At 36.4% G+C, this 236,899-nt stretch overlaps 7 protein-coding genes and 3 non-coding genes across 12 annotated transcripts; 2 read left to right on the top strand and 8 right to left on the bottom strand.

The window, feature by feature from the left end:
• Positions 1-4,654: 4,654 nt before the first annotated feature.
• On the top strand, positions 4,655-125,911 carry LOC142339970 (vigilin-like). The gene is made up of 16 exons (XM_075390349.1): positions 4,655-4,882; positions 9,573-9,788; positions 10,365-10,607; positions 31,305-31,582; positions 34,567-34,786; positions 35,122-35,325; positions 41,622-41,782; positions 42,000-42,192; positions 55,477-55,698; positions 73,481-73,651; positions 77,377-77,628; positions 84,464-84,721; positions 85,981-86,556; positions 100,869-101,219; positions 101,397-101,468; positions 123,335-125,911. The coding sequence occupies exons 1-16, from the start codon at positions 4,739-4,741 to the stop codon at positions 123,566-123,568; spliced, it is 3,795 nt and encodes a 1,264-aa protein (XP_075246464.1). The 5' UTR covers positions 4,655-4,738; the 3' UTR covers positions 123,569-125,911.
• Positions 84,868-84,939, bottom strand: Trnaw-cca (transfer RNA tryptophan (anticodon CCA)). Its single transcript has one exon. It is a non-coding gene; the product is annotated as a tRNA-Trp (tRNA).
• On the top strand, positions 85,823-85,906 carry Trnay-gua (transfer RNA tyrosine (anticodon GUA)). The gene is given in 2 exon segments: positions 85,823-85,859; positions 85,871-85,906. It is a non-coding gene; the product is annotated as a tRNA-Tyr (tRNA).
• A 5,200-nt stretch (positions 125,912-131,111) lies between the features above and the next one.
• LOC142349693 (uncharacterized) lies at positions 131,112-140,246 on the bottom strand. 2 transcript variants are annotated; one of them, XM_075401432.1, is made up of 3 exons: positions 139,466-140,246; positions 132,987-133,181; positions 131,112-132,416 (listed from the first exon to the last, which is right to left on the bottom strand). In XM_075401432.1, exons 1-3 carry the CDS (start codon positions 139,866-139,868, stop codon positions 131,395-131,397), a joined length of 1,620 nt encoding a protein of 539 aa, XP_075257547.1. In that variant the 5' UTR covers positions 139,869-140,246; the 3' UTR covers positions 131,112-131,394. The 2 variants fall into 2 exon arrangements, with proteins under 2 accessions (XP_075257547.1, XP_075257541.1); XM_075401426.1 differs by having other exon boundaries at positions 131,116-132,416; positions 132,891-133,181; positions 139,466-140,243.
• A 1,477-nt stretch (positions 140,247-141,723) lies between these two features.
• Positions 141,724-157,611, bottom strand: LOC142339950 (uncharacterized). Of its 2 annotated transcripts, none has more exons than XM_075390330.1 (3): positions 157,146-157,611; positions 148,383-148,679; positions 141,724-143,564 (listed from the first exon to the last, which is right to left on the bottom strand). In XM_075390330.1, the coding sequence occupies exons 1-3, from the start codon at positions 157,504-157,506 to the stop codon at positions 142,510-142,512; spliced, it is 1,713 nt and encodes a 570-aa protein (XP_075246445.1). In that variant the 5' UTR covers positions 157,507-157,611; the 3' UTR covers positions 141,724-142,509. The 2 variants fall into 2 exon arrangements, with proteins under 2 accessions (XP_075246445.1, XP_075246437.1); XM_075390322.1 differs by having other exon boundaries at positions 141,730-143,564; positions 156,795-157,611.
• A 133-nt stretch (positions 157,612-157,744) lies between these two features.
• Positions 157,745-159,185, bottom strand: LOC142339963 (UPF0489 protein C5orf22 homolog). Its single transcript, XM_075390337.1, has one exon. It carries the CDS (start codon positions 159,031-159,033, stop codon positions 157,807-157,809), a length of 1,227 nt encoding a protein of 408 aa, XP_075246452.1. The 5' UTR covers positions 159,034-159,185; the 3' UTR covers positions 157,745-157,806.
• A 2,681-nt stretch (positions 159,186-161,866) lies between these two features.
• Trnaw-cca (transfer RNA tryptophan (anticodon CCA)) lies at positions 161,867-161,938 on the bottom strand. Its single transcript has one exon. It is a non-coding gene; the product is annotated as a tRNA-Trp (tRNA).
• Positions 161,939-164,697: 2,759 nt separating this feature from the next.
• LOC142339940 (uncharacterized) lies at positions 164,698-168,341 on the bottom strand. Its single transcript, XM_075390311.1, has one exon. It carries the CDS (start codon positions 168,310-168,312, stop codon positions 164,995-164,997), a length of 3,318 nt encoding a protein of 1,105 aa, XP_075246426.1. The 5' UTR covers positions 168,313-168,341; the 3' UTR covers positions 164,698-164,994.
• A 6,847-nt stretch (positions 168,342-175,188) lies between these two features.
• On the bottom strand, positions 175,189-184,327 carry LOC142342416 (uncharacterized). The gene is made up of 4 exons (XM_075393774.1): positions 184,007-184,327; positions 183,456-183,744; positions 175,812-176,008; positions 175,189-175,541 (listed from the first exon to the last, which is right to left on the bottom strand). The coding sequence occupies exons 1-4, from the start codon at positions 184,322-184,324 to the stop codon at positions 175,413-175,415; spliced, it is 933 nt and encodes a 310-aa protein (XP_075249889.1). The 5' UTR covers positions 184,325-184,327; the 3' UTR covers positions 175,189-175,412.
• Positions 184,328-211,812: 27,485 nt separating this feature from the next.
• Positions 211,813-213,642, bottom strand: LOC142339933 (cleavage and polyadenylation specificity factor subunit 5-like). The gene has a single exon (XM_075390301.1). The coding sequence runs from the start codon at positions 213,611-213,613 to the stop codon at positions 212,975-212,977; it is 639 nt and encodes a 212-aa protein (XP_075246416.1). The 5' UTR covers positions 213,614-213,642; the 3' UTR covers positions 211,813-212,974.
• Positions 213,643-236,899: the final 23,257 nt, after the last annotated feature.

Here is a 236,899-nt window from a genome sequence, read left to right as displayed (position 1 = left end):
ACTCAATAAACTGACTTTTACACTTTAAAACTTAAGTTTAATTTGAATTTGTTTAAGGTCAAAGGAACTCATTTGTGCAGTAAAGGTCCCTAATAAGAGGCTTCTGCGGGATGAATTTTAACAAGCTTTATCAATTTATCGCTGAATGAATGTTTTCACCTAGCTTTTTTGAGCGGCGTCGATTTTTTTTTTCAATTTAGATCTGTCTCTGTTTCTATCTCTAGAATACGGCTCGCAGCTCTATTCTTTCGCAGCTAATCCGGCAATCTGCCGGCTATGTTTTAACATTTAATGCTCAAAAGTTGTGAATTTTGTCATCTGTTGCCAATCTTTAGAGATGCATTTGCATGGACGTTTGAGTAATCTCCCTGTAGTGAACTTGGGTGACTACTATCTTCTCAGTCGGTGGAGTTAACCAAGCCATATAGTAGAGCGGTGTGTCATAAGCAAGCCGCCCTGACTCATGACCTTAGTTGCCGTTAGTTCCTTGTCGACTGGAGTTCATATCCCTTTAAAATAGTCATCATACAGACGTGTCGAGTAAAAAATGTCTCGAGATAGATGACGCGAAAGTCTTGTGATTGGCGAAAGCAAAATCACGGCGAGTACAACTAGTTGGTCAGTATAGTAACGCTTTTGATAGACTCGAAAGATCTCGCGTGAACTCAAATCAACTGGTTCTCTCAGTCGATTGCGCAAGCATGATCAGTATGGTTGAAGTGGTTTATGGAGCTTGGGATGATATTGCTATATAGTACAACCCAAAGATGGCTGTTTTGGAAGAGAAACCTGTTTTATTGCTCTCGTAGAGAAGCAATTATTGTAAACGTGTGTGGCTTTTTTTTGCAAAATTTTCGCTTGACCGTTTTGACTTTTCGAGTGACTTTTACGCCCTTGACTTTTTGCGTTTCGCGTGATCTAAAATTCTCTCTCAAGCACAATTTCAAGCAGCTGAACTCAGTTGGAACGCAATTTAATTCTAAAAGTCAAATGAAAAGCGCGTCAAAACTGGTGCCATTTTTCACTTTAAATCTTAATAGTGGTATATGTTAACCTCGAATGTGGTGATTTGAAGCCCACTTTTTAGTCCCATTTAGGCTCCCTCCCCCCCCCCCCTCCAACTGAAGCAGCCTGCAATTGATTAGAGCTCCCACTAGTCGTTCGAGAGCAATTCTTCCGACGTTTAGTCGGTTATGTTTGATATTCGGTGTCCCAATCTGGGAGGAGCTAGTAATTTTTTTTACACGAACGGGCGTCTGGCAGGATGAGAAAAATGATAATTTTGACTCAATTATCAAATTTTATTTGCCCAGCGATCTGGTTGTTTTAAATTGAAGTACACGTAAAGAATTGGCGAATTAATTAGTTGTTACTTGATAATTTATTGTGGGATAGTCACAGAATTATTTCACAGATAGCATTGTTTCAACTTTGATAGCCGCGTTAAGTCATGCTGACTGATTTGAGGTTCTAAGGACAAAACTACTAAATGTGCGGCGCTCTCAGATTGGCGGTGCACCTAGGTTCGGGTCTCAAGTTAATAGGTGCATTTTCCTAATGTTCTGTAGACTGAATTATTGAGGCTCTGGCTACGGTTTATATGCAATTGGGGAACTTCGAAGTGCTGGAGTTTAATTAAATTATTACCTTGACGAGATCCGGAACGTCCATGTGTTGTCAGATTACTGAGATGTATGGAGCAGAGGTTTAGCAAAGAAAAGTGCCCTTGAAAAAAGGCTGCATGTTTATTGGTGAAACCTTGTTTAAAATGGCTCTGGTCATGTTTAATTACTCAAACGAATTTTGTAGCATTTATATTAGTCCTGTGGTCTTTTTATGCAATTTTTCGCTTGACCGATTTTTCGTCTGACCCATTTGACTTTTGGTCCTCAAAAACGGGATGAATAGGTAGCACTCGGAGGGCATTAAGTTCTAGAGCCGCACGCCTAACCCTTCTTTAAGAATGCGATTAACCCAAAACTGTTTTGAGGCGCCAATTTCATGCTGTGAAGGGCGTTTCTTAATGTAAGAGTTTGACCCCCACTCACCACCACCACCCCCCCCCCCCCCCCCCCCAGTCCACCTGGCGGTTTGGACCCCTTCTCGTCCAGTCCTCCCAACCCTACCCCACTCCCAATCAGTTGACCATCAATGCTTTGTCTAAGCCCCTGCAGGGTTCTAATGATGGCAACCGCTCGCTGGTTGTTTGAAAGCCATTTGCCCGACGTTAGTCGATCATTTTCTAAATATTAGAAAATTTATCTTAATTTTAAGCTCATTGAGGCTTTTCTTGTTCGATTGAACGCAGCGCTGTGAAACATTTTAATTCTCTCAAATGATAAGCAATTATTGTAAACATGTGTTTCTCACTCCGAAATAAAGTTAGTTGATCAAACAAAACCGATTGTTAGAGAATAGATGACAAGGCCCTGATAGCCGAGTGGTTAATACCTCCGTCGAGGTGACGGAATCGGACTCACGAGCTCGGGGTTGGAAAATTTTATCTTGGCTACAGCCCCTGAATTACATTGCGCGGTCTGTGATTGGAGAGAAATTTTCGGTTTGTTTAGTTGGTTCATCGGTTTGTTTTAAAACTGTGCTTTAAAAAGCCGATCACTTAAACTGAGGTCCAGATAACGTCCGCTCAGGAAACGAGAAAACTGCAAAATTTGAGTTTGACAAAATTTTGAACTGAAAGGTAATATTATGGATAATCGTTCTGTAGCTGTAAATTCCAAAACCCGGTTTCCTTGTTTTGGTTTTGCCTCCCACCACCACCACTTTTGCCCACCCCTTGGCTGATGAAGATTACTACCGAAGTCAACGCCTCGCGAGTCGTTTGAGCAATTCATCCAACGGTAGTTGAAAATGTTTTAGGAATTGTGTGTTTAATAGCTGCCTCAGCTTCTCAGCCGGCTATTATAGCGCTCCTAATTTTTTACAATTCAAAGAATTTGAATTGTATTGGGGCACTGTCTTTTAAGATCACGTATTTTCATGATTTTTGAAGTCAAATTGCAGTAGTAATTTTGGTCACTTCGAAACAGGAAATGGAGCGAAAAAACAGGTAGTTTTGCGGCCTGAAATTTTTTTGCTCTAATTTTGAAGTAGAGTGAGAAAACGGTGTTTGAACAAAAATTCGGTTTCTCGCTTGTGGTTTTTTTTCACATGCGGCAATTTCATTTTGGTTTTTACTGGTTTTTTCAATTTTTTGGATCGGATTTTTTTTTCTAAATGGTTTTCCAAATCAATTCATGGTTCATTCTAGGCCTATTTTTTGTTAGGATCAAATTTACATTTCTCGCTAGTGGTTTTTTGTTCTCGCTAGCGGCATTTTGGTATTGATTTTCTTTTTTTTTGTTTTATCTGATTTTTTCTAGAAATGGTTTTTCCAATTCACGCGTAGTCCGTTCTAGATCTAATTTTTTGTTTAGTCAATGAAAATTGTTTGAATTGTACGTCAGGACTTGGCCTGCTGTTTTTACAATTCAAAGAATTTGAATTGTATTGGGGCGCTGTCTTTTTTTTTTTTTAAGATCTGTTCACACATTTTCATGATTTTTGAAGTCAAATTGGAGTGGTGATTTTGGTCACGCCGAAACAGGAAATGGAGCGAAAAAGCGAGTGGTTTTGCGGCGTGAATGTTTTTCGCTCTAATTTTAAAGTAGAGTGAGAAAACGGTGTTTGAACAAAAATTCGGTTTCTCGCTGGTGGTTTTTTGTTCACATGCGGCAATTTCACTCTGATTTTTACTGTTTTTTCGATTTTTTGGATCGGATTTTTTTCTAAATAGTTTTCCCAATCCATTCACAGCTCATTCTGGACCTATTTTTTTGTTAGAATCAAAATTACATATCTCAATAGTGGTTTTTTGTTCCCCCTAGCAGCATTTTGACATTGATTTTCTGTTTTTTTTTGTTTTTTTTTCATCTGATTTTTTTTAGAAATGGTTTTCCCAATTCACCCATTGTCTGTTCTAGGTCTAGATGTTTGTTATTTCAATGAAAATTCTTTGAATTGTACGTCAGGACTTGTCCTGCTATGTTTTTTTACTTCTTCGAATAAAAATTTGTCGCTTTACCTCATTTTGCCGCCTTTTCGACATTTGCGTGAAATCTTTGACTTCTCTAGGCTAGTTTCACTCTTCTCTCATTCTGCTAAAAGTGTTTTTCGACAGCAGTTGCTCAGCAAAGCAATTCAAAATGAGCGGAGTCAGTATAAAAAAAACGAAACCAGAAATAGAAACGGGATAAACCCATAAAGCCGGATTTTTGATGCCCGATACTCGAACTTTGTACTTACTTACCATCTCTAATGCTTATTGGTATTGATACTAGCCCCTGTGTGGTCTCACTACGAAACAAGAGCATGTTCAGCTCCAAAATGACATCAAAATAGTTTTGCACTTTAAATTGTTTGTACAAAATTTTCACTAGTTTTTTTCTTCTTTCAATCCCAATCTTGGTTATGGGAATCAACCCAGCCTTTCGTTGAAAGAGTTCCAAGCGTTGTATTTGGTGGCTGTTATTTTGCCACCTTTTGTATCTTTTGCCTTGTTTCTATCTAATCGACGGTACAAGGGGTCAGTTGCGGCAGCTATTTATACTTAGGTTGCTTACAAACAATAGTGAAAAGCGTTAATGTGTTACAGACGCAGTTTCCACCTCTAAACACAAATGGATATCAGAACACTCTCGGTGGCACTGCACAGCAACATGGCTATGCGACGCCACCTGTGATGTCTTTCGGTCATATCGCTAACGGAGATTCTAACCATACTGCCACATCTTCGCCTTTCGGATCCTCGACCTATCTCAACGGGGGTCCAAGTGAAGCCAGCGAGGCCCCACATGTACCCATGGGACTCAAAGAAACAACACAGGTACCCACCTCAATAATCCTTATGCTTGCCTCTTTGCTCTATTTCAGCTTACTATCTCGCTAATTGCAGAGTAAAATTACTCTCTGATGTGGCGTATAATTTATGCCGACGGATAAATTGAAGTTTTACGAAAAATTTTGTTCTTTTTAAGGACAATAAAAACTACTTCAGAAATCTTTTAGATTACCACATTTTTATACTTTTTAGGTTTTTAATTTGACTTGAACATGTTCAATCTAAAAATTTTGTTTGAAAAATGAGATGCTTGCGACACCACTTTATACATTTGAGCTTTAGTTACAGATCATGTTGTCCGATCTAACTTATTGTTTTATGAGGAATTCTATATTTCCATGATTGGACAAAGATGGTTGAAATAATAATTTTGATAAAATTCTATGGATTAAATCGCATGAATGTATCTATTCTCCGCGCTTAAATTTGAAAATGTTGGCGAGAATAAAAGTCTGAACCCACATTTCTTAATCCAAAAAACTAGATAGGAAACAAAATATTTAGAAGCAACACTTTGTCATGTGCTTCTATCCGAAGTTTTTCAGCGTGTAGCGTTTTTCTATCTGAAAATAATGGTTTTGTTTGTGGAAAACTTTGGCAAATCATTTGTATATCAAAAAGAAGAGGAACGGCAAAAGATGATTGTGTAGTGCTGCATTGCTTACTTTACATGCTCGGAAATTACGTTGGCCAAAACTAGTTTTTCCTTACAATTTGTGTGGTAGCAAATGTTGATGCTAGATCAAGACAAGGCGGCTCGTTAATGTGCGTTCGCACATGATGTTCCGACCCGAGCTCATCTACATTTTTGACTTAATTGTCAACCAAATGTTTAGTTGGTAATAGATGTTTGACTTTAAAAAACACGTTACAAAACGTAAATACTAATTGAATTACATAATGCAATTTCTCATTACAGCGCCCACGAGATCTACCAATAAAAAGACTACGAGAAAAAACAGCAAACAACAAAATATGGAAAAACAAAATTTTCACGGCAGAAACCCAATATATAATTTTAAAAGCACCTAGTAACAACGTCAAAATGCAATCAGATAAAACCTTAACTCCACAAATTTAGTTTTTGCTAACTATACAGCAGATGTATGTTTTTCATAATGAGATTAGGTAAAAAATTGACATAGAGAAAAAAAAATGAGGTTAACGTCAAAGATCAATCAACATTTCTTAAACCAAATAATTTCAAAACTCTAAAAAAATCTTTAGCTTTTTAACAAAACAATTCTTGATAAATTTACTAAAAAGTCAATATGAAACTAATGGGACCTGTCTTTGCTGAGACTAAACCATAGGAATAAACTAAAAACGCAGAAAATCTCAAAATAACGAACAATTTACACAAAGACGCAGAAAGTCTCAAAAAATTAAGAACAATAACATAAATTATTGAAGCCATTAAAATCATCAGCTATTATCTGAATTTTATTTATTTTTATTTCAGTTTACATTTATACTCATTTAGCTAAAACTATACTAAAAGAGAAAAGAAGTTCGTTCATTTGGGCCACATTTGAAAATCATTGGGATCTGTTATTACCTGAATAAGCTATAAGAAGAGAAAAAAGAAACACAAATACACCACTCACAATATTTTTTATGAAAACGCATAATGTCCACCGAACAAAACATCAGTTACGACAAATTATTAGTAGACAAGTTGTTTTTTCAAATTCAAGGAATTGGAGTGGACTTCTCAATGACGAGAATAAGCTGACGAAAAGAACAAAAAAACTGAAAAGTTTGAAAAATCTTTGAAGATGTATAATATCATAATTTTTAAGACTATTGGCTTTAAACTGACTGCTTCGGGTAACATCACTCATTACAGGTTTATGGGCAACATGACAGGCAACATCAAAGGTTTGTGAGATCGATCAGAATTTTATGGCTACCTAAAAATAAAAAAAAGCAAAAACAGCAAACTCACAAAAATTAAGCGAGAAAAGTTTCAAAGCCATTAGAGAATGAACTTTTCAGTATAAACTCTTCTGTTTTCAATTAATTTTTTAACAGCAAGGTGATTGTTTGTATTGTTACAAAATGAATTGAAAAACAACAAATATAAACAAAGATATTAAAACCACGAAGTTTTTGAGAAAAGCCCTAGTATCAAAGACATTAAATTCAATTATTTTCAACGCAGTTAATTAAACACACTAAATTCTGCCTCGATGAAATAGCAATCATAGGTTTCATTCATGTGACATCAATAACTCCATCACAATAAGTCGTATGGCAAAGAAAAATACATCAAAACCACGAAATTTTTGAGAAAACCCATAGTATCAAAGTCATAAAATTCAACAGCTTTCAACGGAAGGCATTTAATACGCTAAATTATGCCTAGATGACGACAAGGATGTTTTCAAAATTTATCAATAAGACATTACAACAAGTCATTGACTATGAAAACAACAACAAAAACAGGCAAAATCCAAAAGTTCGGTAGAAAATTGAGAGAAGAAAGGGTCGAAGCTATTTAAACCATAAGCTTTTTTTCTGAAAACTTTTTCAACGATCCATTGAACGTCTTCACTAAACCAATGGGAGCTATCAATATTAGGATAATGTAGTACGATTTCAAAAGGAACCAAAATTACTAAAAAAATCAAAAAATTATAAAAATTATGAAAACTCGTGCACCGAAGTCAAAAAAACCAATTGTTAGAAGACAAAACCGCTAACTAGATAAATTGTTGTTGATGCAGAAAAAAAGCGGTTCCGTCATTACCGAGACTGACTTACAATCCACGAAAATAAGCTTAAGATTGATTTATGTTCAAAAAAATTCAAAAAAAAAATTTTTAAAGTCTTAACAGCCATTAATCTCAAAAGTTTTCATAGGAATTCAATGAATACGCTCAGGTATGCAAAGTTGTGAATACAAAGATGTTTTTCATGCCTAGGTTATCAATAAGACATCACAATATGTCTTATGACTATGAAAAAAAAACAACAAATACAGGCAAAAACCAGAATTTCTTTAGAAAAATGGGAGAAGAAAGTGTTGAAGCCATTTAAACCATATTTTTTTCTCAGAAAGTTTTATCTATGATCCTTTGGACGTCTTCACTAAAGGAAGATGTAGCCATCAATATTAGGATTACGTGATAAGATTTCAAAATGAACCAATAAAACGAAATGTCCAAAAAATTTTTTAAAAAATTTGAAATCTTGTGGCATTGAAGACGTATAACCAATAGTTATTTGATAAAGCCGCCAATGAGATTAACGTATTTTGCACTGTTATGAAGGAGTTCAATCCTGTTTTACTGAGACGAACTTATAGTTCACAAAAATAAGTTTATGATTTACTAATGATTTGAAAATTTATTTTCAAAGTCTTAACAGCCATTAGCTGTCCACTCACAGCACTAGATAGGTTTTTTTAATGCTCATTAGCAAATCTATTACACCTTTAGTCAAAAAGTTTATGCCATAGGATTATAAAACTTTAGTAAAACCTCAAAAAATAAATCAAAATTTCATTTGAAATTACGAAATTTGAGATACGAATGCAAAAAAAAAACATGAGCGATCCCTTCGAAACAAATTTTTTGTTCATTGGGCTTCATTTGATCGTAAAAGAGGTTTGTCCTTAACGGAACTTAGATATTAAAAGTGTCTAGTAGTCTCTAGGTGACTTGAAAAAACAAAAAAATTGCAAAATTTTCTAAAAAAAGAGCTCCCAAACCTAATTCGAATTCTTTTTATATATTAAACTTCCCTCTAAGACTAGAACTAGTCTTTATTATCTCCTTTCGTCTATTAAAAACCTAAAATTGATTTACTTTTTGGCGTGAAATCTAGTTTTGAATTAAATTTTTCGTAGAAAAAACGTTAATTCGAACGAAAATTACGGTAAAAGTGTACAAAAGTGAACCAAATATCCAGTGTTCTCATGAAACTTTAAGCCTCGATAACTCCTCGAAGAAAAACGAAATTCAAAAAAAATTTTTTGATTTCAAATTCTACGCTGGACGAGCTTTTTAATGATACCACGCACATTTCTCTACGATGAATATATGGGTCGGCCAAAATTCACGGAACAAAAAAAACCCATTTGAGTATATAGTCCCTCCCCCCCCCCCACAAGTGGGATCGGAAGAAAAAATTAGAAATCGTTTGTTTGTTTTTTTTTCAAACAGAATAGTAATTGTCAAAATATACGGATTATGTACTTCAGGGCTTATTAATTTGCCAACCGTTGTAGACCATTTTTCTTGAGATGGGACGCTTTTCAGAGATATCTTGAGGAGAAGCGCTCCGTATGCGTTAGGAGCTTTTGATGTAAGATCTTGGAATTGATGATTAATCGCCAAAAGTATTATATATTAAAGTTTTCTGTTTTGTGCGACAGAGAACTCTCAAAAGCAACAATGTTTTCTGAATTGTCGGGCGACTAAAATAAAATACGAACAGTTTTGGCAAAATTTTAGCATACTCATTCTGTTTTGGCCAAGTTTTCGAAAATATTTAATTACCCTTCCAATTGAGAATGCTCGTTTTATGTCAGGTTGCGAGTAGAAATTGTGAAAAATTTCTAATTCGGTCAAATGCCTGATTCAATACGTAAAAAGATGATAGGAAAGAATTGATTGCTAAAAGTTTACTTAATTTGAACAATTTTGGAAGCGGTTAATGGTGTGATTAGATTCTGACTATTCCCGTGGAAGAGCGACGGTACCTGGACGCGAGCCCAGCTCAGATGAAGCAACAGTTGGATGTATGCAGACAGACACAGGATGAGTTCAAAGTGAAAGTGGAGCTGACCTCGCACAAGGATCGCTCTCTCAGTGTCATGATTGAGGGACGCAGAGACCAAGTGCTCAAAGCCAGAAAAATGATTCTGTCCAAAATACAAACTCAGGTTAAATGACATCTTACAATCAGTTATCCACTTTGACCAGTCCTGCTTCTCTTTTAGTCATTTTAAGCCAGTATACCAACCAGTCCTGCTGCTATCGATCCCAGAGTTGCATGCTTTTAAGTACTGAGCAACGGTATCAATCAAGGAATGAGCTGAATGAAGTTTGTAGCAATAATATTAGTCTTGCAGGTCTTTTCGTATGCCATCTATGTCCTCAAAAATGGTATAAACAGGTAAAGCCCGGATGGCATTAGGTTCTCTTAGAGCCTTATGGCTCACTAACCCCCCAACCTCTCTCCACCTCCCACCACTTTATCCCCCCCCCCCCCACTCAATCTCATTCCACCCGCAAGGTCGCCCCAGCCCCCGCTCACTCACCCCATCCCCTCCTCAATGCTCAACCCTCTCCCCCTCAATTAAGCTAAAGCTAGCCTCCCTAAGCAGCAGCAGCTAACTACTGATAAATCCAACCGCTGGCCAGTCGTTTGCAGCAATTCACACACGACGTTAGTCGGTTGTTTTGGTTAACCGCGAGTGTTTTCACAGTTTGAATCAAGCAATCAAATTGTATTGCAGGCAAAAGAGACTATTCATATTCCGAAGGAGTTCTACGGTGCTATAAAGGGAAAGGGCTCGACTAAGCAGAGGGACCTTGAAGAGCAAACGGCCACTAAGCTGATGTTTCCTCCGCCTAGCTCCCAGGATGAACACATATCAATTGAGGGAACCAGAGAAGGAATCGCACATGCCAAGCACAGATTGGAGATAATTGTGGCCGAATTGGCCAAAAAGGCCACTGAGAAGTTCTCCGTCCCAAAGGTATCTCAATTTTATCTGGTTACAGCTGCAAGGCTTAAGCAGAGCGTAGCTATATTGCGGTGTACGTGTTTTTTTTATAGCTGCGAAGCTGTAAGCTGAGCGTAGCTATATTGCGGTGCTCTTGGTTTTTTACAATTCAAAGAATTTGTATTGTATTGGGGCGCTGTCTTTTTTTTTAAGATCTGTTCACACATTTTCATGATTTTTGAAGTCAAATTGGAGTAGTGATTTTGGTCACGCCGAAACAGGAAGTGGAGCGAAAAAGCGAGTGGTTTTGCGGCGTGAATTTTTTTCGCTCTAATTTTAAAGTAGAGTGAGAAAACGGTGTTTGAACAAAAATTCGCTTTCTCGCTAGGGGTTTTTTGTTCACATGCGGCAATTTCACTTTGATTTTTACTGTTTTTTCGATTTTTTGGATCGGATTTTTTTCTAAATGATTGTCTCAATCTATTCATAGTCCGTTCAAGGTCTAGTTTTCTGTTTAGTCAATGAAAATTCTTTGAATTGTGCGTCAGGACTTGTCCTGCTATGTTTTGCGTTTCGTCGTCTGACGCTCTTTTTTCGTTTTACATTTGTTCACACAGCAAAGCTGAAAAAGTCAAATTTTCTGAATGACTTCTTCCTCTCACTAACGGCATTTGCGCGCGTGACGTCATTTCTCACTCGCTTTAGCGAAAGTTGTTAGGTTATTTGCGTGATTAGATTTTGATCATACGTGATTTACCTCACTCAATAAAATGACTTTTGCACATTAAAACTTAAGTTTAAATTGAATTTGTTTAAGGTCAAAGGAACTCATATGTGCAGTAAAGGTCCCTAATAAGAGGCTTCTGTGGAATGAATTTTAACAAGATTTAATTATATATCGCTGAATGTTTTTTAGCCCAGTTTTTTGAGTGGCGTGGATTTTTCAATTTAGATCTGTATCTGTTTCTATCTCTATTATATGGCACGCAGCTCTATTCTTTCGCAGCTATTCCGGCAAACTGCCGGCTATGTTTACAATTCAAACCATTTAAGTTGTGTTGGGGCGCTGTCTTCACACATTTTCATGATTTTTGGAGTCAAATTGAAGTGATGATTTTGGAGTGTGATTTTGCGGCGTGGACTTTTTTCGCTCCTGTTTTAAAGTAGAGTGAGAAAACGGTGTTTGAACAAAATTTCGCTTTCTAGCTAGTGGTCATTGTTCACATACGGTATTTGGACAACGATTTTTACTGTTTTTTATAGCTGCGAAGCTGTAAGCTGAGCGAAGCTATATTGCGGTGCTCTTGGTTTTTTACAATTCAAAGAATTTTCACAATTCAAAGAATTTGAATTGTATTGGGGCTCTGTCTTTTTTTTAAGATCTGTTCACACATTTTCATGATTTTTGAAGTCAAATTGGAGTGGTGATTTTGGTCACGCCGAAACAGGAAATGGAGCGAAAAAGCGAGTGGTTTTGCTGCGTGAAATTTTTTCGCTCTAATTTTAAAGTAGAGTGAGGAAACGGTCTTTGAACAAAAATTCGGTTTCTCGGTAGTGGTTTTTTGTTCACATGCGGCAATTTCACTCTGATTTTTACTGTTTTTTCGATTTTTTGGATCGGATTTTTTTTCTAAGTAGTTTTCCCAATCCATTCACAGCTCATTCTGGACCTAGTTTTTTGTTAGAAACAAAATTACATATCTCACTAGTGGTTTTTGTTCTCCCTAGCAGCATTTTGACATTGATCTTTTTTTTTGTTTTTTTTTCATCTGATTTTTTTTAAGAAATGGTTTTCCCAATTCACTCGTCCGTTCTAGGTCTAGTTGTTTGTTAAGTCAATAAAAATTCTTTGAATTTTACATCAGGACTTGTCCTGCTATGTTTTTTTGTTTCGTCGTCTGTCGCTCTTTTTTCGTTTTAAATTTGTTCACACAGCAAAGCTGAAAAAGTCAAATTTTCTGAATGACTTCTTCCTCTCACTAACGGCATTTGCGCGCGTGTCGTCATTTCTCACTCGCTTTAACAAAAGTTTTTAGGTTATTTGCGTGATAAGATTTTGATCATACGTGACTCACCTCACTCAATAAAATGACTTTTGCACTTTAAAACTTAAGTATAAATTGAATTTGTTTAAGGTCAAAGGAACTCATTTGTGCAATAAAGGTCCCTAATAATAGACTTCTGCGGAATGAATTTTAACAAGCTTTATTAATTTATCGCTGAATATTTTTTACCTAGTTTTTTGAGCGGCGTCATTTTTTTTTCAATTTAGATCTGTATCTGTTTCTATCTCTATTATATGGCACGCAGGTCTATTCTTTCGCAGCTATTCCGGCGATCTGCCGGCTATGTTATCTATTCGGTCTAGTTTTTTTAGTCAACGAAGATTCTGCCAGGACTTGTCCTGTTTTGTTTCTTTTTTGTTTCGTCATCTGACGTTCTATTTTCATTTTACATTTGTTGACACGGCAAGATTTGTTTCTCGTTTGTTTTACATTTGTTTCTCACTCTCTCTGGCAAAATTTCTTAGGTCATTTGTGTGACTAGATTGTGACTCACTCACTCATAAAAATGACTTTTGCACATAGAACTTAAGTTTAATTTGAGTTAGTTTAAGGTCAAAGGAACTCATGTGTAATAAAAGTTCCTATTAAAAAGGCCTCTCCCAAATGAATTTAAATAAGATTTTTGAAAGTTATCGCTGAATGTCTTTACATAGTCTTTTGAGTGGCATCGATTACTTTTTCACTCTAAATGTATGTTTCTATCTCCATTATACGACACCAAGTCTATTTCGGAGCTGTGCCGCCTATGTTCTCGATCGGGACTATAGCAATTAGGTTTATAGCTGTAAGCTGAGAATAGCTATTTTGTGGTTCTCTTGGTTTTTAAAATCCAAAGATTTTGGATTTTATTGGTGCTCTGTCTTTTTTGCAAGATGTTTTCACACCTTTTTCCATGACTTGAGCAGGGCATCGATTACTTTTTCATCCTATCTGTATGTTTCTATCTCCATTGTACGGCACCAAGTCTATTTCGCAGCTGTTCCTGCAATCTGCCGTCTATGTGCCCGATCGGGACTATTGCAATTGTGTTTATAGCTGCGAAGCTATAAGCTGAAAATAGCTATATTGCGGTGCTCTTGGTTTTTCAAAAACCAAAGATTTTGGATTGTATTGGTACTCTTTTTTTGCAAGATAAAAAGGCTAAGTTCAACGGGAATCCTGTTTCATTAGGGGCACTTAGCTGGTTTCAGTATTCCTTCAAGTGCTTAGAGTAGTGAAGCTGCTGAGAAGGTCTTAATTCAAGGTTAAAAAAGTCATTGTTAGGAGTTTCTGAGCTCAAAAGGATACCTTAGTTTCACGTTTTTTTGGTACTGCAAACATCAACTGCGCAAGTTTATACTAATTGTTTTTTGTAAAGTTGTCATGTTTCGAGCTTTCCAGCCCCAGCCGAAGAAACATCCTCTGGTTTTTCATAGTAGTGTACATTGCACATTTTTTATTAACAGTGGAAATGTTTTCAACATTTTAATATCTCGAATTTTTGTGATAAAATTTGAAATTTGTTTCAAAGTCTCCGAAAGTTGTTCCTTGTTCCGATTTTATGAATATCTATTGGCCGGTGAAAGTTTTTTTGAGCTTAAAATTGGGTAACTAGATAGTTTTTGAAGACAATGTAATGTTCTGAAGATATTAATATCACGAATTTTAGCAACATTTCAATAAAATTTACAATTTTCTTTTTTTGTCATTTTTGTCAGTTTTCAAGTTTTTCAAGACTCAGGAGACAGTTGACCTCTTGTAGGGTCAAATTGTAGGTGAATGCATGGTTTTTGGTTGTTATGGAATGGTTTTGAATTTTTGTATATCGGGAATTTTTGCAATTTGATAGAATTTGCAATTTTTTTCAATTTTTTATCAATTTTCATGGGCCAGTGAACTGTTTAAAGCTTGAAAATGAGTTACTGGATAGTTTCTGGTGAGAATGGAGTGGTTTTTCTTGATATTAACTTGACGAATTTTAGCAAAGTTTTAGTAAAATTTGCGATATTCAAATTTTTTAAAATTTTTTGTCACTTTCAAAGTTTGTCGATCTTTAAGGGCCAATGAAACCTTTTTAGGTCTTGCAGTTGTGTTACTCACAAAAAATTGTTGGTATTTAGCAATTTTGCAAAATTTTGAAACTTTCAGTAAATTTTGCAATTTTGTTAAGAGGCCTATCTTCAGAGGCCAGTAAACATCTTTGAAGGTTTTTGTGGTTTAGTGTGTTTACTAAATGTATCAAATTGGGCCGTCAGCGCCAATTTCAAAAGTTTCAGCAATGATTACACTTATGTTTACTCCGTTTGATTATTTTGGTTTCGACAAAGTTTTTTTGGTTGGCTCTGTTCAATTGATCGGCTGGTCAGATAGAGTAGTTCTGATTTTTTCATTCAATTCTAAGGATTGTATTTCATGACTTGTCCTGCTATATTTTGATTCGTTGTCTGGCTCTTTTTCGTTTCACTTGTGTTCTAGAACATTCTTTGGCTTCATTTTCAGTCACTTTTTAACGCTTGATTTCTTGCTTTTTGCGTGACCTAAATTGCTTGCCTTCAGAAATTATGTCTGTTGCTAAAAAGAATTTCGATTTTAAGATAAACGGCGATAGGGACGAGATAGCCGAGCGGATATTGCTTCCGATTCTTACGCCCGGAATTGAGGTTCGAACCTCTCCGTTGTCAAATTTTTTTGCACCCAGAAATATTCTGTCCCTTTGAATTTGAAGTTTTAAGCTGGTCGCCATCTTTTTGCCAACTCACTTCTGTATATCTTTCTATCTGTATTTTACGGCACGCAAGTCAATTGCGCAGCTATTCCGGCAGTATTCCGCCTATGTTTTGAAAAGAGCAGATCCCATCTCACGCATAAATACACTGGTTGGGTAATCGAAAGCACTTGTTTCAATAGCTTTTAATTTTGCTTTTCGCCCTTCTGTTTACTTGCGCAGCTGTCCCTCACATTCTCTTGAAATGAAATCTCAAAGGTTATTTTCCGTTTTGTGATGAGACTTTTAAGTGAAAAAATACTTTGAGAATTCTTGTTCCATTTCAATAGCCGAAAAGCGATACCTGGTGTCGATTATTGGCCTTCGCTTGGTTCATACAATTCAAGGCCTTTGACTTGTATCTTGGCGCTGGCCTAAGATATGTTCACACATTTTGATGGTTTACTCAATTCTACTTTTAAAGTATAGTGGGGGCATAGGATATTAGGCGAAAGCTCGATTAGGTGAAGCCAATTTGGTAGCTATTAGGCGAAAATTTTCGACGAAAGTATTCATAGAGGGTGCTTAAAATTCCGCTTGACGCTATAGGGTTCTCAATTGTCTCAAAACATTGTCTGTTCATCCGTGTCAATGGTTTTTGTTCACGTGACTTACCTCAATCTTGAAATATTCTTTTTCTCCCAAATTAATTTTCTGCTACCTTTAACTGGAGGAATTGTGTTCAATTGAGAATATCTCAGTCTATGTGAAAGTTGTTTGGGGGCAGCTTTGCATAGGACAGTCTACGTCTTAATCATTTACATATATCAAATTAATTTGCATAAACCCCTTCGTCAAATTTTTTAGGTCTCGACTTTTGAGACTACCGGGTTTTAAAGCTATCGCAGCTATTTTTTGACGGTCTGGCTTCTGATTTTTGACCTCAATGTTCCTCGACTCCAATACCCCAAATGGCTTTTTAGTGCTGTAATTTAGTTCTAAATGCTATAGATATAATTTGTGTATTCTTAAGTCCTGTGCTTCGTGATCATTGGAATCAGCTGTAAGATTGCTTAGAAAATGTTGATTAGTTTTTGTCCGAGTTTTCTTAGATTTTGACTTTTGTTTCTTTTTCTATGGCTGTTGATAATATTTTGAAATTTTCGACAGTACCAGAGTTAATTAGCTCAAAAAGATATTCCACCAGAATTTGGCAGCTATGTTGGCCAGTCCAATGATTTTGTTTTCTCGCCTTGCTTTTGGCAGTTTGGTTATTCTGGTTTCTTTTGCTTCCAGTAGTTAATGGTAATAACTGACACAATTCGACCCTACAGTTCAAGGTTTTTGGATTACATTGGTGCGCTGTCTTTTTTAAAATATTTTCACCTTTTCGAATTTTGTTGTCAATGAGAAGTCAGATTAGAGAGGTGATTTTAGTCATACTGGAGCAATTAAGGTAGCGAAAGAGCGAGTGAGTTTGATGCGTGAATTTCTTCAAGTGGCTTTTAAAGTGAAGTGATAAATTGGTATTTGAAATTTTTGGTTTTTAAAACATATTTTTTTCACATACCGCAATTTGACTACCTAGTGGTTTCAAAAGTCACGAATGTGTTATAATAATAATGGTTTATTTTTCAATATTGGTTTTAAAAAACTAATAGCGATATTCTGAGTGCGTATATTTGTTGTACTTTTTAGTGTCATATCACTCAATAGCTTTATTCGAAGTTCTCATCGGTTGAGGCTAAAAAAAATCAAATTATTTGTTTAGTTCATAGCTAACGTTTTCTCTGAGTTTGACACAAATTGTTTTAAAACAACAATAGCGAAGTTTTGTGTTTGCCATTTTTTATCTAGGTTGTCTAATAACTTAGTATTATTAATGACAAGTTTCATCTATTGCTTATGAGGCAAACTTGATATTACATAGTGATATGAGATGATAGTGTTGATTTTTATGACCTTCAAAAACTATTTTGTCCTTTTTTGCGGATTATTTAGATACTGTTTTCAAATGTTTTTGGTAAAATTTTGAATTTTGCCTTTATCTGTTGTTCCTTTTTTCCCTTTTTACCTAAGGGAAAGGCTTATGTTTCTTTTATGATCTCTTAAGTGTGTTTTTGTTTTCATTAAGGATTTTAGCATGTAGAATGTATTTTTTTGTAAATGCTTCAGATTTTTTTTGCCATGTTTCTGTTTTTGCCCTTTTTGTCTGTTAGTGATTTACACAGATTGGTTGTTTTTATACTCAATCTAAGGACACGCGTTGTCAACATTTTTATCAATTGTTTTCCTGTTGATTTTCCTTCTTGTTTGTGGAAAAAGAAATTAAATTTTTTTGTTTTGCGCGTTGGCACTTATGTGCTTTCTGATAGTCAGACTATGATGTTGCTGGAAAACTTTGATAATCAGGTCCATGTCATTAGTCAATTCTTTGGATTGTCATTCAAGACTTGTCCTTCTATGTTTTTTAATTTCATTTTACCGTTCGATCACGTTTTTGGTTTTACTTAAGTCACGGCTTTCGCCATTGACTCCTGACTTATCTCACTGACTGTCTCTACTGAATGGTTTTTGAGTTCTTCTACTTCTTGAATTAAGCAGCGTAGTGAAAACTGTAAAGGCCAAAAGAGCAATATCGGAAGAAACGGGATAAACCGATAAAGCCCGGTGGTTCAGTCATAGTGCATTAGGTTATCAAAATTCATTAGAGCGATTGATAGCTGACATTAGCATTAAGCCCAATAGCTTTTAGTTTTGAAGCTCAATTTAGTTTGATATTAGAATCTAACTTAAACTGTACACCAAATTGGAACATTTTTTGGTACTTGGAAAGAAATTCTTTCAATTTTTGTCTCTTCTCTTTTTTAGGTTTCAGTCCAGATGAGGTTCAATCGGGTCAACGGTGGTTATTTTCCTGCAATTTGCCGGCTGTAGTCTTGGTTAAACTTTTCTATGAAAGAGAATTGCTTTGGTCTGACTCGTTCTGTATCTTGGAGGTGATTTTGTTGCTCTATTAGAGGGAATACTGTATGCGATGCACTATTAAAGAGCACAGAGTCTGATGTTTCCACTGAAAAATGAATTCTTTTGGTTCCCTGGGTGATAACTTGTTTTTAATTGCTCTCAAACGAGGTTTGTAGCAATTATATTAGTCCTGCCGGTCTTTTTTAAATGCAATTTTTCGCTTGACCGATTTTTCGTCTGACGCTTTTGACTTTTCGTCCTCAAAAACGGGATAAACAGGTAGCGCCCAGCGGGCATTAAGTGCTCTTAGAGCCTTTGAGCTCTGTTTCAGCTCAAACTGTTTTGGAGACTTATACTTATGGTGTGAAGGGCGGTTATTAGAGGTTGAGACAAACCCCCCCCCCCCCCCCCCCCTGTTGACCCCTCCCCCACCCCAGACCCCCACTATTGCCGCCACCCCCACCGCGCTGTTGCCCCCCCCCAACCCAGTGTCCCTCACCATCAGCCACCGGTGCACCCCCGCCCCCCGTGGCTAGCTACTGACGAAGCCAACCGCTCGCCGGTCGTTTGAGAGCAATTCGCCCGACGTTAGTCGGTTATGTTTGTTAAATTTGTTTGGGTGTTTTTTTGGGTTTTGGATCGTATGCTTTTGTAATTTGGTGCCTTTGTTTGAGAAAATGACGACATTTCGGCGGCTTTCGTCTTTTTGTATGTTTTTCTTTGCTCTCAAATGTAGTTTGTAAGGATAAATTATTCCTGCTGATTTTTTCAATTTTTCTTGGGTGATGCGATTTTTCACATCGATTTTTTTAATGCGATTTTTTTTACTTTCGTCTGATGATTTGACTTTTCGTCGTCATAAGGAATAATTAATGTTGCGTTGCAACACTTATTTTGTTGATTAGACTTGCTTTAAACGCTTTAAAGACTTAAATGCTTTATGCTTAAGAAGAACTCAAGCTCAAAAGGAAACAAGTGTTGTTGATAAAATCAGATAAAATTATGGTTTCTTAGTTCAAATCACGTGGTAATTTATTGTTGCGTTTGTTGAAGAAGTCATCTTGAATTGAAGTTTTGAAGCTCTCGCAATATGAAGGTCAAAGGGTTGTTAACCACAACATAACCCGGCCTCCTTGAACGAGTTCAATTGAAAAGTAATTTTGAAGTCACTTGAGACCTTTGACAAGACATTTCACAGAAAATTTTTGACGAGGAAATTGTTTTCTGAAAATTGATTGTTGTTTGCCTTGTTGTCATCTTCGTCGTCGTAGTCGTCATCGTTGTCGTCTTTGTCGTTGTCATCATCATCATGCTCGTGGTCATTATCAACATCATCATCATTGTTGTCGTCATTGTCGTTGATGTCATGAAGGTGAATGATTTACATTTAGCTTGACAGACTTCAAAATATTGCAAATATTGAATGCTGATGATATTGACTTGAATATTGATTGCTCATTGTCTAAGGAACGCTTATCTTCCGGTCTTGTTGTATTGAATTGGGCTGTGCTGCTGACTTGTCAATCCTCATCCATTGAGTCATCCGCTGTCTTCCATTTGGGTAACTGAGATTCTGGTCTCTCCTTCTCCAATGGAACCAGTCTGCTTACTGGTCGTATGTAGAGTCCTGTTTGCGTTCTAACTTGGACTACTCGTACTATCTTGTCATTTCCGTCGAATATTTTTGTAATCCTTGCCAGTGGCCATAGCATTGGAGGCGTGTTGACTTCCTTGATGATAACAATGTCATTAACGGCGTGCTGTTGTTTGTTATCCTGCCATTTTGGTCGATGTTGAAGTGTTGTCAAGTAGTCCACGGACCACTTTTTCCAAAATTGTCTGACAATGTTGTTGATGCTTTTGAACCTTCTGTTTAGTGTCCGGTTGTCTTCTTGAGATGGCTCCGGCAAAGCTGTCAGTGGGCGTCCAATAAGAAAATGAGCGGGTGTTAGTGCTGAGGGGTCATTGGCATCGCTAGAGGGGGCTGTAAGTGGGCGAGAATTGAGGATGGCCTCAATTTGAGTGATCAGGGTTGTGAAATTCTCAAAAGACATCTTTGTTGTCCCCACAGTCCTGTAAAAATGTCTCTTCATGGATTTTATTGCGGCTTCCCAGAGACCTCCAAAATGAGGCGTCCGTGAAGGAATTGTCAACCAGTTTATCTGATGTCCTGTAGTGAAGGCATCTACCAGTTCCTTGAATTCTCTGTCCATTAATAATTTACGAAACTCAATTTCTCCCCGAGTTCCAATGAAAGTCCTTGAGTTGTCACTATAAATATTTTCGGGCAGTCCACGTCGTGCTGTAAAACGTTTTATGGCGTGCAGACAGTCCTCCTTGGTCAACGTTGTCACTGTTTCCATATGGACGGCCTTTGTGCTGAAACATACAAAAAGGGCAACATACGTTTTCTGCAATTTTCCGCTGCTGTCTTTTATGCTGAAAGGTCCACAGTAGTCCAAACCAGTGTGGGTGAAAGCAAATGATGAAACAACACGTTCTGTTGGCAGATCTCCCATTTGAGGCTGAAGAATCCTGGCGTCGTGGCGAATGCAGGGCTTACAGTTGTAAATAATTTTTTTAACAGCTGATAGTCCTCCGGGTATCCAAATTGTTTGTCGAAGATAAAACAATGTTAACTGTGGGCCTCCATTTAAGTTCCTTGCATGAGCTTCCCGAATCAGGAGCACTGTGATTGGAGAATCTTTGGGAATAAGGACAGGAAACTTCTTGTCTATGTTGTATGGCTAATTTGCTAGTCGTCCGCCCACGCGAACAACTCTATTGTCTGGGTCGTAGAAAGGAGAAAGTTTGAAAAGTCGTCCTCTTTTTGGCAAAAGCTTTATTCTTCGTTGTGTGGTACTGTTGGTCAATTCTTCTTCACTTGTACCTACATGTTGCTCCAAATCGTTGAATCTTGTTGGTTTATCTAAAATACCTAATTGAGCTGTACAAAGCTTACCTACCTGAACCTTACCAATCTTGCCTACCTCAACCCTACCAGCCCTACCTACCTCAACCTTAGCAACCTTACTTACCTCACCTTGACCAACCTTACCTACCCTAACCTTACCAACCTCAACCTTACCTACCTCAACCTCACCAACTTTACCTACCTCAACCTTACCAAGGGGTTTAAGACAATACACTTCTCCGGAATGTTGTTACCTTTCCCTTCTGTCATTGATGAAGATAATTGACTAACAATGGCATCAAACTCTTGCAAGTAAAGTTTTTGAATCAGGCTGTATATGGCAATCCGTCCAAGGTAAAGATCTGAAGAGCTGAGTTGAAGTGACTGAAATTCAGATGCTCTTGCAGCTTCCGACTTTTTCTGTTGACATCTTTTTGATGATAGGTTCCTCTTCTGTGAGTAGCATTTGGTATCGGATTTTGTTGGATCTGTTCTGCTGGAAATGGTTTTCTGGCTTTGTTGTTTGGCCTTCTGAATGAATTTCTTGACATAACAAAAAATTCGAACCAGTTTTCCAAACGAGGATGTTCGATGAATTAGCTGAACTATTGAGTTGTTCTCCTGAGTAACAATCATTGTTGTTCGCTTCAGTGTTTCTCCTTGCACTTCGTTGTTCACTGCATGCTGATGTTCTTCAATTGATTCTGACTTCGGCCAATAATCTTCGCTTTTTTCTAGCCAGCTGGGTCCATTCAACCAAAGGCTGTGTTTGGCTAGGTTTGCGGCTGAGATTCCTCTTGATGCGCAATCGGCAGGATTCTCCTTCGTCGGCACGAAATTTCAATTGCTGGATGGAATGAGGTTCTGAATTTTTGCAACACGGTTGGCAACGAATGTCTTCCACTTTCTTGGAAAGTCTTGCAGCCAAGCCAGTGTTACCGTTGAATCTGTCCAAGCGTACACTTTTGGTGTCGGGAAACGTTGATCGTTCAAAGATGATGATATCGCTTCCACCAAATTTGCTCCAAGAAGTGCTGCACAAAGTTCCAACCGGGGAACGCACAAACTCCTTATTGGTGCAACTCTGGTCTTTGCTGTCAACATCCTTGTGTGAACTGTTCCGTCGAAAGACTGTCGTATATACACAACTGCGGCGTAGGCTGTAGTTGATGCATCACAGAAGACATGAAGTTCAATGTCCGATGATGCTGGCGAGATTGAAATTACCTTTCTGGGCAGTGTAATAGTTTCCAATTCCTTCAGTTGAACTGTGAGTCGGCTGTACTGTTGCTGAAGGCATTTCGACAAAGCTTCGTCCCATCCAAGTCGGTCCATCCAAAGCAGTTGAACAAAAGATTTGAACTGAATTGTTGTAGGTGAAAGCCATCCCAACGGATCAAAGAGCCGTGTAACTTCTGACAGTATTTCGCGTTTTGTAGATGGTGTCTTTTCGTCTAGTTTTGCTATGAAACTGAAGTGGTCTGGATTTGGGTTCCACTTGACACCTAAAGTTTTTATACTGTAGTCGTCGCTTTTAATAGTCATCTCGTCGGTAGTTTCTCGAAAGTTTGCAGGTAGCCTTTCAACAAGTTCTGGGTTACTTGAAGTCCACTTGCGAATCTCAAACCCTGCCTTTGAAAGAACTGCTATGATTGAGTCCTGCAGTTTCATTGCGCTTTCCAGATCGGGTGCTCCTGTCAACAAGTCGTCGACGTACATGTCTGTCGTGATTCCTAGCTGTACATTTTTGTCCGTAACATCTTCCGCTAAAACTTGTAATGGGCGAATAGAATGGAACGCTGATGATGCTATTCCGTACGTGACGCGTGTCATCCTAAATGTCTTTATATCTGTTGAGTTCGGTTCCTTCCAAAGTAGTCGATGATAGTCCTTATCTTCGGTATCCAGTTGCACTTGTCTGTACATTTTTGCAATGTCTGCTGAAAGGGCTACAGGATACATACGGAAACGGATCAGGATGCTGAATAGATCTTTCTGGATCTTGGGGCCCACCATCAGTCTATCGTTCAAAGAAATTCCACTGGTAGTCTTTGCTGAACCATCAAAGACTACACGCAGCTTCGTAGTTGTACTTGAGTCCTTGAACACACAGTGATGGCTGAGATAATAGCTTTTCTCTATTGGCAGTAGCATCTCCTTTGCTGGTACTTCTTCCATGTGTCCTAGTTTAATGAACTCATTGATGAACTCGTTGTATCTTCTGTACAGATCAGGCTGTTTTTGAAGTCTATGAAGGAGACTTCTAAGTCTTCGTTGTGCTTGCTGCTGGGAATCCCCCAGTTCTCCAATTTCGTTCTTAAACGGCAGTTTTACGATGAACCTTCCTTCAGGGCTTCTTCGTGTGGTTGACTTGAAGTGTTCTTCACATCTTCTTTCTTCGTCGGTCAGATGTTTAGTTACAGGCACTTCCTCGATTTCCCAAAAACGCTGCAAACTGTCTTCAAATGATGACACAAAGTAGGTTTGCAAACTGGAAGAATTGGAAGTTTGCACGTTTTCGCGTCCAATTACTAACCAACCGAAAACTGAGAGCCGATAAGTAACGGGGATGTTTGGTTCTTTCAGTCTGTTGTTCCCAACCATCAAGTCCTCGTAGTGTCCAGCTCCAATGATTAGATCAACTTGGGCGGGCTTGTTAAAGTCGGGATCAGCCAACTGTAGTTCCTTTACTGTCTCCCAATTGTCTGTGTTGATGTACCGAGAAGGTAAATCGTTTGTCATTTTCGTTAAAACTGACGCGTCAATGATAATTGGTGCTTTGTTTTTTGGTTGAAGGCGGAGGTCAACAAATCCGCGATTAGTTGAGACTTCATTTCCTCCGAGTCCAAAAACACGAGTATTGTTCCTCTTTCTCTTTAGCTGAAGTCTTTGTACTGCAGCTTCAGTTACAAGATTATTCTGAGATGCAGAGTCCAGAATTGCTTGCAGATATGCTATTTCTCCTTGAACATTAACAGGAACAATTGCTGTCTGAAGAAAAATTTCCTGTGTCTTGTCTTCATGGGTGAGGGCTGCTGTTATCTTTTGATCGATAGTTATTTGTTCTGCATTACTGCTTGAGGCTCCAGATGAAACCTTCTCCTGATCTCTTGCGTTGGCTTTGCGGTTGTTTCCAAACGGAGTTTTTCAATTGATTTACTTGATGCGCATCTTCTGGATGCAACAACGTGTGATGCTTTCGTCCACATTGGCGGCACGAAGAACCATCGCAACTCTCTGCTCGGTGTCCTGGTCTTAGACAATTGAAACAAAGTCCTTTGACTTTGATCAGCTGGGCTCGCTCCTTGACACCTAAACCTTTGATCTTACCACATTTGAAAATTCTGTGTTCCTCTTCACAACATTCGCATTGCTGATTCGTTGTCGTAACATGAGTGTGAAGTTGTCTCTGTGGCTGATTTTGTTGCGTATACGATCGTTTTTCGGTATTTGATGAACTGTTGCTTGGTGCTGCTGACTCCAACGCTTGAACACGTTCCTCCAGGAATGTCTTTAGTTCCTGATAGGTCTGTAGTTCTTTCCCCTTTGAAGAAAGCTCCCAGAACTTTCGTGTTTCGGTGGGCAGTTTTTCTGCAATCAAGTAGACAAAAAAGGGGTCCTGATGCTCAACTGGTTGTCCCATGTTCCGAAGAGAAACTCTGTGCTCCTCCATTGTGTCGATAAGTTTTCGTAATTCCCGTCTGTTTTCGTGTGAAACTGGTCGATATGAGACAATTCCATGGATGTGGGCTCGAAGTATCAATCTCCTGTTGTCGTATCGGTTCTGCAAAATTTCCATTGCAACATCGAAGTTGTCGTCGGTGACTGTGATTGAAGTTAACATCTTCGAAGCTTCTCCCTTCACTGCTGACTTCAGGTACTGTAATCTCAAACTGTTTGTCAACTGATCGTTATCTATTACTGCTCCCTTGAAGCGATCATAAAAAGAGATCCAGTCCAAGTAATTTCCGGAAAAACTGGGCAAGTCGAGCTTTGGTAGATTGATATTCTGTATATTCCTCGAAATCGTGGTGCTTCCGGCTGCAAACGAGCTCTCTTGTGACGAGTGTCTTGTCTTTCGCTGAACAAACCGATGAACATAGTCGATGTTTTGGCATTTCTTGTCATCATACTCCTCTGTCTCAAGAATTTCATCGTCCAAGTTGTCAGGATCATCAAAAAGAGACTGAATCTTTTGGTTCTGCTCAGATAGGAAGGCTTGCTTCTTCTTCAATAGTTCAACTATCTGCTGCAGTCGGATAAGGTCGTCTTCATTGATAAGTGTGAACGGTTGTTCATTATGCCGTCTGCTTCATTGTAGAGTTTCGTTGCAACTCCTCTGTGAGCCCCACGCGACTTTCGAAGAAGTTCTAGATTTTTTGGCATGTTTCTGATATGCTGTTGTCTTACTGTTCCTTGCTTTGTTCTTGATGCTGTTCTTTAGTTGTATTCTTTGGCTGTATTCTTTCTCTTTATCTGTTGTTGTAAATCTTTTGTGGCTAAAAGCTCGGAAACAAGTTAAAACAGCGTGAAAGTTGTAAATATAGGGTTGTATCTATCCCCCCCGCAAAAGTGCGGCCCATTTTTACGCGCGAACTTAGTCTTAGTACTTCAGGGGGCAAAGTAAGCTAACAAAAACCGAGTTCTCGGTGAGAACTAGAGAGAGAGAGAGAGATTGACTTCCCCTGAAGTTTTTCAAAAAAAATATGCAGAATCTTGAGTATACAGTTACCCCACTAGATATCCTCTACCGGGTCTCTTGGTTAGGTTAATCAACCTAGTTATACAAGTTAATCAACTTGAATAACATGTGGGGGAATGATGGTATCTAGTGGGGGGTCCGCTTTTCAATTTCCCTTTAAGTTTCCCCTTTTAAGGTTATCAACAAATTTTTGAGAGAGTGAATGCTTTGGGTGCTTAATGCTTCGACTATTTTATCCTTAACCTATTTTTCGGCGGACCATTAAATGTTGCGTTGCAACACTTATTTTTGTTGATTAGACTTGCTTTAAACGCTTTAAAGACTTAAATGCTTTATGCTTAAGAAGAACTCAAGCTCAAAAGGAAACAAGTGTTGTTGATAAAATCAGATGAAATTATGATTTCTTAGTTCAAATCACGTGGTAATTTATTGTTGCGTTTGTTGAAGAAGTCATCTTGAATTGAAGTTTTGAAGCTCTCGCAATATGAAGGTCAAAAGGTTGTTAACCACAACAATTAATTAAAGCCTTGAGTGCTTTTGGAAGCTGAGCAGTATTCTTCGAGCCTGAGGCTTGAACGATTCTCTAAATATGTGATTCACCGAAACAGTTGAGGAAACATAAATTCATTCTGCGGATGGCGGAGTTTGATCCCCCACTCCATCTCAATGCATAACTTAAAATATAATGGAAGGTTGAGAGGTCGCCTACAAAATTATAATATTGAATGGCTCATTTACAGGTAATATACATTGTTTGAAATCTGATTAAATAAAGAAAATTGAAAATGAGAATTAAAATATTTTCTAGCTCGTCTTTTGTGATTACTCTGTGACTTTTTGAACCAGGGGTCTCAATAGTCCTTTTTGTGGAAATCTGCCGGCTATGTCTTAGATCGTAGCATTTTAAAATGAAGCGAACCAGACAAGTACCGTTCATAAGAAAAATATTTATCTCTTCTTCTGAATTACTTCGCTTAGTGGTTAATCTGTCTGTATACAAGTAGATGTTTGATTTTTTTCGACAACGATTTTCGCTGTGTCAATATTGTACCTCTCTTTTTTCCCTATGATTGCTTCTTTTTTTCCTATTGTTCATTTTCCTAAATGAGTTTTTCCAAGTTGTTTAAAATTCGAAACGCAGTTGCCTTTTTGTGGTGTTATGTGAACTTGTTTCACGTGCAAACTGTGCTGTGTCTAAATCCCTCGTTTTTGGTGTTTGTTTTTCGTTCGTTCAACCATCTGGTGCTTCTACTTTCTAACTTCTCTAAGCAAGAGCTTACTGCATTCCCATCTGAAGAGATGGTGTTTACACAATGGCAGTATGTCGCACGACGCAACATATTTTACACAGTTTGTGCCATTCCTTTCTCATAACAATTATTAGCATCCCTACTTAGTTGGAAAGCTAAGCTCCAAAATAGATGATGTTTCTTATTCTTCCCAATTCATGTGTTGCATGCGTCATAATTCTTCTATGCGTTTTGTTTTGTTCTGATCAAGTGATAATGACTAAAACTCAAGCAACTAAATTCTAGACGGCTTTCTGAGTCATGCAATTAAAATTGAGTCTCATTAGTTGTTGCTGAAGTTTCAATGTGCCAGAAAAGAAGACTGTTCATTCAGATGAAAGAACAAAGTTCATTTATAGAATCCATTCAAACAACATTTTTGTTCTGATGGAATTGATACATTAACATTCAATAACCATCTTTACTGGGTCATAGCTGAGCAGAAAAATTGATCTTATTTATTACATCAACTTACTTGATCCAAAATCATAACTATACTGTTATATTAATGATCTTCCCTTAACAAACTTCCAAACAAACTAACAAAAATAGAGAGTTGCAATTTTCCAATTTTATACGAGCAAATCAGGTTTATGGACGGAAATGTCCATTTTTTGATGAAAGTGAAGTTCCTAACAAATGATTTTCTTAGCGCGCCATAAGACTAAAAGAATTAAACTTATTGGAAAAATTGGTATAAATAATGTGGCTGATAGATGCTCTCGAAGGAAGTTTGAAGCAGTTATTGTAGACGTTAGATTTTCTTTTGGCAGATTTTGACGGATTTGTTTTATAATGTTCTGCTTGATTGAGCTATTAACTTCGATTGACTTTCACGCTTGATTTTTCAAGTTTTGTGCTTTCCATATTTCTCTCTCAAATACAACTATAGTCAGTTGAACTGAATTAGCTGCAGTTTTGTTTTCTACTGAAAGTTCAATGAAAGTGCACCAGAGTTTGTTTTTTATCCTTCTTTTGGTTGTAATCACTCCATTGGTCAATAAGCTCAACAAGGAACAATGCATTCTAAGTTAACGGGAACCATTGAAACAAATTATTTAATTGCTCTCGAACGAAGTTTGACGCAATTATCCTAAGCATGTTGGTCTTTTTGATGCAAAATTTTCGCTTGACCGATTTGATTTTTCGAGTGACTTTATTGCCCTTGAGTTTTTTCGTTTTGTGCGATCATAATTTCGCTTTCATTCGCAATTTTAAGCACCTGAACTCAAGTTGCGGCAGTTTACTACTAAAAGTCAAAAGAAAAGTGCGTCAAAATTGATGTCATTTTTTCACTTTTAACTTTATTAGTGGCTATAGTGTTATATCATAAACTATGGCTATAGTGGTATATCATAACCTAATGACGTCACTTTAAGCCCCCTTGGCGGTTTTACTCCCCCCCCCCCCAACCAACTCCGACTGAAGCACGCTGCAATGGATTTGAGCTCCCACTAGTCGATAGAGAAATTATCTTGACGCCAGTTGGTTATTTTCGGCATCCTTAAGCAAAAACAATATCAGAAACGCCTGGATTAATAAATTTTGAGTACCAAATGTTACGAGAATTTAAAGACACGAATAATAATAAAAAGGTGAAATTAAACCAAACATGGTTTCCACCATCTTGGCTTTGCCCCACTTAGGGGAGGTTCAATTTTGATTTAGGTCCTCTAATGAATCCCATCCAGTAGGATAGCAGTGGTATCTGAATTTAGATATTGATTGTGCCTCAAAGATTTTTTTCTTTCTCTTTGGAATGTGTTGGGATTCATCAGAGGTGTATATCAGGAAATGTGGTAGAATAAAAGTGCATTTTTGTACTTAGCTACACAAAGGAAAAAAATTTCCTCTCACCGCTTCTCTCTCGTCTCTCTGGCGTAAGTAAAAACTTTACCACTGGATCTTGTATTGCAGTCGTGTGATATGATCTTCCAGAAATCAAACGGACTCAGTCTGTCCAACAAGTATTTTGTTCAAAAGAAGGAGATCTGAGAGGAAAATTTTCTACCAAATCGGTAGAAGACTTAGTTTATCAGATTTAAGACATAGTTTGAATTGGAGAGATTCCATTTTCTACAGATCCACTTTACACATCTTTGAACTTTCTCCAAACGCTGTTGTCTAATGTTACTTGGGGACCAAATATTTGGTCCATAGTAAAGAACTGAAAGTGCATATCTGTTAGCCAGAAGACACTTAGCATTCACTTTTATTTCGGCTGGCAAAACTAGAATGTGAGCTAGCTTCTGAAGATTTTTCTGAATGTTTTGGGAGAAATTTACACAAAGATGTCTTATCGATCAAACTTACCCGTTCAAACTTGAAAAGTCAATTCTTGGTCAGCGTGACTTTGTAGAGAAAATTTCGTGAAATTAATAAATTTCGATTTTCGTGAAATAAAAATTCAAATAATTTTCTTTTTGCACTGTCAGTATCAGTTTGTAGAGTCGGTTGATGGTTTTCTGAACCAACAGTTTTTGTTTCATCAGGAGAAAAGAAACTTGTTGATTTTCAAAATGTGCGAACTGAATATTGTTTTAGGATCAAGAAGCAGCAACGAATAGTTTCCCAATTTTGCAGATTGTTACCTTAACTAATTTTTTGGAACTCAACAGCTGACAACAGTTACGAACTTTTTTTGTCATTTCACCTCAATATGAAAGAATGACTTCCATTGACTTGAAATCGACGAACGCCTGCTTGATCCCTAATAGAAATATAGCCGGCAGATTGCCAAAAAGTAGCCGTGTTTCGTTTTCTTGACCGCGACCAAACTGAACTGAACAAAGATAATAATATGGAATATTTTTCTGGAAAAATTCACAATGTACATGTTTTAATAGGATTTTCAATTTTTTATTCAGGCGTATTCTTGCGTCCTATTTGGAAGATAAATGGTTTAATATGAGTTGCAACTATGTTTAGATTTATAGCTAAGATCAACTAAAACGAAGTTTGATTAACGGCCAGCTAAAATGGGCTTTACCGGTTTCTCACGTTTCATTTTTTATTTCGTTGGTCGATATTGACTTTATTTTCATGTTTTCCTAAGTAACTGCTCTTAATTTATTGAAAGAGTAGAATGAGTGAAGATTGAAACACGTTTAGCGACGTCGAAAAGATTTTAGGCGAAATATCGAAAGAGCAGCAAACGTAGGAAAATCCAAAGAACGAGCGCAATAATAGCCATCGGGGAAGTTTCAGCGACTTGTGAAAGTGAACTTTGTGATAGCAAACTTAGTCTTAATTTCCCTCTAGAAACTGGTAATTTGTTAATCTTTTTTTTGAGTATCAGACAAAATAGGTAGAAACAATTGAGAAGTACATTTGAAAGAATTGTTTTTTCTCTTTTATTAATTAACTTATGGTGGCCCTTAATTTTTTCACATCTATCGGGCCCATCCTCAACTGCGCGAACAATTGGAAGATCATGTAACAGCAAAATTGTTTTCTTTGATTTTTAAACAGTAACTTGAACAGTTTTACGTTTTTACCAGGAGAAAAAGAAAACTAATGGTTGAACTGTTGATCATGTTGAACTGTTTTTTAAGCCAGTCTGTCCTGATTTTTTTAAATCTTTTTCATAATCACTTGACCATTAGCAATTCCATGAGATCCGTTTTACTTTATATCTGTTTTCTAAAGGTTTATATAAGCAGATAAGCGTCGACTAAGCGTGAAAAGCGTCTGGAAGGTGGAAAATTTCAAGTTTAAAGCTTAATAGTTCCTCCAGAATTGAAAAGTCTCCAATAATCGATTCAGTTTTTCAAGTTTTTTTTAATAGTGCCGATTTTGTATATCTTCTCAAAGAATATCAGTCGACCAAAATTGACCTAACAAAAAAGGTAGCTTAGCATATGTTTTGGTTGATGACACACAGAAAATCTTTGTCATACTAATTGAGCATTTTTCAAGACTAATATAATGCATCCGGTGGGGAATATCATAAATATTTTCAACCAAGTTTAGATACCTGACTATTTATGCCTAATTTGAATAAATTTGAATTTGGTGCAGTGCCAACGACAGAATGGCCTGGCGTTCGATAGCAATTCGCTGTCTTTTTTCTCAGTTATATTTATTAATGGAACATTTGTGCGTGTCAGGTGTATCATCCGTTCATCTGTGGGCCCTTCAACCGACAGATAGAGCAGTGGCAGGGGGACCAGGGCTGCAAGGTCAACATCCCCCCTGTGTCTGTGGACAGTGACGAGATAGTATTGAGTGGTAACAGGGACGGGGTTGCACTGGTCAGGAATGAGATCTACAGATTGATCCAAGATCTGAGCAAGAACATGGGAAAGTTGGACGTGCAGATTGACAAGGCAAAGCATAAATACATCATCGGACAGAGAGGGAGAGGCATCCAGGAGATACTCGAAAGGTCACTATTGCAATACTTTTCAATTATCATTTTGATTATCTGTTGAAAATGTTCCATTATATCCAGAGAAAGTTCAAGGATACTATCTCAAAGTACTTTTTAATAGCCCAACAGCGATAGCTGGGGCTATTATTTGCCTTCTCTTGTTTTTTTTACAATTCAAAGAATTTGAATTGTATTGGGGCGCTGTCTTTTTTTAAAGATCTGCTCACATTTTCATGATTTTTGAAGTCAAATTTGAGTAATAAATTTGGGCACGCCAAAACAGGAAATGGAGCGAAAAAGCGAGTGGTTTTGCGGCGTGCATTTTTTTGGCTCTAATTTTAAAGTAAAGTGAGAAAAGGTGTTTGAACAAAAGTTCGCTGTCTCGCTAGTGGTTTTTTGTTCACTTGCGGCACTTTCACTTTGACTTTTACTGTTTTTTCGATTTTTTGGATCAGATTTTTTTCTAAATGGTTTTTTCAATGCTTTTATAGTTCATTCGGGGCCTAGTTTTTTGTTTAAACCAAATTTTCATTTCTCGCTAGTGGTTTCTTGTTCACATGCGGCATTTTGACATTGATTTTCTGTTTTTTTTTTAAATTTTTTTTATCTGATGTTTTTAGAAATGGTTTTCCCAAATCACGCATAGTCCGTTCTAGGTCTAGTTTATTGTTTAGTCGATTAAAATTCTTTGAATTGTATATCAGGACTTGTCCTGCTATGTTTTTTTTCGTCAAGAGTTTTGTTACGACTATATGACGTCACAACCACTGTGTTCATTCGTTCATGCTATTTCAACTGAAGTGCGTGCGTGACGTCTTTTTTTGCTCTTAGCGGAGCGAGTTTTATGTTCATTCATGTGATTAAGTTTTTGTTCACACGTGACTTACCTCAATCTCAAAAATGACTTCCTCACTTTGAAATTGACTTTTGTTTACTTTAATTGAAAGAGATAAGGTCAAGTGAATGTGTGTCACTCTAAATGAAGGTTATTTGAGAGCAGCTATTAGAAGCAGCATTAACTTATACAGATTCTTAATCAAACTATAACATCTCAGCTCTTAATGAAAAGAATAAATTTCTTTTTTGGTCTTTTGGTCTTTTTTTTTGAGACTGCAGATCTACGAAGCTATTGCGGCTATTTTCTGACAATCTGCCAGCTATGTTTTATCTTTTCATTAATTGCTCTAGAACGAAGTGTGAGGCAATAATTGTAAATGTGCGTGTCTTTTCCTATGCAAAGTTTTTGCTTGACCGTTTTCGCGCTTTTGTTCAGAACATTTTTTTGACTTCTTGAGTGACTTTTTCAGACAATTATTTCTTCATTTGAGAGTGATCTAAGTTGCTCTCATTCTGATATAAAGTTCGTTGATAATAGCGATTGTGAGCGAAAGGTAATCATGGCCATTGTAGAAGATGCTAGACTGCCAACCTGGAGGTTAGTGGTTCGAACCCCTGTGGGATCGTTTTTTTCCGCTCCTGTAAAACATTTCTAAACTACACGCCGTCTAAAATTAAATTGCAGCCGCCTGTCGTTCGCAAGCAATGCATCCGACATTATTAGGTTCATGTTTATCTTAGCCATCATGAAAATGATAATTCTACTTAGATTGAATATGCAATTATTCGCCTGTGTCAGTCTAATTAAGGTTGAGCAATGACACCGTAAGATTTATTTCATATTCAGATGAATGCTGTATAAATTTTAAAATATCAATTTAAAAAAGCTGTCTGAATATACATTACAAATATTTATATCAAGAGCATTAATTAATCGTTATACAAGCATTGGTTAAGATTAAGAAAAGTAGTAACTATTTTTAATAGCCGCCCTCATCTTCTCAGCCGGCTATTATAGCGCTGTTATTATTTACAATTCAAATAATTTGATTTGTATTGGGGCGCTTTTTTTTAAGATCTGTTCACACATTTTCATGATTTTTGGAGTCAAATTGGAGTAGTGATTTTGGTCACGCCGAAACAGGAAATGGAGCGAAAAAGCGAGTGGTTTTGCGGCGTGATTTTTTTTCGCTCTAATTTTGAAGTAGAGTGCGAAAACGGTGTTTGAACAAAAATTCAGTTTCTCGGTAGTGGTTTTTTGTTCACATGCGGCAATTTCACTCTGATTTTTACTTTACTGTTTTTTCGATTTTTTGGATCGGATTTTTTTCTAAATGGTTTTCCCAATCCATTCACAGCTCATTCTAGGTCTAGTTTTTTGTTTGAATTGAATTTTCATTTCTTGCTAATGGTTTTTTTGTTCACATGCGGCATTTTGACATTGATTTTTTGTTTTTTTTTATTTTTTGATCTGATTTTTTTAAAATGGTTTTCTCAATTCACTCATAGTCCATTCTAGGTCTAGTTTTTCTGTTTAGTCAATGAAAATTCTGTGAATTGTACGTCAGGACTTGTCCTGCTATGTTTTTTTTACTTCGTCGAACTTTTTTTCGCTTTACGATTTTGCCGCTTTTTCGATATTTTGCGTGAAATCTTTTTGACTTTTCTAGGCCAGTTTCTGTCTTCTCTCATTCTGATGGTAGTGAATTTGAACATCAGTTGCTCAGCAAAGCAAATCAAAATGAACAGAGTCAGTATAAAAAATTGAAGTCAGAAATAGAAACGGGATAAACCCATAAAGCCCAATTTTAGATGCCCGCTATTTGAACGTCGTTCCTATAAGTCTTATTTACCATCTCTTATGCTTATTGGTATTGATAGTAGCCCCTGTGGCCTCTCTCTAAGAAACAGAAGTATGTTCAACTACGAAATGCCATCAAAATAAATCGGACTTAAAAAAATGTTTTTGTACAAAAATCTTTTTTTTTTTCAATATCTTCTATTCTTTCAATCCCAATCATGCTTATTGGAATCAACGGCGGCTATTTTCCGGCAATCTGCCGGGTATTTTTTGCTGTCTTGGGGAATTTTCCAGTTCCATAGAGCATGGCATTGTTGTCTGTGACATTATTAAGATTGTAAAATTGGAATGTGAACTGCAGGTACAACGTGTCAGTGGAAGTGCCACAGCTGGACAGTTCTAGCTGCAACATCACTCTCAGGGGACAGCACCAGAACTTAGGAGCGGCAGTCTCAGATGTGTACGACAGGGCCGAGTCCTACAAGCTGGAGAAGATCCACTGTCCCAACTGGCTACACAGATACCTCATCGGCAAGGATGGCTCCAAACTACAAGAGATGCTCGGAGAAAACATCTCCAAGGTTTGCACATACAACAGCTCACTTGCTTTTACTGGAGAAAAGATTTTTGGGAAACAGTTTTGTGCCAAGAAAGTGCAATAGCAAATCGTATATGCAATACTTTAAAGGCCTCGTTATTCTCTATTTGGAAACACGTTCAATTTTGATGATAAAGTTACAAAAAAAAGCTATCTGATTCCGAAGAGTTTTGAAACCTTCAGGTGAAGATTGGATTGTAATAAGTTAAGGTTTTAATATGTTTCCACGTTAAGAGTAACTGTGATAGTGTAACGCACTGAGCTGAAAATTGTTGTGCTTTGAATAATGGGATCACTTTGATTATATGAACTGTGTAGGTGCACGTTGAGTTCACGAATGATAGCATCATAGTAGATGGACAGCGAGAGGTGATGGAGTTGATATGTCACAGACTGAAGAGTGAGGTCGATTTCCTCCTGAACGACAAAGCGTATGAGGAGCTGACTGTGGACAGCCGATTTCATAAGCACGTCATTGGCAAGAATGGAACGAACATCCGACAGCTGTGCCAGGGGAAACAAGTATGCACATAAGCATTCTTCTCTTACCCCTATGCACTGCTTTACTTCATGGACGTTGTTTGGAAGGGTTCCCCTCACAATTTAAAAATTTGAAACGGGAATCTTATAATTATGTATTGCTTCGCACTAAAAAAGCTGTTTTCGTGTTATAGATAAATTGTTCAGAGTGATTAATTGCTCTCGAACGAAGTTATAGCTGCAAAGCTGTAAGTGGATTGGCGCTATATTGCGGTGTTCGTGTTTGTTCCGTCGTCTGACGCTCTTTTTAATAGCCACGAAGCGATGGCTGAAGCTATTATTGGCCTTCTCTTGGTTTTTTTTGTCAAGTTTTTGTTACGACCATATGACGTCACAATCCCTTCAAATCTGCTTTTTGTTCATTCGTTCATGCAATTTCAACTGAAGTGGTTGCGTGACGTCATTTTTCGCTCTTAACGGAGCGAGTTTTATGTTCATTCGTGTGATTATGTTTTTAATAGCCGCACAGCGATAGCTGGGGCTATTATTGGCCTTCTCTTGGTTTTTTACAATTCAAAGAATTTGAATTGTATTGGGGCGCTGTCTTTTTTTTTAAGATCTGTTCACACATTTTCATGATTTTTGAAGTCAAGTTGGGGTAGTGATTTTGGTCACGCCGCAACAGGAAATGGAGCGAAAAAGCGAGTGGTTTTGCGGCGTGAATTTTTTTCGCTCTAATTTTGAAGTAGAGTGCGAAAACGGTGTTTGAACAAAAATTCGGTTTCTCGGTAGTGGTTTTTTGTTCACGTGCGGCAATTTCACTCTGATTTTAACTGTTTTTCGATTTTTTGGTTCGGATTTTTTTTTCTAAATGGTTTTCCCAATCCATTCAAAGCTTATTCTAGGCCTAGTTTTCCGTTTGAATTAAATTTTCATTTCCCGCTAGTGGTTTTTAATCACATGCGGCATTTTGACATTGATTTTCTGTTTTTTTTATCAGATTTTTTTAAAAATGGTTTTCTCAATTCGCTCATAGTCCATTGTAGGTCCATTTTGTCTGTTTAGTCAATGAAAATTCCTTGAATTGTACGTCAGGACTTGTCCTGCTATGTTTTTTTATTTCGTCGTCATGTTTTTTGTTACGACCATATGACGTCACAGCCACTTTTTGTTCATTCGTTCATGCAATTTCAACTGAATTGCATGTGTGACGTCATTTTTCGCTCTTAGTGGAGCGAGTTTTTTTGTTCATTTGCGTGATTAAATTTTTGGTCACACTTGACTTACCTCACTCTCAAAAATGACTTCCTCAATTTGAAATTGACTTTTATATACTTTAATTCAAAGAGATAAGGTCAAATGGGTGTGTGTCACTCTAAATGAAGGTTATTTGAGATCAGCTAATAGAGGCAGGAACAACTTGTACAGATTTTAAATCAAAATATAACGGATCAGCCTTCAATGAAAAGACGAAGAATTTTTTTGGTCTGTCTTTTTTACTGTTTTTTTAGACTGCCGATCTACGAATCTATTGCGGCTATTTTCTGGCAATCTGCCAGCTATGTTTGTTCACATTTGACTTACCTCAATCTCAAAAATGACTTCCTCACTTTGAAATTGACTTTTGTTTACTTTAATTGAAAGAGATAAGGTCAAGTGAACGTGTGTCGATCTAAATGAAGTCTATTTAAGAGCAGCTATTAGAAGCAGCAATAACTTATACAGATTCTTAATCATACTATAACATCGCAGCTCTTAATGAAAAGAATAAATTTCTTTTTTCGTCTGTCTTTTTTTTTTACTTTTTTGAGACTGCAGATCTACGAAGCTATTGGGGCTATTATCTGGCAGGTTTTCGTTTTTGCATTTGTTCACACAGTAAAGCTAAGAAAGTCAAATTTTCGGATTGACTTCTTCCTCTCCTTTACGGTGTTTACGCGCGTGACGTCATCTCTCACTCTCTTTAGACACAGTTTTTAGTCATTTGCGTGATTAGATTTTGATCATACGTAACTTACTCAATAAAATGACTTTGCACTCAATAATAGAATAATATTACGAATTTGAATTAGTTTAAGGTTAAAGAATCTGTAATAAAGTCCCTTAATATAAAATCTGCGGAACGAATTTTAACAAGCGTTAGCATTTTATTGTTAAATGTTTTTACATAGCTTTTTGAGAGGCGCTAATAACTTTTTCAACCTATATTTGTATCTGTAACTATATTATATGGCACGCAATTCTATTTCGTAGCTATTCCAGCAATCTACAGGCTATGTTTTTACAATTAACAGATTTTGAATTGTATAGGCGCAGTGTCTTTTTGAAGATCTGTTTGCACGTTAAGTCAAATTGAAGTCGTGGAAGTGGAGTGAAAATGGCCTGGTTTTGCTATGTAAAAAGTTGAATGAGAAAATGTTGTTTGAACCGAAATTAGCTTTCTTGTTTGAGGTTTTTGTTCAATTTGATTTTGATCTTTACTGTTTAATGGTCGCCGTCAGCTTAACGGCTATTAGGCGCTCTCCTTGTTTTAAATTCGCTTTACCTTTTGATCATGTTGTTCGTTTTACACAAGTCACGATTTCCACGCTGGACTTCTGATTTGCCTCACCTTTCAACTAAATTGATTTTAAATTCTTTCGCTCTTAATTACGCAATGTAGTGGATACGGTCAGAGTCAAAAGAGCGAAATCAAAGGAAACGGGATCAACCGATAAAGCCCGAAGTCCTATTGCATTCGGTTATCAAAGTTCATTAGAGTGATTGCTAGCTGACATCAGTATTAAGCTTAATATCTTGCAGTTTAGGATCTGATTCTAACTGAAATTTCACGCCAAATCAGAACTCTTTTGGACACTGGAAAAAAAACCGAAAAAAGTTTGGTCGATTTCTATCTCTTCTTTATTTCTTTTTCAGTCCCAAGCGCGGCTATTTTTTTTGGCCATTTGCCGGCTATATTGTTTGATATTTATGATAGGATTTTTCTGAATTTTTTCCGAGCCTTTTCCTAGCCTTTTCTAGGTCTAGTCTAGTTTTTTGTTTAGTCAATGATTTTTTTGTTAATTATTTGTGAGGATTTTTCCTATGTTTTTTACATCCCACTGCGTTTGATTCTTTTCACATTCACACAATAAAGCTGAATCTAAGCTGTGCGTGGCTATGTTGCTCTACTTTTCTTTGTATTATCTGAAGCTTTGTGTAACATTTTTCGCGGCGGCAAAGCTCAAGAGCAGTTTCATTCATACATTCATGCCTCTTTTCAGCAGCTTAAATTGATTCGTTATACTCATTATCGGTAAATCTTTACATGAAATGCGTGATTAATTTACCAATTTTAAATGACTGACAACTCTCTAAATGACTTTTGCGGTGATTTCAATTTACTCTAAATCTATCCAACCTGAATAAAGGAGAACTGCTTAACAAACATTGATTAAATTAAGATGCAAGAGTGAAATGAAATAAATGGTTTAAATTTTTGGCAAACATTTCGTTTTAATGACTGCGATAGCTAAGACGAGCTGTTTGTGACCTTTTTGTTTTTTTGCTTCGTCAACTTTTTGTTACGACCTTTTATGTCACACACTTCAGATTTGCTTTTTTATTCATTCGTTTGTACAATTTCAGCACAATTGTGTGATGTCATCTCTCGTTTTTCTTACGAATTCTTTACTTCCAACTTCTACTAACATTCTTTGCTTGAACATTCTTTGACTTCTGAGTGACTTTTCCACTTTAGTTCCTCATTTTTGATATATCTAATCTAAGTTGCTCTCGTTTTGAAATAAAGTTCGTTTCTAAAAACGATTGTGAGCGTAAGGAAATCAAAGCAGTTGTATCAGTGTGGTAAATATGTAGCTGCCAAACGTGAGGTCAGGGGTTTGAAACCCCTGCGGGGTCGGTTATTTGCACCCACTAAATATTTCTAAGCTACACCCCCTCTAAATTAATTTGCCCCGCCTGTCGTTCGGGAGCAATTCATCCGACGTTAGTCTGTTTGTTTTTACTTGAAGGTGTTTTGAGGCTATAGGTCTACGAAGCTATCTCAGCTCTTTTACGGTGGCTATGTTTTGAAATAGAGCTTTTTGGTAGTTTTTATGGACTGCGTCGACATTTTCACTTGACTGGAACAGCACGTGCTATCTACATTCCACGTCAAGTAACTCTGTTTCGCAGCTATTTCGTCAATCTGCCGTTTATGTTGGAAATATTTCATGAAACCTCAAACTCTGGAATTTGACATAGTGTTGAACCTTAATTAGTGATAACAATTGTTAGGCCAGGGTGCATTGCAGTATTCATGTTTGGTCTATATGTTAATACCCTTCTTTTCTTTTCCAGCACTTCTTTTTTGCTTATAATACTCAACTCTGGAAGCCGAGTCGATTTGTATGCTCAAAACAATTTAAACAAGCATTGGAATGTCCTAGAGAATAAATGTGGCTAAAATTAATGACTTTAGTATGGCTGAATTTGAAGCCATTTGTTTCCAAATGTATGAGATTGATTCAGTCGCAGTCAAGTTTTACTTCGTTAGTATGGAATTCGACTTCAAAACGCTTGTCACAGATCTTGGCAAAATTTGCACTCATTAAAAGGAATCAACGTGATACTGTTCTGCAGTTACTTTTAGCCCTTCTTTGGCCTTATAACGTCTTCTAATTTGCCAAAGCGCCGAAAGGTCCTCTGCAAAATAGCATTTTCTGTTGTAATTTGTTGCTAGTTTTAAGCCTCGCCATTTTAATATCTTTTCTCATTATAGGCTTTATTTCTGCGATTAAAAATATTATTAAAGATTATCTACAATTTTTCCAGATGTACTCTTTCATTTGTTCTCAAACGAACAAGCTCAAAGAAGAATTTTTGACAGCTGGAACGATAAAAGTTTGATTTTACGATTAGCGATCATCATTGCGAAGGATTTTATAAAGTTTTAACGAAAAGGTATCTTTCCTTTAGTTAATTCTTTAGTTTAATTTTTAAGGGTTATTGGCTTTCATTTATCAGAAATGACTCAGAATCATTGGGCGATTGTCCTCCAATAAGCTCAGAAAACCTTTGTTTTTATCTTATTGCCCTAGAAGGTTTAGGACTACTGCTTTATATAAATAGTCGTTTCGCTTTAAAATTTTCTGATTTGGAGCAGTTATCCTGAATTTTTAAAAAGGGTGAAATATAATGGTCGGTCAAAATCTTCTCTGCTAGTAAGTGGAATCGGAATCCTAGAAGCAAGGTGTTTGACTGAGATGCGATCGATCAATCTGTGGGCAGCAAAAAGTTTTGAAACATTCTCCAGCAAGATATGTTTGGCAATTAATCTAATTCCGTTAGTCTGACTCAATCTCGTTGTTTGATAGCCGCCCTCATCTCGGCGATTATGCAATTAATTGTTTTAGTTCATAGCTGTTTAATTGCTCTCGAACGAAGTTCATAGCAATTATTGTAAACGTGTCTTTTTTATGCAAAATTTTCGCTTGACAATTTTGACTTTTCGAGTGACTTTTACGCCCTTGACTTTTTGCGTTTCGCGTTTTGTCTGTATTATTTGTGTCGCTTATTAATGAAATGGTTTCTTCTGAGACATAAATGAATTTAATTAGTCACTTGAGAATTCATACCATTGGTTTTAATGACTTGACACTTTTTTCAAAAAAAGTTTGGAAGCTTTAGTTCTGCCCGTTTGTTGTTTTTCGTGTGGTCTTGTCGCTTAGTCTCAATGATAAAATATCTTACTTGTTTTCTAATGCGGCGTAGTTGTTTTCAATTTATGCTCAGAGCGATTATTTTTGATTTGCGTGAAATCTTTTTGACCTTTCTAGGCTAGTTTTGTTCTTTGCTCATTCTGCTCAAAGGGCTATTTAACAGAAGTTGCTCAAAAGCAATCTAAGATGAACGGAGTAAAAAAACTAAAATCAAGAATAGAAATGGGATAAGCCAATAAAACCCAATTTGCCCGCTACTTAAACGTTTCTCTTATAAGTTCTAGTTTGCATCTCTAATTCTTATTGTTACTGATACTAGCCCATGCATCCCCTCATTAAGAAACAGGAGTATGTCCAACGGAATGGCTTCAAAGTAGTTCGGACTTCAAATGTTTTTGTATAAAAATCAATTTTTCTTTTCTTTGATTCCCAATCACGGGTTATGGTAATCAATGGCGACTATTTTCCGTCAGCCTGCCGGGGATGTTTGACTGACTTAACGATCTTTTCAGACTTTCTGATCTAAGCTGCCCCTCAGAGTTGTAAGCGATCGTGATGTTCGAACTTCTGAAAGCTCATTTCTAGCGATCATGCATATAATCGTGGTATAGTAAGTCGTATTTTTTTTTGTTTTAGGTGCAGATTAAGGTCCCGAACGAGATGCAGGACAGCAATGTAATCCGAGTGGAAGGCAACAAGATGGAGATGATCTCTGTGCTTGCTGAGCTGAAACAGCTCATCCACCGAGTGGAAAACGAGAGATCAGAGGATGTCAAGATAGAACACAGACTGCACAGGTCACAACCACACTCTCAACTTTTATAGTCTGTCCAATTGGACAACATTTGATCGATCGCAATGTAAAATAATGATATGAGTAAGCTTTTCGTATTTGATGACTAATATTCACACGTAAGTGACCCCAGAAGCGTTATTTTCGAAAGCGCTCTTGGGAGCAATGGAATTTTCATCTTCGACATCTATTTTACCCTACAAGCAATAGCTGTTGTTTAGACTATTGATTGGTCAAAATGGCGAAAACATCCGCAAGCTGAGAGATGCGTATCCTGAGGTTTTGATCAACTTCCCGGAGAACAAGGGAGGCAGCAACTCTGTTGTGGGGAGGAGTGAATTCGTGAATGTCAGGGGTCCCAAGGACCAAGTGGAGAAATGTGTCCAGCAGCTCAAGAAAAGTGCCAAGGAACTTGTTAGTAAAGAATAAAGCTAAAAAATTGACAACATCTTTAAACTTTATACCTAAGGTAACATCGTCGCCATATATTTTGCTGTCGGCGCAGTTATTTCATAAATATTTTTCATTTGTGAATAATAATATAAACATAGCAGGACAAGTCCTGAATTACAATCCACAGAATTGATATAGCTTTTTCCTGACAAACAATAAGCCGTGTTAGATATCCAATGAGAACAACTAGTTTGACACCATTGAGATTAAGCAATTTTACCACAAGAACAAAAACAAGCAAGACTAAAAAAATCTGGTCTATTTTTTAAAGACACGGTCAAAATCAAAAAACGACTTCTAAGAACTCATGCCACTAATTAAATTCCCTTGTTATTTATTATCAACCGATGAAATCTGTCAAAAATGAGGTTAAGTGATAAGACAGCAATAAGTTCAATAAATACTCGCAAAACTCATAAATTCACTAATAGTTTTTTAAAAACGGGCAGCGTATAAGTCAAAGAAAGCAATAGCTATGAATTGAAACGATTTTAAGCAAGAAGAAAAGTTTTTTTCAGAAACCAATGGAAACGGTCAATAATTAGACAAACATATAAGATAATAAAGTTAACAGCAAAAACTCGAAAATTCTAAAATTTTTCTTGAAAACAATTGATGTCCAATTCATAGAAGGCAGCAGCTTTGATTAGAAACAAATTAATCGACTAAGATAACCTCTAAAATATTAGCAACCTATGAGGCCTGTCATTAATGCGAATAAACGATAATACAACAAAAAATAGAAAAGTACAACAGAACTCAAAAGTTAACTCATAATTTTTGAGAAAAAGTAGTGTCAAAGGCATGAAAACTAATAAGCTATTAAATCGGACCATTAATTAGGTTCTTTTGTGCCTCATCATCAACCGGTGAGACCTGTCATTGATGATACAAAAGATAAGACAACAAATAATTTTTGCAAATTTGGGCAAAATCAAATATTCTTTAATGTTTTTTTTTTAAAAAAAGTGTTCAGGTCATAAAGTTTCATTTGCCCCTGATGAATTCTAGCATTTTCAACTAGGCGCAATTAGAACACATATGTATCATACTAAAAGCACTCAAGGAAAAGAAACTCTGAAAACAGAAGTCAAATTGACGCACGTGAAAAAAAACTCCCTCTCAGAAACCGAAAATTTGTTCAAACATCAATTTCTGACTCCACTTTAAAGGTAGTTTTGAAAAATTACGCCTTAAACGTATTCTAATTTTCGCTCCTTTTAGTGTTCAAGCGTGACTAAAATCACCACTCTAATTTGACTTCTCACTGACGTGAAAAAGCCGAAAAAAGCGTGAACAGATCTTAAAAAAAGCACGCCAATACAATCCAAATCCTTTGGATTGTAATAATCATCACGATTGCATTAGAAGATAAAGCAATCCTTATTAATTGCTCTCGAACAAAGTTTAAACGCATGTCTTTTTTAATACCAATTTTTCGCTTGTCCGTTTCTGCGCGTTTGTTCTAGAACACTTTTTGACTTTCAAGTGACTTTTTAATGCATGTCTTCCTAATTTTTGATTGATCTCAATTGCTTGTACTCCGAAGTAAAGTTTGTTGCCAAAACAAAAGCGATTGTGGTATATGAAGCCAACATGGCCTGATAGCAGAATGGTGATTGCTGCTGACGAGAACACCGGAGGTCGAATCCCTCCCTGGTCAGATATTTCGGCGCCCATAAGAAAGAATTTGTCTAGGCTACAGCCCCTGAATAGAATTTGTCTAGGCTACAGCCCCTGAATTAAATTGACCCGTCTGTGGTTCGAAAGCAATTTGTCCGACGTTTTTCGGTTATGTTTAATGGTTACTGTACCCACAACGGTATTGTATGGCACTTTTTTCCCTTTTTCCATAGCGATTAGGCCAATCAAGTAAATCGTTTTCAGGCACGAGCAAACAGTGATGTCCTCATTTCGAGTCGCTTTGGTGAACGCTTGTTGGAACTACTAAGCTGAGAGGAGCTATATTGCGGTGCTCTTGTCTTTTTTGTTTTGTAGTGTGACGCGCTTTTTCGTTTTTATATTGCGTTCTAAAACATTCTGTCTCTTCACGTTTGCAGTCGCTTTTTCACGCTTGATTTCATGCTTGTTTGCGTGACCTAAATTGCTCGCATTAGGAATTTGTCTGTTGCTAAAACAAAGTTGGTTGTAATATAAGAGCTGAGACGGAACTTGTAGCTTAGTGGTTAATGCATGCGGCTCTTGCAACTGGGGTTGGGGGCTCAAACCTCTCCGTCGTCGAAAGTTTTTGCACTCATAATTGTTCTCAAATGTACACCCACTTTGAATAAAAGTTGGCCGCGATAACTTTTTTCCTTCTCTTCTCTGCATCTGTTTCTATCTGTATTTTACGGCACGCAAGTCTATTTCGCAGCTGTTCCGGCAGTCTGCCGGCTATTTTTTGATTGCAGATTGTTTAATAGGCGCGCTTGTTTTGTTTTTACAGTTCAAAGAATGTGATTTGTGTCGAGTTGCTGTATTTTTTATCTGCTCTCAAACAAAGTTTGTAGTAATTGTTTTAGTCCTACTGGTATTTTTTTATGCGATCGATTTTTCGTCTGGTCTTTTTTGCGTCTAATCGTTTTATAGTCGGATTGTTTTGACTATCCTCCTCAAAAACTGGAGAAACTGGTAAAGACTGGAGGTGATATCTTAGAGCCTTACTGCTCACTAGTCTCAAATACATGATTCATCAAAACTGTTCAGTAGACATAAATTCATTTTGTGAAGGGCGGTTGTTAGAGTTTTACAACCTCCCTTTTTTACAAACTGTTCTTTTTGGTAATAAGTACTTGAAAGTAGAAACCAGCAATTCTTAGCTTTTATAACTTTTCCAGTACTCATTGTCAAAAAAAATGTTCATTTTCTTACGTTACTTTTTGGTAATGCTCTTAATAAACGAAGCTTCTTGTTCTATGGACTAATGCGTAAATTTGAATCTTGAAAGTAACAATGTGCAACTTATGTTTAGGATGCCTTTGACAGGTTTTTCTGAAAACTTCTGATGGAACTTCAGATTTTGTTTGATTTCCTGTTGTTTTAAATAGCCGTGAAGTGATAGCGAGACTATTTTTATTCTGTATTTTTTGTTGTCCGCTTCCCATCACGCACCAGGAAGTCCAAAGTTCGAATAGTTTTGATGGCTCAGCACTTGAAATGTGCGTGACTTCATTTGTTACTCTAGTTTGTATTAATTTTAGATCAATAGTCAGGCTTCAGCCTCTCAATCCTCTCAATGGCTATTATTTAGGCAGTACCATTTTTTTCGCTTTACCTTTTGCATTGTTTTTTAATTAGTTTTGCTTGTCGATCATGGTTTTAATTTTAAATAGGTCAGGACTTTCACGTTTGACGCCTGACTTAACTCAGTAGTTTTTTTCAACTGAACGTATTTTAAATTCTCCCACTAATTGAATTACTCAATATAATGGATACGGTCAAGGTCAGAAGAGCTAATACAAAAGAAACGGTACAAACCGATAGAGCCCAGTCATTAAGTCAGAGTGCATTAGGTTATCAACTGATAACCTAATTTCTCTTTTCTGACGTGACGTCATTTCTCTTTTTTCTGCCAAAGTATCAACGTCATTTGAGTGATTAGGTTTTGATCATACGTGACTTACATCGTTTTGATCTTACGTTTCAATAAACTGTATCGCTGAATATTTTTTGACAGATTTTTGAATGGTGTCGATAACTTTTTCAACTTATATCTGTATCTGTTCCTTTCTCTTATACGGCATGCAAGTCCAATGCTTTGGAAGCTATAACCGCAATCTGCTGGCTATGTTTATTTCAATCCGGATGTGCGTCGTGCGGATCAATGCTGGTAATAAGCTCAATGACTTTCAGTTCAGAAGCTGAATTTAATACAGTTTTAGAATCTAACTGAAACTGCGCACCAAATTAGAATATTTTGACACGTGGAAAAAATTCTATCGATCTCTGTTTCGTGTTCTTTCTGTTTCATTGCGTCAACGGTGGTTATTTTCGGTCAATTTGCCGGCTATGTTTAGTTTTCTATTCATAAGCAGTTTCATTCGCACGACAGTACTGGAGCTCGGTAATTGATATTATTATTGTGGTTTTTTCCGGCATTTTGTGGCTGTTAAGTTTTTGATCATATTTGATGTACCTCAATTAAGAAAATGACTTCTGCGCTCATTTGAATTTGAGAATGTAAGCTCTTAGTGAGATCTGTTGGATTTCAAAGAAACTAGATAATTAGAAGGATATAAAGAAGTTTAATTGCTCTTTTAGTAGAGAAGTTTGTAGCAATTATATTAGTCCTGTCGGTCTTTTTTAATGTGTATGCGATTTTTCGTTTGACCAATTTTTCGTCTGACGCTTTTGACTTTTCGTCCTCAAAAACGGGATAAACAGGTAGCGCCCAGCGGGCATTAAGTGCTCTTAGATTCTTTCAGCTCTGTTTCAGCTCAAACTGTGCAACCAAACCCCTCCCCCCACCCCGTGGCTACTGACGAACAACCGATCGCATTTTTATGCTAATTTTCAATTTTTGTTCAAGGTTTTTGAAAATTTTTGTCATTGTTTGAGTTCTTTTAGCCCTAGGTGCCAAGGAACCTTCTCAAGGTTTTTTTTTATTAGCTTACTGCATATTTTCTAGTGGTAGTGGAATGGTTTCAACATTTTAACATCACGAATTTTAGCTTTTTTTGACAAAACGTGAAAATTTTCTGAATATTTGACATTTATTTTTAATTATTCTTGTCTTTCCAGACGCAGGGGCCAGAAAAAGTCCTTAAGAGTTTGATAATAAGTTACTGAAAAAAATTTTTTGGCATGGAATAGCTTTCAATTTCTTAATACGACAAATTTTAGCAATTTTTTTGATAAAACTTACATTTTTTTTCAAGTTTTTTGAAGTTTTTTTTCGGTTTTTAGGTTTATGAAGCTTCCAGAGCCGATGAATCTCCTCTAGGGTTTGACAATAGATTACTGTATAGTTTCTTAATGTAATGGAATGTTTTTCAAGATTTCAACACCACGAATTTCAGCTTTCTTTTCTACAAAACTTAATTTTTTTTTCATTTTTCAAAAATTTATTGTCATTAGTCAGGTTTTTCCAGACGCAAGGGCCAGAGAAAATCCTAATGTGTTTGATAGTAAGATACCGACAAACTTTTATTGGCTCGTAATAATGTTTCAAATATTTAATGTCACAAATTTTAGCATATTTTTAAACTTGTTTTTAAGTTTTTTGAAAATTTTTGTGTTTGTTTAGATTTTTCAGCCTCGGGAACTTCTCTAGGGTTTTAAAATAGGTTATTGTATAATTTCTAGAGGTAGTTGAATGTCCTACAAGATTTTAACATCACGAAGTTTAGCATTTTTTAAAACAATTTTTGCCATTTTCAATTTTTTTGACATTTAGTCATTATTCAGGTTTTTGAATCTCGAGGGTCAGAAAAGCTCAGTTAGAGTTAGATAATAACATGCTGGAATTTTTTTGGCCATGGATTAGTTTTCAACTTTTATTATGACAAATTTTTGCAGTTTTTTTATGCAACCTGCAATTTTTTTTGTCAAGTCTTTTGATTTTTTTGGCGTTTTTTTAGGTTTATCCAGCCCCAAGAGCCAGATAACCTCCTCTAGGGTTTGATTATAGGTTACTGCATAGCTTCTAGATGTAATGGAACATTTTTCAAGATTTTAATATCAGCTTTTTAAAAAATATTTGCATTTTTTTAAGTTTTTTGAATCTTCTTGAATTTTTTCTTATTTTTTCGGGGACCAGGTTCCTAGGGACCTCCTTCAAGGTTTGATGATAAGCTGTCGCATAATTTCTGGATCTGATGGAATGGTTTTCAATATTTTAATGACTCCAGCTTTAGTAATTTTTTGATAAAATTTAATTTTCAAATTTTATGAAAATTATTATCATGTTTCAAGTTTATGGATCTTTATGAGCCAGTGAAACTATTTAAAGCTTGAAATAGGGATACTGGATAGTGTATTGGGACAACGCAATGGTTTTGAAGATTTTAATATCTTGAATTTTAGCAGGATTTTGTTAAAATTTGCGATTGTTTTCAAAGTTTAACGATCATTACTGGCCAACGAAGCTTTTCAAGTATTGCACATGGGTTACTTGACATAACTCCAGAGACGAAAAATAGTTTTGAACATTTTCTCTGCCAAAATCTGGAAGCTCTTTTAAATTTTTCAATATTTTGCATATCAGTTTTTTTTATTTACTAAAAAGGCTAGAAAACTAAAAGTTGCGGAGTCGAATCAAGCTAAAGCTAGCCTAACTAAACCGTGTCTAGCTACTGACGAAGCCAACCGCTCGCCGGTGGGTTCAAATCTTTTTCTCCCCGCCTGTCGTTTGAGAGCAATTCGCCCGACGTTAGTCGGTTATGTTTTTGTAATTGTTCTCGAACGTAGTATTTGCAATTAATGTCAAAATTTGCGTCTTTTTATGCATATTTTTTGTTCTTGAGCGTTTTTTCTTTAACATTCTTTGCATTTCACTTCTTAAGTGAATTTTTCACGCTCGATTTGTAGATTTTTGAATGAATTGAATTGCAAGTAGACAGAAATTTAATCTGTTATCAAAATAAAAACCGATAATTAGAGATAGTACATAGCGTAGTGGTTAATTGTCTTTTTCGGGACTATTTTCCTCTATTGTCTTTTTCGGGACTATTTTCCGGCAATCTGCCGTATATGTTTCTTCCTTGTCTTTTCAAGCTGTGAAAAGTGGATGGATTTTGTCGTTCCAGTACTGCTTTGCTTCACATACTGGAGGACTCTTTAGAAATAATGCAAAAAAACTTACGTTTGAGATGGTTTTGTCTGTCGCTATTTCTTGCCTTGTCATTGTCACTTCATGCCTTCTAGAAAAAAATTGGTTGGAATTGCAATGATTGTGGTGGTTGGAATGGCTCAAATTTTGGCTGGAGCAGATTTGAGTTTTTGCAACGCTCCTTCATATAACCGGGGGGTCGTGTGTTTTGACCGCATTTTTTGTGGTTGTTTTGTTTGTTCTTCCATGCTTTTCAATTGCTCTCAAACAATGTTGTAGCATTTTTTTGACTTGGTCTTTTTTTGTGAGATTTTTCGGTTGTCTGATTTTTTGTCCGACCCTTTTGACTTATTCCTCTGACCCTCAAAACTAGCCTCCCTATGCCACACGGCTTGCTACTAACAAACCTAACTGCTCTCCGGACGCTAAATTCTTTCACTCATTATAGCTGCGAAGCTTCAAGCTGAGCGGAGCTATATTGTGGTGCTCCAGGTTTTGACAATGCAATCGATTTGGATTCTATTGATCTGGTGTCTTTTTTAAGTTGTTTCCACACATTTCTGATGACATAGCTTTCAAAATTGGATAAACAAGTAACACTCGGCTGGCATTAAGCTACAATAAGAGCCGTGGCTTTAGTATTCTTTGAGGTGCTTAATTTACTGAAGTTGCTGGAACGTCTAAATTCAAGTTGGAAATGTGAAGAGGTCACTTTTGAAGTTTTTGACAAAATTGTGCTGTTTTTCTTACTTTTTGTCTGTTTTCTTGAGATCTTTTTAATCAGATCTTCAATTAACACTTGTTTAAGCTCCTAGTTGTCTTGAGCAAGCTATGAATGCTCTTCATAACTGCATTATGAGGAATATCTCCAGTGGCCAAGAAATACCTTTCAAATCTTGTCCGTGGTTTATTATTATGCTTATTAAAATAGATAATACCCGGGCTTCAGGGTAAAGGGTTCAAGAGTTTTTGCTTATTCTGATTAAATTAATTTGTCTAAACTTTTGAGGCTCATTGTCTTTTGGCTGGCTTTGTTCAATTGATCTGCTGGTGAGATACAGTAGTTTATGTTGTCCATACAATTCTTTAGATTTTATTTCAGGAATTCTCCTGCTTTTTTTTCTTTCGTCCCCTGACGTTCTTTTTTCCCTGACGTTCTTTTTTCGTTTTAGATTTGTTCACGCAGCCTAGCTGAAAAAGTCACATTTTCTGAATGGCTTCTTCCTCTCACTAGCGGCATTTGCGCGCCGGACGTCATTTCCCTCTCTTTAACCAAAGTTCGGTTATTCCGTGATAAGATTGTGATCTTACGTGACTTACTCACTCAATAAAATGACTTTTGCACTTTGAAACTTAAGTTTAATTTCAATTATTTTTAGCTCAAAAGAACTCATATGTGTAATAAAGGTCACTAATGGAAAGGCTTGTGCAAAGAGAATTTTAGCAAGTTTTATTAATTTATCGCATTTTTACATAGCTTCTTGAGCAGCGTCGAAAACTATGTAACTTACATCTGTCTGTTTCTATCTCCTATACGGCTCGCAAGTCTATTTCTTTCGCAACCATTCCTGCAATCTGCCGGCTGTTTGAATTACCCAAGAAACGGGATAGAACGATCATCATAGGTTATCGTTATCAAAGTTCATTAGGACGATTGCTAGCTGACATTTGTATTACGCTTAATGGCTTTCAGTTCAGAAGAACTAAGTATAGTTTAAGAATCTAACTGAAACTGCGCACCAATTGAGAACATTTTGATAATTGGAAAAATTATGTCGATCTCTCTCTTCTTTAGTTGCTCTCAAACGATGTTTGGTGCAATCATATTAGTCCTGGTGGTCTTTTTTTATGCGATTTTTCGCTTGACCGATTTTTCGTCTGACGTATTTGACTTTTCGTCCTTAAAAACGGGATAAACAGGTAGCGCGCAGCGGGCATTAAGTTACATTAGAGGCCCTTAGCCGCGTGTAGTAATCCGTCAAGTGATTAGTGTGGTGGAGCTACCGGGAAGGCCGTAGTTTAAGGTTAAAAGGTCATTTTTTAAGAGTTTTTGAGCCCAAAGGGTTGCAATTTTTCGTGTTTTTTCGTCATTTTTCGAATTTTTGGTTAGATCAGTCCAAAATTGTGGCTGGTTAAAGTTGATAAAGGTGTTTTCCAAACTTGAGTGCTTTTTGTGACCTTTTTAAGAGCTATATGTTTTGGTAATCCATACAAAAACACGCAGATTTATAGTAATTTTCACAATTTTTTCAAGCTTTTCCAAAATTTTTCAGACCTAGTTGGCAAGGAATCTCCTCTAGGGTTTGATAATAGGTTTGCACGTTTTAATTATACTTATTGTAATTGTAAATTTTTTGGTAAATGTGCATTTATTAATTGCTCTCAAAGGAAGTTAATTATATTAGTCCTGGTGGTCTTTATGAGATTTTTCGCTTGACCGATTTTTCGTCCTACCCATTTGATTTCTCGTTCTTAAAAAGGGGATAAACAGGTAGCGCCCAGCGGGCATTAAGTTTCATTAGAGGCCCTTAGCCGCGTTTAGTAGTCCTTCAAGTGCTTAGTGTGATGAAGCTACCGGGAAGGGCGTAGTTTCAGGTTAAAAGGTCTAGGAGTTTTTGAGCCCAAAATGTTGCAATTTTTCGTGTTTTTTGTCATTTTTTAAAACTTTTGTTGGACCAGTCTGAAATTGAAGCTGATTGTTGCGTATAAAGGTCTTTTGCAAGACATAAGTACTTTATATGACCATTTTAAGAGCTATATATTTTGGTTATCCGAACAAAAACACTCGAATATGTACTTTTTTGTTTTTTTAGCCCTAATTGTAAAGCAACCTCCTCTAGGTTTTGATTATAGATTACTGCATAGTTTTTAGTTGTAATGAATTGGTTTTCAAAGCTTTAACATCACAAATTTTAGCAATTTTTAAAACTATCTGCAATTTTTTCAAGTTTTTTGATATTTTTGAATTTTGTTTTATTTTTTTCCGGCACCAGGGACCTCCTCCTCACTCAGCCTAGCTGAAAAAGTCAAGTTTTCTGAATGGCTTCTTCCTTTCACTAACGGCATTTGCGCGCGGGACGTCATTTCCCTCTCTTTAACCAAAGTTAGGTAATTTCCGTGATAACATCATACGTGACGTACCCCACTCAATAAAATGACTTGGTAAAATGGCTTTTGCGCTTTGAAACAAGTTTAATTTCAATGATTTTTAGCTCAAAGGAACTCAAATGTGTAAAGGTCACTAATGGAAAGGCTTCTGTGAGCAAGCTTTATTAATTTATTTTAGTAAGCTTTATTTATTTATCGCATTTTTACATAGCTTCTTGAGCAGCGTCGAAAACGTTTTAACTTGCATCTATCTATTTCTATCTCTTGAACGGTTCGAAAGTCTATTTCTTTTGCAGCGATTCCGGCAATGTCCGGCTGTTTGAATTACCCAAGGAACGGGATAAGACGATAAGTTCCGATCCTTGATTCATAATAGGCTATCAAAGTTCATTAGAACTATTTCTAGCTGACATGTTTTAAGCTTAATGGCTCTCAATTCAGAAGAACTGAGTATAGTTTTAGAATCTAACTGAAACTGCGCACCAAATGAGAACATTTTGACAATTGGAAAATTTTGTCGATTACTCTTTCTTTTTTTCATTTGCTCTCATACGAGGTTTGGAGCAATTATATTTGTCCTGGTGGTCTTTTTTATGCGATTTTTCGCTTGACGGATTTTTTGTCTGACGCATTTGACTTCTCGTCCTTAAACACGGGATAAACAGGTAGCGACTAGCGGGCATTAAGTTTCATTAGAGGCCCTTAGCTGCGTTAAGTAGTCCATGAAGTGCTTAGTGTGATGAAGATACCGGAAAGGGCGTAGTTTAAGGTTAAAAGGTCATTTTTAGTAGTTTTTGAGCCCAAATTGTTGCAATTTTTCGTGTTTTTTTCTGATTTTACGAATTTTTAGTTCGACCAGTCTAAAATTGAGGCCGATTATTGTGTATAAAGGTCTTTTGCAAGACATAAGTTTTTTATATGACCATATTAAGAACTATATATTTTGGTAATCCGAACAAAAACACTCAAATTTATACTCATTTTCACGCTTTTTTCAAGCTTTATGAAAATTGTTTTCATTTTTTGAGTTTTTGCACCCCTTATTGTCAAGAAACCTCCTCAAGGGTTTGATTATGGATTACTGCAAAAGTTGTTTTTTTAAATATTTTTGATTTTTGTTTTTTTTTCTGGCACCAGGGACCTGGTGCGAGTTTTGTTAATAAGCTGCTGAATTTTTTCTTAAGTTAATTGAATGGTCATCAAGATTTTAATGACTTGAGTTTTACCAATTTTATAGATTTTAAATTTTTCTAATTTTCGAAAAATGATCATCATGCTCCAAGTTTGTTGATCTTTGAGCCAGTAAAACTATTTAAGGCTTGAAATAGGGATACTGTACTGGTTATTCTCTTGAGACCTTGATATGGGTCTGAAGATATTAATATCAGGAATTTCAACAAAATTTTGTAAAGTTTTGCAATTCTTTTAAAATTTTTTGAAGATTTTTTTCCTTTTCTGAATTTAACAATCATTACTGGCCAGCAAAAATTTTTAGGTCTTGTTGATGGTTTACATGACAGAACTTCAGAGACAAACATGGTTTTGAACATTTTCTGCACTGCGAACTTTTTTGTTGATGCCGCAATTCAACTACTGTTATGTGGCGTGATATCATCCATTACCGTCACCTCACGTACCTTCATTGGAGCTAAAGCTAGCCTCACTAAACCGTGTTTTTTGAAAGTTACTGCACAGTTTCTAGAAATAATGGAATGTTTTTCAAGATTTTAGTATCACAAATTTAAGCAATTTTTTTAAAAAGAATGTTTGCAAATTTTTTTCAAGTTTTTAAGTTAAAAAATTTTCCTCCGGCACATGGGGCCTTGAAACCTCCTCCGAGGTTTTATAATAAGCTGACGTTCTTTATTCCCTGACTTTCTTTTTTCGTTTTAGATTTGTTCACACAGCCTAGCTGAAAAAATAGCTCCAGTCTCAAGAGCCAAGGAACCTCCTCCAGGATTTGATAATAGGTTACTGCACAGTTTCTAGAAGTAATGGAATTTTTTCAAGATTTTAATATCACGAATTTAAGCAATTTTTTAAAAGTGTTCGCAATTTTAAGTTTTTGATTTTTGAATTTTTCCGGGGACATGGGAGCCAGAAACCTCCTCAGAGGTTTGATAATAAGCTGTTGCATTGTTTTCAGAGTTAATGGAATGGTTATCAATATTTTAATGACTTGACTTTTTACCAATTTTTGATAAAATTCAAAAATTTTTGAAAAAATATCAAGTTCCAAGTTTATTGACCGTTATGAGCCAGTGGTACTATTTAAGGCTTGAAAAAGGGATACTGTACTGGATATTCTCTTGAAACAATGAAAGGGTTCTGAAGATATTAATGTCACATTAATCATGTTAATATTAATTTTTGTTAAAATTTGCAATTGTTTTTGTAATTTTCGAATATTTTTGTCCTTTTCTTAGTTTAACGATCATTACTGGCCAACGAAACTTTTTGTGTCTTTCAGATGGATTACATGACAGAACTCCAGAGAGAAAAATGGTTTTGAACTTTTTTCACTGCGAAATGTGGATACTTTTCTTTTGAATTTTGCGTTCTCAGTTTTCTATGTGATTTAATTTTTAACAAGGCTAGAAAACTAGTTGAAGAGTCGAATCTCATCACGGAAAATATTCCCAGATCTCTCTCTCTCTCTCTCTCTATCTATCTATCTATCTATCTATCTATCTGTTGTTTGGGGTTTCTTTCTTTCTCTTTCTAGTTCACGTTTTTTCTCGCTCTCTCTCTCTCTCTCTCTCTCTCTCTCTCTCTCTCGCTCTCTCTCTCTCTCTCTCTCTCTCTCTCTCTCTCTCTCTCTCTCTTTCCGTAACTCTTTTGTTGATGCCGCGCTTCAGCTGTTGTTATGTGACGTGATGTCATCTATTACCCTCACCTCACAACCCTTCAATTAAGCTAAAGCTAGCCTCACTAAACTGTGGCTAGCTGCTGACGAAGCCAACCGCTCGCCGGTCGTTTGAGAGAAATTAGCCCGACGTTAGTCGGTTATGTTTCAATCTCAATGTGCATCAACGGCGGCTATTTATTGGCATTTTGCCGGCTATGTTTAGTTTTATCATGACAAGCAGTTTCAGTTTTCTGACAGTACCGGAGCACGGCAATTGATATTTTGAGCTTTGAAAGCTTTGATTTTTTTCGTAAATAAGTGTTTTGTAAATTTGCGGTGTTCTTATTTGTTGCTCTGTGCTTTCTAGCTATTATTAAATGCCGTGTTTGGTTTCTAAAGATAAATTTATTATTAGCTTGAAATTTGATGTCGGCCATGTCTAAGGTGTGATTATCCATCTAGGTCTAATGTCGGAAAGCACAGATGTGCGAGTCTCCTTGTTCAGTTTCGTTTCTTTTAGGCTGAGAATAATTATGAGATGGTAGTGTCAGTGTGCAGAAAATATCACAAGAATATCATCGGAAGAGAGGGTGCGACCATCAATCAAATCAGGAAAGATACCAACACGAAGATTGAGATGCCACCCCCACAAGATTCTACCTCTGACGGCATCAAAATTATCGGCAGGCGAGAAAACGTTGAGAAGGCAAAGAAAAAGATTTTGGAAATCGAGAGCCAACAGGTAAAGGGTTTTGATTTTGTCGATCAAATGAGTAATTGGTCACTTTTATCTGTACCTTCATTTTTTCGCAAAATTTCAAAAATTTTTGTGCTTGAGTGTTCACTCAATTTTATTTTACATCTCTTTGTTCCCTTTCATGGCATGCTCAAAAAATAGCTAATCGTAATTACATAATCTTTTTATGAGCTTCATTGAATACCCTTTTTATTTGAGTTTTGTTGATGTCTTCAGATATTTTTTTTTGTCGTATTAGCTGTTTCTAAAAGCAACATTGTTACGGATTTTACGCGTCTTTTCGCATCTAATATCTCAAATCAAAATGATTTTACGGTAATTGGAGAGATTCAAGTGCGAGATTTTAGACGAATGCTTTCCGAAGCTTGCAGCGATAGGTGAGCAAAGGATTTTTTTTCAAATCTCAAACATATAAATTCGAATAAGCACAAGGTTAAAGTAATATTATAAATCAAACATACTATATCTTTCCTTTGAATAAACTAAATATAGTATTTAAAAGAAAACTAAGGTTCAATTTCTAGTTTTCGTGAATTGTTTTATAAAAACTTTTAAAGCCTTCAATTTTTTTTGTCCATTGGAACCCGTTCGTGTCTTTTTTGCATCTCTTCTTTTTAATAGCCGCACAGCGATAGCTGGGGCTATTATTGGCCTTCTCTTGGTTTTTATAGCTGCGAAGCTGTAAGCTGAGCGTAGCAATATTGCCGTCCTCTTGGTTTTTTTCGTTTCGTCGTCTGACGCTCTTTTTTCGTTTTACATTTGTTCACACAGCAAAGCTGAAAAAGTCAAATTTTCTGAATGACTTCATCCTCTCACTAACGGCATCTGCGCGCGTTGACGTTTTTTCTCACTCGTTTTAGCAAAAATTTTTAGGTTATTTGCGTGATTAGATTTTGATCATATGTGACTTACCTCACTCAATAAAATGACTTTTGCACTTTAAAACTTAAGTTTATTTTGAATTAGTTTAGGGTCAAAGGAACTCATATAAGCAGTAATGGTCCCTAATAAAAGGCTTCTGCCGAATGAATTTCAACAAGCTTAATTAATTTATCGCTGAATGTTTTGTAATTAGTTTTTTGAGCGGCGTCGATTTTTCAATTTAGATCTGTATCTGTTTCTATCTCTATTATATGACACGCAGGTCTATTCTTTCGCAGCTATTCCGGCAATCTGCCGGCTATGTTTTACAATTCAAAGAATTTGAATTGTATTGGAGCGCTGTCTTTTTTTAAGATCTGTTCACACATTTTCATGATTTTTGAAGTCAAACTGGAGTAGTAATTTTGGTCACGCCGAAACAAGAAATGGAGCGAAAAGGCGAGTGGTTTTGCGGCGTGATTGTTTTTCGCTCAAATTTTAAAGTAGAGTCAGAAAACGGTGTTTGAAGAAAAATTCGGTTTCTCTGTAGTGGTTTTTTCACATGCGGCAATGTCACCTTGATGCTTACTGTTTTTTCGGTTTTTTGGATTGGTGTTTTTTCTAGATAGATTTTCCAATCCATTCACAGCTCCTTCTAGGCCTAGTTTTTTGTTTGAATTAAATTTTCATTTCTCAAGAGTGGTTTATTTGTTCACATGCGGCATTTTGACCTTGATCTTCTGTTTTTTCTTATTTTTTGTATCTGATTTTTTTAAAATGGTTTTCTCATTCACTCATAGACCATTCTAGGTCTAGCTTTTCTGTTTAGTCAATAAAAATTCTTTGAATTTTACTTGTGGACTTGTCCTGCTATGTTTTTTATTTCGTCGTCGCGATTTTTGTTCCGACCATATGAGGTCACAACCACTTCAAATCTGCTGTTTGTTCATTCGTTCATACAATTTGAACTAAATGTCTTGCGTGACGTCCTTTTTCGCTCTTAGTGGAGCAAGTTCTTTGTTCATTCGCGTGATTAAATTTTTGGTGACATTTGACTTACCTCACTCTCAAAAATGACTTCCTCACTTTGAAATTGACTTTTATTTACTTTAATTAAAAGAGATAAGGTCAAATGGGTATGTGTCACTCTGAAAGAAGGTTATTTGAGAGCAGCTAATAGAGGCAGCAAAAATAAGCAAAATATAAAATATCACCCTTCAATGAAAAGACGAATTTGTTTGGTCTGTCTTTTTTACTGTTTTTAGATCTACGAAGCTATTGCGGCTATTTTCTGTCAATCTGCCAGCTATATTAATTTTTTTTTGATTTTTTCTTTCTTAGAAGTCCTGGAAGTTTATTCCATTTACGAACGAAGTTTCTTATAATTGAATTTTGACTCCATTTTGATTTACATTTTGTTGAGAGAACAATCATATGTACGATTGTTTACTTTAATTTCAACGTCTCCGATTATTCTGAATTTCTTTTGGTTTCATATGTTTGTCTGTTGGACAATGCGAAAATTCCATTTAATGAAATTTTTGCTATTTGAAGTTCTGCGAGAAGTATTTTATTTTCAAGAAGTAGTTTATGAGCACTGTCGTATTTGGGTCGAAAAAAGCAAACTTTTATGCCCCATCTATTTTGTTTGTTTATTCTGTCAATTGAGTAGGATGGCAAACTTTGAAAAACTTTTGCACTGAATTCTAAATGCGACAAAAGTGATCTAAAGAGATCTATTCGAGCCTTTAAAGGTATTTGATTGTGTAACAAATATTTTGATCTGATTGCTAATGCCATTTTACTGATCACATTTTTAAGTTGTTTTTGGAATATCAACTCTGCAAAGAATAAAACCTAAGTATCTGCATTCATCTGTTGGTTCAATGAATTATTTTGGAATTCAATGCAACTGACAGCTGGTGACTTCATTTTTGAAAACCATTATTTCTGTTTTCGCTTCATTTAGAGTTAACTTGTTTCATATTTTGTTAAGTTTCCATCAATATTTTCTTAGCCTTCGCTTCTAAACATTGTTATTATTCGCGACATAAAACTGCTGTGTCATCTGCAAATTGTAAAACATTCGAATTTTTCCGTATTTCCTCACCGAATTCGTTTCCAAAAAGTATGAATACCAGTGGTACAATTACAGTACCTTGTGGAACACCGTGATTTATAATTGTCCAGTCGGAATCAACACACTGTTTCCTGTTGATTAGAAACAAATTCAGTAAGAGTTTTGCGTTTTCTCCAAAACCATATATTTGAATTTTTTGAATGAAAATGTGCAAGGATATTGAGTTAAAAGCAGGCTTTCGCTAAATCCAAAAAGATTAGTCAGTTTTTATCTTTTTTTCAACGTAATGATTTATTTTCTCTGTCAGGGCAATTATTGTTTTAAGACCCAACTTCTGTTTTTGGAAACCAAACTGATTTTTGTTAATTATTTTATTCACATCTAATTGTTTCGACATTTGCTCCCGGAGAAGTCTTTCAAAAGTTATTGCTGATGTCGGAATAAACGAAATTGGACGTTAGTTTTCAGGGTTATGTCTCGCCTTTCGTATAGATAAAGGCTTCTTTCAAAATATCAGGGAATGTATTTGTGTTTATACAGTCGTTAATAGCAAACTGTAAATGGGTTCCAATGGATAACTTACAATCTTTCAATGCCCAGGATGGTATATACCCTGGTACGGGCTATTTTGTGTCGGTAATTAGTCAATAACTTTGTATAGATCCTTTCTGGTGACTGGCCTGAAATTGAATTTTTTTCCCTAAAATTAAAAGAAGGTATCTTAGCAATTATTTCGCCGTTGTAAAGACGAGCAAAATGGTTATTCAAGCAGTTAGCAATGCTTTTTTGGTCTGATATTACGTTATGGCCTTCTTTCAGCTTTGCATTTTTTGTCTGAGTTAATTTTGTTGTTGATAAACTTCCATTGTTTTTTTGACGTTGGTAGATTCTTGAAAAATTGCTTTATATAATCGTCAGATGCTTTCCCTCATTTTCTATTTACATTGTTCCTCAGTACTTTGTAACTGTTAAAGAGCTCTTGATTAGGATCTTTTTTTCTCTATTCATTGAACACACGATGCTTTTTCCTTAATGAGACTACGCAGTTCTTTTGATAGCCATTTTTTGTGCTCCTTTTTTGGTTTCACTTTATTTTTTTCAAAGGTGCGAGACTATTTAATAAATTTCATTTAATTCATGAAAAATTCCATTTGCTCCAATGTTTTTGTACAATAGTGACCAGTCTTGCAAAGCAATATCACGGTTAAACTTGCTTCTTGTTAATCTTCTTTTATCTTGCATTAAGTATTCCGTCTTTTGCTGTCTGCATTCTAATTTCAATGATGATTGGTATACAATAGTGAAATGATCAGTTTCAAGTGTTGAATCTATTATATCTGTTTCGAAAATTTGAGTTTTAGAAATACTGCAACTTCAAAAAACAATGGAAATTTATCAACAACAAAATTAACTCGTACAGAAAAAATTGCAAAGCTGAAAGGAGGCCATAACGTAATCAGACGGAAAATTTTCAAATCCTCCATTTGAATGTTTTCCTCCATTTGTCCATGTTGCTTTTTCGGTGTTCACGTACTGAAGCCCGTTGTCTGAATTGAAGTTGTTTAGTAATTGTTTCCCATTTTCTTTTAGTATATTTATGTTGTAATCTCTAAAAAGGATTAGATTGTCAGTGCTAGAATAAACATTTGAGACTTCTGATGTCATTTCATCAAGGAAGGATTTTGAAACTTTGCGTTTGGACAATACGCCACATTTATGAGCAGTTTTTTTCAGAGGCTCTGTTACTTCTATCCATAATGATTCAACGAAAACTCCGGTTGATGGTGTTCAAGTCACTTCTTTTTTGATTGAAGTCGGCTTGGGTATCCATATGCCTACACCTCCCACTCTTTCCAATTCAGGTAATGATGATCTCGGCTGGTGAATAATTTGATGACTACTGCATAGGAAAGAATCTGGAATAGTATAGTTCTCTTTTATCCATGTTTCGGTAACAGCTATGAAAGACAACTGGTCGAGAGTTGTCGAAAAATTTGATAACTTTTCGTATTCATCATTCAGGCTTCTTCAATTCATGTACCAGAACTTGAAATCATCTTCTGTTCTGTTCTTTTTGTTGTAGTACTGATCTATTGTTTTGAATTTTTCTTTCAGCTGTGCTAGGATTTTTTTCAATATCTCCACTTTTATGCAGAATAATTACTGTGACGGATAATAAAAGCGTATTATTTAAGAAAGTGAACCCTAGTGAAAACAAATTGTTTAAGTATCACAAAATTTTGGTTTTTTAATGTCATTTGAGTGACTTTTGAAAAAGCCAACTTCCCCCCTTATTAAAATCACAGACAAAATTTATGTTTTCTTCAAAAGAAACCTTTAACGTTTCCGTAAAAGAATTAAGTCACCCAAGTGTATCAGAGTTCATGGGGACTATTGAAATTATTCCATCCTATTTTGAATGCCGAAAAATTTGCGTTTTGCTGTTTAGGACGCATTTGTCTCAACGATATGTCGTTTGATGAACAGTTCTAGCCAATATTTTTCATATGTTTTCCGCAAAGTTGGAACTATTTTTTGAATTCCATACATGTTTGGTTGCACACCATCTTGTCTGATATCGTTTATCTCAAGACTACAATTGGGGACCTATACATTGGACCACTAGAATTCGCCTCTAATTTGATCAGCAATGCTGTTGATTTCTTGGTTATGGACATCAATTTCTTTGTTTTTCGAGTCCCGTCCGTATAGTCCATTTTTAACTTGAGGAATTTGGCATATAGGAACCTTATGGTGCTTGAATTTAGTTAGGCAGTTACTGACTAATTCACGCAGTTGCTCAGCTGCCTTTTTTCCATCAGTACCTTGGTCAATAGCATGATGTCCGAAATGAAAAACAAGGCTATAAACAGCCGAATAAGAGTCCATAATGTCATTAACATCGCTTATATTTGCCGAAGGGTATGAGTGTATTGCAGTTTCACTACTTACATCACCCTGGTTAACAAATGTATAAGTGCTGTCTGATATGACAAGATGTTTACTAAATCGTGGTAAAAACTTCGGAAAAAACTGTCCGTTGTTGGCATGAACTTGTTTGGTTTCTTTGTCTTTGTTGCCATCCATAATCTTTGTCAACATTTTCTCATTTTATCCTCTTAAAAAAGATTCTAACATTGATTTGTCATATAGGGATTTGCTGTTGTCTAGAGCTGTTTGAAGTTCTCTATTTGCTTGCTTGTTTTTTTTGGTCTTTTTTAGTTCTGTTATTTCATCCTGCTGAAAGTTACTACTATCGAGTGATAATCTTTTGTTCTCTTATTTTTAAAATTTCTTGAATGAGTTTATCTTTGTTCCATTTCGCTAGAACAACCGCTTCCATTTTGTCGCTGGATACACTGGGCTAGTTTATTAAACACTAGTGACTCATTCGGGAAAAAACGGTAAGAAAAACAACTCAAAACTTTGACCAAAAAAATCAAAGTGAAGCAATTGTTAGTTTGAAAAATTTTGGATTCATCCCACCAGATGAAAAATACTAAAGTAAGTTCCAGATATGTGTGCCGAATAGTTGACTCCAACAGAGATATAAGTTGTGATGAGTGAATATCTTCGGATTACTTCAGTCGCCTGGGCTTGTTTTTTTTTCGCTGATTTTTTAATCCGACATCACTGTCGAAGTACTTTTATGTTAGTCACGCCTAAAATTAATGCACTCACTCAATTGTTGATTAATAGCCGCTCTCATCTTCTCAGCCGGCAATTATAGTTGCCTTTTTTTATAGCTGCGAAGCTGTAAGCTGTGTGGAGGTTTATTGCGGTGCTCTTGGTTTTTTTTTACAAATCAAAGAATTTGAATTGGATTGAGACGCTAAGTTAAAATGAAGTGATGATTTTGGTCATGGCAAAACAAGAAGTGAACAAAAAACCAAGTAATTTCATGGCCTAAAATTTTCACACCAATTTCAAACTAGCTTGAGAAAACGTATAAACACAAATTCGCTTTTGCTATTGGTTTTTTGTTCGCGTGACGCTGTTTGACCTTTACGGTACGTCGGGCCAATGATTTTTGGGTTCGTTTTCTATTTTCATTTCCTAGATAAAACATGTAACCATTTTTGCTTTTTTTAAAAAAAAAAACTATTGTCTTAATGATTCTTTTGGATTCGTTATCGATTATCAAGATAAAACATGAACATAGTTTTTTAAAATATTACCTCTAAAGCAACATTTATAGCTACCAATGTTATAGACTAAAACGTTCTTGCTTACAAAAGTTGAGATTATGAAGAACAGTTAACCTTGAATCCGAAGTCATCGTTTTGACTTAAGCATTGGTAAAAAAAACTATTTTATTTCTCAAAGAGTTATAGAAAAAGACCGATGAAGCTCACTTACAATCGGCAATTATGAATCGTCAAAAGAGTTCAACTTTAGAGGGTTTGTGTTTAGGTACAACACGTTTCTTGAAAACTAATTTATTTCCAACTAAGTATTTCGTAATTGAAGTTGACTTAGGTTTTTTTGGTTCCTCTGAAAACTCAAATCTTTTTACCTGTTGTTTCTGATTCAAACTTTTTTAAGCTTTTTTTCGTAGCAGCTTCATAAGAACAATGTTTGTACTAAGACAAACGTTTCTGAAATATCATTTTTTGATTTATATTGATTTGATGTGTTATGCTTTCAAATGCTAATATGGGAACATTCTGTTCCACACACAGAACAAGCGTGCCTTCTTGTTATTATTATTATTATCCGAAATTGTGCTCCGCTCAAAACAATGAACTTAACTGCGGGATTTGAGTGATCGGAAATCAGTGCAATTGCTGAAGCAAAACTCTTGCACCTTTTACACGTCTCGATTGAAACATGCAGGCGAAATTCGATATAGTTATCTTATCGCATACAAAGAAATTAACCGAGAAATTAAACGTTTTAAAACCAGAATTCTGAACCTGTTGTTGCTCCGGGTTTTCTAAGTTTTTTCTTGCTCCGTCCCCTTGTTAAAGGGAGAGAAACTATATGCTGAACTGTTCTTTTCGCCCACTCAATTTTTGCTGATCGATATAATAACCGTAGCAATTTTGAAGCTATATAAACTCTCGGATGTTATATTTTTTAGGCGGAATTATTTTTCTTTTCTCCTTCTATGGGGATTTATCAAACTTCAAAGTTTATACTTTAAACGAATTTTTGCAAATCCATTTTTCCGTTTTTAAAATCTCCCGATTTATCGATGTTAAATTTTTGCTATTTGGTACAATTTTTGTTTTCCAGTACCAGTTGTAGTTGTGGTATTAAACAGGAACTTAGAAACTACATATTTGAAAATTTATTTCATTAAAACTCTTTCATGTTTAATGATAAATCTGAATTAACAGTTAACTTGGTTACCATGACTAGGTTTATAAAACAGCAGATCACCAGACCAGTTTAACAAATCAATTTTCAACAGTTCATTTCAGTTTTCCAGATATGAAATATATGTTTCTATTCTCCCCACTTTGGTCAGGTAAGAATAAAAACTCATAATTAATTAAACTTAATCAATCGTGTTTTCATTTGGAATAGTAAAACCCACACAATCGGGTTTTCAACTAGGATAGTGGAACCCACTCTATTTGGTTTGCAATTGGGATACTGAAACCCGCACAATCGAAAGTCATGAGACATTATGGAGGCTTCTTTCGCTTGCAGCTGGCTCACAGTTCTGCGCTTCTTGCTATCAACATTATAGCGTTTGCTGGCATTAGTGTGACTGAAACCGATTGCGCAAGCCTGCTGAAAGCAACTGACAAACCAGCTGAGTACAAACTTCTGTTGTCAGTGAGCAGAGCTATTCGCTTCAATGTCTTTCTTACCAATTCAGAGAGTCCTCCAAATGATTAAAAAGCCATGGGAATAAATTGAACACCTATGTTGGCACATTGTTGGGAATATTGCTCCAACTTCCTGTCTTCCGCAGCTCTCAGGGCAAAACCAGACTTCCTCGGCGCAATTGAAATAATACTGGGTTGCTGACGGTTGCCCAGCTGACCAACAAGATAAATACACATCTCCAGGTCGAGAATTTGTTTCTGGTATCAGGTTTTTCTGCTCGCAAACTGGTGACAGGTTGGCAGCGCTGCAAGCGGATAAATTTTGTCTCTTAGGTGGTCATGTCGCGAAATCATATCGCCCCGCCTATGACATGTCACAGCATGATCACCGAGTGTATCCAAAGATCCTGTTTTACAATAGGGACACTTCCTTTCTTTTTCATATATGGCAGCGCCAAGTCTGTACTTCACAACTGCACGAAACTCGTTTGGCAAGAGATGGAGGCCGAGAGCCGGTATGAGAGCTGCCGATAACCATGCTCCTTATTGAGGCAGAGAGACAGTGACAATAAACGAGCTTTTTTTCGGACGTTTGATTTTCAATTAATTTATTACGAGCAATTTCGCCGAGGACTTCCTGTATTTTGCTTTGAGTAAGCTGAGATATTGACAAACCATTTGTTTCATCAATCATTTTGGTAAAAGTGTGATCTGCTGTCGGACTTTGGCCAGTTATAAGCTCTACTAATGTAGCAGACTCCGATATCGAACCAATATAGACTGCTTTTATCTGATCAGACGCTCGTCGAATTCCAATTCCAGTCTTATTGATAGGCAAACATGCTTGATGATCGATTCATTGGACAAGACTGTTCCCAGTATATTCTCAAAAGTTGTCCTTTGAAGCGAGTCAAATTCCTCAATAATATTTATAGCTTCCTCTGATGGTATTGCAGCGCAGTGAATACACCATTTTTGGCGCACCCAGGCAACTACGTATAATGCCAAGAGCACACTGTGGTTCGTTTATGTACTTGAGGTTCTCCAGTAATTTTTCGATCTTTTAAACACGTTTCTGTATCGAGGAAGCAACGAATCGGGGGGATCTAACAGCAGCACCCAGTATTTCAAGTCCCTCCCTACTGTATCTTTTAATTCTGCTATCGATCGTGTTCAGAGTTCCTTTTGACCAGACCTCACATTTGTCTCTTCTGAGTTCTAGGCCACAAGTTTTGCCCGATACAGTCAATATATCTAAAGCCTCGTTCAGTTCGGGTTCTGTTCCAGCGATAATACCATCGTCAAGGTACCAACAGTGTTGGGTAAGATTAGGTATTTTTGTTTTAATCTCTTCTATTATAGGCCACAATGTTAGGGAGAACAACAGAGGACCCAAGGGATCTCCTTGTTGCACTCCAGATTGACTCGTTACAGATTTATTACTATAATAAAGATGACTGTGCTGTGAGTAGCATTATATGGCAATTGATGCAAGACTCGGCATTAATGTAGCAGCTGCATTTAGAATTTGACTTCGTTCAATGGAATTGAAGCCGTTTTTAAAATCGATCCGTAATATTCCTGCATCCTGTGAAAGCTGCAATTTCTCAAGTGTAATTTTGGTCACGTATGATACTTTCAACTCCAACCTTCACTCCTACACCAAGTTGTTTAGACGAGAAGAGTTCGGCCGACTCTGTTTGTGTTTGTTTGGCTATGCATTTTGCAACCAAGTGTTGCAAGACCTCGCCCACAGCTATCGGACGTACATCGCCTTTTAATTTCTTCAAGGCAGTTAAAGAAGCACTGCAGAAAACTGGTGCCACTGACACAGGGAGCTGACCTCTGCTGGCCAAATTCACTAGCTTTATAATGCTTGTTTAGATTGATCAGAAGCAGTGCAATCAACTGCGGGCAAAAGGTGTTCAGGGTACATTTTAAATGGACCAGCAGCTGAGAAATTGGGGAAGGCTTCTATTTGGCCAAATACAGTTGGCTCATCAAACTGATGAGCTTGGGAGCTGTAATCTTGAATTTGCAGCCGAGGTTCTTCCAGAGGGTGTAGAGTTTTAAGAATTTTTGCTGCTCTCCCGAATGGGCCTTGGAGGCACAGCGCCTTAGCACGAGCTGCAAGTGCTTCTATGGTTTCAGTAACGGTTTTTCTTGATTGCTTCATCGATGCAGCTTCATACCAAAGTCCGGCGTAGTCCCCGCTTTCCAGCGCACAAACCGTTTTGACAATAAGTTTTCCTGATTTTGTTTGTGTTTCCACCACTATTAGACACTGTAATATGTATTTACCAATGGCAAATAGCTTCTTCCAGTTTTCTGTGCAGTTTGGCTGTGAGATACATCCCTCGATAGTTTTGGTGAGAACGTCAGACCAACTGAGTCGAAATTTGACCGGTATGTACCGTAGTGTTGGAATCAGTTTCTTGCAAATTGTTTCCAAGTCTGGCAGTCCAATAGGATTTTTGTTTGATGCACCAGGACTGACCTCTGTGCTACTTAAACTTGTTTCTGTTTCGCCAGTCAAAACTATCTCATCAATGCGGGCTGCTATATCACGTGGAATCTTTTTTGTGTTTGACAATGAGGAGCTAAATTGAGTGTATGCACACCCATTCATCAAATTGTGGTCCCCAACTTGAATAACTGATTTTAGTTTTGTTGTTTTTGTGGCTTTTCACAGTTATTTTAGACAGTCTGTCTTTTCTATCAGGATAAAACAGCACTGTATCAACAGGAACTTGAAAACGGGGGTCAGAGTTGTCAACTGTCAAGTTGCTCATTGACTGTGTTAATCCAGAGGATTGGTTTCCTTCACTTAGTGTCTGATAACACACTGTTTTCAACAAAACTAGAACCATCTACTGTTGTACATTCATAGCGAGGCGATAGCTGAGGCACTTATTGGCCTTCTCTTGGTTTTTTTTACTTTTCAATGAACTTGATTTGTATTGAGGTGCTGTCTTTTTTAAAAGATCTGTTCACACATATTTTCCTGATGTTTGAAGTCAAGTTGGAGTAGTCAATTGGTCACAACGAGATGTGGAGCGAGCGAGTGGTTTTGCGGCGTAAACTTTTTTCATTCAAATTTTTAAGTAGAGTGAAAACTGAGTGTATGAACAAAATGTTGCTTTCTCGCTAGTGGTTTTTTGTTTACATGCGGCATTTTCGCATCAGTTTTTTACTGTCTTTACTACTCGAAGAGGAGTATTGGTAGAGCTTCCTCTTTTTATCGATAATTTAGTTGGAGTGTATTTAAAACAGGAAGTGAAATGCGTGAAATTAATGATTAGGTCAAACTACTAAAGAGCAGAGAAAAAGAGAGTGGTTTTCTGTTTACGTCATATTTTTGAGACCGAGCGAGAAAAGTAGGTGTGAAAATTTTTCGCTTAGCGAGCCAAATTTTTTTGATCACAAGCAGTTTTTTGTTTAAACGCCATTTTTTTCTGGTAATGGTGTTTGTCTCCGTTTGCTATTAACAGTACGTCTAGAATCGTTTTTCACCATCTGAAGCATATAATGCAATGTAAGACTCAATTTTGAGCTATTTTTAACATTCTGCCATGTTCAAGGCGTTTTTATCAGTTTTTTATTCCTCATCAAATATCTATGGCATTTGGGGTTTTCTGTGGTTTAAATTAGTTACTCTACTTGTTTTGGCTATTTTTTGACCTCACTGATTTCAATTTTGAGTTGTTTAATTTAAAGATATTGAATTAGTTTTGAGCAAAATTTTGGCCGATTTTTGCCTGTTTTAAGTTTTTCGTCTTCTTATGTTTTGCTTGCCCCTGTAGTTTTTCTTTTTCCTTCATAGATTTTGAGCTATTATACAGGTGTTACTCCTAAAGGTTGCCACTGAAGACTAGGCACGACTAATATTTATCCGAAAAACGTAAAACACAAATTTAAAATTCTTTTGTTTTTTTTTTGTTTTTGGCATTTTCTATTGTTTGTTTCTAGGACCTGTTGGGTAGGTGATTGCTGGAGCAGAAGAGAAGAATATTTGGTTTTACTCAATTTTATTGTCGGGAAGTAGCGTCTTTGCCTTTTCTGGATTATTTTAGTCAAGAATTGTTGTAAGAATATATGTTGGCTTCGTCTTACATTTTTTTGTTTTCCTCGATTTTCTGCATGGCCTGTTTATGTTGGTTCATCCCTCAATTGGCGGTGGTTTGATGAGTGGAGACTAACCGTACCACACGTTGTACAAGGTTTTTTTTTCGCAAACAACTGTTTTTGTGTCCAACATATAAAAAATACTGAAGTTTTTCTGAAATTTTTCTTGTCAGATACATTTTCATTGTTATTAATTGCTCTTGAACGAGTTGGTCTTTTGTTATGCAAATTTTTCGCTTGGCCATTTTGCGTTTTTTTTCTAGAACATTCTCTGACTTCTCAAGTAACTTTTTCACGCTTTCTTTCTTCATTTTTGAGTTATTTCTGTTGCTCTCACTCTGCATTAAAGCTTGTCACTATTATAAACTCGGTTGCAGCATAGCGAAAACAAGGATTTGATAGCCGAGTGGTAAGTGCATCTGGTTTTGGATCGGGAGGTCAGTGATTCGAATCCCGGTGGGTTCAAATCTTTTCTCCCCGCCTGTTGTTCGAGAGCAATTCTTCCGACATTAGTCGGTTTATGTTTTTTCCCTGTTGTTGTTTCAAAATGATTGGTACATTTGTTTACATAGTTTCTTATGTCGATTAGGGTGGGTAACTTTCTTTTTCGAGTTGTTTCCGGAATTCTTTCGGCTATGTTTTTGATAGATTTTTTTTTTCGAAACGGTATTCCCAATCCTGTCATAGTTTAGGATGACTAGGTGTAGTTTTTTGCTTAGTCAATCAAATTTTCTGAATGGCTTATTGCTCTCACTAACGGCATTTGCGCGCGAGAAGTTATTTCTCATTCTCTTTAGCCAACGTTTTTTGCTTATTTGTGTGATTAGATTTTGATCATACGTGACTTACCTCTCTCAATAAAATAATTTTTGCTTTTTAAAACTCAAGTTTAAGTTGAATGTTAGTTTAGGGTCAAAGGAACTCATATATAATAAAGGTCCCTAATGAAAAGGCTTCTGCGCAATGAATTTTAAGAAGCTTAAGTATTTTATCACTGAGTGCTTTTTACATAGCGTTTTGAGCGGCGCCGATAACTTTTTCAACTTATCTATCTGTTGTTTCTGTCTCTTTATACGGCACGCAAATTTATTCTTTCGCAGTTATTCCGGAAATCTGCCGGCTATGTTTTTTGCATGGTTTTTTATGATGTTCTGTTTTTTCTACGATGTAAAAAATTATTTGCAAACGAGCGAATTTTTTTGATCACCTGCTGAATTTGCAAAGCAGTCTTTCTTTTTTGAAATCCAGTTTTTTAAGGTAACGGTGTTTGTTCCAATTTGTTAACTAGTAATAGTGCGTTTGGACGAATTTTCGACTATCTGAAGCAAATAATGCACGTTTAAGCTCAATTTCGAGCTATTTTTACCATTTCGTCATGTTGGAGGCTTTTTTGTTTTCAAATTTTTATAGCATTCGGCCATTTCTGTGGTTTAAATAAGTTCTCTATCTGTTTTGGGTGGCAAGGTAATGAATTTATTTTCATATTGAGTTGTTTTACTCAAAGATAATGTAGTAAACTTAAGTAAATTTCTTGTTTTGCGCTTCTCGGTGTCGTTTTTCTCGTTCGATCTTTATTGTGGGCTATGCTACAGGTGTTGCTCCTAAAAGTTACCATTAATTACAATAAATTTTTCTATGAAATTTTTACACTGATTTCTAGTCCTTTTCAGTTTTTCATTTTTTGCATTTTTTTGTTTTGATATTTTTCTGAAGGGCGGTTCTTAAAGGTTGACCCCCACCCCCCCCCCCCCATCAGCCCCCCTCACTTCACCCACCCCCAATCCCAAACCCTGCACATCGTTGAGGCCATACGGGCCCGTGTAGCCAAAGACTCCCCTCCCACCATTGTCCTCCCCCTGCTGCGCTCATCTCACGCCCCTTCAATTAAGCTAAAGCTGGCCCTACTAAAACGTGGCTAGCTACTGATGAATCGAACAGCTCGCCAGTCGTTTCAGAGCCGTTCGGCAGACTTTAGTCAGTTATATTTCTATTATTGTTCCACAATTTTTAGTGTAATGAAATACAAGGTTCCTCGAGTCTGTTTTATAGTTGGGTTCGTTTCCGGAATTCCTGCGGCCTTGTTTTTTAAAGATGTTCCTTTTTTCATGTTTGCTTTTTCACGTCAGTGAGATTAATCAGGTTAGATTAGAAAAGGGGTGGAAAAGCGAGAAAGTCCCACGGGTAATTTTTTTCAAACTGCCTTTAAAGTGGAGTGAGAAATTGATGTTAGCGCAAATAATCTCACGTGCGGCAATTTGTCTGCTGTTTTTAGTGTTTCTACTCATGAGTGCGATTAATGTTACATGTGTTCTAATTGCGCCAATTTGCAATTCAACTGGCATATGTTGCTGTTTATGACTTTGAGGCTGTTGGTTGTCTTAAAGTGTTCGTAAATAATTGATTTTTCCTCTTTCTGTCTGCTGTCTTATCATTTCGTCTCTTTAATGAGATGTTTCAATGGTAGCTAATGAGGCATAGTTTAACCTAATTATTGGTTCGAATTCGTGGCGAGTATTTGTTGTACTTTTGTTGTCTTATCATTTAGCTCAATTATAGTTTAAGGTACAGGTTTCACGGGTTGCTCATCTTAAGTTGCTGTACTAGTCTTTAATTGTACTTTTTTTAAATTTTTTAATTAGTTTTTACCTCTTTTTTGCTTTTCTGTCATTGATTTCCACCAAGCTATCGTATTATGTACTCTTTCTAAAGGTGCGTATAGTCGACATTTTCATAACGTATTTTTATTGTTAGGGATTTTTATCTTTTATCGTGAAAACAAATTATTGTACTTAGATTTTTTAGCGCATATAGCGTGCGTCGTTGGCTTATTTGACTGTGTTAGCTGCATTTTGTGGTAAGTTTGTAATTTTCTGCCCATTAGTTAATTCAGTTCTTTGGACTGTACTGCAGGACTTGTACTGCTATGTTTTTATCTTTCGTCAAAGAAAAATTTGTTTCGCTTTACCGCATTTTGCGTTGTCAACATTTTGTATCTCTTGACTGCTATCATTTCTGCGGACTAGTTCTTCCTTCGTTCACTCTCCTCTATGTGCTTTTAATCAGCAAATCAATCTAAAGTGAATGGAGTCCTAAAAAATCAGGAATAGAAATGGGATAAAACCATACATCCTAATATTATTGCCTGCTACTTGCAATTTGTTCTTAAATGTCTCAGTTGCCCTCTCTAATGCTTACCGGCATCGATACTAGTCACTGTATCCATTCAATAAAAACAGCAGTTTATACGACTAGGAAATGACATTAATATAATTCATACTTTGAAAACGTTTTTGTACAAATATCAATTTTCCTTTTTATTGTTTTTTTAAATACCAATCGGGTTTTGGGAATCACTTCCGATATCTTTTGGCAATATGCCGGGTATGTTTTTAATTTGCTCGTAAATGAAGTTGAAGAACTTTTTTAGGGCCTGCCGGTATTTTTATGGGACTTTAATATGGCCATTTTTGTCTGGCCGGTTTGACTTTTCGTCGAGAAACCGGATAAACTGATAAATTGCGAGGATCTTAAGTTGCTGTACTAGTCTCTAATTGTACTTTTTTGTTTTATTTTTTAATTAGTTTCTGCCTCTTTTTTGCTTTTCTGTCATTAATTTCCACCAAGCTATCGTATTATGTACTCTTTCTAAAGATGCGTATAGTCGATGTTTTCATAACGTATTTTTATTGTTAGGGATCTTTTATCATGAAAAAATATTGTACTTAGATTTTTTGCGCATATAGCGTGCATCGTTGGCCTTTTTGACTGTGTTGGTTGAATTTTGTTGTAGCTTTATAATTGTCAGCCCATTAGTTAACTCAATTCTTTCGATTGTTTTACTTGTCATGTTGATTTTTCCTTCGTCAAAGAAAGATTTGTTTCGATCTACCTCTCTTTGCCGCTTTGTCAGCATTTTGCATGTCTTGACTTTTTCGATTTCTCTGGACTAGTTTATTCCTTCGCGCGTTCTTGTCAAACTGCTTTTAATCAGCAAATCAAGCTAAATTGGATAGAGTCCTTAAGATTGAAATCAGGAATAGAAACGGGTTAAACCCATGAATCCCAATTGTATTTGCCCGCTACTTGAAATTTGTTTTTAAATGTCTCAGTTGACCTCTGTAATGCGTACCGGTATCGATACTAGACCCTGTATCTTCTTACTAAAAACAGGAGTTCATACGACTCGGAAATGACATCAATATAATTCGCATTTTAACATGTTTTTACATATATCAATTTCCCTTTGTTGTTTTTTTGCTATCCCAATCCGGTTTTGGGAGTCAACTGCGGATATTTTTTGGCAATCTGCCCGGTATGTTGTTAAATCGGTCGCAAGTAAAGGCAGAAAATATTTTGGTCTTGCTGGTCTTTTTAGGCGACTTTTTGCTTGGCCGTTTTTTTTTGTCTGACCGATTTGACTTTTCGTCGAGAAACGGGATAAGCTGATAAATTGCGAGGATCTTAATTTGCTGTACTAGTCTCTAATGGTACGTTTTTACGAAACATAATTTCATTGTGCAAAGGGTAACTTTGTTGGTTTTGAACCCCCTCCAACTCTACTTATGTGAGTGTATGAGCTCGCAAGTCGAGTGTACGTTTTGGTTCAGTTGAGGATAAACGGTCGACCTGTTGATTTTAGTTGGGAAATGCCTCAGCATCTGTGAGTGAATAGTCAAGCGGAGAGTTGCAACGTTTATGCTTTGACTTTTTCTGTTACTCTTAATTCTGCTTCGTTAAAGTTGGTTTTCTTCAGTGAACACAGTAGCTTCAAAAGAGTTATATTGCTTAGCTCTACCGATTTATAGTAATCACTGCTCAAATTAATGTCATTGTCGTATCGTATATCAACAACAGTGTTATTTATTATTAGTCTTAACGACTGATTGAATGTATCGTTGTTGTGAGGGTCTTTCTGTTCTAGGCCAATATCATCGAGCGTACTATCGACATTCCTTTCAAGCAGCACAAAGCCCTGATAGGCAAAGCAGGTGCTCACATCAAGTCAATCGTGAACGAGTGTGGCGGTGACGTCACAGTCCACTTTCCTCAAGATGGAACCAATCAAGTCCAGATCCGAGGAGACAAGAAAGAGGTATTTCTTAAGCATGGTTGATTAGTGAAATTGAACAATTTAATCGCGTACCTGGTTGCTCTCAAACAAAAATAAGGGTCGCGTGGAAATTGCTGTGCAAATATACGTCTGGAAACTGACTTTTTGTACTGAAATATCTGCGTATCAAGGTTGGAATTCCATTTTTGTAGCTGTGAAAATGTAAGTTTGGCGTTGCTTATTTTGCTTTTGTCTTGGCGTTCTTTTCGTTTCGTCATGACTTCATTTTTCGCCTACAATTTTTTACCTCGTACTGCTAGAAAGAGCAATTTTGTTCAACTTTTGACTCGTGGTTGTTTTATTCTTTCGATGCAGATGACGTTATTAATGGTCGCGGAGCGATAGTAATGCTATTATTGGTTTCATCGTGGTTTCTGCGAAATAAAGGTGAGTATTAGTTTAATATCGGTCCTTTTACGACTCGAAGAGGGGGCATTGAGATTCTACAGGATTTTTTTAGCTCAAGCAAGTTTGTTCATGACTTGAACTTTTGACGTTTGTTTTCGAACGTTGACTTTTTGAGAAGTTCTCTTCCCATTACAGTTCCTTCTCCCTATTCAAACTACCCACACCCCACACTCCAATTATCCCCCATCCCCGCTTAACCCCCCTCCCCCTCGACTACATCGCCATCTCTCCCACCACCTACCTTCCCCATCTTGCCTCCCCCACGCCCACCTGCTCGCCTCATATTTTTAAAACGATATCTGTTGAATCATTAGGCTATTTATTTCTTCCCTTTCGTTTCATTAGGCGTTATTTCTTTTTTTTTTGATGTTTCTGTTTTTAGATAAGATTAGGTTAGTAACTATATTGCACGACTAAGATTTCGTCTTTTACGAGGCTGATGTTCAGGCGTTTGAACTGGAAAACGAATGAAGTCACATTGACTTACCTCACTGTGATTTTTTCTAACTTAAGCTCATTTGAGAACACAAGGCTTCTAATATGCATGGTGAAATTCTTAACTGCCTCCCTCACTTACTCCCCCATGCCCCACACTGTTCAACCTATACTGGAACTTATAAGTTCCAATCAAGCAAGGCCATACAGAAAGATAGTTCTAATGTAAATCCTCCTTATATCATATCCATAAAACCGTTTGTCATTTTTTTGGTATCCTGAGTTTTCAGTTTCCGATCTCTGAACTTATAAAAGGCCCGAATTTGATCGGTTCTAGGCTTCAAATATAAATTTTAACTTATCATCTGCACATATGACACACTACCTGACTCGTTTAGTGCCCCGTCCTACCTCTCCCACATAACTCACCCATCTTCCCTCCCCTAGATGCCTTCACCCTTCTTGTCTCCCCCACCATCAACTAACCACCTCATTTTTTACAACAATGTCTATAGTTTCATTAGGCTACTTCTTTGGTCGGTATTTCTTTTCTTTGATATTTCTTATTTCAGGTAAGGTTAGTGTGGTAATTACCTGAATCAAGGGTCAATTTTTACAGTATCTTTTTTCCGTTTATATAAATGAACCACCCGAAATAATTGTCAATGAGTGCTATTTATACGCGGATGACACAAAAATCATCAGCACTGTAGACAATAAAATGCAGCTGGAAAAAGATATTGAAAATGCTATTGTTTGGAGCAAGGAGAATCGGTTAAACTTCAATTTCGAGAAGTTAAAAACGTGCAATTTTCCTTACGTAAAAATCAAAACAAGCAAATTTTGCGTCTTACCAGCAATGGAACCATCTCACAGGAAAGACACTTCAAAGACCTGGGCATATGTTTTTCAGAAAATTTATGGGACTATCACTTAAGTTTTGTTCTACTAAAAGCCAATCAAAAGCTTGCTTATCTAAGAGATCAATTCCAATTGAAACAAAATTATCAGTTAAATGCAATCTAGTCAAAACTTACATAATTTCGATCTTGTTTTATGGATCAGATGTTTGGTATGCCAGTAAAACTATCATCAGGCAAATGGAAAGGCTTCAGAGAAAAAGTTTAAAATCGAGACAATCAAAAAGTCATTATACTGATAAAGAATACAATGATTGTCTTCGATCAGTAAATTTACTTCCGATCACGTATCAACTTGTCTTTTTTGATCTTTGTTTTAAACAAATTTTGTCAAGAAAACTAACACTTCAGGCAGAGCAATTCTGGCAAATAAGGAATGGACATCCGAAAACACGATCAAACGATAAAATATTTTTATACTCAAAAGAATGTAATCGCCAGCGTTGCCGATGTAATTTTTTCTAATGAGTTACAAATTTCAACAATTCGATGTCACTGGCGCGTGATTTTCCCAACTATAACCCATATTCAAGTCCTCCCAAATTCAAAAGAGAAGTCAAAGAATATCTATTTGATTTAGCTAAGAATAATTTTAATTACAAACCGTACCCATATGGATGGACAGTGTTTGAGGGAGATCAAATTCAAGCCCCGTGAGGGAATTACTAAGCTTGGTGAAACCAAGTTTAGTGAAATTCATTATTATTATTATTTATTAATATTATTATTATTATTATTATTATTATTATTATTATTTTTATTATTATTATTATTATTATTGTACTATTATTATTTTTATTGCACGACTCTTCGAGCTGTTTCCAGTTGTCTACTGGCTATGTCTTTGTTTTTTACGAGGCTGAGTCTTTTCAGGCGTATGAACTGAAAGCGATCGAAGTCAAATTGTCTTACCTCACTAAGAGAAGGGATTTTTTTTCTCAAACCTACGTTCATTTGAGAACACAGTGTTTCTAATATGCATGTTCAAAATTTCAAATACCTCCGCGCCTACTCCCCAACCCCCACTTGCCCGCGCCATTCTACCTAGACTGGAACTGGAAGATACCGAAAGATAGTTCTAGTGTAAATCCTCCTAATTTTTTATCCATAATTCAAAACCATTTCTCTCTTTTTTGGTATCCTGAGTTGTCAGTTTTCAATCGCTGAACTTATCAAATGCCGGAATTTGCTTGGTTCTAGGTTTCCAAAAATAAATTTTAGCTTAACATCTGCCATCTTTGACATACTACCTACTCATTTGGTGCAGTAACCCGTTTAGAACCTGTTTTCTAGGTCATTGATATAGCCAGTAGTAGAAAGTGTGAAGAGTTGAGTGAAATACAGAATGAAAACCGGCAAAACGCGTGGTCTTTGATAATTGTTGCAATAATTACGAAAGTTATTGAGCAGATGGCAATTGTTGTTTTCAATTAGCTTATAAGCCTTCTGAAAGCTGACCTTATTATCAAATATGACTACTAAGTTGGGGTTTTTGGGGGGATAATGGAGAAGTCCCCCTACTTTGGGTTTATTGGTATTCGTAATTTTGTGTCTGAATGAGGATGTACGTTTTTCTTAGTAAACTTTGGAGATGTAACTTAATTTTGCCAAAAAAAGTCCTCCCATCAGAAAACTATTTTCCGCGTCATTGTTTAGTCTACCAAAATGTGAACAAAAATGGAGCTTTTGTTTTACCCAAAAAATCATGCACGAGGGCTTTCATTTTTAATCTCAACCGGGAGTCAATTGCGGCTATTTTCCAACCGGGAGGCAATTGCGGCAATCTCAAGCTTCAATTGCGGCTATTTTCCAATTTGCTGGCTGGGTTTTAATATTAATGCAGGGTCGTCTATCGCTGTCAAAGATATTTGACGTCTGAGATTCAGCCTCCAAAACAATTGCCTTCCAAAGCAATAAATTGGATATTACGTTTGTTAATTTTAGGTAGAAAAGGTGGTGACGAGGTTGAATGAGGAGGCGAATAAGATCTGTGAGGCGACTGAGGATCTGAAGGTGAAGCAGGAGCTGCATAGGTTCTTAATTGGACGGGAGGGAAGTTACGTGAGAAAGTTGCAGGAGGAGTCTGGTGGCTGCACCATCCTGTTCGACAACTCAAGTGACGTCATCACTCTGGCTGGATCCAAGGATTCCATTGCCAAGGCCAAGAAACTCATCACCGCAAGAGTACAACAGCTTGTAAGTTCAATGCATTGCAAATGTCCCGTCTACGTCCATGATTTTTCGTTGTCTTCGTCATTTTCAGAGATAGGAAGACCAAATTTATTTGTCATGTCCTAGGGTAGTAGTGGATAGGAAGCAAAACAACATCTTTCAAGAGTCTCCGAACTTTTCACTGCCTTTTCGCCAAATTGCTTACAAATTGGTAATTAATTGCCCTCAAACATTGCTATTATATTATTCCTCCGGTCTTTTTAATAGCCGCAAAGCGATAGCTGGGGCTATTATTGGCCTTCTCTTGGTTTTTTACAATTCAAAGAATTTGAATTGTTTTGGGGCGCTGTCTTTTTTACGACTCGAAGAGGAGTATTGGAGAAGTCTTTTTTACGACTCGAAGAGGAGTATTGGAGAAGTCCTTTTTACGACTCGAAGATGAGTATTGGAGAAGTCCTTTTTTTTAATCAATTTTTTTGGAGTGAATTTTGAAGCGGGAAATGAAACGCGTGAAAAAATTTGGAGTGATTTTGGTGCTGATTAAAAGTGAAGAGCGGAGCGAAAAGAGAGTGGTTTTTGTTCATACCGCTGTTTTTTGAGAGAGGGAGAATTTGATGTGTGAAAAATTTCTCCAAGCGAGCGCAATTTTTTTGTTCACGTGCGGCTTTAAAAAGCAGTTTTTTTGCAACTTTTGATGTTTATGAGGTTTGATTATGATATTGTGTTAGTTTCAGGCTGGTTTTGGTCGGAATTGAAGGTTTCAAGTAGTTGGTTTGATTTTTAGTGCTAATTTGGAGGTTTTTGATCAGTTTTGCGGATTTTTAGACGAAATTTAATGATTTTTTACCGTTTTTTTTTTGTTTTACTGCTTCAAGTGGGATTTTAATAGAAGTTAGTTAAGGAATTTCTGGATACCAATTGATTAAAATTTTGTTAGTTTAAATCATTTTTTTCTTAGGAAAAATGACAGAAAAATTGAAATTTTTAACGATTTTTCTTATTTTCTTTGCAGTTCTTTTTTTTTCATCTTAGACAATTTTCTTACCCTATTGTGACTTGTTCATTGTTTTGCGAGGTTTTCATTGCTCTAATTGCAAAGGAACCTTATTCGGCTTTATGTTTCATTGTACTAATAAAAAAACTCATTAAGTTTTAATAGTTTTTCTTGTTCAATTTGTTTTTGAATGCCGTTTCTATTCCTTAATTTCTTTATGGCATTTGTGGAGGATAAGGGTTCACAGTAGTTGTTCTAGTTGTTAAGTCATAGGTTTGGGCAATTTTCTCCTGCGAGTCGTTTGCGGAATTCTCTTCGGCTATTTTTTTTAATCAATTTAGTGGAGTGATTCTTGAAGCTGGAAATGAAACGCGTGAAAAATTTTGGAGTGATTTTGGCTCTGAACAAAAGTGAAGAGCGGAGCGAAAAGAGAGTGATTTTTGTTCGTACCGCTGTTTTTGAGAGAGCGAGAAATTGATGTGTGAAAAAATTTTCTCTAAGCGAGCAAAATTTTTTTGTTCGTGCGGCTTTTAAAAGCAGTTGCAGTTTTTTTGCAACTTTTGATGGTGATGAGGTTGGATTATGATATTGTAGTAGTTTTAGGCTCGTTTTGCTAGGAATTGAAGGTTTCAAGTAGTTAATTTGAGTTTAATGCTAATTTGGAGGTTTTTGATCAGTTTTGCTGGTTTTTAGACGGAATTTAATTATTTTTTGCCTGTTTTTTTTTGTTTGAATGCTTTAAGTGGGATTTGAATAGAAGCTTGTTACATATGGAATATTCAGATACCAATTGATTGAATTTTTCTAGGTATAAATCATTTTTTTCTTAGGGAAATTGACAGAAAAATTGAGAAATTTTAAACCATTTTATTTTTTTTTGCAATTTTTTTTTATCTTAGACAGTTGTCTTAGCCTAATATGACTTGCCCATTGTTTTGCGAGTTTTTCATTGCTCTAAAAGCAAAGGAACTTTACTCGGCTTTATGTTTCCTTGTGCTTTAAAAAAACTCATTAAGTTCTAGTTTTTTTTGTTCGATTTGTTTTTGAATGCCGTTTCTATTCTTCCTTAAATTTTTTATGGCATATATGGAGGTTCAGGGTTCACAATAGTTGTTATAGTTGTTTAGTCATAAATATGTGCAATTTTCTTTTTATTTCATTTTTGTACGCACTTTTGGTTGTCTACAGTTTCATAAAAATTAACTTCGAATTGTTTTTAATTAAAGAAAATCAAGTAAATTTGAGCAATTTCTTGTCAGTTTTTGTCAGCTTTTTAAGTTTTTTTTATCTATTTCATCCAAGTTTAATCAATCTCGCTGTCCTTTGCCTTGATCAATTCTTAGTTACGATGAATTATATAGTTGTATTTATTCTTAAGTCGTATTTGAAATAAAGACAGGGCATTTTTCACTGAAATAAGTTACAAATTTTCTAATTTTCTCCAGGTTTTGTTTCTTTGTTTTTTTCAATACTTATATCTGTTACTTTTTTTCTGCTTATAATGGTAGGATGACTGATGCAGCAGAAAGTTTATGTATAAGTTCTCTAACTATTGTTTTGAAGGTTGGGTTTTACCGTTTTAGAGAATTTTGTTCTAATTTTTATAGAATATTGTTTTCATTTTTCTGTTGTTCCTTCGCCATCAACTTTTCTCGTTGCTGGCTTTTTTCTCTATGAGACCCTTAGATTATCTTCAGTTGATATTGTGCTGTTGCGAAATGGCCGTTTTTTTTACCAAGTCTAATCTTTTTTTGGAGTCGCAACTTGATGTAATTTTTTCTCGGATGCTTTTTGTCATACTTTTTTCTCATATAAGTTTTTCTTTTTTGTTTTAAAATGTTAAAAGTGTAAACGAGTAGGAGGTGCTTCAGGTCACTGAACAATGCCTGTTTTTTCTTCTCCGGGTTGTTTCCGGAATTCTTCCGGCTATGTTTTTTTAAGATCTGTTCACACTTCATGATTTTTGAAGTCAATTTGGGGTAGTGATTTTGGTCACGGCGAAACAGGAAATGGAGCGAAAAAGCGAGCGGTTTTGCGGCGTGAGTTTTTAAAGTAGAGTGAGAAAACGGTGTTTGAACAAAAATTTGGTTGCTCGGTAGTGGATTATTGTTCACATGCGGTAATTTCACTCTGTTTTTTTTACTGTTTTTAATAGCCGCCCTCATCTTCTCAGCCGGCTATTATTGCGCTCGTATTTTTTTTTTACTTCGTCAAACTTTTTTTCGCTTTACCATTTTGCCGCTTTTTCGACATTTTGCGTGAAATCTTTTTGACTTCTCTAGGCTAGTTTCTCTCTTCTCTCATTCTGCTAAAAGTGAGTTTGAACATCAGTTGCTAAGCAAAGCAATTCAAAATGAACAGAGTCGGTATAAAAAATTGAAGTCAAAAATAGAACCGGGATAAACACATAAAGCCCAATTTTAGATGCCCGCTATTTGAACGTCGTTCCTATAGGTCTTAGTTACCACCTCTAATGCTTATCGGTGTTGATAGTAGCCCCTGTAGCCTCTCTCTAAGAAACAGAAATATGTTCAACTACGGAATGCCATCAAAATAAATCGGACTTAAAAAATATTTTTGTACAAAAATCTTTTTTTTTCAATATATTCTATTCGTTCAATCCCAATCATGCTTATTGGAATCAACGGCGGCTATTTTCCGGCAATCTGTCGGGTATGTTTTTGATTTTTTGGATCGAATTTTTTTCTAAATGGTTTTCCCAACCCATTCACAGCTCACTCTAGGCCTTGTTTTTGGTTTGAATTAAATCTCATTTCTCGCTAATAGTCTTTGTTTACATGCGGCATTTTGACATTGATTTTCTGTTTTCTCTTATTTTTTAATCTGATTTTTTTTTAAAATAGTTATCTTAATTCACTCATAGTCCATTCTAGGTCTAGTTTTTCTGTTTAGTAAATGGAAATTCTTTGAATTGTATTTCAGGACTTGTCCTGCTATGTTTTTTATTTCGTCGCGATTTTTTTACGACCATATGATGTCACAACCACTTAAAATCTGCTTTTTGTTCATTCGTTCAGGCAATTTCAACTGAAGTGCGTGTGTGACGTCAGTTTCCGCTCTTAGTGGAGCGAGTTTTTTTGCTCATTCGCGTGATTAAATTTTTGGTCACACTTGACTTACCTCACTTTGAAATTGACTTTTGTTTACTTTAATTCAAAGCGATAAGGTCAAATGGGTGTGTGTCACTCTAAATGAAGGTTATTTGAGAGCAGCTAATAGAGGCAGCAAAAAAATTATACAGATTTTTAATCAAATTATAACATATCAGCCTTCAATGAAAAGATTAATTTTTTTGGTCCGTCTGTCTTACTGTTTTTTTTGAGACTGCAGATCTACGAAGCTATTGCGGCTATTTTCTGGCAATCTGCCAGCTAAGTTTTGTCCTTTCGTTTGACAGATTTTCGTCTGATGCTTAAGACTTTTCGTCCTCAAAAACGGGATAAACAGGTGAAACCCGAAGGGCAGCAAGTGGCTCAGCAGCTCTTAGAACCTTACGCTTTATTAATAGCCTCCGTCAGCCTCTGAGCGGCTATTATTTAGGCGCTCTCCTTTTTACAATTCAAAGAATTTGAATTGAATTGGGGCGCTGTCTTTTTTACGACTCGAAGAGGAGTATTGGTGGAGCGTCTTTTTTATTTTGATCGGGAATTTTGTTGGTGTGTATTTGAACCAGGATGTGAAATGCGTGAAAAGAAAGTGTTTAGGTCAAATAGCGGAAGAGCTGCCAGAAGAGAGTGATTTTTTGTTGGTGTCGATTATTTGAGAGAGAGAGAGCTAGAATAGTTGGTGTGAAAAAATTTTCACTGAGCAAGCGTAATTTTTTTCGTGCGGCTCTTTGAATGCAGTTTTTATAGCTCGAACTCCTTGTTCCGTCAAAAGTGTTAAGTCAATTATTTAAAGTGCTTATTGTGCGTTTAGAAGCTATTTGATCCTTTGAAGTGATTTTTGCACTTCTGGTATTAATTTTTAGCTGTTTTTTAACCATTTTGCTGGTTTTAAGCTTTCAGCAAATTTTCTCTTCAATTTCGTTATAGCATTTGGGATGTTTTGGTAGTTGACGTGAGTTTTTGTACGCACTTTTGGTTGTCTATCAGTTTCATAAAAACTAACTTCGAATTGTTTTTATGTAAAGAAAATCAAGTAAATTTGAGCAATTTCTCGTCAGTTTTTGTCAGCTTTTCAAGTTTTTTTTTTGCTTATTTCATCCAATTTTAATGGTTCTCGCTGTCCTTTGCCTTGGTCAATTCTTATTTAAGATGAATGGTATAGTTGTATTTATACTTAAGTCGGATTTGAAATAAAGACAGGGCATTTCTCACTGAGATAAGTTACAAATTTTCTAAGTTTTTTCAGGTTTTGTTTCTTTGTTTTTTTCAATACTTATATCTGTTACTTTTTTCTGCTTATATTGGTAGGATGACTGATCCAGCAGAAAGTTTATGTATAAGTTCTCTAACTATTGTTTTGAAGGTTGGGTTTTACCGTTTTAGAGAATTTTGTTCTAGTTTTTATAGAATATTGTTTTCATTTTTCGGTTATTCCTTTGCCATCAGCTTTCTCGTTGCTGGGTTTTTTCTCTATGAGACTCTTAGATTGTCTTCAGTTGATATTGTGCTGTTGGGAAATGCCCGTTTTTTTGTATTACCAAGTCTAACCTTTTTTTGGAGTCGCAACTTGATGTAATTTTTTATCGGATGCTTTTTTGTCATATTCTTTTCTGATGTAAGTTCTCCTGTTATTGTTTTAAAACGTTTAGTGTAATCAAGTAGGTGCTTCAGGTCAGCGAAGAATGTCTGTTTTTTTTTTACTCCGAGTTGTTTCCGGATTTTTTGCGGCTATGTTTTTTAAGATCTGTTTACACATTTTCATGATCTTTGTAATTAAATTAGAGTGATAATTTTGGTCACGCCGAAACAGGAAGTGGAGCGAAAAGCGAGTTGTTTTGTGGCGTGAACTTTTTTCAATCTAACTTTTAAATTGAGCGAGAAAACGGTGTGTAAACAAAAATTCGCTTTTTTGCTAGTGGTTTTTTGTTCACATGCGGGATTTCGCTTCCATTTTTACTGTTTTTCCGATTTTTTTTGATGGAATCTTATTCTAAATGGTTTTCCCAATCCAGCTGTAGTCCATTCGAGCTCTCGTTTTTTGTTTAGTCAATGAAAATTCTTTGAATTGTAGGTCAGGGCGTGTCCTATGTTTTTTTTAATTTGCTTTAACTTTTTTACATAAGTTCGAGAGCTCGTTTTTTACTCGATTTGCACGCTTGACTTCTGACTACTTCGCTCACTATTTCAAGTGAATGGATTTTAAATCCAAGTCGAAAGAGCAAAACCAAAAAGAATTGGGATCAACCGATAAAGCCTTGTAGTAGTGCATTAGGTTATCAAAGTTCATTAGAGCGATTGCTAGCTGACATTAGTATTAAACTTATTTGCTTTCATTTTTGAAGCTGAATTAAGTATAGTTTTAGAATCTAACTGAAACTACATCTAGTTGGAACATTTTTTTGAAACTTAGGGTAAATTTTTTGTCAATTTCGACCTCTTCTTTTTTCTGTTTCAATCCTGATGTGTGTCAACGGCGGTATTTTCCGGCAATCTGCCGGCTAAGTTTTTTTTGCAGCGTATCAGAATCCCGCTATAGATTTTATAGAAAAAGCAAAAGCAAAATTATGTATTGATGAGATTCGCAGTTAAGAGAAAATTTTGTCTTGGCATAAGATAAGGCTCTGGCCCCACTGCCTGTGGGAGACACAATATAATGGCAGAGGAGATAAAGGTGAGTCAGCCGGTGATTATATCATTGACTGACCGATTTAGTGGGTGAGGTGTGTTGTGCATTTAGGAGAGTACAGTGGAGAGTGAGGTGGACATTGATCCGAAACTACATCGCTACTTCATGCAAAACAACCGCAGAGTCCTCTCCCAGGTCATGGACGAGTGTGGAGGTGTCCAGATCAGCTTCCCGCCTCTCGCCCCAGCCACCTCCGCCAACTCCACCCCGCAGAGTCAGTCACCTACTGTCAAAGTCAAAGGACCTGCTGAGTATGTGACACAAGCCAAAAACAGACTCAACGACATTGTCGAAGATCTTAAAAATCAGGTTTGGTGATTAATTGCTCTCGTAGATAGTGTGACTTTTCGAGTGACTTTTACGCTCTTGACTATTTGCGTTTCATGTGATCTAAAATACTTCCGACATTTAGTCGGTTAAGTTCTTTTGTTTGTCAAAATCAAATGAAAAGTTTCTGACCCCGACGTGATTCGAACACGCAACCTTCTGATCTGGAGTCAGACGCGCTACCGTTGCGCCACGGAGTCTTGTAAGCTTGTATCCATTATGCTAGTATATACTTTTCATATGTATATGATTGCATTCTATCCTAGTCTGCAGATTAGACTGAATCACGTATAATATACACATAGTGTGGGGTATACTGTATTGGATGGCCGCCGTATTGGCCGACAGGGCGTTTAGCCGACAACCAAAAAATGAGAAATTTAACCGACAATTTAAGTAAAACGAGCAATAAAACTTATTCTGAAGCTGTGATTGGCCAATTTAAAACACTATTTCGTAGCGGACAAATATACAGCAGTTTTTTCATCAACTAGTGTAACGAAGGTCTATCCGTGGTGGGACCGTATTTAACCGCATCTGGCTATGCCTCGCGGGCCATGGGCTTGCCTCAGCGGCCCGTGGGACTTGATATGAATCTATCACAACCGAACTACTGATTAATGGACCAATGAGACTTTGAGATTTGGATCTTTTCCGTTTGTGCCCCCCCCCCCCCAAAAAAAAATAATGGTAAATAATGGTTTAATCCCATGTTCGGTTGTGATTGTTTCATAAGTCCCACGGGCCACTGAGGCATGGCCATTAAGTACGTTAAAACATACGTGTAATAGCGACTGCTAATTGTAGTCGGATTATCGAACGAAAAAAAAAATCAAAATGCATTGTGTAAATGGCATCGGGTATATTGGCATTAAGTATATTGTCCTGACACCAATCATTTACTATGTAATGGCTTGTGGTTTGTAACTCGGGGTGGGGGGGCGTACTGGGGCACAAACGGAAAAGATCCAAATTCTCATTTTTCGGTTAACATGGCAATCGCTCGAGCGTAGACCAACGTTTACAATCGTCATAAACGGCTGCTCCCTCGTATTTATAGCGTGTACTATTGAGGGTAAGTAGCCGCCGATAGCTCAGTTGGTAGAGCGGAGGACTGTAGAGTGTACTGTGATCCTTAGGTCCCTGGTTCGAGTCCGGGTCGGCGGAGAACATTTTGTTCAATACATCAAAATAATTATGAAACAAATTCTGTTTTTAAATTAAAACCATTTTTTTTCCAGACATGGGAGTATATCGAGATAGAGCCTGTTCATCATCGCACGATCTTAGGGAAGAGTGGATCAAACGTGCAGCAGATTGAGACTGAGCTCAACGTGCGCGTAAAGTTTCCAGACCAAGGAAGACCTCAAGGCGACTCACCTGTGCATAATGCGCAGCTGAATGTACTCACGATAGCCGGAGCACCTAAGCCTCCCCCGCAGCAGCACAATCAGGTACTAGTCATGGGTCGCAAAGAGAACGTGAACAAGGCTGGAGAGCGGCTGCTTGCCTTGGTACCGATCGAAGGCACTGTTGATGTTCCACAGCGGTTCCATTCCACCCTGATCGGGTCTGGGGGTGGACAGCTCCGGGAGATGCAAACGAAGCACAATGTGCGCATCTCGATTCCCAGGTCAAGTGCTGGAGGGTCTGGTGCAATGAACGGCGGAGGAGAGAACAATGGGGGAGGAGATGGTGACGAGTGGCGCAGTGCTGACAAAGTGATCGTGTTCGGGACTCCCGAGAACGTGCAAAGTGCCAAGGAGGACCTGGAGAGGGTAGTCAGTGAGCTAGTTGCCAAATCCTACAGAATTGAGGTAAGGTTATATTTCCTGCTTTACAATAACAATAAGATCAGACCCCTCCTCCTTGTTGAAGTTGTGACATTCTAAAACAGTGTTATTAATAGCCGCCCTCATCTTCTCAGCCGGCTATTATAGCGCTCCTTTTTTTACAATCCAAGAATTGGATTGTATTGGTGTTCTGTCTTTTTTTATAGCTGCGAAGCTGTAAGCTGAGCGTAGCTATATTGCGGTGCTCTTGGTTTTTTACAATTCAAAGAATTTGAATTGTATTGGGGCGCTGTCTTTTTTTTAAGATCTGTTCACACATTTTCATGATTTTTGAAGTCAAATTGGAGTAGTGATTTTGGTCACGCCGAAACAGGAAATGGAGCGAAAAAGCGAGTGGTTTTGCGGCGTGAAATTTTTTCGCTCTAATTTTAAAGTAGAGTGAGAAAATGGTGTGTGAACAAAAATTCGTTTTCTCGGTAGTGGTTTTTTTTGTTCACATGCGGCAATTTCACTCTGATTTTTACTGTTTTTCGTTCTTTTGGATCGGATTTTTTAAGTGGTTTTCCCAATCCATTCACAGCTCATTCTAGGCCTAGTTTTTTGTGTGAACCAAATTTTCATTTCTCGCTAGTAGTGTTTTGTTCACATGCGGCATTTTGACACCGATTTTTTGTGTTTTTTTCAATTTTTTTTATCTGATTTTTTTTAGAAATGATTATCCCAATTCACTCATAGTCCGTTATAAGTCGTTTATTGTTTAGTCAATGAAAATTCTTTGAATTGTACGTCAAGACTTGTCCTGCTATGTTTTTTTGTCGTCTGACGCTCTTTTTTCGTTTTACATTTGTTCACACAGCAAAGCTGAAAAAGTCAAATTTTCTGAATGACTTCTTCCTCTCACTAACGGCATTTGCGCGCGTGACGTCATTTCTCACTCGCTTTAGCGAAAGTTTTTAGGTTATTTGCGTGATTAGATTTTGATCATACGTGACTTACCTCACTCAATAAAATGACTTTTGCACTTTAAAACCTAGGTTTAATTTGAATTTGTTTAAGGTCAAAGGAACTCATATGTGCAGTAAAGGTCCCTAATAAGAGGCTTCTGTGGAATGAATTTTTAAAACCTTTATTGTTTTATCGCTGAATGTTTTTTAGCCTAGTTTTTTGAGCGGCGTCGATTTTTTTTTCAATTTAGATCTGTATCTGTTTCTATCTTTATTATATGGCACGCAGGTCTATTTTTTCGCAGCTATTCCGGCAATCTGCCGGCTATGTTTTATTTTTGTAAGATGTTTTCACGCCTGTTTTCATGACTTTGAGCTTTCAAAATGGGATAAACAGTTAGGGCTCAGCGGGCATCAAGTTTCATTAGAGCCCCGCTTTTAGTAGTCACTCAAGAACTCAGCGTGGTGAAGCTACTGGGAAGGCCGTAATTCAAGGTTAAAAGGTCATTTTTGGGAGTTTTTGAGCCTAAAATAATGCACTTAAATTTTAGCACTTTCGTCAATTTTTGGATTTTTTTTAAGTTTTTTTGTTAGTTTTGTGTTTATTAAAGTTGATAGAGGTCCTTTGCAAGACGTAGTTGCTTTTTACGGCCACTTTAAGCGCTATATCTATTGCTACTCCAAACATAAACACGGTAATTTAAACTAATTTTTTCAATTTGATTAAAAATGTTTGTCCTTTTTTGAGTTGTTTCAGACTTTGATGTCAAAAAAGCTCCTCTGGGGCTTAATAATAGGTTATTGCATAGTTTCTAGTGGTAATGAAGTGGTTTTAAACATTTTAACTTCATGAATTTTACCAATATTTTAAAATCAATTTTGTTTCTTTTTTCAGATTTTGTGACATTTATTGTCATTATTCAAGTTTTCCAGCCCCAGGGGGCAAGAAGCCTCATCTAGGGTTTGCTAACAGTTAACTGAAAATGTTTTTGGCCAGGGAATGGTATTCAACATTTCAATATCTTTTACCAATTTTTTGATAATTTTGCAATTTTTTTCTTTAAGTTTTTGAAATTTTTATTCAGTGGCCAGGGAACCTGCTATAGGGTTTGCTAGTATGTTACTACATAGTTTCTAGGGGCAATAAAATATTTTCCAATTTTTTTAATTTTGCATTTGTAGTGAATTTTTTTAAATAAAGTTTGCAATTTAAAATTTTTGATTGTTTTCAAATTTTTCGAATTTTGTTTGTGATTCTCTGAGTTTAACTATCTTTCCTGGCCAACGAAACTTTTTAAATGTTGTAGACGGTATACAAAACAGAACTCCAGAATAAAAAAAAGATGTTTGACCTTTTTAATAGCCCTATTTTTGGAAATTTTCTTTAAATTTTCTCTTCTCAGTTTCTTGATGCATTTGTCAAATTTGTTCAGTTTATCTACTTTTAGTGTCAGATTCATCTCTTTCAAGGTTTTTGCGTGAGTTATTGAGTATTTTGAAATGAGTCATATATGGCCTTCATGTTAAAAGCTTCAAGGGTTTTAGCAATGATCGTTTTTTTGGTTAGTTTGTTTGATTCTTTTAGTTTCTCAACTTTTGAGATTTTGTCTTGTTGGCTGGGATTGTTCAATTGATTTGCTGGTCAGGTTCATTAGGTCTGTCTTTCATTCAATTACTTGGATTGTATTTCAGGACTTGTCCTGCTATGTTTTTTACTTCGTCGAATAAAAAAATGTTTCGCTTTACCTCATTTTGCCGCTTTTTCAAAATTTTGCGTGATACCTTTTTGACTTCTCTAGGCTATTTTCTCTCTTCTCTCATTCTGCTAAAAGTGATTTTGAACATCAGTTGCTCAGCAAAGCAATTCAAAATGAACAGAGTCAGTATAAAAAATTGAAGTCAGAAGTAGAAACGGGATAAACCCATAAAGCCCAATTTTAGATGCCCGCTATTTGAACGTCGTTCCTATAAGTCTTAGTTACCGTCTCTAATGCTTATTGGTATTGATAGTAGCCCCTGTAGCCTCTCTCTAGGAAACAGAAGTATTTTATGTTCAACTACGAAATTCCATCAAAATAAATCGGACTTAAAAAAGGTTTTTGTACAAAAATCTTTTTTTCAATATCTTCTATTCTTTCAATCCCAATCATGCTTATTGGAATCAACGGCGGCTATTTTCCGGCAATCTGTCGGGTATGTTTATAGCTGCGAAGCTGTAAGCTGGAGCGAAGCTATATTGCAGTGCTCTTGTTTTTCTTCAATTCAAAGTATTTGAATTGTATTGGTTCGCTGTCTGTTTTATTGCCCTCAAACGAAGTTTGCAGCAATTATATTAGTCCTATTTTTATGCGATTTTTTTCTTGACCGGTTGTTCGCCTGGCCTATTTGTCTTTTCGTCCTCAAAAACGGGATAAACAGGTAACGCTCGGAGGGCTTTAAGTTCTCTTAGAGTCTTGTTCAGCTCACTAGCAAAGCTTCTTCTATAGAACTTGTTCTCTTGTGAATAGACTTCCTCAGAGTTTACAATTTGGAAATGCAGCGGGTTTGAAAAGTCGACTGCTCAATTTTCTGTGGCATCATTTTGAAACGAGTTACAATGAACTAGTCAGCGATACGTGGAAAATTTAACAGCAACCATGGACAAAAAGGGACACGGTCCCCGCGCCCGACGACATCGAAGGGCCAAATCCCTACTACTACTACTATTAGTCTCCAAGTATGCGATTCGAAGAAACTGTTTTGTAGGCTTATACTTATGGTATGAATGGCAGTTCTTAGAGATTAATCCAGACCCCCCCCCACAAACACACACACTGTTATCCCCTTCCCGGTGCACACCGCCCCCCGCAGCGCTCACCTCACGCCCCCTTCAATTAAGCTAAAGCTAGCCTCACTAAGACGTAGACTCAGTGTGAAGGGCAAGAGTTTGCCCCCCCCCCCCACCATCATCATCTTGAAGAGAGAAAAAACTACGAGTGAAAACAATTTCATAGTCAAGCAGATTATTCTTGTTTTTAATTAATAGCCACGTCAGCAATTCCAGGTGGCTATTATTGCGCTCCTAATTTTTTACAATTCAAAGAATTTAAATTGTATTAGTGCGCTGTCTTTTTTACGACTCGAAGAGGAGTATTGGTTTTCTTAAGGTTTTTACGACTCGAAGAGGAGTATTGATATTCTACAGGTTTTTTTACGACTCGAAGAGGAGTATTGAGATTCTACAGGGTTTTTTTTAGCAGAAAGCAAGTTTGTTCATGACTTGAATTTTGACTTCTTTCTATTCGAGTGTTTAGCTCCGTTTTTGATTGTTGACTTCTGTTTTCGAACATTGGCTTTAACAATAGCTTAGTTTGTAATGTACAGCAATTGGTATATCTGTAATTCAAGGTGAAGAGGTCAAATTGAGAAAATTTGATCCCATTTAAGTACCTCCCCTCCCCCCCCCCCGAAAAAAAACTACCCTCCACGTACCTACACCCCCTTCCCCCCTCGTACCCTCGTACCTTCCTACACCCCCCACGTACCTACCTACCCCCCTGCAAAGTACGTACCCCCACCCGACCTACCTACACCCCCCCACCACTACCCACCTGCCACCACCTAACAACCCCCACCACCGCCCCACCAGCGCCTACCCACACCCCTGAACTGAAAAAATTTTAACGCTTTTTATGTTATATTGGGCCACTATTTTTTTATTTCGTGTTTTTTCGATATTATGATTTTGTCCAAGTTGGGGTAGAGATTATTTTGCACGACGATTCGAGTCGTTTCCTGTATTCTACCGGCTATGTTTTTTTACCGGAAGTTTTATTCGTTCAGACGCTGTTTTAACCTAAAAGCGAAAATGAGTAAAATTGCCGTGTGAACTATTTTTTTCTGGGCGAGAGAAGTTTTTTGATCAATGGCTGCGTTTAGTGAACAACTTTTGTTTTTGAAAAGTAGTTTTTGACTGAATGGCACATATAGATAACCGTTTTTAGCCATTTTTTCGTCTAAGTGGCCCAGTTTTTGTAGCTTGTAATTTGGTTTTTGGAGAAATAATTTTTATTCCATGCTATATTGAAATGTAAAACTCGGAAATTGATGCCACAGTGTTTTGCAAATGCGTTTCAAGTTCAAAATTGGCACATATTTTTTGATTCTTTAGTAAATTTTTGGCTTTTTCTTTGAATTTCATTTTTGGATCTTTCAGCCGTCTTTTGGTCAAAAATCACTTAATATGGCAGCTCCCCTTTGATAACTCAGATACTCAACGCCTCTTTCTACCTCGATGTAATTTTGTTTTTATAAAATTATAAACATGTTTAACCGATATTTATAGTATTTTTAATTTTTGTCAGTTTTTTGTTTGTTTTGGTTTTAATTACTAGAATTAGTCTTTTTGGGCAACATGAGGGACTTTAATTTTGTTTCAATAATAATTCAATCAGTTTTCGGCGTTAAGTTATTGAAAATAAGTTAAATTTATTTTCATAAATGCGGTCTTAAATGGTTTTTGACAATTTTTTTGCAAAATGTGTCAATGTTTTGTATATTTGAATTCTACTTTTTTTGTTCTGTTCTGGACGATAGATCTTTGTCTCGGATGACTCGTTGACTTCTCTATGTCTCGAATGCTGAACAGTGGAAGGTATTCGTTTTTTTTATTTCTAATAGCCGCACAGCGATAGCTGGGGCTATTATTGGTCTTCTCTTGTTTTTTTTTAATTCGTCAAGATTTTTGTTATGACCATATGACGTCACAGCCACTCTTTGTTCATTCGTTCATGCAGTTTTAACAATTACATGCGTGACGTCATTTTTCGCTCTTAGTGGAGCGAGTTTTGTTCGTTCGCGTGAATGAATTTGCCACACTTGACTTACCTCTCTAAAAAGTGACTTCCTCGCTTTGAAATTGATTTCTATTTACTTCAATTCAAATAGATAAGGTCAAATGGATGTGTGTCAGTCTAAATGAAGGTTATTTGAGTTCAGCTAACAGAGGCACCAATAACTTATACAGATTTTTAATCAAAATATAACAGGTCAGCCTTCAATGAAAAGACGAATTTTTTTGGTCTGTCTCTTTTACTGTTTTTTTTTTGAGACTGCAGATCTACGAATCTATTGCGGCTATTTTCTGGCAATCTGCCATCTATGTTTTTAATTTGATTTTTAACTTTCAAAAATGAAGTCTTTTTACGTTGTTCCTTTCATTGTGTCCATATTCTTCTCATTCTAGTTTGTATCATTCTAGCTTTCTCATGGCACCTACATTTATATTCGTTTGAGTGATTTTTTCAATGTCTAGAAAATGAGTGTTTCAGCTTTTTAATAGATTTTCGCCATATTTTTGTTTTGAAATTGGTTTCATTCAACATAAGGCAGTACTGAGAGTTTGCTAGACTGCATTTTCCAAAATTTCCACTTATTTGTATGTTCTGCAATTTTTTTCTGGCCTTGGTATTGTTTTTAAACGACTCTTTGCCTTTGAATTTTATTCTGTTGCTTATGTCTTATATGATTAATGTGGTTTTGAATTAAGTATGAATTCATGTGCTCGAGCATATATACATCAAGGAAGAAGTATGTGTTGTTTTTGTCTGAACTGCAGTTATTAGAAATATTTTTGTAATGCTTCTCTTTCCTTAATTTGAGCTATCTTTTTTGGAAAACTTTAACTTTTTCTAAGATCATTATCTGCCGTTTGCTTTCAGATTAGAATCGTGAAATTTTTGAGGGCATAGCCCTGTCAGCTTTTTCAGCCTATCAGTATATTGACCACCTTGATTATTTGGGACTTTTTTAACGTTACCAAGCGTTTTCATTAAAAAATGTTGCTGCATTTTTCTCTGGGTGACCGTAGTTAAAGTTTCACCAATTTTAATATCAGACCTGGGGAGGTAATGAGTTAATGAATTAATACAAAAAGCAATGGTTTCAGTTGCATTTATCTTTTTTTGTGAAGTTTTGACGCTTCGAGTTGCTTCCGGAATTCTTCCGGCTATGTTTTATCTTCAAGATCTGTTCACACATTTTCAAGATTTTTGAAGTCGAATTGGAGTATTGATTTTGGTCACGCCGAAACAGGAAGTGGAGCAAGAAATCGAGTGGGTTCGCGGCGTGAAATTTTATTACTCTCGGCGTGAAATGTTTGAACAAAAATTTGCTTTCTTGGTTGTGGTTTTTTGTGCACATGCGGCAATTTCACTTTGGTTCTCTCTGTTTTTTTCTGTTGTGCTAGGAAATTTTTTCTCAGAGGTTTTTTTTTAACAGATATTAATTCCTGTTTATTAGCCGCGTCAGCAATTCCAGGCGGCTATTATTGCGCTCCTATTTTTTTAACTTCGTGGAACAGATTTTTGTTTTGTCTTACCCTGACTTTTTCAATGACTTTAGTGACTTCTGCTGCTTTGCAGTTAAAATTTGTCTGCGTGACGTCATTTCTGCTTTTAGGTTGATTGCGTGACTTACTCACTCAAAAACATGACTTCTAAACTCACTTATGGAACTTTATTTTATGAATATTTACTAGTTAAAGATCAATAAAGTGCATCTAAGTAGTGCCAAACTGATGTGACCTAATTCTTGAGTATGTCTTGAGTTTCTGATTTCGAAAATCAATTTGAAAAAGCTCTTTCGGGGCTTTTTTCCTTATAGACCGTATGTATCATAAAGTTGACGGTACGTCTCTAGCCCAAAAAATCTAGTGGTCTACTAAAGGACTTTTGGTCAATCTGCCTATCATGTTTCTTTATTTGTTTCAATTCATGGTAGGCCACAAGTGTCTTTCACGGCTTTTTTCCGGCAATCTGCCGGCTATGTTTTTTATTTTTTGCTAAATCGACTTCTCAAATTTAACACAAATTTGAGAAAGTTTATTGAAAACAGGAATTGAAAACGAAGTGTATAGGATAAATGGCTGAAATCTGAAAAGCAGACAGACGACTGGTTTTTTGTTCATGTCGCATTTTTCAGAAAGAGCGAGAAAAGTAGTGTTGACTAAATTCTCTGAGGAAGCGATTTTTTTTATCAGTGCGGCCTGTTCAAAGCAGGTTTTTTAGAGCTGTTTAGTAGCCGCCATGAGCCTCTCGACGGCTATTATCTAGGAGCTCTCCTCTTTATAGCTGAAAAGATTTAAGCAGAGCAAAGTTATATTGTGGTGATCTTTTATATTGTGTTTTTTTTTTGTTTCATCGTCTGATGCTCTTTTTCGTTTTAGTTTTGTTTTAGAATCTTCTTTCTCTGACTTTTTCACGGTTGGTTTCTTGCTTCTTGCGTGAACAAAATTGCTAGCATTCAGAAATTATGTGCGTTGCTATAAGATCAATTGCAAGATAAGTGGTGGCAAGGGCCAAAAGCCGAGAAGATAATGCTTCTGATTCTTACTCCGGGAACTGAGGCTCGTAAGTCACCATTGTCAAAATTCTTTGCACAAATTCCAACTCATTTCTGTATCTGTTTCTATCTGTGTTTTATGTCATGCGTCTGTTTTGCTGCTATTCTGGCGCTGCCTCTTATTTTTTAATTCACTCTACCTTTGGGTCACGCTTTTTGTTTTGCAAGTCACGATTTTCACTTGACTCGTGACTTACCTTCTTCAATGTTTCAACTGAATGGATATTAAATTCCTTCACGCATTGAATTACGCAATGTAGTGAATGCGGTCAATGTCTAGGGAACAAAATAAAAGAAACAGGATAAACCGATAAAGCCAAGTAATTAAGTCCTAGTGAATTAGGTTATCAAATATCTTTAGAGCGATTGCGGGCTGCGTTAATATTAAGCTTGATAGCCTTCAGTTTAGAAGCTAAATTAAATATGATTTTAGAATCTAACCGAAAATGCAGACCGGATTAGAACACTTACTAAAACTCAGAAAAAATTTACTCTTCGTTCTTTTTTTTTGTGTCAATCTCGATGTGAGTCAACGGAGGCTGTTTTCCGACAATCAGCCGGCTGTGTTTGAATGGTGTACCCAATTCAGTAGATGCGCGTCTGAATACTTTTTTTGACAACTTGATGCAAAAATACACTTTTAGATTTAATTTTGAGCTATTTTTAACATATTGCTGGTGGGACGCTTTCTTAGAAGTTCGTGTAGTCTTCTTCGACTTTCTATAGCATTTGGGGGAGTTATATGGTTCAAATCAGCTGTTTTAAGTTTTTTGGAGGTCTCTCGATATAATAGAAATTAAGTTTGAGTTATTTTTTGTAAAGATAACAGTGATTTTAAGGAAATTTTGGCCAATTAAACTTCTCGCTTCTGTTTTTTGGTTCGATCTTTAGTTGAGAGCTATTTTATAGGTTTTTCTCCTAAAAGGTGCCATTGAAGAATAGACAGTGTACTTTTCAGTGATATAAATGATACAACTTTTTTCATATGTTTCTGCCAGCTGTTTGTTAGAAAAATGCCCGCGAGCAGACTCAGTTATGATTTTTGTCCTGAAAATATGGTTGGGGAGGTAGCATTTTGTGGATAACTTGCTCAAGAATTTTGTGCTAGAGAATTTTTTCTGATGTCCTTATTTTCTTTTCCCTTTGCACGGTTCTCTCGATCTGAACTCTTTAATAGCCACCGTCAGCCTCTCACCGGCTATTTTTAGGCGCTGCCCTTTTTTAATTCGCTTTACCTTTTGATCACGTTTTTCGTTTCACTTAAGTCACGATTTTCATGTTTGACTTCTGATATACCTCACTCATTGTTTCAACTGAATGGATTTTAAATTCTTTCACGCAATGAATTACGTAATAAAGTGAATACAGTCAATGTCAAAAGAGCAAAATCAAAGGAAACAGGATAAACCGATAAAGGGCGTTCATTAAGTCAGTGCATTAGGTTATCAAGGTTCATTAGAGCGATTTCTGGCCGAAATTAGTATTAAGCTCAATAGTTTCCAGTTTAGAAGCTGAATTAAGTATAATTTATGAATCTAACTAAAACTACACAAATTAGAACACTTTTTGACAATGAAAAAAGAAACAAAATGGTTAATTTCGATCTCTTCTTTTTCTGTTTCAAACCCAATGTGCATCAAGCGCGTCAACGGCGGCTTTTTTCCGACTATGTTTAAACTGTTGCTGTATTTGATAGTTGGTAGTCGTTAATTGAATCAAAACTAAACCTGTTGCTGAGCTTTTTGCAGTTGTTGATAGCCGCCGTTAGCCTCTTAACAGCTGTTACTGTTTTGGAGTCACAATTTCTAAAGAAGTTTTTCTCAGATGCCTTATCAGTTTTCGTTGTCAGATAACTCCTCATTGTTAACTTAACGTATTATTCTTTTAAAATATTTAGTATAATTAATTTGGAGGTTCACTATGGCAGTTACGGTGGTCGATTTTTAATTCGATTCATCTCCAGATTTTTTTAGGCTATGATTTTTTAAAAGATCACACCTGTTCACACACTTTCGTGATTTTTGAATTCAATTGTGAGACGTGATTTTGGTCTGGCTGAAACAGGATGTGAAGCGAAAAGAGTGGTTTTGAGGCGTGTTTTTTGCAGATTTTTTTCTACGTGGTTCTTAATCCGTTCATTTTCTATTCTAGGTCTAGTCTTTTGTTTAGTCAAGCTTTTGATTTGTGCCAGGACTTGTCCTACAGTTTTTAATTGCTCTTGAACGAAGTTCATAGCAATTATTGTAAACGTGTGTCTTTTTTATGCAAAATTTTCGCTTGACAATTTTGACTTTTCGAGTGACTTTTAAGCCCTTGACGTTTTGCTTTTCGCGTGATCTAAAATTCTCTCTCAATCACAATTTCAAGCAGCTGAACTCAATTGGCGGCAATTTTATACTAAAAGTCAAATGAAAAGTGCGCCGAAACTGGTATTTGTTAACCGAATAATGTTATTTGTTAACCTCTAATGTGGTTTTTTTTTCAAGATACTCAATCGTGAATTAATACAAATCTTTGTTATCAAACTTTGATTAAGAATCAAAAGTTTTTGCTCATTAAAGGTTCAAATAAGTGTGTTTTTGGTTGAAGAATTCTTCATTGTTCTCAATCGCTCTTTATAACATCAGTCCTGTTCTCCTTAAGTTTCAGAATTCTTCTCGTTTCAGTCTTCATTGAACTCTTGAAAATTATTTATGTTCTCCCCGCTCATTGGGTGAGACAATATTTACAAAAACGCAGGTCCCAAAACGCAGGTGAGACAATATTTACAAAAACTAATGTGGTTAGTTGAAGTCCACTATTGAACTTCTTAGTCCCATTTAGGCTCCCCTCCCTCCATGCTTCACCCAACTGAAGCAGGCTGCAATTGATAAGAGCTCCCACTAGTCGTTCGAGAGCAATTCTTCCGACGTTAAGTCGGTTATGTTTTGTTATCTGAAATTTCCGGTTTGTTTTATATTTCTTCACACGGCAAAGCTGAAAAATTATCTTACTTCTTCCTGTCACTAACGGCGTTGATGCGCGCGACGGCGTTTCTCGCTGTATATCAAAAGGTTTTAGGTGTCAAGCATTTGCGTGATAAAATTTTGATCATACGTGACTTACCTCACTCAATAAAATGACTTGTGCACTATTAAACTTAAGTTTAATTTGAATTAGTTTAAGTTTAAAGGAACTCATGTGAGTAAGAAAGGTCCCTAAAAAAAGACTTGTCATTTGACCTCATTAATGATAGGTCTCATTCGCCCCTTTTTTTAGCTACTTGCGAGATGATCTATTTTATTTTATTCAAAAATAAAAGTTGTCTTGACCTCAACGTGACCCGCTTTCAAAACGTATCACTGATTTATAGTTTTTCTTCCTCCGTAACTTAGTCTGACTAATGACAAGTCTCTGGGTGCTCTAATTAAGCTGGCTTGAATTTTTAATTGTTTTAATTCATACCTAACAACCTTCACGACTTGACAACATTTGTTTTAAAAAATATTGGTAATTTTTTCGATTGGATTTAGCCCGTTCTTGTTTCTTTTTGTTGTTCTGTCGCTCAGTTTTTAACGATAGTTGTTTTAACTTGCTCTCTACTTAGGCATAATTGAATCCACATAAGGTTTTAAGCTGACTGCTAATATTTCTTTATTCACTCTTGTACCGTATTCCTATTTCAAAGTGTTAGAACTTTTGATTTTTCCCTGCTTTTGGTGATAATTTTGTTGCCTCTATTTGTTTTGATTAAAGTTGTCATGTGCTTTCTATATATAAGGATTTTCAGTTGGATGTTGACGAGTTCAAGTTTTAAATTGCGTGTTCCAGTGGCTTTGATGCCACCTGCTTTCAGCGACACTATAAAACGGGGGTTTTTGCCAATTAATTGCTGTCTAAAATCTCAGTGTAAACAAACGTCTTTACTCAATAAAACTCAAACGTCTTTTGACGTTAGTGGACATCGTTAAGTTCGCAAACCCCGATTTTCTCAGTGTTCTGTTTCCTTCCCTATACGTCTTGATGTATGATTTGTTTTTTTTTTATCGGAGGCTGCTCTTTCAGTGAGGCTGATAGTTTAGTCTTCTGTATGTTCAATTATATGAACTGCTTTTCAGGACAGATCCTGCTATAATTTGAGAATAATTATAGAAGTAAGGGCAATTGTGTTTCTGCGACTTCCGTGGGGATACAATTGAACCTAAGGAAACAGTTTTTTGCGACTTCCGCTGAAAACCAACCTGTGATAAACTTTAATCTAGTATAGTCAGAACATTGAAACATCAGCGATGTTTCATGACTTTTTAAATAAATACAACACCACGTTTTTCTAGACTTATTAATACAGTGTTTAAGCGTGCAGTGAGATAAAATAGACGAGGAAAAATGTCTTTCTTTCTACTGAAGAATGTAAGGTCACTGAGCAAAAATTTTGCATAACTAAGTAGCTTTCACGGAAACATAGACTACTGAATTTTGGGACTATCAATGCAAATTTGTGCCAAATAGAAAACTATCATAAAGTTGTTTTATACAATCGCAAAAAACGAGGTGTCTACCTTAAGAATAATATTAAATTGAAGTAATGTTCTGGAATCAGCAATGCTACACAGTTTCTTACTCTTTCTGTACTTGACGCTACACCTCAGTTGACAGTTGTACACCAACCACTTTATACAACCGAATATATTTTCATAGAAACACTGAATATATATCTAGATAACGTATCAAGAACTAAAACTAGTTGTTTGCGGGGGCTTCAATATTAATCTGTTGAACGTTTGGTTCCCGACATCATGTCCAGTAGAGTTTATTGAGGGCTTTAATTTCTCTAAAAACCATGAACCCACAAGACAAGGAAGAACTTCTACTTCTAATGGATTTGTGCTGTGCCAACTTTACTGTGACGTTGACCAAACTGATAAAACCGACCATTTCTGCGTTCTTGGCAAAACAGATATAAAGTTGAAAATGTTCCACTTTGATGAGCGACGTTGGAAAAAATTTTAGCGAGGGACTCCAAAAAAAATCTGGAAACGCTCTTTAAGCTATAAGTCTCTAAGCTAGAAATTCTAAGCTAGAAACCTTGGAACAGCAAGTAAAACAAAGATCATGAAAATTGAAAAATACCAAGGATCTTATTTAGAGAACCATCTTTAATTTGAAGAGAAACGACAAACTATGCACTGTGAGGGAACTCCACATATACGAACTTCCAGTTTTGATAAAAGCATTAAATAGAGAAGAAGAATCCAGCTAAAATTCATTTGAAGAACCAAATAAAATACAAAGATGATACGGAACAAGGTGAGGCGACTTAATAAGATTGTAAATGCAGATAGAGGCATAGAAACATTTCATAATAAATTCTGATACCGTCAACTCATTTTTACATGATTTTCTAGACAATTACATATGCGGTCTCAACGATTTTTTTTGCTCCTTTTGGGTGAAAAATAGGTAGATCAGTATTCGATTTACGTAACATACGTGATTCTAAACTTTAAATTTGCTCAGTCGGCTTTGTAGAGGATGCTCAAGCCTTTGATGTCCTTGCAATTGCATTTTATTTGTTCTTGGAAATAATTTCTAGATAATCTAAAACATTTTTCGCTTGAATTTCTAGCTTATGCTTGATTTCTAGCTTTTTACGGGAACTAAATTTCTCGCATTCAGAAATTATGTCTTTTGTCTGTGACTAAAACAAGTTCAGTGCTAAGATGAGATGTGACAAGGGCCTGAGAACCGAGTGGTTAATGCTTCTGATTCTTTTGCGGGGGATTGGGTTCGAACCTCTTCGTTCTGAAAACTTTTTTCACCCAAAAATATTCTCAATGATACACCCCCGTTTGAATTAAAGTTTTTGATGTGGCCGTGATATCTTTTTCCACCTCATATTTGTTTCTATCTGCATTCTACGGCACGCAAGTCTGGTTCGCAGCTATTCCGGCAGTCTGTCGGCTATGTTTCGAGCCATACAAACAAGTACATAAATTACTGGAGAATGTTAGAAACCACGCATTTTTGTTTTAGTTCATGGTCAATCCGAAGTTCTTCCCTAAAATCATTGGGCCGAAGGGGTCAACCATATCTAAGTTGAGAGAGAAGCACGGAGTGGAGATTGTGTTACCAAGACAGAATTCTTCGAGTGGGGAGGACGAGGCCATTGTGATAGTGGGATACCAGGAGAAAGCGGACAAGTGCAAGGAGGAGATCGCATACATGATATCACAGCTCCAGTCATTCGAGACTGTCGAGATTGAGATAGATCCTAGACTGCATGCCAGGTTCATCGGAGCCAAGGGCAAAAACCTCCGAAAGTTCCAGGACCAGTTCAAAGTCGAGATCAGGTTCCCCAGCAGAAACAGTCAAGACGCAAGAAAGGTTAAATCCTAGTCATTGCAAAGTGATCCAAAGTCAGGTTAAATTTAACCAAAGCAGCAACAGATCGATTGAACTTTTTCCAAAAGTTAATAGATTTGATAGTAGCCGTTTTAAGACGATGATTTGACGTTCCGATTTTATAATGATTCCAATGCTTATAAGATGAGGGTTATTTAGGTGACAATCACTGGACCGGCAGAACCTGTGGACGAATGCAGAGACAAATTATTATGCCTCGCAGAGGAATACGTGAGTTCTTTCTTTCCTCTTTCTAGTTAGTTAAATCAAATCACCAAATTACCTCGAAATTGTTCGCAAGCTAAGTTTTCGCAAATATTTGGGACCTGCCAGTTATTAACAGCCGCCATCGACCTCTAAAAGGCTATTTATTTAGGCGCTGATTAATAGCTCTCGAACGAAATTTGAAGCAATTATTGTTGCTTGACCGTTCTGTTCGAGAACATTCTTTTGAGTGAGAACATTTCACTTGAGTGGTTTTTCATGCTTGACTCCTTGATTTTCGTGTTACCTAAACTGTTCTTAAAAGAAATTAAGTCTTTTTATAGCTGCGAAGCTGTAAGCTGAGCGAAGCTATATTGCGGTGCTCTTGGTTTTTTTTTTGTTTCGTCGTCTGACGCTCTTTTTTCGTTTTACATTTGTTCACATATCAAAGCTGAAAAAGTCAAATTTTCTGAATGACTTCTTCCTCTCACTAACGGCATTTGCGCGCGTGACGTCATTTCTCACTCGCTTTAGCAAAAGTTTTTAGGTTATTTGCGTGATTAGATTTTGATCATACGTGACTTACCTCACTCAATAAAATGACTTTTGCACTTTAAAACTTAAGTTTAATTTGAATTTGTTTAAGGTCAAAGGAACTCCTATGTACAGTAAAGGACCCTAATAAGAGGCTTCTGTGGAATGAATTTTAACAAGCTTTATTAATTTATCGCTGAATGTTTTTTACCTAGTTTTTTGAGCGGCGTCGATTTTTTTTTTGAAATTTAGATCTGTTTCCATCTCTATTATATGGCACGCAGGTCTATTCTTTCGCAGCTATTCCGGCAATCTGCCGGCTATGTTATTCAAAACAAACCGATTGTGATATCAGTTAGCACAACACCCCAATAGCCGAGTGGGTAATGCCTCCGTCTATTATGCCGGAGTTCGTGAGTTGAACCCCTCTTTTGTTGGAATTTTTTTTGCACCTATGAAAAATTATCTGGGCAGCAGCCTTCTCTGAGTTAAATTGCACCGCCTGTTATTCGAGAGCAATTTGTCTTTAGTCGATTCATGTTTAATAGCCGCACAGCGATAGCTGGGGCTATTATTGGCCTTCTCTTGGTTTTTTACAATTCAAAGAATTTGAATTGTATTGGGGCGCTGTCTTTTTTTTTAAGATCTGTTCACACATTTTCATGATTTTTGAAGTCAAATTGGAGTAGTGATTTTGGTCACGCCGAAACAGGAAGTTGAGCGAAAAAGCGAGTGGTTTTGCGGCGTAAAATTTTTTTGCTCTAAATTTAAAGTAGAGTGAGCAAACGGTGTTTGAACAAAAATTCGCTTTCTCGCTAGTGGTTTTTTGTTCACATGCGGCAATTTCACTTTGATTTTTACAGTTTTTTCGGTTTTTTGGATCGGATTCGCAATCCATTCTTAGTCCGTTCTTGGTCTAGTTTTCTGTTTAGTCAATGAAAGTTCTTTGAATTGTACGTCAGGACTTGTCCTGCTATGTTTTTTTTTTAAGATCTGTTCACACATTTTCATGATTTTTGAAGTCAAATTGGAGTAGTGATTTTGGTCACGCCGAAACAGGAAGAGGAGCGAAAAAGCGAGTGGTTTTGCGGCGTGAATTTTTTTCGTTCCAAATTTAAAGTAGAGTGAGAAAATGGTGTTTGAACAAAAATTTGCTTTCTCGCTAGTGGTTTTTTGTTCACATGCGGCAATTTGACTTCGATTTTTACTGTTTTTTCGTTTTTTTGGATCGGATTTTTTTCTAAATGGTATTTCCAATCCATTCATAGTCCGTTCTAGGTCTAGTTTTCTGTTTAGTCAATGAAAGTTCTTTGAATTGTGCGTCAGGACTTGTCCTGCTATGTTTTTTTTATTTCGTCGTCATGATTTTTGTTACGACCATATGACGTCACAGCCACTTTTTGTTCATTCGTTCATTAAACTTCAACTGAATTGCATGTGTGACGTCATTTATCGCTCTTAGTGGAGCGAGTTTTTTGTTCATACGCGTGATTAAATTTTTGGTCACACTTGACTTACCTCACTCTCAAAAATGACTTCCTCAATTTGAAATTGACTTTTATTTACTTTAATTCAAAGAGATAAGGTCAAATGGGTGTGTGTTACTCTAAATGAAGGTTATTTGAGATCAGCTAATAGAAGCAGCAATAACTTATACAGATTTTCAATCAAAATATAACAGATCAGCCTTCAATGAAAAGACGAATTTTTTTGGTCTGTCTTACTGTTTTTTTTAGACTGCCAATCTACGAATCTATTGCGGCTATTTTTTTTTAAATTGCTCTCGAACGAAGTTCGAAGCATTTCTTGTAAAAGTTCAGCTTGACCGTTTTTCGCTTGACCGTTTTTCGCTTGACCGTATTTGCGCCTTGTTCTAGAATATTCTTTGACTCCTGTTTTGAGCGACTTCTAAATTGACTTATAAGTTGCTCTCTTTCCGAATTACTGTTTGTTGCTCATATAATGTGATTTTGAGCGAACTAGTCAACACTTGTAGCTTAGTGGTTAAGATGTTGGACAAGTATCTGAGGGGTCCGGAATGCAGACCCCTATGGTGTCGGATTTCTTTGCGCTCGTTATATCTTAACCCCCCTAAATTAAATTAAACCGGCCTGTCGTTTGTGAGCAATTCATCCGACGTTAGTCGGCTTATGTTTATAGATTTGTTCTTACATTTTGGACTTTTTGATGTGAATGAGAGGTCAAATTTTAGCAGTTATTTTAGCCATGCTGGAGTAGTAAAGAGAGGGCAACGGCGAGTAATTTTAAAGCAGAAGATTTTCAAAGTGGACTGAGAAATTAGTGTTTGATTTAAAAAATTTCGGTTGTGGAACCTTCTTTGACTTCTTGAGTGATTGTAAAAGCGATTGTTATCAAAAGGAAATCAAAAGCAATGTGGCTGAGTGGTTAAGATGCCAAACTGGAGGTCAGTTGTTCGAACCCACTGTTTGGGTGTTTTTCGCCGATAAAACGTTTCTAAGCAACATCCCCTCTAAATTAAATTGCCCCACCTGACGTTCGAGAGTAATTCATCCGAGGTTAGCCGGCTTATGTTTTCAAAGCATTGTTGAAAGTGTCAGAGTCCCTCAATGGGTAACTAACAGATTTTTTTAAATAGCCGCAAAACAATAGCTGGTGTGATTATTGGTCTTCTCTTGGAATTTTAATTGCTCTCGAATGATGTTTGAAGCAGTAATTTTAAACGTGTTGGCCTTTTTTCTACAATGTTTTCGCTAAACCGTTTTGTTTTTTCGAGTAGCTTTTGCGCCTTTGACTTTTTCGTGTAGCGTGATCTACATTTCCCTCATTGGCAATTGTTAAATCAACTGGCGGCAGGTCGCTGCTCAAAGTATAATTAAAAAGCGCCGAAATTGGTGTATTGTTCGCGGTTATAGTGGTAAAAATAACTTCTGATGACATTTTAAGCCCGCTTATTGAATTAACCCCCCCCCCCCGGCCGGACTGAAGATTAGGGCCCCACTGGTTGTTCGAGAACAATTCTTCCGACGTTAGTTAGTTATTTCCTCGCCAAGATCTTTATTACAACTATGTGACGTCACAATTACTTCAAATCTGCTTTTTGTTCATTCGTTCATGCAATTTGGACTGCATTGCATGCGTGACGTCATTCTTCAGTCTTGCTGAAGCGAGTTTTTTTTAAATGGCCGCGTCAGCAATTCCAGGCGGCTATTATTGCGCTCCTAATTTTTTACCGTCTAACAGATTTTTGTTTCGTCTTACCCTGACTTTTGACTTTTTCAATGACTTCAGTGACTTCTACTGCGGTTAAAATTTGTGTTCGTGACGCCATTTCTGCTTTTAGGTCAATTGCGTGACTTACTCACTCAAAAAATGACTTCTGAAATCACTTATGGAACTTTAAGTTTTATGAACATTTACTAATTAAAAGTCAATAGTGTGCATACTGCGGTTAAAATTTGTGTTCGTGACGCCATTTCTGCTTTTAGGTCAATTGCGTGACTTACCTCACTCAAAAAATGACTTCTGAAATCACTTATGGAACTTTAAGGTTTATGAACATTTACTAATTAAAAGTCAATAGTGTGCATCTAAGTAGTGCCAAACTTATATGCCCTACTTCCTGAGTAATAGAGTCTTGAGTTTTATATCGAATATTAATTTTGAAAAAGCTCCATTAGGGATTTTTCCTTGTAGAGCAAATGTGTAGATCATAAAAATGACAGTACGAATCTAACCCAAAAAGTCTACCGGTCTAGTATTGTAAATATCAGTTGATATTCGAGGGGTGGAGGCCAGTGCCATGTACTCAACTGCAAAAGAACTTGCGTTTAGACAATTATTTCTTGTCTAGCGAGCTTAGTGTTCAAATATTACACCATTTGTTGTCGAACCTCATGACCCATTCTTTCTTGTTTCTCACAAGGATATGGCACTTATTTTTTTAATCTTTGCCAGAAAAAGATTTTTTTTTTCAATCTAGTTAAGAGTTCGGAGTGTCTCAGAAGTGGCACCTTTTATCCACATTCTTCGCTCAAATTAAACACAAACAATTCTTTGTGTTGTTTGGAACGATTCTGAATCAAGGTCTCCTTCCTGAACAGTGGAAAATTAGAAGAGCCACCCCGTTTCACAAACAGGGCGATAAGTGCAATATCGAAAAATGCAGACCAATTAGTTTTCTGTGTATTATATCGGAAGTCTTTGAAATTTCCCTTTGACGAGGTATACGAGTATTTAAATCTGAAAATGCACCGCCGACTATTTGGATCCGGAAAGCTTAGATCTGCCACCTATAACATCTCAGCGTTTAATGAAAAGAATTTCTCTTTTGGGTATGTTTTTTTAATAGCCGCCCTCATTTTCTCAGCCGGCTATTATAGCGCTCCTATTTTTTACAATTCAAAGAATTTGAATTGTATTGGGGCGCTGTCTTTTTTTACAATTCAAAGAATTTGAATTGTATTGGGGCGCTGTCTTTTTTTTAAGATCTGTTCACACATTTTCATGATTTTTGAAGTCAAATTGGAGTAGTGATTTTGGTCACGCCGAAACGGGAAGTGGAGCGAAAAAGCGAGTGGTTTTGCGGCGTGAAATTTGTTCGCTCTAAATATAAAGTAGAGTGAGCAAACGGTGTTTGAACAAAAATTCGCTTTCTCGCTAGTGGTTTTTTGTTCACATGCGGCAATTTCACTTTGATTTTTACAGTTTTTTCGGTTTTTTGGATCGGATTCGCAATCCATTCTTAGTCCGTTCTTGGTCTAGTTTTCTGTTTAGTCAATGAAAGTTCTTTGAATTATACGTCAGGACTTGTCCTGCTATGTTTTTTTTTAAGATCTGTTCACACATTTTCATGATTTTTGAAGTCAAATTGGAGTAGTGATTTTGGTCACGCCGAAACAGGAAATGGAGCGAAAAACCGAGTGGTTTTGCGGCGTGAATTTTTTTCGCTCTAATTTTAAAGTAGAGTGGGAAAACGGTGTTTGAACAAATATTCGGTTTCTCGGTACTGTTTTTTAGTTCACATGTGGCAATTTCTCTCTGATTTTTACTGTTTTTTCGATAGGATTTTTTTCTAAATAGTTTTCCCAATCCATTCACAGCTCATTCTGGACCTAGTTTTTTGTTAGAATCAAAATTACATATCTCACTTTTTGTTCTCCCTAGCTGCATTTTGACATTGATTTTCTGTTTTTTTTTGTTTTTTTTTCATCTGATTTTTTTTAGAAATGGTTTTCCCAATTCACTCATTGTCCGTTCTAGGTCTAGTTGTTTTTAAAGTCAATGAAAATTCTTTGAATTGTACGTCAGGACTTGTCCTGCTATGTTTTTTTACTTCGTCGAACTTTTTTTCGCTTTACCTATTTTGCCGCTTTTTCGACATTTCGCGTGAAATCTTTATGACTTCTCTAGGCTGGTTTCACAGTTTTTATAGCCCGAACTCCTTGTTCCGTCAAAAGTGTTAAATCAATTATTTAAAGTGCTTATTGTGCGTTTAGAGGCTATTTGATCCTTTGAAGTGATTTTTACACTTCTGGTATTAATTTTTAGCTGTTTTTTAACCATTTTGCTGGTTTTAAGCTTTTTCAGCAAATTTTCTCTTCAATTTCGTTATAGCATTTGGGATGTTTTGGTAGTTGACGTGAGTTTTTGTACGCACTTTTGGTTGTCTATCAGTTTCATAAAAACTAACTCAGCCGGCTATTATAGCGCTCCTATTTTTTACAATTCAAAGAATTTGAATTGTATTGGGGCGCTGTCTTTTTTTACAATTCAAAGAATTTGAATTGTATTGGGGCGCTGTCTTTTTTTTAAGATCTGTTCACACATTTTCATGATTTTTGAAGTCAAATTGGAGTAGTGATTTTGGTCACGCCGAAACGGGAAGTGGAGCGAAAAAGCGAGTGGTTTTGCGGCGTGAAATTTGTTCGCTCTAAATATAAAGTAGAGTGAGCAAACGGTGTTTGAACAAAAATTCGCTTTCTCGCTAGTGGTTTTTTGTTCACATGCGGCAATTTCACTTTGATTTTTACAGTTTTTTCGGTTTTTTGGATCGGATTCGCAATCCATTCTTAGTCCGTTCTTGGTCTAGTTTTCTGTTTAGTCAATGAAAATTCTTTGAATTGTACGTCAGGACTTGTCCTGCTATGTTTTTTTTTAACATCTGTTCACACATTTTCATGATTTTTGAAGTCAAATTGGAGTAGTGATTTTGGTCACGCCGAAACAGGAAATGGAGCGAAAAACCGAGTGGTTTTGCGGCGTGAATTTTTTTTCGCTCTAATTTTAAAGTAGAGTGGGAAAACGGTGTTTGAACAAATATTCGGTTTCTCGGTACTGTTTTTTTGTTCACATGTGGCAATTTCACTCTGATTTTTACTGTTTTTTCGATTTTTTGGATAGGATTTTTTTCTAAATAGTTTTCCCAATCCATTCACAGCTCATTCTGGACCTAGTTTTTTGTTAGAATCAAAATTACATATCTCACGTTTTGTTCTCCCTAGCTGCATTTTGACATTGATTTTCTGTTTTTTTTTTGGTTTTTTTTTCATCTGATTTTTTTTAGAAATGGTTTTCCCAATTCACTCATTGTCCGTTCTAGGTCTAGTTGTTTTTAAAGTCAATGAAAATTCTTTGAATTGTACGTCAGGACTTGTCCTGCTATGTTTTTTTACTTCGTCGAACTTTTTTTCGCTTTACCTATTTTGCCGCTTTTTCGACATTTCGCGTGAAATCTTTATGACTTCTCTAGGCTGGTTTCACAGTTTTTATAGCCCGAACTCCTTGTTCCGTCAAAAGTGTTAAATCAATTATTTAAAGTGCTTATTGTGCGTTTAGAGGCTATTTGATCCTTTGAAGTGATTTTTACACTTCTGGTATTAATTTTTAGCTGTTTTTTAACCATTTTGCTGGTTTTAAGCTTTTTCAGCAAATTTTCTCTTCAATTTCGTTATAGCATTTGGGATGTTTTGGTAGTTGACGTGAGTTTTTGTACGCACTTTTGGTTGTCTATCAGTTTCATAAAAACTAACTTCGAATTGTTTTTAAATAAAGAAAATCAAGTAAATTTGAGCAATTTCTTGTCAGTTTTTGTCAGCTTTTTAAGTTTTTTTTGCTTATTTCATCCAATTTTAATGGTTCTCGGTGTCCTTTGCCTTGATCAATTCTTATTTAAGATGAATTGTATAGTTGTATTTATACTTAAGTCGGATTTGAAATAAAGACAGGGCATTTTTCACTGAGATAAGTTACAAATTTTCTAATTTTTTTCAGGTTTTGTTTTTGTTTTTTTCAATACTTATATCTGTTACTTTTTTCTGCTTATATTGGTAGGATGACTGATCCAGCAGAAAGTTTATGTATAAGTTCTCTAACTATTGTTTTGAAGGTTGGGTTTTACCGTTTTAGAAAATTTTGTCCTAATTTTTGTAGAATATTGTTTTCATTTTTCTGTTGTTCCTTTGCCATCAACTTTTCTCGTTGCTGGCTTTTTTCTCTATGAGACCCTTAGATTATCTTCAGTTGGTATTGTGCTGTTGCGAAATGGCAGTTTTTTTTGTATTACCAAGTCTAACCTTTTTTTGGAGTCGCAACTTGATGTAATTTTTTCTCGGATGCTTTTTTGTCATATTTGTTTCTCATATAAGTTTTCCTTTTTTGTTTTAAAATGTTTAGTGTAAACAAGTAGGAGTTGCTTCAGGTCAGTGAAGAATGCCTGTTTTTTTTACTCCGGGTTGTTTCCGGAATTCTTCCGGCTATGTTTTTTTTAAGATCTGTTCACACTTCTTCATGATTTTTGAAGTCAATTTGGAGTAGTGATTTTGGTCACGCCGAAACAGGAAATGGAGCGAAAAAGCCAGACCTAGTTTTTTGTTAGAATCAAAATTACATATCTCACTAGTGGTTTTTTGTTCTCCCTAGCTGCATTTTGACATTGATTTTCTGTTTTTTTTTCATCTGATTTTTTTTAGAAATGGTTTTCCCAATTCACTCATTGTCCGTTCTAGGTCTAGTTGTTTTTAACATTTTTTTTCCAACTTTTTTTACTTCGTCTAGTTGTTTTTAACTTTTTTTACTTCGTCGAACTTTTTTTCGCTTTACCTATTTTGCCGCTTTTTCGACATTTTGCGTGAAATCTTTATGACTTCTTTAGGCTGGTTTCACTCTGCTGTCATTCTACTCAAAGTCCTTTTAAACAGCAGCTGCTTGGCAAAGCAATTCAAAATGAAGAGAGTCAGTATAAAAAAATCAAAGTCAGAAATAGAAACGGGATAAACCCATAAAGCCCATTTTTAGATGCCCGGTACTTGAACTTTGTTCTCATAAGTTTTAGTTACTATCTATAATGCTTATTGGTATTGATACTAGACCCTGTAGCCTCTCACTGAGAGACAGGAGTATGTTCAATTACGAAATGACATCAAAATAAATCGCACTTAAAAATGTTTATATACAAAAATCAATTTTTGTTGATATTCTCTTCTTTCAATCCCAATAGAGTTATGGGAATCAACGGCAGCTATTTTCCGGCAATCTGCCGGGTATGTTTAAATCACTTTGAGACGACAGATCTATGATGCTAGCGTGGCTAGTTTCTGGCAATCTGCCAGCTATCTCATGGCTTTGGAATATTTTTGGCAGTAGTGAATTTTTGAGTTGTGCCCTTATTTGATGGACTTTTTAACAGCCGTCGTCAGCCTCTATAATGTAAGCTGTAAGCCTAATATGCTCTTAGATCTTAGCTACGAGTTTTATTGACTCTGACGCTATTTGTTTTCAGAAAATCAGTGGATTCTTGCGAGTTTTTTGTTGCTAGTTCTGCGAGTTTTTTTGTTGCTATCAGATTTGCGAGTTTTTTGTTGCTATTCACGTTGTCTTGTAACTTAGTACTTTTTGTAATGACAGCTCTCGGCGGCTTTTTATTGAGACAATTTTTAAACCTAATAATGGTTTCAAGCTGAAGCTAATTGTTTTATGACTTCAACACTATTTGTTTTAAACAATTTTTGGTGGATTTTTTTAATTCAAACCGTTTTTGGTGCTTTTTGGTATCTTGCTCATTATAGCTGCGAAGCTGTAAGCTGAGCGTAGCTATATAGTGGTACTCTGGTTTTTTTTGTTTCGTCGTCTGACGCTTTTTTCGTTTTACATTTGTTCACACAGCAAAGCTGAAAAAGTCAAATTTTCTGAATTACTTCTTCCTCTCACTAACGGCATTTACACGCGTGACGGCATTTCTCATTCTCTCTCTAGCAAAGGTTTTAAAATCGTTTATGTGATTAGATTTTGATCATACGTGACTTACCTCACTGAATAGAATGACTTTTGCACTTTAAAACTTAAGTTTAATTTGAATTTGTTTAAGGTCAAATGAACTCCTATGTGCAGTAAAGATCCCTAATGAGAGGCTTCTGTGGAATGAATTTTAATAAGCTTTATTAATTTATCGCTGAATGTTTTTTGGCCTAGTTTTTTGAGCGGCGTCGATTTTTTTTTCAATTTAGATCTGTCTCTTTCTATCTCTGTTATACGGCACGCAGGTCTATGCTCTCGCAGCTATTACGGCAATCTACCGGCTATGTTAATGATCTGTTCACACTTTCGATTTTCTGCAGTCAACGAGAAATTCAATTTGAGTGGTGGTTTTAAGTCACGCTGCGCAGCAAAAGCAGATGTTTTTGAGAGAGAATTTCACGTGTGGCAATATGACATCTGTTTGTAGTGTTTCTATTCAGTGCTATTAGAATGGTACAGATGTGTTCTAAAGGCGCCTATGGGCCTTTGCTTGAATCATGGATGGCTAACGTTTTTCATGACTGACACCATTTGTCGTCGCCATAAATTGTCACTGAATTTTTTTTTATTTGTGCCTGTATTTCTGATGTTTCATCACAATCACATCAGTGATAAGTTTTTTGTTTTACATAAGTTAATATTGTCATATTTGATTTTTTACTGAATTACTGAATGGAAGTTTTTCCAAACTGATTCTACTGAATGGAAGTTTTTCCAAACTCAATGGAAGTTTGAAAGATTTCTTCCAGCAAATTTACGCGACTACGTTCAAGGTGAAAAAGTAAAATCCATTGAAAGGGGATAAACTATTGAAGCCCATTAAGACTTTATGTAAAAAAGACTTGACTTAATGCATTAAATTACCAGAACTCCTGAAGAGTTTACTGCTAACTAGTATTTGATTAAGCTTTTTGTCCGATTTGAGGTTGGCTTCACTATATGTGTCAAATCTAATGAAACTGCTAACACCAACTGCTAACATCGAATGAGAAAACTTTTTGACACTTTGTGTTTCAATCCTAACATCGGTCAATGGGGTCAACAGCGGATTTTTTCAGGCAATCTCAGGAGTATTTTTGTTAATACCCAAGAGATTGCTCATCGGCTTGCTACTGAGGAATCTGATCAATGATATAATTGTACCGAATGGTTCTTTTCGATTTGAACACTATTTGTTTTTAAAAAAGTATTAGTTAATTTTTGTATTTTGTCCGTATTAGTAGCCGCAAAAGGATAGCTCTGTTGACCTTCTCATGGTTTTTTGTTTTGTCGTCTACATGTTTGTTAAGACTTTATGATTTCACGTTCACGTCGAATCTGCTTTTTTGTCCAGTCGTGCAGTTTTCACTACAATTGCGCCTGACCTCATTTTTCACTCTTAGTGGAGCGAGGTTTTTAGTTCAGTTGCGTGATTAAGTTTTTGGTCCCACATGACTTACTCTCAAAAATCACTTTCCTCTCTATCAAAATGACTACTCTTTACATTAAATCAGGGAGAGATTATCAACTGAGTTTTTGTAACTGTAATTGAAGGCTATTTGAGAGCAGCTAATAGAAGAGTGCAGATTACGGAATTTTTCAGACTGCAGGTCAAGGCAGCTATATCTTTTTGTTCTCTTATCACCTAGTTTCATCAATGTCATTTCCCACATTTTGTTGTTCTTGGCGCTGTGTTGTCACTTAGTATTGATCATTACTAGTCGCGTCATCTTCCTAGGAGGCTATTGTTGCACTCCTCTTTTTAATTCTTACTTCATCAAACAAAAGTTGGTTTGGCTTTACCTTAGTTCTTAACTTGTTCAACATTATGACTTCTCTAAGCTAGTTTTATCCTTCACTCATTCTGAAAGCGCTTTGATTTGTTTCAAAACAGAATGGAGTGAGAATTTGGTTTTTGAACACATTTTCGATTTTTGAGAGAGAATTTCACGTGTGGCAATCTAACATCTGTTTGTAGTGTTTCTATTCAGTGCTATTAGAGTGGTACAGATGTGTTCTAAAGGCGCCTATGGGCCTTTGCTTGAATCATGGATGGCTAACGTTTTTCATGACTGACACCATTTGTCGTCGCCATAAATTGTCACTGAAGTTTTTTTATTTATGCCTGTATTTCTGATGTTTCATCACAATCACATCAGTGATAAGTTTTTTGTTTTACATAAGTTAATATTGTCATATTTGATTTTTTTTATTGCTCACTGATTCTACTGAATGGAAGTTTTTCCAAACTGATTCTACTGAATGGAAGTTTTTCCAAACTCAATGGAAGTTTGAAAGATTTCTTCCAGCAAATTTACGCGACTACGTTCAAGGTGAAAAAGTGAAATCCATGGAAAGGGGATAAACTATTGAAGCCCATTAAGACTTTATGTAAAAAAGACTTGACTTAATGCATTAAATTACCAGAACGCCTGAAGAGTTTACTGCTAACTAGTATTTGATTAAGCTTTTTGTCCTATTTGAGGTTGGCTTCACTATATGTGTCAAATCTAATGAAACTGCTAACACCAACTGCTAACATCGAATGAGAAAACTTTTTGACACTTTGTGTTTCAATCCTAACATCGGTCAATGGGGTCAACAGCGGATTTTTCAGGCAATCTCAGGAGTATTTTTGTTAATACCCAAGAGATTGCTCATCGGCTTGCTACTGAGGAATCTGATCAATGATATAATTTTACCGAATGGTTCTTTTTGATTTGAACACTATTTGTTTTTAAAAAAGTATTAGTTAATTTTTGTATTTTGTCCGTATTAGTAGCCGCAAAAGGATAGCTCTGTTGACCTTCTCATGGTTTTTTGTTTTGTCGTCTACATTTTTGTTAAGACTTTATGATTTCACGTTCACGTCAAATCTGCTTTTTTGTCCATTCGTGCAGTTTTCACTATAATTGCGCGTGACCTCATTTTTCACTCTTAGTGGAGCGAGGGTTTTGGTTCAGTTGGGTGATTAAGTTTTTGGTCCCACATGACTTACTCTCAAAAATCACTTTCCTCTCTATCAAATGACTACTCTTTACGTTAAATCAGGGAGAGATTATCAACTGAGTTTGTGTAACTGTAATTGATGGCTATTTGAGAGCAGCTAATACGAGTGCAGATCACGGAATTTTTCAGACTGCAGGTGAAGGCAGCTATATCTTTTTGTTCTCTTATCACCTAGTTTCATCAATGTCATTTCCCACATTTTGTTCTTGGCGCTTTGTTGTCACTTAGTGCTATTGTTGCACTCCTCTTTTTAATTCTTACTTCATCAAACAAAAGTTGGTTTGGCTTTACCTTAGTTCTTAACTTGTTCAACATTATGACTTCTCTAAGCTAGTTTTATCCTTCACTCATTCTGAAAGCGCTTTGATTTGTTTCAAAACAGAATGGAGTGAGAATTTGGTTTTTGAACACATTTTCGATTTTTGAGAGAGAATTTCACGTTTGGCAATCTGACATCTGTTTGTAGTGTTTCTATTCAGTGCTATTAGAATGGTACAGATGTGTTCTAAAGGCGCCTATGGGCCTTTGCTTGAATCATGGATGGCTAACGTTTTTCATGACTGACACCATTTGTCGTCGCCATAAATTGTCACTGATTTTTTTTTATTTATGCCTGTATTTCTGTTGTTTCATCACAATCACATCAGTGATAAGTTTTTTGTTTTACATAAGTTAATATTGTCATATTTGATTTTTTTTTATTGCTCACTGATTCTACTGAATGGAAGTTTTTCCAAACTGATTCTACTGAATGGAAGTTTTTCCAAACTCAATGGAAGTTTGAAAGATTTCTTCCAGCAAATTTACGCGACTACGTTCAAGGTGAAAAAGTGAAATCCATGGAAAGGGGATAAACTATTGAAGCACATTAAGACTTTATGTAAAAAAGACTCGACTTAATGCATTAAATTACCAGAACTCCTGAAGAGTTTACTGCTAACTAGTATTTGATTAAGCTTTTTGTCCTATTTGAGGTTGGCTTCACTATATGTGTCAAATCTAATGAAACTGCTAACACCAACTGCTAACATCGAATGAGAAAACTTTTTGAAACTTTGTGTTTCAATCCTAACATCGGTCAATGGGGTCAACAGCGGATTTTTTCAGGCAATCTCAGGAGTATTTTTGTTAATACCCAAGAGATTGCTCATCGGCTTGCTACTGAGGAATCTGATCAATGATATAATTGTACCGAATGGTTCTTTTTGATTTGAACACTATTTGTTTTTAAAAAAGTATTAGTTAATTTTTGTATTTTGTCCGTATTAGTAGCCGCAAAAGGATAGCTCTGTTGACCTTCTCATGGTTTTTTGTTTTGTCGTCTACATTTTTGTTAGGACTTTATGATTTCACGTTCACGTCAAATCTGCTTTTTTGTCCATTCGTGCAGTTTTCACTATAATTGCGCGTGACCTCATTTTTCACTCTTAGTGGAGCGAGGGTTTTGGTTCAGTTGGATGATTAAGTTTTTGGTCCCACATGACTTACTCTCAAAAATCACTTTCCTCTCTATCAAAATGACTACTCTTTACGTTAAATCAGGGAGAGATTATCAACTGAGTTTGTGTAACTGTAATTGATGGCTATTTGAGAGCAGCTAATAGAGTGCAGATCACGGAATTTTTCAGACTGCAGGTCAAGGCAGCTATATCTTTTTGTTCTCTTATCACCTAGTTTCATCAATGTCATTTCCCACATTTTGTTCTTGGCGCTGTGTTGTCACTTAGTGCTATTGTTGCACTCCTCTTTTTAATTCTTACTTCATCAAACAAAAGTTGGTTTGGCTTTACCTTAGTTCTTAACTTGTTCAACATTATGACTTCTCTAAGCTAGTTTTATCCTTCACTCATTCTGAAAGCGCTTTGATTTGTTTCAAAACAGAATGGAGTGAGAATTTGGTTTTTGAACACATTTTCGATTTTTGAGAGAGAATTTCAGGTGTGGCAATCTGACATCTGTTTGTAGTGTTTCTATTCAGTGCTATTGGAATGGTACAGATGTGTTCTAAAGGCGCCTATGGGCCTTTGCTTGAATCATGGATGGCTAACGTTTTTCATGACTGACACCATTTGTCGTCGCCATAAATGGTCACTGATTTTTTTTATTTATGCCTGTATTTCTGTTGTTTCATCACAATCACATCAGTGATAAGTTTTTTGTTTTACATAAGTTAATATTGTCATATATTAACACATGTCATATATTAACACTGTTTTGGAAGAGAAACCTGTTTTGCTCTCGTAGAGAAGCAATTATTGTAAACGTGAGTGGCTTTTTTTGCAAAATTTTCGCTTGACAATTTTGACTTTTCGAGTGACTTTTACGCCCTTGACTTTTTACTTTTCGCGTGATCTAAAATGCTCTCTCAATCACAATTTCAAGCAGCTGAACTCAATTGGCGGTAACTTAATACTAAAAGTCAAATGAAAAGCGCAGAAACATTTTTTGGTTTAAGTCCTAATAGTGGTATATGTTAACCTCTAATGTGGTTATTTGAAGACCACTATTGAACTTCTGTCCCATATAGGCTCCCCCTCCCAGCCTGAAGCAGGCTGCAATTGATCAGAGCTGCCACAAGCCGCTCGAGAGCAATTCTTCCGACGTTTAGTCGGTTATGTTTTGTGATGCGAATTTGATGAAAATCATATTACGAATTCGATAGGAATCTGATACGAAATTCCTATCATTATTTAATAAGAATCCCATCTAATGTGAAACCCTCTAATTAAGCACAAATGAGCCTAAATATCAAATGCGGACAATAAAAATGCTTTACTCTGTTGTACGAACGTCAATTTTGTTTGATTTTCTGTTGCTGTTTAAATCGCGATCAGGGCCATGTGAAGCAGTCTGCCCTGGTATGATTCTTGCGAGTTTTTTGTTGCTAGTTCTGCGAGTTTTTTTGTTACTATCAGATTGCGAGTTTTTGTTGCTATTGACGTTGTCTTGTAACTTAGTACTTTCTGTAATGACAGCTCTCATCGGCTTTTTATTGAGACAAGTTTTAAACCTAGTAATGGTTTCAAGCTGAAGCTAATTGTTTTATAACTTCAACACTATTTGTTTTAAACAATTTTTGGTGGATTTTTTAATTCAAACCGTTTTTGGTGCTTTTTGGTATCTTGTTCTTTATAACTACGAAGTTGTAAGCTGAGCGTAGCTATATTGCGGTGCTCTTGGATTTTTTTTGTTTCGTCGTCTGACGCTCTTTTTTCGTTTTACTTTTGTGCACACAGCAAAGCTGAAAAAGTCAAATTTTCAGAATGACTTCTTCCTCTCACTAATGGCATTTGCGCGCGTGACGGCATTTCTCATTCTCTCTCTAGCAAAGGTTTTAAGATCGTTTGCGTGATTAGATTTTGATCATACGTGACTTACCTCACTCAATAAAATGACTTTTGCACTTTAAAACTTAAGTTTAATTTGAATTTGTTTAAGGTCAAATGAACTCCTATGTGCAGTAAAGATCCCTAATGAGAGGCTTCTGTGGAATGAATTTTAACAAGCTTTATTAATTTATCGCTGAATGTTTTTTGGCCTAGTTTTTTGAGCGGCGTCGATTTTTTTTTCAATTTAGATCTGTATCTGTTTCTATCTCTATTATATGGCACGCAGGTCTATTCTTTCGCAGCTATTCCGGCAATTTGCCGGCTATGTTAATCAATAAGAAGTCTCATCAGCTTTCTAATGCGGCCAAATATGATCCTTTTAATGATTTGTTTAGCTGAATGTTTTTGTGCACTTAGACACTGTTTTCCAACATTTTGAGTTCGTTTCACGCTGGAATTGACTAACAGATCATGTCTTTTTTTTAAACAAAACTGGAAATTATTTGATTAATTATTGTGATTAGTTGCACTTAGAAGAATCTTGTAGGAATTATTGTAGCCATGTTGTATAGTCGCTAAATGTCTGATTGTATGATTTGACTTTTTTAACAGGGACTGCTTCTTTAGTTTTATGTGCACAAAAGTCTAATGCACAATTATTAGCAGCTGCAAAAATTGGTTTATTAATAGCCGCCGTCGTCTTTTCAGGCGGCTATAAAAACGGGCTTATTTTTTTGAGTAAAAGTTTGTTTCGCTTTACCTTAGTTCACAGCTTGTTTGCCATTTTGAGTGAAATGTTTTTACTTATCTGGGTTTACTCTTCTCTCGTTCTGCGCTTCGCTTTACCTTAGTTCACAGCTTGTTTGCCATTTTGAGTGAAATGTTTTTACTTATCTGGGTTTACTCTTCTCTCGTTCTGCGCAAAGTGTTTTTAAGCAGAAGAGAAATCTAAAATTAACAAGAGTCAATGACGAAAAACGATATCAAAAATAGCAATGGGATAAACAATAGCAAAAAATAGCAATGGGTTTCAGATGTCCGCTACTTGAACTTTGTTTTTCTAAGTTTAAGTTACCATATCTAATGCTTTTTGGTATCTACACTAGCTCTCTGTATCCTCTCATTATGAAACAGGGGCTTGCCTAACTACAAAATGAAATAAAAAAGTTCGCTTTTGAAAAATGTTTTTGTACAGCTATCAATCTTTTCTGTACTTCCAATCGGGGTTATGGGAATCAATGGCTGATATCGACGGATATGTTATTAATTGCTCTTGAACGCAGTTCATAGCAATTATTGTAAACGTGTGTGTCTTTTTTTTATGCAAAATTTTCGCTTGACGGTTTTGACTTTTCGAGTGACTTTTACGCCCTTGACTTTTTGCATTTCGCGTGATCTAAAATTCTCTCTCAACCACAATTTCAAGCAACTGAACTCAATTGGCGGCAATTTAATACTAAGAGTCAAATAAAAAATGCGCCGAAACTGCTGTCATTTTTAATAGCCGCCCTCATCTTCTCAGCCGGCTATTATAGCGCTCGCATAAAGAAATGTTTCGCTTTACCTCATTTTGCCGCCTTTTCAACATTTTGCGTGAAATCTTTTTGACTTCTCTAGGCTAGTTTCTCTCTTCTCTCATTCTGCTAAAAGTGATTTTGAACATCAGTTGCTCAGCAAAGCAATTCAAAATGAACAGAGTCAGTATGAAAAATTGAAGTCAGAAATAGAAACGGGATAAACCCATAAAGCCCAATTTTAGATGCCCGCTATTTGAACGTCGGTCCTATAAGTATTAGTTACCTCTCTCTAATGCTTATTGTTATTGATAGTAGCCCATGTAGCACTGAAGCAGGCTGCAATTGATTAGAGCTCCCACTAGTCGTTCAAGAGCAATTCTTCTGACGTTTAGTCGGTTATGTTCATAGCAGCCGTTAGCTACTCAAATTGCTAAAGCACTGTCCACTTTTAAATGTTCGAGTTGACTTCTCTGATTTTACCTCACTGTTTTTTGTCGAGTTTAGAATGGGTCGACAAATGTGCGCAATAAGGTTAATACGGTCAAGGTTAATCAAATCGAAAAGTAGAGGTAAAAACCCATAAAGCCCAGTCAAGGTGCATTAGTTTATTATTAGCTGAGATAAGGATATCTGGGCTGAGCTATAATTTGTCTTTTATCAATCCAAAGGATGTCGTTTTAAAGATTTCACACTTTGTCACTTTTTGATGTCAATGAGAATTCTAAGTAGAGTGGTGACTCTGGAGTAGTAGGGGGAGCGAAAAAGCTTAGTAATTTTTTTGAATTCATTAAAAGTCGTTAATGGTTTATATGACTTAGATGATGTTTCTTTTCATAAAATACCATTGATTTTTCTTTTGCCTGTTATTGTGGATCTTTTTGCTGTAATCTTTCTTTGTCTCTTTAATAACTGGTCCCATCGGCTTTCTAATGAGACGTAGTGGAAAGTACTGAATTGTTTTAGCTGATATCTATAGGTTTTAACTACTTTATCACAATTTTCAAAATTATCAGTTATTAAAAGCCACCGCCAGCCTCTCAACGGCTATTAATTTAGGCGCTCTACCCTTTTTTTAACCTCTTTTGACGTTGAACGTATTCACTACATTGCGTAATTCAATTCGTGAAAGAATTTAAAATCCATTCGATTGAAACAGTCAGTGAGGTAGGTCAGAAAACCAGCGTGAAAACCGTGACTTATGTAAAACGAAAAACGTGATCGAAAGGTAAAGGCTCACTTTACCTTTCGATCACGTTTTTCGTTTTACATAAGTCACGGTTTTCACGCTGGTTTTCTGACCTACCTCACTCACTGTTTCAATCGAATGGATTTTAAATTCTTTCACGAATTGAATTACGCAATGTAGTGAATACGTTCAATGTCAAAAGAGCAAAGCAAAAGAAACGGGATAAACCGATAAAGCCCGGTCATTAAGTCATAGAGAATTAGGTTATCAGTGTTCATTAGAGCGATTGATAACTGACATTAGTATTAGACTTAACAGCTTTGAGTTTAGACGCTGAATTAAGTATAGTTTTAGAATCTAACTGAACTTGCACGCCAAATTCGAACACTTTTTGACCTTGGATTAATCAGAAAAAAATTTGGTCAATTTCTGGCTCTTCTAAATTTCTTTTTTCGGTTACAATCCAGATGTGCATCAAGCGCGTCAACGGCGGCTATTTTTCGGCAATTTGCCGGTTTTGTTTTAGTATTAAGGCGCTCTCCTATTTTTAATTTCTTTTTTACTTTCGACCACGTTTTTTGTTTTACATAAGTCACGATTTTCACGCTTGACTTTTGACTTAATTCACTCAGTGTTTCAACTGAATGGATTTTAAATTCATATATGCATTGAATTACGCAATATAGTGAATACGGTCAAAGTCTAAAGAGCAAAATCAAAAGAGACGGGATAAACCGATAAGGCCCGGTCATTAATTCATTGCAAATTAGGAGTCCATTAGAGTGTTTGCTAGCTGATATCGGTATTAAGCTTATTAGCTTTTGGTTTAGAAGCTGACTTAAGTATAGTTTTAGAATCTAACTGAAGCTGCACGCCAAATTAGAACACTTTTTGACCTTGGATTAATCAGAAAAAAATTTGGTCAATTTCTGGCTCTTCTAAATTTCTTTTTTCGGTTACAATCCAGATGTGCATCAAGCGCGTCAACGGTGGCTATTTTTCGGCAATTTGCCGGTTTTGTTTTAGTGTTAAGGCGCTCTCCTATTTTTAATTTCTTTTTTACTTTCGACCACGTTTTTTGTTTTACATAAGTCACGATTTTCACGCTTGACTTTTGACTTAATTCACTCAGTGTTTCAACTGAATGGATTTTAAATTCATATATGCATTGAATTACGCAATATAGTGAATACGGTCAAAGTCTAAAGAGCAAAATCAAAAGAGACGGGATAAACCGATAAGGCCCGGTCATTATTTCATTGCAAATTAGGAGTCCATTAGAGTGTTTGCTAGCTGATATCGGTATTAAGCTTATTAGCTTTTGGTTTAGAAGCTGACTTAAGTATAGTTTTAGAATCTAACTGAAGCTGCACGCCAAATTAGAACACTTTTTGACACTGAAAAACAAAACAATATTGATTGAATTTTTTTTGTTTTGGTTTTTCAATCAATTTGTCTCTTCTTTTTCTGTTCCAATCGCGATGTGTGCGTCAACGGCTGCTATTTTCCGGGAATCTGCCGGCTATGTTTATTTTTGCGCTTATAGGAATATGTGCTTTATTGAATGTCATAGTTTAATGTTGCGGGAAAATATTGATCGTCAGGTCCTTAGTTAGATTTTCGACCTTATGATGTCGCTTTCGTCTTAAATCGGCTTTTGTTGGTTATGTACTTTGTTGGCTGAATTCACTATTGAAATCATTTTCTTTGCTCTCAAACAAAGTTTGTAGCAATTATATTAGTCCTGCGGCATCCTACTTAGCTGCATTAAGTGGCTGAGCAGCTCTCTAAGAGCCTAACACTGAACTTGTTTCTTAGTCAGCGATTCACCGAAACTGTTTTGAGGAGACAATTTTATGGTGTGAAGGGCGGTTCCTAATCTAAGAAGTTTGATACTCACCCCCTTCCAACACTTCCCCTCGTACACCCACACCTAGCGATCTCTCCTCCGACCCTCCCATTCCTACCCCATCCCTTGACACCCCCCACTCCGCTTACACTTTTTGGAGCGATTTCTTTGTTCATCACAATTTGCATAAGAATTTTTAAATTCTGTTGATCTTCTTTCATTTTTATTTCGAGACTTCAGGTATATTAGGCTATTGTCTGGCATTCCTCCAGCTATGTTGTGAATTTATAAAAGAGAGTCCTTATTGGTAGCAGTATTCAGCTTAATAGCGTTCAGTTTAGAAGCGAATTCATTATATTTGTTGGATCAAACTGCTTTTCGGCTCTTTAAAAAGGCCGTCAATTTCTATTTTTCTTGTTTCAATCCCAATGGCAGTCAACGGCGGCTAATTTTGGCATTCTGCAGGTTATACTATTTCAATATTGCCACATGGGACTTCTTTATACAACCATTGCCAGCTCCGGTACCTCGTTTTGCCTATTTACATCTTTCAACTCCTTCTAATTGGGCGAGTTTTCATTAATTTTGCAACTGGAAGCAACTCTAATCATATTTTCTTGGCTAGAATTATTGATTCTTTCAGGCGATAATGGCGTCTACTTGTTTCGTCTGTTCATACTTTTACGTTTTTACATGTTTACAAGGCAGAAAACCTCAAAATAGAAGTTTTTTAAATCTTTTCTTGAAGCCTTTCAACTGCTTGCTTCTCTGTGACGTCATTTATTACACTGTGGTAGGGACTTTCAACCGCAATGGGTGATTATTTTTTAATCGCGTAATATTAAGGTTATAGGTTACTCAAAACCGTCCGTTTTGCGTTACAATTGAGTACAAAGAATTTACGGCACGCAAATTCTGAAGCATTATTTCAACGCGTGCGTATTAAAATTTAACAAAAACTTATGTCCTCGTTGTAAGTAGATGTCATTTTTATTGCGTTCAGTTCAACCGTCGTCAGTTGGTTATTTTGAGTTGGTCATATTTGGTCAGTTGGTAATATTTGGGTAGCTTTTCCTACCTAGTTCGCCATTTTGAAGCTGAAGCTCAGATGTCGGATATTGCCATGTCGTTCATAGTCACCTCATGATCAATGCCTCCGATTTGAAAAAAAAAATTAAAATGCAGTTAAGGATTGCTAATTGTTGGGATATTTTCAGATGCTAGAGTTTGGAGATGAGGACATTGAGTCTGAGTACACTCATCCTTCCTCCAGGAGCTACATGAACGGATCTGTGGACATGCACCGCAACGGACATTACCAGGAGTCACAGGGATATGTAGTTAGGGATGCACCATGGGACCCAGCTAACGCCTCTGACTTCCCTGCTCTCGACGAGTCCCCTCAGGGAGCATCACGGGCTTCTTGGCCAATCAAGGGTGGGCGCCGGTAGTCATTAACCCATATAGAAAATCGCATCAGTCCAGCTTTGAAAGAACAGCAAAAACTACAACGGAACAGTCAACAAAATCGAGAACACAAACCAAATTGCGGAAGATGAGAGAACTGGAAAGAGGAGTTGAGTGTTGGTGTACCACGAAAAGAGTCAGCTGAAAAGAGATTTGAAAACAAAGACAATTCTTTATGTGCTAAAGCTTTTGTATCATGAGATGATATAAATTGAGCTTTGTGTGATTACTGACTGAATGTTCGATACTTCTGCAGTGCCTTAATTATGATGAAGTTGAACATGTTGATATCTGCATAACTGGTGGTACATGATTGGTCCTGTGCTCTTTCTCATTTTGTGAATCAATCATCATCATCATCGTTCTACTGTCTCGTCTCGTGCTTTCATTTTGATCCCCCCTCCCCCTCCACACCCCACCTCTCCCCTCCACGTTTTCTCTCCTACTCCTCTTTGTTTAGAACACTGTATCGTAGAACTGTGTTGTTTATAACTGTGTGGTAAAGAGAAATGATCTAATTCAGCTGTGGTAAAAAGGACTTCTAGTCTGTAATATAAGTTATCATTTTTAATTAAAAACGGATATTGAAACGTCAACAAAAATGTTAGATTGGTGCGGCTTTAGAACTTATATAACGTGATTAAATTCATTTAATGTAAAGATATTCCTCTTTATTCAGAGTATTTTGTCCATTTATATATTCTCTTCATTATCTTTCTCTCAAGTTGTATTTGGAAGTATGTCGTATTTACGAAGGCTTGTTTCCAAGTTGAACTATAAAATGTTAAGTGTTAATGTGTCAACTTTATTCCTCTGTAGCTTTTGGGTACGGTTTATTTGATCAGATGTGATCTGTGTTTTTCTCTGGATGATAATCATGCGTGTTGTGAACTGATATTGAGAGCTATGCGATGTTTTGTGTGATCTATTGTCTATATGGACCTTGACAGTGCTATTAAAGATGCAGCCTTAACTTCTCCAGCTTATCATCATAGATTTGTCTTCTTTTTCTTCTTCCTAATCTAAAAGATGTCAGTTTAAATCAAAACTATAACTTGTCCTTGTAAATGCGATCTGGTCCAAATATAATTTATTCGCGCTTTGAACACTTGATCTATTCTTGAAGATGGGCAGTCAGTTTACTGGATGTGAAAATTTAACTTTTACGGGCAAAGGCCACACACTATGCAAGGAGACCGTGTCAAAACTAATCAATTACTCATTATGCGTTAATATTATTTGGAGCCCTGGCACAGTTGTGAGCCCTGTCCAACCTGCAGTAAATTTCCAGTTATATTAACCAATTGGGTGTTTGTTTCAAGCTTGTGCAAAGACGTGGACTTGCCAGTGCCCAAGTGTGTGAGTCCTAGATTGTGGAGTTCATAACCATCTCTCAGAACCATGTGCATATTTTATCTCTGTCACTCTCTCGCTTTCCTGTTTTAAATTGACCAACAATAACTCCCTCAATACCCACCCCATCCACTACCTCCCATTTATGAGCGATTTTCTTCATGCGTGAGTGTGATGTCCAAAGCAGCAGTTCTTGATAGTCACAACAACCACCGTCCATCCATTCATTCATGAATGCAACTGAACCTGTGTTATTACCTCTTTCACAGCTACAACTTTTTCACCCTCCACAATCAATGGAAGAATAAGTGCCCATTTGATTCAACTAAATCGAACAAACGACCCATCTAAGATAGTAGTAGTATTTGGATGTCAGTGTGCGTGAAGGTGCTAAGCTTCTACTTTAGATCTGTTTAATAGAGTGTTGTCTGTTTGTGTGTTAGCGCCTTACCATTAGGGTTTTAAAGAACAAAACGGTCGTTATATAACTAACTACTCGCGGTCAGAGAGTGACCTGACCGTAGTTGACCTGAAAGCACTATTTTGTAATAAATACTGCCTAGGCGTGATAGCTGCCAAAGGAAGATGATCGGGTTTTAAACTGTCACGACATTATATCTCTTTGCCCTGAATGGTGTGTCTGTGTGACTAAAAGAATTAGAGAGCGTTGGGCTATTTTAAACGTGTAGAAAGTGTTGAGTAAATTGGTATATTGATATTGTTGATTGATGTGCTGACAGCGATGATAATAGTAATAATAATATTAGACAGGATTTAACGGACTGAAAGAACTAGTGAAGAAAGTGTGTGTTAATGATGCTGTCTTAATGAATAATAATAATATCTCTACAAATGTTTACTGCTTTGATTAATGTGGTTGATGAAAGTGTACTCTATTCTGTGTAATTAATGGTCGTCAACTCCATCCTATCCGCTGTACCAAGTGGACATTCCAATTAAGTATTCAAAATCCAGCCCATCTTTTCACACTCTCAAAGCATGAGCTTAATGTAGAGTATGAGCTTGAGTTTTCAAAAATATAATCATGAATCGACGGCAAATCATGTCAAAAATTCTTTATTGACATGGAAATGGCCAGAAAGTGTAACTCATATTACCCAGTGAAATGAAACTTGAAACATCTGGAAAAGAAGCTGATAAAACTTGACACATCTTGATAAGATCTTGGTAAGAAAACGCCAAGATTGAACGGACATGCAAGATCTTTGCAAGAAATTCAAGAATTAAGATCTTGATAATATAAACAAGAAAATCTTTAAGATCTTAGTAAGATTGGTCAAGTTTTAGGCATTTGAAAACAATTTGAATTAATAAAAATTATGCAAGAACTGTCGGAAAATTTGGATAGCCATATCTCTATTTAGTGGAATGTCAGAGCTCCTGTGATCTTTTTAATGGGAGAAGAGCGAGAAATGTGGCAATTAAAAACTTGTTTCGGTGCTTATGACTTTCCGCAGTTGAAGTGAACATTTTATTTAGTCAACGCTCACAGTTAGTTCGAGCGGCAAACCAGATATTTTTCTTCCTTTAGTTGCTATGGCTTTTGAAGTTTTTTTAAACCGCTGGTTGAATAATGTTAAGTGGCCCACTAGTAAATAATTCAATTTTGGTATGTACTTTGCTACCACAATTTGACAAGGTCATTTGATAACAGCTCTACAATACATAATTGTAAATCCCCAGAAAAAAACCGAGTGTGAACAATATTGATGTCCCGCACGCAATTTAGTACAAAATTGGGGTCGTTCCTATTATAGACCCCATGAAGCTATAGCCCCATAATGGGGGGCTATAAAATATCTGACCACTAAGGGGGGGGGGGTGGCTTTAATAGGAAAGACCCAAAAATTGCATGATGGCATATGACCTAACAAAGCTTGAGTGAGCACTTTTTATGGGTACCAAAATTTGCGATTAGGAAGGTTTCTGAGACGCGAGCTCCCGAATGCCAGTGAAACCACAACCACTAAAAGCACGACATCCATTACAATCGTTTTCTGTTAGCCACAAGGTGAATTTCTGACAGCTATTTAGATCATGCAAAAATGAAGTCAAATTGAAGCCACGGCCAAGCGAAAATTCTAATCCAAATTGACCCTCTCAACATTTGGGCAGCGACAAGTAGCGAGACCCTCTCAACATTTGGGTGTATGAACATAATCAAAAACTTTCCGACACACAGTTTTGAAAACGACCGTGCACAAAAATTGAGAAGTTAGGGATAATTAAATCACCACTTTTTCATGATCCTTTAGGCGAGATATTAAACTTTCATGATCCTTTAGGCGAGATATTAAACAACTTGAAGTTTATTTGGATGACCTAGACCAAAAAACACTTGCAATTGTACCAACAGCAATATTTTGCTATATTTTGACTCAATTTAGTTAACTTGTTGAACTTAGTAACACCTCTTTCGCAAACAGCAATTGTTTTTCGTAAACTACTGGAGATTGTAAAGAGTGCCTTGATAAAACAACGGAATGTTCTAGTCTGATGTATTTTCCTTAAATATCGAAAAAATATTTTTGCGAGGGTCTTGTCAGAAAATATGAAATTCTACATCCTTATCAGTATGGGTTTAGAAGTAAACAAAGTAACATTGAGGCAATTGCTCAATTTGTAAATTATCCGATTAACATAAACAGCGATGGATCATCGTGGGTTTCTCTGTAGAGCCTTTGATACTGTCTCGCATCAATAAGAAAACTGGAAATATCCGGAACTCGAGGGCCATCTCAGAAAACAGTTTCACAAAGGCCACCGTGTTCCGCCAGGGTACTGTGACATTAGTTGTCGATTAAGGTTTAAGACCTTCCGCTTATTTGGTACGTCAATTTCCTGCTCTCCAAGGACACCAGAAGATAGAACAAGGTCTCCATGAAGCTTGCGACTGAATGGCGGAAAACCAGCCAAATATTAACCATGACAAATTTATCAATTATAACAAAAGTAGGGCGAATAAAAATAAAATTTTTCTATAATACAAACTTGTTTGATTGTTTCTGTGGACCAAATTTTTTTTCCAGAACAGAACAAATGAGAAAAGTTAAGACGGGTAACAATCTGGTTCTACGTTTTCACAAAGGTTTTTGAGTCGTGCAACTCTTGTACAAAAGACCTTCGACCTATTTGAATGCGCTTATTTTACCAATGCCATTACTTTTTATACGGTGTTTGGAAATTGCAATCTAATCTAATTTGCGTGATCTAAGTTGATGTTCTTCAGAAATTAACATGTTCTGCTAGAAAACGCTGATAGCCGAGTAGACAATGTTTCAGTCTATTCTAACACCCAACCTCCGGCGTAACAAACTGAAGCACTTGGTGGTTGGGAATTTTTTTCTACCCACCTGTCGTTCGAGATTAATTCTTCCGACATTAGTCGGTTTATGTTTCAATATTCATTACGCTAGGTTCTGAGCAGTATGAGATGAGGATTCACAGATAAGCTGATATTACAGCAAAAGGAAGCTCAATACAAAAAGTTGATCTTTGCTGCCTTTTCCGTTTGTGTCCCCCAGTGTCAAAGGATCTGCTGAGTATGTGACAATCCAAAATCAGACTCAACAACATTGTCGGCGTTATGCGCCCCCAGTAAGAGCACGTTTCATTACATTGCGTCTGGTGGGTGCAATAATACGCAGCCACTACGCTGGGGGGGGAGTAGGAGGACAAACGGAAAAGTTCCCAAAAGTGTTAATTAACTGTGTACGGTGTTTCAAAGGAATGGTGCTGAAAAGAAAGGTCTGTTGTCATTTTCTCGGATTTGACCCTCAGATATAAATCGCTTTGATTTTTGGCATCTTTTCTGTCGAATTCTTTGTAGAGAAAACGTTTAACAAACAAAGATAACGCAAAAACGATCATTATTAGAGTGGGCCTTTAAATTTCCAGATACTGTAAAATTCTTTGCTATGAAGACTCAAGCAAGCCCCTTTTATTTGTACGCATTTTAGCATTGTGGCCAATTGTAGCCTTGATAGCAGAAGTCACTTTAGTAAAGCGATCAAATGAAGTTTTATTTATCAACAGATTTTTAAAAATACCAGCTTTGCAAGGAACAATATGCAATAGTAAAAATGAAACTAAGTAAAACAAATCAACTTTGAACAAATTCAACAAACTCAACTTGAAACATAGCCGGCAGATTGCCGGAATAGCTGCGAAATAGATTTGCGTGCCGTAAAATACAGATGGAAAAAGATACAGAAGTGAGTTGATAATAGTTATCGCCGCCGCCTATAAAACTTACAAGTTTATTTCAAAGGAGGTTGTTTTTGGGTGCAAAAAATTTTCCCTGTCGCGTCTCGAACCGGCGATCTCCGGATTAACAGCCAGTCGCCTTAACCACTCGGCTGTCGGACCATACAATCTGTTTTCTTACAATCAACTTTGTTTTAGGAACAGATTCTGTTTCTGAATAACCGCAATTTAGGTCACGCAGAAAGCGTGAAATCAAGCGCGAAAAAGCCATTTAAGCAGTGACGAGACAGAATGTTCTAGAACAAATGTAAAACGAAAATGAAGCGTCAGACGACGAAACAAAAAAACATAGCCGGAAGGATTCCGGAAGCGACTCGAAGCGTTAAAACGTCGCTAACAAAACCGTAATTGCAGCGGAAGCCACTACCTTTTGTATTAAACCATTAACTCACTACATCTCCAGGTCTGCTCAAAAAATTGGTGAAACTCAAACCACAGTCAACAAAAGAAACAAAATGCAGCAAAATTTTATATTATTGAAAACGTTTGGTAACGTTAAAAAACCCCAAAAAAATTAGGGTGGTCAAAAACCTGATAGTCTGAAAAAGCTGGCAAGGTTAACAATAGCTCTCAAATAATTAATGATTCTAATCTGAAAAAGATCGCGAAAGCAAACGGCAGATAATAATCTTAGAAACTAAGTTAAATCTTTTCAAAAAAGCTCAAATTTAAGAATCAGAAAACACCTATAATTACACTTCTTCTAATCACTGCGATTAAGACAGAAAACAACACACACATACTGTTCCTCTTTGTACATAAGCTAGACAACATGATTTCTTACTAAATCAAAAATAAAATTGATCATAGAAAAGACATAGGGAGCAGAAGAATATTCAAAGGCAATAAATCGTATAAATTAACACCAAGGCCGGAAGAAAGCTGCAGTAGATAGTCATAAGTGGAAATTTTGGAAGAAGCTTGCTATCAAACTCTCAGTACTGCCTTTTGTTGAATGAAATCAATTCCACACCAAAGAAATGACAAAAATCTAAGAAAAAGCTGAAATCGTTCATTTTTTACAACTGAAAAAATCAATATACCGAAAATAAAATTAGATGCCAGGACAAAGCTAGAATGATAATAACTAGAATGTGAAGAATATGGGCACAATGTAAGGAACACCGTAACAAAAGGAGTTTCTTGATTTTTGAAAGTTTAAAATCAATTTAAAAAATTCAAGAAAAACGAATACATTTCATTGTTCAGCATTCAAGACAGAGAAAAGATAACTAGTCATCAGATACAAAAATCTATCCTCCTTAAGACACTAAAAAATAGGAAAAAGCAGAATTCATAAATAAGAAACATTGAAACATTTTGCAAAAAAATGGTCAAAGAACTTTTAAGTTAAGACTGCATTTATGAAAAAGATTTAACTGTTTTCTCAAAACTTAACGCCAAAAAATCATTGAATTTTTATTGAAACGAAATTAAAGTCCCTCATGTTACACAAAAAAAACTATTTCTAGCAATTACAACCAAAATACAAACGAAAAACTGACGAAAATCGGAAAAAACTACCAAAATCGGATTAGCATATGTACAAATTTATTGAACAAAATTACATCGAGTTAGAAAAAGGCGTTGAGTATAGGAATTTTCAGTGAGAGAAATGGCTATATTAACTGATTTTTGACATAAAAAAACGGTTAAAAGATCCAAAAAAGAAGAAATTAAAGAAAAAAGCCAAAAATTAACAAAAAAAAATCAAGAATTATGTGCCAATTTTCAACTTGAAACGCATTTTCAGGCTCTGCAAAACACTGTGGCATCAATTTCTGAGGTTGACATTTCAATATAGTATCGAATAAAATTTATTTCTACAAGAAACCAAAATAAAAGCAAAAAATTTGGGCCACTTAGACGAAAAAACGGCTAAAAACGGTTATCTATATGTGCATTTCAGTCAAAAACTACTTTTCAAAGTCAAAAAGTCATTCACTAAAGGCAGCGCATGATCAAAACACTTCTCTCGCTTAGCGAAAATCTGTTCACCAAGACAGCTTTTCTCACTTTCGCTTTTAGGTCAAAATGCCGCGTGAACAAATCTACTTCCTGTAAAAAAAAAAAAAACCGAGAGAAAACCAATACTCCTCTTCGAGTCGTAAAAAAACCAAGAGCACCGCAATATAGCTACGCTCAGCTTACAGCTTCGCAGCTATAATCATCAAACAATCTCAAAACCGAGTTTCTCGACGAGAAAATTTTTCAACAGTTCATTAAGAAGCGAAGTTTTAGCGAAGAGACGGACGTTGTTACGGCATTCCACGCTTTGACCATCAACAGCTAGGGTTCCACCACAAACATTGTAATTACGATCGAACTGATCAAACTTGACGTAGAATGATAGCAAGGGTGCGCCTGTTTGCAATTCAATTAAGCATGTCAACAGCTCCCGATTTTCCAACATACCCGATGGAATGAATTTCTCACTTGCCGCTTTTTCTACTTTGCTCATAAAGATCATGGCTTGTTTTATAGCTCCCTCGAGTGCTGAATTGTATGAGATATCCGACATCCCCATAAAATGATACCTATCATTCACCAGTAGTTTCGCACTGAACTTCTGCACTGGAAAATAGAGATTTTCAATACTCAAACTATCGACAAAGGAATTGCTGTTCAATGACTTCAAAGATTTTAGAGCGTTTTCATCCAACATAGAATTGTTGACTCTTTTTTGTTCGTTTCTGTACAGCATTTTCCACGATTTCAGTTTAGACAGGCTGGACATCGTCAATTCCGATTTCAAAGACCCCAACGTCCTAATGAGGGATTGTTTCTCCCGTAGAATTTCTGCTAAATGTTTCCAGTTACTGCTTTGGTTTAAAATAGTGGCTTTGTTGTCGTCGCCGAAGCGGACTGGGATTGTATCCATAGATTTCTGGCTGTTTAGTCGTTTCTCTGCAAGTCTAGGGCTTCTTCTGCAAGCTTGAACCTTTTTCCTGTTTTTCCATGGGCTGCAATCAAACTGGGTAAATGTGGCTCCTGCAGAGACAGCAGGTAAAATGACAGCCTCCTTGGTGATCCCATTCAATGTTCTACAGGGATGAGGATCGCAATAGAGCCGCTCATTGGGTGCAGTTCGCATGTACTTGAGAAGCAGCTCCTTCGCAATTTCCTCTTCCCCAAAGACAATCTGGATAAATTTGGCATACGCAGCCTGCACTGCCAATCCATAATGACTAGCTGAAACAACGGTCTCTTGTACACTCTAACTTCTAAAACATTCTTTAGACATTCTAACTCATGCTTTTTAAAAACATTTTAACATTTTTTTTCATTCTAACTCATTTTAAAACATTTTTTAAACATTTTTTTAGACATTCTAATTCCTGCTTAATGAGCCAATTCTTATCTTGAGTTTGAGGGATAATCTCCGAAATGCTACCAAACGTCAAATATTTTTTCTCCGGCACACCACACACTTATGGGCAGCTATCACATTGTGTGTAAGCAACCTTGATGCATATCAGCAAATCTTTTCTTAGACTAATAGCAACATGCTGGAAGGACCTCAAAGTGCTAATGCAAAATCTCGGAAAAAACAATCTCAGATACTTGATTAACGTAAGGTCGTTGATCATTATTCCTTTTACCGCAACTCGAGAAGAGTCATTTGGAAGTCATAATAAACTCAAAGAGTTGGAAAGTCATGATAACCGAATACAAGTATCTGATCAACCAGTACGATGTCTTTGGAGCAGTCGATGGAACAGTAGCGCACTGGTTTTCCATCCGTTCGAAAAGAGCGCTCACAAGTGGCTGGCTTTGTTGACCACTGGTTCAAGGCGTTTACAGGAAACACGTCTCTCCTCTTGCTCATCAGATTGAGAATTCTGCTCCGTTTCTCATCCTCAAGTCGTCTTACATTGTTGGTGTCGCACAAAGGAGCAGTTCTGAACACTCCATCTACTCTCATTGTGACAGGTGCATTGACCTTCATAGGGTTCCCTAAAATATAAGTGCATAGTCACGTCGACCTTATTTTATGGGGGAATGAAATCCATAATTTATTCATTATTTATAGCTTCAAAAAATTCAACGAAGTCAAATGCCGCACGTGAAAACAAGTTGTTTTAAGTGTAAATTTATCAATCGAAGTCGTTCTACTCAATTATATTTAGAAAATTTTAGTGAATTGGTGTTGATTTTAACCTGTTTTTCATAAAGCAATTTGATACCAAACTTCGGCACGTGCTTTTCAAAACCTGTTTTAACCTGATTTTAACCTGTTTTTCATAAAGCAATTTGATACCAAACTTCGGCACGTGCTTTTCAAAACCTGTTTTAACCTGATTTTACCCTGTTTTTCATAAAGCAATTTGATACCAAATTTCGGCGCGTGCTTTTCAAATTTTTCTGCCTATTTCTTCTGTTTAGAGTGTTTTGCAACAGTATTTTCTAGTTCAATCTCATTTTTAAAACCATGTTTCGAGAATTAAAATAATATTTAATTGACAATTGATTTGGTTAACATAACGGTGGTTATCAATACAACAAATCAACAGATTATGAATCTTATTCCATCAGTATTTTTCAACAGTATTTTTCATCTAAAATGTTTGTTTTTATTCTCCCCACTTTGGTCAGGTACGAATAAAAACGGCAGAACTCCATATTAATAAGGGTCCCGTTTGCCGCAGGCATTTCAACGGCTCATCACAAAAGGAACAATCTAGTTTCTTCTAATTCTCGACTCGTAATTGAATTGCGGGAGCCAAAATAATCGAGACAGACCACTTGATTATAAAGTGGATCAAGCAATCTGCCATCTGATTGGGCGAGAATTTAAAATATCAAATACTCAACTAGGGAGCTCGTGCTAATAACATTCTTGCTGATCCCCGAATAGTCGTGACTGACAAGCCTTGAATGAGTTTACAGAAAGCTACAGACAACCCCTGCGAAAGAACGATTGTCACTTAACACAACCAAACGCTCGTTTTTTGAAAGTTGCTAATATTCCGCCAAGGACTTCGATTGCAAGAGGAACAAATGTAATTACCATTTTTGCGCAGTTCTCGTCGTGGAGGAAATATTTTTGTTCATCTGCCGCATAGAGTGCATATACTGCCTTTGTAGCCGCATTAATGAGTTGGATTGCACCGACGAAGTAACAGTTACATCAAATCCAGCAGGTTTCCCCGCTTTCCAGGCCGGGACAAAGAAGTTTCCCGGGCGTGATTGGCTTTCTGGAATATGTTTTTTCCACTACTGGAGAGAGGTTCGCAGAAGAGCAAACATACACTAAATTATCCCGAATCCGGTCATGTCTGGCAATTTCGGCTCCTCCACCGTGACACGCAATGGCATGATCACAATAGATATCAAAAATTCCAGCTTTACGGAAGGGCATTTTCCTTTCTGCGTCGTAGACAGGGACACCCAACCTGTATTTTGCACTAACTCTAAACTCATTTGGTGCCATATGAAGCCCAAGAGCTGGAATGGGGGGAGCAGACAACCATGCTCCAGCATGTCGAACAGACAATGAGAGAAGTCGGGCGGCCTCTATTTCAGAAGCTAGATTCTCTTTGAGACCTTGGAACTTTTCGTTATCAAGAGCTTGTTGGATCGTCTTTTGCGAAAAGTCTGAAATGTCCATTGTGCTATATCGGAATAAAGATCCTCAAAAATTTCGCAGTTTTTTTTGGGTTTTCACCAGTTATTTTTGAAACAAGCTCTTCAGAGGACAGAACAGAACCAACGTATGATGCTTTATACTGGTCTTGGCATAGGCGAACACCCAACCCTGATAGGGTTATGGGTGGGGTTGCTTGAGTCAATGTTTGTTCTGGAAGAACAGTTCCAAGGATATTCTCAAGTTTTTCACGCTGTTGGGCATCAAAATCTTTTAAGGATTTAATAACAGAACTGGTGGGCGTTTTGGGATCCGATGGGACACACCATTTTTGGGACCCGATGCAGTGACGTAGAATACCTAAGGAGCACTGAGGGTCATCAAGGTAGGCCAAATTTTCAAAAATACCAATATTTTCCCCATACTTTCGTAAATTTGCATGCAGACAAACTCTGGGGATCCTAACGCAGCTCCAGGCCCGAAATATCATTTCGTTTCATTCTTTCATCAAGTCTGTCTAAATCTACAGTGTACCACAGTTCATGTCGTTACATGTCGTTGAAGGTTTGGCGACAATTCCTGAATTTTCTCTATAATGGGCCAAAGCGTCAGAGAAAAAAGTAAAGTGGGTCGCCTTGTTGGATACCGCATTCACTGTGATCAACAAATTTGTAAAATAATAATCGGCTGTGTTGTGAATAACAGGAATAGGTGAAAGCGGCTATGCCAGACATTGAATTGGCAACAGCTTTCAACATTTCACTGAGTTTTATAGAATTGAAGGCATTGCAAAAATCAAATTGCAAAATACCCGAGGAACTTGACGAGGTATTTTTCTTACGAAAGCTTAGTCAAATGTATGTTTAATGGCTTCCGCGCCACCCTTCACTCCAACACCCAATTGCAGGCTATGGAAAATTTCTTTTGCTTCTGAATTTGCTTTTTGCTTCCTTGGCTAAACATTTAGCGATTAGCCTCCTCAAGACTTCTCCGACTGCAATAGGGCGAATACCGCCTTTCGTTTTCAATGCTGATAGCGATGCACTACTGAGAGCCTGTGAAACATTCAGGAAGTTCTCCACGGCAAATTACGTTTACCAGCTTAGAACTCTCAAAGCATTTTGACTGATATGAAGCGGTACACTGTACAGCATGCAAAAGATGTTCGGCAAACATATTTAAAGGACCAGTGGTTGTAAACTTAGAAAACAAGTTCAGCTGTTCCATAACATTTTCCTCACTGATTTGATAAGCTTGTGACGAAAAATTTTGGACTATGCTAGGCTTTTCTTCAGTGGGATGCAATTTTTTCAGAGCATCGAGAGTTGCCTTGTTGACTGTTGCAAAACCTTCAGAAGTCAAAATTTCTGCTGCTGTGCCATATTGGCCCTGGAAGCACAAAATTTTTACACGTCTGATAATTTCTTCAAAGTTTGTATTTGATCGTTTTGTTTGCTTCACAGAGCAAGCTTCGTTCCAGAGCTCTCCGAAGTTTCCGCTGCTCCAACGATTTATTCTTTCAAGAATTCTTTAGTCGTTGTTACGCCTGTGCTTTTGCCCTCCTGTTACTGGCTCGTAAAATGCATTTAGATCCATATTTTTGACTCAATCAAAAACATTTTTGACTTAATTGTCCAAAAAATGATGAAAAGAAAACTTTCAAAAAATCACTTAATGTTCGAAAATAGATGGTGTATCCATTTAAAAATTCGCTTTAAGCTCAAACTTCTATACAAAATATACATTAACACATTAGAGGGCCAATGAAACCAGTCACTAAGGAGAGTAAGAGACAAACCAAAAAAAAAACAAAATGAAACAAAAACAACAAGCATTACTTACAACCAAAAAATTCAATGTCTATCAACTTTTTCTTAAAAAAAACTTAACGAAACAGTCAAAATAGCCTCAGATAAAACGTAATCTAAATCAAATGACTTGCATTCAACCAGAAAAGATATGAGACCTATCTTTATTGAGAATGTTTAATAAGTAGACAGAAAACAAAAAGGGCAAAATCTACACTTTTCGAAAACAATTAAATTCAAAGTTTTGAAAGCAATTAGCTATCAACTGAAATCAATCATAGGCTTCGTTTATACCCCTGTACAAAACCATTGAGATCTGTCATTATTGAGAATGCCATACTACAATAAATAGAGCAAGTGAAGGCAAAATCAAAAGTTTTGCGAGGAAACCGTATCGAAGCCTATAAAATCAAAACCTATTCACTAAAAATATGTATAATCAATTGCGGCTTATTTCAGCGCCCTTAATGTGATAAGCGACTTATCAGTAATATGCCATTAATGTGATGACTGGAAAAGAGCAAAAGAGAACCTCAAAAACTAAAAATGTCAAAAAAGAAAATATAAGAACTCGTAGTATCAACAAAAAACCATCATTTGAATTAAAAAAACAGCAATGAAGACTACATTACAGTTCACTTGAAAAAATGTGACCTCTCTCTTTGCTGAAACTACGCTGAGAAGCTGCAGAAATAAGATCAAATTTCGAATGTCCAATATTTTTTGAAACAAATATTTTATAAAAGCGTAAGGCATAACAACCGTAGGCTTTCAGCTTGAAAATGTCAAGTAGTTTACATTGCTGCTGCTTAAACCTATCATGCAAGCCATTAATGGAACCAAATCAAGACTACACAAAACAATGAATAGAGGCAAAACTTAAATTTCACGAGTAATTTTATGCAAATGGTGTTGAAACCAAAAACCACATGGTTTGCGCTGAATTTATTATGTATGTTCATTGGCCTCCCTTTGCAAGTAAATATGACCTGTCAAAAAATTCTGGTCTGTAAAAAAAAATCAAAGGCAAAGCAAATTAAATACAGGAAACCGTTACAATCGGACTAATTTTTGGACAATTAACCTCAACAACCTGACCAGAACTGGTCCTGCTCTTCATGCTTCTCAATTACAACAAATGTCCCAAATGTTATCAAATTATCTAATTTGATCAAAAAGTTATTATCAAAAACAGATGATGAATTTTGGATACAAATTTAGTTATATTAACAAGACACCATTGTGTACACTGAAAGCACTAGATAGTTTTTTAATAGGTCCTTCGATACCGCATTAGACATTTGCATAAATATACTCAGCCATGACACTACAAAAAACATCAATATTGCAAATTTCAAGAATTCATTTAAAATTAACCAAAACAATTTGTGGGAGTCATAAAAACCAAAAACTTTACTTACAGAACTCAATATTTTGTCATTGGACCATAACGGAATATAAAAGGAGCTCCTATTAATTGAACCTTTAAATGAAAGAAACTTTTGATTGGGATGAAAAAAATGCAAGAAATATTTCAAAAATGACAGAACAAAAAACGATCAATCATTTTTCAATGCAAAAATGAACGTTGAGACCAAGGACTGGCCTTGCTATCGATGTGCGGTTATTGCAAAACTCATTTGTCTTTAAAAATGCGTAATAGCTTATTTGGTAAACAAAATTTATAATATAAAAAAATATCCATTTTTTTAAATATCGGTTTAAATTAGCGGAAGACAGCAAAAACGTTATTTTCTGAAAACGTTTTTAAGAATCGGAGGTAAAAATCAGCCCATGTCTGAAAAAGGAAGGTTTATGTCAGTAGTAGTGATGTCTGCACCAACGGTCAAACTGGGCAAAAGAGGAACAAATAGTCATATTTGATGCCATTTTATATAAAACCTTGAATTTTAAAAATTTTGCCAAAACAGTTGGTTCAAACAATCCAGAAACTCTCGTCTATCATAAAACGTAAAACCAGTGAGACTATCGTTGACAATTTCATCACGTCGGCTCACGTTCACATTTTTAAACCTCCGTAACTCCCCGGAAAAAGCGTAATTCGAAGATATATGTTTAACATGAAAATCTACGTTTGTCAAGCTTTCTAATGATACCACACACAATCCTGCAGGATGAGTATATCGACCGGCAAAATTGACTGAACAAAAAAACAGTTGAGTATATAGTTCCTCCGCCCACTTAAGTGGATCGGACCAATTAAGCACTCAGTAACAAAAGAATCAAAATGTCGTAAGCTGTTATGATCTGAATCTAGATTAATAAAAATCTCATCGTACCAAAGTACAAAACCGACACTAAATGGGGAATTGAAGTTTCTTTGAAGAAATTGAAAGAAAACTAAGAAAATATTTCAAAATTTGTCGCTTTCTCAAATTTGCGTTAATTTTGAGAAGTTGAGAAAAAAATCCTGTCACAACAGAAAAGTAGACATTTTGGCCTAAGAATGATTTAAAAAAAACGCTTCACAATAACTATAAACTTTAAAAACAAGAATAATCTGCTTGACAATGGAAATTGATTTTACTCGTAGTTTGGTCGCTCTTCAAGATGCAGTATAAACAGAAAATCACTCTACTCTCTGCTGTTCAATAGCATTCAGGAATTTGACTTAAGCACTTATTTTTTAAGTGCCACATTTCCTGTTTCAAATACACTCCAAAATTATTGATCAAAAAGTCGTTCCACCAATACTCCTTAGCGAGTCCTAAAGAACGCTAGAACCCCAATATTCACTTTTGGATTAGTTCGAGAGCTGTTTAAAAAAGGAACTTGAAGTCAATGAGAGCAACTATTGAAGTTTTGATATGCAGCTATCAGCTCACCTTTGAAATCCATTAAGCCGGGAAGAACATTTCTTCTGAATTTGTTTGGCACAATTTTCCCCAGCGGAGCCATCGAGAGTGCGCTTTTGGTAGTCACAAACTGAGAACCAGCATATCTTTCTTTTTGTCTGATTTCGTTTGATGAGTTTGGGAGGTAATTAGACGAACCCGGCGGTACAAATGCAAATGGAACTGACGCATGATAGTTTTGCAATCTTGACGAACTGCTACTGTAGTCTTGCGAATCCAAATTGCTTCGATTGTAAATCCCAGTCTGTAGATGGCTGGACCAAGGACCCCGGTTGAAGTGAGCGTTGTAGTGAATCGGGAGAGACGTGTGCCCTAGCTGTAATTGTGGAGCGAAATATGCTTCGTACTCCCATCTGGTAGGATCGTATGCCATTATCACATCACAAACATAAATGGTACTCACACCACAGGAGGCCGTCGTGACAGCCTCACAAACAGAAAACAGGTCTGAAAGTTATCACAATTGGGGTTCTAATATTCACAGTGAGATTATAATGAAATTCGAGGATTAAGGCACAACCTAACCAGAAATGATCAACACAAAGGTCTTTGAAAGGGCGAATTTATTGAGGCAACGTGCCAGACTAGAGCTCTCATATGTTTCTCTCCTGGCTGTAATAATAGTTTTGACAAGTCTGATACACTCGTCGCTTTATTTCTCCTCAGATTGGTTCCTTGAAGCAGACGTTTTAAATTAGTTTCAATTTTAAGCACACCTCACGCACACATGGAAAGCAGGTGGAGGCAAGAGCAGGTCCTAAAATTCCAACGCACAGGTAATTGTCCATTGATGCTATTTCTGAACCTCTTTATAGGCGTCCCTTTAACCTTCGCTAATAAATCAATTAGCACTATAAAATCCAAGGGCAGAACTTTCACTCAAGCTTAACTATTCCCATCGGTATTTGGCTAAAGACAAGTTGTGGTCACGTACAAGAGGACGAAACGCACCTCAATTAACAAGAAATAATTGCAATATACTACAGGTAAGCAAGTGAAGAGTATTCTTTTTCAGTATCACTATATTATATCAATCTTGATTTTCTCTATACAACTAAAAAAACGACAAATAGAACTAGTTATTGAACAAATTTTAAATTTTATGGCCATGTTTGGAAGAAATTGCCTGCTGTAAGTGTTCCGGAACAATGTGCTGTACACAACCACTCACAAATTTCTGACCACAATTGGGTCTGGCAAGGTTATTATCCAGATAACGGGGTCTTAAAATTGTACAACAGCATCTTTGCCATATTAGTGATATCAAACAGTAATCATTTACTGTAGGCAACATTAATCAAATTTATTCAGGTATAAGAAGAAAATCCGGTGGCTCTACACATCTCCTTTTCGATAGCTACAGTTTTTGAATTTCAGTGTACTTTTATTCCTAACGAATTACAAGTAAAGCGAAAATTTTCCAGCTGGTCACGTCTTTCTGAGCCGAAAAACGGTGTTATGACCGAAAGACGGTGGGTGCACAGCAAGGCATGAAGTCGCCAATGAATCAATAGTTAACGGATCCAGTACGAACAAACTTTTCTGTTCACTGAAAAGCGTATTTGAAACTATTCAAATGAGCCAAATTTTAAAAATCTTTAAGCGAAGCTTCATTGTCGAAACCTATAGCTGCGACGAAAGGGCTGCAAAACAAATTTTCTTCTCTTAAACAGATAGAGGGCCAAATGATGTAGAAGTGCTCCTCCCCAACCTAATAGAAGTGCTCCTCCCCAACACTAGGTGAATATTGGCTGGTCCGGTTATTTTTTGCTGTTTACCAAAACATGCAGCTCATTGAATGGTCATAAAAAGTAACTATATCATTCAAAAGACCTTTATCAACTTTGACAATTGTCACTTCAAGACTAATCAATGTTATCAGACGCTCGAATAACACACAGAAGCTCGAATAAGACACAGACGCTCGAATAACACACATTGAAATCAGTTGCACCTTGTGCATAAAGAAACATCATTTTGACATTGTTCAAAATTACTACAGCACGAACTGAAAAATACTCTCTCTTCTGCTCTTCAATTCGTTCAGCCGTTTGGCCTAAACATTTAGTGCGACATAGACGTTTACATATTTTAATTACACTCCAAAAATTATTGATAAAAAAGGCGCTCCACCAATACTCCTCTTCGAGTCGTAAAACAGAAAACCATAAGGCCTCTTTGAGTCATAAGAAAAAGACAGAGTCCCATTAAAATCCAATAATAGCCGCTGAGAGGCCGACGGCGGCGGCTATTGAAAATGTGTATGTATGTAAATTTTGAAGAAATGGATGTTAGCAGTACTTTTTCCGGAACAAATATTTAGTCTATTTCCATTTTCGGTAATAATTTTCCCGCAAAATTGTACTGCTCCTTCAGTTGAACTTGATGAAATTGTTTGAATATAGAACCGGGTTTAACATACGGAAGCTGTCAGTTTCAAATTAAACTGTGTTAACATATTGCCGTTCTTGAAGACTTTTTGGTCAGGTTGCGACCTAAACTCAACAATTAAAACAAACCAATTGTTCCTTTCTCAATCTTATCGATAAATTTTTAACTATCGAGCCACTAATTTATTGAATAGATGTTCACTGAAGACTTGTTTCAATTACATTCTGTTTCATTACATACCATTGGCCATGTGTTCAGTGTTTGAATATTCAGCTCGATTATAAAATTCAACGTAAGCCGGGAGGGTCGGAAATCTGTGTCGAAGGACGTTATCGCTCCTCCTTGTCTAATCTTTGTTTTGATTTTAAAAAAGCGGATGTGATCGGTCAGAAGATTGTGTAAACGCTCATTACCGAATCTCCCTGTCAGAAAAATCGTATAAAAATATTTTGCATAAAATTAATTTAACTGAGATCTCTAGCTTAATCAGCAGGTATAAATTATAAAATCGAAGAGAAATTAATCTATCACTAAATAAGTCTAAACAATTAATGAGAAAGTAATGCAGAAAACCAATTGTATCCAGCTATACTGTCATCATATAGCTCAACTTAAACAAGGCATTAAACAATTCTGAAACCCAAATGCTCAATCAAGTACTTCTGAAGAAGCGAACAAATGACGGTGTCCTTTTTCATCTCTTTAGATAGCTTATCTTTGTATTCACAGGTTATTCCATTGATCAGTATTTTTCCTCCATACGTGTGACCTTTGTCTTCGTGTAGATAGTAACTCAGATTAATTGATTCCAGAGGTATCCCCGTCTGCAGCTCCAATAATGACACCAATGAGGTAGTGCTAAATTTTAGGCTTCTGGGTATCAAGACTTCACGCCCTTCCACTCTCACAGCCTGCATGAACTCTCCCGCTTGTTCAACTCCTTTCATAAGAGCTGCTTCAAATCCCAGTGCCGATTCGCATGTAAAAGTGTAGCGATCACTCACATGCAGTTTTAACTTATGCATATCAGTTCTTGGTTCAACTTTAATGTCAATCGATAAACTGTCCACGAATTCAACCTTTTTGAGTGATTGTAGAGTGATCATTAGAGTGTCATAGTGGCTAGTAAAGGAGGGTTGTACACAACTCTCGTCTCTTCGGCTTTGAAAGGTATGCTTTCGAACTTCACTCAACTCGTTTTTAAGGGACGCCAACTTGTTCACTAACATTGTATTTTCTTTTTTCAAGAACAAGCGACGACTGCCCAATTTGAGCGGATTGTCCAAAGGTATCGAAAGATATGGCATAAAATTCTCGCATCGATTCAATGAAGCTAAAGTTGCTGTTTTCTTTAAAGTTGCTGTTTTCTTTAAAGTTGCTGTTTTCATCTTCCATTTTTTGCTAGGAGTATCAATAGAACACACATTTTGCTGGTCAGTTGATCGGTGGCACTTTCCTGGACTTGGAGTGATAGACGTCTTAGCGTTTCCATTATTCTTACATGGTTCTAACTCTTTCCAGCTTTTGCTAGTCTCAAAAATAGGATCTTTGTACAATTTGAGTGACTTTTTCTTGTTCATGTAGTTAGATAGAAGTAAATTGGCGATTTGTTCCTCTCCAAAATAAACCTGAAGAAATTTAGCAGCTGCTGCCTGCATAGCGAGCTTCGGATCATTTGCTAAAACAAGTTCATCTCTCATCAGATATAAGCTCATCCGATAACAAAACCCACCGAAGGCAGATTTTTTTGCTGTCCAAAATATATTGGATGATACTGGGATATCAAATAAAGTTCATTAGATATCGTTCCGACATTTTTTCAAAATATAAGGAATCATATTGGAACCGGTCGTTTCGGAGCCAAAATTCAAATTATTCTGCCTCATCTCCGAAAGATGAGAAAGATTCAAGCCCATAAAACGCAGTCAAAAAATCAACATAAAACAAGAAAGCATTCAACAATTTTGATTTTTTTATACGCCCCTGATACACACAATACAAACACACAAACAAACAGTCTTTAAATTTTCATGCAGCAAAGTGGTAGCTAGGCTATTATTGGTCTCAGCGTTTTTTTTACAATTCTTAAAAGTTGAATTGTTCCGGGGTGCTGTCTTTTTAAGGACCTGTTCAATTTCTTTAGATAGCTCCACTTAGCATTTTTTTACTTAGCGAGAAACATTAATGCGAAATAAAATCGGAACATTGATTTTATTTATGCCGCAACAAAAAAGGGAGCGTACATACGTTCTACTGGTACATAGTCTCAGTTGTTCAAATCTTACGATGGGCAGCTGAAGGTTTTGATGATTTTGATACTAACTGTTTTAAAAAAATATTACTGTTCTTTTATTACTTGAATTGAGAGATCTCAACGGATTTCTAATGAGGCATAATTGAACCTAATACATGTTCTCAGTTGCTAGCTAATTGTCTTTTTGTACTACCACTCTCTGTCAACGTACCAAATAAAATGCTTGCTTAAGGTAGTAAAGCGAGCGCTATTATTCGCTTAGCCAAACTTAATTGAACAAAAAAGCTAGGAAAAAGTAAGATTTCAACTTTATTACTTTTTTGGCCTCACTACAGTATTATCTCGGACCAAGCTTCGGAAAACCAAGTCGACCCTCGATCAGCAGAAAACAGAGGGTCAGTGTCTCTTATTTTTTCATTTAAGCGAAATATATGATATCCAAAAAAGACATTTTGAAGCAAATTGAAGTATGCGATGCAGGTTACTTTCAATTTAAAAACAAACATCGATAACCGTCGCACGGATTGCACTCAAATGACAGGCGGGGGTTGGCTTTGGTTGTAGCAGATTTATGATAGGGAGGCCAGCCTCAGAGGAAAAAATAAAAGGCGGAATCAAAATCGCCTTTAAAACTAGACAGCTGCCTCTTCTACCGTTCCTTAGAAGCGTTACTGAACCGTATACTAAGTTTCTACTAAGGCGTTAAGAGAGATGCTCAGAGTCTTAATGCCCCCAGGCTTTACCAGTTTATCCCATTTCTTTCCACAGATTGCCGAAAAATAGCCCCGTAAAAAGACTGCAAAAAAGGTAATTGGTTTTTTTTTTACAAAAATACGTCTAAAGTGCGAACTATTTAGATGTCAATCCATAGTCAGACATACTCGTGATTCTTAATAAGGGGAAACATGGGCTTGTACCAATATCAACAAAAATAGGAATTGTTACTAAGACTTGTAAGGATAAAGTTCAAGTAGCAGGTTAAGATTGGGCTTTACGGGTTTATGCAGTTTTAATAATTAATCTCGGTTTTCGGTGTTGACTCTGTTAATTTTAGATAAATAGGCCGAGCAACTGCTGTTTAAAAGCATATTAAACAGAGTGAGTGAAGAATGAACCTATCCTAAAAACAAAATGATTTCAGGCGAAATGTTGAACAAGCTGTGAACTGAGGTAAGGCTACACAATTTTTGCCTCGACGAAACAGTTCCAAGAGTTTTATTGACAAAACACGAACAAGAAAAAGAAAAATGATTTAGAAGTAACAGTAAAAATGAAAACATCAAAAATCAAAGTCAAACTGCCGCATTGAACAAACCAGTATTGAGAAAGCAAAATTCTCCTACAAAATCTTACTTCAAAATTAGAGCGCAAAAAATTTACGGTTCACAACCACTCGCTTTTTCACTCTAAATCCTATTTCGCTGTTACTAATATCGTCAGTTTAATTTGCCTTCAAATATCATAAAAATGAGTGAACAGACCTCCAGAAACAGCCGGACGACTCCGGAATCGACTCGAACTAAAAAAAAATTTCAACCTAACCAACAACCAATTGACAAAACTACTAACTTCACAATAGAAAACTATTCGCTTTCGAACAGCAAAAGCAAGCAATTTGTCATGGAAAAAGCTAATTAGTTGCGACTTCAGAAGCTTTGTTAAAAATAGATTAACCGGTAAGACTCAATTGTGTTCAAAAACGAATATCAAATGATGGAAAAACATAACCAACAATGCAAGAAAAGTGACCAACCCAGCAAAACAAGAAGGTAAGCACCAAAAACTAAAGAACCTGTGAAAACAAAAAAAATATTCTCTGCAATGTTCTCTAAAACTACGAAGACTCAATAACTGTTCAATAAATCTAACAAAACAATTCCTGCTTTTTCAGTGGGAACCCACAAGACACCCGAACGCACTGAAAGGCGCTTTCAACATGAGCAAGAAGTAAACAGCAAATTGTAGATTTAAAAAATTTATCTAACAAAATAAGTGATTTTAAACATGTGATTTTTCACATAGAAAACCCTAAAAAAACCAAATTAAACTACTCAACGTGAAAATTACTGAAAACCATAGCCGGAAGATTCTGAAATCAATTGAAAGTGAAAACTAATTTACACCATAGTCAATCACTAACTGAGATAACTAATTTCTTTATGACATTCACTTTGAAACAAGTTGTAATAATACAAAATTGTACTCCTCGAGACTAGTTAGTAAGGTGCAAGGCTATAATAGAACTTAATGCCCTCCTGGCGTTACCTATTTATCCCGTTTTTGAGGACAAAAATTCAACAGAGTCTCACAAAAAACTCTCTGCCAACCCTGAGAAGCGTTTCTTACGGAAACATCGGCAAGAAGCATAACTACAACAACCTGCAGAAATTATTTATTTTATGCAAATAAGTACTATCAAGCCAAAAAAAAGAGAAGAATAAAGCAAAACAGCCCTCCAAATTAGGTAAATTAAGCCAAAATTTTGCCTATCTTCAACTGAAACAAACTTAAATTGATATTAAAGAAAATATAAGGCCACCAATACCAACCCAAAAACTACTGTCAACCAAAAAAACTCCGACGACACCAAAAACATGAAAAGTATAAAACCGCTAAGAAAGCATGTCAAACGGCGGTATTGAAAAAAATAGATAAAGATTGCATAAAAACTCTAATATTAGTTGGGATGGTCAAAATATTTCCAAACACAGTTGATTGTTAAGCTGGTTTAGAAAAATCACTTTTTCGAAAAAAAAGAAGTAATAACTGCTTCAAAGAAGCCGCATGATCAAAAAAATTTCGCTAGTATATAGTCAAAAAATTTTCTTATCTAATTTTTTCGAACTTGATCAAAAAAGCGGTATATAGTTACCCACTCTTTTCTATTGAGAGGGCCGGACAAGAGGGGTTCAAAAAACCAAGTGAGTCAGGTTGACTGGGGGTGTTGGAGGAGATTGGGAAGGGCAATCTCTTAAAATTAAGAACCACGTTCACACAATGAAAGCTTCTCCTCATAAGTTTTGACAAAATGTATTCTTAGACTTGTGAAGTAAAGCATAGGCCTCCAACAGAACCTACTGCCCTCCAAGTGTTGTCTACTTATCCCGTATTCGAGACCGAAAAGTCAATAGGGACACAGGAAAATCGGTCGAGCCAAAAATCGCAAAAAAGACCACAGGACTAATATAATTGCTACAAGCTCCCTTTGAGAGCATTCAACAACCTGTCATTTTTCAAAAAATAAAACTCTGAAACTTGCGAAGTCTCAATGACTACTCTAAACAAACCCTAACAAACAGTTCCTGTTAATTCGCTGAGCACCTAAACGCACTGGAAAACACCTAAAACATTGGCAAGAAGTATAACTTCCAGAAACTGCAGAAAATATTAATTTATTTTATGAAAATATGTACCATGAAACCTTAAATTGTTTCCATTTAGTAACAATTACTATACGAACAACCCTAATTGAACATTAAAAATATTCTGAAAGCCTAAAAAAGTAGAAATAGCCAAAAAAAACAAAAACAGAAAAATTCAGCAAAAAAAGTTTTAATTTAGCCATCTTCTTCAAATAAAACGAACTCAAATTGATATTAACAAAATCAAAAGACCAAAAAGACCGCCATAAAAACTAAACTCAAGCAAAAAAATTACCCCAGACACTAAATGAAAATGGGTATAAAAACCACTAAACGGCGTCTAAAAAGGCAAAAACGAGCGCTCAAGATTGCATAAGAAATCTAATAGGAAGGTTCACAAATTTACAATAACATGTTAACATTGTCTAAAAAACCAATTTGGCTGAAAGTGGAGTCAAAACCAAAAAAAAAACAAAATTTTTAATACGTATTGCAGATGTACCATTTTCATGTTTTTCAGCATTTTTACAGATGAAAGAAATCAATTTATTTCACAGCCATAACTTACTACACAGTCAGAAAAAAGGCCTGGTGTGTAACCTTTCGAGAGATGATAGGTTGTAGGCCACAATTCAAAATTCTAAAATTTACATCAACCCCGTTTGTTAACCCATTGGAGATGATCTCCAGTGGTTAGGGAGATTCACAAAATTGAGGGATTTGAAGAACGAAATGAAGACTTAATATGAAGACCGAAACAAGAGAATTGTATGACTCTTGGGTTGGGAATTTTACAGTTGAAATTGACCTTCGATTCTATAAACACCCACCATGCTCAGATCAGACACAGATTTGACATGCGCAGAATTCCTGGACTTACCAACAGTAAAAATGGTGTCAGGTAGCTGGTAGGAATCGGAACTCTCAATGAAGCTGCAATGCCAACTACCAATGTCGTTGTTTGTTTCAGGTACACAAAACTGATTTGCAACGACATCCAAATTACAGATTAGCAGAGCACTTGTGGGATAAACAGCAGCTGTTTTCTTCAATTTGTCTTGTACGATATTTCGTTTCTCTAAGGCAAGATGCGCTATATTGTCTTTATCTGTTAGAGGCGGAATCTGCCAAAACTCATCGAGACTAATTGATTGCGGGGTTTGAACGGGCAGACAATCTAAAAGTATCAATCAACAATAAATGCTCTAATACGCTCTTGCGCATAGCAAACTACTCAAAAACGAAACGTCTATACGTTTAGGAATATATGTTCAGGAGCATGACAAATAAACTCAAACACAAGTATTTACAAAACAGACTTTCAAAGCAAGAACTTATGATGTTGTTCAATAGTTTTGTCCTCAGTCATCTTCACTACTGCTTTCTGCTAATAAATGGTTTTACATATACAGAATTGACGTAGTTAGAAAAGCAAACAAGAAAAACAATTGAGGCCTCTGCGTTATAAAAAGCGAAACTATCTATTCATGTATACAGGGAGAAAACAACATCCCAACGACAAATCCTGCACATCCAAATTTATTAATGTTCAAACATTTTTTTCAAAAATGGGGGAATATATATGTGAGGTTGGCGTTTTTCTTCAGTCAAATTTTTACTTTTGTTTACGCATCGTAGAGAAACAAAAGAAAGACACCATTTTGTAGCCCTCAGGATCAAGTTTTCATTTTTAAGAATATCAGAAATTTGAAAAAAGGTGGAACACTGGAATATTCGAAAGAAAAATTGAGAAAGAAAAAACGATCGCTCGAGGGCGGAGTGGGTGCAGGGGGAAGGGGTGTCAAATCGGATTCATAGTTAAGATGGAAACCAAGAAAAATATTGTAGTAAATTTAGTAAGGTCAAATGGAGACTTTTCAATAATACATTACAGTTTCAAGCCTAAAAATTAACAAATTGAACTATATGACCAAAAATTTCCAAAAATATTTTCTCAAAATTTTGTTTAAAAAACCTTTCTATACGCCTCTCTGTTGTTTAAAAAATATTGTACGAAACATTTTTTTCTCTGTATCAAAAAGATCTGTGGGAAATTGAAGACTTCAGGCTTTAGAGCTCTCATAAGTGATTTTCCAAAATTCTAGAGTTCTGCAAATAATTCGTCTCATTTAATCAGAACTTACGATTTAAGTAAAGAAAATCAGTATCAAGAAATGAATTTCAAATCAACCAAATTAAATATTGAAAAAAGGGGAAAATTTTATTTGTATTCTTTATGAAGTCAGAGCAGATAGTTCGAACTAATCTTCCCTAGTATAAAGAAAAACAGATAAAATTGAACGTTAGAGAGTTTAGGGATTGTCAGGTTGAAAAATTTAATACGTTTACATTTTTTTTTGAAAATGAGAAAATAATGTTTCATTTCTCTTTAACTGGAAATTACTCCTGGAACTGAAATTTTTAAGTCTTTGGGCGTTTATAAATGAAAAAATAGATCCTTCATTGACTACGAAACTCCGCATCTGTAAACGCAAATTTTTTTTTTTGAAAGAAAAATATTTTATTTTCAGTGCTCAAAAAAATTATTGAATTTTCATATTTCTTTGCAAATACTCCTACTTAAAAAAAAGAAAAGCCAAAACATTAAATTATATGATAAACAAAGTTCCTCAAAGCTACTAATTGACACACGACTTTACGAACAGCTTCTGACGTTCCTTTACATGTTAAAAACAATTAGAGGCGGAATTCAGAAACTGTCAGAAGCATTAAAAAATTCTAACTTTTTTCACGTCTTGGTATATTTTGAAAAATGAATGGGCTCTGGAACGAAACATCCCTGGAATGGGCTCTGGAAACATCTCTGGAATGGGCTCTGGAACGAAAATGCTCACGAAACATCAAAAATGACATGAATTTTTCGAAATAAATCAAAAAGTTCAATTCGGATTTTAGAGTCAATTTGACGATTACCGCGATACAAATGCCTCAAGAAGTCCTTAGCTGGTTCATCAGAAAAAAAACAACCAAGACGAATATTTTGTAAAGATCAAATGTCAAAAAGAATATTTTCGAATTTCAATTTTTTTTGGGTGGCGAGGTTTGTGTGTTTGTATGTGTGCATGCGCGGCTGTGTGGGTGTATACATGGGCGTTTTTTCAATGTGCGTGATATATGTGAGAGAGAGGAGTGTTTGTGTGTGAGAGAGAGAGAAAGAGAAAGTTTTCATAAGAGAAATTGTTCCTTCAAACGTTAGGTACAAACAGAGGCAGAGAGCAAAAACCCGCAGAAATGGTAATAGACAAAAATTACATCGAAAAGGGAAACAGAAAATCGCGTATTTCAATATGTCCAATGCAAGGCTGTGTGCTTGTTAATCTCAGAGGAAAATTTATTGCGCCGTTGAAATTTTGAAAAATGTTGAAAATTTACTGTGCCCTTACGCTCACAAAACATCAAAAATGACAAAAAACTTCGGAAACCTTTAAAAGTAATTTCGGATTTCACTGTCAATTTTACTAATACCGATATAATTTCATAGAGAAGTCACAACTAGAAAAAACAATTCTTCAAGAAAAACAGTCGAGCCATATTATAAACGCTGACGATTTTCGAATTATGATTACATGTCAAAGAAAATTTAAGATTTTTTGGAGGTACGGTTTTTATGTGTTTGTGTATGTTATTGTGCGTGTGCGTGCGCGCTGGTGTTCGTGCATTCATGGGTGTGTTTCTTATGTTTCTGGTATGCGTGTATGATGGAGGGAGAGACGGATAGTAAGTGTGAGAGATAGTTCATTCAAATGTTAGACAAATACAGGCAGAGCTCAAAAACTGTCAGAAAGAAAAATTAGAATAAGTACTTAATAATTTCGACAAATGTGTCTAACTATTTTTAAATGTAGCTGATAAAACTTCTGCGAGAATTTGAAAATTTATTTGTCATGTTGTGCTCATGAAATTTCGAAAAATCATATCGAATATTGAAAAAGAAATTCGGCACCTAGTTTTATAGAAAAAAAACAAAGAACAGTTACGAAACTTGAGTAGTGACTAATTGACAAAAACAAAAATAATTTTTTGTTGGGCTTTGGTGTTGCAGTTCAAATGTAATTTTCTCCAATGCATGCATATAAGTTGCTTTCGGACACTCCCAACGGTTTCTCTGGCAGAATTTAAGTTTAGCAACCTTGACAGGCATGTTGTAACATTCTGTGCTATGCACAGACTCCGGGTGCCGCCTCGTTGAAGGATGCGTAAGTTGTATTCGTGTTAATAAAATGATAAATGTCGAGTTTAATGTTTTCATTTGTATTATACTTACACTTCTCATGCCATACATAAATGTTGACTGAAATTTGACATGACAATAAAATGTTATCTATCTCTTTTTAACATAACACCTTTTCGCAATTTAAGTACAGATTTTAGCACTCTTCTATACGACTCCACCAGGTGAAATTTGGGCACCAGGTGAAATTGCACGCAGGCGGCCGCAAGTCATTTATCTAATTGAAAACGTATTCAAAATATTAGATCACATAACTACGTAGAATGACAAAACGTAACCAACTAAACCCGAGTGCGAATTGCTCTCATACGGCTGGCGGGCGGTTGGCTTCGACAGTAGCTAGCTGTGCTTATTAGCGACTTAATTCCCTCCGGACTCTTGTTTATCTTGTTTTCGAGGACGAAAAGTCAGAAGATCAAAAAAATTAAACGGAAAGTCGAAAGTACGAAATATCGCATATAAAGACCAACAGTTCTAATATAAATGTTACAAACTAAGTTTCAGTGTAATAAATATTCTCTACGTGAGGTACTACGTGCATTCAAGCAATAACTCTTATTAAAGTGTGCTGCGTAAAGAGCATGGGGGTTAGATAAGTTCCAGCTGATTTGGTGGCCAAGAGTACATCAATACCCATGGACTTTTCCAACTCAACTTAAAAAAAAAACAATTTTACAACTGTCCAGAGCTAATGTTCATTGGAGGCCGAACAAAATTTAACTGATCCGTAGTTTTCGTTTGTAATTGTTGTCACAAAAATTTGGAATTAATTGATACATCATGAAGTCAAGATCTGAAGACATTATTGCCAAAATCCTTCCATCCCTAATTGCAATTTTTGCTATTCGACAATTACTTCATTTTCATTGGCTGTATCAAAGTCCCTTAATGTTATTCAGTGCCATTAATGCCCTAAAAACGATACAAAGTTACCGTCTCAGTAATATTTTACACACTTCAAACACAATTAGTTGTCCATACACAAATCCCTTTTCGGTGTGCTCAAAGCTATAGCACTTCGGTCTAGTACTAAAACTTATTATTCTCGAGTTGTACAAATGATCTTAAAACTTTCCGGTCAAAATTTCAGCGTAACCTCAGTAATCAAAACAGACAGAAAATATTTCCATCAAAACTCTTTTTGAGACAATATCTCTCCATAAAATGAGACAAAAATAACCAAGTGAACTTTAAATTTGCTCGCAAAATCAAAATTCATGAGACTGTTTTAGAAAGCCGTTTTTTGGATCTTCTGGTGTCAAGGTGACCAGACTATCAGCATCTCAAAAATTAAATAAACATAAAGTTAAAATATTTCATCACCAAATTTCAACGTTAACAAGGAGGCTCGGTAATGTGCGTGCGCACATAATGTTCCGACCCCGCTCATCCACATTGTTAACTTAATTAGCTACCAACTGATGAAGAGATCAAAAACATACATATCGTTCAATAAACAACCCATGGAATACAATAATGCCACGCTAGAGGGCCGATGAACGTTTTTGATAATAGAACTACTAACAAGGAGCATAAAAAATCAAAAAACAAACATTATTTACGACCACAACTCGATGTCTATAATTAAAAAAATCATAACAAAATCGAACTAGCATCAGATAAAACATAAACAAAACAGTTTAACCTATACTTCATCAGAAAAGATATGGGACCGGTTCTCAATGCGACTGGTTAACAGGTCGACAAAAAACTGAAAAAATAGCAAAGTTGCAAAAGTTGAAAAAAGGTGCAAAGTTAAAAAAAAACGTTTCTATTTTTGAAAACAATTAACTTCACAGTTATTAATGTCATTAGATATCACCAGAAATCATCGAAATTTTCATTTATATCTCCATAGGAAGCAATTCAGACATGCCATAATCCAATCTTCAATAGCACAAAAACTTAAAGCCAATGGGGACTTACGATTATTGTTATAAACCAAAAAGAAAACAAAAATCCTAAAGTGTACAAAAATATAAAAATCTCAAACATTCTATGAACTCTCGTAGTAAAAGTAGCAACAAAGCCAAGAAACAAAAATTTGAAGCTTAAACCGTTATAAGAGTTAATTTATAGCTCACTGCAAACGGGTTGTGACCTATGTTTACAACCCAAATATGTTTTGGAAACAAATATTTCCAAAAGTCAGAACAGATTTGAGACGGACTCAATTGCTACACCTCAGGAAGCCAATTGAGCCTATTAATAATGAGACGACTTCAAGACTCCACAAAATAACAAATAAATAACAAACACACAAAGAAGCCAAAACCTCAAACAATTTTACATTACACTATTCAAGGCACTATACTAATAAGATTTTACCCGCAGAAACTGTAAATCATCCCGCTCTCCTCATCCTAACATCAACAAGCCTTCCCTATAAAAGGACAACGTAGACAAGACAACAACAAGAAACCCGAAAATTGAACAGTATAGAAATATCGAAAACCTTTTTGAAAATAAATGGTGGAAGCAATCAGTCACAACGAATAACAAAGCGCCATAAAACGATAAAAGTGGATGAATCATCGAAAGTAATTGAGAATTCTTATTAGTGAGATTGAGTTACATGGTGACCAAATTGAAAGCAAAAAGAGAAATTTAAAAAAACTTTTTTTAAAAATTTAACTTGAAAGTCATTAAAACAAACAGCTATAAACTAAAATCTTTATGTAGGTGGAGTAGTTGGTCCTGTGGAAGCAATTGAGACCTATCGTTATCAGGAATATGAAGGACTACAACAAAAAGAAAGAAAAACATAGAAAAAAAACAAAATCCTTAAAATTTTGCGAGGTAACTTGGTCTCCGCCCAAAAAGCATAAATTATTCAACAAAAACAATTAACATATACAGATACGCACTTTTCCAACAATGTTCAATTTTCTTACTTTGTTTTCCTTTCAAGTAAATTTGCCAACAATGTGATATTTCGAGAAGCAAACAAAATGGACTCATAAAAAATGCAATTATGCTTAAAAATGAAAATGAATAAAAATATTTGAAAACGCGTAGTATGAAAACAAGGAAAACATTAGTTGAATATAAAACAATTTCCAAAAAAAATTATTACTCAAACAAAATTGGTTACTGTCTGCTTTTACTGAGGCTGCGCCCGAAGTTGAAAGAAATAAGATAAAATTGGCAAAGTTAAAAAAATCACGGATATTTTCTTAAAACAAATAAATTCAAAATCATAAAAGACATTTGACAACAACTGAAAGAGTTTTCTAGGTTCATCTATACCTCCTAAAAAACTAAATGCATCTTTGGTTGGGGACACTAAGTCATTGAGCTACAAAAAGTATAACAAATCAAAGCAAAACTCAAGAAGTCTATAAAATTTTTACGAAAACAATTGGTCAAAGCCATAAAAACCATAAGCTTAACTCTGAAACCATATTATAAATTCGTTGGATATCTTTTTTGTAAATGGTATCTGTCATTAATTGAGCCCTGATTTGAGATTCTTGTCAGTAATTTACATAAAAACATTTACATAGCGGAAATTCTTTGAAAAAAAGGTCGCGCCCCATTTAAATCTAAAAAATTCTTTATCCACGGTGAGTTCAATATCAGCCAAGACATTGCTGCGCGTCTAACAAAACAGTCAATTTTTCAAATGATTGCGAAAAAGATCAGTTTTTAAACAAAATTTTCAGTCTGTCAAAATAATGCTTTTTTGTAAGGATCGAGTTTAAATTTGCAAAAAAACTTGCAAAATTATGATCCAGAAGACTCTTAAAGCCAGTGGGATTACAACTAGCTCTTTTCTGAGCTTAAGAAGAATTCGACCGCAGTCTTAAGGTGCCTACTTCCTGCAAATTTAAAGCAAGTGGGCTAGAAAAAAGTCAATTTTGAAAAATTTAGGATAAATTCTTGCCAAAAAAAACTCGGATCGAACAAATCAGCAACCCTCTTTTATCTTGAAATAAATAACAGTACAGTTAACAAGTTTAAACTTTTTTAGCCAAATTGACGAAAACTTGGTCAAAAATACTGAAAACGCGAATAAAAACAGCAATTATTCACAAAACTTTAAACCTCGATATCTCCCTATAAAAAACAAAAATTGAAATTTTTTTTAAATTTCATATTCTACGCTGGACTGGCTTTCTAATGATACCATTCACAACTCTCTACGATGATTATATCGATCGGCCAAAATTGTCTGAACAAAAAAACCCATTTGAGTATATAGCTCCTCCCTCCACACTAAAGTGGGGGTCGGAACAATCTGGAAACTTTTATGATGATACCACAATCGTTAACCATTACAGAGCTAGTAAAATAATGCAGCATAATTAAGATAAAGATTGCAGGGAGCATTATTAGATGGCAACACATTGCAATGTCTATTAAAAATCGGCACTTCCAGTCTTTATTCACAGAGCATTAAGCTAAGCAGCAGGAATATCACATTGCAACAAAAATGTGAAGGCAAAATTTTTTCTTTGTTCAAAAAGCTATTCTCAATTTCTCATCAACCCCTGCCTTTTGAGCACTCTTAACCCAGAAGAATAATCATCACAAGGTCTGTTAAAAACGCACATATGTATCTTGAAAAATTAGAGAACCAATAACTTCTTTTGCGTCATTAAGAGCTATTCACAAACCGCAAGCCGACAGGGCCCATATGATTGCACCAATTTTGATTTGAGATTGATTGATTGATTGGAGGCAATGTAACACGAAGTAGTTGAAGAAACTATCAAGGTTTCAGCTTTTGTTTGGCTGAAGAAAATAGAACGAAAATTAAGTTACGGAGTGAAATTCCGACAGTCAGGGGTTACTACCGCTGCAGTAGTACTATTCAGTTGGCTGTATGTAGCTTTACGGCTCTACAAACCAGCTAAAAATTTAACTCGGCAGAATTTTTCCTCGCACCCTATACTTGACGAAACGCCGAACGAAATTGGAATCAAAGCAACGTTTTCGGATAGAACCTCTAACTGAACTACAGATTTCTGAAAAAAGGAACTATGACTACCTTCGATTAATTTGCTTTAATATTATTTATTGAAATGTTATGTTTACCTTGCTTATCCAAGATTCCAGCCAAAGCTTTTCTTCTAACCTTCGAGCCATCACGTATATCCTCTGGCGTTCCCAATTCCTTTACAGTTTCCGATTCGGCGTTATTAATATGACTCAATGCCTTTTTAGCGTTTTTGCTCGATAAGCTAGCAAGTGAACCACTTTCTACTGCACTGTTTTTTTCTGCAATTGTTGATGAATCATCTTCCGATTTCGCCTTTTTAGCCTTTGACTTTGCCTTCTTTGTTCGACACTTTATCTTCCTCTTATTCTTTTTGGTCGCCTCAATAGAGGAGCAAGAGTCTATTTTCATTGATCGTTTACTCTTTTTAGATCTCTTCTTTGATTTACCTGAACTGTTTTGAGCCTCGTTGATCGAGCTTTTGGAGCTGCACTGAACAAGAAAATTGTCATCCTCTCTGACAGCTGATGGTGCTCCTTTTTGAACAACAATTCGCTTTTTGGAAGTCTTATCTGCGTGATGATTAGGCACACGGTTAGGCTTCGCATTTGAATCATTCACTGTGCGGTTCCCATTTATGTCAAGATATTCTTCATCATCAGAAGACAAATAAATTAAGCTATCAGAGCCAGATGTCAGGGTGTTGTTCTGATTTTTCAATTCATGCCACAGTTTTCCACGAGGAACATGGAGACCACTCTGGCTGTTAGACTCATTTTGGACCAGGTTCGAACAGTTTCCAAAACTCATTGTTGCTCATCACGTTTCTGGTTTACAAGCGAGGCGCTAATCTGGCAACTCTCAAAGGACATAACTACTCTGAAAATAAAGCTTATGCTAATACAAGGGTTTCAATTACATCATCATATTTGGATTAGAGCTAGTAGTTCCTCGCAGAAGATCGTAAGACTTGTATATTTTTCTCTTCTGAGTTTCCAAATATTTTCGAAATGAAGCGTTGCTTTTCCAGAGGGCATTTTCATAAAAACAAGAGGTAGAAATTCAATTCAGTCATCTATAATAATTAAGTTGAGAAAAGTTTGTTTTAATTTAAGAAGTTCTAAGGTTGTTCAAAAATATCATCTGATCACTCAATCTCTCCTCTTGATTCAAACTTGTCCTCTGCCCATCGTCATCCTCATTCTCACCTTTGTACTCTACAAATTCATAGTGATAAATGATACTCATCATCTGGTAAAACTCCTCAAACGTCTCAATCACTTTGAACTGGATCAGATCCACCTGGTCCTTCGGGCAGTACTCGTCCAGAGAACTTCTGGCAATTGTAATAAGGGAAGGGCAGAAGCCAGGGGAAGACATTGCACATGCTATTAAGTGGCTGAACTCGTACATGGAAGTCTTGATCTCCAACTCTGAGCTCTTGTGGTGCGGCAACTCAGTCGTGTCAAAGGTCAGCCCACAATTGTGTATTATTTCTGGGTCGTGGCCCTTATCCAGCACAATGGCCAGTTTTTTGTATTCATCAGTAATTGGAGTTCCCTTTACAATTATGTCTTCCAAAGTTCGCAACTGACGGCGACGTCTAGCCAAGCAGAAATTAACATCACGTTTCTCATATTTAAACTTAGGAGGATCAAAATGGTACAAGTTTTTTATTATTTCATACTCCTCAGAGGAAAATATTTTCTTGAATGGATTCAGACAGCTGAAGTAATCTAAGTCAACGTCTAAAATGTACTTGTGCTCTCTGGTAATTTGACGAAGTTGTGCAGCTGTTCCATCGTCAGTTCCGTTTAGAACGTAGAGTTTAAAGGGAACAGAATTCTTTAGTTTCTCAGCAGGCGAGTAAATCAATGCTGATAAAAAGTAATCATGTAAACATGACACCTTCAGGAGTCCCGAAACTGGATCTTTGCCAATGTACAAATCAAGTGGATTATTTGGTTCCGTATCGGGAATTTGACAAGCCCACGCAGGTCGAATCCAAACTACAGTTGAAAAATGCCCAGCAAAAACGGCTGGAAAAATCCAATTTTCAATTCCTAAAGTATCGAACAAGGCAGACTTATTAGTAGCATCGTCAGCTTGTAATTTATCGGATATCATAAGATCCGGGTGAGCGTCAAAGTGAATAAGAGCTAGGTTACTGAATGGTACACGTTTGGCGCCAATCTCACGATAGATCAACTGGAGAGCATCATCATGGTCTTCTACAATATTGACAGTTACTCGGCTATCGGGAGAGGGGAAATGTTGGGGCAGTATAGGTCGTCTTGTATCTCCCTGCGCAACAGGCGGGCCCGCTGTCCGCTCCATTTGTGACAATTGGTTCGGTTCGAAGGTTAGCACTGTATGATGCTATGATTAGGGTACCCGATATCTTTCATAATTGGTTCACACGCATCTAATATCTTCTATCCCATCCATATTTTTATCTAGAAACAAATCTGAAGATCTTGTAGCTGATCAGGGCAACGGATTATTTCTCATCACACCACCTCTTTAACCTAGGGCGAAGGTAAACATTTGCGACTGGTAGGGCAGTTTGTAATTTTTAACTATTGAGGATATGTTACTCGGAGGATTGTTCATTGGAGCCGCTCATTCGATGCATCGACCGAAAGACAGATCAATTCAGGTATCTATTCAGTTTCCTCCCCGTGTTTTTATGGCTCACAATTAAATTCTATTTGTTGCTACACAACACGTGCTCCTGTGTTATTTGCTGAAGAATTGGCGAGCAAAAGCAACAAACAAAAGAAAAAATTTCTTTACAAACTCAAAGTTCCCAGAAAGACAAAGAAGAAAGTACAGAAGATATCGCATGCAGTGAACCCAATACAATTACACCAGAAAAGAAATGAATACTTAGCAAAAACCAATGCTATTTTTGGTTCCGAAGTCTTCCCGAAAACAGTAGAACTAAACTTATAAAAGCTCAGTCGATATCGAAAATGACTGAGTGTTCCCTGTAAGCAATTAAGCGCTGGGAGGTAATGAATAGTTCTTTCAGGCAAAAACAATTTAGGATTTTTCGAAAAAATACCAAAAAATGGGAAAAACGCTCAACATATTTTTAAAGCACTTTATGGTCCATATTTTTTTTTCAAAAAATTAAGGATTACAAAAAAACAAACTAGAGACAGTATCGACCAGTAAAGTTGGAGTGAATTTCTTTCACATTATAAATTTAACAAAAGGGAACCTTGTTGTTCCAACTCATTAGGTTGCTAGAAAGACAAAGAAAGAAGTAAGGAGGATATCGCAGGCGAGGAACACAATTCGGTTACAGAAAAGAACCTTATACTGAGCAAAAACCACTGGACATTTTTGCTTAGAGGTATTCCTTAAATTATAAAAGTTATATTCCAAGAACGCATTTGTTTTGAAAAAGGACTGTTCCCTTTAAGCAATTACCCGCTTGGAGGGATTAACTAGACAAGAACAGAAAATGCAACAAAGGTTTGGCGCAAAAAAGAAATTCGAGAAAAAATAATGTTTTTCATGATATTTAACAGAAAACATTAACTTTAGCTAGAGCTTTTCTAATCTCACAGTGGAGAAAATCAATGCTGTCAATGGAATCTAGCATGAAAAGTTGGGGCAATTCTATAACAAAAATTCTCACAGCCAAGTTTTTGAGTGGAAACATTGCGATATGGTAGATGTTTGAGATCAGTCAAAAAAGCAATCACTGCTTAGAATTCTTTACAAGACTCAAAGACAGAATAAGAGGAGGGTTGTCGGGAAGATTTTTGGCAGAGAGAATTTTTGTTTAAAGTATAAGCGTTTGAATTTTCGACGCCCCATCCCGACCCCTGTAAAATAGTACTTCCTAAAATCCAATTTGCCTCAAAAATTGAACCGATGGTGCACCGAACATTTGCGTATGCAATTAGAAAAACAGCGAGCTTGATACGGTATCACGAAGATATTAACTTCTCGTTTTAAAACAATACCTGAAGACTTCTTTCGCACTATCAAGAAAGGAAGTTTTTGTCAGAAGCATTTTGCCTGTTGAAAAAATAGCTCACACATTAAGGATTCAAACTGGGCATCATTTTAATGCCACAGTTAACGATGGCATAAAACTCTCAAATAGGGGACGAAAACAAACGAAAGGTCTTAGGTTTCTTGATTTTACTTATTACTGTTGTCTCTACACTTGTTAATGATGCTACAAAATGAGCCATCTTGTTAATGATTCAATGAGCCATCCTACGACCACTAATCCGTTTTTGCGTTAGGTCATAATTTGCTGAATGAAACGACACGTTACTTATCGCTGATAAAAGTTGATAAGACTGAGTACCCTAAGGCAGAAGAAAAACGATCACACGCGAGGGGGGAGAAAAAACGGAAGCGAATAGTTGGTTGTCAGAGAGCGGAATCTGAATTTTGTTAATTCGTTGCGAAAGGATAAAGTTGCCTAGCTTCAGCGAATGAAAATGCAGAGCAAAATCGTTGGCTACGAGGAAACTAAGCTTTTGGTCAGTAAGAGCTACTGGGAGGCATAGCTAGCAGAACAGTTATCTTGTTTAGGACGTCAGTCGAATGAATATTTGACACCAGTGGATAAATTGATTGAACTGGTTTGATTAACTGTGGGCCATTATTTAGTTTTGTTAAAAAGTTACTTTTGGATTGTCGATATTACTCAATTACATGTTTCTGGCTATAAATTTATCAGTTGCTGGAATAACTGATTCATTTATCCGAAGTGAACTTTTAAGCAGTTGAGAGACCATTTTTTGGGACAAAACAGTACACTCCCAATTAACATACGAACCACCAAACAAATCTTTTGGAATTTTGATAATTTTTGGGCGCTAGTCAGTTCCCAGCTGGAAACTTTCTAACAACAAAATACAATATTCTATAACTTCCCGCTTAACCAAGGGGGGAAAATTCCAATTGTTTCGGAGCCCCCAGCTTACTGCGCATACAACTTTTCCGACCCCTTCCCAAGCACACGTGCAAATGTAACTGGGGTTGCAAACAGACTGGCGGGGAAGCAGAAAAAATCCCAAAAAGCTGACTTGATATTTAATTTGACCAGTTGACACAGGAAAAAAATTATGCGAACAGAGCAAATATTCTGCAGGCATTGGACTTTGGAGCAAAATGCATATTCAATAATCTCCTGTGCTGACCCCGACGTGATTCGAACACGCAACCTTCTGATCTGGAGTCAGACGCGCTACCGTTGCCCCACGGAGTCTTTGTGCACTTGTACACTAGAGCTGCCACGTACTTACTGACGCCTCCTAGCCGTATGCTCTCCTTAACAGGATATTCTCTTCTAATTTGAGTAGAAATTTGAGTATAGCAGTGAGTTAATTACAAAATCGAATATCTGCTAAGTTTTTTTTCTCATTTGTTTCAGTTATCCACACTAAAACCTAGCCCTGGTCAATTTAAAATCGAATATCTGCTAAGTTTTTTTTCTCATTTGTTTCAGTTATCCACACTAAAACCTAGCCCTGGTCAATTTTTTGGACATATTCAACAGTCCGCTTTACCCTTAGTTCTTGGTACCCAGTAAGCCTCAATTTTTGTTAAGGAATGCAATCTATCAAGAATAATTGACAATTTGTCAGACATATTAGACCAAAACTTCCCTTTTTTTCGCCTTCCGTCTATTAGGAAAACAAAATTGTTTCATTTTGTAGCGTAAAATCTAATTTTGAACCAACATTTTGATTGAAAAAATCTAGATTTGAACAAAAAATAACGCTGAAAGTGAACAAAATTATGCCAAATATCACGTGTTCACACCAAAGTTTAAACCTCGATAACTCATCGAAAAAAACGAAATTCAAAAAACTTTTAATTTCAAATTATACGCTGGACAAGCTTTTTAACGATACCACTCTTTTTTTGCTACGATGAGCATATCGATCGTCGAAAATTTACTGAACAAAAAACCATTTGAGTATAAAGCTCTTACCCCACAAGTGAGGTCGGAACAAAAAAACACTTCATTCATAAAATATGCAAAGAAAGCCACAGATTTAGGCCTTCAGGCATATGACAGAAAAAATCTTACTGCATTTTTGATACTGCAAATTCTATTATTATTAGTAACATGTTGGGTGACTATAAAAATGACCAAAATCTAAGGATGGACAAATACGGATAGTATTAAACAACTGATCGTGCTAACAAATTTCATCACAAACACATGGTAATGGTCTTTAAAATGCATATTTCCGCAATTAACTTTACAGCAAAAATAACATAAAAAAGGACATTTTTTTCTCCTTGGAAATATAACAGCTAAAATGAACAAAATATTGCAAAAATTAAATTATCATTAAAAAGACAACGGAAACAGAAAAATACTCAAACACAAAAATCGTTTATAACAAAAACCTACCCCCAGGAACATTTGCAGAAAATAACAATTTCGAAGCTAATCCAAGGAAACTCTATGCGTTAATATTAGAAAAAATCATTCGCAAACCAACAAAAAATGGAAAAAGTCTACGAAAAAAGGCTAAAACCATTAACTTTTTTGAAAACCTAAAAAAGCAGAGGCAACGACACTAGAGGCCTTATGAGAATGCTTGAATAATAGATGTTATAATATTGAAAATAAAATATAGTAGAATATATAAGTAAAAAGACTACTTCGAAATTTTGAGTTAAAAATGAAAGAAAAATGCAATGGAACAGAACATATTATTTAACCATATTGGCTTATCAAGTTAGATATCCATACACCTGACTAAATAAAACAGTGAAAAAGGTCGAAGACTCAAAACACTCAATATGCAAAAAAAAATTACGTCAAAGGATTGTTAAAACTGCGGTTATAAAACAAATTTTAACTCGCTTTTGGTTTAATTTGGTTTTTTTGTAAAATTGTTTTTGATCAATCTGCCATTATATGTACCTTTCTAAAAATCATATCGCAAAGTTTTTGGGAGCCTAATGACATGCGTTTCAAGGGTAAATTGGACACACTATTTAATTTTTTGGATTTTTTCTTTAATTTTTATATTTTGGTCTTTGAAGTGTTTTTGTTTTTATAAAAATGTTCAAATACTAATCTAAGTTTTGTCAAACCAATTTTTGTCCAATTTTACTTAGTATTTTTGATTTTTTTGACCAGAAAAAACTTTCTTTGCACAGCCACGAATTTATTTTTCGCGTTATTAATAAATGAGTTCCTTTTGGCGTCAGCTCGCCAAAAAGAACTCAATTATTATTATTATGAACAATAAATTCGTGGAGTTGCAAAGGGTTTTTTAGGTAATAAAAACCAAAAAAAAAATTTAAAAATACTAAGTAAAATTGGACAAAAATTGATAAAATCGGATTAGTATGCGTACAATTTTATAAAAACAAACACCTCAGTTAAAAGGAGGTGTCCAGTTAGACACCTCAAAGACACTGACTTCAAAGAACAAAATGAAAAAATCCAGAAGGCTAAATAAGAAACATGTGTCCAATTTGTCCTTGAAACGCATTTCCTTAGGCTCTCAATAAATTTGCAATGAATTTTAGAAAGCTGCATGTTAATATCAGATCGATCAAAAACAATTTCTAGAAACCAAATTTCAAGCAAAAAAAGTGAGCCCAATTGACGGAAAAACTGCTTTTCAAAATCAAAAACTCATTCACTGTATGCAGCGCATGATCAATAAAGTTCTCTCGCTCAGAGAAAATTAGTTCACAACAATTTAACTCTACTTCGCTTTTAGGTCAAAACGCCGTTTGAACAAATAGTACTTCTGGTGGAAAAAATCTTTCGAGAGCAATTAAAAATTTGAACATGCATTAATTGAATTGGTTTTCGAAACTGATAGGTGCTCGGGAACATCTTCACTTGAACGTAACCATTTGAAAATTTGAACAGATAGTAAGTGCTCTGGCTTTTTATCACAGTTTAAATTTCTTCATCTATGGGCACCTATGTAGCTCATTAAAAAATTTTTCTTTCCAAATAATGTTACACAAAACGCACCTGCAAAACATCGTGTAAAACTCAATATTCGTATGCCAGTCCTGAAAAATAAGTTACATCGTTCCTTTAAAATAAGTCAAATTTACCTTTTATTTAATTGCGACAGCCCAAAAATCATTTTAGACAACAACTCAAAGCAGAAGCAATTAAATCGAAGAAAGCTAAGTTCTATGCGTCATAAAACTTGTACATGAAATGTAATATTAGGATCAAATTTGTAACAAATCAAGTATCAAAATGAACAAGCAAATCAAACTGCAAATACATAGTTAGTAACAAGAATCATCATGCTAAAACAACACATATCAGCAACTTTTCATAATTTCCTCATTACATATTTTAAGAAGGGATTTAAAATCGCAATTGACAAAAGATTTCCAAAATTTGCCTACAGTGCACCAGGTGCTAGCCGGGAAAGATGGAGAGTCCATTCCTTGCAAGATGCGACAAACCACCAGACCAGTCAAATCCATGTCATGGTACAGGGATACGAAAGTTCTAACTTTCTGTCGGGCTAGATATTCTTCCTTTTCATTCAGTCGAAATTTACCAGACAACTCGGTTTTCGTTTCACCATCTGTATTTTCAAAGTAGTTCATAACTTTCCCAGCAATCTCACTGTTTCCATCAGCATTGGATAGTTTCTCTTCTTCATCGGGAAAACATGAGAACACAGACTTCTCAGCAACAGGCATCAAAATATCAGAGAATAGAAAATGGAGACTTCTAATTTTCGACCTTTCATGATTCTTTGTTTGATCTAGCAAAAACTCAGTCAGCATTTCAATTAGATCATCTTTGCAACATTTCAGTTTAAATACAGCACTTTTCGCTGTAACTGAAATTTTAATACCCATGTTTTTAGTTTGGCTGGCAAAGAGGGACCGTGTTATGTTCTCATACGGTTTATTTATGTAGTTTGCAATTGTCGATATTTTGAAACTGAGCTTATTTCCGTCGCGGGTAGCTCCTTGGCCACTTTCACTTAACTTCAAAGCTGTTTTGTAAACAGGGAACTCGTCGAAAAACGTCCGTGGCAGATTGAATCCATTGTAGAAATACGCGGAGCAGAAATCATTTCCAATTTTCTCAATAACCACAGGTTTCAAAGGATGAGTTTCGAGGTATGAGATTAGAGTGAGCAATGTTTCTTCTTTTATGTCGATTGAGTTAGCTAATGACAAATCTACAGCAGCATAATGATAATGATCTTCGGTGGATTGTGAAAACTCAAACTCACAACTGACATTCTTCAAGTCCGAGAATACCTCGTTGCCCACTTTGCGAATAGTCGAGGGTTCAACATACGAACTATAAACATGCCTCTCTTGTTCGTACAAATCGACCATTGAGTCTTTATTCAAAAAGGTATGGCAATATGCAACTTGTGTTGAATTTCTACCAGCCCGTCCAATTTCTTGAATGAAGTTCTCCACACTGCCAGAAATGTTGTAATGAATGACTGCTCTGATATTTGACTTATTCAAGCCCATGCCAAATGCAACAGTCGCAGCTACAATTTTCAAGTTTTCATTCATGAAACGCTTCTGAATTTGAGCTCTTTCTGAGCTCGTTTTGCCAGCGTGGTAACTCTCAGACATATCTTGTTCTCCGAATACAGTTCGAATATGTGAAGCAACAACATCGCAGTCATTCCGCTTCGTACAGTAGATGAGAATTGATTTAAAACTTTTAAAAGGTTCTTTTTCGAGAAGATCCGTCAAAGATTGCAATCTGTGAGAATCACTAGAAGCACTAATTCTTAAATTTGTCGGAATTCTCACATCATAATACATTTGATTCTGTTCAATGTCTAACAAGTTTCCCATGTCAATTTCAGTCTGTTTGGAAGCAGTCGCAGTTATTCCCAGAAAACAACTAATTCCCCAACTTTTGAGTGAACTGAAAAGCCGGAAGTATGAAGGCCTAAAATTGTGCGACCATTGCGAGATACAGTGAACCTCGTCAATACACGCGAAACCAATCGGCGGAAAGTTTTCAAGTTGGCGCAACTTAAAACCCTCCACGACCATCTCAGGAGAAACAAAGAGAACCGCTAGCTTCTGGTCAGCTAAGTCTTTGAGAACATTGTTTCTTTTGGATTCTGTCAATGCTGAATGATAACACGCCGCTTTGAGACCTCTCGGACAATTTTTAACTTGGTCGTCCATGAGCGAAATCAAAGGCGATACGACAATAGTAACTGTTTTGAACTTTTTGTAGAGCATTAAAGCTGGAAGCTGATAACAGAGAGATTTTCCACTGCCTGTCGGTTTAATTACCAGGGAAGATTTTCCTTGCACAATTTGACTCACACAAGCCATTTGCCAACTCAGCAACGACTGGATTTTGAATGTTTTTAAAGCAGACGGCATCATTCCTAGGAAGTCATCCTCGCTCAGTACGAAATTTTCAGCTCCTACTGCTTGCAAATTAATATTTGGAAACTTAGGAATAAGACTCAACGCTGTTTCCTTCACAAATGCCAAGGCGTCAGGAATAACCGCAGCTTCGAAAGTCTTGGGCGCGGACGTTGTTGCATTCGAAATATTCCACGAGCTTCTGTATCCATTCTTGCTTGAGTTCGCAGCGTAATTGTTCTCACGCCGACTGGTGGCCCTTTGGAACTGTTTGTGTTTAAAGCGCTTTCTGTTTAAAGCGAAGCGACTATGACCTTTCACAAATGTTTTCTGCTTCATATTCAGTTTAATGAAGTTATCACATTTTATGTTGCTCTCTCGTTTGCTGCTATCACTAGTGACCCCTCTTTCACTTTCATGCAACTTCGAAGACCCCGAATTGATTGATTTGTATCCCTCTGACCCTGACGTGCTCTTCAAATCTGGAATTTGCATAGCCAATAACTGATTGTCAGAACCAACAAATGAACGAGGACAATTTTCAGTATTACCAGAACTTGAACTTAGAACCGACCTCAAATTTTCATTGGCGTCCAGTTCCACAGTATTTAAACCAGCTTTGTTGACGCATGATGGAATCTGTAAAGATTCATTTCCATTGTTTTCAGATTGATTGACATGAGATTTGCTCATTTCAAGATAACTGCTGTCTTGAACTTCTGACTTTGTTCGAGGAGCACAATGTTCAAGCTCAATGCTATTTATTATGCTAGACAAGTTTCTCTTCAAGAGAGTCGAGCTTCCGAAACGAGGAGCAACCTTCGTGTGCTTCCGAGTCGGAGAAAAATTGTTGTTCTCAATTGGCTTCAGAGTATCACAAACCTTTACGGGAAAATTCACATCTTTCTCCAAGCTTCTGCTATTTGCAACTTTAAAGTTATCCTCACCAATTTTAGCACAGTTTAAGTGCTCAAATTTTGGTACACTTGATTTTTCCGGAAGCAAAGTCGTTGAAATGAGTGACGAAAAATTATCGCCAATTTTAGTCCGCTTTAGTAGAGGGTTTTGAACTTGTAGAGCATCATCGTCGTTTTCCATTTTATTTGAACAGCCATTAGCAGCGTCAAAGTTCCGCTTCAACTTGCCGATTGAAAATGATTTATTTACAGTCTTAGATGCTAGCAATTTTGGATAAACGAACTTCTGCTTCACTAGTTCTGATTCGTTCTTTCGTAAAAGACTCGAGTCCCACGAATCAGCCATGAAGAATTTAGCTTTTCATACAATTTCCCTGAAAGAGGATGAAGAATAAACTCAAATGTCATGGCTATTAAACTATTTAATACCATTTCGTGATATTAAACATATCACGTGCGTTTAAGTTGCTCTCTTGATTTCAACAAGCAAGACGAAAATAGAAACAAATTTTACACTGAATCTTGAGCACCCTAGATTGATCCCCCACCAACTTTTTTTGGCTGTTATCATATCAGAAGCACTGTGTACGTGAGCAAATCAATTATGTAGTGGTTCTTCAGCAGCTTATGTGGACCTCAAACCGGTGAGATCTAACCAAAACGACCCCCGCCCTAGTTTTTTTTATCTGGTGGGATAAAAAAAACTTGGTAGGCAATTGCGCATTCAATGTTAACAGTTATGAAAACTAGAGAAAGCAAGAAGGTTTTGTTAGCTGAGACTGACGAAACTACAGAGCTTAGTCAGGGGGCAAAACAATGCAATTCATCTTCGGGACTGACTCAGCAAATGAATAATTTAATAATTGATGACACCGCTTCCCGCTTTCAAGTGCCCCCCAAAAACAACACTTTTCTACCCCGACAAAAAAGATAAACTGTACCAGATATCTGTCATCGAACATCATCTTGGAAAAAGTAAAATTAGATATGACCAGTGGGGACCGAACTTTGATGAGATGGTGTGCTCCAAATCAATATGGGCCTACTCGCAATTTACGCCTTTACTGTCTAAAGTGAAAAAGATACCACGCGATTTAGCGAAGCGGATAGACGAGATTGTGCAATCCGCGAGTTCACCAAATCTAGCTGCAACAGACATAAATCTAAATGAACTCCCAGACCTCGAAACCATCAGCAAAAAGCACATCCCTACCCTAAGGTTTATTCCTGTAAAGTTTCGGGTGAGATGGTCAGAATTACTAACATCCGTTATCGATGCTTGCATTTCACACACGCAATCGTTAGAGAATTGGAAAAAACTCTTTGCAATTAGCAAATGTGTTCTACGCGCGTCTAATCGTGGCGGTAAGAAACACAAGCATTTCAATTTGACGAGGCATCAGTATTCTCCCAAATCGAGTCGTTCTCCAAATTTACTGCAGCTGGGCCATCATCTGCTGCATGCAGTAAACTGTGGTGCCCCTGATCAGTCAAAGCGAGCAATCACTAACTTAACGAAATTTGTCAACTTAGCCAGCAGGGGTCAGCTTCCCGAATTCGTTGCTCCTATACTATGTAGTGCAACACTAACTGCATTGAAAAAGTTGAAAGGTGGGGTTCGTCCTATCGCATTCGACGTCTTATCGCTAAATAAATAGCTCGTGAAGCGAATTCAGAAGCTGCTGATCTATTTAACACAAAACAATTGGGAGTAGCAGTCAAGGGTGGTGCTGAGGGGTAGTACACGCAACAAGAGTTTCCTTTGAAAAACTGCAAAAATAAAAAACTCCGGAATATTGCAGATTGATTTCAAAAATGCCTTCAATTCGGTAAAAAAGAAGCAAGGTTTTGGAAGCAGTCGCAAAATTCTTACCTAGTGTTGCCCCTTTTGCGATATTTTGCTACTCACAACACAGTCATTTGCATTTTAACAACACATACTTAAGTAGCCAATCGGGAGTTCAACAAGGGGATCCTTTGGGGCCGCTTTTGTTTTCACTAGCTCTGTGGCCAATCATTAAGGAAATTGAAACAAAGATACCAAATCTAGTACAGCATAATTGGTATTTGGATGATGGCATCCTTGCTGGTACTCACCAACAACTTTGCACAGCTTTGAATTTGTCGATAAATTTGGGTGAAGGATGCGGTTTAGAGCTCAGAATAGAAAAATGTGAGCTTTGGTCACCCGTTGATCTGAACGCTATAGACAACAGAGTAAAGAGAAATAGCAAAGAAGGACTTGAGATCTTGGGCGCTGCCATCGGCAATCCCAGCTTTGTTGCTGCATCTTTGAGAAAAAGAGTCAACAAAATAGAAAAACTACTCGAAAACCTGGCGTATCTAGACGACCCACATTGCGCGCTTGGAATTCTTCGAAGCTGTCTTGGTGCCCCAAAGATGGCATATTCCCTGCGATGTAACACTCCATCTGAAGAATCCTCTGTTATTTTGCAGGATTTTGACAATCTTCAGAGAACAACATTTGAGAATATGTTAGGCACCGTTATAAGTGACAGCGCTTGGAAGCAGGCTTGTCTACCAATAAACAAAACTGGCGTTGGTATTAGACAAGCAGTTGACCAATTGAAAAGGGCGTTTGTTGGGTCAGTATCACAGGCAGACGCTTTAGTTGAACAAATAACCGGTGAGAAAAGTACAGACAACCAAATTTTCAAAGAAACAGTGGAAGAACTGCAGAATCTAGAAATTAGCCAATATACACAACACAAGATCCAGGAGGCACTTGACGATGCTGCTTTTTCTGACCTTCTTGGTAATCAGATTTCAAATCGGGAGAAAGCTCGTTTGCTTTCACTAAAGTTGCCTCAATCTGGTGCCTGGCTTTCCGCACCTCCAATCCCTAGTCTGGGCCTTCACCTTCAGCCAAATGAATTCAGAGCCGCATTGAAATATCGGATTGGTTTTCCGTTATACATTGAGGAACGAAAATGCCCTTACTGTCGAAACGGCAGACTGGACAAGCTGGGTGATCACGCTTTAAGCTGTCATGGTCGGGGGGATATGATATCACGGCACGATAGAGTGAGGGATAGAATATTTGCTGCTTGCTCGACCGCAAACTTATCACCCGTCTGCGAACAGAAAAATTTGATTCCAGATAATAACTCAAGGCCAGGAGACATATACTTGCCCAGTTGGTCAGCGGGACAACCATCTGCATTATACGCAACCATAACTTCCCCACTGCAGCCCAGTCTAATTTCAGATGCGGCGAGGAGGTGTGGTTTTGCTCTGACAAATGCTGAAGATAGGAAATTCTTCTCAGATTTGGTTCGAAAAACTTTGAAACGTATAGCCTTGCTTGCCGATAACCGAAACTTTCAACCAGCTGGTTTATCAATTGCCTACAATCGGTTATCTCAAGGAGTCTCAGTGACTTTAATGAGAGGTTCAGCCACAATGCTGATCGCCAGAGATCCCCTGTTATGAGATTCATTCCTGCGACAACGCCCTCAGCCCCACAATGGTTAATTTACAGTCTTGGCTCTCCCAATTTTAGTTGCCCAGTTATTGCTGTGCGCGAATTTGCTTGTCACCTAATGAGTGGGGACAATGCTCATTTCTTCCGTTCAATCCGATTGTGTGGGTTGATGATGACGAAATTTTGAAGACGCGATTGTGAGGGTTTCTGGGAACAAATAAAAGGCAAATACTCAATTGCGTGGGCACCATGGTAATTTGTGGGCACAAGGCTGATCGCAAGAAAACTTTCTGAGAATCGACTGAACTTAGAAATGATTTCAACCATGATTTCCCCAACCAAGCATATCTTGGAAAAAGGTTTTTTTTTCTGTAAAATTTCGTGATAATGCCGTATAAATAGGCGAATAAAACTGTTGGTACAGAAAACATCCGATCTTTGCGCATTTGAACACCTGATTGAGCCAGCCACCGGAGATTTCGAAACCTTAGAACACATGCACGAGTTTTATTGGGAATACTTTCTCATTACAATTTTCAATGACCAAATTTGCGAAGAAAACGGCAGAAATTTTTGCACATGTGACTTTTGCACATGAGAAAAGCATGCTTCTAAACTAAGTTTCTTCACTAACTTAGGCACTACTATAGGAGTGTTTGAAATTTACAGAATCCTTAAGGTCTGTACAAAATTCAGTCAAAATTTAAATATGTACCAAAATCGAACACTGGAAACAAAAACAGAAAATCATGAAATAATATTTGTTTTAATTATAAAAACTTATAATGTGCAAATAAATACAAATACGCAAAAGGTAAAGAAATACTTGAAAGGTATACAAAAATGCATAATATAAAACCACAGAATTAATATCCTTATATTACCAAAATCGTTGTCATCAGAAACATTTTCGTGTTGCTGAAAAAGATTCAATAATGCATCAGCAAGATACAATACTCATTAATTTGTAGTTTTAACTAAAAACACGTTGACAAAACGCTGTTAAAAACAACACTGAAAAACTTAAAAAATTTAACTGATACTTAAAAAATTTAATTGTTGTAGCAAACCTACAGGCTACAACAAAAATTCCGGTTGTATACGAGCCAAACCGGGCAGAAACTGATCCAAACAGAAAAATAATCGAAAATATAAAAAGGTGCTTAAAATCCAACAAGAAACTTTTAAAATAGCTTCTGTAACGGAAACATCTATTTATTAACCTAATCTTGGGGTTTAAAAATTTTCGTTTCTCTATTAAACTAAACGAAATCTAAAGACCAAAGTTAAAAAATGAAACTTACTAAAAAAACAAATTAAAAACCTAAAAATAGCAAAAAAAAATAAAGAAGTTTCCGAAATCTGTTCAGCTTTATATCTTAAAAAATATCTGGGTAATCAAAAGGCATCCATTAACCGAAATTTAAAATTGACTACCGTTTCATTGGCCACTAAAATAAATGAACCCAAAAATTTAATAAATTTCAAAAAAAATACCACAAAATAGCAAAAATTCAATAAGTTGCAAAAATCGATGATGACAGGTCGTCAAAATCAATACTTTAACCAACTTTCAAGACCCAAAAAAATTTGTTTGCCTTCTAAGATCGAAAACAACTAAAAAAAACAAAAATTTCCGAAAAACTTGAAAATGCTTTGAATTCGGTGTTAAAATTGGCAACAATAAAATAAAAAACTGTATGAAAACATTTAGCATAGCATAAGAGCCATATAACAAATCTCTACTAATAACTCTTCTATAACAAACCATCCTTTAAAATAAACAAATTAACAAAATGAAAAATGACAAGGAAAAATTGCTTCATTCAGGATCAAAAAGATGCAAGGAAAAATTGCATAAAAAACAGCAAAAAGTGACCATTTCACCTTGAACTTAGGCCTTAGAGCAGCTTCAACACATTAATCACCTAAAAAGCAATTAAAACCAGCTGAGGTGCTCGGAAACAACGTAACGATGGCCGAGTTTTACATACATATCTTAAAAAAGCAGACGGAAGAATTCCGGAGACGACTCGAAGTAGAGAAACGACCCCAATGACGCAATGCATATTCTACAAATATATTAAAAATTTTGAAACAACAGCCGGAAAAATAACAAGAGGAAACTTATTGACAAAAACTGACAAAGCTTCTGATAAAAATTACTTTTGGTTGCCACACCAAACTACTGGCACAAGATACTGTAATACAGGTAGTGTGGAGCATATCATTACCAGTTATTAGTCATCTTTAAAAAGTGGGTTTATAAAGAAAAACCCGAGGAAAGGGAACGCGGATGACGATGGACAAAACTAAACTAAAAAATAATTTCCAAAAAACTTTCGATCAAAATTATCTACAAAATGATAAAATGCAACTTAGCAACCATTATTGAAAAAAATTCAAGTTCATCTTAAAAAAATCAATTTGATTTTCTGGTATATCAATTCTCCATTTCAAATTTGGCGGAGAAAAAGTGAACAATTAAATGCAACGAAAAAAACCTGAAAAATTTAAGAAATTTAGACCTATTCAAGTGAAAAATGTCCCTTTAGCTTTCAAGTTTCTTCTCACATATTATTTGGAGAAAAATATTTATAATTTATTCTGCTAGATCAGTCGCTCATTCAATAAACGGCAGCGAAAAATTGAATAAAAGTGCCATTTCTAACCTTAACCTCTAAGTGCACCTCTAAATAGCAACACCTATATAATAACTGTCAACTGAATAATTATTAAGAAAAACTACAGCGATAAGCGTAAAATCAGACCAAATAGGCGAAACACTTAACAGACAAAAATCGACTCAAACTTTAAAAATTTACCTTTAATAAAAACTAAAAACTCGGCGAAATTGAAAGACCAGAAAAACTGAGAACACAAATAATTTCATTAACACAACTCGAATGCTATTAAAAATTAAGGCGAATACAAAAATTTTTATAAAAGCTTAAAACCAGGCAAAGTGGTTTAAAAAGCATAAAATAGAATCTTAAGTGCAATATTAGCATCAAATGTTCAATAATACTTTCCAACGAACTATTACTGATTGAAACAAAAACATAGTCGACCAACGTCGCGAGAATTGCCCTCAAACGACCGGTTGGCTTCTTCAGTAGCTAGCTACGGTTTAGTGAGGCTAGCATTAACTTAATTCAAGGGGCGTCAGGTAGGCGCAGCGGGGGTGGCGAGCACCGGGTGGGTAAAACATCTCAAAAACAGTTTTAGTGAATCGCATACTTGGAGAATATAGAGCTGAAAAGCTCTAAGAGCTTAAAGCCCTCTGCGCTTTAACTGTTTATCCCGTTTTTGAGGACGAAAACATATGAGACAGACGAAAAGCGAAACACCACATAAAAAGACCACAGGGCTAATATAATTGCTACAAACTTTGTTTGAGAGCAATTAAAAAATGCATTGAAAAGTCTGCAAGTGATCAAAAAAGTTTGATCGATCAGCGAAAAATTTTTCATACCTACTTTTCTCGCTTTCTCTCTCTCTCTCTCTCTCTCTCTCAAAACCGCGGCATGAGCAGAAAAGCAGTCTCTCATCTCTCTGCTCTTCAATTCGTTCAACCTTTGACCTACACACTTAGCTTTACGTGCGGCATTGACTTTTGTATCCTGTTTCAAATACACTCAGAAAATTATCGATAAAAAAGACGTTCCACCAATACTCCTCTTATAGTCGTAAAAAGACACAGCACCAATACAATCCAAATTCTTGAGAGCACCGCAATATAGCTCCACTCAGCTTACAGCTTTGGAGCTATAAAAACAATTCTTCAATAATTAATTCAGTCATTTTTAATTAAATAAACTTACAGTTAGAGAGCCAAATTGGCCAAATTCAGTCCTCCAGAGTATATAAGAGTTAGCAAACAAGGCTCAAAACTCAGAATGCGTCGAATCATAATTCGGAGTACTGATCAACGTGAGCCGTTCTCCTGTCCAATAACAGCAGCCCATCAGTGCATCTCATGAGCAGTAAACACCATCACTTCAGCTCGGAGCTTCCCTCTCATAATTTAACAATATATACTTCATTTTTGAACTTTTGTCTCCGTCGTTGTCGGCTGACTCTAGCTCGCAAAGGAGGAGCTTCTTTCCAACGGAATGTGAGACACGGATCTAAGATCAACAACAACATTAAATTTATAAGGGAACAGTAAACTATTAACAAAAGCTTAATAAGAAGTTTGGATATCTAAATTATCAATTAAAAAAATCAACAAACATATCGTTTGACTTATAAGGATTCCTAAAAAAATGGCGAAAATTGATGAATCAATGAGTCGAACTTCGCTATTAGATATAACTTTGCTACTAGATACAATGACGAACCATGAAAGATTTCAAGGAAATTTATACCTTTGTTGTCATTGTTCGCAAAAAAAGTACCTGAGACAAAACAGCATTGACGTTGACATTTGAATTTTCGAGACACACTGCTGTATAAGTTGCATGGTGCAACATCGGATCACCTTCGTACACCAAAAAGTCAGCGCCAAACTTACACGCAGACGTCAGGAAGAAGCCTCTATCATGAAGTTCACAGAAGGTGCGATACCGACACAGTTCTTTCATAACCCGAAGACCTAATCAGATAAAAGCCCAACCTTAAAACGTCGCGTGAGAAGAAACAACCATATTCGCCCAAAAAGATTTTGAGTACCAATAAAATCCTACAGCATGATTTTAACAATTTGATGACATTTTATTTAAAGAATTCCCAATTGTGAACTTCAATTTGGTACTTAAAACTTAGGCTGGAGTATCTTATTGACAATTTAGCATACTTGGACAATTCGCAGTACCTCATTGGTATTTTGCTGTATTGTCATGGTTATCTATAGATCAATCACTCAATGCGTTTCACCTGCCGTCGCAAAAAAATTCCTCGGAATTTGATTATCTCTCAATGAACAATTTTTGAAGGAACTTAAATGTCAGACACTTTATGTGACCAGTTGTCCTCCGATCATCAAAACTGGTGTTTTTTTAAGAGATGAGATCAGCAAGGTATGGCCATATTTGTGGTGGTTTTAATTTGCCAATCACCTACACTAGAAGAACTGACTAAGCAGAAAACGACTGAAGTCACCACATATATCAAAACCATTGACGACCTATGTGAAGTTGCCCCCTATTAACTACAGGTCAATACATCATTTAATGAAAGCAGAGCAAAGCTATCGATTGATATCACTTTCTTTCCGCAATCAGGACCACTGATTGTCAATCCTATACCATCTGTACAATATTTCTCTTAGATGTCGATTCGATTGGGTGTCCTACTGCACCCGAGAAATACTAGTAAAAACAAATAAAGGAGTCTAGGTAAGCCGAGCTTTCAAGGATCTGCATGCATGTCGTGATTGCTACCATTCTATGGCACGCCATAATCCTTTAAGAGACAACACTAAGGCTATTGTTCAGCAAATTTCCATCTCATCTTTGAGCGGAAAAAGTTACACAACAACTACAGCCAGCGACGCTCACGTGCCAAATGGAATGATAATCCACCGGAAGCTTAAGATCAGACCAAATTCACCGCCAAGACTCAGCTCTAACAACTGCACAGGACACTAAGTACAAGGTGTACACTTAAAAATTAGCGATGTTGGTATTCAATTAAATTCTTCGCCTTTTTAGTGTTTGAGAATTGTACGAAGAAATAGTTTTAAGAAATTCCGAAGGAGATAGTTCATAACAGCTTTTGTATTCAATTGACAAACCGCTCAGTCAGGCTCGCTCTATTATAGCAACGCGACATTTTTTATCACGTTGATTGCAAAAAGCCAGATCCGAGGGCCAATTTTCGTTCAGATGTCTCCCAATGAGTTGATAGATCCAGTGCATCTTTCGGATATACCTAGCAGATATTCACAAAACAGTCAATAAGTCAGTTTCTCATAAAAATGGCCTTTTCGTCACGTCAAACGTTTTTATTAAAATTTGCCGCAATATAGAAAAACGCTGGCTGGTTCCGTCATCTTGGTGCAGTCATTGTCCTGCTGCCAGTTGACCGGAGAGCGGAGCTTTCTTTGAGCTGGTTTCACAATTTTAGAAAGATCTAGTTCCATTGGTTTTCAGATAGATAACAAAAACACATAGCCCGAAGACTTCCGGAAACAAACCGTAGACCAATTGACTCAAACACTTAAAGAGAACGTCTGCGAAAAAGGAAAAATCACATCGTCTGAACTCTAACTCGCTGAAGAACACCGATAACTACAACAGAATAAAAGAAATTTTATCGAACGGACTAACATAAACGAAACAAAACGGAGTAGCACAGAATGTTCCAACATACGTCTCAAGGTTGCAAAAACAACTTTTAAATTTTGTCAGAGAAACCGTTGGGATTATCCGAAAACAACTTATATGCATTGGAGAAAATTACTTGTACTGTTTGAACCAAAAAATACGCGGCCTTTTTTAGGCAGACAAAAACAGAAACTCTTCACTATATTCTAGAAAGATAAGTGTAGTACAAAATGAAACACAGAGACACGGACAAACCATTTAAGCCAACACATACCACATACTGCACAAAAAAAAAACAAAAAACTTTGAAAATTTTCTTTTTGACAATTGGTCAATACTCAAGGTTCGTCACTGTTCATTTAGGTTTTCTGACTTTTTGTCTTTTGTTTCTTAAAAAAACAACTATATGCGAACTTTTTGAGGCAACTATAGGTATAAATTTAAATTTTTGAGATTTGAAAACAAACAATTTGAGTTTTGTACTTACTTCAAGCAGCAACACAAACAACACTCAATAAAACCGACACCAAAAAAAACAATTTTAAAATTTGAATTTCCACATCTGATCTTTAGTCATCAAGGTTTGTCACCGTTAGTCTAAGTTATTTTTGGAAAACTAGGTGTGGAGATCATTAGGCAATTGTATCGGTAATAGTGAAACCGGTACTAAAAACTGAAAAAAAAATTCGAAATTGAAATTTGATTTGAAAAGTTTTCCGAAAAATTTCCTCATTTCCGATGTTTAATGATCATAATGGGACAATTATAACTGGACTATTATGTACATTATAAATGCCACACAACTGGACAAAAATTTCACGATGTTCTGATGTTTCATTAGCATAATGGGACAACTATCATTCTTAAAATCTAACAGACGGTGTTATCAACGAAATTAAAAAACAGTAAAAAGTTTTGGTTTTGGACATAATTGAAGCTGCGATTTGTAGCAGTTATTAAATTTTTGTAATTTATCATATCTTCTGAAAGTTTTTGCTTTCAGCCTCTACTTGTATCTCATTTAAAGGAACCAACTCTCTCAGATCACCTTTCATTTTCTCTCTCTCTCTCAAACAAACACCAGGCATCACACATCCAGATATAAACATGTACACAAGCACACGCACACATGCATAAAAAGACACAAACATGAAAAGCAATATTAAAATTCTCTTTGTCGCATCTGATTTTTCTGCAAGGCTCCTCACCACCGTCCGTCTAACTCCTGTTTTTTTGAAAACTAGTTGTGGAATTCGATAGGCAATTGTATTGGTAATCGTTATATTGACACAACAAACTGAAATGAACTCCTTGAAATCTAAAAATCTCGCAGACGGGATATCAACGAGATTTGAAAACAAACAATTTTGGTAATGGAAAAATCGAAACCCACAATTTGTAGCAAAAATTTAAAAAATGTTCAAAAAAATTCATTGATTTCATGGATTGGCGCTTTCAATATCTTAAAGGTTATTTTTCAATATCTTATAGAGAAATAGTAATCTTTAATTTTTTTAAGTGAGGTGCAATGAAAAGAAAAAATTTCGTTCTTCATATGAGGGTTTCACAATCAAAAGACAATCTGATATTTCAATTTACAGATACGCTCAAAGACTGAAAAAGATCTGTTTGAAGAGAAAATCTCAGAACACTGAGAAGTGAAAAATAATTGTTTGATTTCAAAACAATTAGGAACAATTGTATTAAATTTTTCAACCTGATGATGCATAAACACTCCATCTCTTACATTTGCATGTATTTCAATATTCTAGAGGAGATTACTTGGAACGATCTAAACTGACATAAAGAATAGAAAAAAGATAAGAAAAAATTTCTATCTTAACTTTTTTGGAATAATTCTGACTGTTTTGATTTTCATTTCACGAAATTGTTTTCTTACTTCTCCAAGATTTTAAAAATGTTTTTTTTTTAAATAAACAACAGATCATAAAATAAAACAATTAAAACCGCAACAACTGCAGAAATTGAGTCAAACATGAGAAACAAAAATAAAATAATAAATGATCTGTAATAAAAAATAACAATAATAAAAAATAAATAATGATAATAATAATATAATAACTAATAAAAACAAAACGAAATAAAATTTTTCAAAACCTACAAACATGTTACGGACACAACATGAGTGACGATCAAGCTTTTTTTGACAAAGTCTCTGTTCAAATCCGCAATTCTCTATTTAACAGAAACTACAGCAAGCCACGAAAAAACGAAATCAACGCAGAAAATCAATAATCTAAAATGTTTCCAATTATTTAAATAAACAGCATTTCATAAAACGGCATCAAAAAGGACAAAGAAGAAAACTAAATCGCATCTAAATAGCTAAACATACCCGGCAGATTGCGGGAAAATAGCTGCCGTTGATTTCCATAACGATTGGGATTGAAAGAAGAGGAAAAAATAGAGAAAAAAAATTTTTGTAGAAAAACAATTTTAAAGTGCGAACTATTTGGATGTCATTTTGTAGTTGAATGTACTCTTGTTTCATAGTCAGACGCTATAGGCGCTAGTATCAATACCAATAAGCATTAGAGATGGTAACTAAGACTTACAAGAACCAATTTCGAGTAACGGGCATCTAAAACTTGGCTCTATCGGTTTATCCCGCTGCTGTCTAAGAATACTTTTAGCAGAATGAGAGAAGAGTGAAACTAGACTAGAGAAGTCAAAAAAGATTTCACGCAAAATGTTGAACAAGCTGTGAACTAAGGTAAAGCGAAAACATGTTATTCGACGATGTAAAAAAACCGTACAACGCGCTAGTATCAATACCAATAAGCATTAGAGATGGTAACTAAGACTTATAAGAACCAATTTCGAGTAACGGGCATCTAAAACTGGGCTCTATCGGTTTGTCCCGCTGCTGTCTAAGAATACTTTTAGCAGAATGAGAGAAGAGTGAAACTAGACTAGAGAAGTCAAAAAAGATTTCACGCAAAATGTTGAACAAGCTGTGAACTAAGGTAAAGCGAAAACATGTTATTCGACGAAGTAAAAAAAAACCGTACAACTCAAAGAATTTTCATTGACTAAACAATAATAACCAGACCTTGAACGGACTATGAGTGAATTGGGAAAAAGATTTCTAAAAAATCAAAAAATTTTTTAAAAAAATAAAAAATCAAGGTCAAAATAACGCATGTGAACAAAAAAACTAGCGAGTAACAGAAATTTGGTTCAAAAAACTAGGCCTAGAATGAACTAAGAATGGATTGGGAAAACTGTTTAGAAAAAAAATCCGATCCAAAAAATCGAAAAAACAGTAAAACTCAAAGTGAAATTGCCGCATGTGAAAAAACCACTTGCGAGAAAGCGAATTTCCGTTGAAAAACCGTTTTCTCACTCTACTTTAAAATTAGAGCGAAAAAAATTTCACGCTGCAAAACCACTCGCTTTTTTGCTCCGCTTGCTGTTTCGGCGTGACCAGAATCACTACTCAATTTGACTTCAAAAATCATGAAAATGTGTGAACAGATCTTAAACATAAACCGACAATGTCGGAAGAATTGCTCTTGAACGACAGGCGAGGCAATTTAATTGAGGGGCTGTAGCCTAGATCAATTTTTCTTCATGGGTGCAAAACACCTACAGAACCTACTTCTTGATGTGCTGCAACCAATTTATATGAGCAACAAGCTTTACTTCGGAGTGAGAGCAATAGAGATTACTCAAAAATGAAGAACGAAAGCGTGAAAAAGTCACTTGAGAAGTCAAAGAATGTTCTAGAAGAAAAGCGCAAAATTGTCAAGCGAAAAATTTGCATCAAAAAGACACACACGTTTACAATAATTGCTATGCATTTCATTCCAGAGCAATTAAAAAAAAGACAGCGCCTCAATACAATTCAAATTCTTTGAATTGCCGGCTGAGATCTGAGTCGGCTATTAATAAGCATACTAACTGTCAAAACGCTCCCAAACGCTTGTTTAGTTGTTAACATACTTGAAATACGCCATTTTCACCGAAGAATTCAGAGTTTAAACTAAAAAAACTGCCTTGAATCGAGAAACCACCCGATCGAAAACATTCTGCCCGCTTGACAATTTTTTTCACAACTATTTTTTTGCTTCGTCTCTCAAAAAATGCATGAACAAAAACCATTCTGCTTTTCTCACTCCTTTCTCTGCCTTCGACTTCTGTTCAGCAGCTTTACCTGAACACTTCACTTTAACGTGCGTCATTGACTTTATCATCCTGTTTCACTGACGACAAAAGATCAAATTACCTTTCGGTTCGAAAGCTCACCTTGGTTCGTAAAAACAAAACGTTTTAATCAATTGAACATCTGCAACAAATCAGTTTTTGCCAATCGCTCCTTCAAGCTCAAAATTATAATAGAATATAAATATCAACAAAATGGCGGTAGATTATCAAGAATATAAAATGGGCATTAACAGCCGCTAATAACGTGACACACATACTGCCAAAAATAATGTCCAATTTGACGAGGCCACCACCGAAGGACATGGTCAACACTAAACTGCAGCTACTATTCCGCAACACTGAACTGGCTCGCTCCAAAAAAAAATTAAGGCGCCAGATACGCTCGATTGTGTGGAGGACACCAACTTTCCTGCAAAAGGTTTCAAACCATTTTCAGATACCGGTACTTTATTCAAAGCTTTGACATTTTTTATGCTGTATAACGCAATGAGAGGAGAGCTCAAACGATCTTTTTAGTAGCAGTCATCAATAGCAACCAGTTCAGAAACCAGACTTCAGTCAGTCTTATATAAACACGCAGTGAAAATTGTTTCGCAGGATTGTGAAATAGTTATTGTACGAACTGCTGTAAAAACATCAAATATGTTCTTAACCCTGCCTTAAATAAACATACTGTACATTGTGGCAAAAATATTCTTCATCAACTTTAAGGGAACTTCAACAAGTTTATATTTGAGCTGAAGATTATTACAAATTAGCGCATCCATTCTCCATAAAAATACGCAACATAATCACAATCATGACATATCAATTTCAATTTTACTGGTCGTTTTTGGTTTTCGTTTTGAAAGCAGTCTTACACAAATGAAAATTAAACCCCACTTCGGAAATACATTTGTATTAATAGATCAACTCTGAAGTAAATTACCATGTACAGCCATATCCGTCACATGGATCTCTGAGTAAAATAATCTAGTCGTAGCGACAACCAAAGTTTTCATATCTTTAAAGGCAAATGGAGGAAAACCATTCTTCATTCGTTATCAGTCATAATATTTGATGGTCAATCTGAAGCCTGATCTGATCTGATCTGAACAGTTGCAAACCACATTAAACTTCTGTTAAAATTCCTGGGTTTCATTTGAAATAATAAAATCCTCGACCGTAGAGTGAGTCCACGGCGAATCATGAACTACGACTACTGTTAAAAACGTTAAATAATTCAAGTTGCGAGCCTATCTCAAATTATATCAATCTAAGCTTCATTAAAACCAATTACGATTATCAGCCCTTATGAACAAACAAATGCGTCCTTTCTGCATCAAAATTGACATTTAGAGCCAAAAAAGATGTAATAGTCATTACGACTTTCGCATGCGACTGCAAGGATGCCATTATCATTACTCTACAGGGCTCTTTCCTCGTTTTTCAATATGCGTATGGTAAGACGTTTAAATTAGATTTCCTAAATTTGCTAAGAGCAGCATGGATTTTTCCATAAAATATACCTATCAGTTTTCTAAAAAATTCGCATCGAACAAAATGTAGAATAATCTGAAACAACTTACTTTTAAAAAATCGGTTAGCACATTTGGACGCAAAATAGGAACTCAAAAGGTTTTCTCGGAATATTAGCTCGCTGTTTTTCCTTCTCCAGCATGTTTCGTGCAATGGATGTGAAATGGTCCATTCCGAGATGCATCAAGTATTCTTGCCTTGACTTCGTAAATTCTGAAACCTTGTTTGAAGTCAGCATCTTCTGTCGCTTCCTCGAATGTTCTAACATGAGACGTTCGGCCAATTCTTCGATGGTCAAATTAGATGTCCATAATTTTCGCTTCCCTTCCAACCGTTTCCTTGTGCCAATATCATCATTCTAAACATGAATTAGAATCTCACATATATATACCAAGCGGTCCAATAAACATACCACTTTTCAATTGAAATGGCAAGCTCCCTCAGCCCAGATTTTAAAAGTTCTCAATCTTAAACAGTTTCTCCATCTATTTGAATGGAGTTTTGTTTCTCCTCTCCCCTCTATGTTAGTAGAGACTATCGCTATCCATGGATAACAGCAACTAACTTTGTTGTCACAAAAGCATTCAAAAATTAAGTCAACAAAAAACATTCGTACCTACGTCTATCTGATGCTGGCTATCAATATTCTTGAGAGTTGTGCTCTTTACGCTCCCATCATCATGCTTTGATCCAAGTCTCTCGTCCAACTTCTCCGATTCCAACTCGCATACTTCAGCAATTAGTCTCTCACTCAAGTATCTAGCCTGCTCATTGGACAGCACTCCCGGCAAACTACCTTCACAAACGAGTAATTGCGACTGGTTCTCGTTGCCAACTCCAACAAGACGTGCAACTATGCGATGGTCACTTCTCAATGTTTTGTAGGTTTCTTTGTCAAAAATAAGAAAACTCCCGCGAGAATGAAAAATGCGCAGCATTTTAAATCTGGAAAATCAACCTTACATAAGTTGTAAAATGCCGCAGACTTATATGCAAGCTTAAAGGAATCATGGTAAAACCCAAAGCTCTTTTGAACAATATGGCAAAAAAGGTCTCCGCGGAAAAAATCGAGTAGATAGTTGCATTGGTGATCAAAACAGTCTAAGACTTTGAGGAAAAAGTCAGAGTTGGAGCGATAAACTTCATCTTTGGTTCACCTTAATTATGATGCCAATGTTGGGCAATCATTAAACATAAAACGACTGACGTCAAAAAAATTGCTCTCGAATGACTGGCTAGGCAATCAATTTAGAAGGGGGCATAAGCTAAAGAAACTTTTGATGCAAAATTTTCTGAATAGGTACGTACGAGTTCGAACCCGCGCTCTCCCAGATGGGAATCATCAACAGTAACCACTAAACTACACGGCCTATGAACGGCCTACTCTCACAATCGATTTTTTAAATCAAAAAGTCAAGAGAAGTGAAATCAAAAGAATGTTCTCGAAAAAACTGTCATACAAAAATTTTACATAAAAAGACACGTTTACAGAGAGCAATTAAAAACGAGCAACTCTCATATATCTCTAATTTACAGATTAAGTAGCAGAAAAAGATATTGAAGCTGAATTTCCATGTTCAAATAACGTGCGTTGGTGGATGTTGCAATTTTGATAGAGGGAGTGAATGTAATGAAGAAAACCCCCCAGTTCCTAGTTACTATATATTAGGAAATAAGCCACTGCTTGAAGTTCAAAGTTCAGAAACAGAAAACATCGTTCTAAAATGTAAGTGAAGGTTTGAAACCAACAAAGTCAGGAACAAACTTGCGACTAAGAAATAAAGCCCGTAGAAAAGACTCATCTAAATCAGAAATACCAAGGAAAAAAGCAATAACCAATAAAATTAGAAATGTCTGTTTGAAGGCCTGGGTACGTGCGGAGTAGGCTGTTGGTTTGTGGGAAGTGGTGTGGGGGCATTGAGGAGGTAGAAACTTTTGTGGGGGCACGGAGTACGTAGGTTTAGAGGGGAAGGGGGGTGGGGGTGTCTGTGGTTGGGAACCGGTGTCTTTATTTGGGTGGGCGTGGCAGGTGGGTAGGGTGGGCAGTTAAGTGGGGGCTGTCTGATTCAAATGGGGTGGAGGGAGTGCTATGGGAAGAACAAGCAGTTCCTATCACCCTATATTAGATAATCGCTCAACTATTATTACCTAATAATCATGCAATATCACCTTACTGAGCCTAATAAAACTATAGAAAGCGTTTATTTAAAATAGACAAATTCTTAGTTGAACGGTGGGGGTAGGTGTGGTTTGGCAGGGGGCATGGTCTTGCGCGACGGGTAGTTATGTTTGGGGGAGTGCGGCGGTAGGTAGCTTGCTGGGGGGGGGGGGGGGGGGTAGGCAATAATTCTGGGCCTAGTAGGTAGCGGGGGTCCGGTAGGTAGTTAATGGGGGTGGTAATGTGTATTTAGGCAGGTGGGGGAGGGGGATTCAGTGGTTTGAATACAGAGAAAAGACTGAGAAAACTTCAACATGCCCTTCGACCTTGAATATAACCAGCAGCTTCTAATTTGACAACCGTTGGGCACATATTTTTCTGAAAATACCAAGCACACTCTCACTTGGTAGGATTCTCTTATTGTTTCACGTACACACTTTCGGTGACCGTCAATTCTTCCGAAAAGGTAACTGAACATTTTTAGAATTTCTTAAATTGAAATCAGTTATTTCTACTCCCAACTAATTGCGTGCTTAATGTCTATTTGCATAAATCTCAATGACTATAATTTCTGGTAATAACTTATAGAGTACCAATACTCCATCTCTAGTTGTAAAAAATCAAGATCACCCCAATATATCTACCTTCGGCAGCCATAATAAAAAAATCAAATTATTCTAATGAGCAAGCGGAAATATAAACTCGAAAAATAATTCCAGTTGCAAGACATTTGCAAGCATTGACGTAGACAACCAGCAAATTGTTTAATTAACAAGATGGCCCTGCGAGTCTGTGCGCAGCAAAGTATATACCAACATAACCCTCAAGATTGCAAGATTATAAAACAACCATAAATTCCTGCCAGAGAAACCTTTGGGAGTATGGAAAAACAACTAATATACATTGGAGAAAAATAAGTGTACTGTTTTAACCAAAAACATGCCGTCTTCTTTCGGCAAACAAAAAAAAAACTGCACATCACATTGTACTAAGGTAAGTGTAGTTCAATTTGAAAGAAACAGACACAGACAAACCATACAAACACAGAAAATCACAATTCAAACCCCAAACCTAAAAAAAATTTCAAAAAATTTTTTTTCTTGGTACCCTAACTTTACGCAAGGTTCGTCACTTTCAATTAGGTCCTGTTCGTCAATTGTATCAGTAATTGTAATTCTGGCAGTACACTTTGAACTAAAACTTTTTAGAGTTTTTCGAATTTTTTCATTTGTGGCGTCTCATGAACTTAAAATTTATTTAATTTTTTAAAAAAATTCTTACAGATAGGTTACCAGCGAGATGTTAGAAGCTGAATCTTGTATTTGGACAAAATTTGTAACAATTAACTTTAAGCTTTTTTTCATTTCTGACGGTTTTTGCACTCTGTCCATTTGTCTCTAATTAAAGGAACCAACTATCTGACTAACTCTTAAAAACACATACCACACAAACGCACTCACATACCAACACCAACACAACCGCATGCACACACAAACAAAGTAATCATCTTTACTCGTGGTTCGCATCGTTCTAAAATCCTGCTTGTTTTAACTGGAGAACTAGTTGACACTAGGATTGACTTCTTGAGGCAATTGTATCGGTAGTTTTGAAATTGACACTAAAATTTAAATTAAATTTTTGAATTTATTCTAAAAAAATACTCTTGGACTAATTCTCTCTTTTCTCTTATTTACAAACACAAAACACACTCACACACAAACACGCGCACACACAAAACATACGCAGTCACATAGTTAGACCCAAAACCGCATGCACACAGACACAAAAAAAACACGACACAAAAAATTTTAAATTCTCCTTTTGGCAACCGGTCTTTACCCATGGCTCCAACGTTCATTAGTGTCTTGTTCGTTTCATCTGGCATACTAGGCGAAGACTTCTTGGGGAGGTTGTATCAGTAATTGTTAAAACTGACACTACGTTAAATTGAAATGAACTTACTTGAATATTTTTTCCCAAAATTTCATGAATTTTGAGGTTTGATGAGCATAATGTGCCAAATAGCTTTCTATTCAAAATCCCACAGAGCTCTTTTAATATCAACCAGATTTAATCAACGCAATTTCGGCTTCGCGCATACTTAAAACCTCAATTTGTAGCGAAAATTAGGTAACTTTTATAATTCTACCAGTATTTAAACAAGTAAAGGAACATGTAAGGGAACGTTAAAGGCCGTCCATAAAGTCAGCTGCTAGCATTAATGACGAAAATTCGTTAGCAGCAAACTTGCCGTTTCCGCTATTTCACTCGGTATATTCTTGAAGAAGGAAATTTTCAAAATTTTTGGGCTGAAAATAATTTTAATCTTTCAAAATCACACTTCTTCTTTTACCATTTCACAATCAAAACTGTTTAGTTCTTCAATTTACAGAAAAGCCTTTAGTCAGGAAAAGATCAATCGGAAGAGCAATTTCAAAATACAGAAATGAAAAATAACTTTCTTGTAAATTTCATTATAAAAAACCTTTGTAACAAGTTTTCAACCTGGCTATTATAAAACTGATAATCTTCTGTATTGCACTATACTAGAGGAGTTTAGTTCGAACGATCGCCTCTGACATGAAAAACATAGATTAAAAAGTTATAAGATTTCCATCTTTATATTTCAATAAAGAAATCGGTTGATTTCATGTTCATTCCATAAAACCGTTTTTAACGTCTCCGCGGTTTTGAAAACAATGCGACGGGCAGTTCTGATAAAAATAAGAGGAATTGTTTGCAAAAACAACACTGTAAATTAGAAATGAATGCGTTTTTCTGCTTTCAGTTTTACATTTTCAAATTTGATATATTTGGCTATTTTGAGAGCTCAAAAATGCCATTCTACTTTCAAAAATATCTGATTGATACAGAGAAATATTGGTTTTCACAATAGTTTTTAATCAGCAGAAAACGGACAGAAAAAAGTCTAAACAAAACTCCGAGAAAAAACAAAACCTATTTTTTCCGTCAAGTAGTTAAAATCTTGAAACTTGGGATAAGTTTGAAAGAGGGCGAGATTTTGAAGGAAAAATCGAAAACGAAAAGAAAACATCGCTGGGGCTGGGGTGACAGATCCGGTAGAAATTTGAGATACAAAAAAAATGTAGTAAAAAAATCCTTTTCAGTTCACAAATAATAAAAATTGCTTTTTCGTTAAAAAGGAACTTCAAGAAGAAGCTCCCAAGGAGTGAAAAGCCCGAAGATTGTGACGTTGTTATATGTGTGTTTGTGTTCATGCGTGTGTACACCTCCGCTTGTGTTGATGTGGTTTTTTGATTGCGTATGTGTTTCATGTGTGTGTTGTTTGTAAACGAGAGAATTGTAAAACGAGAGAATTAGTCCGAGTATTAGTTCCTTTAAATGTTAGACAAGTAGGCAATTCAAAAGCTGTCAAAAATCTTAAAATTGTAAAAAAAAATATTTAATATTTGTTATAAATTGTGGTTTCAGATATGTTAAATGTCAATACTGTGTTTACTAAATCTCATTATGCTGAAACACAAATGTGTTTGAAAAATTCAAAGAAATTTATAACAATTTTAAGTGTTATTTTGCAACCACCGATACAATTGCCTCAAGAAGTCCTCGCCTAGTTTTCCAGTTAGAACAATCAAGACATTGAACGACTGGAACCATGGGTAAACATTCGTTGCCAAAAAGAGAATTTAAAAATTTGTGTGTCGTGATTTTATTCGTGTGAGCATGCATTTGTGCGGGTGTATGCATGTGAGTGCGTGTGTGTGATATGTGTGAGTAAGAAAGAAAGAAAGAAAGAGAGAGAGAGAGAGAGCTTTAGTCTGAGATATTTGCTTTTTCTTAAAATAGGCAGAAAAATAGGCAGAAATCAAAATAGTTAAATATTTGTTACAATTTTGAATTCAAATTTGTCCTAAAACAAAATTCAGCTTTTAACATCTCACTGGTACCCTATTTGCGAGTTTAAAACAAATTAATAATTTCGTTACCAAAATGAGTCATCAAAAATGATGAAAGTCTTTGAAAAACTTCGAAAAATTTCATTTCAAAACTTTTGCCAGAAAAAAAATTACCGACACAATTGCCTCAACCAGTCCACAACTGATTATTTAGAAAAAAAAACGAAGAGGACTGTGTGATTTTCTCTGTGTGTCTCTATGATTTGTCTGTGCCTGTATCTTTCGAATTGTATTACATTCAACTTTTTAGAATGTGACGAAGTTTTTTTAGCTCACAAAAAATATTAAAATTTACTTTCTCCAAAAATACTCCGATGAATGAAAAGGGGCCGAGACACAAATAGGCAGAAAAATGTCAGAAATCAAAATAATTAAATATTTGTTACAATTTTGACTTCAAATTTGTCCCAAAACAAAATTCAGCTTTTAACATCTCACTGGTACCCTATTTGCGAGCTTAAAACAAATTAATATTTTCGTTACGCTAATGAGTCATCAAAAATGATGAAAGTCTTCGAAAAACTTCGAAAAGTTTCATTTCAAAACTTTTGCTCGCAAAAAAATACCGACACAATTGCCTCAATCAGTCCACAACTGATTATTTAGAAAAAAAAATGAAGAGGACTGTGTGATTTTCTCTGTGTGTCTCTATGATTTGTCTGTGCCTGTATCTTTCGAATTGTATTACATTCAACTTTTTAGAATGTGACAAGAAGTTTTTTTAGCTCACAAAAAATATTAAGATTTACTTTCTCCAAAAATACTCCGATGAATGAAAAGGGCCAAGATTATGTCGGTGTTTTATTTGTGTGTTTCTGTTTAAGTTTGTCTGCTTGCGCTTGCGTGGGTGTATGTATGTGACTGCGTATGTTTTTCATATGTTTTTTATGTGTTTGTAAAAGAGAAAACGAGAGAATTAGTCCGAGAGTATCAGTTCCTTTAAATGTTAGACACAAGTAGAGGCAGAGTTCAAAAACTGTCAGAAATCTTAAAGTGGAAAATTTACTTAAAATTTACAACAAATTGTGGTTTCAGATATGTCAATAACCAAAATTTGTTCATAAAGTCGGTAACAACGGTAATTTGGTAACACATCCGCGCAATTTTGAGAAAAACGAATTGACCCATCATGCTCATGAAACATTAAAAATGAAAATTTTTGGAAAGTTCATTTTTAATTCAAGTGTCAGTTTTACATTTACTGTCACAATTGCCCCAAAAAGTCCACGCCTAGTCTACCAAAGAAAACAAGAGACATAAGAAAGAAGACATAAATGAACGATGCGAACCATGGGTATTTACTTTTATTTTTGTAAATGTGTTTGCGTGAGCTTGTGTGGGTGTATTAGACAATTGGCCTATTATGCTCATGAGACACCAAAAATAACAAAATTCTTCGAAAAACTTTGAAAAGTTTCAATTCAAAGCTCAGAGCCAACAATACAATTGCCTCAATCAGTCTACACTTGGTTATATAGAAAAAAGAAACCAAGATCCTGAGGGCTACAAAATGGTGTTTTCCCTTTTCTCCACGATGCGTAAACAAAAAAGTGAGAACTCGACTGACAAAAAAAGGCAGCCTCGCATGTTTGTTCCTGCATTGGAACAATCAATTGTTCGTAAGACAAGAAGCTCCGCAATGTGCGATTGTACATAATACTCCGACCGTTCTCATAAAATCAATAAATTGTAAAATACAAATTTGAAATGAAGCTCGCTAAAGAAAGTACGATAAGTAACAATGCTCTAACTTTAAAATCAGAAATTTTAATAGCCAAAAAACTTCCTGGAATTTGCAAATCTGTACGAAAGGAAAGAAGGCATGTCACACTCACAAACTAAGTATCAAGATATTGATTAAGAGCTCTTTACCCCCAGAAAATTTAGTTGTAGAAGCAATAGATGATGAAGCAGACTCGAAAAAAGTAATAGATTTTACACTTTTTCAACAATTGGCTGTTACTTGCCCTTGCAGTGACAACTGAAAAATCATACCCCCAAAAATAATGGTTCTCCATGGATTCAAGAGGTCAAGAGTTCAAAATTGTGAAAAACAATTAAAAAACCATTCTTTCGAACAGTTTTAATTTTCAGACATCTTCGATACAATGTTTAAAATCTTTCTGTAGAGCTATGACACAATTAAAGTAGCTCATTTTGTTTTTTGAGAAATTAGATTGATTCAATTAGCTTGTAAGGAGCCGAATGAGAACAATAAAATAGAACACTTTGATACCGACTTTGACGGTTTATACAATGATGGTGGAAAAGTTAGTGCTCAAACCAGAATTTAAATCTTAAAACAAAACCGACTAACGTCGGAGAAACTGCTCTTGAACGACTAGTGGGAGCTCTAACCTATTGCACCCTGCTATCAGTCGGGGGACTAAAATCACTAAGGGGGCTTCAAGTGAGTCATTAGAGGTTATATCACTATAACCAATAATCAAATTAAAGTGAGAAAATGACATCAATCTTGGCGTAATCGCTTCAAACTTCCTTCGAGAGCAATTAAAAAGATTTGGCAAACTTTATCTTCTTAATATTAAATCTTATTTGTCAGTTAAAGAACAGCTACCAATCTTGAAGTCTCAAAATTTTAAATCTAGAAGTTCAAAAAGGTAGAGATATATTCAATCGCCAGAAGTGTTATTGAAATGTCATCCAAAACCACAACAGTATGAGCGGTAGAGAGGGACGTTCCAGTGGATGAAGACTTCATGCAAGTTCTTATGGAAGAGGCTACAATTAGAGGAGGACTCGGTACTTAATAGAGAAATGCATTATAATATTTAATTGCCAAACTGACATAACCTCCCTCAATCAGTGAGTCACGTGGCTTTATACTAGATAACTTTATTTAAACTCTAGACTAAAACAGAGGGGCTTCAAACGACGTCATTAGAGGTTATACCACTATCAACGATAATCAAATTAAAGTGGAAAACTCGAAAAATTTTGGCGTCCTTCTCATTTGACTTTGTGGTGAACTGCAGCCACTTGGAGTTCAGCGGCTTAAAATTGCGAATTAGAGAGAAATTTAAATCAAGCAAAACGAAAAAAGTTCAGGTCGCAAAACTCACTCAACAAGTCAAATCGGTCAAACAAAAATGTTGCGTAAAAAAGACAGACGTTCACAATAATTGCTTCAAACTTCCTTCGAGCGCAATTAAAAAGTTTTGACGCACTAAATCTTTTTTGAGAAAAAATGTCAAAGATACATACAATACATGTTTTAAAAATTCATGTCATTTAGTTCTCCTAGTGAAATCAATAAAATTCCGCCACTGTTGGACAGTTGTTTTTTTAAATTGTTCTTTTATGGTCAGCAATTCTAATTAGGCTTCGAGATCAAGAGAGTAATGACGATCTTTGGCTAAACATTTCCATATTTTGTTTATTTGAATTTATAATCAAGTATTATGTTTCTCGCAGGGAAACCTCTAAATTGCAATACCATTGATTGGTTGAATTAAAAGTGTTTTCTGTACTCTTAAGTCAAAAATAAAAATAAATTGAAAACAAATAAATTCTTGGCATAATTATTTTCTTATTTTTCATTAAATTTAAATGTCTATCTTCCGCCTAGTGGAAGCAGTATCTTGCAAAGCCAGTACCGACGTCCAAACCTTTTAACACTCGACAGAAAAATCGTCAAAAAATTATATATAACTATAAAAATATAGCGTAGGAAAAAACCGCTGCCATTAAGTTCCTCGACCGCTATTTGGGTTAGAACAATTGGAAATAAAGTTTATTTGCATAAGGAGTAACCGACTCAAGTAGATAAATTGTGCTGAGATTGCGTTTCGTGTACTCAAGAAAGCCGACTTATGAAACCTAACCAGAAAGAAAACAATTTTTCTTGCAAAAGGATGGGTCGGTCTGTGATTAGGTTTTGGATGAAAACATCTATAGCCAGGATTGCAGTTTTGACATACCTCCAACTCCAGCTATACGCCGAGCGCATGCTCTTAGTGTTTTGGATTTTTCAAGCTTGTTTATTGACAAAAAGTAGGCGCTCGTTCAAGAATCATGTCCCTCCGGTTGAAATATTGTTCGCAACTTTGGTGGCAAATATGGCACTATTCATCATTAACTAGTAATTTGACTAATCCTATTATTAAAGCAGTTTAGTCATTTTTAATGAAAAGCAAGCAGCACACCGTAAACTGCAGATCACATGCTTTGTTGTCCACCTACTATTATCATGTGTTGACACAACATTATTATCTTACTACTGGGCAAACATACCTTCTATGTTGAAAGCCTTGGAACACAAAACTACATAACGGTTACTACCATTTAAGGTCCAGGAAGCTTCATTCATAAAATTGCTCAACTTTGATTTACTCATTTGACCAACTTAACAGCCATAATTCAAATTCTTTTTATCAAACACTATCCAAATTGTTTAACAAACAGGTGTAACTCTTATCCTGCTCCTAACTTGAAATCGACCAACATTAATTGTAGTTGTCAGTTAGCGAACAGCTAACCATTCTTGAAGTCTTAAATCTAGAAGTTTCAAAAAAAGCTAGAGATAAATATATTCAATCGCCGGAAGTTTCATTGACAAGTCATCCGAAACCACAACAGTACGAACGGTAAAGAGCCTCTCCAATGGACGAAGACCTCATGCGACTTCTTATGGAACAAGCTACAACCGGAGGTGGATTCGGTACTTAATGGAGAAATACATATTATATTAGCAAACTGACATAACCTCCCTCTAACAGTGAGAGTCACGTGGCTTTATACTAGATAACTTTATGTACATTCTAGATTAAAACATAGATAGATAATCGTAGATTAAAATAAAATGACTGTAAATATTATAAATTTATATTTACTATGTATTCGTTTCTGACCTAAATACCATCAACAAATGAAAAACTCGCTATTGTGCACGCGTAAACCAATTTCCGACCAAGTCCATTAACAATTTCAGTTTAAAACTCTTGAGCTGAAAACTTTCCAATGACAGCTTGAAACAAACGACCAATAGGTATGAACGGTGTCCCGCTTTTTCACCCCTATTTATTTAACCATTTCCTATTACAGCCCGATTTATTCACCCCTCTATCGTTTCATCACGATTTTAATCTATATAAATAGGAATATTAAATTAGTAAAATAAACACTTGGCCATGCCTCGTTTTGGTTTTTCATATTTTTATAATCAGCATGTTTTCGAAAGTTTACTTATGATCGGTGAAAAACCATGAAAACCGCAAAAACCGTTTGTTATGAGCCATTGCTTCCAATTCGATTGAAAGTTTTTTTTTCGTTTGACACAGCCGAACGTTAGGAAACAAAAAATCAAACTAACAATTTCATTGCAGAACCAGGATATACTGGCAATAACATGATTGAACTCAAGAAATCTATAGCAAATCCAAGAAAATGCCGTAGCACTATATTTCAAAGGTACCCATGAGAGAAAACGATTTCTTTAATTTCAACAACTTGTTCAAAGAATCAAGAAAACAAAATAATCACCAGCACGGTTAACAAGTTTTAAAAGATTCTGACCATTTTAGAAATAAGCTTACAGTAATAAAACTAAGATCATCACAAAATTAACACATAAAAGAAAAAAATTGTAAAGCGGTTAAGTTAACAATAAACGATATATAAAGAACCGATAAACGATTACGAGAAGACTTCGAACACGCTATCACTAATAAGAAAACCAAAATTAAAGAATTGTGACACCTAGAAACAAAACAACACCAACAGATAAATAGCACGACGCAAAATAAAACCCATAAAAAAAAAAAACACTGAATTTCCAAATGAGTATAAATAGGTCAAGGAGCCTAAACATAACACAAATGGCAGCGTAAAGATATAACATAAGTAATAAATAACAGGTAAAAGATTTTCTTCTCCAGGTAGAAGAAACAAATTATACAAACTCAAAAATGAAGCGTTATTTAAATTTAAAAGCTTTCCAAGAAACATTGCCGACAATGTTTCCCATTGGGTCCTTCTGAAATTGTTGGAAAAAGTAGTTCTTGAAGACTTTTTTAACCCGCCTGTTTGATTCATTCCCTTTTAAGTATTTTTCAAGACAATTATTAATTGATAAGCCTTTTCGGATAATACTTTTGTCCAACCATGATGTTTTTGACCTCTCTTCAAGAAAAATAGTTTTCGTCCTTGAATGTCTGTAGAACTTATAGGTTGGCAAGCTAAGTCCTGTTATTCTTCGGAAGGCAGGCTTCTTAAATGTCAAGAGTTGATTGACATACATTGCTGTTCTGTATTCAAGTAGTTGTTTAATTGGCAGTATATAGTTATCTAGTTTGATACTAAGTGATGAACTGTTAAATCGTTGAACATAACAAGCTTTAACTGCCCAATTGAGTTGCTTTTCTAAGGTTGTCAGAAGATTTTTTGAAATTGACGAAAGCAAAACAGCTGAGTACTGGAGATGACTAATAACAAGAGAATTCAGTAGGATTTTGCGCAAATGGTATGGTACTACGTTTCTCAGGACGTAAAGTGTTTTTATTCCTTGCGCCATCTTGCTGAGTATTTGTTTAACTTGTTGTTGGTACATCAATTTTTTGTCCAAAATTACTCGGAGATATTTCACATTCTCAACTTCTTTTATTATATGGTTGTCAACTTTAATAGACTCTGCTGCGGAAGAAGTGCCAAAGACAATGAACTCAGTTTTTTCTGAATTCAGTTTTAAAGAATGGTATGAAAAATAGTCAACAAGCGAAGAAATTGATTTCTCTAAATGCAGCTTGCAATCAGTAATTTTTTTGCCGAAAGTATAAACAACTGCATCATCAGCGTATTGGATTAAACTGCAGTTGATGAAATTTGGTAGATCATTTACATATAGGTTGAATAGGAGTGGTCCTAAAACTGTGCCTTGTGGAACTCCTTGCCTAACCTCCAGCCAGTCAGATTCAGCTTCTGGTATCACTACTCTTTGATGTCGGTTAGTGAGGTAACTCTTAATGAAAAGGATAGCCGAAGAAGAGAAACCAAGGTGTTTAAGTTTTTCTAGTAAAACTGAGTGGTCGATTGAATCAAAAGCTTTTGACAAATCTAAAAACGCCGCAGTGACCACTTTTTTTTCATCAAGTTTCTGTCTTACAGTTTCTGTCAGATATACAAGAGCATCAATTGTTGAAAATTTTTTCCTGAATCCAAACTGTGTTTTGGATAGGAGGTTGTATTTTGATAGGTGTTCCTCTATTTGATCTTTGATTAAAATCTCAAGAACTTTTGACAAAGCAGGCGTTATAGAAATAGGCCTATAATTCAGCGGGTTTTCAGTGTCTCCTTTTTTGTGGATAGGTGTAATATTTGCCAATTTCAGTAGAGAAGGAAATTTGTTTTGTTTAAGAAATCCGTTGAAGAGAAAACATAACGGCTCTGCTAAAATATGAGCACCATCTTTTAATGCCCAAGCCGGAATAGTTGAAGGACCCAATGGTTTGTTTTTATTGAGGTTGTTGAGAGCTTTACGACACTCAAATGTGGTAAAGAAACGAAACGAGAACAAATTAGGGTTGATCTGCTGAAAGTTTTGTTGGAGCAAATTCCTGTCGACTATCATGGAGCAAATTCCTGTCGACCGTCTGACGGGGGCACCATCTCTTGTAGCCTGCTTCAGCCACATGGGAGGAGCTAGTAGCGGTTCATAAGGTATGAACCCGACTCAAAACTGATCGTTTGATTTGGAGTTAAAAAAATGAAACCAATTTCTGCGCGCCTTTCATTTGACGTTTAACATAAAAAGGCACACATAAGGAGGATAATTGCTTCAAACCTCTTTGTGGATTAATTAACAACATCAGCACAGAAACAAAATATCCAAAGGCAGCAAAATTGGTTACGCGAGCTCCAACTCCACCATTAATTTGCTTAACTTTACTAACATTGGGGAAAACAGACATATCAAATGAAAACACTCGCAAAACAAGTACTCGCTAAATGTTTAATGGAAATATAAAGTTTTCAATTGTCCCATGAAATTTGCTTCCCACGAAAGTGAGTTAAAGAAAAATATGTGAAAGAACGATTTCTCAACATTTTTCGCATCATTTTTACCTATCTCCCGGTACTGCTCAAGTCACGAATTTTGATCGAGAATTGCTTTACTCCAATTTAATTATAGATACTGGGTAAACAACAGAAAACCAGAAAAATTGAACAAGGGTTTTAGAAAGAAAGTTAAAGTCGCAAATTTTGAGAGACCAGTAAACATCTCGACTATACATTTGAAACGCAAATAAAAGTAAAATTTGTTTACCGATGTTGTCGAAGGCATTTTAAGCCAGAAAACACTTTCTTGAAATATTAGTTGCCACAATTAACGGCAGCAAGCGTTTTACCTAATTACATTAAGCGAAAGTAACACGAAACAAATAATTGAAATTAAACCAAAAGACATTTTAGTTCCGATCCCTCTTGAGGGGGGGGGGGGGGGGAGGAACTATATACTCAAATGAGTTTTTGTTCAGTCAATTTTGACCGATTGATTTAATCGTAGAGAGTTGTGAGTGCTATCATTAGAAAGCCCGTCCAGCTCAAAATATCGAAAAGGTTTTTTAAATTTCGTTTTCTAGAGAGAGAGAGAGAGAGAGAGAGAGAGAGAGAGAGAGAGAGAGAGAGAGAGAGTTATGTGGCTTAAATTTTTGTTAATAATAGACCCATTTGCGTTTTTATTCACATTTTTCGCAATGTTTGCCTAAATTTCGTCAATTTTGCTAAAAATATGTAAAAATTGTCAACAATAGTACTGTTGATTTTATTGTTAAAGACAAAAAGCATTGTTGACTGTTTTGATTTAATTTTTTGGCTAAATATTTCAAAACGTAGCCTTTGCATAAAAAATTGTCCGAAATAGGCTTCCCTAGTCCACTTTGACTAAATTTGCCGGAAGTACACACCCAAAGACAACTAAGTCTTTGCTAACGACAAAGGTAGCTAGTCCTATTTCATCTACTATTGAGAGTAGTCTGGTATTAAAATTTTGCCGTTTTTGCTAACTTTATGGTAATAAAAAACGCAGCCTTTATTTTTGATCTTTTGACTAACAAATTATCTAGATCTATAACATTCGAAACAATTGAGTGTTCTTAATGCACGCACAGCAATAGCAAGGCTTGTTTTGGTCCAGTCTTAAGCTGTTACAATAAAAAAAGTACGAATTGTAATCAGTCGGTCTTTTGATCTTTATGTTAATTAAAGAACAGAACATTTCAAATTAAAGCTCACTGGTGATAGGTCCAATTGTCTTCCTAAGCACGTCCAAATTAATGTATCTAGTTTCCTTACTCGAAATATTAAGGTCTTTGACTTCCAAAAATGTTTGATTTTTAAATAAACAAGGGCTTATTGAACTTTGCCGCTATTTTTCTCTTAAATTGGTCAACTTGTAGCTTAGTGTCAGCAAAGAAACAAAGCTTCTTCTTCCTCTTTCTACTGAAATAAAATTTAACTTTTCTTGAGGTTCTACGCGTTAAGTTACTGTTTTCCGGCAGTGATAATACTAGATTTCAATTTTTTATTTTTAGGCATTGGCCCATTTTTCACGTGTTTTTCTCTTTTGGTCACATTATCACATTTTTGAGAGTTCACAAATTAATTCATAGGCGTTGAATTCTCTACATTTGTATTCAACTCTCAATTTTAAGTTGTCTTTTTAGTCGAATTAAAGTTCCTGGATATTGACAGGTCTCATTTGCTTTTTATGGGGAAATAAACAAGCCTGTGAGCTCATTTGAGTAGATGGCTTTCATGACTTCGAAAACAATTTGCTTTAAAAATTTAAAAAACACGTTCAACTTCACATTTTTGTTTTTTGTCTATTAATTACCTAGTCTCGTTAATTACAGGTCGCATGTGACACTATTGTCGAGGGTGCAAGTGAACAATAAGTTCTTGAAAAATTTCGTAAAATTTACTGGCTTCGACACGGGTTTTTCGCAAAGAAGTAAACCCATTTTTGATTATATTTGACTTTCTTTTGTAGACGTAAGACATATTCTGAATAATTACAGATGTCCAGCGCTTCCTTTGGCCGAATAAACAAACCTATTAAATTATTTAATTTGTAGCTAATGGCTTTCATGACTTATTTATTGTTGTTTTAGAAAAAGACAAGTATTTTTTAATTTGGCCCTTTGTTCTGTTTTTGTCCAGTTGTTACCTATTCCCATTGAAAAGTGCTCGCATACCGCATTATTTGCAATCGAGGAAGGCTCATTTGAAAAGAGTTTGAGGGGCAAAATATGGCTTTACGTCTTCGACAAGCGTTTTCGCAAGTTGTTGTCTATTTGTTGTTCGTTTTTTACCCCACAAAATACTGAATAATGACAGGCCTTAATGCCCTCTTTTAGAGGCGCATGTGATCATAAACATGTAAGATGTTTTCAATTGCTATCTTATAGTTCTAACTACTTTGAAATTAATTCTTTTTAAAAATATAAGCCAATTATCTTTAACTTAGCTGTTTTTTGTTCTTTTTTGTCGCATTGTTACTGATCCTTATTATGAAGTCGTTCCATCTCCTTTCTAGTGAAGTACAAGTTATTTTGTTTAGTTTCAGTTTTATCTGACGCTATTTTGACCTTGTTAATTACTAATACTTAATAACTTAGTTAATACGTAATTAATGCTTTTTGTTATTGTTGTTTGCTTTTGTTCTTCCTCTTGACTTGCTTTCTTAGCAATGGCTGACGTCATCACTGGAATGCGGCAATTTTTCCTCTACTGACTAATTTGCAGTGGAGGCGATCTTTTTGTTTGCACTTTTTTGAAAATACTTGAATTTGGGGGGGGGGGTGGGTTTCTATCTGTTCCTCATTTGGTAGACATTTATGACAAAAATGCAGATGAGCAGGGTCGGAAAATTATGTGCAAACGCACATTACCGAGCCTCCTTGTTTCCAATTACCAGTCAAAAATCAATCAGTTCTTAAGAAACAAAATTGTACCTCCCAAAAAGGTTGTTAATTAAGGAACAACGCCAAAACTGAAAAATATTTCAATATTTTACGAAAAGATGGTTAGTTAAAAAGTCTTAACGTGAAAAGTTCACCTTTCTGTCAGCATCATACAAGCTAAAGATTTTTTATTTAAGCACTTATCAGAATAGTTATTTAGACTTAGATTTTCTTCTGACATCTTTTTTTATCTTATTGCAGTTTCGAACTATCAAATTTCGAATGATTTTGACGAAATTCGAATGATTTTGACGAATTGATGATGACGAAATTCGAAAAATCTAACGTTGAAAAAGTAATTGCTGCAAAAATGGACCTCAACTAATCGTGCAATTGACTAACTTCCTTGACCGTCAAATAATTTTGTCAATCAATTAAATTTAATCTTAAAGAGGTTATTTGTTCAACTCGGGTTAAAAAAAGTATCAGTAAACAAAACTGCACGCTCAAAGCTCAGCTCAAAGTTCCACCCTCAAAAAATATAGAAGTAGGAACAAAATGCTAACAATTAAAATTGTCGAAGTTAAAACAAACGGTTTTCTCTGGGCTTCTTAGGAAAAAACATGGAACCAAAAGGTATAGAAGCAATTCATCGGGGGAAAAACTGTTCTTAAAATGGACAGAGCCGCCAGATGCCCGGACGGAAACCACTGCAGAGTGTTTGGGAGTACCAAAATTACATTTTAAATTGCGTTTTAATTATTCCAACCTCCAGATTAATGGGGGGGGGGGGGGGGGGGGTTAGCAACTTTATGCTACATTGGCCTTTATTTTAATAGTTTTTTCCCATTAATATGTTTTACGGAGAAATACAAAGTGGTACCATTGAAAATCTTGTTAAAAAGGAATCGCTCCACAAGAAACATTCTAAACTTTGTCGATGGAAAATAGAGTCTTTAACTTATCAAACAAAAAATGTCTACATTTCCTACCTTTTCAGGCTTTGTTTACTCTTACGAGTTCAACTACAATTGAGATAAAAAAACATCTTGAAATTCCTTAATTGAAGTTACTTCGGAATAAACCATAATCAGATGAAAATCTAGAATGGCAGGCTATAACAAGTAAAACACAGAAAAATTAGTATATTTTTCCCGTTCTCCGTTAAAAAAGACAGTTTTTTAAACAGTCATGCTGCCTAAAAATTCAATCATTAGCATTTACATATTTTCCTGAAACGAAATAAATAAACCAAAAATATATATTCAATTTGTGGGAGAAATTGAGACTAATTTTGTTTTCATGAAGTTCAGTCGTAAACCATCATAAATTCCTATCCGTTACTCAATCAAGCTGGTTTTGTCTAATTCTTTTATAATATCAAGATTGCAGTAACAGTTTGTCGATTCAAACTTAAACATTTTCCAAGCCGTTGTTTTGGTCAGAAAAACTAACAGCAATTTTTTCGGCTCATTTTGGATGTTTGAATATTTTGTGTTGGAGTAAGGAGCTTCATACGTGAAAAGTTTTGGTTAAAATCTCAAAACTTGAGGAGACTCTTCATTGCGGCTCTTTCATCCTACAAACGACTATAGTTGTTATACATTTACATTAGGTAGCTTATACATTTGCATTCCGTTAAAGTTTTCGTATAAGACTTAGAATTCAAAGATAATCTTTTTTTGAAAACTTTGTTGCTTACATGAACGCAGAGCAAAGCATTCCTTCAATTTCTAAAGGTAATTGTGAATTGCGACACTATAATCGTTTTTCTGCTCCATAGTTGGACATTAAATAAATAATTCATTTTTCTTGTCTTCTCTTTCCTCTCATACCACCTTGTAGAACATGGTTATTTAATAGGTTGGAGGGCTTCATGTCTGAAGCACAGCTGGAGTTGGCCCCCTTGTCTTTGTCCTTTTAAATAGGTGCAGTTAGCTCTCTAGACTCAAATAAGGAAAAAATGAGTTTTATCACGACTTTTCCTATCTTCAACCGAACTCAAATTAGAACATTTGAACAAATTAGATCGAACGAAAGACTAATGTAAGATAATTCAGCCAGCCAGTGATATAACTGCCATGAAACTTGTTTTCAAGTAGGTTATGGGCAATGCTGAACACAACTCACTTGCTAGGTCATCCAAAAGTTCTTACGGTCCCAGCCGAATGACGCCAAGTGGCAGCACTATTGTTCATGGGAGAACTAGAGCGTGAGAAGAGGGGAGGAAAAAAGGGTAGATATATTCTTTATTGTCACAAGAGTTCTCAAAAAATATTCTTGAAAAAATTTACCTCGGTTTCCTTTAGCAATTTTTCAAATAAAATCAGATTCGTATTTTAGTATGAAGTTTTCGAGCTCAAACACCAAATCCTTAAGAGCTCATACAACTCACCCTGTTAGTTAGTTTTAGCTGTCTCGATTTTGTTCTTTGTCAGAATAGTTTTCATTTCTTTTTCTGTTGTAAGGCCAAAATGTTGTTACAGAGTAATCTTATTTTTTCGCTTAGTACTGAGGCAGACTTTGATTTCTTTTTTTACTAAACATTAACCTGCTTATTTTCATTTTTTTTCTTCCAGAGATTTTAGTGTATTTTGCTGCTTGTACCATATACTAAGACACCAAGACTTTTAGAACTTTTACAAGATTATTAATTATAATTCAGTTATCCATGTATTTGAACTAAAAGATAATTTAATTTCCTGAATCATTATATTGCCGTTGATTGACAATTTACGCTCACAGATTTGCAACTAGCCTTCACGTTTATGAAATTCGTTTTTCTAAGTGTCAGTTTATTGTCAACAAAGTATTTTTAAGATAGAGTCAAGGGAATTTTTCACTGTCAATATTTCTACCAGCTTTGTTTTAGAACTGTGTCACGTCATACAAAGTTGCGTTGGCGTGAACACAGTAATCAGCACTATCATTTTCTAAAAATTCCCAGCACCGATTAATGTGCTACACCATATTCTATTTTTAGGAAAATGGAGCGTTCATAGCTGAAACTTAAGCATTGCTGCCTGTCAGTCAGATAAGACTACAAAAGCTCTTGGAAGTGACTCCCCTCCGTACAAATTCCAGTTTCTCTAGAAATATGCATGGTTTGACATTGTCAAACCCATTCTTTAGGTCAATGAGCACCATCGTTTTCTTTGGGTTTGCTTTCCCAATCTACATATCAAAATTTACGAAAGCGTTTCGTTGCCGAAAACCTTATCGACTTTCATTGGGTATGTTTAACCAAAAGATGTCATACGTTTTTAGATTAACTAGGACCTTACCAAATGATCGTAACAGACTAATAGGTCTGTAATTTCCCCTTCATCAAAAACTCTGGCCTTAGAAAGTGGCAGGACAATAGGTTTGTTAGCATTTCGGGACACTTCCAGAATTGCATCATAGGAACTAGGGCATATTCTTAGGCAGAAAATTATTAAGTCCATCATAGTCAGTGTATTTGTCTTTCAAAGAGTCATTTATTAGTGGAAATTCTCTTTCATTAGTCGCCATCAAAAACATGCTATTCAAATTTCGTTTAATAACACAACTTCTCCCAAGAGTTTTTAGTTTGTCAGCGGGAGTTATCGAAACCGTAGCAAAAAATCTAAGTTTTCCGTTTCTTGAAAAAAAATCTGTATAATTTTCCATTATCTTCCAAGTTTTAAATGGCGTTGAAGAACTTTGAGTCGTTTCTTGCATCAGGTGTTATTTCTGACTTAATTCAATATTTTTTCGAGATGCTGGTCATATATATAATACAAAGTTTTTCATTTTCTCTATCCAGGTTTTTAGTGTATAGTGCCCTTAATACTTTTCAAAAGTATATAGTCTTTTATTTCTCCAGTAAGAAAATCACGTAATCTTTTGAAGGCCAAATCACACCATATCTATCCCTGAGCCAAAAGATTTCAGATTATTTTCCAATTTGAAAATAAATTTCCCAGCAGTAGACTGTTTTCAAGTGCAACCAAATGCTACAAAATTTCTCAGATTACATCTGCGAGTCCTACTTATGAGGAACTGTAAACAAAATCTATCGAAATTTTGTAGCTATCTCCCTTGTGTAACCAGCACTTGGCAAGTTGAGCTATACAAGTCAAATAAATCTTTTTAGACCTGTTGACGTTAATATTTAGGTCTCCATAAATAATACGACAGGATCTGGGTTCAAATGTAGAGTTTTTCATATAGTTCGGGATTGTTGTACAAAATCTGGCTATACCTGTCTTTGTTTTCATGTAGACAACCGTTAAAATCCAGTTCTCAACGTTTTTTTTTTAAATTTTTACCATCAATTTTAACTGTTAACAATTGACAGTTTTTGCTGCTGAATTCTTGCACTAATTTTGCCTGTTCTCCCTTCCTCACAGCAATGCGAACACCTTCTCATTTCTTTTTTTAGTTTTCCATATAAGAGGTTATTACCTTCTGAAATCCATCAATAGAGATGCACCTTGTAATATAAAGCCATACTAATCATCTTGCGTAAATCATCTTGCACTCTGTAATATAAAGCCATACTAATAATCTTGTTCTATGCAAAGGGTTCGATTTCGATTTTTGTAATTAATTTTTTTCCCTTAGTTGTAATAGCCGTAGTTAAATTTTCTTGTTTGTACCATATGTATAGATCTTTCTGATGTATTGTATTAAAATCCATAAATTGGTCAATTGAAGTCTTTTAATACTACTACTACTTATAAATTTGCATATGAAAAACTATTTTCTCTTAAAACATCACTGAAGGCATCGACTCTCGCTAACGTCGAACTTTTGCGTAAATAACAAAAATGGACGTAGGCAAAGACCAAGAACTGAGCAGGAAGACACCATTGACAGCGGATATCGCAAGACATTGGGTCTCCTGGAATAGTTTCAAGTCGTAGCAAAATGTGTTGCGAATGCTCAAGAATCTCAGCGGAAGCGATATATCACAGTCTGGTTCTCCAGCTTTGCGTCGGCCGGGTTCTTCAAAGGGTTCGACTGACTAATAATCTCGTCGAAAAAATTCGTCGCTCGGACGTATTGAAGTACTGTAACTTTAATTCTGATTGAGGTTAAGAAAATCCCGAGTGATAATCTATGTTCAATCTCGTGCCGAAATTTGAAAGGCTTCAGCCCGTGTTAGCAATGTTGCTAACTTTTTGACAAGAAAGCTCAACTAATTTAAAACTCGCAAGATCTTACGATCTAGCAATACTTAGAAAAAAAGAATAAAATTGTTCAAGAATCAAATTTTAGTTCAATCGGGGAGCCAACTGCTCGTTCTAACAGTTTTTAATGGTTCTGAAAACAATATGGTTTCACTATTCAAACAATCGGGTTTAAGTAAATAATGAAATGTATATCATTTACAACATTATTGTTACTTGTTTCTGATTGGTTAATCAAATAAAGTGAATTAAGTCAATGTTTACATAGTAAATGTCAAATTACTGCAATATTTACTTCTGTTGACACAAACACGGATGGTTATTACGTGGCTCTAAATACCTCAAATTTACGGTTTTTGACCTTTAATGATCACCTAAGGTATCATAAAATAAATAATTTAAGAAATTTAACAATCAATAACAAATCAAAAAATGCCAATTTTGCACCAAATAAGTGCTAATAGTCACTTGTGGGTTGGATGCCAGGACGTTCGTTGGGTCCATGAATAGCTTAGAGGTTACCCGCATCGTTTGCCATGACCTCGGGTTCCTTAGGTTTTTTCTTCCCTCGTTGCCAGTGAACATCTCAATGATTCATCTCAGCGTGTATTCACAGCGTTTCACAAGAGTCATCTACTAGCTAAACAATTTCACCTTCCCTTAGGTTTCGCACATCCTCTTTTGACCACTTCGATCTTTGGTTCCATTGTGGAAGGTATTCGCGAGTCCATCTTTTCCATATCATGCCGGCATATGCTTGAGCCGTTTTGAAGGCTTTTCTCAGGTCATGGTAGCGTTCACTGGATGGCATGAATGGAGCACTAGCGTTCTCTCATCTTAACAAAAAATGATTTGGCGTGAGTGCCGTCAAATCTTTAGGGTCGTCTCTTACTGCTGTCAGGGGTCTAGCGTTGAGTGTTTGCTCTACAAGACATATTGTAGTGCCGATTACTACGTCGGTGAGAATTCGGTTGTCCAAGATTGCAATTATAACTTTCCTACAATTTTGAACTAGTCTCCCAGATTCCACCAAAGTGTGGAGCTCCAGGTGGATTGAATCTCTAAACAATGATGTTTTTCTGAGCTAAGTCACTCTCAATATTAGATTTGCCCCACTCGTTCATGAATGCTTTCATCTCATTGGCTGCTCCAACGAAATTCCTTTCGTTGTCACTGAGGATGTTGTTCGTGTAGCCACGTCTTGCAGTAAATCTTATCACTGCAGCTGGACATGACTCGCTGTCTAATGACTATGACACTTCGATGTGTACTACTCTTGTTCTTAGACAAGTGAAGAGGCAGCACCACGTCTTCATAATCCGATGATCCAGTACTCTTTTGAGCATATTTCTCACGTACTCTGTGCCTTCGTCTAGGTTGTCACGCTGCACTCTCTCCAACAGAACTTGTACGACTGGATGTTTTGCTGTTAATAATATTGGATGTTTTGCGTTGTAATCGAGACTCGAATGCTTTTGTCAACCTTTCATTCGAATTATTCCATCTTCCTCTATGAATGGTGATAATTGGGCAATGTTCAAGCTTGTTGAGATTCCTTTGCTGTTTTTTATCGACTTTGAAACATTCGGGAAGCTTCGTTTTGAACCTCATGCAGCAGGCAATGAAGTTTCTGATTCGGTTTAAGCTACTGTATCGTCTCCAGTCGAATAAATGATCTAGTTTAGTTTTGGTGGCTACAGTACTGGTAGCTTGCTCAACTTCAACTACTTTCTTTTGGCACCACGGATTTGGCCACTGTTCTTCATCTGTTTGGAGCCATGCCGGCCCATTCAACCACCCGTACTCCTTGAGGCCTTAGACGCACATCCCTCTTATGCCAATATCTGCAGGGCTCTCAATGCCTTGGACATATCTCCATCGATCCAAGGAAGTTTTCCAGTATTTCTGTCCAGTCCAAAGAAAGAATTTGTCAATTTTCACATCACGGTCTATCAATATCTGCCTTCTGAGACGAACTCCGTAGACTGCAGTGGGAAGCTCTAAATTCGGAACCATCGTGTGTCTGATAGGTGCTACACGGCATTTTCCTATCATATAGGTGAGTTTTAACGTTGCTTAGTCTTGCAGATATACCACGAGGCAGATTGCCTCTTTTGACGAGTCTTAAAAATGTGGAGTCTCAAGTTTGAACATCCATTTTCGAATTAAAGTCGATTTATTGACATCGTCTTTATCTCAGCTCGGAGCACCAATCAATGAACAGTTTGAGTGGTCTGCTGAAAACTCTTCGTCCATGCTTGCTCCATAGCTGCCCAAATGCTTTTGAGTAGAAATCACATCCTTATTGTGAAGGGTGAAAATATCCCAAGTGGGTCGAACACTGCTGAGACAAAGGATAGGACAATTCTGTTATTTTCGCTGGAACGTAGACTATGAGACTGTCCGTGTCTACATTCCAATTCAATCCACGGATTGATGATGATTGTGGCTCGGCCTCGATTTTCAAAATTTTTGTTGATCTGTCCGCCTCTTGGATCTGTGATTGATTTCTTTGTCACTCGCTATCCATTTCGTCAAATTGAATCCACCTTTGCTGAGTTTTTGAACTTTTTGGTAGATTTCGGTGCTTCTTGCGGTGCTCTGACTGACTTGAGGAAGTCGTCGAAGTAGAAGTTTCACTGAACAGCTTTCACAAGATTTTCGTCGTCTTTCGCGTTATTTTTCGCCACTTGATGCAAAGCGAAATTTGCACAAGTCGATCAGCTCTTCGCCCCAAAACGTTTCGTGTATAATCGTAGACTTCTATCCTCAACTCTGAATCTTCTCGCCACCTTATCGTAAGCATCGGCTGTCATTGCTTGTGACAGCAACTTGAATAAAAATTGCTTCTATGTCGGCTGAAAGCGCTATTTGGTGTTCTGTGAAGCGAAAAACAATTCCGATCAAACTATGTAACAAGTCTCGTCCAGATAGCAGTTTGTCGTTAAGGACCACACCTTGATACTTTGCTGCTGCATTGCACACTCGTTCAACTCTCTCGGGTTTATGCGGGTGGATGACAGGATGATGTGGCAAGTACCGTTGAAGCTTATCTCTGGTTTCGTTCAGATCAACTTGTTCGACTTTACGTTTGCAAAACGTACAGTGACGCTGAAGTCGTCGTGTCTAACTGGAGGGTACTTGTATATCTTCTTAAGTTGAGATTTGACTATGAATCTCTGTCTGCCAGACTTTTTGCAGAGAATTTCCGAGGCTTGATAATATGCCTGCGAGCTGATACCCAGTCCAGAAATTGTAGCTTCCAGAAATTGCCTGACCCGTGAGGCTAATCTTCAGATACTCCATCTTCTCAGAGCCACTTTTGATACACTAAGATATCAAATAGTTCTGCCCACTCAAAGGGGTCTCCTGAAAACTCCCCTCGGATCACCAACCGGTTGGTATATTACTTGTGGGGTAGTTTGGCTCAACGTTGTTTGTTTCTGGCTCCCCACCGATCTGTTGCGAGAGTTGTGCTTGGGACTTTGACTTCTCTGTCCGCTCTGGAACGCCTCCATTCCCTGGTGTTGGAACGTCGCCTTGGGCAAAAGCGTTTGTGAATCCGTCACCCTAATTGATTAAAGGATATGCGGTTTCTTGCGAACACTTGAATCTTGAAGTTGCATTGAGAAAAGTCCTACACCCGGTTGGAACACCGGGGTAGTTTTCAGGTAGGCGCTAAAACATTTTTCATCTCTGTCATGTGTGCATCCCTAGGAGGTCGATCAAAACATTTGGGGATAGTGGTCGTCTATGGTCAGACTGTTGGGCCAATGAATCTGCCCAGCCTGCCGTTCCTTCTGGCTTGCGTCGTGATCCAACACTTTCCAAGTCGTCTGCCTGCGACCCAGATGCTCTTGACCTTCCTGTTTTCAGTTTGATTTCTAGGCGCCTTTGCATTTCGTCGGCTTCAGCTTTCCTATAATTTTCAAGGGCTGGCTCATGCTCTGGCAGACGCAGTTGGTGTCCTTGATGCAATTTTAGGACGTAATTCTTGTTCTCGTTGCTGTTGACGTAATTCTTCTTGCCGACGACGAAGTTATATTTCCTAGCGCCACTGCTCTAACTTCGACGGCCGCTCTCGCAGTCGTTGCTCTTCTTTTTTTTAGCCCTTAGGTTTTCGAGCTCCATTTCGTCGATCTGTCGCCTACTGGATGATCGCGACTGGCAATACTGGGCTCTTTTCTGCTGCCGTGTGTAGCAGAATGCTTGGAAGAGACCTCGACGTTCTTTTCGACGTTGACTAGCGCTCCATTTCCTGTATCAATTACAGTCTCGGTTGGGTATTCATCACCAGTCGATATGGATGACAAAAACGATGTTTGGTCACCACAATCCTTCTTGTGCCCGTAGTGCCTTATCAGGTCTGGGTAGTAACTCCTAGTATCACTGAGGTGCACAAACCCGTCGGTGCAATCTTCTGGCTTTATGATTCGAATGCCTTCTGCTGAAATTTTATCCAACTCCTAGTTGCTGATCCAGTTGATTAAACAATGTCTGTTTATCGGAGTCGCTTATATTTTCCGCTTTCAACTTCTCCAAAAAACATTTTTTTCATAATAGAAACACTAACTTCCTCTAATTTGTAAGCTGGTAATGCGTCCTTGCGACAGTCGAGCACTTCTATGCGTAACCCTTCAATGTCTTGGAGGGATGTTACTTTGTTAACTACCCAACCCAAAACTTTACTCTACTAATAAACGCTTGGCGTCATTGTCAAAAATTTCAGAAAAATTTGTTTTTAATAGTAACCTCTGCTGTGCTGTTTTCTGTTGTCTTCTAAAATGTCGTACTTTTCGAAGAAGCATCGATAGGCACTTTCGGCTGTCACTGTTTTGTTTTGTGTCAGGTAACCTACTAGCTCGGTGAGGTGTCTGGGTTTGAGTAGGCCAGTTTGCCTTTCTCTAACGTCTTGACTTGACCTGACATCTTGTAATCAGTCGTTTTCCAATGTCTATCGCGGCTCCTTTCAGCCATCGTAAGGACTTCGTTCTGGTCCACCAAATTGAATTGAAGATTCGTTGCTGTTCGTGTTGTCCGGGTCGGCGGACCAAAACTTGCGGCTGCTCAAGTATCTCAGCGGAACCGATTTATCACAGCCCGCTTCTTGAGATGTATGCCGGCCTGGTTCTTCACAGGGTTCGATTAACTAATAACCTCCTCAAAAAAATTAGTGAAAAAGAATTAGTTGCTAACTTTTTGACAAGAAAGCTCAACTAATTTAAAACTCGCAAGATCTTAAGATCTAGCAATACTTAGCAAAAAAGAATAAAATTGTTGAAGAATCAAATTTTAGTTCAATCGGGGAGCCAACTGCTCGTTCTAACAGTTTTTAATGGTTCTAAAAACAATATGGTTTCACTATTCAAACAATCGGGTTTAAGTAAATAATGAAATGTATATCATTTACAACATTATTGTTACTTGTTTCTGATTGGTTAATCAAATAAAGTGACTTAAGTCAATGTTTACATAGTAAATGTCAAATTACTGCAATATTTACTTCTGTTGACACAAACACGGATGGTTATTACGTGGCTCTAAATACCTCAAATTTACGGTTTTTGACCTTTAATGATCACCTAAGGTATCATAAAATAAATAATTTAACACTTAATGACAAAATATCAAAAAATGCCAATTTTGCACCATATAAGTGCTAATAGCCACACTTGTGGGTTGGATGCCAGAACGTTCGTTGGGTCCAAGAGTAGCTTAGAGGTTACCCTAACCGTGTGCCATAACCTCGGGTTCCTCAGGTTTTCCCTTCAAAATCGGGGGGTGGGCAAATTTGACAAAATCTAAGTTTTTTTCATTTTCAAAAGTTATTTCTTGCTGTCTGATGGCTGTTGTTGCTGATTTAAAGTGGCGCCAACAATGTGACACAGATGACAAAAACGATATTGTTGATCACTGTGTCTAAGGGGTAGATGGTAAAAGAATCTATATTCTTAGGCTTGAAGAAAACTTAATGAACTCTCCGGAATGACGCTCCTAAGCTGCCGTTATAAAAGTTAGAGCAGCAATTAGTTGCTCGCTTCTAAGCAAAAAGAAATTTTCACATTGATCATGAAAACTAAGATATTGCATAGCAATAAAATCGATCAATCTCTGAAATAATCTTAACGTTAATATTACACCCCAAGCATAAAACTTGCATTGTAAATAAGAGACATTGAGAGAACCGGAATAATTCAACTGCTTTGAAAATAAATACTTGATAAGCTTCGCTCAAACATTGGGCAGCAAAAAATGTTGGGATGTTCACATTGAATTTACCAATTCATAATATACAGTTTGGGATGATTCGACCAATATACATGAAAAATAAATAGTTTATCATTTTCCAAACCTCTTTTCAATAGATAGATAAGAGTTAAAAGCTTCCACTACATCCTCTACCATCAGCATATTAACATGAGGCAGGAAAAAGGCTTCACTTAATTTTGTATGCCACGGAACATATCCATAAAAACACGGCAACCCACCACAAACAAGAATCATATCTGCATGTACACCATTTAACGATTTCGTAATATCATTCGGCTCTAATTGCAACGTCTCTGGCTCATAGTGTCTAGCATTGTCAAGAGCTTCAAGCATCAACAATTGAGAATCGCGAATTGAAAATATACAAAACACATTGTCAAATTTTTTCACCCGATTAGTAGTTTCTTTCACTAGTTTTGCGTCATGGGCGAAGGGCAGGTACACAGTAACACTTTTGATTCCAAGTAGATGCAAAAACATGAGTAGGTAATGTAGCATATCAGAGAAAGACGAGGAGTCACTAACTTTTGTGATGCATGGCACTATTATTGTGACATTTTGAGGCAATCCTTTCCCTCTAGGCATTCGCTCTTTAATTAAAATGACTCTTTCGCGTACATAATCTGGTGTCAAATATTTAACAGGATTAACAAGTCGTCTGCATACCGCTTTGTGCATAGTACTCCATGTTTTAAATAAATGTGCTAAGAAAATTTTGGAGCAGATATAAATTGCTATGGAAAAAGCAAGAAGAGATTTATAAGCAAAGCGGGCGTAGTTCTTCAGAGTTCCAACTTCGTTTTCACTCACATACTGACGTAACTGGTTGACAATTCTATCACCCGTGCCTGCGTCTTTATCGTTAGAGCAAATTTTCACATTATCGCGGCTTCTGATTTGATTACGAACATAAACTCGAGCATGACACACGATCCCCAGAAAAAATTTTAGGAGAGCGTGCAAAGCTAGGGAGATGTCGACAAGGAAAAGAAGCACTTTTGCCCCCACCATATACAACACTGAAAAGATCAATTCTTTCCACAGTAATAGTGGATGGCAACAATAAACATGCAACAACAAACTCGTTCAAAAGAATATTTTAAATCATCACATTCAACACAAATAATGAAAGACAAAAACCGAGTTTTTACAAATATTCAAAATTGACTCGACTAAGAAGTTGAGGTAAGCTTGATATTATTGGTCCATATCCCGATGAATTGTCATACAACTCGAAAAGAGGTGCTGCAACCAATTTGTAGTTTCTAGGAACAGAAAACAATGCCTTCTCGGGAATTCTCACAAGATAGAGCTGTTTATGCTCTTTGGGTTTTGTGACGTGTGCCGGTATGTATGGATACTGTGGTGGCTCGAAGTTAGGTCTCCACCACTGACCCAACAACGTTTCAATTTGCCAATCAACAGGAACGTGTTCCGACCGGCAAAGAATGTCGTTCAGTAATCTCTTCAGAGCACTGACCTCGTCTTCCTTTCCATCAACTTCACCCCCAGGAAGTTTGAAGAACGAAGCTCCGATTTGCAAAAGCAACACATGGGGCAAATTATGTTCGTGTACCAATAAGACGCCTTCAACAGACTTTCGCAATCCAGTACTTTCATATTCTTCACGCATTCTTTGAAACCGGGCACTGATACTGGTATCTTTTTCGAACAAAGGCTCCTTGGTTCCAAATGTGTAATTTGTAAGAGGATACAAAGTAAATTTATCGCTGGTATTAGCACCATTCGACATTTGATTTGAACCATTCATTGACTCAACCTCCATTATTTTCTGGAACAGCTCAACGAATGATACATTATTCCTAAACATAGGTTAGTACCCCCCCCCCCAAAAAAAAAACGCACGTTTGCCAACGCACACACAGTAAAAGAATCAAAAACTTTTGATAGGTCGAGTACAATGCAGCGCGAACAATTTTTTAATCGAATACGAATCGAATTAGTTAGCAATAGCAAAGCAGAATTAGTAGGAGCAACAATTACACCCTTTAATTGGCGAGGAAAAACATGATGTCGTAGGCTTTCATTAGAACAAGGAGGCTGGGTAATGTGCTATCTCACTTAATGTGCTCAGTTTCTGTGCTAGCCTAATTGTTCTGATAAACCTATTAAAGTTTTGCAACTGTTTGATTTCAGATATATGCGCTAGAGTTTGACCAAAAAATTATATTACACTCGAAAGCCCTGCCAACTATAGCGTAGGCAGCTGCAGATATTGGTACATCAGCGCCGGTTCCCTCAATTTTGCAATAACCTCAGCAACCCCCAAACTGCACAAAGTCTATCCCTGGACTTAGCCTAAACCCATCAAACAAGAATCCCAAGAAACGTATGCAACGCCTTCTGCAATACAGCCTCAATAACGGAAAGAAATTAACACTGGCACGACGTTATTAATAGTTCCATAACGCCACATGGTAGCAACGAATTCAAGCCTTCCACAACCGAAGAACTGCTGGAAACAATTGAGCACTTAAAGGAGTGCTCTAAATGCTACTCATCTAAGTGCTACTCATCATCCCTTATGTTCCGACCTACATCCATCGTTGCCGGATGGTGTACACGGTCCTGTTTATATTATATTTAAAAAAAGCACTTAAAGGAGAGTATTGCTGTGGTAGTATATTGCTAACGATTTGGAAGAGAGAAATTATTTGAAAACTGAAAGGCGCCGGTTTCCTCGCAATCCGGGTGAAACAACTGCAACCATCAAGTAAACGAAAAGACCAGTCTTATTAGAGAGTTCCGTAAATTACACGCATCAGCAAAGCTTGAACTCAATTATGTAAGGACGTTATTTCGGAATCCATGTAGTCTTAAACAACTAGTTCTAAAGAAGCAATCCAAATCGAAGCAATCCAAATCTATACAATGACGTTATTATTATTATTGGTTTAAGCACCTTTTAAAATCTCAACAGTGCAGGAAAATTAAAACACATAAGTTTTGAGTTTTCGCCTGAATAAAATTTCAGATGGTAAAGTTTCAGCTCAAAAGAGAGTTTATTCCACTCTACAGCGACGGCATGCGAGAACGAACGTCTTCCAAAATTAGAGCGAAATTTGGGAACATGTAAATTGTAAAAAAATATTGAGACCTTGTAACCATCGTGTTTCGTTTTATTATATCCGATAAATATAGTGCAAGTTTGCCAGGCTGATGTACAAAGCGATGCGCATACAATAAGATTTTGAAGATAATGCGTTGCCTAATTGGCAACCAGTGTAGCTGCTTCAGGTATGGCGAGGTTGGTGTTGAAGGTGACAATCGAAAAATCAAACGCGCGGCAGAGTTCATTATTCGCTGAAGTTTTGCTAATAAAAAGTTAATGGACGTTAATCCAAAATAGCTGAAAGTGCTAAGGTACATCGTGCAGTTATAGACACTTCAGTTTCTTGGAACAATTCGAGGTATCAAAGGCGCAATCTAGAATGGCAACAAGGACCTCTTGTTCCAGTGAACCAGTTACGTGGACATGTATTGATTACAGAAAGGACTTTAGGAATCTGACTAACCGCGTAATGGAAGATGACAGACGCATTGACCTCTATTGTACAAAACACCCGAAGATGCCAGCAGCCGCCCATGACTATATGTCTCAACTCTTTGTAATACGGTGGGTGATTAAAACAAATGTAAAAGAACTGAAAAATAAAATTATCGAGAAAGGCAAAAAACAAAGGAGAGAGGAAGAAGAAAAGGTACGTCGCAAGCTGGGGGGGGGCTATAATGGAAAAGACCCCAAATTTCATCCACTTGTTCAGTAACAGGGAAATCAACAGGAGAGTCAAAACCTCGGACCAAAAGCCAACAGTTTTTACAATAACCGAGATAGAGGCCGAAAATCTACTTTTTGAATAGATCCCTTTCTGGCTCCAAACAACGGGCTACACTTTAATAGGGACAAAATGAACACAGGTGAAACCGGACAAGGGGTGATTTTGTACATGATTAACTATAATGAGGACCATGCAATACATGAGGATTCCAAGTTGCAAAACTGGTCTTACAGAACTAAAGTAAACAAAATGATCACTATTTGTTCTATTTACAGAAACCTAAACTCGTTCACAGAGAACAATGAAAGCCTTAACGATCCAGTCAAATGCTTTAGCTCAGAAGGAAATCTAATGCTAAGTAGGGATTTCAACATGCCGAACAAAGATTTTAGAAATATGAGCTGCAAGGGATCAGAAGGTTGCAAAGAAGTCAACCTCCTCGAGAACATACAGGAAATTTATCTTCAAAAGTAAATCACACTGCCTACAAGAGCCTCTATAACCGACACACTATCCCCTCTTGACTTTCTTCTGGTGAACGAACAAGTCGTGGCGGAGTGGATAGAAAACTGCTCCCTTGGAATAAGCAATCACTGATAAAAGTGTGGGGCCTTTCCGATTAGTAGTAGTAGTAGTATTCTAGGCTTCAGTGTCGTAGCACTATGGTTGACATCCCTTTATTGGTTGGCTAATGTGACCTTCAAAACTGTATTGCAGTTGCACAAAAAGGTCCATGTACAAGAATTGGCTCCAGAGTAATGTCTAGAGCAATAATTCCAGTATAATTCGGTTAATCTCTTTTTGCTTGAGCTTTCAATAGCTAAATTTGTGATTTTACAGATATTATTTAAAAGTTTACTAGAACGCCTCGAAATTTTCATCTGCTTTTTTCGTTCTTGTTTGATTTATGTTTATTAGCTCAAATTGTCTGGAATTTGGTTGATCATCACAGTTTTGGTTTCTAGTGATCGGAATATTGATATTGTAATTTCCTGAGAGAAAAGCAATTAAGAGAATTAGATCGTGTAGTTCTATGTTAAAGGAGAGAGGAAGTAAATTAAGCTTTCAAAGCCTCTTCTTGTAATTCAGTTCCCAGTTGTTTAGGATCCAACTGGTAGCTCTCTTTTGAACGCGCTCAATCTCTTTCGTCTCCGTTTTGTTAGCGGACCAGGCTTGAGTTGCATATGTAACAATTGGTACATATAGTGCGTACGCATTGAGTTTTGCACTTAGTTTCGTGGACGTTGAAGTGTTTCTTTTTAAGAATTAGAAAGCATTCAGTGCCTTTGAGCACCATTTGTCGACATTAGGTTTCCAGTTCGGCTTTGGCGCCATTGTAATGCCTAGATCTTTTTGCTCGGTCTGGTAAAGTAAAATTTTGTTGTTTAAACTTAACCTGGTTTGGTCTTGACTTTTGATTGGCAAGATATAACACCTTTTTTCATTTATTAACATTTTACTGTTTAAACACCATTCTCCCATTTGTTTTATATCGTATTGCATGTTTTCTTTATTCATTGCTACAAACTTGAAATCGTCAACACAACCATAGGCTTCAAACTTAGTCACTTGTAGAGGAAGATCGTTAACAAAAAATGATGAATAAAAGTGGACCTAGTATAACCCCCCAAGTCATTATAAACCCCCACCCCCAGTTTAGTGATCAGATAACCTACAGCCCCCCAATCATGGTAAATACACCATAAAGGGGGGCTTTATTTTCATGGGGGGCTATAATGGGAAAGACCCGAAGTGTGTTTCAGAGATTAACTATCCTGCCCCAAAGAAAAAGATATAACCAGGATAAGGCAAACTTTAATCACTTTATTCAGCTCAATGCGACATAATGATACGAATGACCCAAATATACCCTGGAGAGATAAAATACGAACGATTGACTCGGCAGTAGTAAATGGCGTTCCTAAAGTGTGCAAAAATAATGCATTAGAGCTTGTTTAGGAGGAAGAGCTGGAATGGAGAGCATAACTTAGATAAAAACGGAAGAATTTGCATTGAATGCAAGTTCTCCTTACTCTCTCAAAGCTTAATCAAGAAGAAAGAGAGGATTTTGAAATACCTGAGATAAACAAAATTCGAGGAAGATCCACAGAATTGTACACGCTCAGAAAAGTCAGGCTATCAAAGACGGGAAACGAACTCATTTTCAAAAATTGCAGACTAGCAAACCCAATCGACAATGAAATAAATTTTATTGAACCACGAGGACTAAGAAACCAAATACTAGACTTGATGTGGAATTTTGTTAATAAATCGTTCAACACTCAAAATATCTTCACGTGGCAACTGTGTTGCGATTGTTACCGATGCAGAAAATTACGGACAATTCTCTAAAAACAAGACTCAGTGTTCAGAACGACCACTCGACAAGCAGTCGTAATTTCCTAAAAACCACAAAAACAAAGCGACAAAATAAATTAAGATCCTTAAACGGGAAAAATTAAGTTAAAAGAATTGAAAATCAGTGCAGCTGCAAAAAATTTCAAGATAATTTGGAATTTTGTAAACCACGGAACAAAAAAAAGATTATTTTGCAAATTGTTAAGTAAAAACAAAGTTTAACAAAAAACAATCAGGAGAAAAATGAGACTCTCTCTGAACATTTCTGTTCCGTATTCGCAACTGAATTAACTTTGCTCATTTTGAAAACAACAACAAACCTAAAATTTCTATAGACGCAGTATGCAGTTTACTTCAATGGAGGACCGTAGAGAAATATTCAAGTAAATCAAACCATCAGAGTAAAACCAAAAAGTCAAACCGTCCAAATTTCGTCCTCTGGCTCAGTAACATGGAAATCAACAGAAGAGCCAAAAACCTTGGAACAAACGCCGACAGTTTTTGCAATAACTGAGATAGATGCCAAAAAACCACTTTTTCTTTGCCACCCTTTCTGGCACCAATCAACGGGCTACACGTTAATAGGGACAAAAGGAATACAAGCAACCCCGGGCAAGGGGTGCTTTTCTACATGATTAACTATAATGAGGACCATGCAATACAAGAGGATTCGAAGGTGGAAAACCAGTTTTACAGAATTAAGGTAAAGATCAAAATGATCACTATTTGTTCTATAGACTGAAACCTGAGCTCGTTCACAGAGAAGAAAAAAAGCCTCAACGATCTAGTCAAATGCTTTAGCTTAGAATGAAATCTAATGCTAAGTAGCGATTTCAACATGCCGAACACAGGTATAAGGAATATGAGCTGCAAGGTATCAGAGGATTGCAAAGAATTCAATAAAGTTACCTTTAATAGCAAATCACAATGCCTACAAGAGTCTCTACTAAAACTGACACGCTATAACTTCTTGACTTTCCTCTTATGAACGAACAATTCGTGGCTGCGTGGATAGAAAAGTGCCCACTTGGAAAAAGCAATCACTGATCAAGAAAGTTTTTCAAAGAAGAAATATCCTGCCCCAAAAAAGATATAACTAAGACAAGGCGGACTTTAATAAACTGCGCATTAAACTTAATCCCACTTGCTTGATATGAATGAACAAGATCTACTCTGGAGATATATAAAAAGAACAATTGACTCGACAGTAGTAAACAGCGTTCCTAAAGTGTGCAAAAAAATAAAGAATTAGAGCTTGTTCAGGAGGAAAAGCAGAGATGAAGAGCAAATATTGGACAAAAATTGAAGAACGTGCATCGATTTTGCAAAGCTACAAAATAATTTGAGGTCCTTAAACCGGGAAAAAATATAAAAGAATTGAGAATCAATGCAGCTGCAAAAAATTCTAAGATGTTTCGGAACTAGGTAAACCACAAAACAAAAGAAAAAAGGATTATTTTGGAACATATTAAGTAAAAGCAACGTTTAACAAATAGCAATCAGTACTTTGATGAGATCCTCTCATAACACTTCTGTTACGTATTCGCTACCGAAGTTGATATTGCTCATTTTGGAAAACAACGGCAAACCTGCGTTTCTTATGGACGACAGTATGCAGTTTACCTCAATGGAGGGTCGTGAAAATTATTCAAGTTAGATACAACAAATTCATCGTGATCTGGCAAATTCTATTTCAGAGTATTGCGTGAATGAAGGATAAAAAATTGGCCGAAACTCTAAGACTCGTGTTTCAATTCTCATGGACTTCAAACACCTCGTTTGAGGAAACCAAATTATCAGAATAAAATTCAAGAGTCAAACCGTCCCAATTTCGCCCTCTCTCTCAGTAACAAGGAAATCAACAGGAGAGTTAGAACTTCGGACCATAAACCGACAGTTTTTGCAATAACTGAGATAGATGCCAAAAATCAACTTTTTCAATGCCACCCTTTCTGGCACCAATCAACGGGCTACACGTTAATAGAGACAAAAGGAACACAAGCAACCCCGGGCAAGGGGTGCTCTTCTACATGATTAACTATAATGAGGACCATGCAATACACGAGGATTCGAAGGTGGAAAACCAGTTTTAAGGAATTAAAGTAAAGACCAAAATGATCACTACTTGTTCTATAGACTGACACCTGAGCTCGTTCACAGAAAAGAATTAAAACCTCAACGATCTAGTCAAATGTTTTTGCTCAGAATGAAATCTAATGCTAAGTAGGGAGTTCAACATTCCGAACATAGATTTAAGAAACTTGAGCTGCAAGGTATCAGAGGGTTGCAAAGAATTCATCCTCCTCGAGAAAATTCAATAAAGTTACGTTCAACAGCAAATCACTGCCTACAAGAGTCTCTACTAAAGCTGACACGCTATAAATTCTTGACTTTCCTCCTATGAACGAACAATTCGTGGTGGAGTGGATAGAAAAGTGCTCCTTCGGAAAAAGCAATCACTGATAAAAATATTTTTCGAAGAAGAACTATTCTGCCCCAAAAGGAAAAGATATAACCAGGATACGGCGCATCTTTAATCAAATTTAATCTACTGCACATTAAACTTAATGCGACTTGCTTGATATGAATGAACAAGATCTACTCTGGAGAGATATAAAAGAATAATTGACTCGACAGTATTAACCAGCGTTCCTAAAGTTTGCAAAAATAAAGAATTAGAGCTTGTTCAGGATAAAAAGCAGAGATGGAGAGCATATATTGAGGAAAAATTGAAGAACTTGAAATGAATGTGCAAAGCTACAAAGTATATTAAGGTCCCTAAACCGCAAAAAAGATAAAAGAACTGAAAATCAGTACAGGTTCAAAATATTCTAAGATGTTTCGGAACAAGGTAAATCACACAACAAAAGGAAAAATGATTATTTTGCAACTCATTAAGTAAAACCAATGTTTAACAAATAGCAATCAGTACTTTGATGAGATCTTCTCTGAACACTTCTGTTACGTTTTCGCTACCGAATTTGACATTGTTCATTTTGAAAACAACGGCAAACCTGCATTTCTTATGGACGACAGTATGCAGTTTACCTCAGTGGAGGGTCGCAAAAATTATTCAAGTTAGAGACAAAGAAATCATCGGGATGTGTTAAATTCCATTCCAGAGTATTGCGTGAATGAAGGACAAAATTGACTGAAACTATAAGAATCATGTTTCAATTCTTATGGACTTCAAACACCTTGTTCGAGGAAACCAAATCATCAGAGTAAAACCAAAGGGTCAAACCGTCCAAATTTTGTCCTCTCTCTCAGTAACAAGGAAATCAAAAAAGAGTAAAAACTTCGGACCAAAAGCCGACAGTTTTTGCGATAACTGAGATAGAGACCAAAAATCCACTTTTTCAGTGCAAACTTTTCTGCCACCAATAAACGGGCTACATGTTAATAGGACAAAAGGAACACAAGCATCCCCGGGCAAAAGGTGCTTTTCTACATGATTAACTATAATGAGGACCATGCATTACGCGAGGATTCGAAGGTGGAAAACCAGTTTTACAGAATTAAAGTAAAGATCAAAATGATCACTATTTGTTCTATAGAGTGAAACCTGAGCTCGTTCACAGAGAAGAAGGAAAGCCTCAACGATCAAGTCAAATGCTTTAGCTTAGAATGAAATCTAATGCTAAGTAGCGATTTCAACATGCCGAACACAGGTTTAAGGAATATGAGCTGCAAGGTATCAGAGGATTGCAAAGCATTCAATAAAGTTACCTTTAATAGCAAATCACAATGCCTACAAGAGTCTCTACTAAAACTGACACGCTATAACTTCTTGACTTTCCTCTTATGAACGCACAATTCGTGGCTGCGTGGATAGAAAAGTGCCAACTTGGAAAAAGCAATCACTGATAAAGAAATTTTTCAAAAAAGAAATATCCTGCCCCAAAAAAAAAATATAACTAAGACACGGCGGACTTTAATCAACTGCGCATTAAACTTATTCCTGTCAGGAACGGTTAATGGGAACGCAGAGACAAATATTGTAATCGAATAACTAAATTAGAAATAATGGTTGACAACTGTGGCGATTAACACAAAATTCAGTCCATATTTATTACCCCAAATTACCGCACTTTTACATTCATGGTGATCACCTTTAATTTATAACTTCCTTGACTTCTTATGACATCCGATCTTAACTAGCTATTTACTCTGATAATTTACTTCTCTAAAAGATCAAGGGTCATCATATCACCTATAACAATGTGAAAAGTTGGGGACAAATCTAGTATAAATAGCACGTGTTAGCTCCTTGTTGCATTCACTCATTTCATAAATAACCAAGAAGTAAATCAGCACGTGGATGAGGTACGTATATCTTTCCATACTTTAAACAATTAACATTATACTTTCAACACTCCTCCTATCATGTTAAGTGTTTGTTCCGAGAAGGACATCACGAAAAAATGATACTTTGGTCCTCCCCAATGCTTTTGTAAGTGTGACTGCCGGCATGCGATCGTTAGGTAAGTAGTTTAGCTCTAATAGTCGACTTTGGACTAAATTCCGAACGAAGTGCACTTTTAATGAAATGTGCTTTGTCTTTCCGTGATTCATCGAGTTTTTACTTAGAGCAATACAAGCTTGGTTGTCTACAAAGACATTTACTGACTGCTGGATTTCTAAATCTAATTCTCGTAATAGGTTAACTAAATGTTCTTTACTGGCTTCGACTACGGCGTTAAACTCAGCCTCAGCTGATGAAGTAGATACACACTTTTGTGACTTGCTAGCCCAACTGATTGCACCTGAACTATTATTAAGTTTAAAACAAAAACCACTTGTACTTTTTCTATTGTCTATGTTGCCTGCCCAATCTGAGTCTGAAAGTCCTGTTAACTCCAGTTTCTCACTTTTTCTAAAAATCATCTTCTCTGATTTTGTACCTTTTAGGTAACGTAAACGCCCTTTTGCCGCATTCCAATGTCGCCTTCCAGGATTTTAAACAAACGAACTCAATAAATTGGCTGCGTGCGCAATATCTGGTCTACTTGTTAATGTCAAATGATTCAAACATCCCACTATACCCCTATAATCACATGATTGCATTTCTCTATGTTCATTGCTGCCTATTTCTAGTGAATCTAATTTTGATAGTTTCAGGCTAACATCTAAAGGTGTTTCCAGTGTCTTTGATTCGCTCATGTTAAACTTCTCTAGTAATTTTTCTACATATGCTTCTTGGCTTAGCATAATTTCGTTTTGTGTTCGCCCAGTTTTTATGTTTAAGAACCAGCTAAGACCTCCATAACTGCTAATTTGAAATTGCTCACTAACTTTATTTTTATAATTTTCACAAAAGTCTTCCTGCAATCCTAATATCACCATATCATCTTCCCAAAGACACACTAATCCATCTATACCATTTTCTCCTTTCTTTACGAAAAGACACTCATCTTGAATAGCCGGTGTGAAACCTAATTGGTTGAGAAAAGTTATGATTGTTAAGTACCAATTTCTACCGGACTGCTTCAATCCATATAAACTTTTCCTCAGCTTACAAAATAAATGGATTTCCTTGCTTGTCAAACTTTTCAAACCCTTCGGGCTGTTGCATAAAGATTTCTTCTTCAATGTCAGCGTTTAAGTATGCTGTTTTGATATCCATTTGTTTTAACTCGGTGTTTTTATATACTGCGTAGCTTAGCAGTACTCGAATTGTTGAGAGGCGTGTTGTTGGTGAGTAGGTTTCGTTGTAATCCCGACCTGGAACTTGGCTAAATCCTTTTGCTACGAATCTTGCCTTATACCTTGTTATCTCCCCACTAGGACCAATTTTAAGAGCAAAGTGCCAGCGGCTACCAATGGGTTTATTTCCTTTGTTCTCTACCAGTTCCCAAATTTTTTTTTCCACCAATGAGTTGTATTCCAACTTCATTGCCTCGTACCAGTTTTTATCCCTAATTCCTTCATCAATAGACTTAGGTAGCAATTCATTGTTAACAATTTCACCAAGGAAAGCTACCGGGTTTAAATCTCTATCACCATCTGAATGATGCTTGTTGACTATCCCCTCCTTCTTTTCTTTGACTTCAATAAACATTTCGTTTTCGTTGAAAGTTACATTGCGAGATTTTCTAACTTTAAAGACCTCTATGTCATTTGGAATACCTACCAGATAAGTCTTACTATTGTCTGAAGACCCTAAGAATATTCCTTTTTGAGAAGTTCTATCAATCTTACCACGAAAACTTTTTTCAACATGAACGAACGCTGAACAACCAAACACTTTGATTGATTCTAAGTTAGGTTTCTTCTTGTACATTGCCTCAAAAGGTGTCTTCTGAATACCTGAATGGGAACAAAAATTTTTAATCTCACTTGCCATGTTAAATGCATATGGCCAATACTCTTTTTCTAAACCTGACTGCTCTAAAAGACATCTAGCCATTGGGGTGATTGTCCCCCAATTCCTCTCAACCTTTCCGTTTTCTTGTGGTGTATACGGTGCCGAGAACTCAAGCCTAACGCCCTTTCGTCTACATAATTGCTTTATGTCATTTGACACATATTCCGCTCTACCGTCACAAACTAAGGTTCCTGGTTGGCCTATGTTAGAGAACTGTTTAACTTTTTCAAAGGCCTCGTCCCTTGTCCTCAAAAAATATTGTTTCTGATATCTGCTAAAACTATCCACGAACCCTATTGCATACCTATGACCATCAACTGCTTCCGGTTGGATGGGCCCTAATATGTCGGTATGAACAATTTCTAAGACTTCACTTGCTCTTGTTCCTGAGTCTCTTAGTACTGGAAGTTTCTTTGATTTATTTAGCTGACATATTTCACAGTTTGCTCAATCATGCTCGTTTACTTTTAGCCCCACTGCGTGATCTTTTAATTTGTATATGTCCTCAACATTGTTATGACCCAAAGGTTTATGCCACAAACTAAGGGGATCTCCATTTGCTAAGTTGCACTGCTCGCCGTAATCAATGTTTTGCCAGATAAATAAACTATCTCTTTCCACGAAAGAGAAAACTGTTCCGTTCTTAGTTCGTATTTCTAAAGTCCCACCAAAGACGACCTCATTGCCTGTTGCTCTAAGTTTTGACACTGATATCAGATTCCTTGTGTTGTTGGGAACAAGCAACGCATTATTTAATCTTATTTTTCGCGCTAAACCATTGGAATCCAAAACCCTAATTTCAGCTGTTCCTTTCCCACTAATTGAACTTTTACTGCTGTTTGCATTAGTGATGGTACCAGAATACTCCGTGTCTATATCTATGAATAAACTTTCATCTTTAATCATATGACTGGTATCACCTGAGTCTAAAACTAGCTCATCTGCAAGGTTGTTTTCCGACGTTTGAAAGAAGGAAAAGATCTCTTCTTCTTCTTCTTCTTCTTCTTCTTCTTCTAAATTCTGCTCCTCAACTAAATTTTGCGTGCCCCTCTGGTTGGTTCTCCTGCTTTGACTTACAAACTTTTTCTCATGTTTCTGTTGTTTTCTACAAAATTTAGCTATATGTCCGTGCTCACCACACTTAAAACATTTCATTTGAGAAGCTTTGGTTTGTTCAGGAACCGTTTTCTTAAACCTACATTCTTTTGCGTTATGTCGCATTTTTTCGCAGTTGAAACATTTCCGTTTCTTATTAAAGAATACGCTCTCTTTTTTGTTTTTTACATTTTCATTATCGAAGTTTATCAGGTCTCGTTTTATTTCCTCTAGAGTTTTCTCGTCTTTGCTGAATTTCACGAGTGTTGCAAAATTTTCATATTCCTTCGGGAGCCCTTTTAGAATTATTGAGACAAACATTTTTTCACTAATTCCTTCATTCACTAGTGTTAAGTTGTATTGCATATCATCTGCTCTGGTGAGATAATCTACTATACTCTCACCTGAAGTCTTGCTAAGGCTAGTTAATTGCGCTATCAATTTGTGTAGCTGGGGTCTCTCAAAACTTTTGAAGCGTTTACACAGTACATCCCAAGCTCTAGTGCCATCACCCTTATGTGGTCTAAGAAAAAGAACTCATGTTTTGTCTAAAGCCTGAACTAACTCGTACCACAATGTCTTCTTTTTCTCTTCTAGTTCTTCCATCCCTTTTTCTATGGCTTGCCTACGTTGCTCCTCCGAAGAATTATTTCTAACAGCTGGCACATAATCTAGATAGGTAGCTCCTCCACTAAGAACTTTACCAAGTTTTAAAGAGTGCATACGAGCCTCAAACTGTTCAGCAAAATACAAGAAATCATCCTCACCCCCGCTGAATACCAATCTTTCTAATTTTGAGCTCATTGTTAGGCCTGTCTTACTTTCGTTTAATTTCAGTTCGCCTCAAATTAACTGTTTAGCTTTAATTGTTCCCTACTGAACCAAAGACTTATGATGCCCCAACTATGTCCTTTGTTTTTTTAAGCTAGTACTGCTCTAGGTAAATATTCTTTTGTAAAAAGGGTCGGGCTCTGAAAAAAAATCTTGTTCGGATTTAGATCAAAACTGCTTTCCTTTCTACGCGTGTTTGAATCTGTTGCCTGTTGGTGGCTGTGATATAGGGCAACGAAGCGGTGAGTCGTTTTGTTTGTGTATCCAAAAAATGCTTTTCAGCACCAGGTTAGCACTTGTTGTAATATGGTAGCACTTGTTAGAAAAAAAACACTAAGCAAAAAGAGTTTAGTCGACTAATTTAATCTAGAGGTTGGTGTTCTGTTCGAGTTCTGTAATAACCTTGACAAAATCGAAAGCAGGACATTGACATTGAGCCAGGGCTTTTCTGCCGAGATTAAGCACGATGCGGATACCAACACCCTCCGAGGATAATGTACTCGAACCCTAATCCTAGTCCTAATTAAGAAATCTTTCACCACCAACTTTTGTGTCTTTCGACCAAACTTGTATCTTACAGAAGCACAGCACACACAATTGAAAATGAAACAGTTGTTTAAGCTGAGCTGTTCTCATCTATACTAAGCAATCCTGGTTCCCCGACAGCTCTGTTATACTATTGAACCTCCGCGCTCCTTTTTGATCCCCCACAACAGCTCCACTCACTCTTTACTTCACAAGCAGAATCCACTGCTTAGCTACACACACTTAGCTTTCCACGATTGAAGTCCCCCGACCAGGTACACAAGCTCTCGACTCAACAGATGAAGTCCCCCGGCCAGCTTCACAAACTGCTCACTTCTTAAGTGAAGTCCCCCAACCACTTACAAAAGCTTCCAACTCCACAATCGAAGCCCCCAACCAGTCACACAAGCTTTCAACTCCACAACTGGAGTCCCCCAACCAGTTACACAAGCTTCTTACTCTTGCTTCTTCTGGTCTCACTTGGCCACTTCTTGACTACAAGGCTTGTCTCTCCTTGTCTTCTCTGTCTTCCTCCCCCAGTGATTTCAGCGATCCTCTTATGTAGCAAAGAGGCGCTGCAACAACGTTTTTCTATTTACGATGGGGGTTGATTACTTAACTTAGAAAAGCTCTGGGCCCATAACCTGTCGGTTAATGGGAACGCAGAGACAAATCTTGTAATCGAATAGTTAAATTAGAAATAATGGTTGACATCTGTGGCGATTAACACAAAATTCAGTCCATATTTATAACCCCAAATTACCGCACTTTTACATTCATGGTGATCACCTTTAATATATAACTTCCTTGACTTCTTATGACATCCGATCTTAACTAGCTATTTACTCTGATATTTTACTTCTCTAAAAGATCAAGGGTCATCATATCACCTATAACAATGTGAAAAGTTGGGGACAAATCTAGTATAAATAGCACGTGTTAGCTCCTTGTTGCATTCACTCGTTTCATAAATAACCAAGAGGTAAATCAGCACTTGGATGAGGTACGTATATCTTTCCATACTTTAAACAATTAACATTATACTTTCAACACTCCTCCTATCATGTAAAGTGTTTGTTCCGAGAAGGACATCACGAAAAAGTGATACTTTGGTCCTCCCCAATGCTTTTGTAGGTGTGTCTGCCGGCATGCGATCGGTAGGTAAGTAGTTTAGCTCTAATAGTCGACTTTGAACTAAATTCCGAACGAAGTTCACTTTTAATGAAAAGTGCTTTGTCTTTCCGTGATTCATCGAATTTTTACTTAGAACGCAAATTAAACCACAAAACAAAAGAAAAAAGGATTATTTTGGAACAAATTAAGTAAAACCAACGTTTAACAAATAGCAATCAGTACTTTGATGAGATCTTTTCTGAACACTTCTGTTACGTATTCGCTACCGAATTTGACATTGCTCATTTTGAAAACAACGGCAAACTTGCATTTCTTATGGACGACAGTATGCAGTTTACCTCAGTGAAGGGTCGCAAAAATTATTCAAGTTAGAGACAAAGATATCATCGGGATGTGGCAAGTTCCATTCCAGATTATTGCGTGAATGAAGGAAAAAATTGACTGAAACTCTAAGACTCGTGTTTCAATTCTCGTAGACTTCAAACACCTCGTTCGAGTGTAGGACACAGCAGTTTTTAGAGGTCATTATATCAAGTATAATCATATAAGGAAAAATCAAAGCGTTCAAAATGAAATCGGAAATGTAGAAGTCATGATTTGTACGTAACCACGTTTTAGCTTCATAAGCTTTGTTAATTGTCTATATTACAGATGATTTCTCGATATGCTTCAATAAAGGTAAAAAATGTATACCTAATGTTTTAAAAGGAAAGGCGTATTTAGATAATAAGTTAGGGTTCCCCAACTCCTACAATGGTGACCCTTAACTATTAACATACGCCTAATACGGAAGCTAACTAATCGAAATCAAACTTAATCGTTTCATTACAAAAACAATTCGAGTCGAACTTTATCTTTGCTCGACTTCTTAAATTTGTTTTCTCTCCGGGCCCCTATATTTTTTTCCCATTACCGGTTTTACGGCGATGGATGGTTCGATGGGTAACCCGTTAGGTACAGGTTTGGGGGGTTTCGGTACGGTATGTTTGGGTTCGGTAGGCACAGGTCAGGTTTTGGTAGGTAACGGTCAGGGTTTGGTAGGTACAGGTTCGGTGATGGTAATAACAGGTAATGGTATGGCGGTTACAGGTATAGATACAGGTTCGGGTGACGCTGGAGGTTCGGTAGGTACAGGTATGGGGGGACAATTTCCATCAGGATGCCTGACTCTAGCTGGAGCACTTGATCCAAATATAATACTCGCTCAACAACATATAGCTTCAGGAGGCTACGTTGGAAGAGTTTCTGTGAAAGCTCCTGTTTTCTACAGGTCAAATCCTGGAGTATGGTTCCGTCAAATGGAATCTCAATTTGTCCTTGCCGGAATAACAAATGATGAAACAAAATTTCATCACATAATTGCTGCAATTCTCGAAGACGTTGCAATCAATCTTCCAATGGGCAAAGACAATTATCGTGACATTAAAGAAGATATCTGTGGCATATATTAGAAGTCAAAACAAGAAATGATTAAAAAAGCCCTGGGGATGATTTAATTGGACGGCCAAAAACCTTCATTGTGCTTAATGAGAGTTCAACGAAAGCTTGCGGAATGCAACTTCACCTTAGATGACTATGTCAAGCACAGGTTAATGCAAGCAATGCCAATTTCTGTTAAAACGGCACTCTCAGCACACCAAGAACTTCCCGTTGAACAATTTGCCAAATTAGCTGATACCATTTACAGCTACTCAAACACCATAGTTGCCAAACCTACTCCAAACGTACTCGCAGCCCCAGCACAACAGATGCCAACAAGATCGTTGTACAATCAGCATTCAACAAAAAGCAACCAACCTATTAACAACTCAAAGTCTATCAAATCAATCGAGAATACACATAGACTTTTCACAGCAGGTCAAAGGCCAAAAATTTGTCGTTATCATCTCTATTTTGCTGAAAAAGCAAAATCATCTAAAAATTGGTGTCAAAGGCCAGGACAAAAGTCCAAAAACATCGAGCCAACGTCTCGACCAAATTCTCCAGCAAATCAGTCAAACTAGTAACCCCTAGTCTGTGTAAGGCAACCTCGGGGGGGGGGGGGATCTTTGCATTCGCATAGCCGCAAAATTAGGAGACAGTTATATTGATTTCATAGCAGACACTGGTTCAATGACTTCAATAATTATGCCCAGATTTATTAATGCAAACTCCGTTACTCCTACTGTAAAAAAATTTTGAATAGCCCATGGAGATGCAATTAAAATTTTTGGCAGAATGTCATTATCAATTTCAATTCCCTTTTTGCGATGAACATTTCCTTTCACATTCTTTGTAGCGGATTTCAAAGACAATATTCTCGGCTTAGACTATTTGAATGAATTCAAAATAACAGTTAATTGTGATAACCTCGCCTTAATTAACAAGTTAACAGATCTTTCTACGAGAAAATCTTTAACACCACTTGACAACAGCCACATATCAGTCCAGATTGTTAAAAATGACTTTTCTTCAGTTAAAAATGAGAGGCTAAGAGCGTTTATGGAAAATATTCTGATGTTTTTTGGTGACGGTAATTTTGGTGACGAAGCAAAACATAAAACAGTCTCCAGAATTGAAATATCCGGGAAACCAGTTTTCTCTAAACCAAGACAGTTGACACAAGAAAAACTAAAAATTGCTAATAACGCTTTTGATGAAATGCAGCGGCTTGGTATAAAACGATCATCCAAGTGTCCTTACTCCTCACCTTTGCATATGGGTCCGAAGAAAGAAATTGGCGATTGGAGACCCTGCGGTGACTATAGATCTCTAAATCAAATAACTGTCAGAGACAGTTATCCCATGCCTCAACTTTCAATGGTTGAACTTAATGGCAGAACAATTTTCGGCAAACTTGACTTGGTCAAAGCGTACCATCAGATACTCATTCACTCGGATGACATAGAAAAGAGAGCCGTAACTACACCTTTTGGTTTGTTCGAATTTATCAGAATGCCATTCGGTCTCAAAAATGCCGAGAAAATATTTCAAAGATTCATTCACGAAATTGTTCAGAATATAAAAGATGTGTTTGTGTACTCAGAAGACGTATTGGTAGCATCCTCTGATATTGAGGTGCATATTGAAACACTTGATCTCCTGTTGACAGGATTATATGAGTATGGCTTTCGTGTAAACCTAACCAAGTGCAAATGGCTTCAAGCAACTGTCGATTTCTTAGGAATTGAAATTTCACCTGAAGGAATTCAACCACTTGCTTCATTGATTGAAAGTCTGATTGGTTTAGAAAAGCCGAAAAACTACAAAGAGCTCCGAAGAATAATGGGAATGTTTTCCTTTTACAGGAAACATATTCCACAATATGCAAAAATTATTGAGCCTTTACAGCAACTTCTTAATGAAAGTCAACCAATAAAGAGAAAAAGACGGAACAAAAACAATTTGCTTTTGAATACCATTGAACCTACTTATGATTGGTTTCACCAGCGTTTAGAATCTTTCAGTAAACTTAAACAGGCCTTGAGCAAATCAGTACTTCTTCACCATTTATCATCAGATACTAACTTGTCATTAACAACTGATGCTTCAAAAACAGCCATTGGTGCAGCTCTTCATGAGTTATCTAGTTCAGACAAAAATTGACCACTAGCATTTTTCTCTAGACGCCTAAGTCAAGCAGAACGCAATTATGGCACATTCGACAAAGAATTGCTTGCAATTTATGCTGTCACTGTTAAATTTCGTTATCTCATAGAAGGCAAAAGAACCGTTGTCTTCACAGACCACAAACCTATAGCTTGCACTTTTCGTCGAATTTGCGCGTCCAATAACCACAGTCCTCGACAAGCCAGACAGCTTTCTTTTATAGCTGAAATAGCTGAATATATAGATGAAATTCACCATTTGTCCGGTTCGGAAAATATTGTTGCCGACTGTTTATCTCGTCCTCCATCAGTTGATACTTTAGAACAATCCCAAATTGTATCTAGCGTCTATATCAACGTTTTTGATTTGCCAGAACTAGCGAAAAGACGATCAGAAGATTTTCGTACTCAGATGATAAATGAATACTTGAATGGAGTACAAGAAACTGATATTGGCAAAGAAAAACTTCTCTGCGATAAATTTTTTGTTCCACCACCTATTTTACCTCCGGATTGTCGCTTTCTTATTTTCAGCCAGTTCCATGACTTATGTCATCCTGATTGGAAAGTTACGAAAAAGATTATACTAGCCAGATTTAGATGGCCCTAAGCTGGTCAAAACATCAAATTATGGTGCAAAGAATGTTTACAATGCCAACAAAACAAGATCTCAAGACATATAAAACCTAAGACATGCCAGTTTAATGACGGTATTACCAGGTTCAGCCATATACAACTAGATATAGTGGGACCACTTTCTGCAGTTTCAGATTCTCCTCAAGTTATATTGTAACATTTACAGACAGAATGACAAAATGGGTGGAAGCACAACCTGTATCATCAACTACAGCTGATATTATAAGTGATGTCTTCCTAAATTCCTGGTTCTCTAAATTTGGCGTGCCTTTGTACTTAACAACAGACAGTGTTTCTTAATTCGAAAGTGAACTCTTCGAATGCTTAGCAAAAACTATTGGCTTTTGTCGGCTAAGAACAACTGCTTATCATCGTCAATCAAACGGTCAGATAGAAAGATTTCAAAGAACACTTAAAGAGGCTTTAAAGTCGTCTAAAAGCGATTGGCTCAGAGCCTTGTCTATTGTTCTGTTTGGAATTCGAATTAAACCTGACAAAAATGAGATTTCTGCACTATCAGCCACCACTGGTTTTGATGTTCTAAGCCCAAACTCTATAGTCACCAGTCAAATAGAAAAACTGTCATTTGAGTATATTCGCCAGCTACAAAGTCATTTAGACCTTTTATTTTTCACTTCGGAGAGAAAAAGCAAATCAAGTTCCGAAGACAATGTCTGTATTCAAAAAGAACTTTCTGAATGCTCTCATGTTTGGCTACGCATTGATCGTGTGAAATAACCATTAGAATATCCATATTCAAGTCCACATGAAGTAGTCTCTTTTAATCATGAGTTGAACACAGAACCAAATAAATCGAATGGTTTGATCCAAACAGTTAGTATACAAAGGTTAAAACCATGCAAATTACCTTTAGCAGTTAAAAAGAGCCATGAATCAAAAGTTTCTACAAAAGAGAGCCAAATTAACCACAATGTTGAGACACGATAAACTTTACAAGAGCCCTATTGTCTTTGCAATGAGCCATATAATCGAGCAATGCTCAAATGTTGTAACAAAAATTGCCTCATTGAATGGTTTCATTTAGATTGTGTTGGCTTAAGAGCACATCCAAAGGCTCATGACTCTGCTCAACTTGCAAAAGCATTTTTAATGTCAAGCATGCGCGCATAGATTCTGATAAATTGAGCAGTGATTGAACAACTTTGCCTGTTTGTTAACATAATTGGAGCTTTTATTTTAAACTTGCATATTCAGTTTGCAACATTATTCTCCCAATTTATAATTTTTTAGGTTAGTTATTACACTTTTGTCCCCCGGACTCCCCTTTAAATAGTCAAAAATCATAGCTGCAGTTATTTACAAAAAATTAAAAATTCGCAAAGACAAGTTTCTTACTAAAAAGAACAAAATTTCCCCAAAATTTGGCCGAATTCAACCATTTTCGCTATTATTTTGTCCTCTTACATGACTAAAAATTGGCTCGATTGTGCATTTTTTGCTTTTTAGTAACCAGTTATTGACATTAAAACGCTTTATTTGTTTTATTTCTTTATTTGCTTACAGTTTTATCTTATTTTTCCTTATTTTTGACAATTTTGGTTATTTTTGTTTTTTTTTATAGCTTATTTTACTATTGGGCGACGTGGACAACCTACTGGGCTATGTGGACGATTTATTGGGCAATGTGGACAAGTTATTGGACGATGTGGGCAACCTCTGGGACGATCTGGGTTTTATTTTAGTGGATATTTTACGATATTATTGGTATTTTGCGAATTTTGTTGGGTATTCCACGATATTTCAAGTATTTCGGGAATTTTGGTGGGTATTCTATTTTTGCGGTGTTTTGGGTCTCCGACACTCAGAAGGGGGAGATATGTAGGACACAGCAGTTTTTAGAGGTCATTATATCAAGTATAATAATATAAGGAAAAGTCAAAGCGTTCAAAATGAAATCGGAAATGTAGAAGTCATGATTTGTATGTAACCATGTTTTAGCATCATAAGCTTTGTTAATTGACTATATTACAGTTGATTTCTCGATATGCTTCCATTACAGTAAAAATATATACCTAATGTTTTAAAGGGAAAGGCGTATTTAGATAATAAGTTAGGATTCCCCAACTCCTACACGAGGAAACCAAATCATCAGAGTAAAACCAAAGCGTCAAACCGTCCAAATTTCGTCCTCTCTATCAGTAACAAAGAAATGATCAAGAGAGTCAAAACTTCGAACCAAAAGCCGACAGTTTTTGCAATAACTGAGATAGAGGCCAAAAATCCACTTTTTCAATGCAACCCTTTCTGGCACCAATCAACGGGCTACACGTTAATAGGGACAAAAGGAACACAGGCGACCCCGACAAAGGGCTGAAATTCTAAGACTCGTGTTTCAATTCTCATGGTCAACCTGGAATACTCTCCGACCGTTGGGATTAAGCAAATGTTCTCGTTATTCACAAAGTGGCAATAAATTGGACGCAATGAAATACCAGCCTGTGAGTCTGACATCTATCTGCTGCAAAATTATGCAAAATCTAATTAGAAGTGAAATAATGCAACACCTAGAGTTTAATAGCACCCTGAGTGATACTCAATATAATTTTTTAACCGGTGGGTTAAGGATGCTGCAGCTGTTAAAAGAGCTCAATAAATGGAAACAAGCATTGGAGGCCGTAAAAAGTGATGGTGTTATCCATTTGATTTTAGGTATCATTAGTTAGAGTCCCAAATAAAAGGTTCTGTTCATTTCTGAAAGTCTACGGTACGCATGCTAAATGCATCTCTGCTATGTACACTAGCTGTCTCCAATGGGTAGTAATCAGTGACTCGGTGTCATCATAGCAAGCGGTTATAAGTGGTATTGCTATACGATGGGTGCTCGGACCAGCTCTCTTTTTGATTTAACTAAAAATATTTTTCAATCATGAGCTAACCATGAACCCGACTTCAGATACAAGTGGATCAATCCTTCTAATTTGATATCGTTGTTTTTGAAGCATTTGTATTTGTTTGATATGTTGCATTTTGTTTGTGTGTTTGTTAGTTGTTTGTAAAAATCTTTTGCTTCTTCTTTATTCATGAATAATCTAGGTGATCTTGTGTCAGCTAGTCAATGTAATTCCTGATTTTATGTAGATAATTTTACCCAGAATCAACCGTCTCATTCTTGATTTATGCTAACGTTTTTGGTACGTTCGAGCGTTTTCGGGGTTATAAAGTTGATGTTGTTCTATTCATCGGCCAATTTTTTTATGTAGAGAGTTGCCTCTGCATCGATTGATTCTTCTTTTTGACAATTTCTTTGTGGTTCTGTTTCATTAACGTGTCTAACTGTTTTTTGTTGAGAGTTTTTGGTGTAAAAAGCTGATTGCTGATTGTTATTTTTTATTGAAAATTAGAATAGTTTTGTTTTCTAGATGCTCTACAGACTGATGCATATTGTCCAGGCTTTTTGCAGTTGTTGCAAGTTGCTGATTTTGCAGCACCTATTTGTAGATGGATTATATCGACCTTGTTTCCACATATCCAGCATTGTGTATTTCTTTCTTGCTGTCTAAATTGTTGTCTTTGTTAATTTAAGTTTTGCATTTCGGTATTTTTTGTTTAGAAAAAAAGTGACTAACTGGTTGTGTTGTTCGCTTTCATTGTTTCTTGTTGGTTTGCTTGACCCCATTCTTTGTTTACTGCTTAATTGAATACATGCACTGAATTTCAAAATTCTGATATAAGCTCCATTTGGATTTTTGAGTTTTTCATGTTAGCTATAAATGAGTCTTTCACGATATCTTATTCTTGATTTCTAAAACTACAGTGAGACCCCAGTTCACATAGTCAACTATAAAATGTTTCGAGTGAATCGTTTGATAGTTGTGTTGTGTTGAGGAATTGGATACGGTAGAGTGTAATTTTGTGTGGTCTTGTGAATGTGACGTTTAGTTCATGCACTACTTCGTTTGCGCTGGTTTCTTTGATAAAAAATTCCTGTTGCTTCGTTATCTAAGGACAGTTTTATGAGACTTTTGACTTCGACATCTGCTTCGTCCCAAGGGACTCTGTGTACCATATGTCCCTTTCGTTCAATTGTTAAGCTTCGTTCTTCCAGTTTACTCTTCTGTTTTCGTTTCTTAGTTCTCTTGCTCTTTATTCCTTTTCTGTTTCATCTTCCATTGGATCCTCGTGTATTGGTAGAGCTGGATATATTAACTCTGTTCTTCCCGGTTTAGCTTTAGTAGTTTGTAAACATGTAGACTTTCTCTGGCCATTTTTTCCAGTTTCAGTATTCCCAGACAATTCGTCCATTCTGTTTGTGGATTTGAGCCATTGTCCCAAAATGGAGGTAGGCCTAGAGATGTTTTTTGCTGACTGCGCCGTGTTCTACTGAAACCTACTCCCGCTAAAGCGCTGTCCAATAGATGCTAGAATCTGCACTTGAGTAGTAATTGTTTCGAATCCCAATGCATTGGAAGCAATAGGATTAGTACGATTTGAACAAGGATGCTGGCTCACACGGACTGGCTCCGAAAAGAACGATTGATATCCGTCTTCGTTCAAATCCGTATGGACTAGGGTAGTTGCGTATTGCGAACTACTAATTGTAAGTACTCGGTTGGATAGGTCGACGAAGGCTAACACACTAATGAATAGCAAAACAAGTTTTAAAACATGAATTAGCTTTTCTGTTTTCAGTTGGCCACACACACAACTTGCTTGGCCTCACTCTATGCCTCTACCATACACTTTACTGTACAATTGGGACTACGTAACGGCTATGTAAT

Source organism: Convolutriloba macropyga, chromosome 1 (assembly GCF_964194025.1).
Source record: "Convolutriloba macropyga chromosome 1, txConMacr16.3, whole genome shotgun sequence".
Lineage (NCBI taxonomy): Eukaryota > Metazoa > Xenacoelomorpha > Acoela > Convolutidae > Convolutriloba > Convolutriloba macropyga.
The sequence above is the reverse complement of the archived record's forward strand: the minus strand, read 5'-3'. Positions and strand labels throughout refer to the sequence as shown.

Bases quoted from the DNA above. Each gene is read 5' to 3' on its own strand.
- LOC142339963 (XM_075390337.1), bottom strand. From the start codon at position 159,033: ATGGAGCGGACAGCGGGCCCGCCTGTTGCGCAGGGAGATACAAGACGA.
- LOC142339940 (XM_075390311.1), bottom strand. From the start codon at position 168,312: ATGGCTGATTCGTGGGACTCGAGTCTTTTACGAAAGAACGAATCAGAA.
- LOC142342416 (XM_075393774.1), bottom strand. From the start codon at position 184,324: ATGCTGCGCATTTTTCATTCTCGCGGGAGTTTTCTTATTTTTGACAAA. The intron at 183,745-184,006 runs GTAGGTACGAAT...ATTCATGTTTAG, and splicing joins ATAGCCAGCATCAGATAGAC to AATGATGATATTGGCACAAG. The intron at 176,009-183,455 runs GCTAACCGATTT...TTATCTGATTAG, and splicing joins CCTATTTTGCGTCCAAATGT to GTCTTCGGGTTATGAAAGAA.
- LOC142339970 (XM_075390349.1), top strand. From the start codon at position 4,739: ATGTCTTTCGGTCATATCGCTAACGGAGATTCTAACCATACTGCCACA. The intron at 35,326-41,621 runs GTATGCACATAA...TTTTTGTTTTAG, and splicing joins AGCTGTGCCAGGGGAAACAA to GTGCAGATTAAGGTCCCGAA. The intron at 84,722-85,980 runs GTTTGGTGATTA...TTTTTTTTCCAG, and splicing joins TCGAAGATCTTAAAAATCAG to ACATGGGAGTATATCGAGAT.
- LOC142349693 (XM_075401426.1), bottom strand. From the start codon at position 139,868: ATGGCATACGATCCTACCAGATGGGAGTACGAAGCATATTTCGCTCCA. The intron at 133,182-139,465 runs GTGAGCTGATAG...CTTATATTTTAG, and splicing joins CGGCTTAATGGATTTCAAAG to GGAACCCTATGAAGGTCAAT. The intron at 132,417-132,890 runs GTTATCATGACT...CCGTTGTTTCAG, and splicing joins TGATCAGATACTTGTATTCG to CTAGTCATTATGGATTGGCA.
- LOC142339950 (XM_075390322.1), bottom strand. From the start codon at position 157,506: ATGAGTTTTGGAAACTGTTCGAACCTGGTCCAAAATGAGTCTAACAGC. The intron at 148,680-156,794 runs GTAAACATAACA...TGATACTTTTAG, and splicing joins TGGAATCTTGGATAAGCAAG to ATTGTCTGCCCGTTCAAACC. The intron at 143,565-148,382 runs GTAAGTCCAGGA...AACTTGTTTTAG, and splicing joins TGACACCATTTTTACTGTTG to CAAATGATCCGAAGCTCGCT.
- LOC142339933 (XM_075390301.1), bottom strand. From the start codon at position 213,613: ATGGAGGTTGAGTCAATGAATGGTTCAAATCAAATGTCGAATGGTGCT.